Raw genomic sequence first — 288,358 nt, forward strand, 5'->3', positions numbered from 1 at the left:
TAAGACTCAGAAAATTTGCTCCCTGACATGGGATAACATGAACACTGCACCCAAAAATTAATCACTTCCAGGTGTGGTGTGACTTGGTGGTAAATATTTCCAAATTACAAAACTGTCATATCCCAGGAATCCTCATATCTCACCTCATCTAATTGCTCAAAGGCTGTGTTAATCAAATACTGGTATCAAATGTGTTTGCTATAATACTTCTCTCTGAATTACTTATAAAATCCTTAGAATAAAGGAGGAATGATATGAGGTCAGTGCTTTATAGCTATATGTGAAATGTTTACTTCTCTGTTAATTTGGAGAATTAAAAGTTTTAAATCCCATGTTGATTCAAAGAACCATTCAAATGCCTCATCCCAGGAAAGACTCTAACCAGACCTGAATTGCCTCAGAAGAGATCTAAATGCTAAGTATATTCTAATGACTGCTTATGGTTATTTGCTACTTGTTAAATCTGTAACTAAGAGAAAGTAGGGAAGCAATTTGGAAGCAAGTAAATAGCATATTGAGACTAACAAACTGAATTAGTGATAACCTCAATCAGCCAAATCTGTGATTAAGTTCTCCTGTTTTTGAGAGCACCACCAGCTGTGAGTAAACACTGGTTAGTTTAGCACCCAGTTCTTATGCTCAGATCTAAGTTGATTTTTACCTATGTCCAAATATAATAGTTGTTTTTTTTCTTTCTATAAGTACTAAAAATTGAGGGAAAAATAGCCTTTGCTTTTATAGTATTTAAATAAAATTATAATTCAGATTAGATTACCCATGGCAACCCACAGGTCTTTGCCTCTCTCCTCTTTGCTGTACATACTGAAGTATGGAACCAGACAATGAGGGGTTAAATAGAAGTGGTGCAGATGCAGCTGGTCCATGTTACACTAAAAGGACCGGCTGATGGGCATAAAAGAGGATTAGAAAAAGGAAATAGATGAAACTGGCTTGAGTGCTGGTAGGGAGAGTCTGGATTTTTTTTTAGGGGCAGGGACTCTTGTTTAGGCTCTTTTAGGAACCTTGGATAATAGAGTTTGTATTATTTTTGAAATCTTTTTAAATTCCAGAAATCTATAAGAGCTGGAGTTGTGAAGGTGCATTGACAAATGTATGCTGAATTGTTTAAGTAAGAAGACACATCTTTATAGGTGGGGTTTCCTGGGTTGTAGGGGTTAGTTTGGTGGAGTATTACAATAGTGTGGGACTGACATATCTTTTAACAGAAAGATGGTGGAGAAAGAAAATGGGAGATATGAAAGGCAGAGTTGTGCTTGTAGGAGGTACAAGCTCTTGCTCTCTTCTGTGTTCTTTCTTGCACTACAGAGGGCTGGCAGGGGTTTTAACGTCATGTAGGTAACCACCTGCCTTCTCAGATGCCTATCTAACCCTGAGCTTTTCAGGGAAAAAAATAGTGAGCAGTTGAATTAAAGAATCCCTGGGTCACCTTCTCCTTTTCCATGGGAAGGAAGAAGCCTGATGGGAACATATTTCCTTAGTTTAGTTTTAGTTTGGATGGGGGGAGAAAAAGCTAACACTTGGATAAATAAATATGTTTTCAGAGTTCTGCTCATCCAAAGTGTAGCTATAGTCATTCTTCCAAGCATTAACTGGTTTGGTGAAACCCAGAGCTGTTGAGGCGTATCAGTACTACAGTGTAACAGAGATGTTCTTGACCTGTTTTGATGCAGGCTAGTTCACACCCTGCTAGCTACTCACGAGGGGATTAGTCACAGTTTCTCTGTGTGTCTTTCTACTCAGGTGGGCTTTGCAGCTCGTGGGTTTGTGGATCTAACTAGACTTGGTGGATGGAGAAAACTAGACTTGTTGTCCACAAGGTGATAACAGTGGTGGTACCTGGTTATGGTTTTCTTGCCCATTCAGCTGTTCCTCAGCTTTAAAGTAATGCTGTGAGGCTCCCTTTTTCTCAGAGATAGTAGTGTATCAGAGTTATCAGTACAGAAGATTTGGTGGTGGTTCAACATCCTTAAGAAAAACCCAAACAATACCTCTCAAAAACAAAGAAAGAAACCACATCAAAACCCAAAACTCCAGACTGGGTGGAGTTTTTATCTCTTGCCCTGTGTTTTTCATCACAGAGAGAAGGAGTAATCTCTCCATTCTTGCTGGGGTTAACATCGCCTTCAGAACAGGATTCATAATGCCTTATCTCCTAGAGAGTTTCTGACTGGGATGTGCAGATAGATAATAAATGTACAAACACCCTCCTTGGGAATGGGGCCCACTAAGAGTTGAACTTTGTTCACCACCACTATCCCCCCCAGGGCATCTGGGCTTCCAAGTAATATTCAAAAGGAGAGAAAAAGGGTAGCTTAGCTGGATCAGGCCCCTGCAAATGGCCAGACCAGCTCTAACAAACAGGCCTGACTTGTTTCTGCAGGAATGGTCCCTGGCACTGATCTACTGATACAGATGTGGCCACATGATTAAGATTGCAGAGTCTTCATGCCGTCTGTATAGCTCTGGTATTCTGCACCCCTTGCATAAGGGTGCAACTTGAGGCAAGCAAATTCAGTGTAAATGAGACTGACTTGCTTAAGCTTCCCTCTTGCAGCAGAAGCAATGTCTGCCACTGCATTATGCTTTAAAATTCTGGATTTATGGATGCTGTCTTTGGCGAGGTCACTGAGATTGAAGGGACTGAGATAGACTCAGATAGTATCTGCAGGCAGCTACCTGTTTGTGGCAAGCTAACATGAACAGTTAGAGCTGACTGATGTCCTGGACTCGTGTGCATTGGCTTATTACACAGTTTGTGAGAGGTGAGAGTAATGAGCCTGTACTTTAAATCCAGCTGGAGTTTATATCCAAATTCCCTCTTACTCTGATAACTCAGTATTTATTACAGTCCTAATAGACCTCCTGTTCTGTGACTTCTTCCTGGAAGATCATGAGTCTACATAATGTTGCTGTCAGGGGAATGTTCTCCTCCTTTACCTCTGTTACTCTTAGTCCTTTTTTAGCTCACTCTTTGGGACTGCACTTACCGTTTTCCCACAGGACAGCATTTAATTGCTCCTTGATTGACCTTCTGCCTTGTCCCAACAACTTTGCCCCTGAGGTCATTTTACCAATTCGTTATTCTTGGTGGAGGAGAAAAAAAATCCTTCTTAATGTCTAAGCTTCTCTCCTTATAATTGCAGAGATAATTAAAAGAGAATGATTTAGAGTTATTTATCACCACCTTTTAAATATCAGGTAGCAAACTGTTCCCTGAAAATAATGGCTTGAGAATCCCTCCACCACTTTCTGCTTAGAAACTCTATCTTTCACATCCAGAAATATGTTAAACATGATTTTTCAGCAGAGGTTTAAGTATTGTGCTGAATCAGTCAGCATTTCCACCATCCTTATTATTATACCCATTTGCTTTAAAAGCAACTGGGTTAGTAGAGCCAGTTCAAATCTGTGATCTTTGCATGAAAAATAATAGTGCTTTATGAGACAATGTTTTTAAAGATTCCGGAAAGCTGCTAGTCAATCACACAGATGACTCATGCTTATAGTACTCTGCTGAAATCAGGTGATACTGGTAAACATACTCTAAGAATGTTTATTAACAAGCCATTTAGGAAAAAGAAATAGTCCCAGCTATAGAAATAATTTAATCATTTCCACACAAATGATTCTCCATAAAGGCAGAGTCACCTACCTTCCCTTCTCATACACTTCACTCCTGTCTCCTGGCTTTGTGTTTGAGGGGAGGTGGAACTACACTGCCTTACTGTTCCTTTAGTCCATTAACCCTTCATGAGACACTTGTAAAAGAAGCACAGAACATTAAGTACGGCCAGAGGAAACTATCTGCATTGTTAATGTAGTTTGTGTGCAGTCTGTTTTGTCCAGTGCTAATGCTCATTTCTCTGGTGGGTTAGCATCAGCTTTTTTATTTGAGGGAGTTTTATTTCTAACTTTGTTCATTTGTGCAGCTTTCCTTTCATGGATACATCACACATCAGAAGTTTCAAGGCAGTATTTGTAAAAGATCTTCAAAATAATGATGAATGGCTAAAATGAGCATTAAAAAATAAATAAATTCAGTAACTATTTATCAAGATTACAAACTAGAAGTGCATTTCCTCCAGCTAATATGTGGAACACTTTACCCTGGCATAGATAAATCATGAATCAGCCAAGGGGTTAGTTAGGGCTTCCAGTTTCTATTAGGTCAGCTTACTAAAGGCTGGCTTTCTGAAGAAGTAAGGATTCAGGGGTTATTTAAATTGTAATAATTAACTCCGGGGATGGATAAAATAGCAGAAAAAGTGTATTTTAACTTTTTTTCCAGTAAAAAGATCCCGGGATCTGAAACTGTTCTTACAGAGTATTCTCTCTCTTTTGGTGAGAAAAATAGAAGACCAAGAAAAAAAAGAGAAGGAAGATTTCTCTCAAGTGCAGGGCTACAATCTGTAAGAAAAAGCCATTCCTATGAGCAAGTGAAGGGGGTGGAGATTTGCTCTAAAATAAACAACAAAGTCAGGTCTTGTGTTGGATGTACTGACAAGGCTGCAGGCACTGGCTTTAAAATGTTTCATCCTGAGTATCCAGTGTCTCCCAGAAGGACGTGGAGTAGGAGGAAGTGTGAGGTTAAGAATTCAGGGAGATTGGATAGATAGTCGAAAGGCTTGGGTAGGCAGTCTGAAATTCATTACGAGAGTGTATCCCAGGGGTCACCACAAACATCCTATAAACATCAGTGAACTTTTCTGCAGTCCAGAGCTGCAGGAGCAAGTGTGGTGAGTCATGAGATGTCTCCTCCCCTGCGCACATGTACCCAGAGGGACAAAGAGGAAGATAATGATGGGTGCTCTCTGAAGGGGTTAAAAGTGTAGGTTCCTAATCTATTTTTAAATGTCTCCAAACTGACAAGCAAAAATGATCTGATTTTCCAAATGTTGAGAGCATTCTTTAAATCATGCCTCCATTAAGTCAGTTTCATGAATACCTCTCAAGTTGAATAATCAGAACTCAAATTTCTACACATTTCTTGGCAATTTAGCAGAAATGCACATTTATGCATATGTACACTGATACCCTTTTAATGATTAGGAGTGAGGGAAAACACATGCATTCAATGAAATAGAAAACCTGGAGGGGAAGAAGGGTCTGTGGTAAAAATCAAAGTGAAGCAATTTTGCATTTCAGTAAATGCTTTGATTGCTATGTCCTGTCCTATTCAGAAGGATTTGCAGAGTGTCTTGGTGAAAAAGGAATTAAGTGCCTTGAGATCTCACAGTGAGGTTACCCAGTAGTGTAAGCAGACGTCTTCTCGAGTAGCGGAGTTTATGTGTAAATCCTGGATTAGGCATATGTGACGTCTTCGAGTATGAACACCTGCCTCAGCTTCCTTTCAAAGAGTTTTGGGCATCTCAACTTCCTCTTGTGATTTTTTGTAATGTTTTTAATTTTCATAAGTGTGTTACAAGTTAAAAAAATTATTATGCCTCAGTGCTGTAGTGGCAAAGGAAATATAAATGAAAGAAAGGTTTTCTAAAACTTGAAATGACTGTTCTGTAGCCCATGTTGCATATAAGCTTCAAAATCCCTGAGCTCTAATTTTGGAGAACTCTCCGTAAGATAATTCTGCTCAGTGCAGTGATACAACTTAATCTCTGAAGATGGCTTAAAATGTTAAGCATGTGCACAAGTGATTGTAGGACTTGGGTCTATTATCAGAAAGCACTTCTGCAACAACAAACCCAAAAAACTGTAATGGAGAATACGTTCATATCACATTTGTTCAGGTCTGGATTGCGTGCCACTTAGATTGTTCCTCTTGCAACAGTCTGCCAATTGGTTGTCATCCTGCACAGACTTTTCATCTGAAAGTTCAGTTTTGCAAGTACACGATGGAGGAGCTAAGATGATATATTGAGGTATATAAGTAATCAGGAAAAAATGCAGTTCAGCCCATGTATTCTTTGGAAATATGTATAAATATTTACAAATTATGGAGTTAAATCTAACTCATTTTGTAAATGAAGGGATATTCTGCTTTTTTTATGGGAAACATCAAAATCCAGGAAGCATGGGAGAATAAGACATAAAGTCTTTTCCAAGAGACATTCATAAACTCTCATAAAATCAAACATCATGCAGACTTCAACCTTTCTCCTATTTTCATTGTGTACACGCCTACGCATCCGTGCATTTGTGGAAGCAACTTTCATACAAGAACTTTTTTTTCTTTTTTGCATTTACCAATTACTTTGTAAACAACTTAAAGAGATTGGTGAGGGAATGCTCTGTAAAAATGATAGCACATCTGCAGCACAGGCAGTTAAAGTCAACAATTAATTAATTGTTAAGGGCTCTGTTCATCCAAACGTTTGGCTCTGTATTTACTGGATGATTCATGGCTTGTGATCCCTTGTTTCCAGAGAACTCAGTCTGGTCCTTCATTTCAACCCTTCCCCTGCTCCCCATTTCACCCTTCCCAGCCCACACCCAACTGCTGAGAGGCAAAAGCGTGTTCCTTACAGGGTAACAGTGCTTTAGGCAAACAGCTCACACAGAACTTGACCCATGAAGTGTATTCGGCAAACACATTGCTGAGGGCTGTGAGGCAGAAAGCCCCTCCTTGCCTGGTGTCAGTAATTTACTGACAGACGAATATTTACAAAATAAAGCACACAGAGAAGCACGTGCTTCATCTTTTGCGTAGCTGGTTTTTGGTAGATTAGACTTTAAGTCTTCAGTGTAAAGTAGTGGCTGTCTGTTGTAGCAAACAGATTTTATATCAACCTGTATGAAGCTGTAAAGTGCTATTGGTGCTATTGTCAAGAGAGGCTCTGGCTGCCTGGGAGGTACTTTGTGTCCCAGTTTGGTTCTGAGCCTCCAGATAAGGCATGTCATAGTGATTTGCTTGAATTGCCTCCCAGGGAAACATCTGCTATCTTCCGATGCATATAAGACAGAGACCAATAAGTTTACAGTGAACCAAATTTATAATAGATATGGACCAAAATCTGTAGTTCTTAGGTAAGTTCTAAGCTGTTCCTTAGATAAGGAGTGCCATTGCAGAAATTGCAGTAACAATAGATAGAGTTGAAACATTATTTGCTTATTAATATTTTTATTATTACTAACTTGCAAAGCTCCCTTGGAGTACAACAGCAGAACATTAAACTTGTCTGGCAAAATAAAAAGCATCTCTCACTGAATAATTAAAGTCGTCACTGAAGAAACAAAATGTAAAACCATAAACAAGCCTTGAACAAACAAGAAATAATCAATGCATGATGATAAAGGGAACCAAAACATCTGGCATCATTGAGAGATAGTTCTACAGATGTGTTCTGATGTATGATAAGAAGAAATAACATTTCAGAGTCGCAGGCCATCAGTGAGGTTCCTGCCTTCCACTGTGGTTAAGTCACAGGGAGGTGCAGCCAGCTTTGCTCCTGCTGTGAATCTCAAGAACCCTCCTGGTGAATTATTCAGATTTTTGAGGGCTATTTCTGGTGTGTGGGACAGAATCTGATTCAGCTTCACAAATGAAGTGACAAAGGGAAAGCTGTGCTATTTGTTGCTTCCTTGAGGCACTTCCTTCATTCTCAGATCCAGGCTGCTGCTAAAAGCAGCTGCAAAACAGAGCCCAAACTTTGCCTGAGTAATCCAGTTTAGACATCACTGATGGAGAGAGATTAATTGTTTTGGTATATCTTTTTCATCTTGAATTTCTGAGAGGAACAAAGAGTCTAGTGAAAAGACTATTAATACTAGTTCACAGATAGAAAAGTTATTCTCACACTTTCTTCAAATATAATCTTACAGGTTTATCTTGCAGTTTACAGCTAGTTTCCAGGTAATCTGAACATTGACAGGTAGTGGCCAGCTACCATGAATACAGGCATTCTACCAGAGGTTTCCATGAATTAGCAACTTCATAAGGTATTACGTTATTCAAAAAATTAAAAATTTAATTGCTTTAAAATCAGGTGGCAGGTTGGTAGATGAGGATTCACTGCAATGATATCTTAAAAATAATCAGAAAAAAGGTAAGGCATCTTGTTTGATTCATAAGGCACTAATAGAGCTCACTGTGGATGTTCTACCTTTTCCACTGAATCTGCACGGTTTTGCTTATGGCAGGACACACAAGAAGTCACTTTAAAATAAAAAAATACCTGGCTGACTGCTGAAAAGTTCATTTGTCAAGAGAAGAATGCTGTGGAGGGAAACTCTGACCTCTAAACCTGCAACAACAACAAAAGCTAGTGTTTTAAGAAGTTATTTTGAAGCCTAAATAAACCTTGACAGACTCCCCTTAAACTTCTTTTACAGTGATTAATTTCCAACTAGGGAAATATTGACTCTGAGAGAAAATGAAAAGATTTCCATCTTTTTTCTAACACTGCATTATAAGATCATTTGACCTACTAGATAGAGTGGAAAATCACTATCAGTCTTGATGTTATTAGATGGATCAGGTTTCCCATCTCTCTCCCTCTGTTTTCCTTTGCTTCCCCTGTATCAGCATGTTGTCTTCCCATCTCTCTCCCCTTCAGTCTGGCTTGAGGAGGCAGAGCCCTCAGTGCTTGCATTCCCTGGCAGGGCAGGGTGGCTGCCTTTATGTGGGATGATTGTGAGGATATAGTCAAAGGCTCATGGAAGGCCCTGAGGAAAAAACCCACCTCACCCAAGATATTAAATGTGTGTGGTTATGGTTACTCGCTTTTGTGCTGATTAGATTTCCTCTCCCTGGGGGGAGAAGTAGTCCTTTTCAAGAATCAGAGCCATTTATCACATCACCCACACACCCTCCTCTATATAAGATCTCCTCTTATAGGTTTGACTAGATGCTATAAATAGGAATCTTCCAGAAGGTTTTTGACCACAATACCTACGCATGTATGCATACTGCAGCCTCAGATTTAATAGGAGGCTGCATATTATAATAAATTATAATCACCAGCCTCAAATATTCCTTTTTTAACTGCCACTGATACGTTTAGATGTGACAGGTAACCAATGAATTCCATGGCAAGACTGCCTCCATCCTAGTGAACTGGGCTCTAAGGTGCATTTACTGTCCTCTAAAAAGTGACAGAAGGAAGAACAGGGTGCAAAGGCTGGAAAGAGAGACAGGAACTCCAACAGTGGAGCAAGCTTGAACACCAAAGCTCCATTGTTTGTTATATGTCCCACTGAAACTTTTCTTCATGATGGAACCTACACTAAATTTCCTAATGTGACTACAACCATTGCTCCAGAAATGTTGGCAGCCTTTGTGCATATCCTATTACTTGCTTGTCTTCAGAGACAGCAGGAGACAAAGCATCTTCTAGAAAAAAATATGTTTGATCCTTACTGTTTCTAACAGAATTAGCCAATTCAAACAAGATGAATAATAATTAAAAAAATCTAGCTCAGACTTCTGTGTCGAAAGAGACAGAGAAAACATAATTCAAACCCATGGAATATCCTCCAAAATGACCTTGGAAGGATAAGAAATGTGAGTTGCCCATACTCCATTCCTTTAGTAATAGTGGCTATAAACTACTGTGTGCCATTGCCCTGAGGATTCGCCTCACCATGCTTCCTTCCTGCAGGAAACCTCTGATGGAAAGAATTACTTGGTTTTGTATGAATCACGAGAAGAACTGAACTTAAAGATTCTTGTAAAGTTGGAAGATAATAGTGCTCATTAGATAGTAACTGCATAATATATTCAACCCTCCACAGCACACACAATTAGCACCCAATTGAATTCATGTGCCGATAAGAACATAGAAAAATATATATTCTTCTGTTACAGAATCCTTACACAGGGTGAGGTGCAGAGTTCTTTTCACAGCAAGTCTTCTCGCTGCTCACTGCTTCACAGATTCTAGTCATTAAGGTAGACCATGATTTATTAAATCTTTCCTTTGGAGGACTTTTTTTATTAGGCTCCAATGTAACAGCCTGTTCCTAGGCACTCTCATCCAATATAGGTGTTAAAATTGCACGTGTCTGGCTCTTTTAAAATATTTTCCCGTGATTTTCTATAGATTAGAATGGCATGCACGGTATTTCTGTTGTCATGAGGTACAATGCTTAGCTAAAGGAACAATCTTTGCGATTTGAAGTATTTGAGTTTAAAGTCGTAACTATATGCCAAAAGGTGAACAACCAAAGCCTGCATTACTGAGAAGAACTTCTCAGTTTAGGTCCACTGACTGCAGTAGTGCTGTGCCAATTGACAGACCATAGTCCATAAATGCCAAATCAGTTAAATAAAAGCTGAATGAAATTAAAGGTTTACACTTTCCCGACATATATATGTTAAAAATCAGTCAACAACTTTTGATGATTTGGTTGTACACTGTATATGTACTGAGTAAATATTTGTTTAGAATTGCAAATAGGCCCCAAGCCAAGTATTTTTTAGATCTATCTGCCAGACTATGTCCAGAGCAGAAATGTTGATTAGGACAATGCTTCTCATTCATGCCTCCATTTCCACTGTGCTCGGTCCCCTTACTTTGGGGTTCCCCAAAGGTTGTTTCAAGAGAAGATTCTCTTATTTTTTGTCTTATTATAGGCTTCAGGTGGCAACTGCCATAATTTTCCTTTGGAAACAGAAGTAGTCAAGAAAGCACTGTTGAGGCTAGGGTACAGTCTGACCTCCATAAGCAATAGTGGACAAAATCCCTTCTGCCACCTGCTGTCACTCGACCAGCTTTCAGTGTTTGAAACTGTGAATAAATATGAATTTCTAATACCCTTCATAAGCCAGACACTGCAAGAGTCTTTCAGATGTCATCTTGATTCACTTGAAAGATTTCCCATTCACTTTGATATGAATAAATAGGATTTTTCTTAGTGAGTTTTCCACTTTTCTCTCTAAGGGACCAGAGACCTCTGCAGGAGGCTGGGCTGCTAACAACTACTGCTCTGTGATGAATTCCCTTGGTGCATCTCAGTTTTGCCCTGACATGGATTAGCCAGGGGCAGAAATGTTTTACCCAAACCCAATTGCTACAGTCATCTGTTTTCTGGCGTAAGGTTTCCCCTTAATCACAGAATCACAGAATGCACTGAATTGAAAGGGACCCACAGGGATCATCGAGTCCAACCCTTAGCCCAGCAACTCTTAGCCCTGCACAGGATCATCCCCAAGAGTCACACCATATGCCTGAGAGTATTGTCCAAACACTTCTTGAACTCTGTCAGGCTTGGTGCTATAACCACTTCCCTGTGGAGCCTGTTCCAATGCCCTACCACTCTCTGGGTGAAGAACCTTTTTCTAATATCCAACCTAAACGTCCCCTGACACAGCTTCAAGCCATTCCCTCAGGTCCTGTCAGGGGTCACCAGAGAGAAGAGATCAGTGCCTGCCCCTCCTCTTCCCCTCATAAGGAAGTTGTAGCTGCAATGAGGTTTCCCCTCAGTCTCCTCCAGGCTGAACAGAGCAAGTGACCTGAGCCACATTTCATACGGCTTCCCCTCAAGGTCCTTCACCATCTTTGTTACCCTCCTTTGGATGCTCTCTACTATCTTAATATATTTCTTATATTTTGGTGAATATAGTATATTAAAATGCCTGTCAATACTATGCCTTAGGGGTGCTGTCAGGATGAGACAGATGAATAAGAGCAGGGAGGTCCTGCCAAGCTGTGCAGGGAATCTGAAAGGAAAAGGAGTTTCATTTGCAATAAGGTAAGGAAGTTAGGACATGCCTACTACAATTTACCACTCTGCCAATTTAGAAAGGGAAGCAAGGACTGGTTAAACCGCAAGGAACAATGCGTATAAGGAACAAAGTGTATGAGGAAATACTTGGAGACGGATGCTGAGCTGGCAGAAACCAGCATAGGTTCACTGGAGGAAACTAGTTGATTTATATCAGGTCTGTATGCAGAATTAGGACGGAATTTTCAGAGCTGAGATTTACTATTGAAAATTGACAGTTTTGTAGGGGCAGGGGAAGAAGGCCTGCCAAATAATTCACAGAAGAAGACTGGGATAACTTGTGCTCTGAACAGAGCCAAACTACACACATGTTCAGCAGTTTCAGATGAGCTAGCTTCTGCAGATCTACACCTCCCATTTCCAAATGTTAAAATACAGCAATGAGGCTTTTCATTTCCACCTCAAAATCTGACTTTTTGGTAAAAAAGTGAATTACCTGATAGGACCACACAGCAAGGCAGATATTCTTGTTTGGCAGCAGGATGCTGCTGCTTCTGGGCCCCGTGTACCAGACCATTTCTTTAGTGAAGATGTCACACTCCTTTGTAAGCCTGGCTATGTTCATGCATTCATGTTAACACGGCTGTAGTAGCTGCAGTAAGCACGTGGTGGGGATAAGTAACAGTAGGCATCTCTCATACATGTGTATTCCCACTATGTGAATGTTGAAATAATCTTTGTTGCTCATTTTCAATCACCTTTAATTGGGAGTAGTAATAAGTATTCCTCCTTAGATTGTTAGAAAAGGAGCTCCTATAGCTGGAGAAAACAGAAAAGCTCTCAAACACAAAAGGTTGTCTTCAGCAGTACTGTAGGTGTATCTCTGAGGCAGACATAGAAGTCTCCAAGTTGTATATAAGCCAGGAGTTACTGTCCTATGTTATGAAATTAAAAACCTGCTGCCTGCTTTACCTTTTCCCTCCATATCTCCCTTCCAGTCTGCTCCTATCTTTACTTCTTTTCTACTACCTGTTCTTGGCCTTCCTTGGCCACCTTTGTTTTATGTACATAGAACAGTTACACTAAAAAAAGTTCAGTTTCCCTTAAAGTACCTAAAAGACATACTCCAATGTTTTCAGCCTACAAAATATTTTCTTTCCAAGAGCAGAATGAAGTTTCTCTTCCTGCCTCCTTCATAGGCAGCTTGGCTTCTGGAGAGAAACCTTGTTGCATCTTCAAATGTGCACCTGTAGAAGCAGCTGAAACCCTGAACATACCATTCCTTTTGCCAGCCACTTTGTCAAAAATCCCTTGCAAGGACTTATGCGGTCTGTGCACTGTTTTTTGGAAAACTGCTATATGTTTTGTTGTATCATTACTTCTATTGGCACTATTACAGGGATTACACAGTGCAGCCAAGGGCTCCAAAGAGAAGTAAGGGCTTTTTTCTTCAGCAGAGATTGTGTAGATAAAAATCAAAATGCAAATTACTGTAACTCTTCATCTGCTCAATAACAAGAGGAATAGCATGAAGCAGTAACAAAGCAAATGGCTTTTTCATAAATTATAATAATTACCCTTCTTTTCTAATCACTCCTGTTGGGATATTGCATTCTGGCATGAGTGAGGATGAAAAAGGATTTAATGAAGAAAACGTCAAGCTGTTAAAAGCAGTGCTGGATATGTAGCAGGAAAGGTGAGGAACAGTGCAGCCAACTTCACATGTCTGTGGTGCTACTAAAGTTGCGTAAAGAGACTGTCTTGACAATAATTAAAAATAAAAAAAGATAAGAAAAATAAATAAAGCTTATTTTTCTCCCATTTCCTTATAATTTAAAATGAAACCTAATAGTGATGGAAGGGTTGAAGTCCCAACAGTGGCATCATGTGCTATCAAGGTCACATTTCCATTTGGGAGCTGAGGATGTCCACTGGCACAACAATAGGTCCTCCCAGGGAGGACAGTAAGAGGCCTGAATGACAAGACAAAATGGAAGAAGAAAGTGTAGCATTGCAGTGTTCCCTGACCACCCACTCTGCTTAGGAAAGGAGGATGCATACCAAGGAGAAAGACAAAAGGATGCTGAGTAGAGAAGAGGAAGATGAGTTTCTCTTCCTCCTGATACTGGAGGTAAAGCAGGGGAAAGTAGAAGGTGTAGACATAGAAGAGGAAGAATAAAAAAATCAAGGAACATCACACAGGAGACATAAAGTTAAGAGTAAGACAGATTTTAAAAAAAGTGAAACTGTGACCCTGGAAGTCAGTCAGGCAAGAAGACCATTATCCTGGCTGCTCTGTCCTGCCCACGGGCATGAGCCCACAGTCATCAGCATGTTTTTCTCCTCTGAAGCAGGTCCACCAGCAAGGTCTCTATTTACTACCTTCTAAACCCATAAGGAACCTGAACTATGTCATTTCTACTCACTAAGTTAACCACACTAAGTTCATAGACAACATTTTGTAAGAGGGACATGACCTGGCTTGTTAGCACCACATGTTGTAAGATATAGAAAAGGATCTTTCATACTTCAGAAGTCTTGTTTCTCAATTACTGGTCTCTTACTTTTTAACTTCTTTGCCGTTTTGAGTGTATTTCAAAACAAGTCAACAGACACATAGACTCTTTGGTTATTTTTGGCCAGAGTTGGATAAATGAACAGTCCAGAAAGTTTCTGACATTGTGCCAAATGTCTATGTGCCTAAAGTTTAAGAGTCATGTTTTCCAGGAAACCTTGAAGTTTGCCGAGATTTATGCTTTTGATATTGTCATCCATTACTGTATTCAAAGGAGTTGTCTGCATAAAGGTTGATAGAGGGCAGTCAAACCTTTTGCACTGAACAAATTATATCATTAGGTGTCTGCCTGTGGGTCAACTTGTTCTCAAGCCCCAAAAACTAAACACAGCTGAGTTCTAAATCCCCTGACAAATGAAGGCTGTGAGCAAGGATCATGAATAACATATGGCAAATGGAATTTCCAAACACCACACTGCCATACAATATACACCTGATAAATGGTTGTCTACAGTGATGCTGTTGAAAAAGGCACTTGATGCAAGCCTCATGCATGGCAGAGAAACATTAAGAGAATTCCACAAGGCATTTCAAAGCTGACAAAGGTGCTTATCCAAATGTATTGTTTGGTCCTCTCTCTTCCCCAAGTAAGGACAACAACTTTGTTTTCTTGCACGTGAGAACAAAGAAAGGTAGTAATTTGACTTGTCATGCCAGAAGCCTGTGGGGCAAGAAGTATTCACATAAGGGCAAAGACAGAATTATGCTAGGGACAAGAAAGAACAGGAAAATGTTACTCAAGATTAACTTTTAGGTGTATTTGTAGCCACAAAAATTTAAAGATTATGAACAATAATGTCCAATTTTGTCCAATTAAATAAAAATGTGAATACAATCTGATCATCTAAAATGTAGCCAACTCTGGGGCAGACCTGAAGGTAGCACACAAAACCACTGGTTTTTTTTTAAATGTTTGGGATACTGCATCTAGACCTACCCAGGTAGCATCGCAGCCCCCAAAATCAAAATGTGCCACAAGAGTTTGGTCAAGGCCTAGAGTACAGCTAAAAAAGTGACAAGGTAGTCTATTGACCAGAGGCAGGTTTATATCTCAGTTAAAATGGACAGTATGTTATTTTTCTAGTTGGTTTGGTTGTTGCTATTGTTGGGTTTCTGGTGGGTTTGTTTGCTTGTTTGTTTGTTTTTGTTGCTGGTGGTGGTTCTTTCTAGTTTTGCTTTGGTAATGATGTTTGGAGCTGTTAGCAACGTTGGTATCCTTCAAAAATTTATCTCTGGCCAGTAAATGAGAACTCCTCCTCAGAGTAATCTGTTATGCCATCTCCAGCCTAACTATATATATATGTACAGATATATATACACAGACACACATATATATATATGTGTCTGTGTGTATTTGTTATTTCTGGCTAGCCTCTTGAGGTGCTACTTATTCTTAATGAGGTCTGGGCGAATAATAGTAGTAATAATAATATACATGATGCAAATGGGTTATTTTCAGAAAAGGTATAAAAAAATATTTTTTCATTGAATTAGGGATTTTTGGTTTTATTTTTTTATGGCTAAGGAAAGAAATAGTAGGATAATTGGGATGTTCAATTTTCAAGTGTTCTCAGCACTTCCTTTGGAAAGAGTTTAATTTCAAATATGAACTAAATATAATAATTAGTCATTACATACTGCCAGGGAATGAAAGTAGTCTGTACATGTATTCTAATTATTATTTTTTTAGATGCAAATAATTTTCAATTTTTCATTGCAGTGATAAAAGCAGAAAAAAGGAATTCATTTTGTATTGACTCCAAATTGTCTTTTAATACACCAATATCTCTTGAAGGAATTTTCTTGCCTTTTTAATAGCACAGGAAAATACGTGGATTTACTCCTAAGTTTAATCCATTTTTTCATATAAACAGTTGCATGAGCACAAGTGAGAAAATGGCACAAGGCAGAAGTGGCTCGGACGGGAAAGAGAAGGGCTTTTCCTACAGCCTAAATTGCCACCAAGAAAGGGGGGAAAGGCCATGTGTCCAGCGGTCACCTGTGTCAGTTACAACCGGCCACTTAGCTGATGTTAATGGGTTAAAACAGCGGTGCTACAGCAAGAATCACCATCAGTGTGAGACCAAAGTTACCAGCACATCTGGCTGTTAGGTGTCAAGTTCAACTCTCACAGATTGCCCAGTGTGGTCTGAGAGCCAAATTTTCAGATGTTCGTCCATGCACAGAATAATGCACATGTCACTCAGGGTCTGTGCTTGCTCAGACAACACCTCCATTAAGACTTCAGAAGAGAGATTTTCCTGCCTAGAGGTCATGTGGAGTCTGTAGGCAGACTGGTGTATAGTTCAGGGCATGGCTAAGTGCAGCACCATTCACAAAAGGCAATGTGTTAAGGCAACAGTTTAAGAATTACTAATTGCATGAACCTAAGTCTGATAATTATTCTTATTGCCACTGCTAACTTTTACAGTTTGAAATAACATGTAAGGATGTATAAGTCAGAATTGCTCAGGGAAGTCATACATTAGTCTACATTATGTAGGAAGTCAGATTAGATGGTTGTAACACTTCCTTCATGACAGAAAAATTCATGACACCATTAGATGTTTTGTTAAATTGGAGTCTAAGTGATAAGCAAAATTAATAGATTTCTGTATTTCCCTGGGTGGTCTATCCATAACATGGGAATATTTGTGTTTCTCTGCTCTGATCTGCTCTGATCATGCAATATATATGTGCATTCGTGGACCTAGCGCTGATAAATAAATAACCCGATTCTCGGGCTGATTGCTTAAAAACTCCATAGAAGGTTGAGGGAATATGCTTTACACACTAATTTTGTGCATAAAAGTAATTCTTAATCAAATTAGCCATTCTAGAGAAAAAAGCATTCCCTTGCATTTCAGCAGGACCATCCACATGACTAAATCTTTGCAGGATTGTTGCTTAGAGTTACAAAGAAGCATAAGTGCTGAACATGTCTTCTGAGCATGTTTCTTTTTAGCTTGTTCCTGGCTCTATACCATCATGATTTTGTTGCAGGAAACATCTATGCTAAACATCACTGTCAATTCCAAGACAAGAGACACATTCAAAAGCACATGGAAGCTTTTTTTTGTTACCATAAGTTGCCCGCAGAGAGTCCATTCATTCTGTTTGCTTGTTCCACTGTGTAATAGCTCAACTCAAGTATCAACAAGATAAGCTTTTAAAAGCAGAATATTCCCAGCTGTTGCGGTCAGGCAGCAGCAGCAGGTTCCTATCTGAGGACAGCAGAACAGTCCAGTGCACTCGCAGCGATGGCAGTGTCGAGGGGAAGCATGTGTTCTCTGTACACAGTAGCGAAGGGTCCAATAGACAGCAATTAGCACCAGCAGAATGAAGATGAACGGTCATATACATAACCTTAATAAAAATGTCACAGAAGAGAAATCTCACACCATATGGATCCATGCTGAACTTTTTTTTTATTTATTTTTTTTTTTAGCAGCAAGACAGCTCCATTTCTTTATGGTCTTCTGCATTAGTTTCTCTCCCTTGTTTTTTGCAGCCTTCTTCCTCCCTAAGCAATATGCAGCTGCTGATTCATGTGATAATGAAGAAAAATCATATTTTCATTTCTGTATTTTTAATTACACACAGTGTCTCAAGATTTCCATCAGAAGTATCTTCCACTCAGCCTTAGCAAGCTGAGTAGATTACTTGAATATCATTAGATCACATTTCCACTCACTTTTGAAAAGAGGTCCACTGTAAATTGCAAGGTTTTATTCCTGTCAAATCAATATAGCTTGACAGTGGGTATTGTTTGTTTCCAGGTCTGCTACTTGTGTTTTGGACATAGCAAAGACTATAAATTTATTCATTATAAACATATAATGGATTTTAAATAATTTTGACAGAAAGAGTTTGAAGTATGTTGCCTTAATGTCATTGTAGGGGTGTTATTTCTATTTTTGCCAACTTAAAATAAAATCAAAAGACCAGGAGGAAAAATGATCAAGGGATGCTGGAGTAGGAAGAAAATCTTTTCCTGAAAGGTCATGTTACAGTTTTTGTGCTTATTCTTTTCAAGTCGTTCCTTTATCTTTCATTGGTCAAAAGAGAACATTATTGATGCTTTACAAGCTCTGTTTGAGGTCTGAAAATAGTGTTTTCATCCTTTCTGCATTTTCTTTACTGCCAGTAATAAGACTCCTGCCCTTAGAATGTAGACGTGAATTTTGTTGATTACGTTAACAGAAGATAGGGCTGGATGGGACCTCCTGAGGTCTTCTAACCATCCCCTTGCCACTACACAAGATTGACTATTCATAGCTGGAGATGTTTGTCTGAAGGCCTTCCATGAAGAAGATTCCATCTCCATCCTTCCTCTCCATGCAAAAATAGCTGACTGCCATCCTATTTCTTAAACTAGAAAATTATTAAAATATTAATAGTTATCAGGCTCCCATTTTGCAAGTGAGTTCCATCTCTTTTTGTCATGTCTACATGGAAATCAGGTAAGGTCTTTCATCTCTGTGATATCCCTTTGCATACTTGCAGACTGTTGTCATATCTCCCTCTGTCTTCTCCAGATTAAGCAAATTCCTTTCATGCCACATCCTCTGCATCCATAGTGATGTCTTCTAAGCTTCTGATTATTTGATTTTCTCACCTTTGGACTCTCTCTTTATTTCGTTTGTAATCGTCTTGAAGTATGATGCCCAAAATTGCGCACTCCAGCTGAAACTGTATCAGTGCTGAGGTAGGCTAGGAGGATTATTTTACATGTCTTGCAGACTACATTTCTGCAGGTATATCACATCTTCTTTCAATAGACAAAATTAAACTTGCTGCCTCCTAGCACCATTGGTTCTCCAAGGAAAAGCTTGACGTGGCAATAAAATGATAGACATGACCAGAAAACATGCAGAGGACAAGGAAGCTGTGGAAAACATCACCATTTCATGCGGGGTTCAGTCCTTCCAATACTTAATATGAACTTTTTTACCAGTGGGAGCATTCCCATTGAAGTAAATGATCATGCTCACGTGTACAAAATATGGTTGCATACTAATGATTGGAGGATTGGAACCAAGGTATTTGAAAAATACCTTGGTATTAGAGAAAACACAATGGAAAACCCCAAGTGGGAGTTTGGATTTCTCTTGCCTCTTGTGCCACTGCTTTTCTGTTAATCTGGTGTAGCATTTCTAAGGACAAGAACATAAGTGGACATGGTGGCCCTCATCCAGTCCGTGGAAGATTTCTTGCAGGAAATCAAGCAAATCTTTATTTAGAGAATGAAAACATTATTATCTCAAGGAACAAACCAGAACACAGAAATACCCACAGGACTACAAGTGTAGACAAATGCCAGTAAGAAATCTCATCTTTCCCCTAGTCCCCCTAGTTTAGCCTTAGTGTTGACAGCAATCCACTTACAGCATGCACTAAGACATGTCTGTCTTTGTTTAACTGTGCTCACTTGTAGTCATACTGCCATATAACTCTCTAAACAGATGGGAAACGGATGCATACTTACAAAATTGTCTTTGGCAATTTTAAATGAAGTGAATAATGAATCAGTTCAGGCTCAAAATCCATAGAAGTTTCTCTCCCTTCCCCAACTCATTACTACACATTTCCTCTACGATCCGAACATTAACTCTTAGGGACTATTGACTTGACATGATTCAGAGGTGGCTGGTTTGCATCAATATTTCTAAAATCCCCCTTATTATCTTGCATATGTCAAAGTTTGATAAGAAGGAAGAAGGATGAAGCTATTTATAATTCAGAATGACTGATACCAAAAGGTATTTAAAACCAAATCACAGTATGTCAGAGTTTACTTTTAAATAAGCTTAAACAAAAGACACAGTTTGAAAACAATTAGTAAATCTGACAAAATTAACTCTGACCTTACAATCTTATAAATGCCAACATAGCTTTTCTTCCAGTGTCAGTATGCAAGCATGTCTGTGTGTGTATTTTCAACAGTGCAGTAATTTCACAGCAAAGAGCCATACTGAGATTTAACTCTCAGGCACGAATTATGCTTCACTGCTCAGGAGCTTCCCTTGTGGGAATTCGCTCCTTTATGCTGGAAATACTATCTGTACAGACAAGTCAGATTAGTGCTTAATTATTTTCATAATTTCTAGTAAGCAGACACTGTCCCCTAGTTCAGTCCTTCAGTCATCTTCACTCCTCAGCTCACAGAGTCTTTTTAGGTTTCTTCCTAATTTCTCTTATTCTTCCTAAAAAAACCCTAAACAAAACAGGTGAAAATATAGGCTCTCTACCTTCCACCCAGCCTGGGGAAGGAGATTGTAAAGACACAAAAAATGTGCTGGTGATCTTGGCAATGTGATAAGTCAGGAGTCAGTTCCCTTTTACCCTGAATTTACCAGTCCAGCCATCAACACCTCAGTGACAGCTGTTTTACCTATGCTTTTTCCTCTTCTTGTCAGACTATCTGCAGCTTTCCCTGGTCAGAAGAGTTTGCAGGTTCTCCCTCTAGAAGGAGACAGTCCTTTCTATAGTCTGAGGAGAGTGAGCAGCGCATTCTGCATCTTGGGTGACGCAGGTCTGAGCAGTGGGTGGGACCAGAGGCCTCCTGAGGTCCATTCCATCCCAAGTGATCCCTTGGCATCCCCATGGCAGCCCCTGCCACCAAGATGCTCTTAGGCCAGGATAATTGAGGGAACAGCTGCAAGGTCTTTTTTGGTCATCATGATCTTGGGATTGTCCTAGACATCTTCCTCAGCAGACTGATTGGCAGCCTCCTGTGCAGGCACAGACAGCAAGCCTGAGTGCACCCTCAGCAAGGCTGCAGATGACACAAAGTTGAGGGGTGCACAACAGAAGGACACAACAGAAGGATGGGATGCCATCCAGAGGGACCTGGACAAGCTTGAGAAGTGGGTCAATGAGAATCTCATAAAGTTCAACAAGTCCAAGTGCAAGGTGCTGCTCCTGGGTCAGGGCAAGCCCAGATGTGAGCACAGAATGGGAGAAGAAAACATTGAGAACAGCCCTATGGAGAAGGAATTGGAAGTTCTAGTGGATGGAAAACTGGACATGAGCCAACAGTGTGCATTTGCAGCCCAGGCAGCCAACTGAATCCTGGGCTGCATCAGTGGAGGTATGGCCAGAAGTTGGAGGGAGACAGTTATTCCCCTCTACTGTACCTTTGTGAGACTCCACCTGGAGTACTCTAATCAGCAATGGGGTCCCCAGCAGAAGAAGGACATGAGGCTGTGGTGTGGTTTAGGAATGGTATTTCCCAGATTAGTACTCCCACAAGCCACTCCCCTCCTCCTCTCCAGTGGGAGACAAGAGATCATGGGTTAAGAACAATTTACTGAAACCAGCAATGAGGTAAGAAAATGAATAATAACAGTAACATTATTAATAGCAAAAGTATGCAAAAAGAGGGCAATACACATGCAAAAATTAACACCATGGACCAGGGTTGACAGTGAACAATGGCCGATGGGTTCGCTACCCCATCATGCTTTTGTTCCATCTGAAGCCATGCTCTACTTCCTGAAAAGGAGAGTCCCTTACTTCCTTGACGATGATGTGTGGTGGTATAAATAACAACCTAGACATGCCCACACAGCTTCAGGCCCCACCCCCTCATGATTACTGTGGAAAGTTAACTCTGTCCTGGCTGAAACCAGAACAACCTGTTGGAGCAATTCCAGAGGACCACATAGATGATTAGAGGAATGGAGCACCTCTCCTATAAACATAGGCTTAGAGAGCTGGGGTTGTTCAGCCTGGAGAAGAAGAGACTCCAGGGACACCTCATTGTGGCCTTCCGGTACTTACAGGGGGCTTATAAAAAAAGCAGGAGCATGACTTTTTATGTGAGGAGAGAGCGACAGGACAAGGCAGAACAGTTTTAAACTAAAAGAGGAAAGATTTAGATTAATGTTAAGGAGCACACGTGGTGCAGGTAGCTCGATGTGAAGCTGCAGTACAACCTGCTGATTGAGCTCTGGGTGGCTGGAGCCACAGACAAGAGGCCAGGAGCTGCTGACCCTTTGCATAACAAAGGGTACGAGGGCCTGTGTTGCCGGCTGGGTGATTGGACACTCAAAGACACAGCAGGAATCAGAACCCCAGACTTTCCAGGTGTTCCTTTCTTCAGGGTCCCTCCTTGGAGGCACTCAGCCTGAGCTGTTATTTTGCTGTTTAGTTAGTTTAGTTTGCTGCATCAGGATTAACCTGTTCGAAGGATCTGGACGTCTGAGACTCTGCTCTGGGAAACTAGGGGAGGAGCTGGTAAGGAAACTTGGTCTGAGTGTGTGAATGTGAGTACAATGAGTCAAGCAGGGCACTTGTCAACTCACTGGAGCTGCTGACTGTGAAGGGGCCTCAGTCCTAGTGCAGGTAGTGCAAGTGTGACTGCAAGAGTGGCTCATGGATGGTCAGACAGAGATGTTTCCTTAACATTAAATGCTAGGAAGAAATTCTTGAATGTGAAGGTGGTAAGACACTGGTGCAGGTTGTCCAGAGAAGTTGTAGATGCCCCATCCCTTCTAGGCCAGCTTGGATTAGGCCCTGAGCAACCTGATCTAGCAGATGACATCCCTGTCCATAGGAGGGGAGTCAGAACTACATGATCTTTAAGGTCTTTTCCAACTTGAGCCATTCTATGATTCTATGATCATATCTCCCTGATGCTCTTCCAGACAGAATGAAAAGACATGATGTTCTCTCAGTAGTTTTTTAGTGACGTAATACAGACTTAAATTAACTTTTTCCTGTGCAGAGGAACCTACCACCCATCTTCCTAGACTCTTACATATATTCCTGCTTTCCACACTAGAGAATACCAGGAATCTGCCTGTTGAACTGTTTGCCATCTGTCCACAGCCTTCTTTTTCAGGCTGCTCATAACATTTTGAAGTGTATTCCTTGATCATCAGCCCTCCCTGGTCATGCTGGTGAGATTACAGCAGGTGTCTGGACGTAGTTTGTCCATTTACTGGCAAGCAAAATTTAAACGCTCCAACTCCATTAGTCTGAGAACTCAGTTTTGGAATATGGCATGCCATTCATGCAACCCATGAGAATGAATCGCCAATTTTGATTTGTAATTGCTTTAAAACCTACCCTTTAATAAATGTCCATGTAGCTTTTAGAAAAATCCAACGTGCAGACTGTTTTTAAAATTTATTAAGCAAATTAAAGATTGACCTTCTACCTTAAAATTAATTATACTTTGCTTTCAGTCCAAAGGTACATTTATCCATGTAGTAACAATCACTTATTAATGCTTTTGTTGAAAAGTACTATCCCTTCTGGCTCTATTTATTTTCAGAAAACAACTCCAGAATATGGGCTTTAATTTAAAACAAAAAAAAATCCCTCACCCTTCATGGGACTAAAAATGATTTTGAGAACCTGAACCAAAGTATGATGGGTTGCCTTCCATAACGTGGAGACAACATAGAACTATAGTTGTGCTGTGAGAATCACTTCATTTATCTCTGTCTTAAGTTTGACTCACTCATTGTTATTTATTTACATACTATGGGCCAGACTCTCTCCTGTGCCAGAGCTCCACTCAGTGCAGTTTGGAGATGGATCATAAGGAAGTCATTACAGCTCTCCCCAGTTTCATGAGTGCTCCTGGTCTCTGCACCATTTCTCCTGGTTGCCAGGCAGTCGTATGTTAGATCTCAAGGGAGGCTCTTAATGGTGCATTAACTTCAACATCATATCTGTGGCACATGCTTCTGTTCCTGGCATATACAACTCTAAATAAAAGTGATCTGATTTTGTAAAGATCCAGAGAGCTAAGTTTTCTGAACCTTCATGGTTCTTGATATGGTAAAACTTAGGCTATTTTTGATGAAGATACTTAATCCAAATACAGATACAGAATTATATGCAGCCATCTGTGATGGAAAAGAATTCACAGCTCTGTTCAATGCCTGGTGCAACTGATCTGGAGGCTTTCAGGAACTTCAGGATAATATAAATATCACTTGTAAAGTGACATTGGAAGAACTCTTCCCAAGATAAAAGGTTAAAAATTATGGCAGGACGGATATCACTGCTGGAAACAATTTTTGCATCCCTCTTGCTTGAAAGCAAGCACCACTGCCCAGACTTTTCCCATACATCTGTGGGATGTTTAAAGAAGAGCCTGGAGAGCTGCTGCTACATTCTGAGCTCATCCCACCCACTTCAGACACTCCAGATTGGTGCCTGGTCACCATAGGCTCCTTCTGTACTTGGAGGAGAAACATATCTCCAGAGGGCGACTCTGGCCACTTGAGATCATCACCTACTTTAAAGAGAGCTGAAAACGACTTGGATCATAACATATATGTTGCTGTGAAGTGTCTAAGGTTAAGTGAAAGGGCTTTTTAACTATTTGTCTCCACATCTGAATACTTTTAAGGAAAGATAATGATAAATTTCCCCCTGAGAATTCTTTTGTGAATTAACTTGAATGTTTATTGACTTGATTGTTTATTGTCCCACAAATATTATTCATGCAACACTCCTGTTCAGTGATGGGACCTAATGGACAGATATGGAACTGAGGCCCCAGGGGTGGAAACTCATAAGTTTTCACTCATCTTTGGGGCCTAACGTGAAATACCTATGTCCAAATTTTTCTGACTCAGTTTTTTTTTTCTTTCTGTCACAGCAGAGTTCCCTCTGACTGAAATCGTTCAGTCCACCTGTAGCTAGACCTACAGTGTCTCCTCAAGCAGCTCTGTGCTAGGGGCTATGGCAGAAGCCATACTCTACCAGAAAATGTGTGCGAAGCTGATATCTCAGGGGTACAATTCCTCAGTCAAATATAGCTCAAATAAACCAAGGGACTGGTTACGGGATAATGGGGTAATTGACCTGCATAAAGATAGAGAGATGCATGTGAACACACACAGGCAGACGCACATAGCACTTACCCACCAGTCTCATTTACTCAGAAAGTCTTGCTAAAATACTACCATGTATTTGGCAACCTATTATAAGGTACAAACACTGGAGAGCCTAGCTGGAATTTCATGGACCACCATACTCCTGGATTTTTCTTCTTTCTGATGCTTGATACAGGAACAATTTTACAAGTGTTTTTTAAAGTTCAAAAACTTCAAATTTCAAAATCTCTGAAATAACACACTGAGATCAATATAATTTGAAGTGTGTCTGCTTTTTGGAGACTACTTTCACTTAAGATATGTATACTTAAGCTATTTATGTTAACAAAGGAACAGATAGAATTTTGAGAATTTTTGGTTTCTTGTGAACCACTATTAGCAGAAGATGAGAGAAGTGCTTTGCCAGTGGGATTTAAAATAGCGATCTAAGGCAGTAGGATGGTAAAAATCAATTTGCTTGGGTTCCACCCCAGCTGCTAAAGTCCTCTCCTCCTGTCAGCCTCTTCCCTCCTACTAAGCACTCTTCTTTCCCCTTCCCATGCCTGCATCCACCACTCAGTTTTATTCTGTACTCCTGACCAATCCAGAGCTCTCAGACATTCCTATCTCTTCACAGTTTCTTAGCCTAAAGTTTCTTGCCTTTTGCATCCCCCTGCTTTTCCCCCCATCCCAAACCAGTTTTCTGTCCACTGAGTCTCGGGCTACCCTTCCAAGATCCTTGTCCAGTCTTCCTGTGACATTGAGAGCCTGAGACACTGAGTGCCTCCCTGCAAATCTGGATCTCACCTGCAGCTCAGGTCACACCAGACATTGAGCAGCATTGCTGGGCAAGGTCCTGGTATTACTGGGTAAAGTGCATGGGTCAGCTGCTCTGTATAAGACCATTTTTCTTCAAAGAGGTCATAGAATAATAGAAACATAGAATCACTTATGCTGAAAAAGACCTCCAAGATCATCAAGTCCAATCTTCCAAGACCAGACATAATTAGTGAGAATGAATTTCTGAGAAAATTTTAGCTGCTAAAATCAAACTCTATATCCAATAAACTTAGTCTGATTTTCCAAGGCAGTAGAATCTTGTTAGAAAATGGTTCACACCTGATCAACACAAAGGACCCCTTCCCTACCAAGTCTGAAGTGCCTTCTGGAAAACATGAGAGCATTTGGACAAGAGGTTGCCAGCATTTTCTCCATTAAGCAAATAAAGATCAGTCTGAAGCAGGGAATGTAACTGTACAGGTAGTTAAAGTCTGACATAGCATCCATAGACCGAGTTAGAGATCCCAGGAACTTTCACAGGAGATGCACAGCTTCACCTCTGATAATAGTAATGCTCCCCTTAAGGCCAGCAAAGAGGCGGCCTGGCCCCACAGGGGACAGCAACTTCCAGGTGTGTCTCAGTGTAGGTATTTTTTTGGTGCTGTGTAGTGACAAGTGACAGTGTCAGTGCATGCCAGCTCACAGTTGATGGGGATAAATCAGGGCACTCCACACAGAAAGGGGATGCAGGTTGCTTCTCCTCTTCCCTAGAAGACTTGAAGAAATATTAATAGTAGAAGCTTAGAGAGAAGAAACTGCACACCCTTGGTCTGAAGGCCATCAGAGTCCAAGAGGATCTAAGCATTCTCGCTGCTTTAAGATTTCTGAATCATAGATCTAGTAAGAAAAGTGCATCCAATCCTGGGATGAAAGTGGAAACCATATCAGGCAATGTCCATAAACTGTCTTGGATTTTTGTATTAGATCAGTTATGCAGAACTTGTGCTCACGTGCTTCCACTTTATTTTAGTCATCTAACCTCCAGAGATTTTTCAGCCTAACTCAGGCAAGCAAACACTAATCCCTCAGCCCAGCACAGACAGTTCTGCCCTACCTCCCACAGAGATCTGAGCCAGGTACATTTCTTTTTGTGGTAACACTCGTCTTCGAAATTTCAGTAAAGAGAAATGAATGCAGAAGTGTTTCTCAGGCTTACTCTTCCTGAAGGAAGCATTTGCACCTAGCAGAGCTCCTACCATGGAAATTATGTCAGTCTCTACCAGCACTGCACCACTGTTCATACAAGTACCACATGGCTGGGTAATCCTGTAGGTATCATTAATATTTTTAAAGAACTGTTTCCTAAGCTGGGAGAGAAACACATTTGTTGCCTGGGGTGGCTCCTAGACTGTTAATCATATGGTAAGCCCACGTAAATGCCTTATAGAACTTTTAATGAACTGTATCCCATAGGTGAAAGCCAACAGCAATATTAGAAATGGTGTTTATTTTATAGCCTAGAAACTGCATTTTAAATGGTAGTCTAGGTTTATATGACAGTTCTATTAAATATAAAATAGACCCATTACAAAGAAAGCCATTTACATCTGCTTTTATCTATGTCTAAATGGCATGCCCAGCTCTGCAATTCCTCAAATGAGACATTTTTAGAACTTTATTTATGTTACAGCCATAACAAACTAGCAACTAGAAAACTATAATGGGCACAAACGACTAATAAAAATGAGATTGTTGAAAAATACTTCTTAATAGCAATTTACAAAGGATCCTGATAAAACAGGACCGAGGCTGCCTTTCCCTGGAAGTTTGCCATCCCTGTAATCACAGCCATTTGGCAACAGGTACTCCCCCTCTTCCATCTTCTATGACCATTTACCTCTGAGTGTGCTGAAAGCCAAGTACCCTGAGGTTATTCCCCTACCCTGCCATTAGTCAGTTGGTGCCTACTGATCCAGAGACACCCGTAGGGAAGGTCCCTTTTCTCCCCTCCCACTGAGCACCGAGTGGCCTGAAGGAGCCATCTTATGGGCTTTGTCACTCACTCCATAGGGAGCTGGGCAGCAAGGCAGGATCTGTGCCTCGTGCAAGGGTGCCCTGTTTTCTCCAGAAACCTGCCTCACTTCTCTGATGAACTGATCTGTTTATACAAGCCGGCTAAGATGAGCAGGTCAAACTTTCTGTTTATAGACTGAAAACTATTTTGCCCTGAGCTCAGTAACAGCTCCCCAGGCAAAAGATTGGGACTTGAACTCATTTCTTCTCAGGACCAGTTTTGCGGGCTTTTGACATTATCCATGTGTCCATTTGTGTGACATTAGAAAGAAACTTCCTACCACCCAAGGAAAAGAGGCCTTCTTCCAGATGTGTACTTGTCTGCAGCAGACCTACTCACTAGCCAAGGGAGGCAAGGGCAAGGCAGAACATTCAAGGAAAGGTCAAAGTCCTTGGTCTCATCTAATTGCAGGTAGTGATGAATATCCTTGAATATAAATTGATGTCTTAACCAGTTCAGCATTGTATCTACCTAAGGAGGAAAAGTTCCTGTTAATGAGATTCTATAACCCACAGAAAAAAAAAATGAGTTTAACAAAACTTAAAAAGGTTTTAGTAAAGAATCAAGAGGGGCTGAACACACTATGCAGTGTATTACAAAGAAGATGGTTATATTGAGGGGGAAAAGTTACATCATAATGTCACTTAAGACATACACTAGAAATTGAGTGTTCATGACACTGCCTCAGGCTTAACAAGTGACAGATTGTCCAAGCTCCATGCAAAGTAAGATTTAAAACAATGTGGGAAGCCACTTACCCAACCTCTTCAACCTTCATGCCAGAAGCACTAGAAATAACACCCATGTGCCAGGAGTCTCAACCCAGCTCCCCCTTGACTGGACTCACATCTCATCTTTCCGCAGTCTTGCACTCTAACTCATCCATCATGCTTGCTCCTAGTTTACTTTGCAATGAAGGCTATACATTATGTCCTTACAAATCCTTTCTTTACCCCAAACAGATTCAGTAGTATAGTCTGAACTATCTGAGACTGGTGTTATGTGCAAAACAGAACATACAGAGGTAGAAAAGGAGCTTCAATAATACAGGTACAGGCAGACATGCAATACGCATACAGGTTCAGGTATAAATGCAAGTGATAGGTATTCAGCACACTGTGAGGCCATATCATTGCTGGGATTTTCAAAATCTCAGTTTATTACAGCTGTGTGGTTGTCAACATACACAGTTAGCCTTCAGGTAGACCACCACTGGCTTTTGCATTGAAAATGAAAAAGTTGGCCAAAGACTAAACAAAAGACAAAAAAATTATCTATTAAACTCCAAACAAAATTATGGCAGAAAAAGTGGCAGGAACTGCAGAGGCAGCATCTGCTTAGAGCTGAGCTAGTCACAGCATGTGGATAAGCCTCACCTGTGGCTATCAAGGTTTCCACTCTAAATGCAGAGAAACCTTTCTTCTTTTATTTTTTTTTTCTTTTGTTCTGAGAGAACTAAGGAAATTAACACACGTATTTTCCCTGAAAAATTTTAGCTAACATGAACATTAGTGTAGTTTCACAGCCTGTTGACTGATCCAGTAACATAGGACCCCAATTTCTTTGAATGGTTCCTAAGGGAATTAGCAAAACAGAAAGAGTAAGCAGAATTTGCGTTGCTTTATTCTCAGGGGCAATCAATAAGAATACTTGTATGAACAAAATAAGTAAGATCTGACCCAAAGAAAATACATTTGGCAAATTCATGTAAACCGGAAAGTCAGTAGCAGCTATTGAGAAATCATAGTCATATTTTTAAGTTGTCCTGCTGAGGATTGCCTTTAACCACATCTCCCCTTCCCTTTCTGTATCCCCCCTCTCCCAGACTTTTGTCCCAAGTACTTAATTGAGAGTAAAATATTTATACTGGGAAGACATCAAAGGCACTGATTTTAGAAATTCAATTTTACATAACGCAAGACCCCTGAACTTCAGAAAAAGTTCATTTCATCAACTATCACTAATCATCTGTGAACCTGGTAGTCTACCAAATAAAACACAGTATTATGAATAATGGGTTTTCCCCACATCTGAAGTGTAAGAGTAATTACAAATATGAATACAAGAATGATAACGCTTTGCTTGATTCTATTTTTCGCTTTGGCAAAAAAAAGTGCAGAAATGAACTGATACCTTTGCTTTGAAAAATGGGTGGCCTGCAAAGTCAAAAAGTGTAAAGGAAATGCTCAATGAAGGGTTGTCTTTTTCAGTGTTTTTTGCACATCTGTTCTAGCAGTTATTTTTTTTATTTTTCCTCCTCCACTTCTCTTCATCTTCAAAGCCTCACTCAAATTATGGCATGAGAAGGTGCCAGGTCCCCACTAGCAGAGAAGAAAGGCCCTTCTCTCCTACCTCTCTGTCAGGAAGGATGTTGACATTCTAGAGAACAAGCCTTTGGTGTGATTACAACATTTTCACCTTTGCTTTACTGAAGCAGTGTAACTAGAAGATGGGAGGTTGTTTCTGAGCTGGGAACCACTGAATTCCTGCTGCCTTCAGTGAGGCAGAACAGCACCTTGGTGATAGAGAAAGGAGATGTACTTGGAAACATCCATTCCTCTCAGAGGAGAGTTTTCCTCCTCCTTTTCCAGCAGAAGAAAGAGATATTATCACTTTCTGCAAGTGCCATGGATAACATACAGAGCAAGAGCTTTCACTGTCTCATAAAATTGTGTTTAGGATGAAAGTAGACAGGGCCAGTATCTCTCAAAACAGATAGGCAGGGAACCCACAAAAGCAATTTAAAATTAATAGGGCTATATCCTTTAATTAGGAAAAGAACAGTTATACAGGACTTCTGAAAAAGGAACAGTAGTGATTGAAAGTACAACTTCGATTAGATGCTGGAGTTATATTTTCTATGTGTAAGGAGTAATCTCCTTCTTGGATGACAGAAGTAAGAAAAATCAGTTGTGCAAGAAGGAAAATAACTCAATACTGCAGAAAAGGAGCATTTTGCTCAGTTCTTATCTCTGACAAGTTGGTTTTCAAATGAAAGCCAAATGAAAACTGCTCCCAGGCATGTAAAGGCATAATTCACAGTAAAACCAAAGGAAAATTCATATATCTCTTGGACAGATACCCCATGCACATCAGAAACAAATAGCAAAATTAAGTACTTGCTATTCCATGTGAGGATGGCAAACCTCTCTCTGTAAGAACTGGCATTTTATTGGTGACCAATTGCTTTTGTCATAAAGAGTTGCAGGTTTCCCTAATTTTATGAATCAATGTTTTATCATTAACATCAACCAGAATTCATCTCCTGAGAATATGTAACTATGTGAAGAAAATTCCACTCTACATTCATCTCTCAAGTCGGAATTTTGTTTATATTGCTTTCCCAATCAGCTCTGGAGTGGATGCTTGGTTATCTTCTACAAATTCAGACATCTATGTTATAACATCCCAGTTCAGAGTAAGAGACTGGAGTGAGAGATTTTCTGTTAACATTTTTGGCTTTTGCTTTGTGATGTTTTCCCATTCTGAAGCTATGAATATAGAATGTACATCAATATTTTCACGTTTTCCAGTTTGTGGACCCCTGAAAGTTCTCCCATGAAAATACAGATGCTTGCATAGACAGTTTTAAACTATTCCTATTTGACTATAGATTTCTTCTTCATAGCTACCTTTTGCAGGTCTCATAGTAAACTTCTTCCCATTAGGTCTTCAAGAGTTTTCTCACCTCATGTTAAAACTCAGGTCTTACACTGGTAATAAAGAAACCTCAAAAAATTTAGATTGCATTTATTTGAGCATGAGGCTGAATATATACCAGAACCTTTTGTGTCTGAAGCTTTTGAGGAAATATTAGGTTGTCTCTTTTTAACTGATTAACAAACCTTAGGGGAAATTGCATCAGTCTTCTTTTTCTTTACTACACAATGCAGTAAAAAATATTTCTCTGTCACTTGAGGATCATGAAAGGTTGCAAAGACTGGGTTATCCTACGCTGCACTTTGGAATGGCTTCCAGTCATCTTATTTTTAGAAACTAGAACTAGAATAAGAAGAATACGCTCCATACATTTTTATGTTGCAATAATTTAGACAAATTCTCCTACCCTCTTCAAGCGTTTTGAAAAGATTTAGACATGTAGATCTTAGGTTGATTATTAAAGACACTAGGGATAAATTCAAGCCATTGTCAGATCATGTTTCCAAAACAAAGAATGAGCCGATCGGAGTGAATTTTATTCTAAACAATTAAAGACCATACCAGTTGTAACCAGTGCAAATGATACAGAATGGAGTCAGTCAGTGAGCAGCAAGGTAGTGCTAAGTTCTTCCTTCTTCTGTAAGTGCACTGATATTGAAAATGTATAAGCATATATTATTTTTATAATATGTGCAAGTCAATCGACTTCTCTCCTAGGAGATTATGACTTATTTAAGCTCAGGAAAAAGTTATTAGGGAAAGAAAGGATAAAAAAGCAGCCTAGAAGGAGCAAATATCTTGACCTATTAGTGCATTTATGCAGCTGAAACCAGATTTCAGCTTTTCTGATTCAAAACACAGTCTCTTAACTCCTAGATTGTAATGAATGGGTGCACTAGTCATAGTGAGGACCATAATGTGATGCAATCACAAAAGCTGTCCTGCAAGCATGGTCCTGCTGTGCACTTCAGGGCTGGGCCTTTAGAGCTTCATAGTTAAATCTAAAATCAACTTCTATAAAAGTTCTGGCTTTTTCACAGGAATTCAGATAATCTTTCTCAGAGATACCTAATAGCAGTCTTCCTTTTCTGTTTGTGCAAATGATGTTTTTTTTTAGATTCCACCTTAGTTTTTTGCTGGCTTACATCTGAATCCCATAAGGGAGAGTTGTTCAGCTGAATATGATTTGAGGACCAACAGAGTTCTTGTCGGCTTTTGCTTCCACACACATCACCTCTGTCAAACCTCTCATGACTATTTGTCTTTTACACAATTCAGCCAGATGCTACACAACCAACCACCCTTGCAGGGTAACTGTGTCACTGGCTGAGCCTCTCAGCCTTACTGACTTTGCAGGCATTGTCAGATTGTCAGCATTTCCTTCTTCTCACCACTTCACTAATGGTTAAAAAAACCCAAAAAAACCCCAAAACAAACCAAAACAACAACAACAAAAAACCCCCACAACACAAAAAACAAAAAACAAACAAAAAAAACCCAAACAAAAAAAACCAAACAAAACAAAACCACCAAAAAATGTCTTGGTAACTAGCTGTGTAGTGGGTAAGCTAATAAAAATCTGAATTTTTTACCTCTCCTCCAAAAAGATGTAAACTAAACCACCCATTGATCTGGGAGGAACTCATTAGAAAGCCAAAACCAAGTACAACAAATCATGTAAAACATCTACAAGTGACTTCAGCTATAATACATGATGGACAGGCTTTCTATGTCCCAGATAGCCCTGAGTTCAACTGTGACCAAAACCAAGGATTGCTCCTGGGTGAAAACCATCACTCCACTTCAGTAACTTGAAGCATCAAGGGTTCAGGGCTCATGCATCAACGTGTTGTTCTCAGCTAATGCAAAAAGACTCTTCTATCCTCCGGGTCAGCAAGGAATATCCTCCCAAGTGGTGGCTTTCCATAGGAGTGTTTTTAGAGTTTCAGAAAGTAAGGTTGAAGGTAAGATGGCTGTGTACAGAGGAAGATTATATTCCAATAATCACTTCAAAGAGAATGGGGGTGAAGGCATGTTTCTAATTTCTGTATGAAAACAAAGGAAGCAATTTCTTTCAAGGTTTTTTATTTGTTTTTTCAAATTGTGCAGTGCTCAACTTTTAAAATAATAATCATTCTTGACAGCCATTTAATAATTGTTAGTGATCTATAGCTTTATTATAAAGTACTCATCTAATGATGTATTTCCTTTACCCTAAGGGCCAAGTACAAAGCAGGGAAATTATCTTGGTGATACTTTTAATAACTTCCTGTGGGATTGCAAACTCTGGCTGAAGCTGTCTCTGCAAAAGAGTTAATCATGTAATTTCACAGATTAGACAACACAGGGTTACTAATGAGAAACTTCAGTTCAGTGATAAACTCTTTTTTTTTTTCCAAGAATATTTTGAGAGGCCTGTAACCTTTGGCTGACACCCAACAAGGCTATTAGTTTAACCATGGGATGCACTACCAAATGTACAAGAGTCAGCAGAACTTTTCCTTTGGAAAATCACTCGTAACTTTCTGTGAAGAAGCCTTCGAAAACCCAGAAGGGATAGACGGAAGGGAAAAATCAGGCAAAAAGGGGCTGACTTATTGGCTTCCGATAATTGGCATGGCTTCAGCTTCCAGTTTCTTTTCCACAATGTCCGCTCACTATAGCAACCCCGGATCCCATTTAAATGTCATGCTGCCCTCTGTTCTATAAACATGTATCATCCATCACTAAATATTTAGATCTGAATTGTTGGAGCTGAGTTCTGTGCCAGGGGTAAGGGGATTAATTCCTTTCAAGGTCCTCACATGATGGATTTTTCACTGAAGTAAACATCCGAGAAGAGCTCACACTACGGCCATAAAATATATAAATAAAGTTTAAAGTTTAATTAAGTCAACATTATTTAAAGTGGTTGTCATATTTTATGGTGAACTCTCTGTGTTTATTTTGTATGACTCCTCATAAATAGTCTCTCCCTTTCAGACAAAAGGCACGGCTGGGTTAAAGTTAAGGGTCCCATGCATGGTACGAGAAGGAGGATCTACCGGGCTGTGGGGATCCAAAACGCTTCGTATCGGGCCCTCTGCTATCTCGTGTCTTTCTAATGAGCTGAGATGTTGTGCAGACACAGGAAAAGCATGGCGGAATTTACAACAGACGTGACACAGGGAAGTCCTTTGAGTGGCTATCTGGGCTTGGCAGAGGGAGAGCCTCATCCAGCCCAGTCCAAAGGCTGCTGATGTTGGGTTGGCAGGCAGCAGGGAAGGAAATGGGGTTCAGAGGGGGCAGGTCAAGAGGGGCACGCCCCCCTGCCCCACTTCCACCAGCAAGGGGATTGCACCATGTACTGGAAGAGAGCTGTCATTGCTCTTACTCATTTTCCACCTTTCCTGTTCCATAAACAAGTCCTTCAACGCAACAAGATGTACTTTCAAGATGAAAATGATGTGGTGTCATTTTGTGGCCTAATCCTTTGGAATAGAAAGAGTAATTTTAAAAGTGAAAGAAAATATGTGGAGAAATTCATCAAAGGGATTGTTAATTGATGCTATCTTGTAGGGAGGTCTTGTACTGATAAGGCCTTCTAGGTAATTAGCTAAGCACCCAGTGAGAAAGGGTGAACCAAATGCTAGAGCTGCAGGCCAAACCTGAGGAAAACTTTCATTCAACTTCTGCACTCCCTCAACTGCCGTAGGCAGCTCCTGCCCACAGTCTATGCCTCTGTCCCCATCTCTATGTCAGCAGTGCGTTACATTCCAGCTAAGGGGCTTGTTATTAGGACAAACACAGAACTTCTGTGAGATGCTCATATGCTTGAGGGACATGTGCTGTGTAAGTCTGAGGTCTTTTTTTTTTCCTTCTGTTTTTGTCAGGATTTTCTGTATCTGTGAAAAGCGACTAAAGATGTTGCCAGAACTGTAGATCTCAAAGGCAGAGGTATTAGCTGTGACAGGAGTTTGTGGCTGTTCTCCCATGTGACTGAGAACAAGTCATTTGGTACTTCTGTTTCGTACTAATAAAACTAGAATAACAGCACTTTATCTCATTTAACTTGCTTCAACTGTAAAGGTCCTGTGGCAGGGCTGGTCTTTTACACTGTGTATACAGCGCTCACACCAAAAGTTTCTAGTCTGGAAATAGTCACCTATAGCTGCTATTGTGCAAGGAGAAGAGAGTGTTCCCCCTTTTGGTCCCAGTTGTTTCTCTCTGATAATTTTTTTTTGCAAACGTGTGAAAAGAGCCAGAAAAAGATGTAAGTGAACGTTATTTCTGCACCTATGTATGCTCATTCCTCCTGTACATATTTATAAAGCAAATGTGTACATGTGTATGAATGTCTGCATATGTGCATGCACACACGCATTTTGTTAATTCTCAAATACCCATGTTTTATCTATGAACATGGACATGTTCATTCAAACTCAGAAGCACAGGCCATGCAATCAGTTTGTGAGGGGAAATGCAAGGCATGCTTTGTCCAGACAGAGCACATACAGAAACACAGAGCAGACTGAAATTAATTTATCAGGCGGTAAATTCTCTTTCTAGCAAATGAAGCCACAAACAGCGACATGATAAAAGATCCCTCTGCTTTCACTCTGTATCAGTACTGGTTTTGTTGCCCCAAAATCTTTAGCATTAGGTAACACGATCATGCTGAAGGTGGTATGAAATTTAATGAGGTCTTAATCTGCATGACAGGTTAAAAGCTATGAGAGTTTCTAAGGCTTTATGTGGTATAAATGGAGTGCAAGCTAATATTATTTGATAAGATAGGAAGAGGCCCAGCTGAAGGGAAAGCATTTCCCTGTAGGCTCTGGATTTCAGTTAGAAGTGAAACTGTTAAAATTTAAAGACTCAAAAGAAAGGAGGGAAGGGGAAGGGGAAGGGAAGGGGAAGGGGAAGGGAAGGAAGGGAAGGGGAAGGAAGGGAAGGGAAGGGGAAGGGGAAGGGAAGGAAGGAAGGGAAGGAAGGAAGGAAGGGAAGGGGAAGGAAGGAAGGGAAGGAAGGAAGGGAAGGGAGAAGGAAGGGAAGGGAAGGGAAGGGAAGGGAAGGGGAAGGAAGGGAAGGGAAGGGAAGGGAAGGGAAGGGAAGGGAAAAAATATAGAGAAATACATTTGAACTTCATTGACAAGCAGTAAGGATTTCTTAAAAAACAGTTAAGGAGTTTCTCCTAAAGGGGTTAATAGTGGTCTAAAGTCACCATTGCTGCTTTTAATGGCATATAGTGAAATTCAACCTGTGCAAAGAGCTAGGGTTAAGCTTGTTTATCTTATAAGCCACGTCCCCTGTGTTTCCCAGCCAGCAAAAGTGGCTCACAGGGCCCAAGACTTCCTTTTTGAGATGCCCCAACTGGGAAATGGAAGGCATGTTTGATTCCATTGGCATTTGTCATACAAAAAAAGTATTATTTATGATTGAAATGATATTTAGGTCACATAAAAACTCTGTTGCACTTCCCTTGAGGAGGTGGGGGCATGAAATCACCACCCTGGGGCTCACACACAGAAAGAACTAAGCAGGACTGACATATAGGCATTGTTTTAGCCACACTCCTGACACGGGGATGAATTTAGATTCCAACCTACTGGTCGCACTTCTGACAAGTTGCGTTTTAATCTATCACTCTGCCTTCCAAAGGTCAGCCAGATAGGCCATCCATAAAATGCACTATTAGTGTGAAATTCCCAACTATTCATCCCAACTAGTCCTCCCACCTGTGGTGTCAGTTGCTTTGGCAAACAGCATAGTAGAATCATTGTGTCTCTCCTGATGCTGGTCTTGTATGTCTGCATGCAAAAAGTTTGTTGCTTAGTTTGTATCCCCAAGTATTTTAAACACTGAGAGCTTAGTGAAGTATTAATTCCATTCCTGAAGTACTAGAGTTGGAAAGCAAATACATGAAAATGTTATTCGATATAGACAAATATATACATGTTCAACGCAATCTCAAAACCAAGTACTGTTTCACTAGTATTTTTAAGGAGGTGAGTGTAATTCACATGAAAGCAAATATCTCATCTCATGACCATTTCTGATGAGCTGAAAGTTTTCCCCTTTCTCCTTTTGTGTCAGATATTAGTTATGCCAGAGCCTTGGTCAGTCAAGAACAAGTGTCTGTTAAGGGGACAATCCTCTGGAAGGAAGGAAGATTTCAAGTAATTGTTTTTATTGACAGGAGCACAAAGCTATGAGATGGGGAAGTGATGGTTAGGCATTGAATTAACAATGAATTTATAGAGCTGTATGAAATAACTGCAGTGAGGAAGACTGATGATGATTTATCCAGTGAAGAGATTCATCATGGACTGGAAGAGAAAGGAGTATTCCTGGGAAAGCATAACTATGAATGCTAGCCCTGAGTTTGGCTTCAGTGCTTGTTGGCTGTGCTGTGGACTTTAGCTTTCTCTTTTCCTTGACCTCAAATGTGATCACTGTCAAACACGCTATATATATTTGTGCAGAAATGTTTAGTTTTGACAAATCAACAGTTTTTGACAACAAAATAAACCAAAAAAGCATTTCACTGGTAAATTCTTGAGCAGCCCTTGCAGTCAATGCTCCCAGAATTGCCTTTACACAGCCAAATCATTCCCACAAGTATGAATATGCAGTTCCAGCTACTTTAATGGAATTTGCATATGTATATCAAGGGGCAGAATTTGGCTCTTGGTCTAAAACACATTGAACACTTTTAAAAGAGAAAGTCATTTAGCAGTGATGTAAGTCTTTGCAGTTTCTCTGTTTTGTCTATGCAAGATTCCAGTTTATAAAATGGTATGAATACATGAAATGTATTTATTTTTGGCTTTTATAGCAGTATGCATCTGTCTAATGAGCCAGTCTAGAACATCTCAGTTAGTTGACGTTTACCAAAACTGTTATGCCTCGATTGTAATCCTTTCATTCCAGTAAAAATTATTATGATTCTCTGTACTCTGATTATTTTCTGATTTCACTGCTTTCATACCAAGGGAATTCCAGTGATTTCAGTAAAGCTACCCTGGAATACTACTCATGCAGTGAAGTAGTAAATTAGACTCTGTGAAAGGAATCCTAGTCCACTGAAATAAGTAGGAATTTTGCTGTTGATTTCAAGGAAGCAACATTTCCTATACAATAAGAACTTCTCTTTGTGTAGATGTAAAATAAAGCTAATATCAGGCATGTATAAGTACTGTTTTATTTCTTTATATACAGAAACAACACAGAACTTTTAATCTTGATTTTTGTTTTAATTCTCACTGGTAAGTATACTTTTTGCTACAAGTGTGTCTGGAGAAAACATTCAAAAAGGTATAAACAAGATAGCTTGAGCATGAGCCTTATATAAGGCATTCTGATGTTAAAGTTTGGTGTAGCTGACCTAGATATTTCTTCAAGAGGAGTGTGAAAATAAACATTGACATGAAGTGTTTCAGTTTTACTTGTTTTTTGGCAAACAACCTGGCCCCGATTCACCTCTCACTTAATTGTATAAGTGCTATAAACGATAAAGTCAGATCTCATCATCTGGAAGTAATAGAATAACGAAAAAATACTGTGGAGATTGTAGTGAATTCTTGACCATGAGAAGGCAAGCTTGCAGTTTACCAGTTGAAGTGTTTCTGGTAGGGACTGGCCTTCTCCAAGGTAGTGTAAGGAGATCCTCTGGTGTACTGTGAACCTTTTTTTTTTTTTTTTAAACTATCTGTGGCCAGACTCGCAGGGAATAAGAGCAGAGAAGACCTCATGGAGTGATTAAGAGCTCATTGAACAGTCCTACCAAAGGGCCCACTAGGGATCCTATCTTAGAAGAAGAGACAGAAGAGCTTGGTTGGCAATGCCATGAAACCTATGGAAGGACAAGGTTACTTTCCACAAGTACATTAAGGAAGAAGTACTAGGAAGAGGAGAAGTTTTAAACAGATGAAAAATACTGTCACAAGCAGAAAGAGTTATAAATAGTCCAGGAATTTATTTAGTCTTCAAAGAAGAAGGTGGTTTCTGGGTCAGGTTTCCATTAAGGCAGCAGAGGAAAATAGTAAGATTCAAGGGCTTATGAGAATGAAGAGACACTCTGTGGCACAGGACAAACCTTTCAGTCTCAAGTTCCTTCTCTAAATCAGGAGTGGTTCTCCTGTTTCACCAAGCTGATAATAAGGAAGAGTGTATCATCTCCTCCCCCGTGAAAAATCACTTTAGTGACTTAGCTCTGATATCTGTGTAGCCTCAGAAAACCTGTCTGCCAGCAGAGGGTGAAGAATTCCTAAGGAAACAGGTATGTCCCTCAACATGCATGCTCCCCTCCTCTCTGTATCTGGGATGCCTCACGTAAAAAGTGTTGACAGGTCCAGTAGGGATTTTACAAGAGATTGCCATTCATATTCCACAAGGACCAAAAGATCCACATGGGAATATTTAATATAAACAGTAATAGTTTCCCACATCTTTGTTTAGAGAATAGCCTGAGGATTTCTAAACTTTAGAATCATATTTATTCCAGAAGAATGGTTTCACTTATGGCTGTATAAATCTTTCCTGTACTCAAATGTAAAGGAAAAATTGTTGCTTATATCTGAATATTTAAATACAATATCCTGGTAATCAGACTGCTGTGGGTATTACAGGTAACTCTCACCTCATGTAGTTTTACTTTACAGTGCAAGACCTGATCTGCAGGGACATTAGCTATCTACTAGTATACTGTGAGACCCGCCAGACTTCCAGAAAATACTGTGGGTTTGGGTTTTTTTGCTTAATAAAACAAAATATCGGAAAATATTTCCCTGATATTTCAATATTAGACTTGCAAAGAGATCTAGGGTTGAAAAATGAAAGTCCTGCTTCTAGCTGGGCAGGGCTCCTAATCCCGGTGGTCAGGCTGGGGAGCTTAGTACTCTGGAAAGCCCATCCTTGCCGTTAAGTGCCTAAGAACTGTTAGATACTGAGCTCTCTAGAGTATCTGCTCTGAAGTGTCCAAAAGGCCATTTCTCTTAGCTTGCCTTTGGAATATTTTAAATGCCTTTTTGGCCTACTTAGCACTTTTAAACATTCCTAACGTCCTTAATAAAGCCTGCTGCTATATCACTCTTGTCACTACTAGCCACAATCTGATATAGCACATGCAACCTCCCTTGGAATTACCAAATGTAGGGAAGGGGAGGAAAAGCTATCTTTTTGTTAAAAGATAGCAGTACAGTATTGCTGACTTCCAGCGTTCATGAGTCAGGCTCACAAATAGCTGTGAGACTGGAACACCTTCATTTCCTTCTGTTTGCCTGCTGATTTCTGAGATTTAAATATTTGCATGTGTCAGCTTTTCTCCACAGCCATGAGGGCTTGAGTGCACCAGAAAATAACAGTTACTGGATAGTGGAGTGCTGTATATTAGCTATTCATGAATCATTTCCCCACACAGACACATCTGTATTCTGATTTTTCTTTTTTCATATCTATGCATTCTGCATAGGTTTAAAATTATGCTGATGTTCCCTCCTGACACATTGGTCGAACATTTGTGTCCTGTCGTGCTCCTGGAAACAAAAATGATGGATGAAAGATAGAGGTCATAAGCCACTGCAAAAAGCAGGACCTGTTCTTTCACACTATTTTTCTTCAGAAAATAACTGATACCTGGAGTTAACAGTAGGAAATTTAGCTAAAATTTCCAGCCCATGAATTCTGAACAGTGTGTGAACTCAGGGAAAATTTCAAACAAAATTAAGACGTCCTAACCTTAACAGTTGTATGTGCCTGGTAGGGTTTTTCTAACGCACAGTGTTCCTCACGTTCATTTATCAGTGTTTCAAGAAATGACTGATGACATGGATTGTGCTACAGCTGATTTCTCCGAAGGGGCAAGAGTGCATGGTATCCTCCAGATTTGAGAGAGAAGACTCTTTTACATGCTTGTTGATTTCCTGGTTTTCTTTCTGGGAGTTAATAGAAATATACTGCTACTGGGCTCAATTCTTTGATATTAGGAGTAATGGAGCAGAGGCATTAGGAAATAAAGAGCCTCTTCCACTCTACAGAACCTAGAACTACTTTTTTTTTTCTACACAAATGATATGCTATGTTCCTTTCAGATAGACACATGAAGGCAAAGCAGTTTAGGATGACCAGTGTCTTCCCTCCCCAGTGCAGTCATTAAAGACAACTAAATTTAAGTAGATTACCTCTACTTAATGTTAAACAGCAGTTCATTCTTTACAAACAAGGCATCAGTTTTTGTAAAAAGGATGTTCTATGTGAAAAGCACCAGAAATTCTTGAGCTTTCATACAAAGGATGCATTGTTCTTATTTATCCATTTCCTGGAATACGTGAAAGGCAGAATAATACAGCTTTGTGATATTTTCTAAGAGCTAGGAAAAACCCCATAACCCAGTAAGCAATCTTAGTCTATACAGTTGGGGGAGAAGAGAGAGCTTCCAATTCATTAATATTTACTTTTTCAGTAATCAAGTGTATTATTGGTGCCAAAGACAAAAAGCCAAAATATAAGAAAATATTAACCAAGGGTACTACTTTGTAAAACTTGCTTGGTATTGGAAATAACTGCTGCCAGACTTCCTTTGTGAAGTGAATCACAGCAAATGTATTCTCTTGTTCTAGTTGTTTCATTATCTGAAATTGTGGTTTAATTGCAGTTTGCAATGGATAAAGTATCTGTGTCTTCGAGACTACTTTCTCTTGATCACGTGTTTGACAAAAGTTTTCATAACTGGGCTTTACTAGTTCAGTTGGTTTTATGCTTCGCTTTTGCAGCCTTTCTCCTTATGCTACTCTCTGGACTCTTAACAACTTTTATTCCAAGCACACCAATATTTATGGTGTGCCGCAATGGACAGTGCCCCGAAGGACAGTGCCCCTTAAAAGCATATTCATAAAAGTTAGTACAGTCTTCAAGCACAACGAGTTCAAAAGAAAAACACTCTGGAAATGAGCTTTGAGATGAATACTTTAGAGTCATTATCTGAGGTACACTGGCAGTCTCTAATGAGACATTTGTAATTTAATTGTGTCATGCAGAAACTATAAATTCCCCCAAAGCCCACATCCAAGTTGTTTTTATAATGAAGATAAAGTAACACACATACCAAAAATCTTTTGAATACACTATAACTTCTTCCAGAAAGATAAAGAGGGCCTATATCCTATTTATGTTACTACGTTCAATTGCATAACAGAGCTTACAACAAGTAGAATAGAGGGCAAGAGTCAGTCTATAATAATTTAATATTCTATGATTCTTTACATTTCTCTTTTAATCACATAATAATTTTTGGGGAACCAGTTCATATCAATACTAGAAAGGAAGAAGAAAAATAACAGGATTACAAATGGTCATCCTATTTATGATGGATTATACTGTGTTTGATCCTTCCTCCAGGGAAGAAAATGTTCTAATACTGCATGACTAAGCCACTGCTGTGTCAGATTTCTACGGCTTTGAATAGACAGTTGTAAAGATTGTTATGCCTCCCTCAATACCAAAATGCTGCATGCTCACTCCAAGATCCTAAATAAATTAGGACAAGCACAACTTTCAGAAAATGAAATAGCTTGTGCAATTCACCCACTGGATCATACCAAAGTAGGATATATAACACAGGAGTAAGAGATAGAGGAGGATAAAGAACATTTTATGCTCTAATTCTGTAGAAAATATTGCAAAAATACCAAATTCTACAAGAACCTACTTTTGACTGTTTACCTGTGTACTCATTTCTCTCACTCAAGCTGGATACTTGAGAACTGCTATCTAAATATAGGACAGGTAGTGACTATTCCTGTATTTCTATTCTGTCCTCAACGTAAACTGTCTCTGCATCTCAAAATCCAGTCTGAAATTTCTTATGAAGTCCATAATGTCAGCCCAAGAATCTAAAGCTGCCACTCTTGCAGATGCTGTTCACAGTGCAAGGTCTCAGATGAAAGACATGAAACTCTTCTTCAAAAGCAACTGTAATATATCTTTTTTCCCATTTTGGAACCATTTTTAAATCATTTTCACCCCAAATAAATGAATGTTTTCATATGCTTTCTGCAATCTGAAGGTGAATATTTTCATCAATAAACAGCAATTTGCTTAACCAAAGAATCAGAAAAATAAACTCTATCTGAAATAATTTTTTATTTTATTGAAAATCAGGTTTAGCAAGATCCCACCTAAGCTCCATAAACAGTAAGATAATAATTTTTGTCATGAATCTATTTAATTTTCTATTCCAGAGAGTACACAGAGACTGCAGTAAAAGTCTACTGAAACCTGAAACTAGAAAATTAAATCATTATGCATATAGTCATGGTAGCACAGAATCATAGAATCATTTAGGCTGGAAAAGACCTTTAGGATCATCAAGCCCAACTGTTTACGCAGCACTGCCAAGTCCTCCACTAAACCATGTCCCCCAGTGCCACATCTGTGACCCTTTTAAATACCTCCACGCTTGGTGACTCAACCACTTCCCTGGGCAGCCTGCCCCAATTCTTTCAGCAGAGAAATTTTTCCTAATATCCAATCTAAACCTCCTTTAGTGCAACTTGAGGCCATTTTTTCTAGTCTTATAGCTCATTACTTGGGAGAAGAGACCGACCCCCACCTCACTGCAACCTCCTTTCAGGGAGTTGTAGAGAGTGATGAGGTGACTCCATTTTCTCCAGGCTAAACACGCCCAGCTCCCTCAGCTGCTGCTCATAGGACTTGTGCTCCAGACCCTTCAACAGCTCTGTTGCCCTTTTCTGGACACACTCCAGCACCTCAGTGTCCTTCTTGTAGTGATGGGCCCAAAACTGAACACAAGAACTCCAGCTGTGACCTCACCAGTACCAAGTAAAGGACCACAATCCCTGCCCTGGTCCTGCTGGTCACACTATTTTTGATACAGGCCAGGATGCCATTGGCCTTCTTGGCCACCTGGGCACACTGCTGGCCCATGTTCAGCCAGCTGTCAACTAGCACCCCAGGGTCTCTTTCTGCCAGGCAGCTTTCCAGCCACTCTGCCCCCAGCCTGTAGTGTTGCACAGAGTTGTTGTGATCCCATAGGGATGCATGAAAACTGATCAGGAAAGACTGCAATCATTGGACCATTATGATCAGATTCTTCAATGCATAATACCTTGAGGAGTCATTTACAGGTCTGTGTAAGGAATATGGAAGCTGAGAAGTGCAATCACGACAGTATTTCATATTAACTTTAAGTGAAAATAGAAGAATATGCATTCTAGTTAGAGCAATGTATTAGGTCTCACACTGCAAATAGCTAAATAAAATTTTATGGCCTTAATTTTACAGGAATTTAAGCTAGACAATGCAATTACTTCTTCAGGCTTTAAAAATCTAGGATCTGTGGAGTAGATGCCTGCACTGGGTTCAAGTCAGTGGAGACTAAGTTCTACTGCAGCTGGAATGGATAGGAATTTTCAGGAAATACAGTATAGTATACACCAGAAAAGGAATGGGTTGTTTCAAATAAAAGTTTGTGTGACTTGTTGCTAATTCCAAAGAAAGAGGTTACAGCTTGCAGATGAGACATGGGCTGTAAACTATTCAGGATGACTTTCATTGCTCACAGGGTATAATTAAAAGTATGAAGCAAACTGCCAAAATCTACAATAGTAGTGAATAGTGTACACCAGGTCAAAAGGGATCTGGAGTCATTTCTGGAAGAAGAGACAGTGCACAGCTGTTAGTTAGAGTTTTTAAGGGTGAAGATGATCAGTTACTATATGAATTGATTGGTATTTCCTGGGCATGTTCTGTTAAAATTAAAAGTCTTCTCTTGGAGCTTCACGTGTCCTTGTTTGTTTCTGGCAGCTGCATCCATCCAGGAGCTAATGTCTTCGAATGACTGGAAATGTATATTGTTGAGTAAAATTGCTGTAGTTACCAGAGAAAATACCTTGGTGTGAAGGAATATTCTGCATTTTGCCGTGACACAATTCAGATCAAGCAAAAAAAAATGGGTAGCTAACTCCACCACTGGGAGTCTTGTCTCCCCTTTAATCATCGTGACAGTGCCTAGATCTGGGACCATGGATCTAACCAATTGCATACACATTCCTACAAATAATATCCAAGCAACTGCATATACCTTTTAAGTCTCCCTGGCTCTACAGTCTCTGTAGTATAGTATACCATGTGAAAACTCAGAACAGGGGACAAGTAGACAGGGCTGGAGATAATCTGATTGGATGATGCTGCAAACGTCCGTGAATCCCACCTCAGTAACTCACCCAGACAAACCTAAAACCACACTATTATCTGAAATGGATAGAGGGAGGTGTAGGTAAAACTTGACGGGTTTTAGAAAATCTCAGGTTTACAAACTTCTGTTGTAATCCTTGCAATCATACAGTACCAGTCAGACATTTCATCAGTTGTAAGAGAGGGGATTGCCACTTCTGTGACAACTATGAAATCACTAGAATAACTGAAGTGACTTCAAAAACTGTGTAGCCACACTGCTGGACAGAAGACATGTTCTCAAGGAGGAGGTACTACGGTGAAAAGAGATTGCAAGCATTTGGATTTATTTGAATAATTCTTGGAGCCCTTTGTATTAAACCAAAACACTGAGGACTAAGAAGCCGTGCCTGTTCCATAGCATACCCTGAGCTCTCATTTGTCTGGGACTGCAAATAACTGCTGCACCCCTTCAGCAAGGCTCTCTTCATGAGACATAAGCAGCAGGCACAGAGGAATTTGTAAGGTTGGATTACACACACTCTTTCCACTCTCTGTAACATGGAGCAGCAACCCATTTTCACAGTATTAAACCAGGGAGGCCGAGTGTGAAAGCTGAAGTTTTCTTGAACACTGAACAAGTTACTGAGATGTAATTGCAGCCCAACATGAAACCAGATCAGCAGCACAAAGAAGGTCCAAAGCTTTCTCTGCTCTCACTAGCACTGTGCATCCAGCGCAAAGAGGCAACAGCTACTTCTGCCTTAGCCCCAGATTTGAAGGTCCCTGGGAAAAGTACCGCAAGAGACAGCTTCTGTGGATAATCCTGGTGCCATGCAGCCACTCTATTTTATACTTCTTTACTCAGAGGAGTTTATAAAACTTAGGTCATATTAATATCCTACCTATATATGGAAAAGGACCATGAATAACCAATTTTGCTCCAAGGCTTTTTTTTTCAGCCTAGTCTGAGTCATCCTCTTTCTAAGTAGGAACAGCAGAAATAGAAACAAAAATTCTCACTGAAATAGACCCAGAGAAGTTGTCATAACCTGAGTCTTTTCTCCATTCCCCTCCCAAGTTTTCCTAGGCACTGCATAAATACAACAGGAGCTGTTCCTTGTTTTGAGAAAGGTGTTCAATAGAAAATGTTCAAGCCTTCTCTTCTGTGCTGAACTTGCTGAATAAAAACAAAACAAAACAAAACAAAAAAACAAACAAACAAAACCCTGTAAAAGAGACACTAAACTACTGCAAAGATATTGAATGTTTCACTGGTCTTGCTTCCATTTCAGCTCCAAGCACTCTGGCAAAACCTATATCTTAAACACTTGACCGACTGCCTTGGCTGAAGAGAGAAGTTTTCTGTATCAGGCCTCAGTGTTTCAGAAGCTATTTGTGTCAGTACCACCTGGTTTTGGTGGTTCATTGATCTCACACAAGAAAAGATTCTACCAAGTCCTCTAAAACGTTAGAAAACTTTTCAGTAAGATATTTTTCCAGATGTGGTTAGTGCTCCTAAATGGTCACGAGGAGCATTGGTACTCTTTTATAGAACTGGTATTATGGGATGGTAGAACTTCACTTACAAAGATTAAATAAATCTTCACATGGAATTGCTTCATTTTCATACTCCATTGTCTAACTTTGTTAAGTTTGGGGTTTTTTTCGTTGCATGTCTTCCTTGGTTATTTTTTCCTATAGCACAGAAAAATGGAATAATTTTGAAAAAGGAGTCCTGGGACCACAGTCCAATTTGATAGATAATTGAGACTGAAAGATCCGAAAGAATACTCTTATCTAACTTTACTTCTGAAAGGTTGATGCCACTTTCTTTCAATTTACACTGGTATCTTTACTTGTACATTTTAATCATAATCAGGGCTCCTAGATTCCTACCTGGGGTTTCCTGGCCTAGAAACCATGTACAAAAGAACATACATCTCCTAGTAGATGTCCGGTCTGAAAGTAGATTGCACACGTGTATTAAATCATAAGCTTTCAAAGTATACCAGAATTTATACTAAAGTGTAAGTAAGCTGTATAGATCAAGTGCAATTAAACTGGTACTGCTGGGAGCTGTTGGAGTGTCTGGGAGAACTGGTACAGACAATGTGCTCTTGCATGGCCAAGGAGGCCCAGGGCTTTGAAGCACAAAACACTTAGTTAGGACAGAGCTCAAATCTGCTTCACCTGGCCTGATAGATGCCCAGCAATAATGAACAAGTTCCAAATCCACTACTATTTTTCCTAGGCAATACTTCTGAGTGGTAAAACAATTTTCATGGTGACCTTGCTCGCTGCGGTGTTTAGAATCTCCTTTCTGGGCTGATTTTTTTGGGGAGCTGTGGGGCTGTGCCTCAGATCCCCACCTCCTTTTATGTGAGGGAGGTTCACAGTTTTCTGATCCTGTAGGATAATGTCCACTTCAGCTCATGGTGGCTTCCCAGTTGCTTCTCTGGAGTGGGAATTAGACTGGTTGTCTTCAGTGTGGGACTTTTTCTGTTTGTCAAGAGCCCAGGAGTACTGCAGAAGCGAGCAGAGCTAATGCATGTTGCTCTTTTTCTATATTTCTTCCACATGATTGCTGGCAGATGTGACCCATGACAAATCCTTGAAATATGGCTGTGCAGACAGAGATGGGATAGATCCAAGGGTAAAAAGCCTGTGCTTGGGAGATGCTGTGCTGTGACAGATTGCATGAGTTCAGATGTATCTCTCTCTCATCTCATATTTGCCATTGCTTACTTAGAGGAAAGCAGAACTGCTGAAGAGAACGGCTGGGCAGGACTCATTTCCTTACTCCCAAAACCTATGGAGAGGGGAAACACATGCTACTCCAAACACTGAAGCTCTCCTAACAATATGGATCATTTGAAACTGAGGAGTGGAGCTGAAATGACAGAGATAGTTTGTGCCAAAAGTGCATTTTTTGTGAATGCTGAAATCCTGACATTCCTGGCTAGCCCAGTATAAATATGGCCACCCAAGTGCTGTGCCATTACTTGAGCTCATCTGCTGAATAGCTGTTATGTGATTTCTTTGGCAGTCCAGTTACTCCTTGAACTGACAAACCATGGCCTCGCTCTCCATGGCTGCTGTGTGGGGGCCAGTGTTACGAAAAAACCCAAACATGCCATGACCCTGCAAAAGCACATGGGCCCACACATCCCTGTCAGCATGTGGCTCTCTAACAGTGCTTGAAGATTTCCTGCACTGGAGCTGCCCTCTGTCCTCTCCGCTTCTGGGGCTATAGCGAGGCCCAACCTGGGAACTGATTTCCTTGTCCTCCCTCTTAAAGCGCAAACAGTTTCTCACAACTGTAACCAGAGGAAGAGGCAGCACATTTATATTAAGCTTGCACTTGGCTGGGTATGTTTATGCTTTGTTTCTGAAGACTGGACCGGGCACATTAGTAACTAGCACAGGACAAAGTTCAATTTGTACGATTTGGGTTACAAATTGGGGCTGTGGGGGATGATGACCTGGAGGTTCCTAGTGAGGCTCCTCCCTGGGAATTTTTTTTTTTTTTATATTTGTTGTTTGTTGTAATCTGGTCCCTCCCAAGGGAAATAATTTGCTTTACTCAAGACATTTCATAAACTCCAAAGAGAAGCTCTTTCTTTGCTCAGACAACATAGAGGAATAAACACAATGTCCCATAATGGCAAATCCTAACTTTCCACTCAGACCTAAGGTAGGATTTTTTCAAGAAGAGGAATCCTCCTCTCTATTAAGCTATGGTAAAATAAAATACAAACACCCTTCCCTGAACTGAAAAATAAAAATAGAAAAAATGCAGTGGAATTTGTGTACTGTGAGCTCATGGTCTCTAGCCCTCCTTCAGGTGCTTGCTTTTCACACTGCTCAGGAGCTTTTTGCTTTCTTCAGCCATAATACAGGAATCAAATATCAGCTCACACTATTTTTATGGTTAGTGGATTGCTTTGCTGCACTGTCAAACTCTTGTGGTTTATAAAATCTAAAGCAGTGTAGGAACACTGAAGTCAAGGAAATGGACTTTCACTGTCTCAGCCAAGTGAAAAGCCAAGTTTCCAGGTTATGGAAAGGATTTAGAAATATACCCTTCATTTATTTAGGGCCAAATTCATTAACCTGAAAGGAGCATTATACCTTTGAGACTAAACCACTATAGGGCTGGGGGGAAAAAAAAAAATTAACCCTAATTCAGGTATTGGCATTGCAGCATGTCATTCAGAGGTACATTTCACTGTTTGCAAATAGGGCTTAGACTTCTGAACTTTTGGGCAAAAATCCCGTCTGTTGCTCAGCCAGTATGTACCTGAAGTGGAGGATAGATAACACTCCCAGTAAAGCCTCTGCAGACAGGATGGAACAATAGCAGGGAGTCAGGACAGTGTTTGTGTCCATTCTTAAAACTTCCCTGACTGGAGCAGGGCCAGCCTTTCTAACCTCTGACTACCTTCCTCAGTCCAATCCCACAGCACTTTCTGTTTGTTTAATGTTGTACAGCAGTCTTGAGATAATGGGGATGTTGCCAGAGAGAATGGGGCCAGCTCAGGGCCTAGCTTGTGGTTCTCCAGCATCAAAAAAATCACAGCCCAGGTGTCCTACAAACATACTGGGTCTCCAAGTGGGCTGTGTTGTCCAGTGGCAGGGGGTCAGGACTTAACTGCATGTTGCTGTTGGAGCTCTGAGACTCCTCTTCATCACCTAGTCATGAGCAGAATCTGTACTAATCCAATCATGTCAGTGATGTTTTGGCCTCCAGGATCCTGGTCAGTGTAGAAAATGCTCTTCTGCTCAAAAAAAATGAAAATGAGCATATCTAAATATCACATCTATGCATGTATGAATGCACATATGTATAAACTTTGCCCTTGAGAGCATGTTGGGGATGGAAAGGTTTACAGGCCCTGCAATGGAGCAGTGCCATCAGGCGAGAGGAAAATAAGAAAGTGCAGCAGCTGCAAATCCTCATACAACATCTCACTTAAAATGTCATGTGTGCTACTTGGTTTAAATTGTCACCCCTCCAGCAACCACAAACAATGCAGAAACAGCAGATGTGTTTTCTATTTAGAATTAAACAGTTTATTTCAACCACTGTCATTGTTACAGAAGGAAAATAAATAAATATCCATGTTAATGTAAACTTCAAAAGGTACTTTCTGGCATGAATGGCTATTCTAAATCCAGATTTCACTGAGAAAACTAGGAATTAACCATAGATTTTTTTTTAATTTTATTTTTTTATTTTTCTGATAGGGATGCAGGCAGCTGAGAATGTAGTAAAACTTAGACTGGTCAAAAAGATTTTTCTGGCCAGATACAGCATTCAATAATTCATGTCCTTTGGACTTAATGGTCCAGAAAATTTAAGTAAACAACGTAAATGTCTTTTGTTATTAAACTTTCCATTGAAACATTTTATTTAACTCTTTCTTAATGGAGAGTAAAGGTGACATTTGGGGCACATATTTACCTACGTGATAATCCTGGAGTCACTTCATTGAGATTTAAAGATAGGCCATAGTCTCAGCCTAGTCAAGCACTCAGCAATTGAAACAATAGCTGATGTGAACGTGTTCTCCACAGAAGTTAAACTAATGATGAATTTGACCTTTAGAGGTCAAGGTCAATTTATTGTACAACTCTTAGTTTTACATTTTGTCCATCACTTTGTACTTTGTAGGGTTAAACAGCATCTTAAGCGAGACTGACTATATGAATATTATTAGGTCCTTTTTTATTTTTAATAGGAGACACTATTTTTAAGGGTGATGTGGTTGGGATAGGCCTTAGGAAAAAAGAATCTTTTTGTACAAAAGCAAAAGTACAGCTTCATTTAGTTATCAATGCCCTTTTACATCAATGCTTGCATTTAAGATGCAAAAACAAAGTAGGACTCTGTCTAGTTGTGAAGATATTTTGACTACATGAAGCTTGATTTGTTTCCACAGCCGAAAGAAGGTTCCAAAGCTGAATATCACTGTGTTCCTCTTTATGAGTGACACGGCCTTCACCAATACCTTTCTTGTGTTTGATTTGCAGCCAGTATTTTAAGACCTCACCAGCCAGTTTGTTTCCAGGTTTTATATTTTTACAAAGAGTTTTTTGTCTTAAGCCAAGCAAACACAAAAATGTTCTCTGCAGGACCTCTCAGTAGTTAACTAGATGTCTGCAGACAGTGCAGTCACCAGGACAGGCCCAATGTCAGTGTTTGCCTTTTGGAATGAATACAAGCTGAAGAAGACACTGTGCAACTCAACATCCTCCAGGATCCCTTTAAGGAGCATTTTAAGAGGGACTAAGTTTTCCCAGTGATTAAAGCCAGAAGGGATCATTAATTCATCAGGTCCAGGGGCTGACCACAAGCACACGATTGAGATCCATCAGCATGAAATCTCAGTAACCCTTTTCACACTGCAGAGAGCTGATCTAATTCAGCTGTCCATCCTGTAATCATAGAAGATCAGTCTCCAAACCCTGGGGGGAGATGACGGGCAAATGGGACTAGTGGAGCGTTGCAAGAGGATTCCCTCCTCACCTCTCTAAGTAACTGCCCCTAGAATTGAGATTAACTTGTAGCCCTTGATTACTTTAATATAGTTTTCAATATAATTCTGTGTGTGAGGTGCCTTCTTATCTGCTTCTTGCTAGCTGTCCTGAGGAAAGGTAACATGCAAGTGGACAAGGACAGAGCTGGTTTCAAGAAGTCGTAGTTCTTATCTCATCAATGGTACATGTTTTCTGAAGTAAATTGTAAAAAATGAGTGAAATCCTTTGAAATTAAAACATCAAGGCTCAACTGTGCTCTGGGCATCTCTGTTAATGATTTTCTGCTAGCCCAGCCAATTCTTCTATCTTGTCTCATTTTGTGATTTATGTCTTGAGTATAGATCAGAAGGACTTTTCCAAATGTGGTACTGCACCTAAACAGTTTTCCGAAGCAGAAGTTCTGGATCAACATTCCTGAATAATCCCATGAACAATTTTAATGTTCAGTAACAATATCAACTTGTGGAATTACACGGAAATAGTTACTGTATTTAGTTTCTCACCTGCATGTGTGCCAAGCTAATTTTCAAGTGTAAATGATCCCTAAGAGGTTACATATTTACGTAGAGCAGGAAATACAGTAATTTATTATAAGACTGAACTTGCACAGTTGAAGAAACATGTAATAGAAATGGAATGGACAGAAATCTGTTACTAAATGGGAACTGAAGAACTTAATTAAGTGCATCAATGAACAACTAAGGTCTTTAGTTCTTAATATCAGTTTAACTGTTCATACTCACAAGCATCCTAAAGCCTTCTAGGAATTGGACTGTATGTTTGCATATATATCCTGCTCATCTATATATTAATATTATTCTGTCTCCCAGCATTTAGTTGGCTAAAGTTTGAATGAAGGCTGACTGTGAAAATTGCAACTAAAGAGTCGATATATTTATTTTTTATATGCTTCTGCACAATTTAAAATTGATTTGCAGCAACCTAGACCCTTGAGCAGATAAATTTGAAGCCAGTATAATTTTCTTCTTGTTTGCTTTTATTTTCATAGAGAGATATTTGAAATAATTTTAGACCATCACTCTTCAGGGATATTGAGGTCAGACCAAGAAACCTTCCAAAGCAATAACAAGTTCATACTAAAACAATGTTATCAGATAGGAAAGCTAAATGCTCATGTTATCTACATGTCAGAGAGCATGGATAAGCTCTTACAGCATTTCTCTGGCAAAATGGATTTGCTTCCTTACTACGGAAGTCATGCTATTGCTATTAGTCTCAACAGAAACAAAACCAGATTCTGATTCAACTATTTCTGTTTCATAAAGGCAAAACCCCTTTTAAAAGCTAGAGAATAAGTAACAGCAAATGTCTGATTTGGTTCTTTTCCTTTTTGTGAGCTGCCTAGGAAAACTAAATTATTTGTTAAGGCTATTTTTTTTTTTTTAGCTAGTTTGCTACATTGAATTATGCAACTATTTATACCTCATATAGAGATGCTTTGGCATATTTAACTGTGTAATAACATTCTTGCAGAAATTATGCTATAGTTTTGCTGTCTTGATTCAGTGAGTAACTTTCAGACTCCTGTTTCCAAGGTCAACACAATGAAATATGCAGTGTACTTGATTATTCTCTGACATCAAAGAAAACATCTAATATTGCCTTTACATCCTTTTCTCAGTGAACGTAGATGGTGGTAAATTAATTCAGCAGAAAAAAAATGATGACCATAAAGTTGGCCAGACTTTATCTCAAATTAATTCGGTTTTATCTAAGTCTCTACAAAAGCAAAATAATTGGTAGTAAGTCTGTAGCTCTAGTCAGTACTCCATCTCAGCACAGGGCATGTGCCTCTATGCTGGTCAATCATGTTTGGTTGAAATCATGCCAAATAGATTAAGGTATCTCTGAGGCAGACTTTAGGGTTAAGACTACATTATTCAATGTAATCTTTTATTTATTTTAATTTTAATAATATTACCAATATTTTAAGATAGTATTGGGATTCCCCAAATGCTTTCTCCAAATCTTTTCTTTGTGGTGAGTCTACTGTCTTAAAATAAGGGCAAAAACTTCTTCACCAATACAGTGTTACTTCTCAGAAATCAGAGGATGAAACCTTTGTATTCCCCCTGGGAAGACAGGTTCTTCATCCTCACACCAATGGTGAAATAACTGCTTAAAATTCTGGTTTCTTCTGAATCTTGAAACCTGACTCATCTCACAGCCTCATTCCCAGTTTCAGCCCCTGTATCTTCCTTTCAGGGAGTATGAGCATCCCTCCATGGCAGGTTTTACAACAGCTGGCTTCTCATATCCACAGGAGTTTTGCTCAGGAGGAGAAATTTTCCTTATCCAAAATTGAAATGGGTGCCCAGACGAGCCAGAGAGAGTGGAGTCCTGTTCACCTCCAAGCAGTGGGAGTGAGGCAGAATAGCAGGTGTTCAGAAGCAAGTCACAGCTTAAGTTCATACTGAATATGAACTCCCTCCTTCTAAAAAAACAGAGAACATAATTTGGTTCTCATTTTGTTTACAGACAATTTAAAGTAAGTTAATTCAGACATCTTCAGAGCTCTTTTTCCTCAATTGATGATGGGAAACAAAAAGGTCATGACCATTTCTCTCTACCCACATGCCCTTGTCATAGTAAAATTACTGGGTTTACAGTGGAGGAAAATGTTCTTTCTGAGAAAAGGCAAGATGAAGTTGGGGGAGATGAAAGTAGGAAGAGGAGGAAAGAAGGAACAGACTTCAAAGATTACCATTTGAAAAATGTTCAGTATAGAGGTGAAAACGAGATGATGCATATGATGATGTTACTTACCATGCTATGAGTTATGTATGGTTATCAAATGGTTTTGTTGCCAAATGATCAAATTAATTAAACTCTTCTGTGAGACAGGGACACTGCTGGGGTGGTTGTCTTCGGTGACTTTGGCAGCTCAGGGTCATTAAGAACCCCAATGTAACACCTACATTTTCCTGAGAATTTCTTTCTCTAATGAACAAACTCTATTTTGACTGCTTAAGTTGAAAATAAAAGAATTGTTGTAAAGACCAAACTGTTATTTCTCTCAGAATGAAGGTAGACTATACTGGAATTTCTTTCAAAATATGGGTGGAAAGGGAAGGAAGTTCTAGCTGTGAACGGTGTAAAGCAGAGCTGCAGATCTCATTCAAGAAAGAAAAGAGTTGCCCTCTCTGCCTGGCTGTCTGGTGGCTGCTGTAGGTGAGGGGAGGCTTGTTTGACACTAACTGCTGATAGTTGGCTATGGGGGTCTGTTTTTCCCAATCTTAGTTATATATGTATATAATATTAGTGTGTATATATATATACACATATACATGCACACTAGTTTATAGTATAGATCTATATCTACCTATTATTTATCTATCTATTTGTCTGTCTTTTTGTCTGTCTGTCTGTCTATCTGTCTGTCCATCCATCCATCCATCCCTCCATCCATCCATCCATCCATCTAATTAGTGTAGCCAGAGATTCTACTTTAGTCAGCTTATTATATGGTCTGACTGTGCTTTTGTTTCTCAGCACCTGACAAACCATCATCACTCCAGAAAACATCAGCAACAGCTACATCAGTCATGAGAGATTAGGTATGGTGTTAGGATGGCGTTTGCTGTCTCTGGTCTATCAGGAGCGTTGGTCTCAAACTGGATTTAGAAATATATGCAACTAATGAGCATGACAGTGTAATGAAACATTTAGACTGGCTGGCCTGACTGGAATTTTTTCCTTAATGAAATGAACATATAGGGTTTTGTGGCTGCCATTTTCACCCCTTCCATTTTTGACTGGTGTATTGTACAACAGATTTTGGGGTACCAGGTATCTATGAACTGAATCAAAGTAGGGATCCTTGCAGTGCCTTTTCTTGGATATTGTCCTAGTCTGAAAAATGCTGTCTGAAAAATGCTGTCTGTTCTTGTTTTTAACACAAAAATACTCTCATTAGAGCCAGTAAAATCTTGGAAGAGTGAAAAAAGTGTTAATTCCCATCTTGATTACCTCTTCAGCTTTAAGCCGGAGCACTCCATCTGGGGTAAAAGGCCTGTTCAGTGTCCTGCCTTCAGAGCTTACTGGAACTTGTTCAGGTTTTTAAAAGCTCAGAGAAAAAATACTGTTTCATTGCAAAGTAGACCACTGAGAAAATGATAAGATGAAATTCTGACTTCGACTGAACTTGGAATACTGATCTCCCACACCTCTATTAATTTCCATATGTTATTATTAATTTCACTATTTCTTTATATACATACTGTTGAGCACTAAGTAGAATCATTAATTAAAAGCTAACAAAATCAGTTACATTTTGTACTCCGCACACAGTTATCTAGACATAAAATACAAATCATATTTCTATCTTGGTAAAGCAGCCAGGGACTCAGCAGAACAGAGATCCTTGAATTGGCATGAAAAGGAAAGGGAGAGAAGCCAGAGGAAGTAGTCCCGTGTTGTTTAGTCACAGCAACAGCAGCCATCCCACAGGAAGTATCTCTAGCCAAAAAGGAGAGGGATGGTCCCCCTGCAGCACTGCTCTGACCCTTGCAGTGCCGCAGACCTGTCTGCAAGGTGTTGGAGCCAAGGAATATGCTGCTCAAGAAAGCCTGAGACAATGAAGCAAAGCAGTGAATCACAAACCATGACTGCGTTTGCAGGCTTGGTGCTGTCTTTGAGGGGACTGGCACGATGCAGATGGGCAGCAAGCAAACAGCTTGATCACACCCAGCACTGCAAAACTTCACTGCTCCTTCAGTTCACCCTGATTTCTTCACTGCAGTCTTCCTTCTGATTCACCTAGATATGATATGCTAATCAAACAAAGAATTTCTTCTTATTGCTTACGAACAGAGCTGATGTAGACACAACAGTCAGACAGATACAGATGTGCATTTCCAACAAAACTCAGCCACGGGCTTTGCCCCACACTTAGAAGAAGGAGGATTTTTCAGTAATGTAGCAGGGCCAAACTTAGTCTGTGTTTGGTTTTTAAAAAGAAAGCAAAATTAGGCAGATGTAGAATTTTGGGAGTCCAGATGGATTGTATCTGGAAGTGTTTATCATTTTTAATATTTTGAAACCAGATGTTGATGCACAGACATTGCTGGTTGCAGCCATAGGAAGCTGTGTTAGAAGGACACTCTCTAACCTTTGTTAAGAAATTACAATGTTTTGATTCAGTTAAGATCAACTCTTAGTACAGAATTGGCCAACCACTGCTGTAAACTGTTAAAAAAATAGGAAACAGATGCTCAATAGAAAGAAAGCTATCAGCTAGAGCATTCCTCATCTTTTTGTAAAATGTAAACTTAAATACTTTATGTGTCCTTTAACAAAAGCAACCTTAGTAGTCAAAACATTTCACAGGATTACACAAATGCAATTCCTCATTTATTAACATTTCCACAAGAGTGGTGTCCCTGGGAAAAATGGCACAGGGGTGGCACATGCCAGGTGAGAAGTATAAAGTGTTTCTGTGAAAAGAACTCAACTCAGATCATATTTGATCATATTTGCAGGAAGGATGACTACAGCAATGTTCTGAAACTGCTAATGGAGTAGAGATTATGCTGTGGAAGCCTTCTCTGTTGTTACATGGAAGAATTAACTCTGCTCTTATGGTTGGGTTTTTTTTCTGATCGCAAAGCTGAGTGATCTAGTCCTGCCCTGTTTTCATAGCTGAGAATGGTGATGAGTGGCAGGCCCATGCTACTGCAATGCCTGCTGCCCTCCTCAGAGCTGTGACTTCTGTGTCAGAGAAAAAATGGAGCTTAACCAAGGCCCTGGAGTAAGAAACTGGTCTGAGTTCCCCCTGTCTTCATTTCTTTCTGTAAAATGGGAATAATAATTCTTCCTATCTCCTGCTACTTTGTCATTTTGATACAGACCAATAATGACAATCATTGCCAAGTTGCTTTGAAATTTAGTGGAGCCAAACCAGAATTCTTTCCTTCAAACCGCATCATACAGATTGAGTTGCTACTCTGAGCAAATTGAACAGCTGGATCCTACCCTCATGGCGACAAAACACACAAGTTAAAAATGGAAAGCCATCTTGAAGGCATTTCTTAATGCACTCTGGAAACTGAGTCAGAAGAATCCTTCCTTACAGCAGCACTCTTTTGCAAAACATTTCTGGAGAAGCATTCAAATTGCTGCCTGTCTTTCCTACTCTGTGTTCTGCCTATGCTCTTGCAGACTGGGGAATAGCTGCACGAAAGTGATGGGATAGACAAAGCAATCTGATCTACCAGATAATCCTAAATTTCCTTCATCATCTGAATGACTTAGGGGAAAGGTACACTCAACAGTCAGACATGAAGGAATAAAGTGATTTGAGGTAGATTTAGGTTAAACACCAGTAGAAGGAAGTTCAGAACAAGACTATGTGTTCTTTTTCTTGGCCGCAGAGGCTGGGCTCAGGTACCATAGTCCTTGGTCTTGTCCCAAGGTAACTCGAGCCCTCTTGCCATAGCATAATCATGGAATGAACTGACCATCCATGGACCATTCACTTAATGGAGGAGCTCTCAGAAGTGCTCTCTTGTGAATTGTCCCAGTTGATTCACATTTTAAAAATGCAGTTTCTCAAACAGAGTAGCAGTAGTTTGTTAAAACATTTGACTCAATTGCTGCACAACTAAAATAACACTCCTCAAGCTCTTCTCCAATTTAGCATGGCCTTCAGTGTTTATCAAATGAATTCAACACAACCACAAACTGGATTATTTTTTCCTTTGTCTTTTTCCCAGATTGGATGCAGTTTACACATGGGCAAAAGGGAAGGAATACCTCCTTTGCGTATATTTTAGCAACCAAATAGTTTAGTCTTTTGTTCACAAACAAGCTGCTGCTTTTCTTCTCCCCATCCTTATTTTTGGAGGCTATCCCAGATCTCAACTCATGCTAACCAGAGCTATATTACATCTGGCACTGTCCCTGTGATTGCTCAGGCAGTTGGAACAAGTTAGATTGCATTGTTTCCTATGACTTCCCCTTGCATATCAGTTGCCATTGCTCCACCTCTGCTGGAGCATTTTCCATCTATGTTCTCTCCTTCTGTTCTCTGCAAACTGCCAGAAGTTTTCACCATTTCTTCATTTCCACTGTGAAACACAGAGAAGGCCAAACACCCAAAAGCAGATGCTAAGGAAAATGTAGAAAAGCCTTTGGACCAAAGCAATACAGATTGCAACAAATGCTACTGTACTACTGCATTTGGGCTGGTCTCTATTAAATATATGCACTTCTCTTTCTCGAGGGAGGACAATGTGAGATGCTTTTCAATCATTCCTTTTTTAGTTTACAAATCTGAATACTTGCAAACAGTGGCCTAAACCCCAGGTGATGTAAAGCAGCAGTGATGTTAGTAGGAAGGTTCTGGCAGGTGATAGCTTTGCAAGGGGAAGCTCTGCATGATTCTGTTACTTATACCAAGTGTTTATTCTCTTCCATCATCCCCATATCACCATTGGCTAATCAGAGCTCAAATCAGTCTGGCAAATTAATTACCTGAGAAGCATCATCTCCTCGGATGGTAAGATTGATGAAGAAATAGACAACAGGTTAGCAAAGGCGTACAGAGCTTTTGGTAAACTCCATAAAAGAATTTGGTGAAACAAACACCTGAATAAAACTACAAAGATCAGCATTTACAAAGCCATTGTACTGTCTACTCTTTTCTATGGATCTGAATCATGGGTCATTTACCACCACCACTTGCGTCTCTCAGAACGCTTCCATCAGCGCTGCCTCAGTGCAATCCTAAACATCCACTGGATGGATTATGTGACCAACACGTCTGTCCTTGAACAGGCAGCAGTCACGAGCATTGAGGCCGTGCTGCTGAGAACACAGCTGCGCTGGGCAGGGCACGTCTCCAGGATGCAGGACTGCTGCCTCCCTAAGATCGTGCTCTGTGGGGAACTTGCCACTGGCTGCCGCAAGAGAGGAGCCCCGAAGAGGAGATACAAGGACTGCCTGAAACAATCCCTCAGCCTTGGCCATATTGATCACCACCATTGGTCTACCCTGGCCTCCAATCGGGAGGCCTGGAGACACACCATCTATAACGCTGCTGCTGCTTTTGAGAACACATGCAGGATCACTCTCGAGGAGAAAAGACAACGCAGAAAGAATCACGTCTTGTTGATATCACCTGGGGAGTCTTTCTGCTGTGCCTTCTGCAACAGGACTTGTCTGTCTCACATTGACCTTTTTAGCCATCAGCACGCTTGCAGAAAGCATGGGTAGAGTCTGTCCCAAGTCTTTGTTCGGGAAGCCTCACCATGATGATGATGATGATTCTCTTGAGAGTGAAGCTATATCCCTGTAAATCCAGTCTGGGCAAGCCACCTGCTCTGTCCACTCTGAGAGCTGGGAATTAATGAGACAACTAGTTTAGTTTCCATGATGAGACACAGTCACTAGTTCATGTTTTCTTTGTGCCATCACATGCGCCTTGCTCCTTCCCAGCCAGGCACGCCCACTGGTCAGAGATTGGGCCCCTGCCCAGGTAGGCTTTGCAGCAAGTTCTTTGTCATAGTTCAAGTTATTGTTGCTCTGCAGCACTTGCCTAAAAGCCATTTCATCGCTCTCCTTCACACCTCTGGAGTGTCCTTCACACCACATGGAGTAACCCCATGAGCTGTGGGCTGGATTTTATATTTTCTAATTGCAATCATGTATGGTTACAAAAGAAAGAAGTCATTGCATTTGACGTAGCATGCGTAATGTGGAGGATGTATACATTTTTTAGGAAGTACAGATACAATCTAGCCATTAATTTCTGGTCCAGTTTTGGATTACTATTGTTTATTTGTTAAGTGCCAACAATGTGCTCAGAGCTGTGGAAGACTCAAAGACAATCTCAGCCCTCAAGAACTTGGATCTGAAATTCTCCAAAAGTCAAAGGAGGGTTTAGATCAGGTGTTCCAGTTCAGGCTCATCCCCATTATGAAGTGGTGCTGAAAAAATCCAGATGTTTAATAAATAATTGCTGTACTTTCTTGTAAAAAAGTAACATTTATTGTAAATGACTAATTTTTCTAATGAATATTTTGGAAGTGACATCCATGTGGAGAAACTATAAACTACAATAAATTGCACAGGGTTTGCCTGATGTTCTTGGCCAAGATGATGAAAAACTTTCAGACAAGCCAGGGAGTGAGTGCTGACATGGTGTAATCTTAGGCATCCATTAAAGGTTTCAGGCTACATTATCTGTGTAAGTGCTGGACAGACATGGACTGAGGTACCAGATCCTGTTATAGCAAATAAATGTTAAGGCTGTGAGAACAACAAACTCATATGTTGATACACACTGGGAACTGAGGATGTCACGCTGTCCAGCCATTGTTCCTTGGGGGAAAAAAAAACCTACGAGGAAAGTACCCAACCCATTCTTGGTGAAGTACAGAGGAAGGTCAGGAAGGAAGGGGTTAACTTTCTGGTGGCTATGGTTGGGTTAGCAATCAGGTGTTTGTCCAAACCATATCAATCCTGGACACTGCATTGCTCATGTATGAGATGACATATGAAGCCATAGAAAAGTGGCACAAAATGTGTGTAGCTTTTGCATTCCCTTAACTTGCACCTCTGTTCCTGTGGGATTCTGGGCCTCAAACACCTTGCATTTAACAAGGAAAACACTCACGGTAGTTGACAGGAGGTGCACACCTCTTCCATATGTAACCTGCTTTAACAAGAAGCAAACCCTAGGTTTTCTAGCCTCAATCTATTCCTCATTACTACTGCCACGAAAAATAAATCCAGCTGACACATGTGACATGGTCTGAAGCCCAGGGAAAGTTCCCATCACCTACTATGCCTTTTAGATCAAACCATCACCAGTTGGAAAAATACTTAAATTTTTTAAAATAATTATTATTAAAACAAAAAGTTCATCACTGTTTTGTACATGTCAGGGGAGAAACCAAACACCTGTTGTTGGTGATTCCAAGTTTGGGTGAACATTTTGTTCAGCTTATTTTCCCTCCCGTATTCCGTTTTTATGTCCCAAAACCAGTCACCTCTGACGTTGCATTAACATAACTTAACTCTATCTGGAAAAATTACATTCCATTGTCGATGTCTCTAGCCTGAAGCAGTGTGAGTGACACACCTGTGTATTAGACCTACTGCGTTGTTTAGCACGATAATAAATGAGTGGATGTGATTTGTTAAAGGAATGTGTACAATTAAAGGCAAATACTGTAAACCACTCAAAAGCCTTTCCACCGGGACAGATCCTCCTGTCTTTACTCAGACAATATTCCCACCACTTTCCTGTCTAAACACAACCTTATTTGCAGTTCAGGTTTATCGTAGGCAGTCGGAAGGGAGAGGAGAAGGGGAGAGGTGTTTGCTAGTGCCGTTGTGCTGAGAAGCCGGTCTAAGGTGGAGATAAAGAGTAGAATGACCCCTGGTGCTTTTGCTAGGAATTACTGGCCTTGAGTTTAGCACGGAGCTGCAATTCCAGCGGTGTCCCACAGTCGGTCCGGTGTTCTGGACCAGCAACAGGCACAAGGGCTGCACGCGCAGGGAAAGCTGATGCGCTCTCCCATCTCTGTCTCCCAAGCTTTGGTTTGCTTCACTGGGAGTGGTATCTTTAATAGCTAAACGTGAAGGCGCATGAGTTTCCAACACACATCTGTGTCATGTTAGAGGGTAAAGTTACGCTAATACATTCCTCCTTCCGTAAAGTGGTCCAGGTGTGGTGAGAGGGAGATGCACAGGCAATTTATTGATTCCCGTCTACCTTCCTGTTAATGATGGTGCTAGGTACGGCCTGTGACAGTCAACTCGGTTTTCAGCTTCAGTCACTTCCGTATGCCTCCCAAGCTCCTGTTGCATTTGGGCTTATCTCCCTGTTCACCTCTGTGTCACTGTGCTCACTCCTGCACCAGCTGTGACCGCCTCACAGACCGGAGCGCGACCTCTTACCACTGCCTATGGCTGGGTCTCCAAACCAAGCCCCCAAAACTAAAACATGAGTGTGAACCAGCCTCGGGCCGCCCGTCACCTTGCTCCTTCCCGCTGCTTTCCCCGCAGAGTCCCCAGGAGAGGTGGGTGCAGAGCGCTCCATCCAGCCGGAGCCCGCTGTCGGGAGATGGCAGTGTCTCCCCTCTGACGAGCAGCCGGAGCGCACACAGCCGAGCAGCACAAGCCACAATCACAGCGAGCGATCGTCTCGTTCTCCCCTGAAATACCCTCAGCCCTGCGTTTGGACAAGCCCTTCTTGATAAGCTAGCGCTGGAGGAAAAACTTGATGGCCGGAGGCTGGAAAGCCTGTAGCATCGGCTGAGTCGTGATCACTCTGTGCTTTGCCATGCAATGGAGCATCTCTCCCTCTTCTCCAGCCTTCAGATTGCCTGCCCCCCACCCTGCTTCCATTGCTTGCCCGCGGGATGGGGACGAGGGCTGCCTGCTGGAGCGCTGGGACCCTCAGTTCCCTGGTACTTACACTTCACAGCCATTTGGGTCATTGCCTACACAGGCCATAAAAAAGGCTGAAATTACTCCTGAGTTCTGTGCTGGTGACACCAGCCTCCTAGTGTCCCTGACCATCAGACCAATGAGAGACCAGAGAGCTCTGGAAATTCCTTTCAGCTGGAAGACAGGAATTGCACAGGGCACAGACAAATGAGAAGCTGGTGCAAGGCAGCGATATCTGCTTGGGATCAGCCTACATGAAAAAATAAAGGTGAAATGTGGACAAACAGCATATTGCAAATATTCATAGGCTTCACTGTTCTTGGCAAGAATATTGCTGTTCACCTGTCACCCATAATGGTTCATCTCTGCTACCAGGGGCTGAGTGACAGAGAAATAATTAATGTTTTTCTGGGGGGGTTCAGTGTGAAGCAGAAAGGGAGGCTGGCATTCTCTGTCTCAACACCAGCCCATGGATGGAGAAGGCAACTGTTTTGAAACATCAGAAAAGTTCAGAAACTACTCATACTGCAAATGCTGTTTGCAGAAACGACTATATTAGGGATCTCAAGCTCTGATCTGTACTAGCTGCCAATCCTGTCCCAGCTCCACTCTGTGCTTCTCCCATCCCAGTTTCATCACAAGAGCTCTTTGTGCTTCTTGTTCAATTTGGAAGTAAGGAGGAACCACACTTTCCAAACTCTTCTCCTCCATTAGCTGGCCTCATACCACCTTCTCTCCCCTGCACTCCCCAAAGTCCCAGGGTCTCACATGGTGGAGGTGGGTGGATCCCTGGGGCCCTCTAGTTTATAATTTCTTGAAGAGTAACAACAACAACAGTAAAAGGTTTCTGGAAAGGTCTTTTCTTCCTTCCTGAAATTATGTTTCAAAAGCAGGATTCATCAATTTCTGGATTTGTCTTTTTTAACAGTTCTCTTTCTGTTCTCAGACTTTTCAGGACTCTTCCTTGGATAGTCCAAGTCACCTTTGAGAAACAGAAATAGTGTTTTCTGACCAATATCAGTAATGTGCCTATCTGAGGCTATTAGTCTGCCCAAAGAGTGACTGGGTGCATTAGTCACTGTTTTCACTACAGGTTTTCTTGTGTCTGAGATGTTAAAGCATTTAAAAAAATTCCAAGCTGGAGCATCATGATATTAAAGATCACTCCTACTTCCAGAATGAAAAGCTGTAATCTGTTTGCCGTTTGTGTCAACCTGTTTGTGTCAGGGGTTGCACAGTAGTGAGGCCAAAGGATTTAGGGACCTGTAAAATACTGATCTGAAACTAGTATGGATGTCTTCCATTGAAGACAACAAGTATTTGAATAGTTTGTTACATCCTTTTTGTTATATCCTTTTTAGAGGATTATCCAAGTTTTTTAAAAGGATTATGCAAGTTTTAGCCAAGGTTTCAGAAGACTTAGATGTCTGATATTACCAGTAATTTTCAGCCAGCTCCCAGAATAAAATGGGAAATGGAAAAATGTGGCAACAGCTATGAATTTTTTTAAGTAACCCTGAAAGGATTGCCTTTGCAACACTGCAGCCCACACTGGTTTGCCATTCTTTCCATTAGTTTTAACGAAATGCTGAGTAGCAGAAAAGACTTCAAGAAGTCACTATAACTACAAACCTTCAGAGAAGAGAGGTATTCCATAGTATCCTATTTTTCAGGAAACAACTGAATATATCTTTCTTTCTACCTCAGCCCAACAGATGCTCTTCATTAACTGAACTGAAGTGTGCTGAAAGATGTAATAGCACTGGCAAAGCCTTTTGGAGACCATCAACTACTGTGAATAATGCTATGACTAAGCCTACCATTTAAATGGCTTAGGTCCAAGGAATTTGAGGGTATCAGATACCTATGGGATTGGCCCACCAGCTCCATTTCACTTGCTTCTTCTAGAATGAATCAACACAGAGAAAATTTGTGAGCTCAAACAGGCATATAAAAGAAGATAGGGCCACAGCTTGCTTAAGAGTGCTGGCAATTTGTTTTGCACAAAGCTTCTCTGAGAGGAAGAGCATGGGAATGCTGGCTCCTTTTTTTAAGCCAGGGAGAGTGCAGGAACATTTTGCAGATAGCTGAATTACCCACTCTCAATATGCTGTGACCTCAGTAGAAAGGAAACTCATTCAGTGAAAATACTGGTTTTTTCCCCTTGGCTTCTTTGAAAATCCGGTCCTGGCTCCAGGGAGCTTATGGAATGTCTCCTGGGATTGTCTCTATGGCCAGCTTGTTGCCTTGTTAAGCACAGGGTAGTAAAGTTGCAGAGATCTCAGTCTACCCATTTATCTCTGCCTGTTCTAACTTTGAGAGCTGGAAAAGCTCCGAATACTGTATTGCAAACGCTTTGGACCACACTCCTGTCATTTCCGCAGGCCCTCTTCTGTAGGAAACAACAGGTCTGGTCTGGTTTGCTGATAAATTATACAATTTGTCTGAGACAAAAGTTTGGCTTACAGTGGAAGCATTTGCCTGGCTGAGAGGTGTACTGTATCAACAAATGTACTTTTTGGATTGTCTACCATAACTGAAGTCATCACCTTCCAGCCGAGGCCAAATGTTACAGTGCACTTCTCCCCTCATCCCTCAAGCAAACCACACAACTGTTTACACAACTCTGAGATATCTTCACTGAAGATGGAGTTAATGATTCAGTAATGTTACACGTGTGGATGACCAACAGCTTTAGAGATAGCAATTCCAGGAGGTTTTCTCAAGTAACTCTCTCAGTAAAGAGAACATGCAGCATAATCTTCTCTTCAAACTGCCTCCAAAACATTATTACCACATCCTAGGGTGACATCTGAGTAGTCCTAAAGGTGGACTAATTCTGAGGCAGGATGGATCTTTACTCCTTCAATCATTAAACTTGCTCAAACATAGTGAAAATGTTATCCCTTGGCATCCCTCAAACTCAGACTCTAAGGGCCATCATGAGACAGCTGAAAATCTGTTTAAATCCCTGGATCCAATGTTCTTTACTGATTGGAAGCAGCTATCATACACATCAACAAAATGAAATGGTTAGCACAGGTTTTAAAAGAAAAACAATAATCCTGAAATAATGCAAGTGCTTTATTAGAATTAAGCGGGAGAATGATAATTTTTAATGCACAGTAGTTACAAAACAAACTAGGAAGTGTGTTAGGAATTAGTCTCAAAATAAATTGTAAAAATGCTGTATTAACAGAGATACTCCATCAGCAAATGGCAAGAAAGAGTGAAATATCTAAATGTTTCAGCTACCCCAGGCATTGTTGCAGAATGCACACCTAAACGCCACAGAATATACAAGATAATTAACCTCATGAAAGGTGGGAATAGGAAGAGTGGGCCAGGAAAAATACACTGTCATTGCCAAGCGCAGTTACCCTTCTCTGACATGCCATGTCCACTCTAAGTAGAGATCCTAGACATCCTGGACAGTTGGTCTAATCTGATACAGACAATTGATGTAATGATTTCTATATTTTTAAGAGCAGGAACTAAAAGAGGGTTTTTGCAGGAGAAATCAGTTTATCTGAAGAAATGACGGCAAGCAGAGAAGTGGAGCAGCCATTCCCACAACTACCGGTTTGGAACTCCTGACAATGCTCCAAGCATCTGCTTACCTCTGTAGAAAATAAGGCAGTCTTCTTTTTTTTGGTCAGCCTTATTACACTGAAGAAGCCAAACAAAAAAACTGCATATGGGTTTTCCAAACTAGGCATTAATGTTGCACAGTAATAAGCTGCTGTGAAAGGGGAAGTACATGATCAGCCATTCATCAGAAACATAAGAAATATAAGATGGACCTTGAGCAAAGCTCCACATTGGGAAGTAATCCACACACTGAAAACCACCAAGGAACTCTGGATTAAGCACAAAGGCGGAGAAACAGGAAAGAAACATTTCAGCCAGGATTACATTACAGAGTCTGCATATTCTGTTATTCAGTTTGCTGTTTTTAAAAAAGGAAATATCAATGCATTTGTTTTGTTCCTGACTGTTCTAATAAATCCCCCCAGTGTGACAAGACTTCTGGCTTCTTCCATTCACTATGTTATCCTGAAATCCACAATGATAAAAAACTCAGTCTCTCCAGACGAAAAAATATCATGGAGACTGATTGTCAGTTTACTACTGTGAGAGTCAAGAAGGAATGTTTAATAGCAAAAAAGACTTCCAGTTACAACACTAGGGGTATAATATGATGATTTATCATGACAATATTTTTTCTTGTAATACATCTCAATATTAAATCAATGGTTATCAAAGAGGTTCACTCTCTTTTTAATTCAGAAATATGCCAAAAGAATGTCATCCACTTCTTTACACACCTTATCCTCTTAAAACAATTTAAAAGGAGCTATTGTCCCAGCGCCTGGTGGCTGCTTTCTATAGCCAAATGTTTTGTTCTGTGGTGTTGCTGTATCACCATAGAGATCACTGCTACTGCATCACTGCAGAGATCACTACTGCGGAGACTTCATAGTAGAAACAAGACTCCTTTATTGACCCCAGTAGTCAGTTTGAGTGCCAAGTGTTGTAGCTTTGCATACTTGAATGAAGGACCTGCTGGCTCTGAGATCCACAGGTACAAGAAAAGATATTTAATCCCATAACTGCCACTGGAGTTACAAGGGTGACTGAAATTCAGCAAAGACAGCCAGTTGAAGGAAGTAAGAGACCACATGTTCTCCAGATGTTTTCTAGCATAAAACCAGAGAGTAGAGCCTGATGATGGTTCAGCAGGAACTGGGACAAGAGATGGCTACCAAATAAAGAATTATATGTTCTACCTACTCTATGAAAGTGATTGAATCACTAGATAGAAATTCAGTATCATTTTAATTTAATATGTAAGGAGCACTATTTCGTCTTAAAAACCAGCACATTTTCATTATAGACCTACACCAATCTCTGCACATGGAGCAGAATGGAAAAGTTCAACACAAGGATTAAAGAAGTCACATGGGGCCCTGGCCAGAGAAGAAAAGATGCTGAATTTATCAACAGGTAAGGGCAGAGAGTTGACATTAATTTGAGATATGTGATTCATATCCTGCCACGCTGTGTCACTGTGTCACTGTAAATCGCTTAGTCCCTCAGCTACAGCATCTTTCTACTCAGTAGGGAAAAAGCAAACTGTGACTGCCTTCCTGAAAGCTCTTCCTTAGACTTACTTAGTAGTAGAGCATCACATCTCTTGGTGGGGAGTCCTGTGAAGGTCTTCAGCTTGTTCAGAAACTGGAGATTTCCTTTTTAGGTAATTTATTACAAATTGAATAAAAGAAAGTGGAAATTCTGGTTGTTATATAGGAAACATAAAGATTCTACCTGCCTACTCTGACTGTTCGTTTCTACAGCATTTGTGAGAAGCAGCATGCTGGCACCCAGCAGTAAGTAAATGGGCTGGGAGAAGGTTGAACTCATCCATACTATTGAGGCCTGTGAGCAGAGCTCTATGAACATGGTGACAGGTGATGGTGTATTTAGAAGAGTGGGAACAAGTGACATGTAAGAGGCAAACAAGGTATTTCTCTTGCAGAGCTACATTCAGAGTGTAATGTGTTCAGCCCAGCTGTAGTGAAGCAGAAGCTGGCTTAGGAAACCATATGTAAACCATAACCTGCCAAGTGCTACTTGCCAAAGTGACTCTGCTGTCATCCCCTTTAAAGGAAATCAGAGAATCCTGATTTTTTTTTTTTCCCCTGAGAGGTGCATACCTGATCACTGAATTTAAAAATTTTCTCCTCAAGAAGAAGCCATCATAGAAGTGGAGGTTCCCATCACCTATATCTGTTGCCTGCTATGGGACAGATTTCTGTTCTTTAAAAGTAAGGATCTCAAGCAGTGTGGACACTTCTCACTTGGCAGAGTAATGCTATTTAGCACCGTGAACTTAGGTAACAAAATGGCTAAGCAATGCACATGGAGCTGGGAATGGCATGGCTGAATGCCAGAAAAAACATGACCGTCCACCTGTACGCACTGCCCCACTGGAGACTGGCCTTCAAAATGAAGAGTTCATCCAGGAGCACAGCAAGAGTCCAGGCTTTCTACTTTCAGTGATTTGCAATGGGACAAGCAGCATGGAAGGGACCAGCAGCACTTCTGTAGTGGGACAAGTAATGGCCAGTCTTTGCGAGCGAAGATCTGGGGAAGGTCTTTACACCTTCCAGCCTGCGCATTGGATTTTTTAGGTGAGACACAGTGTGCGCGGAACTGAGCCCACCCTTTAATCCTAAGGTTCATCTGCCGGGGCCAAGCGAGCTTGGACGGTGGCAGCGAGGTCCTCAGGATGTAGGTGGGTTGCCTTTAAGGGCTGACGAGCTCCACCTGCCCGGGAGTGGCCCTGACCGGGAATCGAACCCGGGTCTCGGTGGTGATAGCGCCGCGCCTTTACCACTAGACCACCAGGGGCTCCAATGGGACAAGTAGCATGAATGGAATTTACCTGAAAAGCAGAAGTGAGCTGTAGAAGCAGTACCCACTTCCCAGTGTTTCCTTTCCTCCATCCTCACTGCCATGTGCCTGGGGAACAACTCTTTCCCTATATGTGCCCACTGCAGTGGTTGCCAACAGCAAAGAGGGAGGGCGCTGCAATATATGATTTATGGTGAATTTGGACTTATTATTGCATGGCATTGAAGCACAAAGACTCCACAGCACCTTGTGCAGAGACTTCTGGGTGATGAATGGGCTGAGAAAGGCCAGGCAAATGGTATTATTATAACACCACATAAATATGTTTTTTTTTCATTTACTATTTAAACACCTGATTTCCTTTAACATTGTAAACATGTCACTTTATTAGACCTGGGAGAGTTGATGAATTTAAAGTCATTTTCAGTGAACAAGTGGTAGACTTGCTGCTTTTTAGATGGAGGTGAAGGAAGGAAACCTTTATCATGAAAACATACTAAGGAACAAAAAGGACAGCAGAAAGCTGTTGTCCATGTTGAAGTTTCTTATAAAAAGGGAAGAGCCACTCAGGTGATATTAGTGGAAAACTGTTAGAAAATGGGGGAAAGACAGGATATAATCTCCTTGAAACACTTGGCATAGTCTCTACATTTAGTAGCTAATAAATTTAGCTTTTGGGAGGAAATGCAAACAAGCTGCATTTACTAGTTTTTAAGAATGAAAATGATGCATTAATTATGTGCAATGTTACCATCTGCAATTTTGGCCAGGGACTGGAAATTTCTTCCCAGACTTGAAGCTTAAACTCAAGGCTTTTCAACCATAACATTACTGCCCTGTAAAAAGACAGATAAATGTCTAAGCAAGTGCCTCATTACTGTCAGAGGAATGATTTGTTGTTTCATTTTACTGTTGTGTTTTCTGGGTTATTAGAGTGAAGGTTGAGTCAGCCTTTCAATTGTAAGTACATTTCTTTTAAGGAACTGCAGTTTAACCAGAGAAGAAAACTCACAAAGAGCATTTAGGTAAGGTGAAAAAATAAAAATAATGGCAATTGCTTGGATACCTTTTGGGTTGAGCAGTTCTTCACTTCCTGAGGGCCCAAATCAGGTGCTGTTTCTTTTCCTCTGTGAATAGATTCCTCCCAGCTAGAATACCTGTTCCACTGAGAACCAACTTAGTTTAAGGAGGATATAAAAGACAACTCAGAGAGAATCAGTAAAGCAATGGGTGCTGCACCCCTTGCTCCCTTGGGGCTAAACCGTGAGGCAATGTTGCTGGGGTCACTGCCCTCTTCCCACTGGGATGGTGGCAGTCAAGGTGAGGGGCCAGATGAGGGGGGTGAGTGCCCACCTTGAGAAGGGATGTGTAGAGATTTGGCTCTTTTCCCTTTCAACTGGCCGTGGTGGTGAGGTGGCTACAGTGAATCTCTTTTGGCTACCAGGCAGCTCCCTTATAAGTATGACTGTTCCTCATCAAGACTATTTAGAGCTTGCAATAAATTACTCATTTTTGCTCCAGGTGAGTAACAGGGTAAGTCGGGTTTTGCTAATTGTCTTACCTCCATCAACTGCCACATGTCAGTGGTCTGTGGCAGTTATTGAGAATAGGATTGCATTTCATAAATCAGTGTTCATATGCTGTTTGACTGGAGCAGCCCAACCCCCAATTGGCTCCATTCTGCTCCTCCCCCATTTTTCTCCCTCCTTGCTTTGTTTTGCTTTGAGTGATCATGAGGCACAGATGTCAGGTAAGGGTTTCTGGTTTGCATGAGCTGCAGAAGTTAACACATGCTCCAGTCATGGCTTGTATGAAAAAACCAAATCAAAGTAAAAGCTTTCCAAGTGAGAAAGGTAGCATTTGAAGCTGATTCATCCTTATAAAGGTGACATTATAGGCTGCTCATGGGATAGGCTGGTGAGATACAAACAGAGGCCTCCTATGGCACGCAGACTTCCCTAATATAGAGAGGAACTGAGTACTTACTGATTGTAGCCACCATCTTCCCTCATCCTGTCTATGCTGCTCGGGAGACATAGAGAAGCTTGCAGTGAAGTAGTGAAGCTGCACATGGAAATGGGAGGAGGAAAGGTGCCTTTTTGTTTCCCACTACACAATGCAGTGATTAAATATTTATTTTAATTGGCAATAAATTAATTTTCTCCAGGTGGAGTCTGTTTCCTTTGTGACAGTAATTGATAAGGAATCTACCTGTCTTAATCCCCACCCACAAGCTTTCTCACTGCTGTTCTTCCTCCTTCCTCCGTTCTGAAATCCACCAGTTTTAACATGGGGGAAAACCATTTTCTGACTCCCTTTTATCTCAGTCTTCTGAAATGGTACTGTTTGTTCCGTGGATGGGTCCGTCTGCTCAGTAGATAGGCCTTTTTCACATTTTGTCCACTCTATTTTTGATATATCTTCCTTTTTGTTCCTAAAACTGAGGAAAAAGCAGATATGTTTTAATCTAACCCCTGGGGAAAAAAAATCTACTATTACAAGCTGCTTCTTGTGGGTGAAGCACTGTGCTTACCAAGGCTCTGCCACTTGCTATGTTGTTCCAAGATTACAATGTGCTGACAGTCCTGCCATCCCACTTTGGCCTTAAATCCTGCATAAGCAGTCTTTGGAAGGACTGTTTTCTTCAAATGAAGGTCAGTACCCCACTAAGACATGAAGTATGGCTCCCAAAGACATTTACAAAGTTTCACGAGGACAACCTTCAACTGGAAAGGCTACTTGCACCTCAGTAGCCCAGTCTGTCTCCTAACAACCCATGTCCATAAGAACACTAGCATAACATTATTAAGTGAACTGGCAAGGGAATTTATGTGTATACACTGTGTGTCTAGGCCATCAAATTTGGGGTTGTTCTGTATTTTATCTGAAGGACACTGCAACAAAGGTGCTACTTGTCACTCAGGCTGCATCTGGAGCAAGGCACCTAATGCTCTTGGTGAGGAAGCCTCAGTGCAGAGCAGGGGGACATTCTCTCTAAGGCTGCAGCCTGCAAACAGTCTGCATGTGAGCCAGTCTGTACCAGACCACATGCACAGGCTCAGGGTTGCTCCAGGCATGAACCACAAGGGCAGCATGGACATGGACATAAGAGTCCAAGCACGGACATTAGAGTCCAAGGTCACAGTCAGGTCCTGTAAGAGACATTGTGTATGGAGAATTTCAACCACAAACCAAACAACTTACAACACCATAAAGTGCAGAAAAAAAAGACATTTCCAAGTGTATTTATTGAGAAATAGTAAAGATGTACATAATTTTACAAGCTTTTAATTTTAATTTACATTTTCTTAAATTAGGTAGGCCCTAATAAACTATAATCTGCTAATACATGACAGAGACCCTTGGCTTCAAATCTTCAAAATGCTGCTATTGCTGGGATTTTGGCTTCTGTCACTTCAGCTTCTCTTCAGAGATACTAAATACCATATTCATTTACAGCATATGCCTGCTGTCAATCCTTTAAAGCAGAGATGACTTTTGAACTGAAACTCTGGATCTGGATACGACCTCATAGCTAAAACCTAGTCTCCCTATCATGGGTCAAGTCTTTATTCTCCATAAACTCTTCAGTTCTGATGGAATTCAGGATCTCATCCGCCCCAAGATGAAGTGTGCTTGTACACAGGATTTTGATTTGGCCTCATCTCCCTTGTCAATGTTTGCGCCGGAACACACTCCACACCTGCTTCAGATGCAAACACTGCTGCTCACACTGGATTCTAATGAAAACAGATCTGGGAGCTAGCTGCTACCTAGATCTTTGTGTACAATCTCTGCAGGCATCTAAAAATAAGCCTATTTTTTAGGTTTTTTTTCTGTTCTCTTTTACTGAACTGCACAGATTTATATCTAGTTAAGATACCAGCTTGTGACTGCAATCACCCAAGATTTCTATTCTGCAAGCTGACTACTCAAATGCCTAATGAACGTTCATGTTCTGTACTGAGAACTGCTAAAGTATCAGCAAAAGGCATTCTATTCTATACTTCATTTGCCAAAAATGCTTGCAAACATGACCTTGTGCTCAATCTTCGTTGTTGAGGAGAGGCTGAAGGGAAGGTAGTTTCTGATTAATATGCTTTTGAATTAAAACGCACCCAGTGTCAAACTGACCAACCTTCAGTTTAATCTTCTTAGGCCCATCTGGAACAGCCTGATGTCTCTGCCTTGGTTATTTTCTGCTCTGTATTGTTCATGCAGGAAAATATATCAGACTAATTTCTCCCTACAAGGAGTATACTACACACTTTTATTTAAAGGTATAGAGCAATTTTTGCTTAGCAAGAGAGTATTCATGGTCTGAAATTTTGTGTTGCGAAGGCTTTCGAGCTAAATCCTTGAATTGTCTTTGGATTCACTTTTTTGTGAATTACTTAGTTTTATGATTAACTTCTGCTATGGTAGCACACAGAACTTTATCATTCTCTGTAAAACTTCCCTCCTTTTGCCTGCATCTCCTCTTTAGAAGTCCAGTATACAAATTGAGCTGCATCCACCACAGAAAGCTAAGCACAACTCCAATGAAGGCACTGCAAACCTTTTGTAAGAACCATTGGTTGTTGCTGGGCCACTTTTTGTTCTTACATCTGATTAGGAAAAGAACACTGAACAAGTAACTTGAGAAATAATATTGCTTCATGCATTTAAAGAACACTATGACTTGTCAAAAAAAAAGAAAAAGAAAAAAAAAAAGCTAGTTCACCATACCCATTTTTTTGCTTATCATGCTTTTACATTGAGATTTTTATGCAATGCTGGAACTTGAGAAAGGCTTTGAAGTTTTTTCTTATTCCAGTAGAAACACTTTTTCCCATCTGAAAAACTACAAAAAGCTGCTACTACAGCTATTTATGAAAAAGGTACTTCCAGGACAAATCTGACTAGACAGGTACTGGAAATATAAAGAAGGTATGCATAATTTTTACTTATTTTGGACACATAAATCTATCACCCAAATAGCTAGTCTATAGTGTTTCCATATGTGGCAAGTCTCATGTGATGGCTTTAAACTGTGCAGTGATAACAAATTATTGTTAGTTGCTGTGTGGTGACTTGCATATTCAACTCCAAAACAGGGGAGAAATCCCATTTTTATGAATTTATAGAGGAGTTTTGCCTTCTACTTATAGTGGCTCCAGGCTTTCACCAACAACTTTCACGTAACCTCAACAGTGAAGTTACTATGTGGTAACTATGACATATATTGGCTTCACAGCAGAGAGAGGGAAGATTTTCTCCTCAGTGCCAACTACTCAGTGCCTGTGCTTGTGCAGGCATCCTGGAGTTTGTATTTAACACCTTCTCTTGCATGCACTTCTTCATGCAGTTCAGTGCACAGACAACCTCAGGTGTCTCCATGTACAGCGTTAAAAATCAAAAAAATTAGTTTCCATTTTCTGCAATGAGAGACAAACCACTTGCTGTTGTTTCAGAGTGCTCAAGCTGCATATAGAGTACTAAGGACCCTGTGTACAATATGGATCTTGCTCATTTTCCAAAGATGAAAGGTAGCATGTTCATACTCACAAGGTAATCATCACTGTATGGACTGTAACTTTTAACAGCAATTATGAAAGTTAAGGTGATATATTTCTCAGTATTTCTTGATAAAAATCATCTCCTCTCCTCAGATACCTGACATACTATTAAAATTTCTGGTTCAAAAACATTTTAGGGTTGTCCCTGTGTAGTATTTTGTGCAATCAAAAATGGGTGAGGAAAATCATGCTGACCCAAAACAAAATACATGGAAATGTGGAACACAACTGAAAAACTACCAAAACACTACTTTATTTACCAAAGTGGACTATGCTCCTGAAACGGCCAATGTCATTATGTCAGTAATTTCAGCAGCTTGTGTTGATCCTGAATATGTTAAATGGAGCATTAGTTGCACATCTGACTGACTTGAGTATCTTTAGTAATTTTTCATTCCTAATGGAATTGTGTTTTATTCCCCATCTGGGCTTAACTCCACATTTTCACCTTCCAGTAATGCCACCTGAACACTTTTTCTGCTGGGTGGAACTTTGTTCTTTTATACACAGCAGATGCACTCACTGTATGGCTTTCAGTGGACTCAGTAATTAATGAATATGGCTCTTAGTTCTCTTGTTGGAGAATCAAGAAATGATGCCGAAGGTGTTAAACACTATTTTTAACCTTTCAGTGTAGCGGTCCCCAATATCAACCTCCCAACATACTCTTAACTTTTCTCAATCAACCAGTGGAATTATTCAGAATCCAAATAAAAACACAAACTTTCCTTTATTATTTTTTTCTTACTGCAACAAATACTTAAATGCTTTGGTGCAGCCCTGCCCTTTGATTTCTTTGAATTTCAAATTTGGTCATGTCAAAAATTACCACAAAGGTTTTTCTTTGCTTATCTACAGAGTTTTTAACCAAAATTACATTATAACACACAAACACAATCTTCTCTTTAAGGCACAACACATCATTATGACATTCTGTTTGCCAAACTTATAAAAGAGACAATATTATATAACCCTTTCCCACCCCTGCCCCCCCAAAAGAAAGAAAATTGCATCCACTTCCAAAATCAGCTGCTAATAAAGTCACAGTAAATTATTTTCATCAATAATTTACACAAATTACAGGTCTAGACAGGATTGTCATTATACAGTCTGAGTGCATTCCAATTCAGATTTTCTGGGTTAGGTAGGCTAAAGTCTGGTTCAAACCTCAGTGCTGAGAATATATCCCATTTTGAGGAATGTTGTTGAACACCACCTTGTTGGCTGGAAAACGCGTTTTGGTGCTTTGCCAGTTTGAGTCCTTTGTTCACTCCTGTCAGGGCTCACTTGGTGTGTACCAGCAACCTCCACAGTTTTAATTCATTTAAAAACGTTGCATATATAAGACCATAGAGCTTCCTTACGTAGCACTAATGTTTTAACTTCATTCAGCAATCTGAATTCTTCAATTTGGAATTTTTAATTCCAAATATTTCTTCCCTTCTTAAGACAATTCATATGTGTAAAGCCAGAGGCATTGAATCACACATAAAAATTCAGTGTACTTGAAATATATATATAAAAAAAAGGATCGCCAACTTTAGAACACAGTTACAAATACTCTAGTTCCAGTGCTTGATGGAGAGCCAAGAGGTCCGAATGACTGGATATCCTCCAGAAAGGCATGTTGTGCTGTGTTTGTTAGAGGAGGGAAAAGGTCAGGAAAGATGAACACTGTGAAACAGGGCAGTATATGACAGACGAGGCTACTTAGATTACCACTACGTATTTTACACCACTGTTTCTGGATTGATTTTTGCTATTAAAGTACTGACAAAAATCAGACCAAAATAGATCTGAGCTGAAGTTAAAATAATTAGACAGTCTTTCTTAATAGTTTCTTTCTGTTATTTATTAAGGGCTACTTGCTTAATGTTAGCATGCAAAGGAGCATTAATAGGAAATGCCTTTCTGCTCCACTTATTTGACTGCAAAATACTGAATGATCATTTAAAGGGCTATAAGACTTCCATTAAAAAAGGTTTCTCACTCAACACTTTGAAACAGCGTTGAATTACATTTTTTCTCCATCTAGGGGAAAAAGAAATTTCTTTGGATAAGAAAATAACACACTTCTGATTTAAGAAAAAATAATTTGTGTTGGAGAAGGCATCAGTATCTGAGAGGTGCAAGTATATGCACTATTCTCCTTCAACAATTCATCAGCGTATTAAAAAAAACAATACTTCCATGTTGAGTTCAGATCTATTTGTAATGTGCCAAGTTCATCCATCTCTCTGAATTCTGCACCTATCCATGCAATATAGTCAACGTTAAGGAAAAAAGCATGCCAAACCAGAAAACACACAATCAAACCACCACTGTTTAGCACAAATTATAAAAGACCCATCACCAATACTGTACCTATATTAAGGAACCATTTGGAATGAGCATTTTTGTTATTTTCATTTTCTTTCCATTCCAGCTACAAAACTGTGAGGGTACTTTACTTTGCTACTCCTAGCTCAAGGATATTTACATCACTTGTCCTGTACAGACATTGTCAGGCAAAAATTACAGTTTCTGCACACTTCCAGGGGTTATACTAGGGGTTATGGCACAAATTACTAATTTTATCTATTTCTGAACATTGAAAATTTTTCTGCTGAAATTGGACTTGAATTATCATAATAAGAAAATTTAGTATTTCTAAGGAAACAGCTCTTTTTTGAGAACCACAGATTTGGTACACAATCTCTGTGTTGTGTTCTTTTTCCTTTAGCAGATATGTCTCTCTTGAAGTAAATTATATGTTTATCATATTTGCTGCAGTAAATTATGGATCTTCATCTATGTTAGCAAAAAATTTGCACAGCCCTTTACATGTTTTTCCATGTTCTCTGTAATGCTTCTCTTGAAACATCCCTGATTTCAATATTTAAAGAAAAACACCACCCAACCATCATGTTATAGCCCTTTCTATCTCTTCTGCTTATCTTTTGATTTGCCTGAAGCTAGTCAGACATTTTTGCTGCAATATTTTTTCATTTATTTTAAAAATAACTTTGTGGGGTTTTCTTCTCTTTCCAAAGCCAAGGGAAGCAAATGCTAGAATCCAAATGGTTCATTTCACTCTAAGTTTTGATCTTATCATGCTCTTGCTGCCTTACACCTGTGGACTGAAATTATTTGTCATTTTGTGCAACACTGACAGAAATGCAAACAGAAAGGCTTGCATTAGTAGCTATGTATCACACCAACATTTCAGAAGACAGGTTACCTTTTTTGCTGCCTGTTCTTCTTCTACACCATCCCCAATTACAACATATACTACTTTTCTGCCAAACCTTTGCATTATTCGTTCAAAGCAACTTTCTTTTCCTGGAAGATAAATGAGATAAGAGTTCAGAGTGAAGTTACCTGATTAGCTGCATGTTCCTCATCTCGGCCATCTCCAATCACAACATAAGTTATGTTAGTGCCAAATCTGGACACTATACGCTCAAAACAGCTCTCTTTGCCTGAAAAACAAGGCACTATTTATTCAAGCTATCAAGTGAGTTATAGTGAAGCCTTACAAAGGATTTTTTTGCAGTGGTAAGACATTGCTACTACTACTTCTGAAAAGTTCCCAACCTTGGGATTTAGAGTCAAATTGGGTAAGAAGCAATGAATTCCCTAAATGACACTAAGCTTGTTCAGGTAAAACTAAATTTCTTAATTGTTACAGGAAAGCTACTAAAATAAAGGAATTAGCAACTCTGCAAAAATTAATAGGTTAGTGAATGAAACCATACATTTCCAAACCATAATACACAAAAGGCACACAGTTATGAACAGAATAGGTAAGTGCCCTCTTGGCATCCACCAATGCAGCTTCTGTTAGTAATGGTTTTCATCACCATCTCTGACGTATTATGCCTCGGGAGAAAGTTTGTGGAGCTGTGGCCTTACTTACATAGAGCTGAATGTCAGAGCAGAGGTTATTTTAACAAAAGTTCTGCTCAGGTTTGAATTCACAGAACACTTTTCTTCATGGCTTTCTGCACATTTTTTGTTTTCTCCACCATACTGAAGAATTTCTGAGGCTTTTAATCAGTATCTTTATTCCTTCAGGCATCATTGAAAATAAGGTGACTTTGGAATTCTTCGACATAAAGATATCTGAATATATGCAATATCTAAATCTTATAACTAAAATTGCTAAGTGTCAAGGAAGTGTTCTGTAATCCATCCATTTCTGGCAGAAAAAAATATTGGTAATGCAGTGTAGTAAGAATGGATGAAAGAATAATTTTCTTACCTATTTTGGTTGCACTGTAAATATTTTCAATAGGAAAAGCTCCTCCTAAACTGTATAGTAGAACTTTTGCAAGTGCTGGGATAAGCTGGGTCGTTGTTACCAACACGTTTACACAATTACTCCTAAAATGAGAGAAATGGTTTAAGTTTAAATAGTTTAGAAACAGTATACAAATGTTGATGAAATGAACTAGCTGTGAAGAGCATATCCAGGTTTCCTCAACATTTACTTTCACTCACACAGTAGTGCTGCTCAGCACCATCCCTTACAGAAAATTGCACATTAAACTTCAGGAAAAATCCTTTAAAAAATACTCAGGACCTGATTTTTGTAGGAAGTATTCCACAGTGGTTATAGAAAACCAGTCCTTGAAGATGGGTCCACTAAAACACAGACAATTAAGACCACCAACTACCTCCAAAAAGAGGCATTTCAATGCTTTGAAAGCATAATTTTCATGCTGGTAATTAACTGGCAGTAGCTATCAGCAATATAAATGAATTAAGTGAATGCAAAAACATTTTTTGTTCCTCTTTTAGGGAAATAAACAGCCAATACACATTTCTCCATAATGACATTACTTCCTTCATGTTTCAAGAGTAGGAATATTTCCAAGAGGGAGGATAATCATGTCAATAAGCTAGCATCAAATGGCAAGGATGGAAACTTGAATGGAGAAGTTGTGCTAGCAGCTGTGCAACAGAAAACTCAGAGCCAAGCTACTTTAGGCACTGGCAGGCTGGAACATGAGTGTGACCACAGCGTGAACATGATGTTGAGAGCAAATAGTTGTGATTTTTCCTTCTGACATTTCCACAAATTCCAAGCAAGACCTTAGGCTACTATTTCAGACTTAAGGTATCTCAATTTCCTGTCAATAATGTAAGTAATGTTTAGCTGACTCACAAGTATCTTCAGAAAATTTATAGTTGTGCAGTTCTTTGAAGACAAGAGAAAAGACTATTATTTAACAATTCTGAGTAACTGGTAACAGTTTTCCAGACTCTTCTACCCATGCTCAACTGGCCTTTGTTACCAAAAGTCTTTTAAAGACTAACAATTTAGAGAGGAATGCAGAGCTAAACACAGGTTACACAATCACAATTTTTTTACTTTTCTCCTGACGTGCTTAGGACACTGTTAAATAACAATTAAGAGATAAACATATGGCATAAGTTGTTACATTGAAAATAAGGTTTTCATGTCTTTCCAAGTTTATATTTCCACTTGATGCTAAGTCTTCTCCCAGACACGTTCAGAAGGCAAGATGACTTAATGTTGTTCTCTTTTATGGTTTAAACCCAGGATTTTTTAGGATTTCTGGTAAGATACGTATTGCGTGGCTGATTAGGCAGCAGCAGTGTTCATACTTTCATTGTTTCACAGAACAGTACATTTCATGCTTCATTACTTGGAACCCAGTTAAAAGAGATTTTTGCTCTTCTGAAAACTTAAGGTATATGCTAGTAAATACTGATTTGCTTGGAAGGATGGAAGGAAAATGTTCTTGTGTTCTGGTATTTATACAATGTTTAGGTAGCACTGTGAATAAGCACAAACATTGAAGGACAGAGCAGAGATACGTGAAATTCAGAGAATGCTGTCCACAAGATAATAAATTAAAGACTGGCTCAGAATTCTACAACACACTTCAATGTACACACATTTTAGAAGACGTTTCATACTGTCTTTAGTAAATGATGGAGTCACCTAAAATGAAACCATTTTCCACTTTTCTCGTGTCCTGTTCAAAAGTCATAGTAGAGCTGTTCTGTTCTTTAAAGGCACTTATTTACTGTAAGCTAAAATGTAAAAAAATAGCCATTACATATCCAAAACTAGAACCTTTTTTTACAGTAGACTCAGATACATACCTTGTGCTGATAATTGATAACGATTTAAGTGCATTTGTTAGCCAAGAGTCTGTCAAAGCTTCAATCTCTGCTCTTAATTGCAACCACGCATCTCTTTTAGCGGGACCCAGGAGTCCTTTTATGTAAAAAAGAAAGAAAAACAGAATTAAATTCTGTATTATCTGGAATGTATTGGGGTTTATGGTAATTTAATTTCCACTAGAATTTAAATGTAATTTAAATTCCACTAGAACTTGAACAAATATCAAAGAGAAAATCTATTGTCTTCAACAATCAGTAAAGCTTTGATTTTATTTGTACTTCACTGCATTAAGCAATGTCAGAGAATATTTTAGATACTAATAATTAGTTGGATTTTTTCATATATTCAGGCTGCTTTACTGCATTTCAAAGTATACCTTTCAGAAATATATATTTTTTAAACCAACTCCTCACATATATCTTACTCTCAAATAATCAGAGGCAGTGACAAGAAGATCCATGTCACTGGGGTCACAGGCAGAGACAGTGACAAAAGAAGATACTTTAGAATAAACTGGCCTTTGCAGTATCTAGATATGTTTAAAACTGCTCTGCTTATGACTCTGTATATAGCTGAACCTCAGGTTACACATATGAAAATACATTTGTTTGTTGATGGCTTCCTCTTCATATCCTATTGTAGTTATTAATGATATCTTGTTTTATAGCCCTGGAAGAGCTGCACATCTTATGTTCTTGTATCTCAGTTAGTCCTTAAAAGGCACCTCAAAATCTCTTTTTGAGTATAAATTGTAAGATATTTAAAAATACCCAGCCTATTGAATGTTGAGATATGAATTCTTTGGAACCAAGATATTTTAAAATTAGATTTTGTCCTGAAAGAATAAGGAAGCAGGCTTCATGACCTTTAGTATCCCTCTTCTAACACCATATGTTCCCAAGGAATGGTTATGACTGTCTTCAAAAATCTGAAATGAAGCAATCTAAAAATACATAGCTTAGTCTAGCCTTTCTATTGCCTTCTAGCAGCTATCTTGAAATACATAGATAAATATGTGATAAGTAGGTTATTAAAAAGGCTAAGAAGTAGAGGATGAATGAATAAACTTGCCCACTAAGGATAAATTACATTTCAGAAGCAGGATTTCTGGTAATACAATGCACCACGTATCTGCCTTTGCTATGATTGTTCCTCTTAGTGCAATTCCTTATGTTGTGCTCTTGGACTTGAGCTCTTACCCGTGTAAAAGGTTTTATGAAATGCAGCAGCTTTAGAATCTTAGATGCATTAAGAGATATAAGGAAACCCAGTAAACTTTTGGTTAATACTGGTTTAAGAATTATTAATATACAAAAACTATTCACAACACCAATAAAGTGCAAGGGAGGGCAAGTGAAAGTCAGACCTCTACTACCACCCTTTGGTCCTATTGCTTTATCCTGTGGCATGTAAAAACTCTGAACTACTAAGAGTGAAAATACATGACTATGGCAATTACTGAAGATTTCTAAGTATTCCCTCTTCTCACAGTCTCTTTTTGAGTGGGTCAGTTGACATATTCACCTCCTCAGAAGAGGGCTGGCTGTCTCTGCAAATCTCCAGAACAGATTCTTTTGGTTCTGCTGCTCAATTACCTACACACCTGCTGGTGAGCACATGAGCAAGTCCATGAATTAAAACAGTAACAGGAAAGCTCTTGGCCCAAATGAGATTTGGACTTATTGAGAAGACAAGTGTGTAAGCCAGAGAGTCAACAAAAAGGGCTTTTGGCATGGCAGTGCTAACATTTTCTTGCATCTACTGGTGAAAACAGACTAGCAGGTACCCAGTAGAGTTTAGGAGACTGTGTGTTGTTAGCAACTAGATCATGAAAGTGTAGGATGGAAATGTCCATCCACAACCACTTTGAGCTGTGGAAACTATACAACATCTTTCCTAGAGGCAGCATATTTGAGATAGGATAAGTGGTTCAACTAATCAGTACAGTAAGAATACGTGGGTCTAAAGCATGAAGATGGGTTCTGTTGGAACTAAATGAAAGCCTACTTGGTTTTCCCAACTCCTTCTCCTGCACAACAGCACAACACTGGCCTTGCTGCTCCAGTCAGCAACTTTGAACAGCCCATGGTCCGGTCACATCACTTTCCGTTCCCTCAGTGGCTTCCCAGGCACATTCACTTGGTGGGAGTTAATCACCATGCAGTTTAGACTGATCAGCACTCTAAGTTTGACAATTAAACTCACCTCCTATGTTGTTCTTGTAAGTATTATACAACTCTTTTACTCTTCTGTAACGGAAAGCCAGCTTCCTCATCCAGTCAACCCCTCCTCTTACACCTGTTGGCAGACAAAGGTTTGCACTACTTGCAGCTGCATGGAAGCCATCAGTTGCAAAACTGTAGGTACTGCAAACACCCAAAATACAGTAAAAATAAATACAATGTATTCCTGTAAATGCTCAAATTATTTAATCTTTGAAATTAAAAATAAAAAATAAAAAAATGCTGTATCTTACCTTAGGTCTTGTCCATTATCATCTGAAGAAACATCATCTATATGAACTTGATCACACTCCTATTGAAAAAAACCCAAACAAATCCGAATGATAAATTATCTTATAAAAGAGTATAATCATAATTCCTGGAAGTGTTCAAAAGGCATGTGGATGTGGCACTTGAGGATATGGTGTAGTGGTGAACACGGTGGGCTGGGTTAATGGTGGGATGGTTGGACTACCTAATATTAGAAGTCTTTTTCAACCTTAATGATTCTATGCTCACCACAGGCTTAGTACAGATGTTGAAGGGCTGGTGCAGGGCACTAATTGCACCAGAAGATGGCAGAGTGGGTACACCCACAGCTTCCTATCACCATCATTGTTTTTAAAATAATAAAAACTTCAACTCCTACACATGTAAATTACTAGTTAAAACGGGCCTTTAGAAAAGCAATATGCAATTTTGTGTAATTTTAGATTATTTTAATTGTAAAACCTCAACAATTGCAAGTCTCATTTGTAGTCTCCCTAGCATACCAATACTTAAAAATCACCTAAATAATCTTTTCCCACTCCCAAAAAGCTAATGATGATGAACCTTAACAGACATATGACTTATGGTAAGTAGTTTGGACACATATCAGGTTCTTTTATTAATTTATGCAAGTGCCTTTGGCAGGAAAATCTCAGATAATCATCAATCCTGGAGAATTTCATTATTTCCTGGTTTTGGAAGGGACAGAAGAAACTTGAGGGAACTGAGGTACACTAGAAAATTGAAATCCCCTTCAAGATGGTTTTATAATTGGACATCTATCAAATATCCTTATCTGAATAGTGGTTACAGCAGAAAGATAAGAAAATGTGGGGGAAGCATAAATAAATAAGTTAAGCCACTACGATCATATTACTGTTTTCAGCAGTTGTTTGAACTAACATCTTAACCCAGAGACACACCTGAAATTCAGTATGCAGAGATTTTACTTTGCTGTATGTAAGTAGTTTTTTAATATTTAAACCAGTTATTATTAACATAGTCCTAAGATGTTTTACAGAAAAGTTCAAGGATGTATTTAAAAATTACTCCCCAAATAATACTTTCCAATATTTACTCTCCTTACTTAGACAAAATGAGGTTGAGCTTTCAAAATGCACAGCTCTGTGACTCAAAGAAAGAGTTGTGTGAGTCATCTGTGTCATATAAAGTTGATGACAAGCAGCACTTAATTCAGGCTCTCTGTGACATGCAAGAGTACACAGTTCTAAGTTTCCAAATCTCTGTCTCATAAGAGTTGAACAGATAAAGGATAAATCTGAGCAGAGGAGTTATTTCCAAATGTGTATACCACAAGTTCCTAGAGTGTGGGTTTGGGGAATTAACATTTCACATGTTTTGTCTGCTTTGCAATGGACAAAAACTTAACAGACATTTACCCACGTGAAGTAAGTTGTTAAAAAAATATTAGTAATTTTAAAATAAAATAAATATATATGATTTTATTTTCAAATATGTAATTTCATTTCATCATACAAGCAATCATAATTTAAAATACTGGGTCAAAACTAAAAAAATGAGTTGCTAAACTCTGCTCATCTGGCTGAATCCATTAAGACAGGTATGACAGAGATGCGTTCAAGGAACAGAAGTGAAGCACTCTTTTCCCCACTGAAGAAATAAAATTTTTTTGGTTCTTCTTGAGGAGATTATCTTGAGCTGTAGAATATTTTAAAGAAGATGCTTTGGGATGTAAATAGTAGATGAAAAGAGAAAGTAAAGGGGAAGTGGCAGCTGAAATAAAAGATTCATTTCTTTATCCTTATTTATTATTTACACTCCAGAAAATAAAAAAAAAAAAGCAACTATGCTTCACCTAGTGTAGCACAGGAACTCAAAAATGAAGACAAAAAGGCCCACTCTTTAGTTTGCAATATCTGGCTTTCTAATTACCCTCACAGGTTTCCCTGGAACTGGTGAAAGTTTAAAAATTTAAAAATAATTTCTATGGATTTGAAGGTGTACTAATTAAATGGAAGGTACACCAAAGCCTTGATGGATAAGTCTGTTTGGATTCTGTCAATCCTTTCAGCTACATTGTTCCAGCCTTGAAAATTTCAGATAACTGTTCTGCTGATAATTTCATTATTAAATTAAATATGAGTGGGTGCCAAAGGTTCAGCTGTTTACCTTTTTTTTTTTTTTTTTGTCTCACAGTTTGTTCCAGGAATGGGAGTTTTCTGATTACTTGTCCCTTGTCCCTTGAAGAAGGTTGTTAAATATAGAGGAGACCAATCCCAACAGCACTCTCTAGCTTACTCCTTTTCCCCCTTCATCTTCTCCTCTCAGCATACTGGCAGTACACACTTGCTGACCAACAAATAACTCATGTGCCCACAACTCCTTGCTTTTGTTTACTTTGTTTTCCTGTTTACTTACTACTTCAACTGTTTACCTTTAACAAGTTCACTTATATGCTATCAAAAAAACTAACCATAAAAAAAAAAGAAAAAGCAGATGGTTTGAGCAGATTTGAGATATTTCTCTACTTTTTCTCAAAAGAAACAGGAAGCTGGTGGCACAACACAACATCTGAGTCTGCTTTTAAACAACACCAAAGAGTTATGGGGAGGAAGGAAAGAAAGCAAGCTCTCTGACACTGTAACTGATACTTTTCACATCAGCTGCAGTACTGGTTAAACTCAAGTCACAATGGCTCATTGTCAGTGCAAGGTCAAAACTTAAGAAACATAAAAATATATTTCCTATTACACTGACTACAGGAAAGGAATCTAGGTACAATATTTAGCTTTTGCTTGAAGCAATACTAATTTAAATTGTCCAAGTGCAGTCAATTCTTTCCAGTAATTTTTAGAGTCCGAAAATTTGCGAATACAGAATCAACAAACCATCAATAAAAACTATCCTTCTCAAATGGACAGTAATTTCATTATCCAGTAAAAACACTGACTTACCACACTGAATGCAAAACTGTTATTAATGAAACGTTATTAATGAGAGGATATTTAGCACTATGCTTTCTTAGGCTATACAGAAAACTCCTTTTAATGTATATGCTTCAGTCTCTGTTAAAACTAATTTGACCTACCTCCCAAATTCTGAGACTTATCTAAATCCTATTTTTTATTTCTCATTTCTATTTCTAATGAAGAAAAAAAAAAAAAGAACAAAATCTCCTTTAAAATATGGTAGGATTATCATAAAAATGGAAATATAATTCAGTTTGTTGGAAACAAATACTCTTTTTTTTCATTGTCCTGATAGTGGAGGGGGATAACAGAATTGGAAGACTCACATCTGAGCCCCTACTTGCAATTTGTAGAAATTGGGAATTTCTGTATGCACAAAATGCCTTACCAACATTTCTAAAAGATGTCTTAAAACTAATACTGAAATAGGGAGAAAAATTTAATTTTATTCTTTACCTGTTGACAAAAGAATTCCTTAGTTGGATATTATTACAAAGCTGAGTCCCATCTCTAAGTGTTGTTTAGGTACATGAACCTTTTAGAGCACCAGACTCCTGTTTTCATGGCAAAGCACCAACTGCCCTCCCAAGCGATACTTCTCAAGCCAACTAAAATTTATACACTGAGAAAGCAATAGCTGGAGAACAGCCTAGCCTGAAATAAAAGTGCAGCTTGGCTGATTAGAACATGGGTTACTGGGTCAGCAAGGAATGTCTCAGCAGATTGGAATTTCTGCATCAGCAGTCATTGTAGTGACAAGATTTGCATAAAGGAAGGAAAACTTTATTTTTGTGGTAACTTCAATAACCTGGTTATTATTACTAGACCCTGGTATGTAACCAAGAAAGACAGGGGAAAAAAAGAGAGCTTAGAGGACATTATGACTGAAGTCAATATTACAGGAATAGAGGTTCAGTAGTGCATTAGAGTTGTCATGTCCAGTGCCTCGAGGTTTACTGTGGGACGAGGACGAAAGCAAGACAGAAGGTAGGGGACTTGAAGGTTCACCACTAAAAGAGTGAGATGATGAAAGGCTAAGTAATCAGCCTAGTGAATAAAGGCCTATCTCACTTTGTCCAGTAAGAACTGAAGGTCTTGTGTCTTGATGGCCATGCTTGATCAGCAGCTCAGCACTCAGCTCTGCTCTCCTTGCGAGGATGGAGAGAGGAAGATAAAGACAGATGGAGAGAGGAGGAGAGATGAGAGAGAGACCCCAAGTCAGAACTGGGGAATTCTCAGAATTCCTTATACATTCATCATGCAGATGACCTATAATATTCAGTAATGGCCATGTGCTCTGCAAACATATTTAAGAAGACAGATTTATTCATCAGCTTATTAAAGGATGCCTCTCCATACGTCACCACATTATCTTATTTGCTAAGAAGGTAGAAAATTGCTGGTCTTCTCACTTTTGCATACATGCCAGAATGTATGAGATGCATACAACTCATCTCAGCACATGAACTTTGGAATTTATGAGAGGTATATTTTGGTAATTTTATAAGAGAGTTGGGTTTGAAACAAAGATTAATTCTGGGATATAAAATGCTTTATTTCTCATAGCAAGTGTGATTATTAATTGCATGTAGAAACTGTTTTTAATCAAATCAAACTCATTGAGTTACGAGACTCTCCAAGATAGTCCCCAAGTAGTATTTTTTGATTTATCTAAAACTGGAAACTATTTGGATACTGTTCAAGCTCTGGAATGAGCTGGTGTATGAGTCTTTGGACAGGATATTAAAACCTCCTGATGAAGACTATCCAAAATGTGATGATCCATCTGTGAGAGCTGAACCTGTGATTTGTAAAGAAAATAAAAAATGAGAGAAAGGTAGGAATTTTCAATGGCCATAAGCAAGAGTAAAGAGGGATGGAAGGAGGGGAAAGTTCCATTTTTTCTGAACTCCTCCACTCGAACTCAGCACAAGACTGAAGAACTCTGGGCATATTCTACCAAATTGCTTAAAATCATTCATGGCGAACGAAATCTGAATGCACAGGGGTAAAGGTCTGCTAAAGAGAAATTGAAGAAATGCTTTGGAAAATTTATTTGGCATCTCTACCTGGTACAGAGCACCAGAAGAGAACATTCACCAAATGCACTTGCATTGTCAAGTGATGACTCACTAGGACTGCAATAAAACACTGGGAAAGGCATGTCCAGGGCTTTATTTCTTAGTTCCTGCTGCTGGAAGGAGGAAGTGCAGCTCAGGTTTGGGGTGAAGTAGAGTCTAGTTTCTTGACTTAAAAAGATCTAAGAATAAATGAGGTCTGCAAAAGGGAGCAAAGACAATGACACACTGGTACCTTCTGCTTTTCTTACTGCCTACAGTTGTTAAAGGGACAAAAGACACACTAGAAAAATCAACATCCCAGGGGATGGAAAAATCTCACTTGTCCTTATTTCTTCTATTTTCTCACCAGAGACCTTCCTCTGTGATTGTGAACAAAACCTCCAAGTCTTCCAGCTGCCACTAGTGGAAAATATCTGTCCATGAAGGGAAATCTGGGATCCACACTGAATAAGAAAACAACTGTTTCAGACTGGGGAAAGTCTGAAAAGCCCATGGTTTAATTTAAAAACTGTTTTTCACCCCATCTCTTGACGCACATGGTTATAAGACTTTCATTTTCCATGCTAACAGACTCCCAGAGTGAAGCAAAAAACCTGTGAAGCCCAGCTGATAAGTGTGCTTCCCAGACCACTGTCCCTGCAGTAGTCCATCCATCCTGCTTCTGAGAGGTAATCTTTCCACAGCAGGCACTCCCTAGGGAGAGGTCATTTCTGACCAGATGCCAAATTTCACACCCTGGGTATATACCATGACAATACATGTGGTTGCCTGGTTACCTTGGGAAGAAACATCACTGATGAATACATTATAGTCTCAGCTCTCTGATACTGCAGTCTGTGAGGTAAATGAAGAATATTCTCCATTTGAAAAAGAAATGGAGGCCTATGGCTAAAGGGCTACTCAGGTATGTCAAGAGAAGAACACAGTCTCTTGTGATCATATGATGGCACCCACTGAAAGTGAATATAAAGAATTTCAAGAGAAGAATGTGAGGCACATATGTTCCCCTCCTGGAGATGACAGCGGACAGCTCTACATCCATGTAAACTGAAAAGATGGCTGCAGGACATAGAAAGAAATGGGTAGTTTGCAGATTCTCTCTCTCATTGAGTTTCGTGGAAGGACTCTGGTGCCACAGGAAGTCAGTGCCACCTGGCTAACCTCTCTCTGATTAGAGTAGGACAAACCTAAAGACTACAAAGGCAGAAAATGTCCCACACAATAAACACTAATGCACAGCAGATCCACCATGTTAACAAAACAGGAGCAACTGTGTTTACATTTCTTTGATTCTTACCTCTAAATCATTAAAAAATAAATGTGTGTCAGCAAGATTAAAAATCATTTCTTCCATTCTCAGTCCAAGCGTCACTGCCATTGGTGGATCCTTAAAAAACAGAAAGCAAGGTTAACTACTTACACACTTGTAAGTTATGTCACAACTACTTTAAAATTGCTGTATTCAAAAATTTGTTTTGAAAAATTAACATAGTAAGAAATTTCTCTGAAATCCTTTCAGTATTAAACTACTTTAATATGATGCTGTAAGAAGAGACTGCTAAACCTGTGGGAGAAAATCTGGGGAGCTGTGAATGTTGAAAAATCAAATTTTTGAAAGTTGAGGAATTTGCAACCTGGTGGCCATAAACATACACATAAACAAGCATAAAGAAGGCAGGAAACAGGGAAGGAACTTTTCACAAAAGACGTATGTAGGAAAACCAATATTGATTATTATTATACAAATACACTACATTTTTAATCCCTGAGCCTTTTATAAAGATATGTAAGTATCTTGCCTGTCAGTTTGTGGGCAGAAAAAAGCAGAGTCATGGAGCAGTAACCAATTTTTTTGACTCAGTGAACTGAATCAGCAGCGGAGGGAGGAACAAATTACTTTGTGTGACACCCAATCCACTGCACACTTCCTCTGATCTCTTGGCTTTTCTTTCCAAATTTGGGGCACACAGAAGTCCTCACCAAGGTCATGCCAAGATGGATTAGGAAATGTAGTCATCTCTAGCAGATGATTACTTTGTAGGCAATTATAATACTGTGATAGGAAGGTGTGACTTAAGTGGCCTTTTCCATTTCTAATGTCTCTACTTTATAAAAATACAAAGGGTACTCTGAACCTAGGTCCATTTCCCCAAATTCAGTTTCACTTTGGATAAATCATCACTGCCTTGGCTATGCTTTGGTCTACATTGCTTTTTTCCCCCACTTTCTTCTTCTCCAGTATTTAGCTTCAAACTTCACAGTTGATCCTTCTCTGTCTCTGTACTTCCCCTTCTTCAGGCACTCACTGATGAATTTCTGGTCTCTCCTTTATGATTTTATTGCAGCTATTCATTCAACAAAGTGCCTACAGTCTATGGAATGATTCTTTAGCTGGTCCACAGGAATGGGAAATGTTGTCAGTTTGTAAGTTTGTTTGCTACAGATCACCCCTTCATTTCTGTAGAAATACTGGATTCTTGTCCCTGGATGCGATTCATTCAAAATGTCCCGTTTGTTCGTAGGTTGACTTTCACACTATCAAATTGCTCGACCTCAGCAAGATATCACAAATCTACCAATCTGCAATAACACTGAGAGCATTAAGTGCATAGCAAATGTAAGGTAATTAATTTAACTTTTCTAGGTTTGCTAGGAAATAGTAAAGCAAATTTGCATTACCTTACACTTGTTTTAGAATAATAGTTCCTGGTGCTTTGCTGACACCTGGTAATTCGTTTGATTACTGCCTTAATTATCTGCCTGAACTTGTGGGGTTAAGGTAACTTTTTAGTGGTTAATATACTGCAATGGACTTTTAAAACACATGTGATCCTCTTCTCATGAGAATATTAAAAAAAACCCCTATATTCCACAATTTAAACTCCGAGTGACACTATCAAATTTTCAGAACCCCCTTCTTAAATACCTTGAGATTTAAAGTCTAAAAGTTTACCAGCATGTAGCAACAAGATCACACAAAACCTCAAACGATCATTTGTTCGTATTTGGATCAAAGGCTTCCCAACCAAGATCAGACACCCACTATTCCAGGGCTTCACAGTGACAGAATAAAAGATGGCTTCTGCACTCAATCACTTAATAACTAATGGTAAAATCTGAAACACAGACATATTTTGACTCTTGCTCATGAAAAAGTCATACTTGAAGGGGAGAATATTGTTCAAGAAATTGTAATAATCCAAAGTTAGACCTAATTCTTTCAGTGAAAGGAAATATTTTTATGTTGACCCTTGAACTGGTCTAGACTACCTTTCAGAAGTAAAAACCAAATGCAGTGCCCAGTAACAGAACTTCATCCCCTCTGTGTTCTGCAATCATATTTACTGGATTTGAAAGTCACATGTCTAAAGGCAACAGCAAGTGCAAAGATTAGTTTTCCAAGAGGATGATCAAGGAACACACATTAACAGATTTGTAAAACTCACGTTAGGTACTCTGAACACAAATAATCAAAATACCCTGGACTCATGAGATTCCCCCTCAAGCCATGATGCTTTTACCAAAATGTCATCACATATAAGCATGTGACTCTCTTCTTTCTTTTGCATTTTTATTTTTCTGTGCACATTTAATTATAGATTTTTCGTCCTAGATAAAATACAGTATAGAGTATTTGCAATATGCTTCTTTGCCTCAATCCTACAAACACTAAGGTATGTGCATTTTATGAACAGGTGGTAACTCTTTATTATTTATGTAAGTTACTTACTGAAGTGCTTCCAAAGCTGGAATTTCACTTTTGATTCTCATCCTTTTTTTACCCCTTTCTGAGTAGAAGCAGACTCGAATGTGGAAATTTGCTATAATGTATTCCATTATAATGCAATTTGTTTTAACAGAAACTACCATCTATGTATGACAATTTCCTGCCTTGCCTAGTATAGTTGAAAGATATAAATGTGACAAAGCTTTTATTATTTTCTTATTAATAGTAGCTTTGTAACCAACTATGCCTGACTTTATTACTATTAATATTATATTTCCTGCATTCCTATTTCAACGAAGGCATGAGAAGGATATTGTTCGGTACTACGTAAAAAATAAAATGAAGCAAAGAGAATTCATTTTAGCTTAGCACAAAATCAATATGGGATCTCCCCATAACAACGCTAAAGGAGAGTCACCGGAATTGAATTCTCAAGGCATGAACAATTCTTCCCTTAATAAATTGACCAACACTTGTACTGCAACTGTTTAACAGGAATTACACATCATGTTCCAGCTCTTGTTATGTTATTTTCTTCACATATAAAAGAGACCAAAACAAAGAAGATTTGTCAGGGTCTTGTGGTTTTACAGTGTTTGCACAATGTGGAGGAAGATCACAATCATCATTTTACAGTCTTTCCACTTGAAACAAGTTACAGATTGAATCAAGTGGCACAAAGGACTGAGTGTTGAAAAGAAAGCAAGAAACTTGCAGCTGATACAGATTTTAGCACAGCAAATTGGAAAACTTAATAAAAGGCAGACTGAATTTTTGCCAAAATGGTATTTTCAGCTACTCTGCACAAGCACACACAAAAGAGGAAACAATGATTTTAAAAAAACCCCAAACAAATCTGGAAGTTTTCCCCAGATAATTTGGAGAATAAAGAACAACTCTTTGGCCCTCAGAGGCATGATGTTAGCCAGATATCATTAGCGTGCAGCAAAATCAAGACCAGCTACAGGAGTTCTGTATACCAAAATACAAATTACTTTAGTTACGTTCAGATGAAGGCACTAAACTGGAGCCAGACTGTCTGTCTGTGGACTTCTGTACTAGACTGGTGTATCCACTGGAATGCCTCCTGGGAGACTAGATAAAAATATCCTGGGAGAACCAATATGTAAATGGGTAAGTGTTTAGACCAAGAGGAAAGTGACTGGAATAAAGCCCCAAAAGCTCAGTGTCCATTAGTGGAAGAAATCTATTCAATACTGTTTTGGAAGTCAGGTTTCAGCAAAAGATGTTCAAAATCATTTAATTTCTTGGAAAAAAAATACAAACACCAAACTGACTTTTAGAACACCTCAGAAAACAAATAGATTACTGTCAGGTAGATTTCTTGTGACAGCAATTTGGATGCATAAAGCCTTAAAAATAAGCATGAAAACAAGCAAAATATATGAACAGTATTGTGGGAGGTGGTTTTCAATGGGTGGCTGTCCTGAACAGACTCAGAATAAAACTGACCTCTGGGAAAAGTGGAAATGCTTAATTTAAATATCAATATTTTTAGCTTAGGGACACTTCCCCATATTATGTAGGAATCTCAGATTTAACTTCAGCTCTAACTCTCCCACAGGCGACACTTGTCCCAGGAGAGATTCATATGGGTGATAACGGAGGAAGAGAATACATCTCTTCTTAATAACCATATGTGGCGGCTGATGAAGGAAAACTCACGTACTCCATAGGGAGTTTCTGTTCCATGCTCTCTAGAAGGCGGTAGGAAAATCAACTCAGAGGTCTCAGACAAGGAGGGAGTGAATGGAGAGGACAACTGGAGGCGATGAGAGATATACTATTAATACAGGTGGACAAGAGAATATTTATGAGTGAATTTGGGAACGTCAGCATGGGTGTTAATGGCAACAAAGTTTTTCTGTTTAATGACTGGACAAACAGAGTGAGCAGTAAAAAGTTTCTGAGCCATTTCAGAGAAGAATACAAGGCCTCCCTGACAGCTTTCTGTAATTTGCAATGTTATCAAAAATGGCAAAATATGACCATCAAGCGTGGATTTTTGCACTTGGAAATCACATTCTCTCCCTTCTAAGCTCAAAAAGGAATCTTTTTCGTTTTTTAACTAGTTGCACCTTGACTCACAGCATTTATTTTGGCATCCTTACCATCTGGGTCAACCTGGGAGTAATGAATGAAACATAAATGCTGGGATGTAGACAAAACTCCATCTTAATCAGCCTTCAACCAGCAAGAATAACTGGAATGCAATAGAACAAAGAATACCCACTGTTCACAGGGAATAAGAATGTACCTCATAAACTTTAAAGAGATGATATCTCCTAACACATGTCCTGTCACATCAACCAATGCTCACTTAGGAGCTCAGCACTGTAGAAAAAGATATCTGCCAACTGGTGTTCAGCTGCAAAAACCATCTTTGTCTACACAAGTCACAGTTCCAATGCCAATGTTTGCAATTTGCTACTGCAGTAAGCAATTTAAAATAGAAACATACTAGTTTTATGAAGAACAAAGCAGATGAGCAAATGAGCTGAACAGCAAGAGGTACTCTTACTGCTGTGAGGCAGCATGGTTTCCCTGAAACCTAACACAGATGTAGTGTAGTTTTTATTCCCTTTTTATGTTAGCTTTGACCAGCCCAATAAAATAACTGATACACCAAAAGTCACAGAGAAACATCCACGGGTAGAAAACATCAAGGCATGGAATATCCTCTGGTATTTACAATTAAAAGACACACACCGGCCAACCTCTGGCCAAGTCTCTCCCAGTTCAGTTGGGTTTAAAGCTATACCCTTCTGGTGCCCAGAGAAGCAGCAGCAGTTTGCCCTGTCTTTTAAGTGAGATGCTTAAAGCTGCATCCAACAACTTAAATCTTTGAGCAAATAATTAATTTTGCTTTTAACATGGTTATTATAACAGCTCCAGAAAATTCTGAAGTCAAATAACTATCACACCATGCAAAGTGCTGAACAACTATATACCAAGGAGAGTGTCCATTCTCAACTTCATAAACCCTCAGGCATAAGTCAGAAATCTGTTGTTCTCTTGACAAATATACAATCTGAAACTTGCCTACTGGATCCAGGCCTTCCCAAATATTCTCTGCCAAAGAAAGTCCCCATTGCCCATGGGGATGTTGGTTTGCCTTTTCTTTTCCTTTCCTACTCCAAGCACTTGTTAAACTACAGAAATATTTTTAAAGAGAAAGTGTTTATCTCCAGGTACAGCTGCAGCTCTCAAGTGCTCCTGCACTCATACACAGATCCCTTTGCCAGGCCATAATGTGCTGCACCTCACCTCACTGCGCAGGCTGAATTGAAGCAGAGCAGAGAGATTAAAAGACTAATTTCTAAATTTTTCTTTTCACCTGGTTACTGAAAGAAACTGGCAAAAGAGCTGGTGATAACGAGGAATGAAAGTTTGCATGTCAAGGAATAGATGGGAAAGAACTGTCTTGCCTGTCTGTATATTCACACTAGCTTTAAACTCACTCTTTGCATCCCATCTCACTCACTCCTTGCAAGGATGAAGTGAGCACACTTGTTATAAATGGTATAATGAGATGCCTTCCCTTAAAGCAATGTTCACGTTAAAGACATGCTATTCTCATGTAGAAAATTTAAATATGGGAGAATGGGAAAATTCTGCTTTTCCTGTGAGGGTTTTTTTGGTGGGTTTTCTTTTTTTGGGAGTAACCCAATTATGTTATACAAAATGTGCTCATAAATTACATGTCGAAGAACACAGTATGCACATCTAGGAATATGTGTGACATTAGATGATTTTATTTTTTAAAAATGAGATAACAAATCATGCCAATTAAATAATTTAGTATAGCCACTATTTCTTTTTTCATTGTTAAGTAAGTAATGATTTTATACCACCTTTTCAACATAAAGAGCTCTCTCAAGACTTTTGAAAGACCTGTGTGCTCATAAGACTTCTGCTGACAACCTCACAGTTCCTGGACTATTTACTTTCATAGCAACCCAATTCTTACAATAATCCAATATTCAGCCTGTATTAAGGTCTTGTATAAAGATGGAAATCATATGCACAAAAGATAAGGACTACATTTGTTAACAATGTCATGCATCAGAGACTGACTGAAGTCCCTCTGTGGTATCTTTCTCTTCTCCCATTTCTAACCTCTTAGGCAATTAGGCTCAAACACATCCCACCTTAAGTTTAGGCTGCACTTCAGTGACATGCAAAAGCTAAAGCCCATCCGTGATAAGCTCTCCCTGCATTCCCTTTTCTACTTCTCTAGCCTCCTTGCAGTTAACAATATACACATTTGAGTTTCAATGGTAATTACTCATTACATTCCAAACAAGTTGCATGTAAATATGGTAAAAGCAGTCACTGCAGGAAAGAAAAAGTCGACTATTTTTATTCTACAGTGTCTGGAAATGAACACCTTTCCTTAGTTGTGCAGATGCTATCTATCAGTAACAAAAAAGAAAAAAAAAAGAAAAGAAAAGAAAAAAATATTTTACTTAGGAATTCCCTGCCTTTTGCTTCACAGTTGTCCATAACATTTGTTTACTGATGTTGATCTCAGTTACCCTTGAGATACTCTTGGTTTATATAAGCCGACTTTACCTACTGTTAGTACTACTGGCTGTTAATATGCCATTACTGTTCTAAAGTCTCTATATGGAGTCAATTTTAGCAGCACATGTGTTCTTAAGAACAATGCTACTGGGATGTTTTCAAATATCCTTACTCCTAGCCAAGTGGGAAATCAAGAGGAATCTCTTCTATTGCAGTTTCCAAGACAGTTTTCAAATTTATCCACAGATGTTTTGTGAGCCATAAAATGTGCTCTGATTTCTAAAAATCTGCATTAAAGTTGATTTAGGAAAAATCTGAAGGGCACAGTCAAAAAAGAAGGAAAGGAATGACTGCATCACTGGAGCAATTCAGAAAGTCCTACGACAGACTATGGGCTACTCTGAAAGTGATAGAAATGTTCATGTTCAGCTAAGTTTGTCTCTTGTTTTGATAACTGTTAGTCAGAAATTATTCTGACAAAGTCACTGTTGTTACAATGTCTGACAAACAGCAGAAGAGGGTTTCTTGACAGAATACTGAAATGTGTACAGATTTGTCACTGTGAAGCTGCAAAGCAAGCAAGGCTGATTTTTTTTTAAAGACATGAATAACTATCTTTATCTTAGAATTCCAGAAATTCAGATTTTTCACTTGGCCTGTGATTTTTCCTATTAACTTTTAATAACAAAAAAAGGCTGCTCACATGGAAGACTGACCCATTCATGGTTATAATCCACAGGTTTTGGCTTTAGACATTTCTAACCCACTGGCTGGAGAGGTAGGTGTGAAAAGCATTTCTGTAATACACTATTTCTCACATGCTTTTCTCAAGCATGTGATTCTGTCCAGAATAAAGAGGCTGAAAAGATGCTCAACAAGCCCTTTATCTGACAGAGTATGAACATGGTTATGTTATGTTCTATGGTACGCTCTTAAAAGGTAATACTTTTGCATTCATGTCACTGGAATGGCACAACACAGAGAAAACGATGTGTGTACATACCAACATTCCCCCAGTCCATTTTCTTCCTTCCACATATTTGCTTTAATTTTTTTTTTTGTTTTATTCAGGCCTTTAGCTCTGTTCCTCCTACCAGTCTGCTTCTGTTTCTATGCACCAGTCCCTTCTCCCTTGCCAGAGCAGGCATTCCCTGGGCTCCCATCACCAGTATAGTGGGGCTCACTGCTGACTCCGCAGGGGAGCTCCTGCTCTTGCAGGCTGCCACTGCCTCTCTTTGCCTCCCTCACTCTTGTTCCTACTCTCAGGCTCACTGCTCTGTGACTTGAACTCCTTTTGGACTCATCAGAGGGGAGAGGATGCTTAAAACTACTTAAGAAACAGTTTCACTCCCCAGCATTACTCACCCCAGAGTCAGCCAAGGGAACAAAGATTTCACAGAAAAGGTGGGGAGTCAAAGAATAACATCTGCAGCTGGCACTGAAATAGATCAGACTCTTACTTACTCATCCTGATTCATCAACTTCCTGTAAATTCATCCACCACTCCGGTTTCTTATTTCTTCCTCTATGTTTCCATATACTGTCAGTTATTTCCATTGGTGCACTTCATCTATTATCTCCCTGCAATGTCTCTTCTGACATCAGAAACCTCACCCTTGTTCCTCTATAAGCTCTTCCCTCATTTAGAGCATCTGCTTCAGCCCTGCCTCATATATTGTGCTTAGGGTCTGTGTCTTGTTTCTGTCCTTGACTTCTTCACATCAACCCTCTGAAAATGGGGTTTTGTATACACTTTCCCTCCAACTTCAGACCAAGCCATAATGAACGTGGAAGGTGAAAAACATACATATATATATATCTGCAAGCCAGATAGCTCTGATAAAGTGAACTGACACAGAATTCATAGCTCACATACCTTGCCATACTTTTGTGCATAGGATCCTGTAAGCAGCGAATGAAAAACTATGATTGTTTCATCCAAATCCCAAACAAATACACGCTGAAAACAGAATTGGGGAAAATATTATTAAACAAATAACATCCAAGTTCCACCACCATCCCACCCAGGGAGACTAAAAGTCAATGGAGTCCTAGAGTTTCATCAAGCACTTAACTGAGCAGTGTTTCTCTGAAAATCAGCAATAACAGTGTATCATACATGCTAAAAACTTAAAAGGAGAGTAACTTTTTTCTCTTCAACCATTTCTTATTTGTCCTCAAAAAAGCTTTTCATGAAAGCTCTATAACATAGATTTCAGAAATACGATGTGGGGTCAAACATAGTTGTTAAGGATAAACAGTACTTTCAGATACTTCTCTGTGAGTCTTACTGATTCAAGATTCTTCTTTATTTCTACTGCAGAACTAAAATTAAATCTTGGGTAAAAGTGCTATATGCCACATATAATGCAGAATTTAAATAATATTATGGAATATAACAGATCATTTTAACTCCATCAATTCAATTTCACTATTTTTCATTTTCACTGGTAAATAAAAAACAACAAATAAAAATACAAACAACCCCCCCAACAAATAAAACAACAACAAAACAAACAAAACAACAAAAAAAACCCCCTGAAATGTAAGAAGTTAGTCTCTTCACTGGAAAAGTTAAATCCTTTAAAAAGCGAAAAATATATAAGTTTCTGTACACAAGCAATGGCATTTACATTCAGTGCCTAGCCCTGCAGCCCACCCTCCTACCCCAGGAGGGGCTGTTTAGCCAGCCAAGTCCCAGTAACAATTTCGTTTTCTTCTGTACCCAGAGCTGGTCAGTGAGGGCAGAGCAGTGGGACTGGCCAAGGCTGTTGGCTCCCAGCACTGCCTGGTGACAGCAGGGGACTCACTGCACTAGCAGGCAGCACATCCCTGATGCCAGAGCTGGAGTACCACACACACACGCAGGCACTTCACTTCCTCCTGTCACCGTAAGGCAGTGCACTGCTAACACAGGAGTAATAGGACTATAAGTACTCTGTTGCTAAGACATCCCCTGTGCTTGAAATCATCTGCCTGTATATTAGGCAGATACATTTCTTTGCTGAGCACTGATCTTGCACTGTACTGAAGTACAGCCATAACTTCACTGATAGAAGCTGCCTCACTGAAATCCGCTGACATTACTTACAAGCACAAGGACAAACTGGTGCCTAAGTACTTAAAAGGTAACTGGTGCCTAAGTACTTAAAAGGTTACAACCAGATGATCCTGCATATTTACACTGCATCCATAAATACTTGCAGTTAAGTTGAATGATATATTTGAGATTTCCTATTCAAAAAACTAAAAGAAAATGTGACAATTTTGAGTACAAATTTGTGCTTCTCTTGCATGAGAAACTCCAAGACATGCAATCTGAGAGCTAAAAAGAACTAGGCTGAAACACATTTACCTTTCTGCCTAACTTTGTGACACAGAATAGTAAAGTCTCATTGTACACGTATGTTAAAGCAGCTACTAATCTCTGTTGCATTCAGTTAGTGAGACTGAGTCCATGATGGTTTCTAAAATGCTTGAAGCTATTTCCACAGATGTAGTTTTCAGAATTTACTTTTCACAGAAGAAACCTCTGCATCAGTATTCATCAATTACCACAGGCATACCTCCAAGTCACTGTCCGGAGGGGGTGATGGATTATTCTTCCGTCCTCTACCCCTAGACTTCGACCCAGAACTCCTACATGTTCTCTCATCAAGATCTTTGATTGGCGTGGAGGGGCTCTGCACTGTGTCAAACTCCCCTGTAAAGTCAACCATTCATGTAAAAATTAGTGCTGGGTTTTTAATAATTAACTTTTTTTTTCTTTTCTCAAAGCTGGTTATGTCTGTATGCAAAATCAATGACAAGATACACGTAAGAAAAGCTGTAAAAAATGAGTGATAAGGTGGCTTTACCAGTGAAACATTATAAACCTTAGCAGAATAAGATTAAAATGATATATGCATCTGCAGATATATACACAAATATGCAAGAGCCCAGGCAAAATATCAATATGTCCAAGGATGATGTATTTTAGAAGTCACACTAATGACTCCTCAAAACATGAAGTGCCTTTTACTTAAGGTAGTTTATTTCCCACATTTGCAGTTCAGCTACACTTATTTCCAAGTCCTGCACTACTTTTACCAGAACAGCCAGGCAGCTTCCTGCTTCATCTCCTCCTCCCATGTCACCTGCTCTCTAGTAGTATTCACTCTTTTCTTTTACCTTATCTCTGTCCAAAAATTGGCAGAGGAAAGTCATATATTATATGCTTTATAAATGCAATATTCCAGTTAGTACCTGAAAACGGATGAAGTCGTACTTGCTATGTTCTGATCATCTTTTTCTCCAGGTATGGTGGGCTGGAAAGACCTTTGATCTGGTATGGCATATCTGGTCTTAATCACAGTCAGGCCTTGACTTACTCATTTAATCTACTTTCTCATGGTAACAAAGGGCTTTAGAGGTAATCATGAACCAGTAGCTATGTAAGATAGACTGACTGAAGAAGATATCTCCAGGAAGGATGGCATGGAACTTCTCTTTACAAATCACTTGGATGCCACAGTTCAGTAAACCAAAAATATAATTTTCTTCATAACACAGTGCCCCTTTAAAACTTGTAGCAATTAGTGTAGTTTGGCTAGGTTCCCAAGTGCTAAATGACAAAAAAAGTCTTTCATTGTTTATACTACAATGATTTCAATTTTCTCTGTTAAAGAAGGAAAGGGTACAGGTTTGATCTGATATCTCTTATAGAGTTTGATTCCAGGGAGTCCTTGAGCTGCCTGTAATTGTGCATTTCTGGACCACTTTGGTAATATTTGTTAAAAGTGCTCATGATGGCACATTTGCAGAATAAATTAACACTTGGTAAAAGAATTCCCCAATAATCATCTATAATGTATCTGATTTTGAGCTGGAATCTGAATTTTTTTTTTCATTGTTACTAAAGAGCATCACTGAGTGGCCAGCAGATGAAGGAGAGTGATTTTTTCTGCTCTGCTCTGAACTTTCAAGACCATATCTGAAAAAATGCCTTGTTTTGGGTTCCCAAGTAGAAGGGAGATATTGACAATCTGGAATTAGTCCAGGTAAGGGCCACCAAGTCAGGTAATGGGCTGAGCATGTAGTAAAAGAGGCTAAGTGACTTTTCTTAGGGGTATGCAGGAAAAGGACAAGATGCACAGATAGAAATCACATCAAGGGTTATTCCTATTAGATACTAGGCAAAATTCCTTCACTGAGAGAGTGTCAGGACCTGGGATGGGTTCCCAGAAGAGAGGTTGTGCATTCTCCATTTTTGGACATACTCAAAACTCCACTGGACACAGCCCTGCGCAACATGACCTCAGGTGACTCGTCCATGAACAGGTAGGACCAAAAGACTCACTGAGATGTGAATAACTGAATGTTTCTGTGATCTTCCTCAAGCCATTGACCTCTTTGCTTCTCCACAACAAAGAAAAGAAACCAATTCTGATCTAGTAGGCTCTAAGAAGAAAAAGGAGACTGCAGTGTCAGTTGAGTCTGCAGTAACACATAATGTAACACAATAGCTGAATTCCTAATCTCTTCCATCATTTGTTTACACCTTGCAGTCAACCACATACGAAATATACTAAAAATAAATATACTGGAAGATATACTTAAACATCTTGACAGGAAAAATACTGTTGTATTTTTTGGAAGAAAAAGATTTAAGCCCATACTGTTACATTCCTGAATGGCAGCTCTAGAGCTCTACACATTGTGATGAAAGTATTCCTGATTCAAGAAAGGGAGAATAAGAAGAAACTTAGATATGTCCTAACCAGTAGGCTCAGGAACTAAGTTCTCAGGGGTACACTTGTTTATTTGACTGATTGATTTAAATGAAGTATAAAGACTTATTTTCATGGCCCAGAATCCACAGCCCTGTATCTGTGTGGAAGGTGATGAATTCTCCATGAAATAGGAGGAAATCAGATTTGCCTCTCTTGCTTCCCCAGAAAGTGCTTCTCTGCTTGTGCAGAACAGAGCAAAACTTTCAGAAGAGATTTTTCAAAACTGCAATTTGAGAATTTATTCCAGATACTGTCCTGAACTGGATAAGGATTATATGCACTCTATAGTAGCTTCTCTGTCAGTTAAAATTCTTATTTGCCAAAAAATGGCAGACAAGTTAAGCAGCAATAATAATACCTAATGAAAAATGTTCTCATTGTGGTTTCACTTGTCCCTACAGAATGAAGGGAGAGAGTTCTTGTTGAGTAATCACTTCTATTCCTTGTATGACGTTGATGTCAGTAAGGACACTGCAGGCAGTAAAAAAATCAATAAGATTACATTATCTTAATTCTTTGCCTGTAAGAAGAACAGCAAAATGTATTTTGGTAAATGTACAAATGTACAAAAAGAAGCTTCTTAACCAGAATCCTTGTGCAGCAAAGACCTACACTGGCTTCAAAAGAAGTTCTGAGTGTGCAAGAGTTCTGTACAAATACACAGTTTCCTAGATTTTACAGACAGAGTGGCAAAAATATCCCAAAACAAACAAGAAATGAAAAGGCAAAAATTAAGTGAAGATGGATGTTTACATTCTTACCACAAAAGTCTTCATATTTATAACATTTCAACATTTTACAATAAAATCAAAACTCATTCTACAGTAATGTATTAAAACATCTATTTTCAATTACTGTGTTTATAAATAAAATATAAAAAAAGAAACCCTGTTCTAAATTTTCTCTGAAAGTATCCAACAATCAAAGTAAATAACTTCAATTTTCATTTAGCATTCGCCATTACTACTTGCCCCAGGCTTCTGTTTGGGTCAATGCTGTGCATGTTTGCATCATTATCTACTAATCAGAATTTTAACTAATCATTGTTCATTGTAAAATCTATTTAAAGCCAAGTTTATTTCATTATGTTAATCTGTAAATCAGAAAGACCAGCTGTCTCTTACTTGAATGCAAGGTATGCATCTATTTTAGAACTGCAGAAGTCAGTAGTGCATGTTTTTTCAAACAACTGTAGGCTTAATTGCTTGAATTGCTTTTTACCAACAGCACACTAAAGGAGAAACTGCATTCTCTTATCCTCTGCTTTAGAAATGAGGTCAATGCTGATAAAAAGAAAACTTATTAAAAATTCAGCCATGTAACATAAAGAAAAGTTAGAAATTCTAGTATCAAAGAGTACTGAAAACATTACCCTTGTGAAGAGTTCCTACTGCACCTCATATTAGAAGAAATTTTTGTTACAATGTTTGAAATTTTTTTGGTTTTTCCAAGATTCAACACATGCCTAATAACTATACTACATAACCTCCTGGACTATGAACAGCATCAGAGATCCAACAAAACAAGAGGAAACTGTTAAAACCAGAATGTGGAATGACTGCTTTATCACAGTTGTAGTTACACATATTCATACACTTGTTCATAACCAATATGAAGCCTTTTGTTCAGTGGAGACCTTGCAGCACCCCAGCTGGAGGACAGGGGGTTACAGCACCACCGCTACAAATGGAGGTGGTCTTTCACATCCAGAATATTGTTTCCCATCTCTGGTTTGATGTGAACATCCTCTCCTCCTTGTTAAAACACGGTTCTACCACTTAAGTGAGAGCAAAGAGTTTACGCAGTGCTTTTAAACCTAATGCCATCTCCCAGAGAATCTGCAAAGGGTGACTTCATTGTGGGTACCAAACTAAGAGAGAGTAAGCTTTGCTACATCACAGTAACCAAACAGGAGCTAATATCCCACAGTGATTCACCTCCCTGAACCCTGGACATCTGAAAGTGAGATGCCTTAACATAAAGCTTTTATCCAGGTCTATTTCCTCTGCTAAAGTTTTATTTGCCCTAGATGAAATGTACTTATGTATTCATCAAATGTACTTAAATATACTTATCTCCTGAGACCTCATCTCAGGGTTCATCTGAGTCATCCCTATTTGAGATGAAGTGCCCTAGGAGACACCTATTTCTCTCACAAATGCTCTGTGGTAATCAGTGCATTTTGAAAAATCTTAATATAAGACAGGCACAATACAAACTCAGAAGAGAAGCCTTGAGGCTTGAACATCACACAGATGTGGGATGGATGAATTTCTGAGCCCCTTCATACTTTCCTTATGGATTGACTTTTGTTACAGATTCTTACCAGACACAGCAGCCAGAAGATGGCTTCAACGTTACAAGCCTGAGGTTTTTTTCTGGCTTGTAACGTGTTATTGCTTGTCATGAATAGCAGAAAGAGTAAAATCTATTTCAATTTTTATCTCATTTTCTTTAGTTGGTCAATAAATAAAATTGTAACTGTTATTAACTCTTGATCTGATGAGGATTTATTATGAAACTGTGAAATCCTGTATTTTTGGAGGGTACTAGAGCTTTTGATTAGATATTTGAATTAAGAGTTAGAAGAGATGGCAGAAGAATGAAGTGCCTTGCTGTGTTTTGTCTTAGGTTTTAGTTGGAGTAAGTCTTAAGGCCTGTTAGACAGTAAGTGAACTTGCTGAGTGCTAAAGATCTGCAGTATCTGAAATGGTCTCCAAGACACTGCACCTCACCAATGGAAATGTATTTTTACAGTGACACAGAAGTGCAAAGGCATGACATGCATTCACAAAGTGGGCGTTTCAGCAGAGGGTCGCATGATCAGTGCAACACTCAACAGAAATAAGGAACAGATGGGGGTGGATTTGTTAAGTTCAGATGCATAACCTATTTAAAAAGAAAGCAACTTCATATGTTTAAACAATCCACAACCAAGAAAAATCTTTAATGTTTCACAGACGTGAAACCTTCAGCAATTTTTCAACCTGTTCAAATTCTGTAAGATTCCTTTTTTTTTTGCTAATTCTCTTCAATACTAAAGGTGTTTGTAATAGATGATAAATTTACATTGCATTTTTAGGAAACAGAGATATGTAAGGGAGAGGCAATATGGGAAACTGATTTTCTCAAATGAGAATATGAAAGAATAACAAAGAAACAAGGAAAAGTACACAGGACATGCACAGTTATCATAACTTTTGAGTACACTTCATTCTCTTTTAAAATTACATATGATTTGTATCTGTTATAGATATCCTCCAACTGTTGAAATTTCACTTGATTTTGCATTATTTCTTACCTTTTTTTTCCTAAATTTGCATTCTGAGACTACCAAATAATATATTACACTTTTCATCAAAAATCAAGGGAATGTGTATCTCCCCATAGCTATTCCATGCCATATCCATATCCATATCCATATCCATATCCATATCCATATCCCTACCATACCACACCACACCCCAAACACAAACACACATGCACATACAGTTGGATATAAAAATTAACCCGAGGAAAACATCTGGGTAGAAAAAATTTCAACTCACATAATTAAAGTTCCAACATTTTTAGTAAATTTAAGCAGCTTATATTAAGTATGAGGCCTTGCTTATACTTTTCTACACAGTGTTCCCTTTCCTTTGTACACATTTATTATAATACATCAGTCCTTCTACTGTACTTTTCAGTAAGATGGTGCAGTTGTTAGGAAGATTTGTGCAGCAAGTTGATAAAGCACAAATTCCTCCCCTATGCAGAGCCTAATCCAAAAGTCAGTTTGTTAGTCTTTTTAGAAATGCTCACAGTTTGTGGGTAAGGGAGACACTACCCATGCTGCCTGAGTGAAGCCAGTGAAGAGAAGCAGCCCTGGAAGACATTGCTCTGAGCGCTGAGGAAAAATGAAGAACTGTCATTACCACGGGGGGTGTCCTAGGAATACAAGTAACAGGCTACTGTGCTGTGGCTGTGATGTGGTTGCTGTGCACAAGAGGGCAGGGCTGGGCAGGCAAAGGGAGCCTCCTCGGGTCTCCTGAGAATGCTCTTTTTGCAAATTCGACTAGTTCAATACGATTTTTTTTTTAAGAGACTTCTGCTATTAACCTATTTCTCTATTCTTTGTTACCTAAATTAGTGAATTAGCAAGCATGGATGGCTCGTACACATTTGAATAAAGCCCAGCCATACTCTTGCAAGCATGGCTGGGACATAGTTAAATGAACAATGGTATCTTGTTTTAAATTCTTTACGTCAATACTTTAGACTGTGTAGGCGGAAACAGGAATGTCCCACTGTCAGTAATAGTGACAACCATCTCAGCCTGAAAACACTTAATTTAACTAGCAAACAAACATGACAGGTTTCCTAACTATACAGTAAAAAAGCTTATTTTGGCTGGTTTACATTGTGAAGCTTTCTGAAAGGCATGAACTTAAAACGTCAATATTCAAACAAGGCATTCAAGCAATGCAAGATGGATGTGGAAATCTTGTCTTTATACAAGTAGAGAATAAAATACAAAAATTGTTTTCACCTGAATGTAGATCTGTACCTGGTTGACTAGTCAACCCAGGGAGAGAGTCCTGTAACTGGTAGGTTGATGATGATGAAGAAGTGCCATCAGCCGTGTTGTTTGAGGTCATATATGCACCATATGTTGATGCTGAGTAATACTGTGCATATTGATTTTGGCCAAAAGCTGTGTATGATGGATAATCCTAAAACAGCAAATGCAGCAGAGCACTTAATTAAGTACAGTAATGAATGATTTTTTTCCGTTAAGTATTTCTAAATGTACAATCATATGACTTTTGCAAGCATTTTGAAGGCTTGGTTAGCAGTTTTTTAAATTTAAGAATATTTAATGTCTTTTAATTTAAGGATATTTGGTAAAAGACTACAGTGAGACTGCTGAAACATTTAAGTGCCACAAGATGTAACTAGGCTTCCAATGGGATTTTGGTCACTTTCCTCAGAAAACAGCACTGAACCACAGTGAATGTCATTCAACATTACAGAACTAAATTAATGTAACATGCTATAACTGGAGTGATATAAATCCTCTCATAATTGGCAAATAAAAATTCATACCTGTTGTGAACTACTGAAGTTTGTGGAATTCGAAACAGAATTGTTTGAGTAAATAGTGGATGACGGTGTAAAACTAGAACCTAAAATTAAAAAAATACAACTAACTGTGAGAAGTTGCTTGTGAATCAAAATAAAATTCTAAATAGAATGCTCCATTTTAAGATGTAAAAGAATCAGAAGAAAAAACAACTTTTTTTTACTGATAAAATAATATTATAATGAAACACATACAGGTATACATTTCTCTTCACACTGTGAAAGGAAGATATTAGCAATAAGCCATTCCACTGATCTAGAAAGCATTTTTCAATTTATTGCAGTGTGTCACCTCTCCTAAAATACTTTTTTCTCTTTTGCCTTGATTTCTAACCCCTTAGTGTTACATTCACAAAACAAAATATTTTCAAAGACTATTTAATGATTTGTGTGTTTTTAATCAATCTGTAATGAGACATGTCCTTGTTTTCAACATAAATCAGATGTTCATACAGTAATTTGTATTTGTAAATTGTATATTCAAAAGATTAACTGTACAAGAAGCTTAAAAATTATCCAAATAGAACAGGTTGTTAATGATTAAAGGGTATAAGTAAATAACTAAATTTATAGTAAATGAAAGAATAAATATGAATTAAAGAGAAATTTAAAAAAATTATGTTAATACAAGTATCAAATTATGTCATACTCAGAAACATGGAAATAAGGCAAAGAGACTTGTTTATATTAATAAATATAACATGCTTCCAGTCCTGTCATGTAATTTTGCCTCACCAAAAAAAAAAAAACAAAACAAAAAAGGTGCAAATAGGGACCGCACTGCATGACCAGGTCCAACCTAACTTATCAAAATGAACACACATATATGCATATTAGTAATGGAAATAAATACTTAGCTTTAAATTTTAGAGTTGGCTACTCACCTGGCATCTGATAAGAGTAGGGTGTTTGGCCTGGCTGTGGGGTAGAAAACCCCGGGCTGTAACTGAGGCACCCGCTCTGCAGTGGTGATTGGGTCTGCGAGAGCCCACTTTCTGTCTTGATGCCTGGCAACATTACACCCAAATCTGTATAAGAAATTAATTTTGAACTGATTCTTTAAAATATTTTCTTACAGTCGGGAAAAATAAAACAGAAAGCAAAAAACACTCATGCTGGCAATGATTTTTATTTTACGTAAAGTGAAGGAATAAGAGGCCAAATACCGTAAGTGGGTAAGCTGTAGGGCTGTCCTGTCTGTGAGTAGGCTGTATAGACCGCTGGTTGCTGCATTCCTGAATACTGGGTTTGTCCGGCATAGGCAGACATTGTTTGAGCTGCTGGTGTAGAAAGAATGTGTGGATAGGGCCTAAATATCAGGAAAAATAGCATTACTGTGGCAACAAATACTTTGTATGTTGATTCAAGCAATAAAGTAAAGCAAAAGGTTTAAAGACATCCAAAGGCAGTTCATTATTCTGCCAACTGCTCCTCTTCTGGGATTTGTTCCATCCCCTACTGAAATAAGCTGAAAAACACTCTGTCTCACATTCCCCAAGGCACAGTGAATATTCTGTGCCATCCCATCACCACACTTTGATTCTTAAGCTACTTTGTCCACTTCAAAGTGGGCTGTGACACTGCTGAACAGCTTTATATGGATTTTACCCCCTTTCAGCCAAGATAAATTAGAAAAGCCCCCATGCTTTTTTAATCCAGTGGAGGGAAATTTGGACCACAAGAATGAAGAAAATACAGAGGTGAATGTTGAAGCTAGTACATTATGTCGTCTTTGTAGGTTCTGCTTCAACAGACATCTAGCCTCTGGCTTCAATGGGAGATGGATCATACACATTAAGAGGGGCACAAAAATATTGACAGCAATACTTTGGTAACCAGATGGGCTTTGTTTGGAAAATATGGGCTAGAGAAATAGAATGGAAATATAAATGGTCTTTATTTATGAATACTGGGGTTTTATAGAGAGATTGAATAAAACCAAGTTTAAAATTTTTGCCCTCTAGAGTTGCAAAAATATACAGAGAAACATTTTTCTTGGAATGTTTTGTAAGTCAAATAAGACTTTATGGACCAAGAGTTGAATAAACACACTCTGCAGAATTACGCTAACTGAAACCTGGCCATTAAAAGCCATGACTGAATTTCAGATTCTAATTTTTAAAATTTTTTTTTTTCTTTCTAATTAGTTCAGTACAGTTGGCAGCTTTTACTATCAGAAAAGGATTGCTCATTAATTTATATGCCAAAAAATTGTAACAGTAGATTAAAAAATTCTATTAAACCTTGTAATGTATGTGGCCAAAAGTATCTAATATAGTTTGCCAAAACCTGTTTTAAGTCGAATGAGGGTTCTTAGTTCAGGCACCTACTTTCTGTATTAATAAATATTGGCTACCATCATACTAATACAAATTTAGGAAAAAAACCCCCAAAACTTGAAAAAACCTAATCAGCTAAAATGTCAATGTTTTCTCTGTATCCAAGTCACACAGGTAGCTGTGTCCTGTATCAAATATGTGGAAAAAAATAGATGGCATACTGCAATCAAGTACCCCTGTGCACAAAACTGATTCTAGGACAAGCAAACTAATAAGACTGCCAACTGCAGTAGTTTCATCTTCTGTGAACATCTTCTGTGTTTTTTGCTAATATTCCCACTCCTGGATTCACATGATTGTCCAAGATCCTGTTTTCCTCAACACACACACACACAAAAAAAAGGAATTTTCTATTCCTATCACATGTTGGCTTAAAAATAATGAGATTAAAAGCTAATCCAAATTATTTAATTTATTTGATTTGATTATTAAATGTTACGATATTGGAGAGGAATGAGAAAAGGGTGGTTCATGATTGTCAAGTTTGGGAGTGTTTGGTAACCCTGGCCCTAGGAGGGTCAGGGACAGGGCTACCCCCAGAATGCAACTTGCGCATGCAATTATGATTTCTATATATAAACTGACTTCTCCAAAATATTTCTGTATATATTGCCAGCACTGTTAATATGCTGATGTCCGAGAACGCAATAGTCTGATTTTTTCCTTCTGTTGTGTGCAGATATTCAAGGGTATTTCTTGTGCAGCAATACTGCACACAGCAGGATCTTACTCTGCAGAGACATGAGGAAAAAAAAGTTGGAGAGGGAACCAGTACTGTGGCTTAAGAATTTTCCTTTTTCTCTTTTTCTTCTGCTGATGAACACTTGTTTGCAACACACCACAGAACTGCCTACAGCCAAGGTCAATTCCCTATAAAAGGCTAGAAGAGGTGCAGACACTAACTTGGAGGGATATATCTGTGGAGAGTACTGGTGTGCCGATCTTGGACTGTAGCCACTACTTGTTATTACTGCAAAACAGAAAACAAGAGTACAGCAGTTAGAAACACCATGAGACCGATACAGCCAAACAGTGTGAACACTAATGCAGCAACATTAACAGAGAAGCTTATTGAAATGGACAGTTTTCTAAGGAAGCAGATGTCCCTTGAACTCCAACATCTTAATAAAAAAAATTAAAAAACTGTAAATCATTCACTGCTGTGTGGAACCCTCTAGCTAGCATGGGTGAGTTGTGCTTTTTCAGCTTGACTGACACATTTCTGAGTATACTGCAGAGGCATATATTTCCTACATCAGCTGTGACCCACACACCGTAGATCCTTCAAATTTGCAAGTTGCATTAAAAGGGATAATTAAAAAGAATCTTGTGATTTGGCTCACATTAACAAGTTCAATTTTAATACTGGATGGAAAAGCAGACTTTACACGGTTGTGGCTAATTTTTGTCAGCTTAAGTGATGGATGACACTGGACTGATCACCAGAAAGCAAATAGCATTCTTTATCCACAGGCAGATTAGAATGCATCCACTAACAACAATATTTTTTCTTCGACGTATGGATAAACAGTCCTGTTAGATAGCCATCCAAACCGTGCATGTCTATACTATTCACAGCTGCATTCTTCCAAGAAAGCTAACAGAACAATAGTCATAACCAATTAAAATTTCATTCAGAGGCGATGCTCACACTGGATTAATTCCAAGTGTTTGGAAGTTTCTCTTTCCCTTAGCCATCTGTCTTGACTAAGACAGATGTATTCCAAATACACGTACTCTAAAGTGTCGAACCAATCCCTTCAGAGCAAATCCATACTGGGCAAACATACAGAGTGTCTTTATTAGGCCATCTGCTGTTCATTCACTTTTCAAAAGATTAAAGTAGTACACAACGAAGCACTGGAATTTCTTTAGTCTAATCAATCATAGTTGTACTTCAAAGTGTACCCTCTTCCTGAGTTATTCGTAATGGTAGTAGAAATGAACATTCAGAATTATATAAGTGACAAATAGGTTTAGGTTCCTAACTATTTTATGAAACATGATATATTTCTACATCCAGGCCTAATTAACGTCTTTCAGATCTATTGCTTTGAACATTTGCAGAGCTTGATATTTTTAAAGCTAGTTTAAATGCATTTAGAATGTATAGGACTTAAAAGGAAAATACAGTAGAAGGAAAAACAATTAACTTCTTTTTAAAATGTGCAGTTGTGTTTGGCTTGAAAGTGAAGAAGAACTGGATAATAACTTTAAAAATGTGTGCCATCAGATTTCAGAAAAGAGTTACTGGCTGAAAAGATATTGAGGGTCTGCCCATGATGGAAATCTGCTGAATTTTATTTTGTGGGGGTATTTTTTTTTTTTTTCTGAGAATGCCTTTCTATAGCTTAAGCTCAACCCACAGAACGATCTGCTACATGTGCAGGCAACTATTCCCAGAGTTAGACAAAGCTATAGCTGTATCTATCAACATAATCAGTCCATAGAACTCTAAAGGATGCTCTTGTTTAGTTAATGCTCAAAGAGTAATCACTCTTCCCTTTTGTATCTCTGTGACCTTTCTAAAGACAAACAATAGCTAACAGAGTGACCTTGGTGATTCTCAGGGCAAGGAACTTTTGTGATCCATTACTGGCTTATTGGATCACTTCTGCCTGTACTGTTCCACTTTTTGTCTGATCATTTGCTGTGTAAGAGTTTACTTGAATAATCAGTTTCATTAAAGCACATTTACCGTGCCACCACACCCTATGTAAACTACAAAAGAAATTAATTACTATTTATTTAGATCACTTGAGCTATCAAAACCTAATTTAAAAAAAAAAAAAAAACAAAACTGTCCTGCCTGCTTTTTTTTCTTTCTGAATATGCCTTATTTTATAAATTCAGAGAAGAAAATAAAATACTTTTGGAATATGTCTGGTTTTAAATTTCCTTATTTTTTCTTTTTTTCCTATTTTCCCTGATGATACTACCACTTGTAAGGAAGAAAAAGAGGCAAGACTAAAAAAATCTGGTTTTTTCACTCTTCCTCTGTAGTTTGTCCCAGCAATTTGTGTACTACATTTTACACTATAAGATGTTTGAGAAACACAGGATGTCAGGCCTACCATAAGAGAACGTTATGACTGAGTGGAGTCTGTGGACTTCATCTGTATCTCATAGATCAAACTGGTAATTCTAAGGTTTACCAAAATTAAACAACTCTGGCTGCTGGATAGCCTTCTAACCCTACTTCTGAGGACTGCTGGAAATGGAGGAGATGGTGGAGGCTGGTTGCTGTGGGTTTTGTAACTGTGCCACTGTATACAGCCATTTAAATGAATGGGGCTAAATGCTGTTTTGTGTTGCTTATATTAAAAAACAAACAAACAAACAAAAAACCCCACCAAAATTGTTTCTTCTCTGAAAAAGTCAAATATTCCTAAGCTTTTACTATTTGAATTTACCAGAGGAATGTTTTTCAGGGCAGGTATAAGACCCTTGACCTCTCCAGTTCCCCTACAGCACCGAGGGCATATTCCAATCCCCAGCAGCATTGTTTCACAGAGGGGATAAGAAGGTTGACAGCCAGCTCTTACCAGTTACTCTCTCAGATCAACTGGCCAAGGTGGCTGTGGAGGATTTAAATGACCATTAACTGTTTTAACAGTATGTCTTGGGTTCAGTATATTAATACAGGTTGGAGTTTTGTATTTTTTCATTACACATCTGGAAAATTCTGTGTAAAAAAGTTAGGTTAAAAGGACCTCATTTAAGTAACATCACAATCTCTATGCACAAGTCAACCAAATGTAGGTTAAACAGCAGTAACATTTCCTATCTTCACCTTTATAGCCTTCAGGAACTGTTTTCTATATCCTTTTTTTTTTTTGTGTAATAAATCCCAAGTAAAAAGGATAATGAGATCAACAAGTATCTTTCTCTCCACTTCATTACAATGACAGTTCTTAAACTAATCCACTATCGTAAGCAATATATACCAAGAATGCATGCACTCACAGCACAGCAGCTGTAACAAATTCACAGTGTATGAAAATCTCAGTTCAAGGCTGTGCACCTCCCCAAACCCTGTGAATGCCACCCTGGTGGGAGTCTGCTGAAGAACCACAAAGCTTCAAACCGAGTACGCTTAATTACCAAGTGTTCTTTGAAGAAAAAGGAGGAGGAAGGAGGATGCACAGTGTGACTCCTCACCTGGCTAACCCATGCTAAGAGGGTTAGAATGGGTTCTCCCAGCAGCAGCTCTGCAGGACAGGGGAACTGCAGCCCTGAGTGTGAGCTGCAACACGTGAACTATAGTCCTGAGCAGGAGCTTCCCAGTCCCCATGGCCTGCTCAAGGCCACTAGGGCAACTGTCACTCTAAATTCAAGAGATCTACATACTTTATCTTTCTAACTTTTCAATCAACAGTTCAGAGAATCACAGTTTTCTGTGGAGTCTAATCTGTCTCTCCCACCCTATACCTCAAACAGTCTGTTTGACCATCACTTTCTGTGTTACAGCTGGTCATTAGGGACACAGCTGACTATTTTACATCCCACAGGGCTTGTTCAGCCTTCTGCTCAGTTCCAGGACAAGTCACATGTTTTGACTGCCCTTGGAGCATGAAAATCAATTTTAATGGGTAGAGTATTTGAAAGAGAGGATTTCTGCATGGCAGACTCTCAGCACCAGGAGTTCTCTTTTCACCCATGTCTCATGTCATAAAATATTTACGAATACACCTAAATCCTTCCCTATTCAACGAAGAACACTTGAGTGCTTCTGACCTAAGCTTGTACAAGATATAGGTAACAGTGGCCTATGTGTCTGGGTATCCTCATGAAACGAACACATAGGTCCTCTGAGAGCTGCAGGAAAGTACCGGCATTATCACTGTGTCACAGTGGGGAATAACACACCTATGTACCTGATTATAATGAAAAACAAACTGTTCAGTGTTGGGGTTTGTTATGCATTTTTTCAGTTGCAGCTGGCTAATCTGAAATGCATCTGCCTACTTGTCAGTGTTTACTGTCTTTGGCAACCCACTAAACTTCTCAAATAACCAGTTAGGTTAAAAAATCAAGAAAAATACTGGTTTTGTTGAGTTTTTGTTGTTCTTTAGCACTTCTCCCACAAACCTAGAGTCAATCAAATTGTTCAAATTGCAAGTACCAGTAAAAGGCAAGCGTGAAAGTAAGGTATTCAAACTTTATGAAAGGCTCAGTGCATTATCAAGGCAGATCTGCGTCTCGCTCTGATGATGAAGACTGCACGTCACCCAGACAGGCAGACTATCGATTTCCCACTGTGAATGACTGTACTCATTTAATGCTTGAGCTTGTGGACTAAATTGAGAATCAGGTTCATATTTCTTTTGAGTATGCAGGTGGTCACCAGGCAAAAAAGAACTGTGCAAGGCTCAAATTCCTGCCTTTTTTTTTTTTTGGCGGGGGGAGGCACCAACTTTCCAAATATCCAAAGTGTAAAGATCTCAGCACTTCTTTTGAAGCCAGTGGAAGCTGATGGGTGAGTGGCACCTGGGGAAATCAGGTTGTTACTTAACTATCTAACCTGAACTGGAGGCTGCAATTTTCAGCACCCCAATGTTGCCTTAGTCATGTTTTACACATGGAATATAACTCAGCTGCCTTAAACACATGGCAGAAGCTGATAAAATTCCACTTACAATGACAAAATCATATATGTGGTTGGACATTTTATAATCTCTAATCATTACTAATAAAATACTAGCATTGAGTAACAACAGAGTGAACAAGAAAAGCTAGATTTTAGCCAATATTATTTAATATTTCATGGAACTTGCTGTGGTTGATGTAGTTCCTTTCAGTATAATTATAATGGAGACAATGTTTTCATTTTTTCTAATCAGAAATAGTATATGCTTGCTTTAAATCTCACAAGCAACCTTTTCCTCAGGCATTAAATTTGTCATAAATATTTTTCTGAATAATCAACTTTGGAGTATGCTTACAAGAAATTCCAGAAACATACACTTATTTTAAAACAAATTTAATTACACAGAAACATTGTGATTTCCAAAATATTTTATATATGGTTTGACTACCTAAGTCTACCAAAGTAATAAAAGCATCAGTGTGAGTTGCGATTTCTGGCTTCGGTGACATTTCAGTCAAGCCATTACTGAACTGGTATTTTCAGATGTAAAATTTACTCTCCCTCCTCTCCTTGTTAATATTATTATTAGCTGGATTCAACTTAATGATTAGAAGGCAGATTATCTGTACTTTTCCACAGTTCATCACATTTAAATAATTTATAGTGATCTACTTAAAAACTGCTGTTTGTTTGATTTTTTTAAGAAGTAATTGAAACTTATGATTATTTAAATTAAAATATAAACTTTATTTTCATGGAAAGAAAGTAGCTCACTGCAATGGAAAAAAAGTAACTTATGGCAACCTGGTCAGCATTTAAACTAACACACTGCTTATAGGAGTAAAACCATTAGCACTGAGATACAACCCTTAAGATTTTAAATTTTACAAATTTGCGTGGCTGTTACTAATACAATCCACTTTTCTTCCTGAGATCATATACGACTCACCCTGAGAAAAAATATACAGTACTATAATAACAGTATTACAATAAGATTTTTGCATACAACAATCATCTTAGGAATCATGAAGGCTTCTTTAAGATCCCACTTCACGTAAATTGCGGAGTTGCACTTACAAAAATGAAAAAGATATTATTATTTTTATTATTATTAGGTATTGAGATGTTACTTTATTGTAGCTTTTTAAAAATTGCTTCCATGCAACGGAATGTTCATTAGTGAATATTATTAAATGCTACAATAATGTGCATCTAACAAAACGTGATCTTATTATGGCTTTACCTGACCCAGTAAAAGTGTCAAGCGATCCATCTCCAGTTGTTGTTGTTGTTTCACTGTTGTTCATGGGTTCTGTTTTGACTGCAAGAAGAGACACTACATAGAAGAATAAGTAGACATGAGATTTTACTTCTCAATTTGTACTGGAGTCCTCATGCCAGTCACACTAGTGGCAGTCCAGCTAGAACAAGCATGCGTGTAACAGCTTCAGCCTTTGCTCCGTCACTGTATTGAGACAATCTACACTAGCTCTGCCTGGAATGGACATGCATCTACGTAGCTTTTTATCTGTGCATTTGTCTAGCTATTGGTTTCAGCAGTTGGAGTATCTTCTGGGGAGATTTCAACCTGCATTTACTTGATTCTAACAATTCCCTAAGAGTAGCAGAGAGGAAGGAAACATTAGTTGTGAAGGGATGTAGCACATAACAAAAATAGTTTTGCCTGACAAGTAAAACAATTATAATATGGTTTCATGCTCATATAGAAGCAAATTATTTTCACAGTGCCAGCATGCTGCCTTTCCCCTTCCACTTTTACAGGGTCTGTGGGGGCCTTTTTGAGCTAGGTTACCAGCAAGCAATTTTCCATAAATGAAGAGAGAAGTTTGACAGGAAAAAAAGCCAAAGAACTAGAGTAGGACACAAAAGTCAGCTTCTAATTCAGAGGTTACCAAACATTTGGGTCCACTCTGAACTCAAATTACTTCTTACAGATCATCATACAGTCTTAACAACGAGGCTATAACTGAAAGCATCACAGAGGCAATACAGATTTTATAGTTAGCATGTTACCTGGACAGAGCATTTGACATGGACTTTTGTAATGGAGTTTGGGAACCACCTTTCTAATAGATACGGTAAGAAACAGCAGTACAGAATACACTGCAGCTTTTAATAGTTGTCTGACTGACAAATACAGAAACCCTCAACGTGTTACCATAATTTCTTTGTGAAGGTCAATTAGGGTTGGGCATGAACATTCATCACATATATATCAGCAACATGCTTATAGGTATCACAGGACTGGTAGGTGCCCTGGGGCACAAAGAGAAGTGGCAACGAGGACCTGCACAGGCCACTACCACAGTTGTATGCCAGGTATTGAAATTCCGAGGACACAGCCTGGGATTTGTGAAGAAGCCTTCGCTGTGACAGCTGGGCTGGCAGAGCCCCCTCAGCAGGTCTAACACATGCCAAGGAAAGGCGTTTTCTGCCAGCTAGTTACCTGATGCCTCTGAAGGGCATCAGCTAAGCTAACCAAAGCTCTCATCTGTCAACATCAATGCATCCACGTTTGACTTCACTGGCAGCAGTATGGGAAAGGGGAGAATTTCATGTTCTGAGCTGGCAGAAATATTTAAAAAGTATGGCTCAGATTCAAGTCACCTAACATAGGCATATAAAAGGTGCCTGCTAATCTCCCTTCATGTTTAGTTGAGACAGAGGGGGGCTTCCAGAGGTTCATTCAGTCTAAGAACAGCCTGAGCCGCCCTCAAGTTCACCATTTCTCTTACAGTTTGTAGAGGAGAAGGTAGTGGATAAGCTAAATAAAGGATTTTGTTTTCTCATGGGAAGAAAGTCCAGAACCCGCAGATCCATTCTGCTATCCCCTGAGTCTGTGAGCACAGTGAGCTGTTCAATACGAACTGCACAGCTACCAATACAGCTGCTGTGATGAGCCCCATGTGAGTTACCTCTTCTACGAAATCACACTGCTTAATGGATCTTACTTCAGTAAGTCATACAGGATGCTACTGATGTCTACAACTGTACAGCTGACCTACACTGAATTCAAAGGGTCACCTGTTTAGATCAAGTAGAGGAATTGGGATATAGTTGTCTGTGTGACAGGGAGAGTGCCCTGCCGCATTGCCTGTGCCCTAGTGCCAATCATACTAAGTAGCATCTTCTTGCTTAAGCTGTATCTTTAAAAAATACTTGAATGTTTGTCTTTTGAACCTAAACTTCTTTTCATTACTCTTTCTCTTTAGTAAAACTACCACACCCATATAGTCTCCCTGCAGCAGCAGGATATTAACTCAATATGGCATCATCAGGGAAGAATTATAGCCACATTTTTTCAAGCTGTTGTGCACTCCTTCTCATTCTGCTAGCTATTATATTCTCATTAAAAAAAAAAAAAACTGTGACAAAAATTACCCAAAATGAACAAAGTCATTCATAAGAGTAATCAATCATTCCCGTTTCTATATTTATACGAAAAAGATGTGATTTTATTTTCATCAGATCAATTAAACACAAATCAAGAAAAAGCTTAAGTGTCATTTGTCACAAAATGATTGCCTCCATTGAACCTCTCAGTCATATGGAACATGTATGGTTGCCTGAAGCATGAACAGTAATTAAATTTATTTTCTGATTACTACATACGGATGCCTCCATGTACTTCTGCAAAGTGTGGACACCTACCTACATGAACAAAAGTACTTTTTAGTACCTTTATCTCTTTCTATTCAAGATGGTATTGCACTATTGCCCATACCAAGCTACAAACCTATGTTGGGTACTGCATCTAGAAAGACAGTATGTGCTTAACTGTTATATTTAACAAAAACTTCAGTAATGAATTTAAATGTTTACTTTAGAATTGTGTCTAGTTCTGGTTAATGCCAGCTGCAGTGCACTTCCATCAGCACCAAGAGGCACCATTTATTTTCTATCCATGTCAAGCAGTAAATAATGAAAAAAAATCAACTCTCTCCTGTACTTGAGAAAAAAAAATTATATTGGTACTGTGTTTTGCTGAAAAACACATGTAGAAAGTACTTTTATATGTGCTTGATTTTAAAGAGTTCTACTTTGTTGCATTCAGACTTTATGACATTAAGGAATTCATCAAGGTGTTTCCTCAGTGTAGCTAGAGATTTAGACTATTACCTATTTTTTTTGTGTTGTATGTCATTAAACTAAGAAAGAAAAAACCACAAAGCTAACTTAGAAAAAAAAATTAATTCTAACATCAGTTCAAAAAAACCAGGAACATTTAAAGCTGAAATCAAAATTAAAGCTGACACCAATTAAAAACACAGAATCATCCCTCAGTTTCCCACATGAGATAAAGCATGGTTCTGATACTACTATGTTAACTGTCCCAGACATAATGCAGAGACTACAAGTTTGAACCAGCATTTTGGATGAATACTTTACATTTACTATTCTATTTTTAAATTGATTAGTTTTACTTTTAGTTTGGGTGTTTGTTTTTTTGTTGGTTTTTTTTTTTTTTTACATATTGAAACTGTAAAAATAAAATTAAAAGCAATCTCTAACTGGAAAGAGTGCTCCTAACAGTGAAGTCTGCATATGTCCTGTTTTCAGCTGGGACAGAGCAAGTGGCTCTGTGGGGCATAGTTGCCAGCTGGGCCAAAACCATGACAACATGCCAATAGGGTAGAGCTACCACCATCATCAGGTGCAGGGGCATATGATGTACAAGGAGACAGAAGAAGCTGGGCTTTTTCTGTCCTAGGAAGAGGGGGCTGAGGTGAGAGCTAATTGCTGCCTGCAGCTATTGGGAAGGTTCAAAGATGACAAAGAACAAAGCACACTCATCTCAAAAGGTGCCCTGGGAATCAACAGGTGGAAATAGACACAAGCTGTACTAAGGGAAAAATCCAGTTCGATGTAAGAGGAAAATTCTTTGCCACAAGCATAAACAAGCCATGGGACAGGTGCCTAGATAGGCTGTAACACCTTTCTTCTTGGAGACATTCAACACTCAACTAGACACTGCCTTGAGTAACACGATCTAACAGCAAAGTTGGCCCTGCTCTGAGCAGTGTTTGGCCCAACTGACCTCCAGGAATCTCGTCCAAACTTCATTATTCTAAGGCTAACTCAGAATACAGCTCTCAGCAGGCAACAGCTTCTACAATATACGGTCTTTACTTGAAGAAAGGACTTAGCAGACCAAAATGACTACTACTCTGATGACCTCTTTTTTAGCCCAAAGAGTCCCTCTATGTTAAGAACTGAACATGAACAGAGTGTTTTAGGGGCAAGAGGTGCTACTACTGTGCATGAAGCAGAACAAGCAAGTGCAACAGCTGTGATAGTAAACAAGTCTGATTAAAATATTAGTATGTAAATTATTACTTTCCACATTTATCTGAACATGCTGAACAGTTAACTGAGGTGACAGATTAAGTTAGCTCAGTCCTTCCTTAAACTTAAATTCTTGCAGTTGAGCAGGAATATTCACGTGGAATGAGTTATTCCAGTGCAAATGATCTTTTGTACTCAAGTAAATTTTTTTTTTGGTAAATTTTCTGTGGATGTGTTTTACAAAAGGCAAGCTAATTCTGAGAGGTTTTTTAAAAGGAAAGTTTTTGAGATCTTCCTAACTTTAGTCCAAACATGCACAACTTAAGTACCCTTGTAATGACTTTTTGAGAAACATGGTGATGCATATTTACACATATGATTAATCCTGCAACAGTGTCACATTCAGAATTATTATTAATCATTACAACTCATGACAATTACTAATACATGTCAGTAAACTCGTAAATGACAACAACAGCTTGGAAAATTTGGCCAAATGTTTGTAAAGTTGTAGGCTACACGTATTAGCACACTAGACATAAGCTTTGATCAATAATTAAAATTGTGGTAGAATAGTAACAATAATGTCAGTCTTGATTTGTGCTCAGGTAATCATGCAATGCTGTACTTAAAAACAAAAGAAAAGTAAAGGGGCATGCTGTGCAAATTCCATCGGTCTGACTTCCACTAATGATGACTACTGGCAATTCCCAGCAATGCTGAACACCACGAGACAATCCCAGTCTCTCAGAGCATGTAGACAGTTAAGCTAATTATAAGTGGTTTAAGTTCTCCTTGCTCATCAAATTACTTTCAAAGCATTGTAAGATAACTATTTATTGCAACTTCCTACCAGTTTTCTGGCAGTCAGAAAAGCGTTTAAGAAGGGGTAGGAAAAATAGGAGCGGGGAAAAAAACCCCTATGAGAATGTTCAAAGTGCGTAACAAAAGAACAGAGCAAACCAAGAGAGATGTCACACGGCAGTCAGGGAGACACACCACCACACACTACCACACACATGCACTGTACCAGGGTCTCTCATACTTGTTGCAGAGGAGTGAGTACTGCAACTCAGCAACCAGTCTGCAGTGTTTAACACAGTCATGTTGTCTCCTGAGAACAGGAATGGTATAACAGTTCATTCTCCCAACGTCTGTTCAGTGTACCTGAAAAGTCCTCAAGGCAATTAAGTGCCTTAAGTCTTTTAACTGAACTGTATTGTTTTTATGGGTATTATTTTAACTGGTTTATTTATGCATGTATAATAAAGAGGCATCTAGTTATTAGAGTTCTTTAATGGTATGCTTGAAGTTTTCTCTTTTTTGCTGGAATAAGGATTCTATTTAAAAATGTGGTTCAGCCCTTCTTTGCAGAGCTCTGTTACCCTCACAAGCACATGTGCTTTTTACTCACACTGATAGACTTTTCCTTAAATAGGGATAAGTGAGTAAAATGCTCTACATTGGGGTCAGAAAGAACAAACTAAAAAAAAAATTTCTTAGTGCAAATTGTTAAAATAGACAGCAATGTATAAACTCTAAAAAAGACGTGTGAAACTCTACCTTAGCTCATATCCATGGTGTCACTTTCATGGACTGCACCTCAGAATGTGCTACTCTGCCTCCCGCTGCTCCAAATCATAGGGCATAGTTGATTATGTGAGAGCATTGGAACATCTGTGTTGTAGCTGCATGATAGTGCTGTGCCTACAGTAACACCTACAGCAGTAATAACCAGCTACTTCTGAGGAAAATGTAACAATCTCTTTATGACAAACTTCCATTACGTCCCAAGAAATGGAATTCATCGTGAAAAAAATTACTTAACCCTAATTTTGATGTACTTCTTTTGACATTGATTTTAATTTAACCGAACTACCTGTGCAGTTCAGAGTGTAAGAGCAAATTATTACTCATCAATGAAATATGACACAGAAAAAGCAATTTATTTCAAGTTACCAACAGGTGTAAGCAAACCTTTAACACTGTGTTCAAATCAACCATTCCAAATCTTTGTTTCACCTTTGCAACTTGTTTCAGTTCAGCCTCTTGCTTCAATTAATGCAAACAGAAGAAGTGATGTTGGAATTAGAGATTTATACTTGTATGACTGCCATTTTTTCATAATTTTTGCTGGGTATTTATAAATGGGTATATGGTCATTCTTGAAATTATGCTAAAAAGTGCATATGACTAAAAACTAGCCAAAACTTTCTATGTGCCAGCAGTGTCTTATACTTACCTCCTGTTCCATTTGTTGTAACTGATGTGCTACTAAGACTAGACTTATCCAGTTTGGAACTACCTGGTGCATCACTGCTTCCAACAAGATTATGAGGACTGGCTAGATCCTGCATTTCCATAGACCTGTTAAAAAAGAAGGTGACAGTATTATGGACTAGTATTACTATAGTATTACTATTATCTGCTTTTTCTTTAATAACTTTTTTTTTAATATGGAGAGTTTGCAATGCAGTCAGATTAATGAATTAATACAGGTTCCTTTGACATCTTCTTTGCTTTTTTACCAAACCTAGGAAAGTAGCTAATAATTTTATATGAACAGCAACAATGCCAGTATTTTTCACTTTTCCTTTAGGTATTATGAAGTGACACGGTTTATGAAACTGCTCAAAGAGCTTGTAAAAGATGTGCAGGAGGTAGTGCATATATATGGATGGACAGACAGAGAGATAAATGGATAAATTCAGGTAATAGGTACGTCTTAGAAGAAAATAGAGAAATTTGGCCAATCATTACAGAAAGTCAAAATAGGAACTTCTACCTTCTGCTATCTGTATTCCAACCATCAGCAGTCACTGCATCCATACTAAATCACAGGTACAGGCCATACAAGCGAATGAACAGAACTTTCATGTACCTCTGGAAGATTCTTCACTCTTACAAATGTGTATATTCTTATTAGATCACTTGATTCTTGTTTTGTTCTGAGTAATTTCTAGGAAGCTTGCAAAATTTCAAGTGGATTAGACTGCAATGGATTCCAGCATCACAGTTACACTAGGCATCTGTAGAAGGTTTTAATGCAGTGACAACAGATCCGCCTTTTGCAAACAAAGCAGAAAAAGCAGACAACGAACATTTCTTGTCAGACCAGTAACTGCAATCCAATTTGCAGTGTATGTTCACCTATTCCTTGCTTCATTTATAAATTAATTAGACAGATTTTTTTCCCCCAAAGAAACGTTTTTGCTATATATAAGCAAAATTGCCAGCCCATCTGCAACAGGAGAACCATTTACCATATGTATACTCCAAAGGCCAAGAGAAAGATTGTCTTACAGAGCTGTAAAAGCCAAATTACATTGTACAGGGTTGAGATGGCTAGAAAAGAGATGAACAGTTGGGATAGTTCAGTAAAAACAATGACTCCTGTATATTCATATTCTGACCAGGACAACCAGTGGTAAATTGTTAAGGCGACACCCAGCATCTTCAGTATTTATTCCAAGTTTCACTTTGAAATTGCCTATATTATGTCCTCACACACATCCTCCTCTGTGGGAAAAAAAATCAAACAAAACCCCACTACCTTTCCATCAAATATGACTCTGCTGTCTGAATCTACATTTCTTCCCTCCAGAGAATGAAATTATCTCCCATTTTGTGCTCCTAATTCTGCTGATCTCCTGGATGCTTTAGGCTCCCTAAGATTGCATTCATTTAACTCAAGATACAGATTCGGAGCCTTCATGTAGTGTATATGCTAAAAAAAATGTAGGAAATACTTCATCTCAACTGGGAAAATGAACAAATGTCTTACCCAAAGGCACACGAAGTAAAGAATCTCATTTACTCGAGTAAATGCCTATGGCTACCATAAGATGCACTGATACACCACTGGCAGGATAGCCTCCCCAGCACCAGCCTGGATAAGCAGGGGAAAACTGATCTTGCTGGAGGCCATGGATCAGCAGGTAAGAATTTTACAACCATATTCAAGGAGATGCAAAGGAATAAACTGAGATTTGAACTGCATTGTACCCAATTTCTTCATCTAGTTGTATACACATTTCTACATATCTGTCAGCAGTGAATTATATTTATTGTCTACTGGAAATGTGATCAGTGTTAGATGAAATAGAATGAACTCAAGTTGTTTACAAGTCTGTCAATTTTTGTTTAGTAGTTTTGGTACAAGGATAGCAGCTAAAGGTTAAAAAAAGTCTGTGAGTTTCCATCTTGTATGTATTTAAGGGAGCAGAAGAATGCTAAATGAAATAAACAATGCATGTTTCATTGCATATACAGTGTAATGCTCCCCACGTGTTCACTTAGCAGTTTTAAATGCCATAATTTCCTATTGATGCATGATCAGCTCACAGATACCTCATGGGCAGTTCCAGCTTAGAAAGTTCACATCTGATTTTTTTCTTGGTCAGCATGAAAAAAATATAATAATTTCTTTTCAGGCAGGCATATATCATCACCACAATATCATGCAAATACTTTAGCAATATTTGATATGCAAAATTACTGTATATAGTGTATATAAGAAGTATCCATCTTAAGCATTTTTTACACTCACATAAATAACGTTTTCTTAATCAAATCAAACTTTCTTTATCAGAAGACTAAGTCCAGTGACTCTCATTTGTTTGGCAAAGAATATAAACAATGAAACTTTGTAAAAGGAATAGTTTTTGTTCCAAGCCACTATGAAACCTTCTGTGCAGAACAGTATTCTTATCACCCTAATTTTTTTTCTGTAACAAATGGCATCCCAGCCCACAGACACGGCAAGTTAAATTAACTAAAACTATTTTAAAAGTAGTGTATTCACAGACATTTTCTCTGTATGAATAAAATACATCTTGCACTTACTGGTAATCTATTAAGAATAAAAGGACTATCCAAACCAATAAAAAGTTTCACAGAACCATGTGTATATTCTACTTATCCTGAGTGCTCCATCCTGTGTGAACAAGTAGAGGGATTACTTTAGTATACCCCTATGTGATTTACTTACTGAAGTGCACATTACCTTCTGTGTAACACATGTCATTCAATTCACCTTTCTGGATGCATTTATTTACCTTTTGCCTAAAAAAATTCTCAGGAAGATGTAACAGACTTACTAAAATCTTACCTTTCAGTGAATGGAGGATTCAGGAAAAATGCCTAGTAAAATGGATGAAATAATTCCAACATCTTGAATTCATTTTGTCAAACCAAATGTTTATCAGAGTCCTGCTTTCACTGACTTAATCAGAAGCAGGTTCAGGTTCAGTATGTTCTTTCATGCACTAAAAAAGTTTAAACGGCAGATCTTAGAAAGACCAATTAATACTACTAAGTTTATGCAGCTATTTATTAAAGAATGTTTTTCAGTAAATTCAATGTGTTTCAATTTGGACAGAATAAAGTCTATTGTTAAAGCTGCCTAAAAGACTACACTGTACAACATTTTTTTACATATTTTGTTTCTCTGCCAGGCACATAACTGTTTGAGCTTTAGTTTTCCCCCTCCTGAATTGTCTCAGACTTCTTTTCAGAATAATTATGTAAAATGCTAAATTGTATAAAAAGATAAATTTTGAAAGGAAACAGACTACTTGGTAAGAAGATGTTTTAATTATCTCTTGACTGTTTGAAGAAGGTTTTCATGATTGCCAGCTCCTGAGCAAAAACTCAAAACCTGGCAAGGTGAATTTGTCTTTTATTCTGCTTTGGCTATGCTTAAAGTTTTTGAAAGTCGGTATTTCCACATGTTTAGTGGATCATTTCAGAGGCTTACTGGAAAAGTCTATAAAACATCCCATTTCAAAAACAGTCTCCCAGTTCTCAGTGGGCTTTAACTCCAACCTGTGGACAACCCTACCACATTGAAGCAGGTTTGTATCAAAAATATGGCTGTGTGAGAACCCTGGGCCTTCCCCATTGAAGCAATTTTTGTTCCCAGACTTGAAGTTACATCTTTTCAAAGGTTAGCCTACGCTCAGATGCGGATTAAGGAACAGCATCTAAAGAGACAAATTCCACCCTCTTCTGTCCCACCTTTACAAGGGTGGATGAACAGAACTTGTGCCACACCCCAGATCACCAAAGTGCACAGCCCAGCAAGATAACCCAACCTTGCACAGGAAGGTTTAGGTATGGCTAAATATGATTGCACCATTTAACAACTGCATCTCTGTATTTCTGTATAGCTCTCACCTGTATTATTTTAAAGCTAAAAAGTTCAAGCCTTGCTTCTACGGTTATGTTTTTACAATTCCTCTTTTTTTCTTTTTCCCTTCATTACAATCACATATCCATTTGTGCACTGCTTTTCTTCCGTAGAGTTAAAATCTATTTTCAGAAAATTTGTGTTGTTATGACTCTGTTATCCATTTGCATTTTCAATTTAACTATTATGAATGTGGACTGTGAGCTGGATCCTTCCACAGCTTGTATAACTCCACTGATTATTCTACAAGTAGATTATATTTAGATAATTTTCTTCTCGAAAGAGATCATGTTTTAAAATGAAAACTTTCAGCTACATCATTTACTTTAATTACAGTTCAACTTTTTTCACCAACAAAACTAAAAGCATGAAGTAATTTATTAAAGATTTATAAAAGAATAAATATTCTATTGTGAAAACTTCAAATCCCAGCCTAAACAGAACATTTGAAAAATACTAATTTCTCTCTGTGAAGAATTTACAGTAAAATCCAAATTATAGGAGAATTGAAAGAAGGACTGGTTAAAGGCTATTGAAATTGGAATAATTTCATTTAGTTTAGAAATTAATCAGAAAAAAAATTAAATTATTTTGCAGGATTATTCTTTTTAAAATTCTTTGATAGGAAATTCACTACATAATTTCCTTTAGAAGAATCTTACTAAACTTCATTGTGGAAAAAATACACATTTTTTATTAGTAGTGTTAGCATTATTACTTTTGTTTGTTTGGTTTGGTTTGGTTTGTTCAGGGGTTTTTTTGTTAGTTTCTCCCCCTGTTCTTCTTATATCCCTCCTGTTGTAACTCCAGTTCTTACATATCCCAAACTTTCTCATTTTCTGGAGCCCTGTCCCATTAGGATGGCAGCTACCTTGGAGCTTCTGAAATTAAACAAATGGGGAATTTTCCTTTATTTAAAATTAACTTTTTGCACAATATGAAGGTTGGGTAACAGAGCTGTTCAAACTCGGCTAAGACTGTTTCCTACTGCTGACAGCTCAGCTCTCAGACGCAGTTTTGATGACAAGTGGAGTGATTTTTTTCCATTTCCCACATAAATTTTTTTTAAGCCTGGTCTTTCAGCCACTTTCTGAACAGCACTAGCAAGCTGACCTCTCTTTCTCATTCTGTCTGAACTAGCTCATACAAGCCTTTCATGCTGACAAAAAAATCAAAATGGACGCACATACACAGAAGTAATTAGTTCAATAAAATCGACAGAAAATCTGCAATGAAGTTAAAAACAATAACATAGATACATCATAATTACAAAGGTGCTTTTTCCTAGTGTTTTGGTTGTTTGGGGTTTTTTTAACTAATTTTTACACATTACATTTATAGTTACGCTAGATATTTTTCATATTTACTTGCACCTACAGGAACTGTAAGTAATGCAATTAAAAATAAGTTTCACCAACCATTTAACACTCTTCAAAGAACACAGTGGGCAGAAGAAAGAAGGTGGAGAGAGACAGATTCTGGATGATGGACAGGTTTCCAGAGAATATACACATGCATGCAAATACATGTACACTAACACACAGTTACGTGTAAGCTTTTAATAATTTTAATAAATATACACACAGACGTGTCTAAGTGTATAAATACACAACAAAAAACTTCCCAACATTGTTCCACAAGTTTTCCACAAATAGTGCAACACAGCACACAGCCTAGGAGCACTCTTCAATTAAGTAACATTTCCAATCATTTCATCGACCCCAAAGTACAGATTAATAGATAGTATTTTCCCTTCCAGGTGCTTTTACGCTGTCTATGGCAATCTTTGTAATTCTTTTTTTCACTGTAAAAGGTAAGGAAGAAACAGCAAAACCAATGAGATAAATTAATTCCATTGAGACAACTGCCCCTCTTGTTTTCTCCAGCTCATCAACCCCTCCTGTATATCTTCTCAAGCTTAACAGATGGGCAAAATAGCAGAACTTTTGCTATTCTAGGCAAAAGTGCCCCTCCAGCATGTGAATTCTAGGAGCTTTGTCAACAAAAAATACTGCTGGATACTAGCAAAACCTCCTTCCCACTCTCTTTGAGGCCTCCTTTTGTAACTTGGAAAGTGACCTGATACAGTGCTAAGAAGCAGTAAAAAATGTCATGTTAGATTGATAAAACCAGAAAATGTTCCTCAGAGTTTTATTTTATTACCTTTTTTTTTTTTTTTAAACAATAGAGAAAGCAAGTGTTAAATTTTTTGCAACCACTTGGGGATAGGAGAGGGATTATGGCTGTGTAATTTCTATTTCTCATGTATTTGTAAGTAGGGTGTCAATGTCCGTATTAAAGAAGTAATGGAAAGAAGCAAAAGTAATGCCACATTGATATTAAAAAAACCCACTTTTGCCAATACACAATCAATGTCAGATAGAGGGTATCAAAGAGAAGGAACCTTAGTGAAACAAAGAATTATAACATTAGAATTTTTCTACCATGTTAAGGAATACCACATAGGTAATAAAACATAAAAATATCATAAGGTTCAGCTTTCCAGAACTGTAAGTATACAGTAAGGACTGTAGTAGACTCCTTGTGGATTATTCATTACAAGCTTGAATATCATCATGCAGCTTCTCAGGGCATGAGTTCAAGCTCACAGGGAAATAACCTCTACCGAGAGACAGTTTCTTGTATCCTCTCTCTCTTCCCCCCTGAACCACCCCTCCCTCCCCCCATTGGACTTGTTCATGTCTGCAAGCCTTTTATCTCTGCATACCACAGGGAGAAATAGCTTGCTCACAGCTTCTTCCCTGCAACTTTCTCTGAAATGCAGAAGGAAGGGAAAAAAACTATCTAACCCATTTGAAAAGGTGTTTTGCAGTTTTCCTAAGCAAAACAAGTTCTAGATTTCCGTTACAAATTTTTGCGCAATTGCACCTATCCCTACAAATAGCTCTTCTGATTTCAAATAAACTGCTTGTCTTGCAGAGGATGGGACTCCTTTGGTAATTCTTTGGGGCATAAAGTGGCACTGGTTGTGATTGTATCTCGGTTTTGCTTTCCTGCCTATTGTCCTTCTCTTGGCTATTCAAGCTCTAATACCAGGAGAAAAAACCCTCGTGCAGACAGTATTACTTTACAGGAGCTGTCTGACAGACAGACAGTGTCAGTGCCTCGGATGCACTTGATGCAGAGAGCTCAGTTGAGAACGTGGGTAAGCAGGTTCGGTGACAAAGGCCAGCATTGTAGTTTGCCTCCTTACACCATTCACAGCTAGAGAAAAAAGACATTTCTTTTAACAGCACTGCAGCTTCTTCCCCACCCCCCATTCCTATTTACCCAGGTAGGCTTTGGATATCACCCTCCCTTTCTGACCCTGTGCCACCTTCAGCTTCTCCGTGCTTCCTAGCAACAAGGAATCAGATATTTTTTGTCTTTATTAAATCTATGCTTCCCTCTTTTCTCACTGCACAGAATGAGCAGTTGCCAAAGGCCCAAGCTTTTAGTAATCTAGTATATGGCTACTGCTGTAGTAATGAGCTGATATAGTTTTAGTGAAAGGGATACATGGATCTGTTCTTTGTGGGTCTAGTGAGAAAATAAGACTAAATATTGTGAAAAATAATTGCCTACAAAGTCAAGGGTTCCTTGGTCACAAAAATACAAAACCTGATATTTTCTCTTCCTGCCTGAGGAAAAAAATGAAGGTGAAAAGTTTAGGTTTGCTCTGGTGATGACTAAACACATGATTTTAGATGACTTGGACTGTCGTGCTGTATAATTGCTGAAAACTATTATTTGCTTAAAAGTCAGTAACTACATAGTTTCCCTGGTTTCTGATTGACTGAGACATTTTATTTCAGTATAATGTCATTTAATGTGGTTTCCAGAAAACCACAGAAAACTGTCTATTTTAGTGAAGTTCAGATGGCCACAAATCCACATTACATTAATTTTTCACCGCTTTCTGACTTTTATTGAGAATGAATGTCATTTCCTTGACACAAATAAAAGACAAGGTAAAATTAATTTGGATTTCCACACCTTTTGATAAAACATAGAATAGTATCTAGGAGCTATTTCTGGATTCTCCTGTTGGACATGCAGTTGATTTGTCCAAAGCCAATAAGGATTAAAATAAATAAATAAAAATCAAGGCAAAGGGGGAGGGGAACATACTAAGTTATTTAACTCAGCATAAGCTTCCAGCTCACCCTTTCTGTGCTCAGGAGATTTTTCAATTACAAAACCCAGGTTCAGAGTAGTGAAATAGACAGACTGTCACTGAAAATGTAAGTAACGGGAAGCCCTTTTTTCCATATGGTTCCCCTTTCATCTCATCTCTCCACTCTGAAGTTTAAGATTGATTTGATTTGATGAAGGAAAAGGATAGTTTTATATGGGAAACTATTACATTCTGATATAACAAACTGATGAACACACAGAAAAGCAAAGCTATGCAAAGCAGTACCCTTAGGCCAGCTGGATCCCAGCCTTTGAGATCTCTTTTCTGGGCTATCCAAATGTGACAGCTACAGTTTTGATGTGATACAATTTTAGCTCAGGGTTTACATTCCAGTCACTGGAGGAAGTATTTGGAAAGAGGCAATGTGGTGTCTGCATAGATAACTCCTGTCTTCTCAAGTAAAAAGGAGAAAACCACTACAGAAGCCAGTCAGAGAACATCTAAACTAATAAGCATCAAGGACCAGGGACTGAAGGAATGGCAGACAGAACAGAAGGATACTCATTTCTCTTCTCCATGCACAGGCTGGCCCATGGGTTGTACTGGAGCATGTTGCCAGATGGCACGCACCAAACCCCTGCCCAGCACAGCTCTAAGAGCTATGATCCTATGCCACAGCTCAGGCTCAGGCAGAGGCACGTTTCACACACTGTCCCAAGCTCGACCCCACAGCCCACAGGCTGCATCAGGCAGTTCCTAGTCCCAGTGCAAACAAAAAACCACATAAAGGTACATAGATAGGCACCTGCTACTTAAAAAACAAAGGTGACTAAAGTAGGTTTTGAAGTCCTTATGTGAGTATTTAAATAAATCAAAAGTGATAATGACACCACAGTTCCACGGGGAGCTGTCAAGTATCCAACTTACATGAAATACAAACTACCAGTTTACAGATACATAAGATCTAAATGCAAGTCTTTGGATCCCAGGGCCACATTTTCAAAGAGTACTTCACGCAACAGCTTCTGATCACTTCCAGATGTGACTGGCATTTGCAAATACTGTGGTTCTTATAACATGATGTGCTGTGTCATAAACAAATAACAAACACTTCTGTGGAAATGGCTGGAACTCAAACAGCAAGTCTGTGGCCTTCCCTCCTACACCACAACTTCTGCAGAACAACTGCTCAGAGTCACATCTGAAAAATCTGCTGGGAATTTCAGAGTCTCTTCTGCATCTCTGACAGGTGACCTGGCTGGACATAAGGAACATGTAACAAACCCAGTGACTGAAGAATCTCACTAAATCTTTCTCTGGTGATTTTGAGTCTGATTTGACCAACAACGACTACTTCTTATACATCCAGAGGAACGCGGAGATGATCAGCTCTGTCAGTTACTAGCCTGTTGCTAATCTGTCCTTTGTAAGACACAACCTTCAAAGTCACACTGCTTACTGCACAGGATTTCAAAACATCTCAAGGAAAACAATGCAGTAAGACACGACATCTGATTTTAAGTGGAACAGTGACGAGAGTTTTGAAAGGGCTACCCGAAGCCCTGACTTCCTATGGACAATAAATAGTGGATGCTCTAGCGCCTCCAATCTTTAATGAGAGGAAATGCTCTCTTCCAAACCACACATTCATGACAGACTGAGATAGAGAGAAGCATCAAAACACAGAAGGTCTTTCAAACCCCTGGTACTTACCCACACATGCAAAAAAAGAATTTCTAGGGATAACTTCATAAATATGTTACCTTCCAACTACCTTTTTTGGAGAGAAAATGATATAATTCCTCATGTACATCCCTAGAGTGCTACAGACTTGCTTTTATTATATTTATTAATTAAAATGATGTAGTGTTACTGTTATTAATTTCAATATAATAATGTCAACTGTATTCTTGTCAGACAATATTTAAGCAAATCTAAAACTGGGAAATCAAGGATGAAAGGCTGGGAATTTTGCTGTTGGCTTCAATGGAGCCTGGACTGCATGATGTAAGTGCGAACTCATATTTTCATAAAAAAAAGAGCAGGGATGGGTTGTGTCTGACTCACCCTAAACTGAGATGTCTGTTATATTTCAAACTAGTTATTGAAACATGGTTCTTCTTCAGCAGGGAATGCCCACAGGAAAAGACACTCTTTAAGGTGGACTGTATTAGAGTGACCATAGCTCATTTCAATGTAATTTCTTCAGTCACCAGTACAGGGGCCTTTCAAGAGCTTTATCTGCTTCCAGGAAGGATGAATTATGATGACAGACTGGGCAGAATACAGGAGTTGCCAAAAACTTGTAGTTTTCATGCTCCATTCATATTTTAATGCAAACATTCTGAATCTTCCCTGGGATTTTTTTTTTTTTTAATTTTAGATATAAAATACAGAGAGTTACTGGCAAGTAGCCCTAATGTGGGAAACATTAATGTATCTCACTTTTAACAGTGAAGTTCCCTTTATAAGTTAAACCTGATCTGAATCTTGGCTCCCAAGACAAATATTCTGTAGTTTACCTCATGTGGAGCACATTATGTTTGGCTCCAAAACAGTTTGTGTCAAAAGTAATTATTTCTGCTCTCTAATCGCAGTCCCAACAATGAGTTTGATTTAGAATATGAAACAAATATATGCAACTTGCTGTCTGTCTGATGTTTTAACTGATTCAGCATTTGATCATTCCTGTAAGGTGTAGCTGGGCACAGCCATTCTGGATGGCAAGGTACACTAGATGCACTAGATGTGCTGCACATATCCCTTTTTCATTTTTCCCAGGAGACCTTACTGCTTGTACATCTGAAAGAACTTTTCAGAACTAATTACATTCAAAACAAAGAAAATGATGCTCTGATAAAGGTACTGATGCTGGCTGCCTTTTACAATTGATACCAAATGATTAAATTTCACTTTGCTGTTTGATTTCCCCAAGTTATTTTATAATTTGAGACTTACAGCATACACACAGTTTTTATGTACCTTTTTCATTTGGGGTGAAGTAGGTGATTTTTCTAAGAGTTAATAAATACTTGTCTCTAAGAACTCTGGGGCACAATAAACCCCCTCCCAGAATTATCCCCCTGGGCAACAAGAAGGGGCAGGTAGCAGCTGCAAATCTGTAACACCTCCAGTTCCAGCTCAGCCTGCATGCTGATAACCCTGCTGCCATGCCAGGGCATACCTGCCTGCCTGACCGAAGCCGCTGGAGCGGGGCACCGGCAGAGCCACAGATCCAGCCTTCACTGCCCTGGCACACACACAACAGCATTGGAACCAGCCTCTATCCTGCCCTTTAAAATCATTAAATATCTGCTTTTGTCCAAGTCCTGAGGGAAAAACAGGGTAAAGGAAAACAAGCCCTATAGTGCTGTTGGTTTTTAAGTTCACCCACATCTGTATTGCAGATCTGTCTGCAGATCATTGCTTTTAGCACAGGTTCCCAAGCCGTTCCCCAAGAACCTGGTTTGTGAGACAGGGCAACTAGGATACGAGATGTTAATAACAACATGATTGCTTTTTATAATTCAATTATTCTTGTGTCTCAGCAAATGTTAAAATACTGCTGCTGTGAAACGTTATAATAATGAAACACTAAATGGGATGAATATGTTTCTCTGGTACTATTTTGAGAAAGTCGTGAAAAGGACTGCATCTTTGAGAGCACAGTTTATTTTCTATTTAATTTAATCTACATAATTAGAAGGAAAATAAGACATAAGCCTGAAATAACACAGGAATAAAACATGATATTCTGTCTAGTCACCTGCCAATTACTTCGACACTGAAAAGCAAATAAAATCTCAAAACCCTTAAAAATTAAAGTGACAGAGATTTAGTTGTAAATTGAAACAGAACCTAAACGGAATTCACCAAACAGGATGTTCTCCCTCTCTGCCCTCTTCTGCACTCACACCACACAATAAATAATTGTTAAAATGTTGATCTGTGGAATTGCTTTATTTATTTGGGCACTACATACGCCTTTCTCCATAGCTCTGCCAAACATACCTTCCCACAGACTTGCTGCTTCAGTCCTGGGCCTCTCTTAAATGGCAGACACAAGTCCCCTATGAATTAGATTGAGACCATCGTGCTCATTTTCACATTTAACCAAATCCAGATTTGAACCTAGGTTTTCAAAGGTGGATGGTGAGTGAAAGGCAAGTATATTTCATGCTTCAAGGGGAGGTAAAGTTACTTCTACTTTACAAACGACATTAAGAAATTCCCAAAGAAATTTGACAATAATGTGGACTCAGATCACAGTAAATTGGCAGCTAAACTGGAGAACTAAGTCCAGAATTGCCAACAAAACTCAAGACACACGTTTGGATATATGGAAAGCTTTGCAATTACTAACAGAAAAGAGCCTTCACAGGCATCTTATGAGACCCATCAAGAACCTTATCAGCTAGCAAGGAGTGTGTAAATTCTGAGGATCAGATGAAAGTTTTCCGCCTTTTTTTTTTAAGTAAAAGCGTTCAAAAGGAGAAGATAGAACAGACAGACCATCTGCAATGTAACCACATAAAAGACCCCTGGGCAAATCCAAACCCATTAGCAGAAGTGCTTGACAAATCTGCCAAAGAGCCAGATGCCGCTGATGGAGGAGACTCTTTCCCTCCTTGTCATATGGATCCTTTGGCTTCTGTTCCCAGAGGAGAACAACGATTTCTGGTGCTCAGACTAAGTTGTGTGTGGAGAGAGCTGAGGTACAGAGCTGCTCTCTGATAAGATTATCTTAACATGAAGAGGGGAGATCAAGCCTGAAATATTATAACTGGTTTAACATGCATTTGTGTAATGTGTGGAAGATGCAAATGTTAGAAAAAAAGAAAACAAATTTGCAATTAGCTTATTTGCATGTGGTCTCAATTAGCTTATTTGCAAGTTGTCTGTTTTCATACAGATTTTTTTTTTGTTCATTCTTGTTCTGGTTTTGGCTGGGATAGAGTTAATTTCTTTCCAGTAGCTGGTACAGTGCAGTGTTTTGGATTCAGTATGAGAATAATGTTGATAACACACTGATGTTTTGGCTTTTGCTTAGTCATGTTTATCCTAAGAACTTTTATTTTTCTTTTTCTTTTGTGCCTCATGCTCTGCCACTAAGGAGGTATGCAAAAAAAGGCTGGGAGGGAGCACAGCTGGGACAGGTGACCTGAACGGACCAAAGCTATATTCCACACCACTGAATGTCACGCCCAGCATATAAACTGGAGTTTATACTTGGAAGGGGGGCTTATCTGGGTTCTGGAATGGGGTCTGGCATTAGTCAGGAGGTGGTGAGCAATTGCATTGTGCATCACTCTTTTGTTGGGGGGTTTTTTCCTTACCATTATTATTTACTATGTTTATTATACTTTACTTTGTTTCAATTATTAAACTGTTTTATCTCAACCTACAAGTTTTACTTTTGATTCTCCTCCCCATTCCACTGGGCTGGAAGTGGATTGTGAACAAGAGGTTGCATGGTGCTTAGTTGCCAGCTGGTATCAAACCATGACTATTCTTATTTCCTACATATTTTTTCTCTAATGACTGATCAAGATCTAATAGGATGGTAAAGAAGTGATTTCTGGTGTGTTCAATACTAGCACAGTGTACTAACTGCATGGTGTTAATTAAATGCTTATCGAGTACATAAACAGACTGATGGTATTTAAAATGTGTCTGAAAAGGTTGTGAAACATCTAGCCAAGAAATGACACTTAAAAATATTTGAGGAAAAAGATGATTCATATAAAAAGCAACCTGTACCAATTTCAGAATAGGGGAAGCAGCCATTTATTTTCACTGTCTGCTTTCTTCTAGGAATTTATTCATCTATATTTGAAGTGCAAAGTAGGTGGAATCAAATACTTTTCCTATTCAGGCTCACCAGTGGTGAAATATATTTAGAGTATCCAAGAGGTCAAAGAAGCTGGAATGGAGTCTGAATTAGTTCTCCTGTGTTCTGTTGTAATGTGATATGACAAAGGAAAAACAGACCAAGGGAGAAAGAAAAATAGTTCCTTCTCATTGTGATTATACATGTTGCACATGTAAGAAGAACAAATACTGTCATTTTATGGCTCAAAATCCAATTAAACTTCAGGATAAGGCTCTAAGAAACTATTGGATTAAGCAAAAGTATCTGCAGGTATAATTTTAGGTTATCTTCTTTCACTCAAAACCAGTATTCACCCCATCCAAGACATTCCTGAAAGTTCAAAAATTATTAAAATTGAATGGATACAATAATTAATACAGAAATGCAGAAATGTTCTCTTGAGCAGACTCAAAAATCACAAGGTACTTTGATCTCCAAAATCTACAAATTACATTCACTACTTTTTTTTCTTTCTTTTTTTTTTTTTTTAACATGGTGATATAAATAAAAAAAAATGTTCACAACTTCCTAGATTTGATTGCTTTCATTTATTCTAAATCTGATCCACCATGAACTCAGGTTAATAGGTCTTAACACTGACATGATCTGGCTTGGGATCACATGAGAAATTATTACTAATATAACAGAATATATGTTATGCTCAATTTTAACAAAAAAAATCCCCAGGAATTTGAAACAGACGTGAACATAAAAAAATACATTAGTTTTATTGTCATAAGCCACAGGGATCTGTTAATATAAACCATTAAAATACTTCCCTATGATGTCATCAGTTACCATGTATTTGCACTCTAAATAGATTATTGTAATTTCTGTAAATATATCACATACATTTTTAGAACTGTTTGGGGGTTTGATCCAGAGCCAACAAAAACCGACAGGCGACAGTGACCAGTTTCAATAGGCCTTGGGTAATCAGAAGACTGAATTTCTAAAGTTAATGAATGAGAACATCAGTGTTCAGAAGGCAGAGAGATACCACACAGACTTCTCTAAAAATAGGAAAGATTTGTGCTGCCTGAACACTACATGCCTGAAAATACAATGCAAGGCAACATACTTCTTGTAGCAACTGTTGTGCAATTGTCATGGTTGCTGTATGTCATTCATTTATACTTATGTGCACAGTCATCTCCCTAACCACGTTATTTTGATTGATTCCAACTGCCTAAGTGGCATGCAGACTAAATAAGTGCACCAAACCTTTAATAAGTAACAGATTTGTATAAAACATTCTCTGCAAGCTAAGCCTGTGTGTCCCAGAATGTAGCCTTTATGAGAAATCTTATTCCACAATGTAATTATTTTAAAATTGGAAAATTGTTATATTTTTTTTGCCAGTCACTCTCTTGACTAAGAAGTATGGGCTTGATCTGGCCAAACATTTCTCTTTGGTGAAGAGTTTATAACTACAGTGGCTTCACTGACGTGAATTCTATATTCTGACACTCATATACTATCCCTCCTGTTGACTAGTTTTATTTCCAGTTCCCAAAATCACTTGTGGCAATCTTTCAATTTCAACTTTAATTATTCTGTCTTTTCATAGCAAATTTGTTTTGCTGTATATGTTTGCCCCAAGCCCCTAGAAATACTAGGAGCTAGTCACAAAGTGTTTTATCCTGGCTAAAGATTAATCTTATTTTTGCATGTATTCCCTTCTGGAACTGAACAGTTTTGCAGAAAATCTGAATCTGTAAAATCAAAAGAAATGCTTTAATTGCCTTTGGTTATACTGTGTATCTATCTGGTCTTGTTACAATAAATCAGCAGTGCAACAGGTGGAGTCTGCATAGTTGCTCAAGAGAAGAGGGATACAGTAAGCTGTTTTGCTAGTCAATAGAAAGAAGATCAGATAAATGGCATTTCAGAAGTCTAAATCAGAAACCTTCTTGATATCTCATTTTTTCAGATAAAACCCATTTACCATGTTATTATGATCTACAGATTATTCAGTATGAGATACAGTACGAGATATGGAGCTACACTACTCCTGACTCAGAAAAGCATTACCCTCTATCCAAGATAAGCTACGATAGACAACAAACTTCAACAACCTTCTAATAAACTTCTAAGACATGGATGGGAAGAAAATAAAGGAGCATAATGCATTTAACCAACACATATGAAAGCCTGGGAGACTTATTTGCTTATTTTTACTGCTTATTTTTTCTATTATAATTGCTGAAACTTTAATGACAAGTTCCATGGCTATTCCTGGCTTTTCCTGCTTAGCAGTTCAATTGTATGCTCTTCTTCATCGTGTAACAGTAATATTGTTCATCTCTTCAGCTGCAAATGAATGGGAAGGTATTGCTGGTCTCCCTCCACTAGGAACTGCTATTCAAAGGGGTTGGCTGTGTCCAAACAGTCATGGGAAAGGCATGACAGTTTCATCAGAGAATCTACCAGCTGCCTTTAAAGCCTGGATTTGGGTTGAGGAGTTACGATGCCTGGTAAATATGGGCAAGCCAATGACTGACTGAAACAATCAACCATCACCGCAATCATTCTGAGGTAACACTATGAAGGTGTTGTTGAGGGAATCAGCCAGTGAAAGAAATCTTACTGTACTTCACACAGTTCAAACTGACAAGAATTAAATACTCTTGATGATCTGGTTGTCTGAAATAAGATGCAGAAGACACATGTTATTTTTCTTTTCATTTTTTGTTAAATATATGAATGGTCATGGATACACTGTTCAGTAATGCACACATGCAGTATTAGCATAGCTCAGATACAGTAAGTATAGTGAACATTGTATACACAACAATGTGCCCAAACTGCAGAGGAAACAAACTTTGGTCAAGTGAACTGAATGTAAAAACTGTGGTAGCTCTCACTGACATTCAATACAATCTATTTACTTGTGAATGCATAATGACAAAAATTGCCTTTGGACATGTACATGCACTGTGTATCCTGATCAATGAAAAGCCGTGAGTAGATATCAAAATGAGACCAGCAAGAAAGTGTGAAAGCTTATTTCTCATTCAGAAGTTTTAAGAGAGACTTTTAAGATGAAACAGGAACAGGAAGTCATATCTTTTAAATCTTACTATGTGGTGCACTTTTAAACAGTGTGGGTGTTGAAGAACAGAACAGCAATCATCAGATGAACAGCTGCAATCTATGCTAACAACCTTACTGAAACCCGTATTAAATTGAAATACAGGAGACCTTTTTTAAGTACATAAAAAATCCCTCTGTGATTTTTTGGATAGCTGATTTATCTGGCAATGTGCATATTTATCTGTGCATATGATTCAATATTTACCAGTGACCATAACTGGTGAATTTGTAGTTCAGTAATACATAGGAACAAACTCTGTCTAGTTGGTATTAATGCAGTAACTATAATGCCTCTGATTTAAACTCTTCTTACAGCTTCTTTTCCCTTTCTTTTGCTTTTAGAATTTTTATTTTTTCTTAAAGTATATTAAAAAGAAGTCAGTAAGAATAAATATCACTGGAAATACTGGATCCACAGGTTTGTAGTAAAAATTATGCAACAAGAATAGAGGGCTTCTTGCTCTGTAGGGTTTAGTTTTAACATACTAATATAAAAATGCATTTCATATCTGAGAATATACAAGTAATGTCCTTTTGACACCACTATGTAGTTTTATAAGGTAATTTGTCAGCTAACTTTTATCTCAAGCTTACAAAACTGCTTGTCAAAATCTTAAAATTTTCCCTTTCTTCCTATAGACATATAAATATCTAATATAAATATCATAATTTAAAGATCATAATTTAAAGAGGGAAACTAAGTGAAATATACAGCCATTTTCCTTTACCCTCCCAGAAAAAAAAAGGAGTTGTGTCTAAGCTGTCAGAAAAATCTCCTCATTCTTCTGTAGTCTCCCAGCCTCTCCAGAGGGTAAAAAAGCATTTTTTTTTCCTGTAATCAATGGACTTTGAGGAAGAAGCAGGAAACCTTGCTAAATTTCCATTTGCAAGGACTTCCTCTTCATCATCTTGTTTCTCTCCTCCCTGTTTCATTTTATATCCCAGAAAAAACAATACTTGCTGTTGTATCTCAACTCCTGATGTAACTCAGGTCTTATATCTCTGGCAGGCCTGGTGGGAAGGGAAGGAGGATTTGGGGGTAGCAGAGATGCATTTATCAAGTAGATTGATGTCTCAAAGAAAGATGCTGCTCTGGGATGCGTGGCCAAATTGAACATGCAGCAGCTGAGTGTGAGCAGGAATCTGGGACTTGGTATTTATCACTTTACTCACCTCAGAATCATACATATATTTTAACTAATTTCCACAGTAAGGTCTTGTGTCATGAGGTTATAAGAGTAGCTGATGAGTTTTAGGGCAACAAAATGCTCCCTTATTAAAATGGCATTTTTTATTACCTATGTGAAAAGGAAAGTTGTTGATAACTGCAAACAAACTAGCTTTCAAGCAATGCACTAGACTTTAGGAATTTTGTATGACATTAAGTTTCATGTAGGAGCTGTTCAGAATAGTTGGAAATTATACCATTTTAAAGCTACCCATGATATAAGAAAATCAAGAGCAATGTATGTTTACAGGTTCTGAACACACGAACTTCTATTCCTAACCTCACTAGTGAATTTGACACAGGGCCAGCATGTCAGAGCTGTCAACCATGCTACTCCTATCTTGTCTAACAAGACAACAACTCCTGTCTTGTCCAACAAGACAACTGTTGTCTGTACAACAGTTGGCAAGTCCCAACAATTCACTGTCTCTGTATCTGTCATGGTTTCGCTTGTTCTTAGAAACTTTTCCCTTCCCCCTGTCCACTGTGTGAAGGGGATGTTAAATGGGCAGATTGGCTGTGGCTCAGGCAATTGAGTAACACAAAAGAAGTGTAAAATCACATTCCAAGTTGATGACCCTCAAGATCTTGTCTGTGGGGAGGGGTGAGGAGTTCTTTTTCACCTTTTTTTCTGCTCTCCTGGGAAAGGGGAGGGAGTTGTTGTTGCCTGAACTGGGACGGGGTCTGGGTGGCAGGAGCTCAGAGGTGGTTTTGTTCTCAGCCTGGTTGCCAGCTGGGAATTTTGCTTGGATTTTCATCGCTGAGGAACTGTTTGGGAGGCCTCACCTCCTCCATTTTTTTTTGGCAGCACTTCTTGTGCACATCAAAGGAGAGGGGAAGCCATACCACATGACTCAGTCAGCAGGACAGAGTGAGTTCCCATTGGGAAGGACCTTTTTTTTCTTTCCCTTCTTTCTCTTTTTTTTTTTTTTTTGGTGAGGAGGAGGGAAGACCTCCATTTTCGGCTTCTCCAGCACACCCGGGGGTCCCTCCATGTGGTGACCGCCAGTAATCCAACAGTGCCCCCTGCTGACTGGCACAGGACACTACAAGCTCTGCATCTCCAGTGATTCCACAGCGCCCCTTGCTGACTGTGGTTAGAATTGTACCAAATGGTGCAAACTGAAGTTACTTTTTCTGTTTGTTTATTTGTTTGTTTTGAAGGGGATTATTTTTGGGTATAGGATTATTGTTTGGTTGTTTTATTTGTGTTCTTTCATTGTCTCTGCCAATACACCTATATCTTTTAAAAAAGGGTTGTTATTCTTCCTTTATCCACATTTTTTCTCAATTGAAGCCTCTAAATTTCGGATTTACAATTGCTTATAGGGAGGAGTTTGGGTCTTCCTCACAACTCATCCTCAGCAAAACATTTGTGTCTCATTTAAACTGAGACAGTATCATACATGAACAGCTCAGAAAAGCTGTAAACATTTTGGATGACTGGATGGCCACCAGACTTGCAGGGTTAATTTGATTTCTGCTACAAAATTATGAAGAAAGAATGCCATAATATTGATATGCCACAATACAATAAGGTATAATACTACCATTTAGGTATAAAAGGAAGTATTCACAACCACACAACCACTTCATAGGGATTTGGCAAAAATAACTCCTAAGAAACTCAGAATTTGTAAGACAAAGTCGTTTATGAATCAAAATGCCTGTCAGAGATATTGAGGAGTCACGCATGTTTCCTTTTCTGTTTACAACTCGCCTATCCACAACTTCAATTCTTAACTACGGATCCCTCTCCATCTATGCAGTTTACCTGTCTGTTAAGATAACAACCACTTTCCATAAATAAATGCTGGCAAGGTTGATTTTTACTGCATGTATAGCTGTTTACTTCTGAAGAGCACTTTTTGATATGCTGCATAGGTTAGTATATCCCTTAAAAAGATTTGCCAGTCTCATCTGCAGTTTGAATGTTTCTTTCTAAAAGACAAACCCAGGCCAAGCAAGACAAAGAATCTGCTGATACACACATGTCACTCCAAGAATTCTCCTGACAAAGTTCCCACACCCAATTTAATTACTTCCCTACTGTAAAAACACTTTCCATCTGCATTTATTGTAATAGTTTCAAATCCAAAACTAACAGACTATAAAGCTAGCTAAATAAATGAATGATACTGGCCTCAGGTCCCAAGCCAGGAGCTATTCTGTAAGGCTGTGTGTCTCCAGAATTCATTTTTATGCTGATGTTTCATTTTATGTGCAGTGTTTTCACTTAAGCCTTGTTTAGAGAAGAATTACCTTGCTCCAGGCTCTAACGTGAGTGCCACACAGAGCCCTCTAGTGCTACTCCAGCCCAAGGTCTGTCAGAGATTCCTCTCCAAGACCAAAGTCACACTGTGACCAAAAATCCCCCTTCAGGTTGTATACACAGCACTGCACATGCTCAGGCTAGGAACGCTGATTTCAGCTGTATCTGATATATCCTCAAACTGAGGCTGAAGAGCAAAAAATGAAAAGCATTTGTTTGTAAATGCACCTTGAAAAATGAAACTACCAGATTCAGCCTCTAGATTGACTATTTGTAGTGTGAGTTCACTTGTGCATTTGGGAGGAAAAAAAAAGCATCCTATTCCTCAGACTTAGTATGAAGAATTTAATTACAGCTCATAAGAATTTCTTGATGTGCAGAGATAATTACAGTCCACAGGTCTGTTGCAATATCATACTCTGATGAAATTACATCAGACTATGGACTTAATAATTCTTAAAAGCTTGAGATACAACAGTCTCATTCGGACAAGCACGACACAAAACTATGCATATATATGAATGTTATGCTAAGTTGGGATTCGCCATGGTGTCAAAATACTCAGAAGGAGCTTGGCCTTTGTAATAAATTTTAATCCAAAGCAGCAGCACAGTAGATACATTTTTCATTTAGAAGTTACAAGCAGAGAAGGGTAAACCATACCTCCACTGAAGTCCAGGGCAAAACTGGTACTGACTTCACTGAAAGTGTATTTGGACATTGAACTATGTATTCCCTTACATATATTCAGTTCTTAACAAACCAAATGAAAATGAGCTAATCAAAGAAATTCAGACGGTGCACAGTACAGCTCTAGTCACACATACTATAATGGCCTTGGATATTGCAGGTGACCCCCAGAGGATGCTGCTGCAACAGGAGTATAGTTAAGGATGGGTTTGATGGGCAAGTCTTGAATTATTTGACTTTTCTGAGTTTTAATCACGTTAGTGAAATATTGGGTTTATTTTGTGGCTGTCCCCTCACAATTAAAGCTGATGAGTTTTTGTGAAACTAAAATAGGTCTTTTAAACAGATGCAAGACAAAGACAAAAATCAGTGCAAAGCACCAAAAACTGAGAAAACTATCCATTGTAGCCCAACAGCTTACTAATCAACATGCATGCTTAATAGCACATCTAAAACGATTACCACTTTGCCTGCTCAAAATTATTGATACGCATACATACATGTGCAAAATATGGAAGTTAAATCCATTTCCTTTTTCCACATGAAATTAGAAAAAAACTGTGCTTGAAAAGACTGTGCTTTTTAATGAATGTATTGCTTCTTCCCAGCTTATGAACACAACATATTTTTCATATGTGAAAACAAAGAAGTTTTGGTAAGGGTGAATTTTCCCAAATAAAGAGTTAATTTTCCACACTGGAAATAAACTATATTTTCAATAAACTTCAAGAAAGTATGTCAAAAAAGGGATAAATTAAGAAAGTGAGATTTGATTGCACAGATTTCCCTACACTATTTAATAGTTCAGGTTTTTTTAGTTGAAGAGAACAATTCTGTGTTATGACATCATTTAAACTCAACAACGTGGATGCTAGGCTGCATCTTTGAAGGGAAAAAACCCTTCCAGAGTGAAAACCATTAAAACTGGCCCAACCATTTGTTCTTTGCAAAATGTGACTCTGGTGTTCTGATGCTACGTATCCACAGCACAGCTCTGCCTCGTGCTCTGCCACCATGCCGCAGTCAGCTGGCATTTGCCCTCTGGTACCATACCTGGGATTCTGCGTCTCTGAACCATCTGACTCTGTACAAGGTTTCTTTACCTGCAAAAGCAAAGGAGTGCCAGTTACTCTCATGTGAAATACAACTTACTTGCTCACAGTTCACACACAGTACTTAAAGTAGATCCTGCTCTGCGCACTACGATCTCTATAAAATACTTCCCGTACTTTACAGCACCAGTATGCAGCACTAAAGAGTGTGTTTCATTATTATCCCATGAAGAGCTGCCAACTGCACTTCCCCAGGCTCCATTAGTATGTAAAATGTTCAGCTAAAATAGCTTGGGAGTAGTCTTAACTAGGAACAAAGAAACCAAAGAAACCAAAGAACCAGGTTCACCACTTGGAAATGAGAAAGCCACACTGTTCTCGGCTTGGCCAAGAAATGTTTTCCCAGTTGATATTGCTCCTGTTTCCTGCTAAAGCTCACAATAATAAACACCAGGTTCTGGAGCAAAGCACCCTGTTAGTTAAATATGAATAAATTCATATGGTAATTTTCATTTTGTGAATCTGCTAACTGTATGTTAACTATATTTTCCTATTGCATCAATGAACACTCACACCATTTTCACTCATATTTGCAAGATCTAAGTACATAAAAGGTATTTCAACTTGCAGTTCGACCTCTACAACACACTGCTGTAGGCTAATTGAAGGTGATAAAATCCATTGCTGCCAAATAAAAATAGAGAACTGTGTTCTTGCAGACTAGATATCTCTTTGGGATCTTCTGATTTCCTGCAAAATCTAATTGTACCTTTTGGTAATCTAAAGTACTTGTATTTTCAGCAGAGAAAAAAACATTTTGCTAATGCAGAATCCAGGGCTGTGTGGGAGGTTTCAAAGCTCCATTTTTAAAGTCACCTAGAAACATAGTCACTCGGACTCAAATGATGTGACTGACACAATACAAAAACCATTTGCATGACAACCAGCAAGTTCAGTGACAATTTTCAGGAATGCCTTGAATCAAGAGACTCTTCCATACTTATCCGCTACTTTACAGAAAAAAAACGCTGTGACTGTGAGTCACTTCTATTGAAGTTATTGATAAATGACACTCACCAACTCCAACAGAAAAAAGGATTACAGTAATGCTTAATATTTCCCCAAAATAACTCAACTTAATGCCATGCAACATCACTCATAGATGTCTGAGTATAAGCATTATTCTACAGGTGGTCATTTCTCTTATTCATTTGCATTGTAGATACTGAAAAAGACCTGTAAGTTCCCATACATGATTATTCAAAAAAATCAGTTTTCTGTAACAATAATGAAAATTTTCCCATTATGACAACTTAAACCTGTGTTTATTACTGTAAGTGTCATCCAAAACACCAAAAAAGTAGGAAACACAACAGAACTTCTAATTACATTTTGCTTGATTTTTACTACCAACTTTTTTCAACCTATCCAGTTACTCAGTTTCAACCCTTCCTTCTAATTTTCCTTCTCTTAGATTGTTTCTTTACTGTTCCTACTCTGCGACTCCGTGGATTTGTTAGGCACAGTGTGATAGGGAGAGATGTGATGGTGCAGTAGGTCAGCATGAGACACAATGAAGACTCACACAAACCCAAACCTCACAGGCACTATTTCATAAACACTCAGGTGCAAATATCATTGCTGTAGTTTTATATTCACTACATTGTTATTAAAGTAGCATAAGATGTGAAATACAATAAAATACTTCAGATATAACCACAAGATCAAGTACCACGAAAAATGTCTTCAGTGTGTGTTGATACAAACAAAAGAAATATTTATTCAGATTACTGTACTGTGTCAACATCACAATGAACTGTTAAAAAATATATCCAAAATCATTTAAAGACACTGAAATTACAACAGCCCTTCCTTGAGATGAAATGTGTACTCTCTGAAGTAGTTTATCTCAATCGAGCTACAGAGGATTTGGCCAGAAAAATAATATTTTCATTTCATATATAAGATATAATTTAAACTAACTGAAAATATAATGTATTTAGAACTATAAAACATAAAAATATAAAATACAATAATTAAAATTAATTAAAATATACATTCCTCATAGAGATATAGTACAAATCCTAGTACGGTTCCTTTTTCCATGTCCCTTTAACATCTACCCACTTCCAGGATACTTTTGCTATCTCCTTGGTGTTAAATTTATTGGCACTTATAGATTCCTTTTCCAATTTCTTTGCTGTTCTGTGGTTGCCACCAGACGCACTGCCTGTCACATTTGCACTAGGGCACAGATCTCACTGCCCAGGTCAGGAAAGCTCAACCACTGATTTTAAACAGTTGCTGGAGAGTCTGACAGTCACCCAGCACATCCCAACACCCTAACTTTGCAAAATGATGGCATGTCCTGTGGTGGGCAACTACCACAGAAGCCCAAAGATAGTTCAACCAAACACTAACATCATCCGAGCACTTTTAACATACACAATATATTAAGACCCCTGGTTCATCTGTGCGGGGATGTGAGGTGCTTCTTCTCTCTCAGTTAAGCAGTAACTGAGTACTCTCAGATGAGTTGGCCTACCCCTGCTCACTCTACTACTGCATTTAGCTCTGACCAACATTACAAAGCAATTGAAATGTCTGAAAGATTATGCTTTATCTGTGTGGCAAACATAAAAAACCAACAACAACAAACAAAAAACCTCAACCGAAACAAAACCAGCAACCAAAAACTGATAAGTTTTGGTACACCTTAAAAGGGAGTAGCAGAAAAGCCACTGACCAATTACATCAAAAAGACTCACCTTCTGTGAGATGCAACAAACTTGGGCGGGACGGAGAATAAGTATCTTTTATTTACAAATATTGCAATGAAAGCACAATACTTTAAAAAATAAGAGTATTTCAGGTTTTCAGCTTGACACATAGATGAAGCACTTCATCTATGATCATTATCTAAGAAATGTACAGCAGAAGCACAGAGTATAGATGTGTCTTTTCCTCTGAGACTAAATGTAAACTTCATTGTGTATCTCTAGGGTCCCTCTTTGAGAGAAAAAATTAATAAATAAAAATGTTATTTCTTAAAGGAGGAACAGCCATGTGATTTTCTTTCAAGTGTCCATACAGAATGCACACCATTTCTTTTTAAGGCTACTCAAGTAGCAAAACACATTTTGTTATTCATAAAATTATGCTACCCTTGATGGTGAACAGAAAATCACTGTGAGAAATTCTGATCAAAGACTAAATGTTGTTTCCTTTGTATTCAGCTGTACTGTTTTACCCCTTAATCTGCTTGCTGACTGTTTTCAAGATAATTAACTTTCACTAACACCACATTTATTATTTACTTTCTCATGTGTTAAACGAGAAAAAGAACTTTTTTCTTTATTCCTGCTCTGTTTTCCTTCCTCCCCCTCTCTATTTACACAGGTTTTCTCACTATTTTAGTTATATACATGTTGAAAATCATTCATAAGAACAAGATACCAGTTTCACTTTGAATTTTGTCAAACTGCACTACACTCTCCCACTGGCTGCCTGCTACAAAATGTTCAGAAATTTTCAGCTAAAAATATGTGCATACAAATATTTTTGAAAACATGGTATGCCGTTATGCTACTGAATGGCTTTAGCACCTGAAAGTTGGAGGTAAAATCCCAAAACTGAAAGGGGATGGGGGAGATTAAGGTGTACTGATACCCAGGAACCATAATTTCTGTGAAATGGTGGCCAAATTTATTTTAGATTTTAAGATTCTAAAAGCCCTGCTGTCATACTGTTCATGGACTCCTGTTGCAGTCTGACTACTGAATTGCTGAAGATGCTATCTGCATGTAATACTCTCCCATCTCAAAGATGTTGGTACTGCATGAGCCTTAGGATTACTTCTCCTCAATGCCAGGAGAACCCCATACCATCAGGAAATTTGACATTATCAAAACTGTCCCTCTTTGCTTTGTCAGTTCCACCTCCCACTGTTCAAGTACCAAGGTAACACCCTGAAAGAGAAAAATCTTGTAGACTCAAATACAGGGAGGAAGAGAGGAAACAAAAAACAGGGAGAGGGAATGGAAATCAGGGGATGAAAGAAGAACAGGCTCTTCACTGGGGCAAAACTAGAGGAGAGCAGGTGAAAAATGTGGTAAATGTAGGGATGGTGTGTGGAAAGTGGAAGAGTAGTGGGGCTGGCTGGGATGGGAGATTTTAAATATGAACTCTATTAAAAGCGTTGGGTACTGTGACGGTACTCTGGAAAAGAGATGCATTTATTCATTTGTCACAGAACTTCAATAAAGGTGTATGATAAATATTTACATGAGGAATGATTTTATATTAAGTATGGACTTTGGGTGCTTCATGTTTAACAAAGAAAGACTGAAGAACATAAACAGAAAAATTAAATCACACATTCATTGCAAAAAGAAGATATCCTCTGAAAAGCCTAGTATGTCAGTAATAAGGCCTACACCATAATGCATAAGAAGCTGTATTTCCACAGGCCATATTAATTCTGGCATTTCCTTGCTTCTGATGTTTTTCTTTGCAACATTAACATCTTTTAACATGATTTTATTGGACCTCATTACACTAGATGTTAAAACATGAAACAGTTCTGCTCTATGAGGTATTCTCACACACACACACACATTCTGGTGGTATTAAACACATAATGCAACACAGGTGAGAAAACCCTCCTAATACTCACAGCTGAAAAATCTTGCAACATCAGCAGTAAATTATTCTGGCAATGAATCTGTTGACCTCCCTCATCCCCTGCATCAAATATGGCCTTAAGCATCCCTCTCAAATCAGCAAGCGTGCGGTAGGGCTGAGCAGAGTCTGCAATGCTTTGGGCCTGGAGGAGGCAGCTACACATGGTAGAGCTATGGAGGCTCTAACATGAAGGAGACAAGAATGAAGGAAGAGAAGTAGTTTTTGCAGACCCAATGACATCTCAAAGCACATCTATGTGATTGCTCTGGAGTGTGGGCAGCACAGGCGTACTTCTACTGCCTGGACGACTCCCTGCAGCAAATTACTCTGGTGAAAGTTCACCAACCTCTACACACTGTCCAGAGAAGGGTCTGTGTCTGTAGAATGGCCCCAGGACAGGGTGGGGCCTGCACAGGAACAATTTAATAGAAATAGATGAGAAGAATATGGCTCATGATGTTTGTGACACTGATATGCGAATGAATTTTACAGTAAAGTCATTCTCTTCAAACATTTTTTACATGTTTTTGTTTACATGAAGTTTTATAACCATCTTGACAACAAAAACCTTATTGTCTATACAACGCCTGGCATAACAAATATTTTTTTTTTGCTATCATGACATCATGGTTACCATGAAACAAATAATGACATTTGCTTGACCAACAAAAACAGGGCAAGGGCTAGCTGAAAGGTACAGTGCTGGGATTTAGTAACAAATTGTAGCCATTCAGAAAATAAATATACTTTCAAACTGATTTAAAACAAAACAAAACAAAACCACAACAAAACCCACTAACCAAACAACAAATATTATTGACAATGAAGCACGTTTCTGATGGCTAAATTCAAGTAACACTCCAACTATGTACATCCTGTGAAGACTAAATCTCAGTGAAGCTTCTGTAAAATCAAATGCTTAAGAGATCTAGAGAAAGACCTGAAATTAATTCTAAATAATCCCAAATTCTGAACTGAATTTTAACAGTAATTCAGTTATGCTCCACTTCCATAGATCTCATAAAGATTTCACTTACTTAAACCAAGTGATAGTAATAAAATTATATACTATAAATTTTGTATTAAAATGAAATATAGAATGAAATTAGAATGGTTGTGAAAATATAATGCTATATACTCACCATTAAATTTTAAGTAGTTTTCTGACTTAATTAAAAACTCAAACACTGATGCTACTGTTGAAAGAACTTGAAGCATAAAAAATTGATCCTTTTGTTGCCTATTTTTCACTGTGCAGAGACTGTACATAGCTGCATTTTAACAGAATCACAGCCTAAAGTAGGTTTGTCATATTTTAGCAGACTTGAAAACAAGAATTCTAATTGCAGTAGAAAAATGAGAACAAATATGCTACATCAATTAACTTCATTTAAAATTAAAGGGTTGTTTGAGGCTTTTTTGTGGTTTTCTGGGGGATTTTTTTTGTTTTGATTTTTTTTATTTTTTTTTTTTAAATTAAAGTCTATATGAGCTAGTCCTCAGTGAAAACAACTTTCTGCTCATCATCTTAAATAGGCTTAGCTATTCAACGGTCTCTTCCATTTTCTTAGGAGCGAAGAGTTAGTTATGCTGTCATCTAAAATTGACAACTCTAATCAAAACAGACTGAGGTTTGAATATGCTGATTTTTTTTTTTTTTTAATGAAAGTAAAGGGCAAATTATTTAAAAATCTGGAGTATGGATACCGACTGGTGATGCTGATCTTTGTATTTTATGTAGCATGGTAGAGGAGACTTCGTATTTTAAGACATTAGATATGTTTCCATGCCCTGGAGGAATAAGAACACCGTGGATACTGTGAGGGGACTTACAACACGTAGTACATTGCAAGGGTGAGAGCAAGGGATGCAAACAGAGGAAGTCACTGATGTTCCCATATCACTATTTTCTATTTTTCATGCAAACCGTTCCAAAGTTAGATTTGTTCACAATGAAAGGTATCATTGCTACCTCCTTCTCCCCTACCTCTTCCCAGACTAATACAATAATAACTCTGGTCTGCAACACTATGTGGTATACATCTAAACTTGCAATGAAAAACCCAGAAGGGATATATCTAGTATTAAATACCGACAGTTCAAGCATCTAAATAGGTCTAGGCTTGTGACTCCAGGCTTCCTTTCTATCTAACTGAAAGATATAGTTGTATTTCACCTGACCTTGAATTATGCCAAGATTAATTATGACTGATGGTTTCTACTCTCCTTTTATGCTAAAGAGAGCAGGTAGTGGGCAAACACTGAGAAAATGGAATGGTGCTGTCAGAGAGTGACGGACACAGCCTGCGTGTCTCATGACATCTTTCCTTAAATCCTTTTTGTCAGCAACGCTGATTATAACAATGGAAAGAGATGGCTCCCATGAAGGTTTCATGGTTTAAAGCCTCAGCTCCTTTGAACCAGTCATTGACTCTAATAATTTTAAGGTGGAGCTATGACTTACAAAGCATACAATAATCTGCTAAATGCTTCCACTTTTTGAGATTACACTCTTCATCACACTCAGAACGTTTTGGATTTTCTGTATAAACTGCTGCCAAGAATAGCGTGGATGAACCAGAGACCAGCCTACAGATAGACCAAGAAGCTTCAAAGGGGTGCTGCGTTTCCCTTAGACCTTATTTCACCAGGTTGGAATGATGAGCACTTGCTGGTGTGCACAGTGCACAGACATTAAAGTTAACTGGGATTTAATCAATCCAGGTAAGTGCCTTTTTCATACTTTCAGTGGGCCTATAATGATTGTTTCTTTTGGGCACACTGCACAGTCTTATCACTGAAACAAGCCTTTGTCAACATAAACCAGAAGCCTTTATCCAATATAAAACTATGCTTCCACTGAGAAGTTTTAGAGAACGAAGGCACCATAAGGTGTATTTATAACATGAATAGATAAAACCTGAGACAACTTTAACTCCTCAATTTTCTCATTCATATGCTATATTTGGGGACTAAACATTCCTTCCTTGGTAATTTCTTGCTAGTGGAAGGGTTTCCTATGTGTTTGTTTTTGCAACATGACTAATGGGTTCACACAGTTCAGAGCTCTAAGCGTCTTTAAAGTCTTTTATACCTGCAAACATTTTTAAAACACATTTTAAATTGCCTTTGGCACAAGTGCACTAAAAACATCAGAGGGTGTAACAGTCAAGTCATAATTTAAGCAATTGGAACCTGTAAACTACTAACTTCTACATTTTGAAAAGCATTTATGCATGCACTGTGGGAAAAAAACTGGCATTCTTTTTTTCTTTTTGTTTGTGTACTATGAAAGAAGGAAATATGCCTTCCCTTAACTGGTGGGTCAGGTAGGGCAAATGCCACAATGGCATTTTTGTTTCAGTCTGGGTTACCTAATAGCTCAGAGTTCACAGAACACTTTTCCCCTGCTCAGCTAAGAGAATGGGCCATCAGCCTGGTTCCCTTTGAAGAAAAGAGGGAGGGGAGAAGAGGGAAAAGGAGGGGAAGGGAGGAGAGGGGAGGGGAAGGGAAGGGAGGGAAGGGAAGTACAGGGGAGGAGAGGAAGGCATTAGCTCTCCATTCAGCAGTTGGGAAGGTTTGGAAGCTCCAGAAGCCTTGAGATCATTTATCATCCTATTCAGATTAGGAAAAACATACTAAAGCACTAACATTAGTTATCTCTTATTCTCCTTCTTCTTTTCTGTTACATTAATTTCCTAACCCTCTTTCTCCCTCTCTCCCTTCCTCTCTCTCAAAAAAACCCCCACACCAATCTAAAGACAAACCTTTGGTATTTTTTTGCCCTTTCAAGGCAATGTCTCCGTGCAGTTGAATCTGCAACTATACCCTCCATGCCCTCCGGATAACTCCAAAGTGGAAATCGGCTTGAAGATACTGTTCTTTAAAACGCTTACTGTTTTCACTCCAGTTATGTTCTCGTGACCTCCTCCATTTTTGTTGCAATCACACCACTTTTGTTAGTTTAAAGTGTTTGCTTTTTACATCTCAGTATTCCCAGATGCCATTGATCTCTTTTCGGGAGAAAAACATACTGAAATGCAGGAAAAGAGCCATGCTGTGCAATGCTTTCTAGATTTAATCCTCTGATTACTCAGCTCCACAGAAATATCATAAGCAAACTAGGCGTATCAAAACTGCTTTGGAGTTATCATTTAATATTCAATGGACTAGCAAGTCATCTCTGTTATATGCATAAAATTCAGTACCTCCTCAGAAAACCTGAACTTATTTTCCTTCCTCCTGCTTTTCAAAACCAACCAGGGCCAACAAATGCAAAGAAAAAAGAGTAAACTTTGAAGCTGAGATTTAAAGCAATGAAAGTCAGGAAGTTCAAAAGTTAATGTTCCTATGGCTGTGGTTACTTGGCCATGTTGCAAATACATCATGCAAATACTTCAAGCTATTTTGTTAAAGGTATATAGTACTATGCCATAAAGCATAATAAAACATGCTGTTTTCTTTTCATGTGGAAACCATCTTGTATGAGGAACAGTGCAGTGTATTTCTACTGCTAATGCTGACTATTCCACCGCAAGTTAAGTATCTCTGCCTCAAGGCACTTCACTGTTCTGACAATGCTGGTATTTTCCCTTAGCTCGCCCAAGAGCTTACATACTGACCTCTCCAGCAACAAAAGCCAACTTCTCTCCTGACTCATGTGCCTCATCAGAAAATAATCTGTTTTTCCTCTTGAGATCAAAGAACACTTGTCACAGCTTTTCCATCCCTCACTTAGATGAAATTTAAACAAATGGCCTTGTCGATCATCTCTTCCTTTCTGTTCTTCACTGTCCTGGTTTCTACCTAGGAGCATGTTGATGCCCAACTGCATCACACCATCTGTTAAACACCCATCCTCACCACAGATGATGAAACATATATATGTAAAATATTCTGATTTAGCATAGAAGTTCTTTTACTCTCCCTGTAGTCTTCTGTTTGTCTTCTATATTTTTAATATAAATATTGCTATGTGTTCATTTAAAAGAGATCATTCCCCAGAAACGTGCCTTACTCTTGCTCAACAATATTCTGTTTCTTAGCTTCACTGAGAACTCACCCACCGATGCTGGGTCAGTTTTAAGTAAGAAATGTCTAAACCCCCACCAGTTTCACTATCTTCTCTGTCTCACAAACAAATAAGAACATCTCAGAGAAGCATACTCATCAGCTCCATTCTTCATCCCAGAGCTAAAGGGACTTTAAAGACAAGGATTGAGAGTTTGAATGATATTCAAAAAGCTCAGGAAAATAAAAACAGATCTAATGTATTCACAATACCCTGACTCGATGTGACCTTTGTACTAATTAGTTTTCAAGCATTAAAGTCTTCATCGAAGTACCACCCATTTAAGAATGAGTGAATGAATACCTGACTCAGATCATGATCTGACAGAATGGGATGGAATATTTTTGCGACACTGAAAGCATTGTATATGGACTCAGCTACGTGACAACTTGGTATACTGGCGGGTCAAAAAAGCTCCTAGGTTGAGGTTTGAATTAGTCAAGACAAAATAAGCACAACCTCTTCCAAGTTTCACTAGTTCACTAGTTTCACCTGTTCACTAGTGCTAATTTTGCTCAGATACCTTTTGTCCAACTTTTCTTCATTATTAGTCTTACCCAAGCTTATGTAGCTATGGCTGTATAAGCCAGATAAACTGGTAGGAGACCAGTGTATTATCTGCAGTGTCTGCCAGCACAATCCAGGCTGTGTGACCAGTCCATCACATGTATGCCATTCAGAATGAGAGGTAATATTGTACATGTCCTTCAGAAAAGGAGAAAAACTAGTGATGCACTGCAGCTGTTTGGTACACTTTTTAGTGTGTAACTATTAAGAAGGACTCAAGTAACTTCTGTGGCTTTTAGATCCTTCTTCATCTCTCAGGAGAGACAACTGTATTCAGTGCAGTGTTGTGACAGAGAGTACCAGAAAGATGAGAAAATGTAACTGACCATTTTTCACAGATAAATAAGAACATCTGACTTCTTTATTCATGCAATTCAGTTCCACATCCTGACCTGAATTCAGACTGTATATGGTCTAAAATATCAACTTAAATTAAATGATCTTGCAACTGATCACTGAGCAATTTTGCTAAGATCAAGCACTCCAGACTGCTGGTTTCTTCAGTTCCAATTAATCTCCAGCAAGTCTGACAGTAAAAAAAGGAAAATTACTGCTCTAAATGTTGATTATTTTTGTCAGAAACAATACCAGTTATTCACTGTGCTCCTTCACAGCTCTGAAAGGCAGTAGTACCTCTATGTTTGAGTATGGGTACAGAGACCTGGGAATGCAAATGGGATGTTGCTGACTAACTGCAATGACTGCAGAGTATGATCCAGTTCCATGTACATTTGCATGGGCTTCCACTGGTGCCTTCACCTTGCTTCAACAGCAGCAAGGGTAACAGCTATCTGAGATGATGCTGTATTCAGTGCTTCAGCAAAAAAAACAACACTGAGGGGAAGAGTTGTCAAGCTTGGGACAAACCTACAGAGATTTCAGCTTAGGTCTAAATAGGATGATGGTGGTTAGGCCCATTACTGTTGATGAAACAATTCAGAATAATGAAAGTAAGCATGTGATGCCTTTGTAGGACAGGAGGCTCAATTAATGCCAAGAAGCAACAGGTGGACAGAGCAATAAAACAGGTTGGAAGGAGGATGAACAAGGTAATATGAGTATGTAATATGAACACGATTTTAGCTCAGCACCTGCCTACCTATTAACAGCTGGCAGAGTCCTGTAGGCATTGTGGAAGATGGGAATTATGTTAAAACACTACTCAAATAAAACAAAACAAAACAAACAAAACCAACAACAACAAAAACCAACAATAAAAACCCTGTTCTGCTATTCTGTGGTAGTTTTTCTTATGGTAGTAGATCAAAGACATTCAGCCATAAATATTTGATTTTTCAACAGATAATATCTATGAACCTCAATATGAACAAATAATTTGGTCTGAAAATATCCCAAGGTGAAGTCATCAGCTAACTGTATAACACTACTATTTTTTTGCATAATGCACTGAGGCTATCCAATTAAAACCACCTACTTAAAGTGTATACAAATAACTGTGTTACAAATTATTAACAGAAGTGTGTTCAAAACTGGGAAAAAAAGTGGAAGACAAAGATAATAAACAAATCTACATCACATTCTACTTAAGAAATTACCAAGTAAATCTCCTGTATATTTACAGTGAACAATTGTGCTTTTTCCTTGTTTCGTACATTTCTTTTCTCATTATTTAAGCTGATTTGTTTAACACTGCAGCAACAATTTCTAGCAGCTGTTGTAACATTAATAAACTACATCAGATAACCAAGAATTTTGGCAAACTACTTTTATCAGGGGAAGTATGCAAGAAATTATTTGTAGCTTAAACTACTTGCTGGTCAAAATGAAATAATCAGGTTTTTGTGGCCCAGATGTTGTCCAACTGGTGAAAAAATAATTTGTTGGATGAAAGATAAAAGGACATACAATGTTGCAGTATAAAATCTCACAATGAGTGGATATAAACTAAAGACCTATTCACATGCACTCATATCATCATGAAACCAAATTTAGTTTGTTTCTGGTTAATTTTCAGTGCCTTTGAAACATGCCAATCAAAGGGGAAAAAATGCTGCTAAGAAGTGAGGGGTTTTTTTAAGGGTAAAAGAAAAAAATAATAATTTAGCAGAGGCAAACCACAGATAAAATGCTTTCTAATAAATACAAAGGAAAATATCATGCACATAATGTACACTTACTAGTAGTAAGGCTAGTAAGCATCACAGAAGCAAAATTCTATATAGTGAGAGTACTTTTTATACATATGATTTACATTTAATTATTCAAATATTCATGAACATTTACAAAACAACATTAATTAAAAATGCTAATAATATCTTACGGTTAAAATGTCAGTCAGAGAAATTACTCATAAAAGGATAAATGATTAATTTTATCTATTCACAGGGATAAAACATACATTTGCTTGTATACTAGTAACAATAGCAGTCATAATTAGAAAGAACATTATTTTTGGGTTTTTTTCACTTGCTTTATGCTATAGTTCCTAACACTAGTCATAATAGCTGTATTTACAGTATAAAGTACTAAAATAAATCTCAAACCATCAGCTAATAATACATTTTTCATTACTACTCAATAGGGACAACAATAGAGGCAGTATAGCTCTTAAAATGCCGCAAGAAAGAATCACTTGATAGATCATATTTCAGCTCACATGTAAGTCAATTTTGCCTCTTTTTTCACGTTTTAAAATTTGACTGCTTTATCCTACTATTGATCTTTGTATATCCAAATAGATTTTTATTTTTTATTATTAATACTGCTATATTAAAATACATATTTTAAAGCATGTTTTAATTTTAAAGATGTTTTAGAAACAAAATAGTTGAAATAGCTTCCCAGGAGCAATTAATTAACTAGTTGGTTATTTTTTTTCCAAACTCATACCATTCTGTTTATATTTGCTGTCTGACAGTAAATTCTTTAGCCAGCAGGCAATTACTTGAAAAAAGAAGTTCTTCCAATTTATACTGGATGGTTTTATATACCAATCTCAAGCATTAAAAAGAAAACCTCTTTAATTTAGGAAAATATAACAACCAAGATTCCCTAAACTCTGAAAACATTCAACACAGAAATAAAAAGAGACAGCTTCATAGCGAAGAATGAATTTCATCTACCAAGGTCAGTGGTCAGGGGTAACAATAAAGTATATTGCAATACATTTGCAATAATTTCTCCCACAAGAGTTTCCACATTTGCCCCTACTTCAGACAACAAGCAAGTGCCCTTTGTTTTCAGCTTAACATCCTAAGTCTCCTGCATCTTTTGACCCTCCTCCCTTCTCTCCTGTCTCCCCAGCCTGATCCTGGAATGTTTTGACCATGAGGTTAAGAAAGATTCCCCCATTTATCACAACCTGACAACCCCAACAGGGTCACAGTCCCAGCCCCAGTCCTACGGCTTTGCTGATCCAGCCTCGGCACAGGCATGAAACTTCAAAGATATTTTGCCACAGGCAAAAATTAGTCCTTATTTGCTTTAAAATACAAGTATCAATCAAGTTAAACTGTGCTTCAGTACAGCTAACATTTTGAATGTTCAGAGCAACGTGTACATTTGGTTAGTAGCTGTGACTCTAATTGAATGCAGAGCTCACCTGGAATAGGAGTGCAAATACTTTAAGTACAGCAAAAATCTCATCATGAGAAAATTTATTTTATCCATAAGAATATCCTTGATAAAAAGAACTGTCCAAAAATTTATGCAAACACACAAAATCACCCTTTTATGCATGTGTGCAAATAAATATATATAATACATACAGAATCTCTGTTTATGTGAAATCACTTCAGATTTCCAAGGTTTTATTATCAGTTATACTAGATGAGCAGCCACACTTATATGATTGCAAAACTCAGTTAATTACTTTTAAATGTTTCTAAAATTAATTTTAAAGAACAACTACATTTTTAACATGAGAAGAAGCAGAAGACTTTGCTTCAGTATTTAGGAAGTAAATCTTCAATTAGCTTCAGGTAAAATAATACTATCCTGGGATACTGCCTACCACCTTCTGTTCAATCTAATACAAACAATAAAACAATTATGATTTTAAAATAAATTCAGGTTCTTCAATAAGTATTTTTAACTGCATTCCTTCAGGGCTACAATGGGATTCGTCTTAAAATCAGTTTAAAAAAAAATTCACATTTTCTTCAGATATTTATTTATAATTGAATACTGCTTAATAATGTATTAATTCAGGGCAATGATTGAATAATGCATATAGAAATAAACCATATAGATATTAGCTTACCTGATAAGCTATTACAAAAATTTATATGGTTTCTTTTTTACCTGCAGTATAACTGAATATTTTTAATAAAATAAAATATAAAAAGGAAATAAGTAACAGACTATCTAGAGCATTAAATTCTAAAACCTGTTCACATACCTTTTTTCCATAAATTTAATACAGCCATCTCTCCTTTTATTTAAAAATACTGAAATATTATGCTAGTTTTTTAATCACTTGTAAGAAACTTTTATTAAATACATTTTACAATTCAAAATTTAAAACTGAATAAAGTGCTACTTATTTCCTATACTGTCCCAAAGTAAATGTAAATTTGGTAAAATATTCATGTATAGTTATCTGCAAAGAAAACAAGAAAAGAGAAAACAAAAGATAAGAATGATAGGTAAACATGAATGAGACAGTATGCATTGAGGTTTTTCATTGGCTTCCTCTATTTAAACAGTCTATTCAGATATTTTCTCAAAACCACATTCTGTTTAAGTTTAGAAAATAACCTTGACTTCTAATTTCTGTAACAGAGGAATTAGCTTCCCTGTATGCACACTCTGCCATGTATATATATGCATTCTCACACAAACATACAGATATTTTCCAAAGCCAAATTCAAGTTCTTTTGCTTGATATTATCCACATTCACACACGGTTGCTGCTACTTGATTTGCTGAACTGTTCAACAAGGTATACTGAGTACTTTTAAAAATCTCAAATTTTCTTGGAAAAATGCGTTGGCAAGAACTGTATTTTTAATTCAGGAATTTAAAATATTACTCACTTTACATAGCCTTTTCAAATTTACATTTGATTTACTTCAGAAGAAATTATAATGGCACAAAAGGTATTGAGACAGTCAAAAGCTGCTTAGCTGAAACGTATTTCAGAAAAGAGTGAACAGACCAAGAAAAGAAACATGTAACTGGACCCTCCTGCTTGCTGCTTACCAGATCACAGGCACAAAGTTGAAGAATATACTGGCTGTAATAATTTATCATACCTTCCTTCCAAACAGGTTCCCTACCTATTACACTTCCCTATAGCTGTAAATGCCTGTTTACAGTTGGACCAAATTGCGTCGCTCTTTCTTCTGTGGGACTCTGCTTGCTGCACTAGGATAATAAAACAGCACTCCCAGAGTAAACCCCTCCCGAGTTTCCCTGAATGAAACAGACATTTAAGAAGCAGTAATCCTTATGCCAGCTCCCACCACGGCCTCTGCATGAAGCACAGCAGCAGCACTTGCTGGGTTTGCTGCTGCGTGGACCCCAAGGCAGAGAAGAGCATCTGAGTACAACAGCAGCACATGCACACAGGTTCCCTGCAGAAAGTTTTAATCAGAATTTAGCCTGTGCAATTGCAAAATGCATTAAAAAGTCCGAAACAAATTAACAATGAAGTAAGACTCCAATACAAACTCACAGTGCTAAGTGACAGATAAAATTACAGACAAAGTTAGACCGAACTTTGAGGAGGTAGGACTGATGCTTTAGCAGAATTACACTTCAGTATTATTTGTTCCAAATGAATGTCTTTTCAACTTAGAAATGAACTAAATGGACTTGAATGGAGTATTAGTAAATTAAATTTATTTTATTGTATCCACAGTTTTGGTAGTTAAGGGCTAATTAATCTGAATTCAATTTATGTCTAGACACCTGTCTCAGCATACTGGCTGGCCTTTAAGTGTCTCTTACGAAAGTGTTATTGAATAACACACCAAGGAACTGCTCACAGATTTGCAAAATGTGACATTTGCAGCATATTACAGAATAATGTGTTTTATTTCTTACAGTACTTAAGAAGTAACCTCCTGTGGTAAGCAAAAGCTGCTCCTGAAAGAACCTGATGGATCCAGTCCTGTGACCTACCTAAACTCCTGTGCTCTAGAGCCACCCATGAACAAATACCTTGATCCAAAACCAAGTTTGAAACTGCTACTACAGAAAGGAAAATCAGATCTCCTTTTCACAACAGAATCTGAATGGGAATAAATACCCATTTATATGTCCCATTTTATCATTAAACAACATTTGCATCAATATCCCAAATTAAAATCCATCATAACCTTACCTCAGTTGTCTCTGAAGAACAGAACCCAACTCCCCAGATATGCGAAGTCAGTTTCCAGGACAAAAAAAACCCAAACCAACAAACAAAAGAGAGTATCTTTTACGTTTCACACTAATTTACTTCCACTGTAGAGCAGCTAAGGTGTGCAGGCAGATTTTCTTGACCAAAAAACTTTTGCATCAGTCAGCTAGGATTTTTTAAACTCGGGAATACTGAAGACACTTTGTTCTTCCCTGAGCTGTCATGCCGAGCCTAGCACAGTCTGGTTACTTAAGTTAACTAGGAGGAGATCTGGATAGTAAACAAGCTTGGCTCTGTCCAATGGCTTTCCACACCCTCCTGTTTATAGTAAGATGACTTGCATTCAGAGGTCACCCCATCAACAGCTCCTGTCTTTCAGTGGGTATCTAATGTGCTGCATTTATCCCAAGGCTCTTTTAATGAAACCACCTTCCTGGTCCCTGCTCGCCTGCTGTCACTATGACACATCTGCTCCTTATTGTGCAAAACACTCTTAAGTGTTAAAATATACAGAAAAATCATACCTGGGCATATATTCTGTAAGTAACTCAGATATTTATAAGCACTTACCTCACCTGTGAATATTAGCAAAATAAAGTCTTTTTAAAGATCAAAGAATTTTGGCAGCAACATTTATCTTGTGAAGAAAAGAAATCCAAGAGGAAGGAAGATGGATGCCATTGTTTGATCTGGATCTAAAACTTTTACAAATACTCCCCAAAAGGATAATGCATGTGCCTATGCCAGATAATATTTACTTGAATATGTTAACATAATGGAAACAAGAGATGAGGAGTGTCCTCGAGCTCCGCTGTAAAATGATAAAGAGCCAAGAAAAACAAGGGTCAACTGCCAGGACCCCAGTGCAAACACCAAGTCAATTCTGGGCTGAAAGAATACATGGAATTTATGGTTCATACAAAACACAGTAAATACAGAGAAGCATATAGTTTCCTAGCTCTCATTTTTTTAGACATACAACCTGCTACTGTTTACAAGAGGGTTGTGATCCAACTGGCAATTGTTATTTTCTTCATACAGCATTGCAAACCAAAAGGAGAAAGCCCCCAGAAAGTGCTTATCGCAACAGACTGATTTAAATTAACTGTATCTTAAAACGAGGACAAGCAAATAATGTTTACTATTTTTCTTCAGAAGTCCAAAGTCTTATAAGAATTGAGAACCATTTTCAAAGTTCTACCAGTACTTTTTTCTCATTTCTTAGTCATCAGGCAGCACTAGGAAGTTCAGCCTTGTTTCACGTGGGAGATGTGAAACTGAAGATGGCACTCTCTCCCCATGCAAACACAAGCCTGACTGCTGCTCAGAAATGCCCTTTGAGTGAAAGTTACACCTGTAGCACATTTTCGGCACCATTTTTTGTCACCACTACAGCATCGAAATGACAGATAGCAGCTTGGCTCTGTTAAAGCTAATAAAACATGATTGATGAACTGGGCTAGAAAGCTATGTCAGTTCAGATTAGGATATTTGTGCCATCATTTGACAGGTTCCATGCTTTATTATTAGAAGGGACTGTGAGAGCCACTAATAAATACATCCATCCAGATTCCCTGACGCCTTTTCTTTTACTTAAACCTACTTATGAAGTTTAAATACAAAAGCTTTTCCATGTGAAATCTCGCCTAATTTTTATAAAATACTTGTGCTTAGAAATACAATATACTTCCTTAAACAGGTGCCTGTTAGCTGCTATTATCTCATGCACTGAAATCCAAGCAATCCTCATTTTACTGCATTATGAGGCATAATAAAGGCCCACCTCTTCAACAATGAAAACCCATTGGAGCATATATAAAGTACCAGAGAGAACATAATCAGCTTTCAGATGTTGTTTTTGACATTAGCATTGGGCATAACCCCATTATTAACTGATGAAACAACTAATACATCAGATGTGGAAGGTTGCTAATGCAAGATTGCTAATGCAAGATTGCTAATGCAAGCAGTTGTTTTTTTCAAAAAACAAGAAGGGAAACAAAGGAAAAAGCTATTGCAGAAAATGCTGCCAAAGGAAGACTGAAGGCAATGGGACATGCATAAATAGGGGGCTCCAAGGCTCCAATCCTTAGTCACTACTCAATGAATTGCAGAGTATTCACAGTAGCAGACAAAGAACTAAATTTGTCTCTTCTTCTACCAGGTATGGGGCAGAGGAAAACCAGCCTGGGCTTGGACTCCATCAGCAGTTAAAAGCATTCCACACTACTCTCTTTGCACACCTCCTTATGCAGGAGGTCTTCACTCAACAGCTTCAAACCAGAGAGAATTGTTTGTCACTCCCTGCCACCACTTCTCCTCTTTACTCACATCTTCTGCCACAGACTAACATAACCCTGCTCCCAAGAATGCCAGGACCAAAGAAACAACCATAAGGCTTCCTCTTTTTCCCAGTAAAACAAGTCAATTTCACTGTTTCTCAGGCCTGGATGCCTGGATGCCAAGTACAGGTGTTTATCCCACACTGGCAATAAAAAATTTCTATGCAATAGTTCAGTGCGCACACTAATAGTATCAAGAGATGATCAGAGAAAATTATTACACCTACAACACACATTTTTTTCTCAGACTGACTGATAGAGAAACCACTGTCCCAGCATACCTGTGATGGATGAACTGCTCTGTCTACAAACTGAGTTTACTAAGGGGGAGATGTTTTTTATGGACACGTCCTTTACACCACCATTCTAAGGACACAAATGCAACAAAGAAAAAGCTGACATTAACAAATAAAAATTGTATTCTTTTGAGAAAATATGAAAGCATGAGATGCAAATTATTTTGAATTTTTCAATTAGTTCTGCAACCAAAAGTGCTTGGTTTAGTGCCACAGTAGTGAAAATTACTTCATATATTCCTGTTCTACATTTTGTATTATATGCTGTCGTTCACTGTTTGCCTGCAGTACAGAGAATACCAAACCAAAAAGAAAAGCTTACCAACAAACCTTTATATTTTGAGCAATCTCACAAACTGACATTGCCAAGTAGCGAGTTGCTTTTTTACTGTTCCTTCAAATTTCATCATATGACAGGGACTACTTCTTACAGTATGTTACATTGAAAAACACATGGTAGCAGCACTACGAGTTACACAGACAAGTTACCTTGTCTTAAATGTTTTGAGAACCACCAAAATCACATCATATTTTAAGTCAGTATATTTTTCAAGCAATTAAAAGACAAAAATGACAGAAAAAGATGAATGTATATAGAGATACTTTTTGAGTAGGGGCTACCTGTGAGATTTTGGGTTGGTCAACAGTTTCATAACTGAAGATCAAATTCAATGACAAATAAATATTTTAATGGATTCTGATCTTGCATTCAAAGACAGTTTGAAGGTGCTTTGATCAAGAGGACTGACTCTTCCCCCTTCAGGGTTTCTCCACATTTCCCTGGCTGGCTGACTAGCTCTGGTGAATCACAGCAGGCCTGGGGATGGCAAACTTTATCCATAGAACAGATAATGGCATAATGGTGCCTGAAACACACCCAGTTTTTTTAAAAAGCTAACTCAGCTACTTTTACCTTTTCCTGTTAGTTTGTATTTTTAGTTCAAAGCTAAATAAGAAATTCCGAGATCCAAACTACTGTGCTTTCCCAAGAAATTTAAATTAAATTTAAATTTACAACCCCCTCCTGGATGGGGAGTTGACTTGTAATTTTTGTTTTGTTCATTTTCCCTGAGCTGTGTCTGTGGCAATTCATTAGGTTTTATGGCAAGATAAACTATCATTTGAATTTCACTTCATGGTGCCTCCTGCCTGCTCCAAGGTTTGTCTGCAGAATGAAGGGATTGACAAATAACATAATTACTATTCTAATACTTCTATCAGGATATGATGCTGTATTTATTAGACTCTCCAGACACCACTAAAGTTGTGTTATATTCTGCCTGGGCAGTCACCAGCCTGAAGCTTTTTTGGAAGAAAGTCTGGAGTTTCATCACAGTCCCCACTATCTTCCCTCTCCTTGTTTCCCTCAGCCTTGCAGACAGTGTCTTCTTGGATACAGAGAACAACAACAAAACAGTGGATTCTAGATGGATTTCAGGACATACACTTCTTTGACACTTGAAACTGCTATCAGAAACAAAAAACTGTTTAAATCTCAAAAGAAGGTTAAAAACACATGGAAAAGCAGATCTATGAATGTAATTTTTTTCTCAAAAGTACTCATTTACATCTCATTTACACCTTCCATTTTAATTGTTTCTAATATTCATTCTGATTTAAAACAAACAAATACATAAAATCCTCAACTTTTCATAACACATGTGAAGTTCAAGGTCTAAACTTTGTGAAAGGAGTCTTCATATAATTTCTCCTACAGGGAAGTTGACATATGTCACCTTATGTCTCAAAGGCATTTAAGGTAAAAAAAATAAATTACAAGAGTATTCATTCAAGCCCCTGCTAGTTATTATGTTTTTTATTACCACATTTTCTAGGGCTCCAGTCAAGATGAGCAATGTGTTCAGTAAACAGGGCTGGGCACAAATATGATCTCAACACTGAAAGCTTAAAAACTAGTTTTACTTATGGCTCTAGAGTCAACTCAAGTATAAGCTTCCAAGTTTATATTATGACCAAATAAAAAGCTTATTTCACAGAATCACAGAATATGCTGAGTTGGAAGAGACCCACAAGGATCAGAGTCCAGCTCTTAGCCCTGCACAGAACCATCCCCAAGAATCACACCATGTGCCTGAGATTATTGTCCAAGCATTTCTAGACCTCTGTCAGGCTTGGTGCTATGACCACTTCCCTGGGGAGCCTGTTGCAGTGCCCAACAACCCTCTGGGTGAAGAACCTTCGTCTAATATCCAATCTAAATCTTTCTTGACACAACTTCATGCCATTCCTGTGGGTCCCATCACTGGTCCAGAGAGAAGAGGTCAGTGCCTGCCCCTCCTCTTCCCCTCAGTCTCCTCTTCTCCAGGCTGAACAGACCAAGTGACCTCAGCCTCTCCTCATACGGCTTCCTCTCAAGGCCCTTCACCATCTTCATTACACTCCTTTGGAGGCTAAGAGCTGAATATCTTTCATATACTGCAGTGCCCAAAACTGCACACAATATTCAAGGTGAGGCCACACCAGTGCAGAGCAGAGCAGGATAATCCCCTCCCTTGACCAAGTGGCGATGCTTTGCCTGATGCCTCCAGGGCACAGTTGGCCCTCCTGGATGCCAGGGTACTGCTGACTCATATTCAACTTGCCATCACCAGGACACCCAGGTGCCTTTCCATGGAGCTGCTCTCCAGTATTTCATTCCCCAGTCTGTATATACATCCAGGGTTGCCCCATCCCAGATGCAGAATCTGACACTTCCCCTTGTTGACCTTCACATGGTTGCTGATTGCCCAGTCCTCTAATTTGTCAAGGTCTCTCTGCAGGGCCTCCCTGCCTTTGAGGGAGTCAACACCTCCTCCCAGTTTTGTGTCATCTGCAAACTTGCTCAGTATCCCTTCAAGTCCTGCATCCAAGTCATTATGAAGATGGCAAAGAGCACATGGCCCAAGATGAAGCCCTGTGGAGCCCCACTAGTGACAGGTCACCAGTCTGATGTCACCCCATTCACTGTTACCCTCTGTGTTTGACCTTCAACCAATTGCTCACCCACCACCATCCAGCTGTGTGCTGGGCATTTTGTCCAGTAGGATCCTGTGAGAGACAGTATTTAAAGCTTTACTGAAATCCGAAACCATGACATCAACGGGCTTCCCTTGATAAACTAGGTGGTTTACACTGTTATAGAAGGAAATCAGGTTTGATAAGTGGGACTTTCCTCTCATGACACCGTGCTGGCTATGACCAGTGACTGCATTGTCTTTCAGGTGTTTTCCAGTACTTCCCAGAGTAATCTTCCCCATAACTTTACCAGATACTGAAGTGAGACTGATAGAGTTGTAGTTTCCAGGATCCTCCTTCTTGCCCTTCTTGGAAACTAGGACAACGTTCACCAGCTTCCAGTCAGCTGGGACCTCTCCAGATTCCCAAGATAGCTTGAAAATCGAGAGGTTTTGCGATGACATCAATAGCTCTGAGGATTCTAGGATGAACCCCATCAGGCCCCATAGATTTGCAGGGATCCAGCTGGAACAGCAGATCCCACACAATTTCAGGGTTGACTCGGAGTTGATCATTCTCATAGTCATGGTCCTCCACCTCAAGGCACTGAACCCTCCTTGGTTCATCATCCGTGATGAAGATAGAGGCAAAGAAAGCTTTAAACACCCCTGTCTTGTCTCTGTTCCTGTTCGTGAGGTGACCATCCTCATCCTGTACCAGGCCAATGATATTTCTATACTGCCTATTGTCCTTCATGTATTTGAAAAAACTCTTTTTATTGTCCCCCACATTTTTGGCCTGCTTGAACTCCAGTTGTGGCTTTGGCCACATGAGTTTTCTCCCTACAGTGTCAAGAAGCATATCTGAATTCTTTCCATGTCACCTGACCTTGCTTCCATTGGGCATACACCTTTCCTTTTTTGCTTTATTTCCAAGAGAAGGGGCCTTCTGCCTTGCCTGCTTGACTTCTGACTCTTGGGAACTGCCTGTTTCAGTGCCCTTAGGAGGTGATGTTTTAAAAGCGATCAGAATTGATGGATCCCAGCACCTGCAAAAACATTTTCCCAGGGGACAGGAGAGAGAAGTTATTGGAAGAAGTTTAAATTTTTTAAGTGGACCTTGAAAGCTGCAAGAGGAAGAAGAGATCAATCTATTTGGATTTTTTGCCTTGAACTTATTACCATCAGACCACATTTTCAGTCATTTTAAGCATTATGCATTCAAAGACACTCAGTAAGACTGTGTATCTGACTGCTTAGTCAAGCGTCCTATTCTAGAAAACATCCAGTTTGACTGAAGAAAAAGCAGTCCATTTAAATCCCTCAATTTTTCATATATGTACAATGCTCTTTACTGCCTGTATTGAGCAGTTCTTTCATCTTTTTTTCTGCTTTTGCGACAGGACCAGCTTCCTCCCTCTTGCCCCCTCCTTCCCCTACACACTGTGTACTTAGAAATGATGGTTTCAGGAATAGCAGGATAGATTTTTCACAGAAAACAAGGGATATATCCTTGCTATAACTTACTGTTTATTTTGAAAGCTGATTGGCACCTCCATAATTGCCATGGACCTTCAAAACAGAAAGCTGGAGCAACATCAGGTCGGAGACAACCAGAGCAGGGATTCCTATGCTGTGGTATACAAACCACTTCAAGGTGGTACTTTAGTGCCGGGCCAGGCAAAAGCAGGAGCAGCAGCAATAGATCCTGACCTTCCTGGGCACAGTGCTAGGACTCACACTGTTTATTTGTGCCTGGAGCAAAATCCAGTGTGGTGGGGAAAGTGCTTTTTGCATGATGGAAAATATGGTGTTTAGGTTCTGACTCGGGAGACATGGGAATTAAGGAATGGCTGACTTACTCTGAAAAAGATCACCTCTATATGACTCTTTCCTAGCAAATAAACTCTTTTAGGTTGTACTCCTTTCTTCAGTTTAAAGGATTAATAAAGTCAGCACTTTTTACTGACGACACTTCCCTTGATATGGACGTTTTTAGGAAACATTCCACTGTCCTTTTTTAAAAAATATAAACTTTCAATGTAACATGATAACATTTATGCATGTGTTAAAAATAAACTGGCAAAAAAAAAAATTAAAAAAAAAAAAAAAAAAAAAAAAAAAGAAAGAAAAAAATTGCCAGTACAGTAACTCCCTTACACAACTAAAGAAAAGCTCTGGTTGTGAGTGAATGAAGCTTATCTTTTATAAATTTAGGAAAGCCAGCCACTTTTGTATAAAGAAATGGTTTTCACTGTATAAAGGGAGCCTTAAATAAAAATTAACAGAAACGTGAGTTACATGGAGAAAATTCTTGGGTTTCTCCATCTCTACTTATGGACATTCCAAGGAGAAATCTAGCTTATTTGTCAGATAACTTGACCTTTACTTGAAACAGTTATTCTCAGGCAATTATAAAACACTGTTCTATCAATGTCCTTTAACATTTTAAACAAAAGAGATATCAGAAATAATGAAAACAATTGTTTTAGGTACTATCTCACCAATGTTTAAATAAAGAATCCATGCTCTAAAGACACTAACAGCTAGTTAATAAAAATCCTCTGGTATCACACAGCCATCCTTCTCCCAGGTTACGCATGATATTGTACCTGTTAGACAAGTTAGTATTCCACATTTTGTAGGCATACATCTGATACTAAAATCATTCTTTAAATACATAATTCTAAAAAACTTTTACCACAATTAGTTAATAAATTTTATATATGCTTTCTTCATTTGGGTAAGATCTCCATGCTTTTTCCATAATGCTTCCAAAAAGTTTGTATCAAACATGGTGCTGACAAATTTGCTCCCTTGAATGTATATGTTCTTCTACTCATCAAAGCAGGACTTGGATGGCGGTTTCCGTTTTTCCCTTTGTTTGTGTTGGCAGCTTTACCAACGGGAATTACAAAGAATTTCACGGCCTGGCAAAGGGAGGAAGTGACATCTCTATATCCCCAAATTATCCAAGCTTTCAGCAGCTTGCTCCTTTTTATGCTGTGCTGAACTATAGGCTTTTATTCCTTTTTCCCCCAGTGACAGTTTACTTCTCAACTAAAACACAATCCTCTCTTTTTGCAATTTTATTAAATTCACCCTTTGCTTTAAGCTATTGCCTGCTGAAGCCTAAGTTAATTTTTTATTCCTAAGAAACACAGGGGCATATTCCTTAGAAGCAATCATCATTTTGGGGGGAGAGGGGGAGAATGTACCCCAATAATCAAGAGCAGAATATGGGTTTTGGCTTCCTCAGATAGTTTTGCGAAAATATCATTGTATTAAACTGATCACTTGCTGAACTCTGAAAGCTTTTTAAAACAGTAAAACACCTAAGAATTCTACACTATTTCAGTATTTTTTTAAACATGAATATTTACAATTGGAAATGCAATGATATTAATGTTCATTTATAACAACACCCTCCTTTACTACAGTATCCATCTACAACTATCCATGACACAAATTAAAACTATCCATGAGCAAAATTTGGTTCTTGCTGTGTTTCTTTACCTAGTGTTTCTATGCATAAAGAATTCACTTTCCCTGTATAAAAAATTAATTTTCTATGTATAAAAGTTTTACTTCACTGCATTCAGTTCTCTTCTCATCACACTTGCAATTCCACTACAGTCAATGAGGTTGCACTGTTGTGAGAACAAAATCTGAATCAGGATGCAGATTTCAACACCATCCTACTCACAGGTATAGTGTTTCAGACTTTTTACTGCAACTTCAAAGGTGGATCATCTTACAAGTGACTAGTGCTGGAGAGCAAACGTCCTCCATCATCATAACCAATTTCTCAGCATCAGCACAAGCATTTGGAAGAATTACTTGTTTTACATGGCCATCTGTATTTCTGGACACAAGTACAGAAATGCACATAAGTTGCTTTTACCTACTATTTAGATCTGCATATATAAATGAAGAATAAAGTATCACAAATCATAGTATTTTGTAACATGATTCAGAAGCTTTAATAAAATCAGGTTTCTGTCACTATCATGAGGTATAGAGTGTTTAAAATTTAAAATCCAACAGTGAGGTTTTTTTCTTGTATACCTTTAAATTTGTATTTTCCTAAAACAGACCTCTGAAAATCTCCATTAAGGCCGAAATAGAGTACTTTGCATTCTGCTTCTTCAACTGGACTTTTCATCATTCCCAGTAATCAAATAAAACCTTTTCAAGACTATAGGATAAAATGTAGAGGCTTCAACGTTTTTTTTCCTGTGAGAAAGATGTGAACTGAAATACACACAAAATGAAAAATAAAACTTAGTAATTTTTACAGGTAAACAAAATTTTTGTCCAAACTGGGAACCAAGCATTAAACCTAAATGGAACACAGAGAAAAACATTAATGGTATTTCCTTGTATTGTGTCCAAGTGTTTTTTCTCAATTTTGAAAGTAATGTGGTGATTCTGGTCACTGGCCATAAAAAGAGAGTATAGATAAACTTTTTTCTCCTCTCTTAGACACAACTGTATTTTAGTAATTTTTAGGATACAAGAAAGTGTTCTGGAGATGATACACATTTAAGCGACATATTTCTTTCAAAATATTGGTTTCCATACCAATACAATTATTCAACATAACCTCTGAAAAAGCATATGCAAGTGCTTATTTCTTCACATGTGAATTGTCTCCCTGGCTTTAATAACTGTTTAATTCACAGTGTGGAGTTAGGTATATGTGTAAATCACCACAAGAATGGAATCTGAATTGAAAACGTGTTGAGTTTCTATCAGGGATTTCAGGTCTATTCTCTTTTCCAGATTTGTAATACTTAATTGTTTTCAACAAAAAAGATATCACAGCGTAATATGTGCAATTAGAAATGAGACTTACTGCTTACACATATTTCTAAAGATGTACAAACACCTTGAGATATTACTAAAAACAATTATATATTGCATGAAAATATTACTTCAGATATTTGAAACAATTCAAGCACATATATATTAAATCAAAATTAATCTGCTAAAAATATCTTCAGTTTTAGCAAGAGTTCATGGGAATATTAGAAAACACCAAGGAATATTTTAAATAACTTGAGGTGCACAGCAGAGAGAGGAAATATGCAAGTTGGCAACTAAAATATGTAGTTAAAATAAAGCAAGAACTGTTTTATTACAAGAAAAATGGTGAAGAAAAAAGAAAAGAAAAAAGTGTATTTTTAAAAAATTAAATAAATGCCTAGAGGGTCTGCACAGAAAGGCAGGGTAGAAAAAAGACAAGTCACAAGTGAAGTCCTTCTGAACAGTGCCTGTGTGAGAGGGGAGCAGAGACCACTGGTAACCAAAAGGGAGTAGATTTCCCCCCCGCCACCCCAGTGAGTGCTGCACTCCGGAGCTGGCTGAGAGCTCAGTTTAAAAGATATCAACCATGATATCTCTGCCTTCAGTCTCCATTACAAATTAGATTACCAGATTAGATCTTCGGGTTGTACAGGATACAATGACATAGTTATGAAAGTGGATGTACTGATGATTTTAAAGTAGATGCAAGAGTCAGTTCACTGTCTGGTGAAGTTATGGAACAATCTGTCAAGACAAGGAGTTCAAACTTACCTCTATACTACCGGATTTGCTGCTGTGAAATACAAGTATTTCTATCTGACCAAAACAAAACTACTTAATATTTGTGGATGGTCTTTTTTTCATGAAATAATTTCAGTCGTACAGCCATTCATGTTCTCTAGGGGCAATGAATTCCAAATCTATATTATGTGTTGGTACAAAAATATTCCTTTTATTAGTTGGAAATGTATTTCAGTTTCTTTTAATACTCCCTATATTGCATCACTTGACTTACAGTCTCTACTGTAGTCACCATTGCATACACATTATTGCACTCATCTGTCAACTATATTTGTTGCAGTTCATAAAGAAGGCTTGGGGGTTTGAATATGTTTATTAATCTCCATTTCCCATATCTGATTCTGTAATTCTTCCAAATCCATAGCATGTTGAGCAAACAGAACTGAACACAAGGTATGGATTTCTCTCCCTCCCTCTGTTCCTCTGTGCTTTCCTGTGGCAGCACAGAAAGACTGCAAGAGACTCAAAACTCACCACTGGGTAATGTTTCTTTAAATTTTGTGTGAGGTCACTTATGCTGTCATCTGGAGCACCAACACTCCTACCTATGTAAGTAGTATCAGGGACAGAAGATGGCAGGGCAGAGGGGTCTACTTACATTTTAGGGAACTACAGTACAACTCTACTCCACTACTTTTTACTGAATAGCACACTTTTCAGTCCAATCCTGAGACTCTGTCAGCATGACACACTGAAAAACAAAACCCAGTCAACTACTGCAGAAGCCACATCTCTTCCTCAGCTGACTTCTAACTTGGGTTCCTCAATAAGGAGTTACAATTAGGTTGGAAGAACCTGAATTTTTATTTGCTAAATATCTATATAAATGCCTGAAGCAGTTGTATAAACTCTCCTTTCATCAGATTTAAGCAGACGAACAGTTAGTGCTACCAAAAACTTTCCCTTAGTGAAGAAGAATCTCAACACTGAGAACCTCGAGGTTGATACTTTAGTTTTTAGTTAAACAAAATTTAAACCTCTAGTTTCTATAATAGGATTTACCATATAGACAAAAATGGAGTGACAACCACAGATTACTAGGTTAGTGTTGCAAGCTCAGAGGGACACATTGTCTGGTTGTTGAGAAAGGAACACAAATAGGACTTGGAGGTGCACCAAGTTTAGGAATAAACTAAGCAGCAGCTCGAAGAGGAATTTGGGGGGGTGGGGGCAGGCAAGCAGCTTGGAATAGCTACCATCTCAATGAAATGTAGGGAATTGGAAAAAAGAGCTGAAGGACTGTTTCAAAGAACACGTGTGAATGAAAAATTAACCTTGAGCATTTGGAAAACGTTAACTAATGCTTCCACCTGACACTATGTGAAAAGATCATACAGCTTCCTACCGCATGAAACAGACTCTTATGTCTTGCTTTCTCTGAATCTTTGTCACATGACCCTCCTCAGACCAGATAAAGAGGAAATCAGGGGTCCTTAAAAGCTGAAGATGGAAACTTGGGTTTTTCATTACATTTCTATATTTCTGTTAAAATATGACACAGATTCTTAGATTTCAGAGTTCAGTAAATCATCTGAGAAGTCCTTTAGCAAATTTAAGCTAAACAGAAGCCATTTTCTGAGGGCTGGAGAGCAAATTCTGATGGCTAAATCAATTCAAAAGAGAATAAAATTAGAATGAATATAAACAGGAGCTGTGATAACAGTAAAAAGGCAGAAAATTGACACTACAAAAACGTTACAGTCTGCAAGACTGTTAAAATTTATCCAGGAATTTTGGGCACTAAATCACACAGTTTTTTTGAAATTTCAGTCACTAAAACAGAGTGTTCATAGTCACTTCTTGGCTAAACAAGAGGACCTAAAATTAATTTAATCTACATGAAAAAAATAGCACTGAAGAGTGGCTTAAAAACCCCCAATATTGCATATTTTGATAAAATACAGTTAAAATTCACTAACCTTGAGCATAACTCAGGATAATCATTATCAAAGAATCATAGAATGGCTTGGGTTGGAAGGGACTTTAAACACTAGTTCCAATCCTGCTGCCAAGGGGGTTGGTATATTATGAAACACAAGAGTTTACAGAGAATCATCTTTGAGATTTTGCCTTGATGTTTAAATTGTACAAGGTTTGAAAGTTACAAGGTTATGAAGAACTGATTCATGAGCTGATTCACATGCCCCTCCAACTTTAAGATGGTCTGAAAGTCTACTAGGGTAAGACTGAAACTTCTGCTGAGGAAGAAAGGAGGCCCCAGTATCACTCATGCAAACTATCCAAAGGTGTGGTGAATATGGCTATCATTCTACAAGTATGTCTTGCAAAAGGACATGTATTTTCTACCATTTAAATATTTTGGACTTGATTTTAAGAATTTTAAATTATATTTGTGATTCTCTACCAACACCAAAACTTTCTAAAATTATTGAGTGAATTGGATCTTTTTAAACAATAATGTTATTGAGACATTATTAAATGTATAAACAAGAACTTCCATTTTTATCTAAGACACAAAGAAAAACTTTTCAGTATACCTCAAGATAAAAAATGAGCTACAAAATTAACTATACACAATAGGTAATCGTTTTACAATATGTAATGGATAAAAGTTTGGTAATTACATGTTTTCAGAAAAAATTCTCTTTTCACCTGCACAGAAAAGATGTTTCCTAGACACTTTTAATTTCAGTTTAAGAAAACTGAAGGGAAAGTAAGGGAATTCAAGATTTTCTACCTCTCATGAAAAGGAATTCAACTGAGATACGCAAAAGCAGGAAATTTTTCCTTTTCCAATCCATATAACAAACAAAAAAATAGAAGCTATTAGTTTAATTCATTTTTGAATGTTTCTGGTACACAGAACTTCAAAGGTGTCTAAGCAGGAAGAAAACCAATTGTCAATCCAAACTCATTTTTTCAGAGGTCAGCATTTGTAACATATGAAAATCCTCCCGTGCACCTTTCAACACCTTTATGTATCCAGACAGCTTTGAAAGTCTCTCCCACTATGATGATTGGTTAGTATCTGCGATTAATAATACTCCTGTATAATGAATCCTTCAGACTTGCATGAAAACATTTTTGTTATATGTTGTGGATGCTGGCAGTTATATATTAAAACTATTTAAGTCTGACTTATTTTAATAAAGGAAATTAAATGTTGTTTTTTCTGCATTTGGCTGGAATCCTGATTTGCATCCAAACTGCAGGCTGACCCAAATAATTAGTTCAAATTTAAATTTCTACAAAGTAACAAATGTGGTATCCTTATTTTTAGTAATATTTAAACTGAGATTCAGAGGTCAAGTAAGACCACAAAATTACTTCTTTTTCAGCTGTCATGCAAGATGGGTACATATTTTATGAATATATTGTCAAAGAGGGTTTCTAAGAAAAACACAATTTTAAAATAATCATAAAAAAGCAAGATAAACACTTTTTTTTTTCTTCTAATGGGTGGTTCAACCCATGATTAGAATTGATTTTTAAAACAATTTGACTGAAACCAGGCAACCCTGGGAAATAAAATTATTTTAATTAATTCTATGAAAGACTAAAATTTTGAAGGTCTGATCTTTCACCACTGAAGTCAAAAGAAGATCTACCATGGATGTCATAGGTCAGATCCTGAATGCTCTGAAGAGTCTAGAGCATGTTTCTCCTTGTTAGGTTCATTTTCAGTCTTGATTCTTGGGATGGCAGAACAGGCCTTAAGACTGAAATGAGTGAATCTAGAATCATAAAATAGGCAAATTTATATCCATACTCATTCACAAATTGTACATTACATCTTTATATGTATTATTTCTGAATTAAGGTTATTAAATATGTTTGAGCTTAAAAGGTGTTGCTGATACAGTGAACAGTCAGAAGAAAGGATAAGTAGGTAACACAGCTAAAAGAAGCACACATTAATAAGTTAGTTATCCATTCCTATAGTAACTTACACCTTCTTCTGGCTCTTTGGTATGTAAATTAAAGTGAATGAAACCAATTTACACTCACATGTATACAGCAGAAACTGGGTGGAAATCTAGATTGGCTGAACTTACAAATTCCAATTTCTTGGCAAGTTAGATATCTCACCTAAAATCTCCTTATCCATTTATACATTAGGAAATGTGGACAAACCAATTATGGAACGGACACAGACCCAGTGAGATCAAAAGCAGATCAGTATACAAGGGTGATAAGCCTAATGAAAACATGGTTTCAAATGGCATATTTTATACTCGGTAGGAGCCAACTGGGACTTCAGAACATGGAAAAAAAGGTATACGAGGGCAAGTCCAAATGCAGAGAGTTTACATCCACATACAGCTGTGGGGAGCAGACACATCTCAGTAGTTAAGGGAGGGCTAAGTTAATGGCAAGGAATTGTTTTGACTTTGAGCCAGGGCAATTAGGGGAATGCACAGCATTATGCCTGTCCTCCCTAAGAAGAACACCAGAATGTTCTATAGGGCTGCACTCTTCCAAGTAGTGTCCCACTGGCCAAGGTTTAATTTTGCAACTTAGCAATGATATTAAACATTTGTGCAGATCTCAGTATGTGCTCAAAGAAAGAATGGGACGGAGTGTTAAATATATAAAAACTAGCCAGTATTACTCTCAAATCTATCATCTGTTGAATGCATCTGGGAGAAGGTGGATAGAAAACTACAGCATTTAAAATAAATCACTGAAATCTTGCAGTAATTCTCCCTGAACACTACAAATGAATTGGATCAACAGACAACTTTGCAAACACATACACACTGGATGTGGGTGCACACTCATCCTCAAAACCAGACATCTGCCAAGCCACCATTCCAGAAGTGAGTTTTCTATTTTCTGACTGAATATTACTATTTTTATATGCAGCCATTGAACAAAACAGTCTCCATAGCCTCTGGATAACAAATCTTTTGAACAAATCTAAGTTTGTGTGTGTATGTGTGTGTGTGCATGTGTGAAATTCTGACTCTTCTTTGAATGTTCCCAGCCTGTATTATAATACTCAACTTGTTCCAAACCCTACAGCAGTTACTTGGAATACTCCCCTAAGCATCAGTGAGCTTTGGATCAGCTCCTGGAGAACAAAGCCAACTTAAAGTTTGACTGCAATGCAGAGATGTATGTAGGAATTGACCCCATACAGAATAATAAACCTGGCTTCTAACACACAGTGGTACATCCTTCATTTTAACAGGACACAGTGGCACAAGGGCCAACTGGCCAATACTGGAGAGGTTACAGCACTGAGCTCAGTGGCTCAAAAACAAGTGAAATGTGCCCCTCTAATGAGGCACAAGGCATTTTGTCTGGAGGCACACAAAGATCCCAAATGAATACACGCTGTGCTAGCAGCATGGGTCATGCTGCATTCCTAGAACCTGTGATATCCCTGCAGTCAGCTTGGGAGATCATACTATTAGTGCACTATGTTCCACAAGCTTCTCAGACATGATCCAAGTTAACGTAAATTTTTCTGCAGTCAACAACTCTCTGCTTAAGAATGTAAGTCAGAGGGACCTGGACAAGCTGGAGAGATGGTCTGATTCCAATGGGATGAGGTTCAGTAAGGCTAAGTGCTGGGTCCTGCAGTTTGATCACAACAACCCCCTGCAGCGCTACAGGCTGGGTACAGAGTGGCTGGAGAGCAGCCAGGTGGAAAGGGACCTGGGACTTTGGATTGACAGGAAGCTGAACATGAGCCAGTAGAGTGCCCAGGTGGCCAAGAAGGCCAATGGCATCCTGGCCTGGATCAGGAATGGTGTGGGAGGAGGCTCAGGGGAGACCTCATCACTCTCTACAACTACCTGAGAGGAGGTTGTAGCCAGGTGGGGGTTGGTCTCTTCTCCCAGGCAACCAGCAGCAGGACAAGAGGGCATGGTCTTAAGCTGTGCCAGGGGAGGTTTAGGTTGGATATTAGGAAAAAATTCTTTACAGAGAGAGTGATCAGGCATTGGAATGGCCTGCCCAGGGCACCTGTGGGTTCACTGTCCCTGCAGGTTTTTAAGATGAGGCTGGATGTGGCACTGAGTGCCATGATCTAGTAAACAACAGTGGGGTTGGATCAAGGGTTGGACTTCATGATTTCAGAGGTGTTCTCCAACCCAGTTGACTCTATGATAAGTAGAGCTGTTCAAGATATGAAAAAAAAAAAAAAAAAAAAGCATTGAGCCCAACATCCCACCTTCAACAGATGCTGAAAATGTGTAAGAACAAGGAAATCACATAAGGATGCCCAGAATATTCTCCAACACTCTCAACTTCAAATGTTAACTATTTAAAATGACATTTAAAAAAGAGTAATTTTTTCCATTATGTCATTCAGTGTCTTTTAATAATTTCACTCATTTCCTAATCTTCACATTAAAACTTTATCCATGTGAGAAGCTACCCTCTCCTCCTAAGCCTGACAAATGTCCTCAGAAAGCAGTTCCATGCAGAACACTTTGGTATGCCTTTTGAAATTGCATGAAGAACTGATCAGCCAGACCTCCTCCTCTTTAGAGAATTCTAAAACAACAGTGAGGCATGAAAACCCTTTACTCTCTTCCAAACCACTGCATAAAAGAGAAACTGGGGGAGGGGGAGGAGGTGGCGAGCAGAGCTAAGATTCTTACTATACGAAAATGTTACAAAATTTTACTGAGTCTCAGTGCATATTGTACTTAATTGCTTCTATCAAATAGCATAGACTCTACAGAACAAATAGTTCAGATATCACTGTATTATACAAACAAACACGACCCCTAAGAATCTATGGAAAGTTGACAGAGGAGTGAAAACTGTGCTTTCCAAAATCCATGGCACTTAAAAATACTATGGGGCACAGACAAGAAAGTCTCTGGAATGCAAACAATTTCCATTACTAATAATTTTCAGCTGTTCTAAAACGAGAGGACATCATTTCAGTCTACGATTTCTAGGTACTTCTGCTCTTACCACTGCTTGATGCAAGTTATATGATGTCAGCATAAGGTCCAACTTCTGTAATGATATGTTTATGTGTGTTTGGGAGGGATGAAGAAACAAAGCCACTTCTTATTACATACCTAGCTGCTTGTATAGAACTTGACTACAAATCCCTTTATCCTTTTTAAAAAGTCACATAGTTACCATCTAACTGTTATCATGTAACAGTTTTGCAGGAAGGAAAGGTGGCACTACAATTCCCTTCTTCCTCCAGTCACCAGTGCAGATAAAGCTGTGAAATTCTTTGGGGAAAACTGCTGTATGCCCCTAAAGAATATGCTAGTTCCCTCAGACAAGAAAGAGGAGTCTGGTCACATATTTGCTCATTCTCTCATGCAATGAGGCCCAAATGCGGGCTGTGCTATCAGGTTAATGGTAGCCTACAAGAATTCCATTCAGGAACTCCTCTGTGTGTCAGGCTGTTACTAACATTCCTCAGCATCAACAGCTCTTGTTCTAACTTTAGCCTTTTGCTACTTTCTGAAGTAAAATGATTTTTCAACAAGAAACAGTGAAAGGAAACCAAATATTCACGGAATGTGGGAACTAATACAAATGGCAGTTCCTCCAAAACAAATACAGCAGATGGCAGGTAACATGCCTGGCCCAAGAGGCCAAAGGAAAAAACACTCCATGAGCAGCAAATAATCAGCTCTGGACTTGTGGACCCAGTTTGCATTTGGCAAGAGAGAGCATAGTGGTGTTCTGCTTGTTAATGTAGGTGAAGGCAAAAAGGTTCACTCTTTTTGTAAGACTCATGGAGCATTTGTGGGTGGTTGGTACCACAGAGACAATTTCTCCTATGCCAGTCCTGCTTCCCTGATAAACTTCTGTTAAGGCCAAGCAACAAAAGTCCTTATAAACAGCATTCATAATATGAATATCAATGTAATCCACAAGAAAACTGACATTACAGCACAAGGTGGGAAAAACTGCATGAGTGTGAGCACATGTATGCATTTAAACACAAGTGTGATAGCACAGACTAGGCCAAAGCCTCACATGTTTTGGGCACAGCCTCAATAAACTATACCTACACTACTTACCCCTAAAATATGATAATTAACTACAGAAACAAGGATTTATTCCTGGAATAATGAAGGTGATTGGTTATATAAGAATTGAAACGAAATATTAAAAGAACAATTACTCAACAGAAACAGGACTGGTATTATGCCTTAAAATTTGAAACAGAAATCAAACTCGACAAAATAAACATCACGAGAGCACAAAAAACCCACAAGACAGCCTCATGAAAAGCACTGCTCTTCTAAAGTAGGTCCTTTCTTAGAAACAGAGCAGACACAGCTTCCATTTATTATTTATGGTGCCTTGTGCCCATGTCAGCTCCTGATTAATAATTAAAATTAATCTCATCAAGGTAGATTTCATTACAGGATAATTTAATTAAATGATGAATTGGCTCCCAGATGTTACCATTTGTGCCATCTTTTAAAAGATGCTGCTGATGACACAGATTTACAAGGTTTTAGCCCTAATCTGAAAAGCTGCATTATTTAACAGATTTATAACATTTTTCATAAGCAAGACACACAATCTGAAATATATTTCAGATAATGTGAGACAGGCACTTCCAAGTATAAACAAAGGTATATGTCTGTCTCTGTACGGAATGAGGAAGGATAAAAAGGTCATTTTCAAGCTTGTTAAGAACTCTAACCTCAGTACTTGTGAGGGGCCTACATATCAGTATTGCAAGCAACTTCTTCCTTGTAACACAAAGCAGCTGAGACAGCTGCAAAAAAAAAAAAAAAAAAAAAATTGTAGACAAGTTTTGCAGAAAATTACTTTGAATTTCCAAATTCAGACTTAAAAGAGCCAAAGCAGATGGATAAATGAAAACAAGAATTGTCACTGGTAGCAGGAGAAGATGAATCTGACTGTACTGTATTTCCCACTACTTTTTTCAAAATGCTATGCAGGTTTTCTCTTGGTAATTCACTAAAAAAAAAATCCATTGGAATAGCAGCTGCTAGTGAATCAGCACTATCAGAACAGGCCAGAAAAAATTAGCTAAAGAGGGTGTTTCATAAGCCATAGAGCAAACAAAACAAAGAGCAGAAAGGATGCCAAGTAGTGATATAAAATGCTGTGACAAGAAGGTTCAAAAGAGTGGAAAGGCATTTCCTTTAATATTCCCCCAGTGTCCTAAACCTTGCAGTGACAGCTTAAATTTCACAAAACCTCATAGAACTTTTAAAAATACTTAGTGTGAGGAAAAAGGAAAAAGTATGAATTACTAGGGTGCACCACTCCAATATGTGCTTTTGTGGGCCAATGGTGCTACTTTTAGGCAGCAACATTTGCCTAAGAGCAGCCTGCTCTTGATCTGCTACATATTGTTACTTTACCAAAACACAGTTTAGTGTATGAAAAGCACCAAATATGTTGAAGTTCATGATCACCAAATGATCTTTGAATGCACCAGACACAGAAAATAAGGCACAGAGAAGGCATAGTCAAAGCTACCACTTCAAGCAGTATTCTGTTCACACCGGAGCGCTGCAAATAAAAATGCAGGTTATCCTTCAGAATGGAAACACTTTGGTACTGATATAAAACCACCAAGAATACTTTGAATGTTGAAGCTGCACCTCCCTTACGTCTCCCTGACCCATTCAAACCATCAGAACTCCGCCACGGGACTGCTGTTAGCAAAGCACTCAGTGGACAGAACATCACTGCTCCTGTTCCTTTTTGGTAAGAAGCAAGGTAGCACTCACTCACAGGTGATAACTCTGGTAGCTGTTTTGACCAACAGATAATCTTACTGAACAGCCTGCTGGCTGTTATCAAAACTGTAACCAACCAGGTACCAAGGGTTAAATCTAGGAGAAGACATTTAGGTATTTAGAACCAGGTAGAATCTTGAGCCCCAGTTTACATTTTGGGCTCCATATCCAGAGGGAAAAAGGCAATGCCAAAGAAGTCAGCATGCTGTAATCATCTACCTGGTGGGAAATACAGATCAGACAAAATGGGCTTGATTGTCAACCTGCCAGTTACAGTTAGATCAGTGACCCACCACTTTGTGGTCTGGCTTCTCAACTATAAGCCACCTGGCCTAGTTAGCTGCCTAGGCAAGACTGGCCTTTCCTTTTTTTTTTTTTTTTTTTTTAATGACTAAGATAGTGTTCTCCAATAAAAAACTAAAGAGATGGTTTGCAATAAACACATTTAAGTTCCCAGTCTGACTGGTATGCAGCAAGAAATTTAACATAAAGGGTGCTCAATTCTCATGTCCCAGAGGAATGAAAAAAACCTCACAGATGACCCCACGTACAAACATATCCCACAGCGGTCTTAACTCCCTATGCCCCCTGAAGTCATGGAATCATAGAATGTCCTGAGTTGGAAGAGACTCAGAAGGATTGAGTCCTGCTCCTGGCACTGCACAGGACCATCCCCAAGAATCACACCATAATGCCTGAGAGTATTGTCCAAACACTTCTTGAACTCTGTCAGGCTTGGTTCTGTGACCACACCCCTGGAGAGCCTGTTCCAGTGCTTGACCATGCTCTGGGCGAAGAACCTTTATCTAATATCCAACCTTTCCTGACATAACTTCAAGCCATTCTCTTGGGTCCTGTCATTGGTCACCAGAGAGAAGAGATCAATGTCTGCTCCTCCCCTTACCCCTGTGAGGAAGTTGTAGACTCCTGACTCCTATGGGCTAAACAAACCAAGTGAGCTCAGCCGCTCCTTATATAGCTTCCCCTCAAGGCCCTTCACCATCTTCACTGCCCTCCTTTGGATGCTTCTTAACAGCTTTATATCCTTCTTATACTGTGATGCCCAAAACCACACAGAATATTCAAGGTGAGGACATACCAGAGTGGAACAGAGTGGAACAATCATCTCCCTTGACCAGCTGGGGATGCTTTGCCTGATGCCCCCAGGGTACAGTTGGTCCTTCTGGCTTCCAGGGAACATTGTTGACTCATATTCCACTTGCCATCAACCAGGACACCCAAGATAGAGCCCTGTGGAACCCCACTAGTGACAGGCTGACAGTTTGATGTTATCCCGTTCACTATTATACTCTGTGCTTGACCTGTGAGCCAATAGCTCACCCATCACATGATGTGTTTATCCAGCTGTGTGCTGGACATTTTCTCCAGAAGGATCCTGTGAGAGACAGTATTGAAAGCTTTACTGAAATCTGCTGGTTTCCCCTGATCAAATAGGTGGGTACCCTCCTGTAAAAGGAGGTTAAGTTTGTCAGGCAGGACTTTCCCCCATATGAACCTGTACTGGCTGTGACCAGTGACTGCATTGTCTTTCCGCTGTCTTTCAGTAACTCCTAGAATAATCTTCTCCATTATTTTACAAGGTACTGAATTGAGAGTGACAGGCTAGTAGGTACCAGGATCATGCCTCCTGCCCATTTTGAAAACTGGGACAACATTTGCCAGCTTCCAGTCAACTGGGACTTACTCTTGGAAAGAGTGCATTTCCTAGTGAATTTTTAAAGCACTCATACAAAATTTTTGTTATAAGACTACAGTAACAAAGACCTTTGTTCTATAAATCTGTTCTAACCCTCTTACCATTTGCAAAATTAATAAATCAATCCTTCAACACCATGTGACTAGGCTGTCAGCAACAAACTACTGAAACAAACTACCTTAAATCTGAAAGACAGAAAGTTGTTTATTTCTGTCAGTCCCGTAATTCCACTGTATACTGTAGTATCTTCTTTTCCCAGAGCTGCATTTTAATTATTATCAAGTATTGGTTTCATTTATATTAAGTCATTTAATAGGTCATCATCAAAAATTATCATCACCGTCACCTTTTGAATCATATAATATGTATCTCTTCACAAAAATTAGAATATCTCCTCTGAAAAGACTTCCCCCCACCCAAAAAAAAAAGAAAAGGGCAAAAAGTCTGATGTGTCCTTAGTTTCTGAAATTCCTCTCTATTTAGCTGAAAAATGAGAAGAAAAATCTCACTTAACTGTTCTTCTCATTGCAGTATTTTTATTGAGGATTTTATTAGTAGTTTTATACAAAAAATGTAACATACCATTTCTGGGATCTCCTCTACAATTAAAGTTGTTAAAGCAGTTAAAGTTGCTGCTTCATGTCTTCAGTTTCCCACCCTATCTACCTTTCGAGACATCTTACGAGGCAGGGCTCAGCATGTTACTTCCAGTCTTTTAACTACCATCTACACCACCGTGTACTCCTACTTTGTATCACAGCAAGGTGCAGGCATGCCCAATTCTTTCAGGAGTCACTTTTCTGAAAAAATGTAATTACAAAGGAAAAAAAAAAAAAAAAGACAGAAAAAACCCCTGACATTCTGGATTGACATCAAATCCAGACAAAAAATCTATCACAGAGAAGCTGAAAATAAAGGTAACATACAGCTAAGTGATTTTCGATGTCTTATTGTGCTTTTAAGATCACGTGCTAGTGAGCAGATGAAAGTATATCCTTCCTTCTCTTTCTTGAAGAAGCCTTTAGCAAAGTTCTTTTGTACTTGCCAGACTATACACTCTCTGGGTTTCCCCTGGCATAGCAGGAGAAAGAAATTAAAATGTGACATATAATTGCGTGATCAGTACTATGTCATCCTATTTTCTTGAAGAATAACAGTGGTCATCTTACACTAAATTAAGAAGACATTTTGAGGCATTATCATGGAGTTTTTAAGACAATATACTTACACACCAACTCAGCTGCTGTACAGTTAGGGAAAAATGCAATAATCCCATTTATTTGAGCCTGCCTATATCAATGGTGGGTTTTGCCTACCATCTCTAGAACTCTGTATTGGTGGTTTAAGAGAGAAGCAAAAACTAATTTAGTCAATTCTACTATTATTATAGATCAAAATGGATGGACATCGTTAGTGTAATGGTATATCAGAAATTATACTCTGGTCACTAAACTAAGGTAGAGAAGGGCTGAATTTGCTTTCTCCCTTACGTACCTCATTCACTCTCGATTCTTCTGTCTCTTGCACAGAAACCATTTTACACTCATAATAGAAAAGTCCAAAGGAAGAGAGATGCCACATCTTTGACAACACACCTGAGTGGTTCCTTGGACCAGTCAGAAGAGGACAACGGTAGCTGTTGCTTCAGGTTGCTTTACTTGAAGAAATTCAGGTTGCTTTACTTGAAAACATTTCCTTTGTTAAGCATTCCCTGCCCCTATCTGCTTTGGAATTACAGAATCACAGAATGGGTTGAGTTGGAGTGGGTTGGTTGGTTTGAGTTAAAGATCATCTAGTTCTAAACACCCCGCCACAGACAGAGACACCTCCCACTAGACCTCTGAGGCAGGAGAGCAATGCTCACCAGAGACATGAAACAATGCTCTTACAGAAATGAGATACATAACTGTTTTCCACCAATATACTGCCAGAGTCATGAACAAGAAAGGATGGAGGTAGAAGGAAAGAACAGAAAGACTGGAAAAGGCAGGGAATGCAATTGCTTCTGTAATCCTGATGAGTTTCCCAAAGCTCTGTTTGAAAAAGATAAGTTTATTTGAGCTTTCCATCTCCTAAGGACATTGATTGTAATTGCTTTTGATGGTCTTCCTGGGACTAATTTTATTTTATAGTATATGTATTTACGGTACAACCACTAAAAATAGATCATCTTCTTACCAATTTATCTTTGAATGACTTTCCCTAAATTTATTAATTCAGCAAATAAGTCAAATTATGTTAGCAAAAATTATATCCTCATAGAACTGTTCAAATTACCCCAATTCATCAGCAGGCCAAGAAATTAGCAGGTATTTGTTTTGACATTTAATTTTGCAGATAGAACACAGCTCTGCATCCACTGGATACAAAGTGAAACAATAATACACTTACACTTTGATGCAAATATTTTCCCTTCAAAATAATTTTTCCTTGTATCCATTGAATAATAAAACCAGCATTTTAATCAACAGATTTCCTATTACTTATTTAGCAATGTTCTATGAAGGTTTCAAATACTTATTTTTAACAAAGAGTTGGAAGTATGACAGGGTGGTACTGATAATCCAAAATCTTAAAAAATAACTATGAATATTTTTATTTGAGAATTTTTTAGTATGACATACACTGCCAAAAATATGTGCCGCTTTCTAAGGACAAACTTACAGAGGAGTAAGAATGAAAATTGAATTCAAGAAGCTCTACTATTCTTTGGGAATCATTTTTCCTAAAAAAGTGCTTTTGAGTCAGGTTCTTTCCATCAATTCCTTGTAAGTTTTACAGGAATTAGGTGAATAGGAAAGGCTTTTTCCTTTTTCTTGTTCAGCTGGGAACTTAGGCAATGTTTCTCCATTACCACAGTCTCATTCTAAAGCTACTTTAATTCTTAATGCCTTAATCACTCGTGCTTTCTAAATTATTTAAAATGTGCTCTGAACAACAAAGAAAAGAAGGACCTTCCTTTGCAGTAATGAAGTAAAGGAAAGTTCTGGTTTCGCAAAACCTGTAGGGTTGATTGGGCAACTGAAGAAAGATGCACTTGAAAGTTTGTTTTATGTCTTACATCTTTTTTTTCTACTTAGAGAAGAGGGAAATAAAAAACAGGTGAAACAGAAGCAGCAGAAGTGTAATCTTGTAATAAATTTCTTCCTGAGAGGAAATTATTATTTTTGCTGGTTATGTTAATTTGTAATGTCTCAGGATCTTCGTATTCAGTATTTCTTGCACCTCAAGATGCAGATTACAAAACTGCAACATCAGTGACATCACAACCCTAAAAGGTGTATAAGGAAACTGTATCTTCTCTATAGATACCCCCTCCTGTAAAGCTGTAGAAGAGGTAGCAGGTAGAAACATCATGAAAAGGGAGGAATCTAAAGCTCTTTTTTTACTACCAGGTCCGTGAGCTGCAAACACTGGTCTCTAGCAGGGGACAGAGATTTATATATGCAAAGAAAGGGTCAACAACCACATAGGGGTGTCACATGGGCATGGCAGGGGGACCACCGACTGTGTCAACCCTTTGAACAAACTGTTTTCCACAGGGTTGGAAAGCAGTGTCCAAACCCATACAACTGCTAACTAGGGAAAGCGCATAATCCACCATATCTGCCAAAAATTTTCTTTAATGAAACTAAACACAGAGATGGTAATGTTCAATCAGCACATACTAACAGCACAGAGAAAGTCCCATGTTACCACAGGGAACACAGAGGTCTGGGCTGGAAGGACGGTTTGAGCATTCTCCTTTTTGTAGGCCTCCCCTCTGTTCCCAGGCTAAGTTTCACTCCTAAGAGAATCATTTTAGCAAAGTTTATAAAGTATTAAGCACTCTTCCAGAAAGAGGAATAAATAAGCCTACAATATTAAGATAGTGTCTGTCCAAGCAATGCAATGGGCTATTAACTATGCAGTAGAAAGACAGTTTGGAAGAAAAACTGGGAAATGAGCGTAACCTCACCAAGATCACAGAACAGTTTTACCAAAAAGAAAAAAAAAAGTTCAACTACTTACCAATAAAGGTCAACTTTTTTTTCCATTCAACTAAAGATCCTTTTTGATATATGCACTTCGTAATATTTTATTACATTGCCAAGTATAAAGAATATTTTGTGTTTCATGAATACAGAGACAAATCTTCTTCATTATTGTGCATTTTTTCTATTAAATACTCAACAGAGACCTCAAAGGAAACAACAGAACCTACTAGAATCCTCAGAAGTGACAAGTAACATGCAAACTGCAGAGTTTATGTTATTTGAATAACCTTCCAAGACTAGGCATCAACCAAATCTTGAAACATATCTGAATTTTATATATATATGACTACTTAGGTATGGTAAATATAATAACATTTTTGATTTTGTGATTTGTGACCTTTTTTTCCTTAGTAGAAAGGCAACAACACTAAATCAGCAATACATTGTTACTACACATTATAGAAATTATCAAGGGTGAAATCAAATTTATTGCAGCTGCAACACTTCCAAAAGTGAACAGGAATTGGGATCTGTGCCAAAGAACACACTTTGGGCAGTTGATCGAAATAAGTAAATTAATTTTGTTGTAAAAATAAAAACTAAACCCTACTAAGAATCAAAACCAAAGGGTACAAAACTGATTTCCAGATTGAGAAGAAAGCTTTCTTTAATTTCTTTTTAGAGTTGCCATGGTATCTAGCTTTCTAACATGAAATACAAATATACTTTCTATCAATTACAACCTGTATTTATTCAAAGCAAAGGGATTTAAGTGATGAATACCATAAATATAAAGCATGATTCAGCTCATAGATGAATGCACCTTATCAAAAACTGAAATCATCTAGAGCAATAGGAGACTTTCAGAAAGCAGGAACAGCAGAAAAAAATTAGTTTGTCTTCTAATATCCACCCTCAGAATGTCCCAGATGGCAGATTACAGCCCATATGCCAGTTACTCTTATGGGCTCCCATTCAGAAAAGCATACCTGTTCAGGAAAGCACTTAATTAAGCACATGCTTATATACTTTTCTGAATCAGGTCCATGGTACCATAGGAAATGGGTATAACAGACATAAAATGCATGAGTAAAAGTAACTGCGAACTTAGCTCCACAGCATAAGCTTTCATTTATGTACTTTTATATTTTTAAGATATGATGCACTGCTTAAAACATAGAACAGCTGAGCATACTACTCTGTAAAAGGCAGCATGGACAAAAGGAGTACGACAGTATCCCAGGATCCATTTGGCATCACACATGCCTAGTCCACTGCAGAAAGTGCTGCAAAAGGTGCAGAGCACTTTTATTTTGCGTTATTTAATTTTCCAGCAGATGGACATCTTCAGGCATATTAATATAATGGGGAATAAATGGAAGGTGGCCAAAGTGGTTTGGATCTACTCATACATACTCAGTTAGTCAACACAGAGAGGCAAGGAAGGAAAGAACTCTGAATGTGTTGATTGAGCAACAGGAAAGATAACTTCAAGAAGGTCATTCCTCTTTCAATAGCAGCACTACAGAGCAAAACTTTTATATTTTCCCTTCCATTCAGTGTTGCCCTCTGAGAAATACAAAGCTGGAAAAAAGGGTGGCCACCAATAAGCAAGGTTGCTCAGTGGCTGCTTTGGGCAAAGCGGAAAGCTGACTGAGGGCACACAAGGGGTCAGATGGATTAAGAGCCACTGGCAAGGTCTGAAAAATGCCAAGTTTTGATATGCTGTTGTATCTGCATGTGATTATAAGTCAGCAGGAAAACTCTGCGGTCTGCTCTGGGGAAAGCCAAGTATAAGAACTGTAATTATGAGTATGTATGGGAATACCAGACCCCTTATTTAGTTTCAAATAACTGTTTCACTTTTTTTCACCTAGTTCAAGTTGATTTTCTATCACTAAAAAATAATACCTAGCTGAATAAAATATATAGTAGCAGAACCATTCAAAACATGACACTGAGAGCTACGAAGTTTAAAAATACACTGCTGCCTGTAAAAACTTTCATCAAAAAGATAAAGACTAGATCTGGAATCTCCTTCAGTGCAGGAGAAATATAATTTTAATACAAGAAAATGAAATATATAGCGGCAGCTTCATTCCTTGGCAATTTTTATTAACACTGGAAATCAGTAGAAATTTTAGTTAAGTCCTGATACTTTAAACTTCGGATTTAACAAACCAGAAGCTACACAAACTCTCACAACATTACTAACATATTTTGCTATCAATCTGTTAAAATAGAGAGGGGTTTGAATAATTCAATTATAGCGTTGTTAAGCATACTTTTTAAAATTAATCCTTAAAGACTGAAAGCCAGGGTAACGAGACTCTATTCTTAATTTATACTTACCAAAATGTAACATCATGCAATTATACCAGCAGAACAGTTTTTGAGTAGACAGCCTTTATAAACTGAGACCCGGACGGTCAACCCAACCCTGTGTAATGCAAAGGTGTGTATAGCCTGAGCATAACGCAGATGGCTGCGGAGGTATTTCAGGGAAGGAAGGAAGGTTCTTTTCAAGTAACAGAAACATGGCAAGTAGGTAGGACAGAAACAGCAGAGAGTCGCCTATTCTCCGCACCAATTAATGTGTTGCTACCATGGTCTGACTTAAGAGTTTCCGAAGGCTTTACTTTTCATGATGCGACGATCATTGAAGGATCTCTAAAGGATCATGTATCAAATTACAAAGCCATGCAATCATGCAGTGCTTCTTTATTGCGTGCCTTTCTTATGCCAAATAAGGATGCAAAAATTCCTCTTCTTTGAGTATGAAAACTAAATACTCTATTAGAGGTTGTTTCTTTCGGCAGTCCTCAAAACCCATCTCATCCTATAACCATACTAATTACGAATACTCTACACAACTCTCTGGGTTGGATTTTTGTTTTTCCTCATGATTCTCTCTAATTCATTCTTTGTACCAATTTCTTTTCATAGCCAATACACAGACACAGCAAGAATTTACAGATATGTGCTGGGCACACATGCCATTACAGCTCAAACATGCTTGATTAAATCTCCAGCAATTTGCCAGATTTTCTCTCATCCTGAGGTTGAATTTGCTCAAGTGACAAATATTTCCGGAATGAACTGCAAAACACCGGTACATAAAGTGCACACACCTGTTAATTCCACTACATAACACAGTGGAGAGTCTATAGGGTTTGCTTTGGTTACCATGTATTTTGGTTCTTTGTTTACTGTTGTTTTGGGAACAAAGAATTTTCTACTGAATTAGCAGATGTTTACTGGCTTATCAAAATTCAGTATTTAAAATATCAACATACTTCAGTATTTAAACAGTGACTTTTTTGGTGCAAATATAATAGACGTTAAAAACAATTCATAAAAAAAATCTTCAAGGTATTTCCATTAAATTTTATACATTAAAATATTTACACTGCAAATGTGAGAAGTGTATTTATTCATAAGATATGGGGATTTTTTAATCAGCAAACCAGTTTTTCCCTTTCATACAAACAAACAATGTTATATAAATTGCAAACGGACCAGACGACTCCAAGAAAGGGCAGGATCTCCCGTAAAACCGTGGTGGTCCTACTTCTGATTTCTTTCCTTTAGAGAAAGTTTGCAAATTACTCAAGTCCCAGGGTAGCAATAACTCTTAAGCCAAAAAGTAACATTGGTCTTAGGCACTTAGTCTGCTATTCAATATACATAGTAACAATGTTTTAATAACTATGACTACAACTATTCAGAATAGTCCAGTCTCCTACAAATGAGGGAAACCTTTAACTGATGGTAGAAAATTGTATGTCATATTTCTTTCTAAAACCAAATATCATTTCAAATTAAATATACATTGCATAATAAGTAGGAAGTTTTAAATTCTAGAAGTAAAATGATTTAAAATGTGCAATATCATATTAGGTAACATAGTTCATAACATGGTAAATCATATTTGTAATGACAACTACTGTTGTCACAACTAGAAGACACTGACATAATAACAGTTATGCTTTCTACTTAATACAAATTTTCTGCTCAGTATAATTGGTTGTTTTGCTCATATTCAGTGCATGTCAGGACTTAGTTGTTTATCCATAGTTATAAAAAGAGGGGATTGTATATTTGAATAACATCTAAGTCTTTAGAGTACTCAAATATTGTCAAAATTCAAGGGCTTGGGTCATAATGAGGGCAGAAAATGGATGTCATGATCTACAGGAATAATACTATAAATATCTTGGTATTAAAACATATGATGGATGTTTTTCAAAATGTACTGACTGGAGACAGGATCCAGTATATGCAGGCATACAATGAGTCTACTTACGAACCTTGGACCGCTGTTCATCATAAGCTAGGTTTTTGAAAATGTTCATCTTCTCCCAAAAAGATTTATTCAAATACACTTCAAACAAAGTGATCTTTTACCAAATGAAGAAAACAAGGAAATACACAACATCCCTACTAGCCAAAATGCATTACTAAAGCAATTCAATTTTTTCATCTATGTACATGACTTTATTCTCTTAAGGTGTATGGGGATAGAAGAATGGTTGAGTCGAGAAGACTCAGTATTTCCCACACTTTCTTATTATATCAACTATAACAGAACTCTTTAATGCTAATTGTGCCATGACGATTTCTATTTCTCTGCACCAAAAAGGCACAGCTTTGCTACACCTCCCTTGCATAGGTACTGAGTAGGGAAAGCACAGCAGTAATCTCATGTTCTACTACATTCTGCCATCAAAATAATGTGTATTAATAGCTTTTTTCAAGCAACTAAGAGAAGTACAAAAAGCACAAAAAAATTGAAGGATGGTTACAAGCCCACATGACATCTATGCACTTATATATTCTTTCAGTGAAAAACAGTGCCAAATACTACACATGTACAGTACCATTATGACACTTTTAGCATTCACTTTTTATTAATACAGAATAATCCTGTCTGCTTCAGAAATGCAAGAATGATTTATTCCATCATTTTCTTTCCATCTGGAAGGCAGCTACAGTTTCTCCTAATTTCTAAGATGAATCTTCTCTCCATTTCCCCCTTTAATCTGACATCATTAATTTTCTGACTTACAGTCACAGTATGTACCACATGATGTCAAACAGGAAGCCCTGGGAATAAAATCAAGCTCCAGTGGAGCTCAAACTCATAAGCATACCTTAACTTGGCCTTGAGTAAATCACTCATTGGGGTTCTCTAATTTAAACAGAGGCATTTTCTTCTAGAAAAGCAGGAAAATTGTACACGCAAACTTACCAGATGACATTACTAACAACTGTAGATAAGAAGACAGCCTAAGTCTTTTCCCCTGAGCTGGACAGAGCTTACTGTAGACCAAGAAGTGGAAGACAATGGCAGAAACATTTTTGGTCTTCACATGACAATAAACTCTCTATCCAGCCAAATGCAAAGGCCTCATCTTTGTAGCAGTACTCATAATAGAGACAGAGGTCTTCATCACCGTCATAAACCACGTTATTTACACAGATTTACAAACAAGCCTTTGCTGCCTACTTTGCACTGTGGCATCTGCTAAGGGTCATTTTCCAAATCCAAATCTCAAGGGTAATTATTTACGCTCCCCTGAGAGAGAACAGTCTTATAAACTACAAGGAAAGATAGGAAAAAACCTCCAACCTAAAACAAAGCAGCTGGAGATTTTGTCTGCGTAATGTAACATGTCTGTGCCCCTAATAAGCTTCAAGACTTTAATAATGGCCTGATTGTCTGGGATACAATTTTTTTCTAAGATTAAGCTCAAAAGCCACTACTGAGCAGTAGCAGGGACTGATTCTCCCACTCTCTCCCAGCAATCAGTAGTAATGGATAAGTAAATACTGGGAACAAAGTTAGTTCTAAACATCAGATGATGTTCCATGAACCTCCTCTAGATGACAATAATTTCATTTTTCAAGTAATACTCAGTCATGGCACTTTGATGTTTTGCTACAGTAGAAGCACACAGAAGTATAAAAGACGAAAAGTAAACACAGTGTTTTAGCAAAACCAACAGCGCCAAGGAGCCATGCCCATATTATTCCCCCCAGCAGGCAGCATTGCTGCATTTCACTTTTTGACATTACTGTATATACTTGGTCAAAGTATCCTTGCAGTGGTCATTTACAGCAGCAAGTACAGTTTCTGAGCCCTGTGAAGCACTCAGCTGAAAATTTCAGATGTTTTGAAAAACTACAGTGTTCCTGGTTAGGCACTGCATCATGGACTCACTAAAGGCCTCAAGAATGTCCCTTGAGACTACTGGAAGTCAGAGGACAGCTAGTTGGTCAGCTCCTGCTCTTAGCATATGCCAGATGGATTTCTGTAACCGGTGATTTTAAAGAAGGCACGTTCCAGCCCTTTTACAACCATCTGGCATCCTTCCTCTTCAATGAAAATCATGTTAGGTGAAACCAGACAGCAAAGAATATAGCACTGCCCCCAGTATAATTAGTTTAATTGTTAGCTCCTTACTATTACAGGTAAACTTACTGAATTTTGCAAAATGATTTGCAGATCCACAACCAGCTCATATCTGACTGATTATTATTGCAAGATCAGTTACAAATGGAACTAAATTTAGACACAGAATTTTACAGAGGTCTTTTTGACCTGCACAGTAGGCTCTTCATAAACATGAGAACTTCATTCATTCATTAAGGAACATGTAGTACAAGTTTGCTGACTGTTAGAGCCTGGGTTTTATCCATTATATATTTTAGCATGTAGACCACAACAAGATTCCCTTATCTGACAAAATATACAATTTCCCATAGACCACAAAAGACGAAAGTAGCTATTAGCACAATCTAAACATACTTCTTTTTTCTCCTGTCTTTTTTAAGTGTTCACATAAGCATTTTGGACAGTAGCTCTGCTTGACACCCTACTGTTAGGCTTTAAACCACTGGTGATTTTTGGCACAGAAATAACTATGTTAGAATCAGGCTCTATATATGAATTCAGTTTTTATAGACATAACCATCAACTGGTTAACTACTGCTGCATTGCTACAGGATTTTTAAAATGCCAATATTCTAATTCTAAGTCTTCTTTCATCAATACACAAGTATTTAGATAAAAATATAAAGCAGATCTATAGACTATCAGCTGCAAACAAGACACTTCTTGCAACCCAATTATATTTGGCAGGATATCCTGTTAGGCAATTATTCAGAGTCTTACTTATCACAGTGCAACACCATGACTTTCAAACAGAACTCTTTAATGTCCAAAACAGAAGACAAGCAACAGCATCAGAAAAGCAGTTGAACTGTACCATTATTATTGCAATACATGTGCTTCCATAGGCATATTGTAAAATACAGCTTAAATTACATGAATGTAGAAACTTTCAGTAAATAGTTCAGGATAAAGTTATCAAAAATGCTAGATAATTCCAGCCTGTTTAATTTAAAATTAGATATTATTTCAACCTGGAAAGTTCAGGTCAATGTTGACTCTTCATATGTTTCCTTTTGTCAGAATTAAGTACTATTGAATTCTAGTACTAACAAGAACTGAAGAATTTATGAACAATCAACCAATGATGTATTACATTAACTGCCCTTGGTCCTGCAAAGACTATTTCCTCTACTTCTATCTTCAATTTGCAGTAATCTTCAGATTAAATCAAGCATCTTGCAAGAATAATGTAAAATTTTTCCTCAATTAATTAAACTCTGGATTCCTTCACTTAGAAGCAAAGTTGTGCATGAAACTCAGTTTGGTATCAGCTCCTTGAAAGCCTATGATTTTCATTTGTGATGCCCTAAAGTGTATGGTTTAAATTTTCATTTACTACATTTATTAATAAACATGTAAATGCATTCCATTTGTAATAACAAACTGACGATATGATGGCCCTTGTACCTTCAAAGCTACAGGATGAGGGGATAAAATAAGTTTCATTTTTACAAAACTTCTAGATGCAGGTGCCACATTACAGAGGCTACAGGCTAACCATTAGTTTTACACTGAAGTGCTAAAAACCCATGAAAACTCATTATCAAAGGTGTTTAACTTGGGCAATGGATTTAAGAAGGTGGCAGACAAGCAGTTAGATCACAGGATAATCCGGATGAACAGCAGCATGTCTGGATGCCTGTAGCCCACCAAAACTCTAGCACCACTACAGCAAGCATTACATCTACATGGAAGAAAAAGTACATAAAGAAAGAAATAAACAAATATGCAGCTCTTAAGATTATTTAGCATAAGCTGAACACGTGAATGTGTTAGTGACTTGAGCTTAGTCTGTGTAACTAGTCTCTTGAAAAGTAGATAATAGATACATAATAGAAGATGATAACCAGTAGTTCAGTGTAGTTCTGATGGTAAAACCCACTGAACGATTGAAATACTGCACATATTTCATTATAGAATTATTTTAATTTCAGCATTTCAAAAATTGTCATGCTATCGAGTTTATTTCATATCTGAAAGAAAACAAGCTAAAAAGGAGCAGCGGAAATTACAGCCCATTCCACTCAAGCAAATGCCCGAACTGGTGGGAAGCAACAGGATGCACTCAAGGCACAGGCTGCTGGAAGAATTTTTAGCAGCAGAGTAATGATCTTTGAATGGGTGGAAAAAAGAGCAAGCTGATGTTTTTCTAACTGCTCAAGAGCCACTATGAGGATCACCATAAGGTCTTTCTCACACTTAATTCTATCTGGACTGGTAAATGCGCAAATCCTATTTGCTCAGAGTCAGTAAAAAGAGTCCCTGGAAAATAATTAAAGCATAGATTACTCACTGCTGTTTTCTGAACTACAACCATAGTTTGACTTTCTGCTAGAAGGAATTTATTATCTACACCGCCATGTCCAGCAACATGAGGTTCTCAAGCTGTGGGTGTTTACTACGTAAATCCCAAATATACTCAGGTGGCAGCCGTTAGTTGTCCCACAGGGAAGGTGACTGCATGACAAACTGAAACCTGAAAACCTGTGTAATTTTTTAACAGCACTGCTAACTGAAATAAGAAAAAGATTCTTTTTCATTAAAGAAATAAGTGATCTTTGCTTTAGCTCCTTCTCTGGTATACTTTGACTGAATCACATAATGAAAAATTTCATGTGGCCCAGGACCAAAGACTAAAAATATAAAGCCAAATATGGTTTCACAGAAACAGGAACAACTAAAGATCTGCACTATAAAAGACATTTTTTTTCATGACAGAAATCCTGTTAGTCCCTGCTTCCAGTACCAAAAAAAAAAAAAAAAAAAAAAAATCAGGGTCAGTTAAACTTTATTCCTCTGCAATAAACATATACAGAAAGGGAGAGATATGATAAACTAGGTCTGCTGTCACACGTAAGAAAAGGTTTGTTCAGTCACCTCTGGTGTTGGTTGAAACAACCTCAGTTTCTCACCTAGGTGTTGCCTCTGTAATAGCAACACTCCAACACAAAACTCCAGGTCTCTCAGCTGCAGCAAAGCTTCATATTTGGGTTGGTGGAATCTCTTTGACTAAAGCATGATCACTGCTAAAGTCCAAGTGCTGACAGGAGGCAAAGGATGCTACAGTGAAAATATTCTCATCTATCATTAGGAGTTGCACAGAGGAGGATGAACCAATCTTCAAATAATTCCACTAATTAATTAAGAAATAAACATCAGTTTCACACTGTTTCTTCAGTGGGTCCTCTGGGACAAATTCTGCCTTAAGTTATGGCAAAACTATTTTCATTCACTGTAGCCATAATATTTCAATGTTTTTAACTTTTACTCCTTTACATTGCTAAAGATCTAACCTAATATAAAAGAGGACAAGGATGTGACTGTGGTTTAATGGGTCTGTATGTGCTCAATGACTTTAAGACATACTTTATAAAATATGAAATTAGACTCTTCATCTAGTGCCATTTTATTATTTAAAAATTATTTAACACTTCTCCCTGTCATTCTTCTCTTTTTTAATGCAAACTGACTTGCAAGTCAACCACTTGGATACTGAGGTAGAGCTCAGAGAAAAGTTCTGTAAGGAGAAGAAAGAAATCATGACTGTTATATGATGCTGAATAAATATTAGCCATAGCCGCAAATCATTCAGAAGTATTTGCTAATAAAATATTTCTGAAATTATTGCTTTTATTTTGTACTGTATTTCCAAGTCCTTTTCAGAGAAGTATTTAAGCACATGCCTAACTTAAAGCATATGAGAAATCCCATTGATTTCAGTGGGCTTAATCATATCCCTTAAGTTCCACACATTCTTCAGCACACTGCTGCATCTGGACTTTTTACAATAATCAAATGAGTATAACCCAAATATATGTTTGGTGTAATCCATGCTTTTCACATGAATATGTACACATAGTCATTTAATAGGCATGAAGACACTAGGCTTTTAGCCTTACAAAATGAAAAGGCTAGAGAAAATTAATTTGATGTCATATTGTCCAATATTTTGTGTGTATTACAAAACTCTGAGCCCTTCTTACTGAAGAAGAAACTACTTACAGACATGCTAACTTCACCTCGACACTGTAAAAATAGAAGCCTAAGCTGACGTATGATCACTCTCCAAAGTAAACTATTGCATTTTCATTTTGCATTCACAGATAGGACTGACATGGACATCTTTGGAAATGTTGTGAGTAATTCTAAGTTAAAACACACTATTGAAATAAATTAAAAATATAGCACGTATAAATTTGGCATTTTAAACGCCTGAACGAGCCTCATATCTTACAAGAAAAGTTCATCTGCAGAGCTTGGAATGTGTCTGTCAGATTCAGATGTTTTAACAGAAAGAAGTACCATTTATAGAGAGAGATAAGACTGACTCATATGTTCCAAGTCTTATGTGTACATGCATATAAAAGCCTTTCCTTAAATGAACAGGTTCTTGTTGAAGATTCAAAGAAGGTCTAAGTTGGCCCAGTTTCAGGCCCTGAAAAGTTTTTTGCACCTGCAATTTTTTTCCATTATTTTTTCTAGTGGTATTATCAGTTACAATATAGAAGTCACCTCTGATATCCATATAGCATCAGAGCTATAACATCACTAGTAATAAAGAATTTTGTGCTCCAGAAACCCCAGAGCCCCCTGTGCAGAAGATGGTATCTACCTTGATGGAAATTCATGTAGCTTATGGGAGTAGCAATTTTCCCAAGTAGTTTTGTCCCTAAAATTCTAGTCTGGGACCTCTCTGGAGCCAGGAATACCAATCACAACTATATAGAAGCTATGTGCCAGTCCTTGTCAGCATTCCAAGGACACTATGTGACAGCAGAACACTTTCTTTTATTGGTTTTCCTTGTTATTAAATACAGTCCATTTAAACCTTTCCATTTAAACCTCAGATACCAACTTGGTAACATCTTCCAGAAGACAGGTGGAGTGCTGAACCAGAGGAGATGTAACTGTGACAATGACAGGAACAGTTCTGTTTGTTTGCCAACCCCTCTTTTCATCTCATCGTGCAAGGTTACAAGCCATGGATATCATTCTGTCTCAATCTCTTAGATGTATATTTAAGAGATTGCCTACTTAGCTTTTAAATAAAGTGCTTTCAAATCATAATTTTAATTAATTCAGGGAAAAAATGACACATATGCCAAAAGTGAAGATTGTATCTTTGCATCTCTGACCAATACCGAACTATTTCTCCAATGATACGCAATTCATACAAAACACAAATCAGTTCAGTTTATTCTGCATGTCAAAATGCATTATCTGTTTTTGAGTGTTGTCTCATTTAGTGTATCCCATTTGGTAAACTGGAGAAATGAAATATATATACAACCATTAATGTAGTTTGGGAAAAGCAGCTTCAGACTTAGTACTGGTAGATTATTGCATAGAAATGACAGAATGTTGAAGTGGTAGAAGGCAAAGTAATTAGAAAAAAAACAATCTTTGTTAACAGAGGTTGTTATGTCACATATAAAGGTCTTGCAGCTGAGAAAGAACAACAGTAATGTTTCTACCTCAAATTCTTATTAGATGAGTGACAAGGAACTACGATGTCACACTTTATCATAATTTTGAATCCTCTATGACAAGCCAGCTCTCCGTGCCAGTTACTGTGTCTATAGAAAAGAGGTAATAAAATACCTAAGCAACTCTCAAAAATGCTCTGAAATACACCTTTGAAGAGACATGCTGGTTTTCTATTACAGCTGACTTCAAGTTACAGAATTTTTCTTCAATGATTGATTCTAATTAAAAGTAAGGAATCATTTGTTAAGGAAACTTTTTTTTCTTTTTTTTTGCTTATTAAACCCTTAATTTCTTCACTTACTAATATTACTGATACAGTTCTTTGCTTTTATAAGTAAAATATTTGTGCATACTACCAGCACTTCAGAAGCTAAGCTAGTTAACTTCCAGAGATCTCTTTCAACCAATCTGACAAGATGAATTGCCTGTAATATTCCAAGTCTTACAAATATTGATATCACAGACATAAGAACCATAAGATGCTATGCTGTGATACAGAACAGTTAAACAGATCATTTAAAACTCAGTTAAAAACTTTAAACTAATTTTCATCTCATCAAAATGAGTGTCAGCTGAAGTTCCTGGGGTGCAAGCAGGCTGCCCACCCCGGACGGGGGTAAGATTAAATGCTGCAAGTACAGTGCTTGTGTGACAAAGCAGCAGCTACAGCTGAAAACTGATCTGCAAAGGGATCACATCTGACAGCTTCACACATTAAAACCAAACAAAAATGGGCAAACATTGTCTGAAAAGGTTGCCAGGGATAGTCCAGCTCCAAGTGGGCCACAAATGCAAGTAACAGATATAACAGTCTGCATAATCTGATAAAAAACAAATAACTTACCCAGGGCACAATGGGGATGATTGTCCGAACAACACAAAAATGAAAACCTGTTCATTCAGGTTTAGCCTCACATCTGCTAGTGTCCTGTCCTACAGCACTGCAATCTATTGTTTAATTCTAGGTTAAAATGAAGTAATCTAAATATGCATGCTGTTATATAAAAGGGCCAGGGGATGAAATTACACCAGTTTCTAATAAGGCCCTTTGAAACCCTAAACTAGCAAGTTAGCAGCCAAATTCTTTTTCTTCTACTAAGAGACTGAACAGCAAGTGATGACTAGAAGAGAGCAAAATAAAAGTGTAAAACTGTAGTTCTCAAAATCCTATGTGTGTTTGTTACACCAAGGCACATCAGAGGACTATTTAGGTGCTAAACATTTACCATTTTATTAGCCATCTCCAAGACCAGTCTTAAAAAGCTTTTGTCTCCCTATTGCTAGATGGTTAATAAATACAAGATCTGCAAAAATTTCCTTCTCTCCAATTTCAAAACTAAATAGAACTTTTAACGTGTATCTTTTGATTAAAAAGTATTTCTAGTTAGCATTCAGAAAAAAATTAGCTTTTTTTTTTGAAGGAAGCAACAATAGCAAAATAAGATCTTATGTATTTTATTGTATCGTCTACATTTTTTTTAAATTTAGTGGTCACAAAGTCTACGGCAAACACAGTTCTTAAAACCATGTTTTTACCTAGCTACATCTGTCCACGTAGAACAAGCATATGTGATTTTAAGTATTCTTTTACTTGCTAAATAGCAGCCTGCACTTAGTAACAGACCTCTCCCCAGAATATGAAGAGGACCATTTGGATATTTTCTTCTGTCTGTGAAATACTTGTCTTACTGTTTTCTTTTTTTTCATTATGAATACTATAAACTGAGCCTTCCTATCAGTGAAAAAATTTCCTTCTTGTGCATGGTTGTACAAGCATATTCTGCATCTGAACTGGAAAGAAAAGAGCTGTGAGATTTTTAGGACACACACCCACCCCAGAAGTACAGTACCATGACGGTACGTCCCAGACCACTCCATGCCAGCCGCAGGGATCCTCTGGATCTCAGCTGCACCTGAAGGATCCCAGCTCTCCTCTGTGTCAGCTAGTAGCTTGAATTATTTTCTCACTGATCTTCAAAAAAGAGCTATTTACCCATGCAGTTGTGAGTAAAGACAGGAAAACCAAAATTTAACAAACTCTCCTCTGATTCTGAATCTTTTCATCATTGTACGAGCTAGCTTAAGTCTTGATTCCCCCACCGCTGCCACATGAGAAAAGGCAAAGGAAAGGGAGAACACCAGGTTTCTGGGTATAGAGGCCTTACAGTACAATTAGGCAAGTAGACTGACTTCTGGTCGGCCAGAAGCATAACAATTTAAAATGTAACAGAGGCAAGGAATTTATCAGAAACAAAAATAGGAAAAATAAATAAACTAATGACATAATGCATTAAGTGGTATATATAATACATCTAATCAAGCTGGCATCTCAGAAAACAGCAGCTGCTCAATTCAGTCAAACACAATTCTTTAGAGGCTCAGAGAACGGGGGGTGCACTTAGATTTCTGAAGCAACATGTGGTCATCCAGTCATTGCTCTGAGACAAAAGGGTAAGAGTTTATTTCTCATATAGCTGCAGGGATGCTGTGATATACTTTCAGGATAGGAATCATAGAACAAATCATTTCCTATTAGTGCATTTTAAAAGAACAGAAGACAGAGTAAACACCAAAAACTTGCATTAAAATAATAATAGTGATCTCAAACTTATAGAGAAGTCTGTCAGAATAAAAGTGACACTACAGTATATCATGCTGCAGAAGGATGATACACTTGCAGAAATCAGCATAATTTCCTTTTTTTAAAATAGCACTTGAAAATTAACCTTGTTCAATGGCCTCCTTTCCCAAGGGTGAAAGACTCTTTGACAGAATGCCCAGGGTAATGAATTCAATAAAGTATATATCTATTCAAAAATCCTCAACTGTCCATCAAACATACCATCCAACAGCAAGTACCTTCTCACCTATTCCAGCTGAAGAGAAAGACAGTCTTTCAAGTAACCAAGGACTAGACTATTCAAGGCAAGGTGCCAGTACAAGTTTGAGCACAGATCTTACATTCATGCTTTCTCACACAATCTAATACACTACATCCTTACGCTCTCTGAATTTTCATTATCTAAATCTTACGCACTTAGCTCCCCAAGAGGAATCTTGAAGCTGAAAAGAAGGCCTTATCCTTCCTGAACATTTCAAGAACCAGAAATCCTGCCTGATAAACTACCTAGAGCTACTCAGTAACCATTAAGCAATACAAAACACTACAGCTACAGTACAAGCAGAAGAGTTGAAGGATTTACATCTGATACCTTCCTAGAGCCTAAACCACCAAAGCCTCATCTTGAGAATACCCCCTTCTACCTGGGATCTCTAGTCCACAGATGTGTCCTGTGGCTTTTAAGGAACTAAGCCAGAAACGCTGTTTTCTCTTTTAAAAATTGGCTGCAGGAGTAGTTTAACCATTATATAACAGTGACACAGTTTTTGAAGTTGGGAAATGAAGGGTCAATGCCTGCCCTAGGCAGATGGGCCTCACAGCACAATTCCTTCTCCCAGGACAGTGCCCAACATCTTGGTGAGATCTTAAGTCTCAGTGCACACCTGGATGAAGGAAGTGATGCAGTGGCTCTCCCATCCATTACCCTGAAGTTCTGCCACTGTTCGTGAAGAGTAAGAAGAATAAACTTGTCTTGAATCACAATTTTCTGTGACACTAACAATAGTATAAAGCCAGAAAATCCTGCCTCCATACACAACACGGCACAGATTTCACCTCGGCTTGTAGCCCGCAAGACTGTTTCCACGTTATTAGCATAAAGATATGTAGTAATTATGAGAAATACTATGGAAATTATAATATGACTAGGTAGTAAAATAGCTACTAAAATAGGCATTTATCAGGCATCCAGCACTGCAAAAACATTTAAACTACTATGAAAAGACATTTCTGCACTAAGCTAAAACTGGCTCATCTACTTCCTATTAATAACTCCACAGAACAATTGTTTCACAGACTGCAAGACATGAACTTCTGCCTAATCTTTTATGACCTTTATAAAACTTTATTAAATTATGAAGCCATGTAGCTTTTACATGCTCTAAAACACTTTAAATAAGTGCAGCTGTCCCAAGTAGTGCCACCGTGGGGACTTAAGACACTGTTAAGACTTTCCAGTTCTGTACCACTTAAAATCAGAAATAAAACTCTAGTCCAAGATAGTCTCAGATAGGAGCTATCCAGTCAGGAGCTAAGTACTCCTTATTAAAGATAATTACTGACATTTTAAAAATACCTGCAGCTCTTCCCACTTCCTTGAACTTGTGTTACCCATAAAAGTCTCTGCTATAAAAAATATATATTAAAACTAGTTTATTACATGGATAACTTCTTTCAGCATGTCAGAAATAGAAATTCGAAATTCCTTTGTTGATCTTTAGTACATTAAGCCCAAGCTGAGACTCATAGGGATCATGGTACTTCCAAAATGTGCCCCTACTGTGACCAGTAAGAAACATTAAGAAATTAAGATACTAAAAACAAAACCAATACTTCGGATGGCAAGACGAGATAACTTTAAATTTACTCAGAGCCTACTGTCTCCTCAGAAATGCAGTCTGGTGGTAAGGAAGTCTGGAGACCACATCCTTAAAGGAAAGGAGAAATAAGAAAGGAAAAAGAAGAAGAAATATCCACCCCATTTCTCACAGATCTGTCATCAGTGAAAAGGGGAATCTCTCTCTGACATGAAACAGGGAGATACACTGCCAATTCTCACAATTCCCTTGACATCCAGGAGAATCCTGACGCAATCAGTGTATGTCATCTGCCACAGCCTGACCATCTGAAATATCTCATTTGTGATTTTGGTAACTCATGCTTTGGCAAAACTGACAGATGACTATGTATACATTTTAATGGAATTATTCGAACAAGGCATACCACTGTGCAAGTTCATAACATTTTATTCTTTCACTGTACCTTAATTATATCCCTCCAACAATTCTAGTTCTACAAAATCCTATATAGCAATGATCTTGTACCTTTCAACAGGTAAAAATACATTAAAACCACTTATTTAATATATGAACTAAGAGAAGGTTTCAAACTAGAAGGCCAGAACCTTTCTCCAGATCTATCATTTTCAAATCCCAACTCTCTTCGCACAACTTGTACATAGTTCTATTTATTCCATTCCATCCATGTTTATCAACATTTGTACTCACTGACTGTTCACTTAGATCCTGAGAGTCTTCCATTGAGGTTATTCACTTTTCTTTTCCTCCACGAGCAGAAATTATCTTCCCTTTAATTTACAGCTCAATAGTCTAAATTAAAAAGAAGATAAGAAATTGACATGTTAGTCTATGGTCCTCACCTCTAAGGCAAATTTGCAATAAACAAACACCCTAACTGAGGTTGTGGCTTCACTAAAATCTTCAGCAAAGTTCTCATTAATTTATATGAGGACTAATTTCATGTAAAGTGCTTCAACACCTACAGTATTAGTCTGGGAATTATCTAAAATACATGAACAAAAACAGGAACTTTTTTTTGACTTCTGCAAGACAAAAAATTAGTTATGAAAACAAGCCAACAAACCAAAATGGTGAATACAGGCAGCTGTTTAAGTAGACAATAAATTATAACCCTTGGGAGAACATATTAGGAAGACAATTACAGAACAGAAGTGCTTAATACATTTAATGATAACCTCTTAGTCATTAAGTGTCTGGCAGAAAAAAAAGTTAATATGCAATCTCCACCACGAAGTCCCCTCTCTGAGGTTCATTAAATTCCTTTAGGATTAAATAAAATACACAAAGTGGTTTATAACAAGCAGCTCCCTACAAAGTGCTAAATGACAGAAATTACCCTAGTTATCTGCTACATCTATGACTTCTCTAATAGGGTAAGTCACTCTCATCAAATATTGAGATCTTCAGTAGGAAATTCTGCCCATGTATCATTAGGTTAACCTTAACTATAAAGCCACACAATTACATTACGATCTCCATTCTCAGAAAAGGTCCGTTTTGGAGTTATGCAAATTTGCATAATTTAGAACAAAAAAAACCTGCCAGAGATATTTTATATATGCAATAAAATCATTATATTATCAATCAAAGCTAATGTTACATTAAAAAAACCAAACCAAACAAAAATATATGTAAACACATACATTAAGGAACCCAAACATCCTGGATTTGCTTATCAACATTACATGGATTTGTTTATCAACAAGGCACACAAGAATCCTTTACCTGGGAGTATGCCCAATAATATAAACATATTATGGATCTCTGTTATATTCTGACCAGCAAGCACTTATTCCTCATGCTACCTCCACCCTGCATAAATGCAACCATTATTTTTCTGAGGTTAAACAAAGTACAGCTCTATTGGCACATGCATAACATTTGAAAGGAAACCAGAGCTATGGAACATACTTGAAACAAGCCACAGCACCTACATATATTCTCCCTCACTGTCCTGCACTGCTCTGTGAATACCTCCTCTCTGAATCCCAAGAGCTACTTATGTGCCATACCTCCATTTACTCCCCAAAACATGACTCTCAAAAATTCATTGTTTTTGCATCAGATATTTTCTAGAGCACACACAAATGCACAGACCCATACTACTTTCCTTTCAGTTTCACCTGGACTTTTCTTGCCCCCAAACTACACCCTTCTGTCTTCCCTCTTGTCAAAGTTTCTAAATTATTATCATTCGGATTTCATTAATTTTTGCCATGACGTTACATAAGGAAAAGACTAACTGCAAGCAAATCATGTTGTGTGTATTTCACCATATCATAGAGCTGAAAATAATTCCTGTTTTTCAAAATGGCTTCAGTGTCCTCTTAGTTTCAGAGGGATGCAAGACGTAAATGTCTTCACGATGCCTTCACAAAACTTGTAATGACTTCCCATATTTTTTTTCATCAATGTGGAGCCCACACTCATATTTGTAAAAATCTTCTTCAGCCTTTGTTCAATGAAGACAAAAGGAGAACTGAAAGGCTTCTTTAAAACATCCACTGCAGACAAATTTTAGAAAGGAACCTACTAGGAACAGTGGGTATTTCAAGTGAAAGCAGCTCTACATGGCATTGCCTGCAGTAGTCCACGTCAAAGGAAGAATTCCAAACACAGAGTTGACTTTTTACAACCAATACTAAAATGTTGCATTAATAACTTAAATATAAAATCTGCTCTAATTTAATTAAAAAGTTTGAAGTATGTGTATGTTATTGCATTGGTAAGATTGTCTGCAGAGATAAACAATGAAAATACAGAACTCAGAATATATTATTTGACTAGTTTCTAAGTATACTGACTGAAAAGTCAGTACCTGCCTTGCATTCAAACAGTATATTCTCCAATTCTGTGAGTCAGCCCCTGAAGGTGACAGATCATTCACTTTCTGTGTAAAACTCAACTATAACTCAGCTACAGAGCCATATCATAACAGACAGACCCATACTCATGTTTCTTTCCTTATTGATCATGACCTTAACCAAAGCACACTGAAATCAACAGATGGATGCCACATTTTTTCTTAAAAAATTAAGTACTGATATTTTAAATACATCCTGATGACACAAATCCAACAGTTTTCCTATTAAGGACTGTCAATGACTCACCCACAGTATGTGTTGTGTCCCAAAATCTGGGTGGATGCATTCACTGGAATGCATCATTAAATATGCCACTTGTACTAGTCACTTTCTAAAAAAGACTAGTTTTCAAAAATTTTCAACATTACTTTAGTGAATTGCAAGGCAAAGACAAGCGTTTTTTAATCTTAGCAGAAACACACAATGTGTTAAATATACCCTTTGCATGAACATGATACATTATACAGTTTCCAGGGCACTGTTGTTCATCTTCATGCTGCATCAAAATTCAAATGCTCTTACTGGAAATCCAGTTTTTTAAAATAAAATTCAGAATTAATATTTTATAAGCATTATCCTACTTATCAGCAGCTAAATCCTGCTACATATTGAGCCCAGTTAAAGCAGCTGATTATAACCAACTGCTAACACAAAGATTTTTACAATGGCAGTTATGCCAACTGCACTTAGACCAAATCCTTTAGGGTTTAGTTTCATAAATTTGTAAAAGAGGAGAAAAACCATTAGAGAAGTCAGTGATTTAAATAAGACCAACATTACTCCCTAATAAAGATATAAAATTAAAGGATAATAGTAACCTCGTGCTGTTTTATGAGGCAATAATCCAGTTACCAATTCAACCTTGTAGTTTATTCCATCAAGAGAACCAGATTAAAAACAGAGGGAGGGAGGGCACTCTTATCCCTCTTATATTGCAAGTGTTTCTAACTGGGTTTAAATATTTTTTAAATTGTTGTTAAAAGTCTTAAATACACAGACAAGCCAGAATAAAGGAAAATGCCTGTTTCTCCTCTTGATACAGTCCTTACAGATGTGGCTTTAAAACTGATGAAGTGTTTTATGTTCCCAGATAAAAATTTTACCTTTCTAAGAAATGTCTTAATTAGGAGGATTCCTGACTTTCCTCATCAACAAATGCATTTAAATCTAATTTTTTATTTATTTATTTTTATCTGGGGGAATAAAACACTTCATCAAATTTAAACTGCAACTTCCAGGACTTGACCATGAGGAGAAACATGTGTTTCCTCTCAGAGATACACCCATAAGTTAAATAAAATAAAAAGCTACTTGAGGACATGCTGCATACTACTTTTTAAATGACTGAAAATGTAAGACAGCAAGGACCTGATCTCTCCCCTTGCAATGATTTTTTCAGAAAATTAGGATTCCAATGAATAAACAAGTGACTGATGCAATGTCACTTTCTGTGGGATGTCTAAAGTGATTCAGGGCTGCAACTTTCACAAGCTTAAGACAGAATGTGAAGCTTGGGGACTCACAGGTAAAAAACAGCCTTAAAGCACTCGACACTTCTAAACAGTATTTCAGAGGCTGCTTCAGGCCCTCTAGCCAGATGGAGAGATGGGACTCAAAGAAGAATCCATCATCTGGAGTTTGACCATAGCCAAAAAGTTTCCCCCATTTTACTTCAACCCAATTTGGGAAGAAAATTCCTTTCTTTGTCCAGTAGGAATCAGTCTTCTTAAATGAAATTCTGGGCAGGGGAGGGTGCTCCTCAGTTTCTACCACAACAATTTTTTGCACATGATAATCCCCTTGGACACATTGTCAGGTTCTTTTCATTCTGATTTATCTGAAGAACACATACTTTTACTGAGGTTATATCACGTGATGCTCCCTAGTTCTACTGAGGTAATATCATGCAATGCTCTGGCAGTATGGTTCAGAAGTTGCAGGATCTCTGTCAAATTTATTATATTGTTTTATACATTTTGAAATGTGTTGGCAAGAAGCCTAGTGGATAAACAGAAAGGGTGCTGCTGTGGTTAACACAATTCACTCAGCCATGAAGAAGAACTCACTTCTGTCACAGTCACAGGTTGAGAGTCAAAATGTTATGGTAGAAGTGGTCACAAATAAAGCAATTTCTCATATTCTAGCACTCTACTTCAGAAATCTGTAACAGTACCAGTACTTAGTGCTTATAGCTGCAACTGAATGTATGCAGCAGTAAGGTGCCAACTAGTGAGGACAGGCTCCAGGGTTTGAACTCCCACAGCCTCAGGTAAGTCTCTCTGGGTTTGCACCATTTCTCCAGAGCATTCAAGTAGAGCAAAGCACATTTGAAGCATTGTGAAAGGTTATAAAAGGCAGGTAATGAGAAAATTAATTGCTTTAGAATCAGTGCTATAAAATAGTGCATATGCACTGCAATCTCACTAAATTAGATTATTTTGTGCTAATTGTTTCCCAGGAAACTCATTTCTTTGAAGAAACAGGAGAGAGGGCATGTGTAGTAAAAAAAGGCACTGCCTGATATTCAGTAATTTCTTACCTAGAAAAACATCCTTCTAGTTGTCTGCATGCATATTGCATGTCATCTTGTGGAAAAAAAAAATAACCTAAATTAAAAGAAAACCAAATGCTGATTTATTAGAATTTCAACATAGTCTGTATCTATGGTACAAAATTGTATTTTGGACAGTAAAAACATACTGCTTCCTTAGTCCCTAATACTATAACATTTGGAAAAGAAAGAGCCATGCCCCAGATGAGAAAGGAGATTGATGTGCTTTATAATCTAGCTTTCTTCAAAACTCAAGTGAAAATATTAGTAGTCTAACTAATAAGAAAAATGTACTAATTTAACACTTTAAAAATGAGGGTTTGCTACAGGTCGCCTGATTAGGAGGAGGAAATTGATGAGGCTTTCTATAGGCAACTGAAGTACTCTCACAGTCACAGGCACTGGTTCTTCTGGGGGACTTCAACCACTCTGGTATTTGCTGGAGTGACAACATGGTCCAGCACACACAGTCCAGAAAGTTCTTGCAGATGACTGAAGATAACTTTTTGGTGCAAGTGATGGAGAAGCCAACAAGCAAAGGCATGTTGCTGGACCTTGTACTGTTAACCAGGAGTGACTGGTTGAAGATGTCAAGGTTGGGGGTAGCCTTGGCTGTAGCGCCATGAGATGGTGGAATTCAGGATCCTGCCTGGGGGAAGCAAAACAGTAACCAGGACTAGAATCCTAAACATCTAGAGAGCTAACTTTGCCCTCTTTAGGGACCTGCTTAGACGAAAGCCATGGGATAGGGTTCTAAAAGGGAAGGAAGTCCAAGAGAGCTGGTCATTAGCACCACTTTCTCCAAGTTCAAGACCAGAGTATCCCCATGACGAAGAAATCAGGCAAAGGAGGCAGGAAACCTGTATGCATAAGCAGGGAGCTCCTAGAAAATCTCAAACTCAAGGAAGAATTTAATAGATGTGGAAAAAGTGACAGGCCACATTGGAGGACTGTAGGAACATCATCAGAGTATGCAGGGATGCAACAAGGCAACAAGACCCACTTGGAATTAAGTCTGGCAAAGGACATCAAGGACTACAAGAAGGGCTTCTACAAGTATATCAGCAGAAAAAGGAAGATCAGGAAAAACACAGGGCTGCTGCTAAATCAGATGCATATCCTGGTAATGGAAGACACAGAGAAGATGGAATTACTGAATGTCTTCTTTGCCTCAGTCTTCGATGCTGAGGTCAGCCCTCAGAAATCCCAGACCTTGGATGTAAGAGAAAAAGGTAGGAGAAAGGAAGGCTTTCCCTGTTTGTAGAGGGTTGGGTTAGAGATTGGCTAGGCAGACTAAACACCCATAAATCTATGGAACCTGATGGGATGCACCCATGGTGCTGAGGGAGCTTGTAGATGTTGCTCTGCTGCTCTGTGTCATCTTTGAAAAATCATGGAGAAAGGGATCCTGATGACTGGAGGAAGGTCGATGTTACTTCCATCTTCAAAAAAGGGCAAGAAGGAGGAACTGGGAAACTGCCAGCCAGTTAGCCTTACCTCCATCCATGGAAAGGTGACAGAACAGGTCAGTCTGGATGTCATCAACAAGTGGTCAGCATGGATTCACCAGGGGGAAATCATGCTTGACTAATCTGATAGCCTTCTATGATGACATGGCAGAATGGGACAATGAGGGGACAGCAGTAGAGAAACCTAATGAGGTTCAATAAAGGCAAGTGTAGGGTCCTGCACCTGGGGAGGTACCCCAAGTACCGGCACAGCTGACCTACTAGAGAACAGTTCTGCTGGTAGTATCGGTGGATTACAAGTTGGCCACGAGCCTGCAGTGTGCCCTTGTGGTCAGGAGGGCAAATGGTATCCTGGGGTGCATCAAGAAGAGTGTGGTCAGCAGGTCAAGGGAGGTGATCCTCCCTCTCTACTCAGCCCTAGTGAGGTCCCATCTGGAGTGCTGTGTCCTGTTCTGGGCTCCTCAGCACAAGAAAGACAAGGAGGTACCGGAGAGGGTCCAGTGGAGGGCCACAAAGGTGATTAGGGGTCTGGAGCATCTCTCTTACAAGGAGAAACGGAGGGAGCTGGGCCTGTTTAGTCTGGAGAAGACTGAGAAGGGGCCTCAGCAATGCATATAAATATCTCAAAGGCAGGTGCCACAAAGATGGTGCCAGACTCTTCGGTGGTGCCCAGTGACAGGACAAGGAGTAATGGCCATAAATTAAAACATAAGAGGTTTCACCTCCACATGAGGAAGAAATTCTTTACCTTGAGGGTGGCAGAGCACTGGAACAGGCTACCAGGGAGGTCACAGAGTCTGCCTCTCTGGAGACATTCAAAAACACCTGATGTGTTCCTACGTAACCTGCTCTAGGCGACCCTGTCTTGGCAGGGTATTGGACTGGATCTCCAGAGACCCCTTCCAATTCCAATAATTCTGTGATTCTGTGAAAATAAACAAAATTATAATAATAGGGCTAAAAACTGGAGATCACTGTCCACGCTTGCTAAGAAAAGAAGATATCAGTTTATTTACCTTAAGCTGGAAGGTAAAATGAAAACATGTCTCTCATCATAATCTCAGAAGAGCAATTGCTTGATATATATCTAATTTTAGAACTAATTTATATTTATATGTATTTACATTAAATAGTTTTTAGCTTTGTTTGCTTTGGTGTTTTATCTTATACAAGTGCTGTGTTTTCCTGAAAGGAGCATCAACACTAATAGAAACAATTCCTTAGTGGAAAAGCAGTAAGAAACATTATTATTTATAGCTAACTTGAAGGGAGAGCAAATGACTAATACATTTCAAATACCATGAACAGTTAAGAAGTCAAACAAAGCCATCCTGACAGTATGACCTTCTCAGAGACAATACCAATCACACAGTTCTCCACTCATCTAGATTCCTTTTATATTCTCCCTCCCCTGAAAAAATTACACATCTATACCCAGGACATAATTTTATTATTTCCATTTTCTTTTCTGAGCATGTGAATACATGTCAGACATTAAACACCGTAATCAAAATGGACATGAATTGTGCCACCAAACTATAATACACTGAAAACTCCTCAAAATTTACAGTAAATAATTGGCTTTCATGCAAGTCACTATACATTTGTTACACACAGTCTTGTAAATTCTGCATGGTCTTCAGTGAATGTTTGTATAATTGTCAGTTTAGTGCAGTTTGCTTTCTTGAGCTGATTTTTCTGGAGAATGGCATTGCTTGTGCAGTATCTGCGGAGATTTTATTTAAGAAAAATTAAGGTGCTATTCCCACTCCGCATCAGACACTTCCAACTTAGAAACACATCACACTACCACAAAACCATTTGGTACCAGTCAAATGCAGGCATCAAGACAAAAACAGTAGAACAGCTCAGACCATGAGGTCTCTGCAACAGTTAGGTATGTAAACCAGGTAAGAAACAGAAAGAGTCTACGACAAGAGATCTGCCTGCTGTCCTACTATCATCGTACAACAAAACAAGTGGGAAAAGAGCAAAACCAACAGACTTCCTGGTAAACAACTGCAAGCACTGTATTTCATTGAGTTTAGGTAAAATAACACTTTGGTGCAGCATTCACCTCTTGCAAAACTGGTACCAACTTTACAGGTACTCAAATATGAGTAAAACTGACTGCCCTGCTTTTCCTACCACTTCCATCCCACCTCTGTGCAACAAATAAGAAGGATTACTTTAAGAATTTCAGAATGCAGAATTATAAACTCAGTAATATCTCCTTTATCCTAACATTGCACAATACACCATGAAATTGTTGAGATTGAAACCAGAGCTGCAAATCCACTGATGCTTGCGGGTTTCCCAAGAAGAGAGACCTCTTCACTCATGCTTAGATAAGCCACACAGACCTCTTCTGTCTGTTTCCAGATTAATCAATTACAGATTAAATAAAACAATAAAACAAATGCTGAGACTGTTTCTGGCCTGGATTTGTAAACAAATCTAATCTAGAATCCCACCGTGTTCCCCTGAAAATAAAAAGAAATTGATTTGCAAACAAATTAAACAGTGTTTTCATATCCATGAAACCTACATAATCCTTACCAAAAAGAAAGATGGTTTCAAGTGAAAAAAACCCCAACAAACAATTAATGCAAAGATGCTACTAGCTGGTCATTCCAATGCTTTGAACAACTAGATTTTTTTTAGGGAAAAGGATTTGGGTTTTTACTATGAAGCATATTTTGATTGATTTCTGAGACAATTTCCTTCCCTTTTGTTGTAGAAAATAGCTGTAAACAAACAAATAAAACATTTCAGTCCTTTATAAAAAAAAATTGAAAACAGAAAGAAAAAGGCTATACTTTGTTAGCCAGAATATTTAAAGAAACACTGTAAACTTGAAAATATTATTTATTATTTCCTCTCACCCAAAAACATGTCAAATTTACTTTTCACATGTTAAAAAAATAAAATCATCTTGTGACACAAAAAAAGCGTAAAGTGACAATAAAACTTATGTTTGAAACAGAAACCCTACTTTATCATTTTAGAATTTAGGAGAATCTAAAAGTGAGCACATCCTCTACATAGAAGCAAACAGCAGCTTTACAAGGCTGGAAAAAATAACCCAAAGAATCCAAGCACATGACATCATGAAAGCCATGACAGCATGATATCTATACATCCTATTGGTTTTAAAAAGTCATGCCACAGTTTGAAGTGTATTCAGCAGTATGAGTATGCAGTGATAGTTACTGAAGAAGTTCAAATACTCTAGGATTCCTAGAAACATCCTGATGGAGGAGGAAGTGTGCAGTCTGCCCATCCTTTTTAGCTGTCATTGCCCAGCAGTTGCCATTCCTGTTACTGCAAGTGTTTCACATACAGTTCTTCAATGGAACATTTTGAAATGCCAGAAAGAAATATAAAAGTAAAGCCACTGAAAAGAAACATGGGTACTTTGGTTATTGTTTGACAGCAGAAATGCAGTGTTTTTCTTAACTAAAGTTGATAATAGCCCCTAAATGTTGCATTTGAGACAGTGTTCTTTCTCATTCGATGAACAATGGAAAATGAAAAGTGTGAATGCAGAAGTTTCCCAGAATACGGAATTCCTGCTGGTGCCAGCACACAGCTCAGGTAGTTTCTGACAGAACAGAATTACAATTATTACTCATCAAGCCTAACAATGCTGAACCACAGCCATCAAGTTAAACTGAAGCCATCAGAACATAATGAAAGAAAAGTAGAAAATTTTCTATGTACCACCTTCGTCCAGCACTAAGAAAATGCTAAGTCTTATACTAGAAGTGCTGTATAGTCTACATGTTTATGCTGTTGATCCTCACACGAGCTGTCTGCTCTCACTATGGTTCCTAGCTCATCAGCAGTCCCCATAGGAGATGGAAATGTCATGAAATCCATGGAACAGCTCATCATCCTACAGGAGAGTCTCTTTTACTATGAGCCAGAAGCAAATGGGTCACATAGAGTAATTATGAAAAACAGGTATTCTCAGATTTTAATTATAACAATTACTTTGACTATAGATTCTTTACCATACTTCCCTTCTGCCATTTACATATTTACTAGCTGTGATCAAACTATGCAACATTCTCCTTTCGTAAACTAAAATTTGTTCATCCCCTGAAAGATACATTTTCCAATTGTTTAATTACTCCTCTGGTCTTATATCTGAAACTTCTCCAACTTTTCATGCTTCCTTTCCAAAGCTAAGGAAGGGTACAGCTTTGCAGTAGTACTGCACCCACACTATCTACATAGGTAAAGTAACCTCTCTTACTCTGCCAAGTACTTAATTCAGTTTAAATTACTACTCCTTTTTTGTCTACAATGGCCTCCAGTTGTTTTTTTTTTTAAATAAACTGCTGGCTTGTAGTGAAGCACATACTGTTTGCTTGCTCTCAGTTTGTTCAATGAGACAGAGTACTCTTAGCAATCTGCTCTCTTTGTTTTTTACAAATCCCTAGTACTGTAGGCACTACAATCTAACAACAGAAGTACAAGGAAGTTTGTAAGAAGAAAAAACCTCTTTTATTAGGTCAGCAATTGTTCTGAACAAGAGTATTACTTCTTGTAGTACTTACTAATCTTTGTTTCACAGGTAAAATAACAACTAGGTTTTGATTTGATGACTAGCCCCTGAAAAAAACTCTTTGTAACAGCATCCTCTTTAAAGACTTATTAAAAAGTAAGTATTTGTGAATTCTATACTTTAATTTGCTCTTTAATCCATTTCACTTCTGCCAAGTCGATTTTGTACCCTTCATGTTTATTAATCAAAAAATCATGTCAACTCAAAATCCTTACAGAACTTTATTACATCACTACACTTATCTTTGGAAATCAAACTTGTACTCACATCAAAAACAATATCCCTGGTTCAGTGTTCATAAACCTGTGATGCAGTATAGTATGCATATTTCAGTGTTATACGGGAACAACATAAAAAAAGGTATTTGGAACGTGATAGCATGTAAGTTAATACTTTGTGACGGTAGAGGCTAATAAAAAATATAGATGCCATAAATTAAGCACTTGTCTACAGTGACAGCTAAGTAATGGTTACTTCTGAGAAATTATTACACTTCTTTCCCCAGGAATAGTAGTAAAAGAATACAGCCTGTCACGACTGCCGCAGCTCTTGGCACTGACATTCTGCTTCTAATGCGGTTATGCTCCGCCTGTCCCCTGCAAGCCCAGCTTTTGGACAACATTGCAAAGATCTGAAAAAGTTCTGTCATCTGGTATCATGTCTGAACTCCTGCCTTCCTTTGAGAAAATCATACCTGTTCCCTCCAATGGCTCCAATACTTTCCCTATTGTTTCAACCTGCACATATATCTGCAAATTATTTGCAGTTACTTCAATTTTAGTTAATAATCCCAACGTCAACAAAACCTTTCAACTGAAGACCAAGGGATCATTTTTGTAGACAATGTTTTCGTTCTGAAAAATTCCACCTATCCTGCAGACTTGACCCTGTACTTCAGTTAATAGAGGTGGCAGATTAGGTAACGGAGACTGTGGTTCTGCAGCTATTTCTGCAGCACCGCTGCCAGGCTCAGCAGCACGGGTGCTGCCACTCATTCCGACCTTTGCCTCGTTGCCAGTACAGCTGTTTGTGAACCACAGCAAGGAACAGATCCAACTTAAACGAGTGGCCGGCAGAGGCGGGTTAAGGGGCTGCTTTAGAAGCACTGCCACCAAATGTGAAACCATAGATTCACACTTTTCTGTCCTCTACCACACAAACCAGATGGAAGTAGAACTTGAGATATGGTTAGTCACATATGAGGTTACTACTATTGATGCTTATATGAACCAATACTCCTGGAAAATGAGGTAAAACCAGAGCAAAATGTTGGACCTCTTTCTACCGACCTTACAATCCAGCTGTTGCAGGCTTAGTCCTGATTTGACAGCATGTCTCAAGCTGCTGTTCTAATCCTGGACTTCACTCATTGCAGATCTAAGCAAGACCTCAAAAAGCTGGACAGTTTCACAACTACCAGGGAACAAACCCTTCCACTTCATTTGTTTTATGCCAAAAATTTGACTACTCACCTAGCCCTTGGAGAAATTAGATTATCCTTTAAACAGAAAATTGGAAAACGAGCTGAATCATAGTTAACTAGCTACCTGAAATTACTAGGAAACACATCATCTGGCCATTTTAGCTTAAAGACCTCCTACTGCAGATGACTCCCAGACATACTGCTGCACAGTGAGCTCAGGACTCAGATGGTGTTTTGAACACAAAAATTGCTTTCCTGAATGGGCAATCAACTGAATAAAATTAATATGAACATTACACCAGCTCCTTCTACCATGACAGATTACGATAAACATAAAAATAGGTGGCTGAGTGGAAAAGTGCTTTAATCTTTCCATTTGGAAAACCCACCACAGTCCCAAATCTTGCCTTGGGGTAACAGGAAGTTTTATTTTCAAGAACCTTTCCCAGAATATAATTATTGCATTGTAAAACATTCAGCCCTACTGTCCCAGTGTTAAGAAGACCAGAACAGAAATGTTAGGCTGAGTCTGAGCTGCACTGCTAGACCTTGGCAGAGGAAACGTGCATAATCACCCTGGGGGGTGCCTGGTTTTTTGAAGCCATGCCTATGCTGGGACACTCAGAAGAGCTGGAAGAAAAGCCTCATATATAGCATGATGTCAGGATACATAAACTAAGTGCACAGAAGTTGGTTTAGCTGCTCTGTCTTGGGAGTAAGGTGAACTTCATTTTCTGTGATGTTCTGGGAACATACTACAGTAAATTAAAAGGAACATCCAGATGGGATTTAATATGGTGAATGGACTTCGTGCCTTTCATTGAATATGCTTGGCATTCACCAAATGTCTCTGAATAAGCACAACTTGAGTATTTACTTCCATGGGCAACAAAGTTGCCTGGACAGAATTAAAGGAATACAGACAATTAACAATATTATTTCTAACTGCATAATTTTCAGGAACAAAATTACTGTAAATGGTATCTCTGTGGTCATTTATAAAATGCTATCAAAAAAAAATATTCTAACACAGGAGTATGAAAATGTCTTAAAATGGGAGAAAATAACATATTTTGGACATTTATACTTAATGCTCCTTTGTGTTTTTTTCCCTAAGTATCACAGGATCACTTCCCGGTGCATGTGATCTCACACATATAATGTATATTGCAATTCCCCATAAAAAAAACAGACTGCACTAAGAATAGAAGACTAGATACTCATCTGGCATAATGTGAGACCACTCCAGTAATTTCAGCATTCCTACACCAATTTGCAACAGCTAAGGATCTGGCACAAAACATCAAGTTAAGTTTCCAATTACCTCATGCACCAGCATTGATTTCAGTAGTTATATACACATAGTCATAGAGGAGAATTATTTGAAAAACTGCAAACTCAGCTCTCTATTATTTTTTACTTTTGTGGTCTAAATCAGACCCTTCATGGTATTTTAATGTAGATTTTTGTGGTTTAATTATATATGTTTCAAGAGCAGACTAGTTACCTGCTGCATCTACCCAATTAAAAAAAGAAAGGCAGCAGTAATTTTTTACACTGCTGAGAATGTCAGCTTATATTGGGTCATGTCACAAAAGTAATTAGTGTTGCCAAAAAATCTAGTGTATATTAACCTAAACACATAAATAAAAAGTTATCACCTATACAAAATCAGTCTTCCCTATGTGAATGTTTTGTAGGTTGTCTTGGGAGGTCTTTTTTCCAATTTGCTGCTCCAAATTAGTCAAATTGTATAGACCTGCCACAATACGAGGCAACTGTAAAGATACAGTATTCAGTCAGCCCAGAGAGACTGAGTTCTTCTGAGACAGCACATAAATTACATCCAGCTGAACTGCCCTACACAGCCCTGCAACATTACTCGCTACACGACTTCTACAGAGATTTGCTCAATGAAAAATCACCGAAATAGTATTTATTTATTTATTTAATTCTAGGAAAAGGACACAGACCTCCAAAGGAATTTAGGCACAGAAAACCTTCAAACTCCTCCTTTTCGAAACCATGGTAATTGCAGTCTAACTCAAAGTTTAGTGTCTTGTACCTAAGCCTAATAGCTTAAGATCACATTAGTCTCACTGGTATACAGGCCTCCAAAAGTTCTGAAGATAGTCATTGGTCATTACAATCTTCCTTTGGAGAAGTGGGGAAATTTTAGACATGGAGAAATTTCAAACAAATTGAAACTTTAATATGCTTCCACTTTAATATTCCTCAGACAGCCATTCGCATTTGACATTTTGCTCAAAAGTCTGATAACTACTCTATAGACAATCCTGTAACTGAGATGGCCCAGTGAATCATTTCAAAACAGGATAAATGATCATCAAAGTAATTTTCAGAGATTAACATTAAAGCAAAAAGGGGACCAGATATTTGTTACATTTCTCAGGCTTAGAGACAAAAAGAAGAAACCTCTTTAAAATAGTTTTCGCCAAGGTACTGTATAACAAGACATCCCAAAAGCAATCTTTCTAGCAGCATTACAAACTAAAATGTGGACTAAAAATGTGAATTTTATTGCCTCTTAAAATAAATTTTATTATTTACTTGATATATAAGCACTCTTCTTATCTGAGCTTTTGCACTGCAAAGTGCATCCAAGCTCCTTTAACCACTTCTGATTTAATGACAGATTTAATAACACTGCAACACAGAAATGTGGACTCGGCCAAAAAAATTTTTTTTCATAAAAATGTGATGTTTGTACAGCAACATTCTAAAACATAACCTAATACAAGTAAAGCAGAATTTTTTTGATGCATATAATAAACCTTAGGGCTTTGATAGGTATAACATCTACTGACTTTAAAAGACCATAAAGATAAATTATTTTTAATAATTTTTATTTAATTTTTAAAAGAGTAGCACTAGAACCATGTCCTGAAATCTCAGGGGTGATTAAAGGGCCATGCCAAAGCTGAAAGGTTTCAAATATCAAACTATACTATTATGTCAGGGTCAGCAAGATCAATTAGCACTTTTCAATGACAGAAAAAGGTTAAGTTGAGCACACATTTGCACAATATTTAAATCCAAAAAAGAAAAATCACACATATTAAGCTCACTTATAAACCTTTCGATTGATGACCGAATATCAAAACTCTTCTTCCACTTGCATAACATAAATACTGGGGTTTTTACACAAAATGTCAGAAAGACTACAGATACATTAGACAGCAGAAATACTACTGGACTGTCAAGTACAAAGAAAAAGCAAAGACATCTGAGTGTTTCTGCTACCAGACTTAGTTTAGCGCTGAACTTCTTAAAAGCTTTAAAAATACTTGATCAACTTGACAGATGTCTGTTAGCCTGATGCCCCTGTGTTTGCATTCTTCCTGCAAACCCTGACAGTAGCAAAAATGAATGATAGGAAGCAAATAAACCTATTGCTATGTTCAACTAAAAAAACAAATAGAAAACTACCATACAATAAACGCACACCCACCCTACAAATTAAAAATACTAATCTGTAAATTAACTCAGCTTAAATCTGGAAAAAAACAAATGCAATTAAAAGCCATGAGAAACACACACACCAGGAAGCATGGAAATTTACATTTCAGTTCTTAGTATCACAAGAACACTCACTGGAAATACACGTATGTTTGAAGTTAATTCAACACCTGTTAATACAAATGTTGCCGTCGTAAACATAGCTTGAACAAAGTACCTGGTTATGATATCAAATAAAGCCAGCATAAAATCACAATAAAAATGCAGGAGATTAACAAAAACTAAGGACAAAAGAACACTGTGTTGAAATCAGTGATTTAGATTGGAATTGCATTATTTTGAGTAAAAGCAAAGCAAGATTACCTTTCTTCAATGTTATATTTCAAAACGTCTCTATTTAAGCCTACTTCTCTATTTCTTCAAGGAGTGATTTGAAATATTTACTACCAGACAGTACCTAATTTTAGGTTTTAAGTGCTTTAACAGCTCTATGAAATATGATCAGCAGCTGCAATATAGAAGTATGCTGAATAAAGTCTCCTTATAAAAAGGGAGACCTGTTTTACCCTGAGTTCATAAAATCTCTACTTTCAAGAAGGAAAAAGATAACACAGAAAAAAATAATAGCTGTGTCCTAGAACATTTGACAGAAATTCTAGGAATTTCTTTCTTCTTTCTGTATTAACTTTTGTACTTAAAAGGAAGAAGCAGTTTAAACTTTAAAACTGAAAGATTGCACAGAACATCGTGCAATAACTCCAGTACATCAAGGAAAGAGATAGGTACCTTTCCCACACTAAATGCCTGTGTTTAATATTAATTCTAGGATTGAAAGGTGAAAGTTGCATAAAGTTTAAAGTGTTAAACTGTAACGCTTGCATCAGATGCTAAAAATATGTTACAGGATACTATCTATAGCTGTATTTCTAGTTACCTTGTTTGAAATATTTTAACTGGAAACTGCAATTAACTGGAAAACCACCGCTGTCTTACTCATTACATCGCTTGTTTACAATTTATTTATTCAATTTGCATTATCCATACAGAATAAATATCTATTGCAAAGTGTTGTGAAGTCATTAATAAATACAAATCCAGCAAAAGTAACTGTCAACTAAATTTATTAGCGGTACAGTCATATACTCGTAACAATTAATAACAGCTTACAAATTATCTGAACAAATATACACGAAAGATTAACCAACAAACTCTTTTATTTCTATTAGATATGATTGAAGAGTATCTGGTAACATAAATACCAGAACTTTCAAAAGAAAGCAAGAAGAGCTGTTTCGGACATAGCCCAGCTAACATTAGATGTCAAATACAGAGGAAGAATCACAGAGAAGACAGCGAAATGTCAGTCTGTATTTCCACTTTACTCACAGTATGATACATACTGCAGGTATGCAAGCATTTGTTATTTAGCAGCATTTTCAGAAATACTAGAAGGAAAAATCAAACCCACAGCAATTTTATGAAAGTTTTCTTCTGAGTGTTAAGGAAATGAAACAAAAATATAGCTTGAGCTTTAATAGAAAGTGCATGCTTCAAACAACAAACTTTGAGATCAGACCAAAAAATATATTTACAATACAGGAGAGATGCCTGCTTTGTATAATTCCCTCTAAATCCAAACTGCCGATTAGTTTATCTTAGATACACTTTCTAGACTCCGCATGTGAAACACGCAAAACAAACCCCAGAAAACTGTAAATACTGGTTCCTTACTGTTCTAGCATGACTTCACGCTTAAACTCGAACTGGCCAAGGCGCTCCCTTGTCTGGTACAGCTTGCCTCCCAGGGTTTTTCTAAGTACCAGGTATTTCACACCGCCACGCGCGACCTCAGCGTGTCCCTCCGTGTGCTCCGCTGCAAGCCCTGCCCGCGGGTCCCGGGGCGGGCAGCACCGCGCCCGCTTGGCTCCGAGCGGAGGTTTCATAAATGTAAATGAAACTTTAGATGTCAACTACCGATTGGCAGCGGCGCTGCCGCGGAATCCCGCTCTCCCTTCTCGGAGGAAGGCGCCGCGGGGCTGCTCCCCCGCGGGTGGGTGCCGGGCGCGGCCCCGGGGCACCCCCGCGCCCGGGAGCGGCGCGGAGCCCCCGCGGCTCGGGGAGAACCGCCGCCGAAGCCGTGTGGAACCCAGCTGGCGGTTCTCCGCGGGCATCTGATTTTGGAAGTGTTTGTAATTGACAGCAGGAGAAGGAAATTAATGGCTATGAGCCCACTGGGTTTGAACACGGAGAATCCTGTTACCTCCTCGCGGATCAAGTACGCGCGCACACCCGCGCACACACACAAGGTTCCCCCACGTGGAAACGCTTTCTGACCAAACGCAGGACCCCGCATCGCCGGTGGGAAGGGCGGCGGGACCCCCGTGCCGGGGCTTCCCCGTGGCCCAGTCCTCCTGCGCAGCGGGGACCCGCGGCGGGGGCGGGGTGGGACGACCCGAAAACGCACCGTTTCGTCCTTTAAAACCACAAGAAAAACAAGCCGGGGCGGGGGAGGGGAAGGGCAGGAGACATCCCTCAGGGAAAGGAAACGGAGAGGAACAAAAACAACGGGCAGCTCTGTCCCAGCTCCCCTCGGACACTGGGAAAAGTGGCTGCCGAATCCGCTGTGGTGGCTCCCGGCCGGGAGGCAGCTTTGCCCCATCCGCCGGCACCCCGAGGCAGTCGGGCAGTGGCGACCCCCGAACGCTGCCGGCGTCTGGGGCAACGCGGGGCCGAGGGCGGGCGGCAGAACCGACCGGCTCCTCTGCCGCCGCCGCCGCCGCCTGTGCCTGCGGCTCCCGGCCAGGCTGTCTCGCCCCCGCGCTGCCCAGACCTTCGCTGGAAGGAACGGGGTTTTCGGGAAGGGGCTCGCTACCATCCCTGCGTGGTTTTCACGTCGCTCTGGCCGGAGGGGGTTCCCGCCGCCAGAAATGTTGTTTCCTCCCAAACTCCGGTCAAGTCACCGCCGGCCCCGGTCATCGCCGGCCGACCTGCCCCCCGCCTCCCCCAGGCAGGCAGGCCGGCAGCCCCCGGCTGCTCTCGGGGCTCAGCGCGGGTCCTGTGTTTCCGCCGCCACGGGGGTGGCCGGGAGGCGCAAGAGGGGAATAATGCGAGGGCAGCCGTGACGGCTTGCGGCTGTCTTGGGGCTTACCGCGGCAGCGCCGGTAACAGCTAGCCGAAGAAAGGTGAGGGCAAAACGGCGGGGATTGTCACCTGGAGCGAGGCAGAAAATCCGCCTGGGCGTGGAAAAAGTCACCCCGCTCGCACTGAAGACCAGTCTGGATTTTTGCAACTAAATTCGCGTGGGGCCGGGGCTGAAAGCTCGTCTCTACCCCTCCGCTGCTCCTTCCCATCACGTTTGTTTTACAGTAACTTTGTTGTTGTTGTTGTTGTCATCAGACCAACACGAAAAGAACGCTAAGTAAAAGCTAAATACAAGCACATGCACACACACGCCTCCACGGGCACATGCACACGCGACAGGGAACCGGTTTCCTCCACCTCCGAGCAGAAGGGGTGGGAGGCAGATACGGGGACGGGGAAGTCAGAGACACTCACCTTCTCGCTGCCGGGATATGCCGCTACCTTTATTTTAGGGCCGCTCCTTACGTATTTATTCTCGTACCTTCTCCGAGCCGAGGCTCCCCTTTTTCACTGTTCCTCTGGCAAAAACAGAACATCCCCCCCCCCCTCCCTTTCTTCACACACAAATAAAGTACAACTCGGAGCAACACGGGAGGGGAAATTCGGGGAGGGGGGGGAGGTAGATGGAGGAGGAGGCTGGTGCGGGAGAAGCCACACACACTCCTCGCACTTCAGCGAGTGCAACTAGTTGACTCTCAAGCATAGGAACGTAGAAAGTTTCTCTAGCAAGGGACGGGACTTTCCTAAGAAAAGGTAGCCCCCTCCCGCTCTCCCGCCCAAAAAGGCCGTCCCAGGAGCGCGGAGGTAAGGGACGAGGACCGCGGGAGCCAGCGCAGTCCCGGGTGCGCCGCTTCGCACTTGTGCCGGGCGCTGCCGCCGGGGCTGCGCTCTGTTACGGCCCCTACCTCGGCACGACAGCCCGGCCGTCCCGCTGCCCACCCGCTGCCGCCCCGCTCAGCCCCGCTTAGCCCTACTAAGCCCCGCTCAGCACACCTTCGCTCCCGCTGCCCCGGGCCCCGGCACACTGCGGCGGGCACGGACCGCCGGCTTACCCGACCACCAGACAATTTCAGAGTGTCCCTCCCATCCTCCCCGGCCTCGCGGCCCGGGGCCTGGACCTTTCGCCTTTGCTGTTCCCTGGCATCTGCAGTGAATAGTGATGGGAGCAAAGGAGAGGGCCCTGAAGGGTCACAGGTTGACTAATGCCAATCCACTCGACTACAGGTAGTGGAGTCTGCACTTGGCTTTTTCCATTTGTTTCTTCTAAAAAAACCAATACCATAAAGTAATCCTGAGTTTTTGGAAAGACTGTGAGTGTATGAACGATCAAGTGCTACACGACAGGAGTGGTCGGTGTAGCCTTTTACAGGATGCATTGTTCTCAAGCAGGCCAGTGTGGTTGGAGACAAAGTCCTTTCCTGCTCTGAAACTGAATGCTCTTTTCTGCAGGAAATTCAGCAGCTCCATATGGTCCTTTTTGCTACTTAGTGTGGGGAAGCGGAAGAAAACCTCTAATTGCTTAGTCACATTTCATGCTTTTACCCTTCACCTTGTTTTATCTCCTGAGTATTATTTCAGTGCATGGACTGAGTGGCTCTTGTCCAACCAGCTGCGTCACCCTCTTTTTGTCTAGTTAACTTCACTCTCCGAAGGGTGCAAGTCAAAAATTTAAAAGAGGAGGCAAAGTTAGGCTGTATATCCAGAGAGAGATGTGAAAGAAAAGTCTTGGTTTTCAGAAGTACTGAATGTCAGAAGCTTTTGAGGTCAGCAAGTCACCTGAAATAAGGGGGGGGCAAAGGTATGGATTTGTGAAGATTCTTTCCTACCTACCTTCTCTTTCCTTAAGTTGTGTTTGGTGTTACTATTTAAAACATAACATTACTCAAGCTGTCTGCCTTTCAATTTCATAATTTACATTCAATGAACTGTAGTAACATGGTCATCTCTCTCCTAAATAATTTCAGACTTAAGACAACTAAATCTTCATGAAAACAGGTCTATAAAAACCTTGTATTTGCTGTCTTGGGAAAGTCACAACTCAGAAGGATAACAGACTCAGAAAATTCTTTTGACCTACAAAAATACAACTAGAAAAACTTTTAAACTAAAAAAGCCTCCAAAAGCCAACCTTCAAATTGTCATAGTGTGGGATGAGCGAGAAATACTAAATGAACTTTGAAACTGAGAGTGTAGAGAGTAACTGGAAGGGGAGAAAACTCAGATTTGTGGGAATAATTGTGATTGACAACCCTGCGAAAGACTAGGTTGTGACTAATGCCAGCACACATCTTGCTAACAGGCTCCTTCTGCAGGGAAACATGCTAACAACTCCTTCCTTTCTAGAGGACTTTTGTGAATGGCAGCACAGTTGTCTAACCTGAGGTTCTCAAACATGGTAATAATGAAGGTCTTTTGAAGTCTGGTTTCTTTCCACTTCAATGAAACAAATTCATTTAAGGGGAATAGTCCCCTAGTAACGTCAGTTGTTTTAATAGACATATCAGTTTAAAGCAAGCTCTTAAACATCTGTTGCACTCTCTCTTAAAACGTAAGGTACAGCTGACTTGAAAAGATTGCATATATCTTTGCTCAGCATAACTTGCTTCAAATTGAGGAGAGATGAGAGGCTTGCAGTGTTGTTACATGGTATAGTCCCAAGACAAGTCTTCCAGTAAGGGGGCTTGTCTTGATGTCATTGGATCACGTTGTTATTTTGGTATTCATTTTGGTAAGAGTGAGCAGGGTTGTACCAAAAGTAATGAGTGTTTGGCCTGGGTCAAAAGGGACTGAGGGGAGTCCTACAGAAACTGATCTCCTAACCCAACAATTTTTCACAGTGATTGATTGTAAATCCGACTTTCACGGGTAGGAATTAAATGATGATTTTGTTAAATCACTGTCTTTGGCCTGAAGTAAATTCCAGTGACCTCAGTGGAAGTGATTTCAGAAAGCCAAAATGTTGTACAATACACTGGTTCATATAAATTGACTCTGTGTGACCACAGAAAAGGTCATGCTAGAAATAGTCCCAAGAGAGCCCAAGGAAGGGCTGTAGGGCCCACTTTTACACCAAAATAGAAGAATAATACCTTATCCATTTAAAGCAACATGGGAATGTAAGTAGGCAAGATGTAATTATCTAGATTGCTGTTTGGCCAGGCACTCCTACACTACCAAAACTTACCAGGGTGTTTAATATCCACAAACACTCGGTATCCTTGGTTTTACCTCTTAAATAAAAGACAGCACTTGTGATCATATCCTTTATGCTGGTTCAATACTGACTCAGGAGAAGAATGTCACCTTGCACAAGTACCAGTTCACCCAGTAACTTGGAATTTCCTTGGAGGTCTTCCATGCAAATACTATAGACCCAACCCTACTTACCTTGGGAAATGTAGTGAGATTACAGCCATAAGTAGTATGGCTCCAGAGAATCCTGTTTGCATATGTTGCTAAAAACAATAAGGGCTTTGAAATATTTATGAGTAATTTTTAAATTAAAGCAATATTTTTTTACATCGCATCTCAGTAACCACAAGGTTTTGTTGTTGTTTACGCAAAGGGATTATACTTAGTTATTCTGAGAAAAACTAATGACACACAGTCACTATTTTGGCAATGTATCATGGTTATGATTTATTGAAGTGCCTACCATATGCTGCATCCATCTTAGGTACCTGTCACAATTTTGTTTTACAAAAGCAGGGCTTTGAAATATGGCTTCTTATTTTCAGGTTCAAGTATGAAATCCAAAAGCCTGTTAATTAGGCAAAGTGGGTTGATCTGTATACTTCAGGTTATTATTGGTTCTTCATGGCTTTATGGTCATAAAAAGAAAGAATGAATGGGGGTTCTTTTGACCTGGTTATCAGATTTCAGGTTTAAAAAGAAGGTGACACACCCTTTTCAGTAATTCGACATGCAGGGTTCAGCTGTGGGTTCAAAAACAGGTTACAACTGGCTAGTCATTGTGCTCTTGAAATGCCAACTGTGCCTTTAAGTATGTTATATAACCTATTTTTTTGTTTCAGTTCTCAAGTATGGCATCATTTCAGTGTTATTTGGATTTCCATATATTTTTTAATCCAAACAGATCTGACCTCAATCATAAGGTTCCGTGGCTCCAAATAGCTGAGCTTTTCTAATATTTTATTTTGAGTGCCTACGTTCAATACTTCATCACATAGATATGTGCTGCAGACAGTGCCAAATACTGTGCCAGGGATGTCCTCGATTATCTTCAGTGCTTACCAGGAGAGGGCTCTGTTCTGCATACCATACACAGAAAAAAGTCCCACTGAAATTAATGCGAGTTTTGATTCTAAAACTTGCTTGAAATGAAGCTGGCTAAGTGCAGATGAAAACTTACATTTTTTCAGCTGCCTGTGCAGGCAGAATGAGGTGTGCTTTATAATTAGTGTCCTGCTATTACACCAGGATCTTCCTTCCTGGAAGAGACCTGCTCTGCATCTTACAAGGTACCTTTCCATCATGTTTCATGTTGGTTTCATGAAGTTTTGTTTAAGTAATCTACAGAGTCGACCCAGAGAAAATATTGAGCCATACATTTTTTTGTTTGATGAACCATGTTTTCCTTGATCATTGTGTGATACAAAAACTATGTCTGCACTGATCAGGGACACAGATCTAGCACACAGATCTGTTTGTTAGCTTACTTCTTGGAGTGGTTTTGCTCTCATCAGTTAGTGTTCTTATAAAAAGTGCCCTGGTGCAGTTCAGGGTGTGGTATGGGTCAAGGATCATTCGTGGTGCTTTGACTAGTCCAGGCATTCATCCTATGCTGGAGAATGAGACAGTTGATAATGAGAATTTTGGCCTTCCAGAAACACTGCTCTGACAGATGGCCTCAGGTCAGAGAGCAATCTTCAGATAATTTCCTAGTGCAGATGTAGCCTGAAAGTCACTCTCAGTCCTGTTCCAGAGACAACATTAGGTCAGGTTGTTGGGAGGTAGGAGAACTGTCAGAGCTGGCATTACCTCACCTCCAGAGCCTCTGGCACTGGGGGAGAACTGAGGGTGTACCCCACACCCATCTATGTTTATTCTGGCTGTAGAACTTTGTTTCAGATTTCATTTCATCATAAATAAAATAAAGAGTAATCCATGGATGATTTATAAAAATGTGAACATTTTGATCTGTTTCATTAAACATTAGTGCTGCTGCTTAATGTAATTCCCTTGAATTTGCTTCTTAATCAGTTTCATGTTAGATGTAGTTTCCTCACTTTTTGATTACTTCTAGGAATTTCCACCATATTTTAAAACTTCTCTCTGGTTATTTTTATCCATTTACAACATTCTTCAATGGAATAACTCTGATATGGCTACCATGCTATTTCTAAAGATCTTTTTAAAGCATCCTCAAAATCTGTGAGACATAAAACCCAGTGTTTTGAAAATGGTTTTTGGTTACATATATAGGTAGCATAAACCAAAGACATCATTTATTGTCATTGATCAGAAATGGTCTGTGTAAGTGAGTACTTATGTTTGTTATTCAACTATCAGCATGTTGAGGTTTCCAGTGAAACCAATAGTAAACCATTCATCAATGTCGCTGTCAGGAGGATTGAGCTTGTTATGCAATAAACTCAAATACAGATTCACACCAAGAACTTTTTACTACACCGTAACATCATATTGTTGCTGTGTTGCATTATACTATAATAACATATAATAAGTAAAGAATGATTTGCCATAAGTTTTTTCACATCTTTTTATAGAAGTAAAAATGGCATTGCCAAATGACGCTACAAATGACGTATATTACCATTACACTAAAAATAACTGTTACTTCTAGAAGCATGATTGAATTCAAGTCTCCTAGTAGTACAAGATTAAATGAATTTCAGGCAATTTCACTCATTTATTTGCAGGTGGTGTGCAATAGAGGAAGGAAACAGAAAAACTATAAAATGAAAAGCAGAGATTAAAAAAAAATTATGTGAAAGAGTATTTTCAGAAAACCTGTTTTATTTCAAAGTACAAGTTTCTTTCGCCTGTTGAAATGTTCTGTTCAAAGACTTTAGACATTTCTGAACATGTATGTTGTAGCTGTAGTATAATCTAAAAGTATATATAGATATAAACTGCTGGTTTATTTGCAGTGTTGTCATAATGGTAGTAGGCAGAAAACCCGGCATAGTATTTAGGGATAATTATCCCTCCTTTTCAGAAAGTATTGCAGTGTTGTCTTGTGTTGGGGTACTCTTGATCAGACTCTTCAGGTGTTGGTTTCTGTGAGGACCTCATCCTGAATCTCAGAAATATCAATTAGAAATAAACTAATTAGGTTATTTTAAGGATGGTTATTTTAAGATATTTAAATAGCAGTTGTAGAGGTCTGTTTTGTACATGACTTAGTTAATCCTGAGGTTACACTCCTTATTAAATCATTCTTTATGCATTTCAATATTAAGATGACCAGCAAGAGGTAAATTTGTTCCATTCTGACTGTGAAATAATAAGCACTCTCTGAAAGATACACTTATGTTCATGGTTTCTGCATTCTTCCAATGGGTCTAGTCTTTTATGTAATATATTAGGAGTTATTAATGTAGTTATTATATTTACATTTGGTTACTTATTAACATTTACTCATAATTTATATGTTCTGCTTGGAGGTCTCACTGCACTTTGTAAAAGCAGAGGCAGGCATAGTCCCTACCCCAGGGATCTCACCAGCTAGCCCCATGTAAACCACACAAAAGTTACTAAAAAAACAACATCTGGCATGGTCATCCACTGGTTGAAGTCAGTGGAAAAAAGCACTTCTGTTTTCGTATTAACTGGAACATCTCTTGCTGAGTATCTGTAGATTTTGTGTGGCATTATTACTGCAGTTACACTGGACTGCATAAATGATGGAACAGTCTTTCAGCAGAGAAGTAACTGATTGTTTGAGGTGCTTTCTGAAACCATCAGCTCCAACTTATGAGCAAGGTAGGAATATACTAATGTGAAACTAAATAATTTCATATAACCTTATTTCAGCATTGGTATTCAACAACACTGATATTCAACAACACTGATATGTCAAAAGTTGTGGGAGCTACCTGAGCAGCAGTCAGCCAATTTTCCCACATCAGACAAATATGGATTATGTGCCTTCTCAGTCTCATTTTTGGGGTAGAAGAACTTGTCAAACAGATTGCTGTGTGTGATTGAGTATTGACGCAATGGTACATGCACGTCCTGGGACAGGAAAAGGAAGCTTTTGACAACAGTCTCCAAAGCAGTCCCAAGTAGTTTAAAACAGGAGGCAGAGGTTCATCAAGGTAAATATGTTTTCTTGAACCTTCATCCTTCCTCAAGCCTCCCATTATATTCTTCTTTTTCTGGTAACAAATACTCTGCATTTTTTCAAACAATTAAAACCAAATGGTGTAGGTTTTGCCACAGCTCCTAAGTTGTTCTGAGACCTACAAGTGGTTATTTGGGTTCTGGTTTCAGAACATCTTTGCTATTAAAGTGAAAAAGAGAGTAAAGGAAACAGACACAAGGGATGTGGACCACTGATGAGAACAAAGCAGCTCATGTAAATCTCCACTCCTTGCCCTATAGCACACCACTTCATTAAAGGAAATACAAAGTACTCTTCCTCCTCACCTTTTGCTTTAGTTGACTACACTTGGGACTGGCTGTGAATGCGAGTGCTTTATTAGCATTTAAATAATCTGTACTGCTGTGTAAATGAGACTGAAGATTGAGCTTCATGGCAAAATAAAAAAAAATATACATATTCTAAAAGGTGACAGCCCAAGTTTCATTTTCCCTGCCCCATATCCTGTTCTGGCAAAACTCTTATCCGTTTCTGAATTAATAAAAGCATATACATATTCTGATTTTTTTTTAAATATACATTTTTATTATTCACACTTTTGAAGCTCAGAGAGGGACCAATTTAGAGGGCCTAAATTCTGGGGAGAGTTTTGTTCTGGAAACAATTATTTTTATTGAGAACTACTGATGAGGTGATTACCTAAAAATTCAGTGGCAGGAAATTGAAGAGGAGGCAATTTCTGAGTTTTGAAAGATCATCAATAACAAGTGAAAACAAGTCAGGTTTCTCCATAGATTGTTTACACAAGAGTAGTTGTTGATAAATGAACTTCAGATTAGGTATTAGAGGTACATAGCGTGCAAAGTGTAATAACAGTTTTACTGCTCAGAGCTTGTGAAGACTGCATAATTTATAGGCAATTTACTCAAGCTTTGCAAACAATTAGTGAAATCCTTATAGCAGTCCTCCTAATCATGTATCCTGTTAATAATATTTTTTTAAACATGCATCCATTTTCCTTTTGTTTTTGAAAACAGCAATTTTTAAAATAATTTCACTCTATTATGGAAGGAGTTTAACATTAACATTACCTACTTAGGGGTGGGAATTAATAAATAAATATTTTCATAGGTGATGTAAACCCCAGTTATGATGCTCAGATGTATGGTATCATGGCTTTGCTCTAACAATGTAGTAGTTAAGACATTGAATTACCATAGTTGGCAGCAAGAGGAGATGCTGTTTCAGTTGTGTAAACATGCAGTTAGTTGTGAAAAGTCAGAGATTAATTGACTTTGATGAATAAGGAGGAGGGCGACCAGTGCTGGAGCCCTTTCCTCATTCTGCCAGGTTCCAGATGATGTGGCAGAGAGGTTTTCCCACATTCCTTCAGGTTTTCCCACATTCCTTCCTGTTGTCTTCGTTTCTGAAGATGAATGGTAATGGTGTCGATGTCAGAGTGCCAGGAGAAAAGCAGAGATGTTCTTGTATCAGATTTGCCTTCACCTGTTTGATAGTTTTAAAACCATTTTGTCATGGTTAAAGACTTTCAAAAGGAAAAGATTAACAGAGGGCAAGTGATGTAGTAAGGTTACTCAGGTATTCAGGAACCTTCTTACTTGTCCTGTTTGGTATCATGTGCACTGCTGTAAATCAATCATAACGTGAAACAGGGTTTCTAGTAGTGAGAGGTACTGCTGAAGTAATTAATACTTTCTTTTAAAAGGTATTTATTACAAAAAAAGTGTTTGTTTCAGCAATTATTCTCAAATGGAACAATCTGGAAAAATAAAGCAATACTGCCCTGACATACCTGCTAGTTCCCTATGGAGGAGGTAGATTTCCTCCATCAGAAAAAAGAAGTTTCTCAGTCTCTATAGGTAGAAATGTGGTGGTTTTTTTCCTCTACTGTCACTAATATTTGGCTGAAAATTAGAGTAAGGAAAAGTAATCTCTGTAATTTTAATTCTGGGAAGTACTTGGCAATTAAAATGCTTACAGATTTTAATGATGAAGAAACAAGCTAAAGAAAAAGTTAAAATAGATCTTTGGTAGGAGAGAGTTCTTGGTCTGAATTCTACTGAGGTTCTGTAGTAGTTGCAGCCTGTATTATTATATGCAAGAAATGCCCATGAAAGGAGGAATTACACTCTTGTAGCAGCTGAATTTGGTGGAATTTATAATGCTGAGATAACAAGGTGTTGACATTGGCCCATACCTTTTCCTCGTTATTACATTCTGTTTGAAGTGATTCAATGCGTATCCTATTTGTATTGCAAATATCGCACCTGTAGTTTGTACACAAAAGCTTGAGAGATTTATTGTCCTTATTATATTTAATTCTCTAAATCATATATGTATTTGAGTTAAATTAGAATTTCATGTCAGTTTAGCAAAATTATTAGATAGCTTCATAGTACTTCACATTTAATAGTTTCTTTAAGATTAAGGCACCATTCTTTATTCCCTAATTTAATCTCTTGAGAACTGCTAGTTCATTTTCTGTTGTGTTTCTCTGGGTTTTTTTTTCGTTTCAGTTTTGGCATCTTCCACTCACATTGTAAAATAATTCCATTAGTATTGTCAGAATATAGAAGTTGTGTTTTATTAAAAGAATACTTGACAGCTTTTTGATATTTCCCCGGCAATTATACACCAGTGATGTAAAGTGTATGCCTTGTAATATGCATAACTATTTCTGGCATTATTTTATGGAAAAAAAGGAAATAAAGCATGAATTATTATTTTTAGGAAACTACAAAATCTGAGTTTGCAGACATCCAGAGCTTTGGTTACCCAGCTACCTCATATCATAAGGTGGTAAACAAATCCTCTGTCTACAGAAGAGGCAGGTGGTGAATGTTGTGAGCAAGAACTTCTTCCACCTCCACAGTGCTTGGGTAAGTTGTAAGTACTAAAGTATATGAGAAAACACACATGTCAAAAATCAAGAGAAGACGAAGAAGAAAAACACAGATACGTAAAAAATAAATCTTTCAGATATCAAGAGATTTAGTGGCTGTTTCATTCTATATACATGTTTATTATAGTTACACTAAAATTACTGAAAGAGGAGGGTAAATTTGCATGATGTGAAGTCTTAATTTGAAAAAACCTTCTATCAGCTGTAGTACTGGCTTCATGACCTTAGGGTGGTTACCATCTGACAGTGTTCTTCTGGAAACCAGAAATTGATTACTACCCTCAGGTCCCATCTCATGTGCCCTGTGGTAGCTGGGGTTGGGGACCCTGTGGGAAGAGTACCCTGCTGTCACTCAACAGTGGTCTTTCTGGCTAATTAAAGAGGAGCACTGACGAGCTGTGAAAAGAAACCTGACAGCCCTCATTAAATAGAACAATGTGACATATTACCTGAGTCCTGAGGAAAAGCTTTTAAGGAAAGAAAAATCAAAGGTGGGCAAGTCAAGTCCACACAAGGTTAATGGGATGATCCTACAGAGGCAGCTGAAGTGATGCTAAATATGGTGCTGTCTTTCCCTAGCTTCCATATCAAAACTTTCATATATATCACAGAGATTTATACAACTGAAATTAACACTGCTGTGGGATAACAGTAGAGACTTCCAGATTTATTCTTGCTTTGGGAAATAAAATATGTGTCAGTCTAGGGTGGGGCTCTGTTTTATTGGGTGTTACATGACCATGTAATGAAAATGAAAGAACCTTCCTGCAGAACTTCAGATTTAAGGGTGCAGGAAAGGAAACATAGTAGAATAATTAAAATACTTCCCAGGGTGAAACAGTTCCTTAGTACCAGTAGCTGGAACAGAAACCATATCTCCTGTCAAACCCTGTGGTACATCCTGAGCCCTAAATATGAGACATATAATAAGTAGGAATTTTCATTCTCATATTATTAGACTATTTTTTTCTAATTTTCAGAGTTACAGAATAAACTGTATCTCCCCTCTTCCCAAATGCAGAATTATCTTCTGTTTTGTATTACCTATTGAAGTGTCATGGCCCTCTAGGCTTCCTTCTTGTTACAATTGCCATTAACTATTGGCATGAACACATTGGACAAGGCTGCACTTAGTGTAGAAAAAAACCACAGACTATTTGTGATATTAGCAAAGCAACTCTGTCAAAATAAATATACTATCATCATGTTAGGAAGCAAAGTGAATGGAGTGAGTCATGTACCTTTTTGCTACAAGTAGTGACAGTAGCCTTGTAAATATGTGTTAAATGATTTAAAAAAATCACAAGAATAAAAAAATAGTATTTTACATAGGTGAGCAAGCCAGCACTACATGGCTTGAGCCACATGCTGCTGTATACTTCAGTGATGGAGGAATGAGGGTAGAGAATTGAACAAAACAGTGGACGTAAAAAAATTCTGCCATAGGTTAATTTATGACTAGGGTTTGTTTGTTTGCTAGTTTTTCAAAGCACTACTAATTTGCCCAAGACGCTCGAATGGTCAAGGCAGCTTGCATAATAGAATCACAGAATATGCTGAGTCGGAAGGGGCTGATCATGATCATCTAGTCCAACTCCAGGCCCGGTGCAGGACACCCCAAGAATCACACCATGTGCCTGAGAGGGTTGTCCAAACACTTTTTGAACTCAGACAGGCTTGGTGCTTTACAGTCAATGATGCACAAGAGACTTAAAGAGCTAGTGAGAACTGGCTCTTCAGCCTGTCTGACAAGGTACCTATTTTCCTTAGCTAACTGGAAGATTGTCTTCTGCATAATTTAAACTCATGCTTCTGGAATGACAGCAAAATAACTTTTCCACCCTGCTTTTCTAAATACCTGCTTCTACTAAAAATCTGGAGTCTTTAGTTATATTGTTCCTACCTCTCCATTATTGCTGTTACCATGTTATTTTGTTTTCTCTAATATGGATGTTTCTGATTATAAACGAATCTTGTAAACCAGTCATCCTAGTTCTTAAAATCTACATTACACTGAGAAAGGCTATATTTGTTTCCTATATGTAAGATGTTTAATATTTTTGTACATCTTCTAATACTTTTATTGAAGCTGAGCTTCTTCCCCGTTAAAATTGCTTTAAACAGACTCATTAAAAATCCTTTTAAAACCAGCAACACATAATTTTTGATGTGGAAAAAACTCTTGAAAATATACAGTTCTAGTTGTTGGTTTTATATAATTTTTCATGTGATAAATTGATAATCCGGAATGTTATGAACACTGAAGGTCCTGGGTGTTTTTCAGCCTTCATGACAGTCTTCATTTTGTTTTTATGAAATATAAAAAAGTTGTTTTACTCCCAGGAGTGTGCAGCTTTTTGTTTTCTTTCTTTTTCTATTTATACAATGTATTTGTTTATTTTGCCCTTCAACACAAAAAGCTGTTTAATTTCCATCCATTCACTGAAAAGTATAACTGGAAAAGATTTTATAAATTCTTGTGTTTAACTTTCTTTTTTTTTTTTTTTTTTAATTTAAAGTCAGAGATTTTAAAAATAGAAACAGTAAACTCACCATGAATTGTTTAAATATGAATGAACCCTATTTTTCTCACGTTTCGCTTATATGTAAAAAGTGTATGCCATCTTTAAACAATGGAGAACTCCAAAGTGCTACTTGCTCTCTGCTGATGATGCAAAGAACTGTAAATACATACAAGTTTGAAGTCCACAAATAACTGTGAAAACCTACAGAGTATATGCTAGCCAAAGTCTTCTGTTAACAGCCTCTAGTATTCTTTTTATGTTTATAAATTCACTATTAACTTCATGTTTTGCCATTATTTCTCAGAAAAACACATTAAACATACAAGGCACATGCAAGACAAAGAGGGTGATCCAGGACAGCACTTTCATCTCATATCACAGAGATCCTTGCACTAGAACCTGAAATACTTTCTGTCCCCAGCAGACACCATCACCAGGCCCCAAGATTCAGGAGGAGCATTTCTAGTAAAAGGCTCAGCAAAATCAGGAAGTCTGAAAATGTCTGGCAGGTTTTCTGCAGTGAGGTACAGAGCTACTGCCCTGATAACCGTACCGAGATGGCCAGTCATCTTTTGCTGGCTGTTTGGAGAAGAGTGTACTCAGGACCTACAAAGTGATAGAGGACTATACATTTGGTAAATGAGCGAATGCTGATCAGTAAGGCAGCCTGATCTTCTACCGACACTCAGGCCAGACAGTTCCATAGCTTTAGCTACGTTAGCTCTTTTCCTGTGAACAGTCTCCAGGATTTCAGTGGATTTCCTTAGACTGTATTAACAGAAGCAAAGCAGAATCTGGCACAGGAGAGAATTTCTTTTGAATCTCCACTTTATTCCTAAATCCTTTTCTTCTTGGAGTATGTTAATACCATAGGACAACATTTATATTAAAGGAAGCTTTATGCCATGATGGAACTGTGAAAACAAACTTCAAAGGCATATTTTTAATACTGAAAAGGTTCACCACTGACATACTGCTTTTCTCTCTAATAAGCAAGTCTGAAACTGCTCTGAGTTGTGAAGGAAGATAGATTCCACATTAGAAGAAGCCATTGAAACCATGAAGACAAGTGCTAGAGATGATGTCTGGCAATTTCATTTGTATGTGCTTGTGGAAGCAGAATAGGATGTCCTAGCACCGAAGGGAATCTTAGATACATTTCAGAGAACATTTAGTTTTTAAATTATCCTAATAATGATGAAACCTGAGTTTATGAAGAAAGTAATACCTTAAATACCGATTTTTTCCCCCCATTGCATATACTTAGAACCGTAATACTTTGAAATTGAACAATCAAAGCAAGAACCACTTACCAGCAATCATCTGAGAAAAGGAGTTAGTGTAACATAGCAGCTCTGAAAAAAAGAAATTAAAACCCCACCAAAAACACAGGATAGGAAGTCCTGGGCCACATAGAAATCAAAGGTAGAAATCCCACTGATTTCTGCTAGATCAGAATTTCACTCAGCATGAACTTAGAGTAAGCAAAACTAAATTATCTATATGCTAGCTAGGCCAAGATATTGTAATTTACATTTGTGAAAGTGCCATGCTATTGATGCATCAGCATATGTACAGTGCAAATTCAATATGTATTTTAGTTAAGATAGATAATTGCAGATCCCTCCATAAATTACATGAATAGTGAAATCAAAAATAAGTGCAACTGAAGATAGAACTGTAGCAAAACACCTGCATGAATCATTTCTGTAGTATAGGTTTGTTTCTGTAGGACACAAGCAGGTTGCACTCACACAGATCTTAGCATAAATTTTGTGCTCTCCAAAGAAGTGCAGAATTGTACATGTGGCATTTGTGTAACGCTTAACTAAGGAGTTTCATCCTCTTTTCTGAGTGATGTGTTTGTAATCTAAATAGTAAGAGACAACTCAAAGTCCATAATTGTTGTGGGCTATCTTGAGTACACTTCCATGGCAGGAGTATAGGCAGACCACTTACAAACACAACACGCAGATGAGAGGGTGAAACAGCTCAGTTTTGTCATCTCAAAGGTGATCTCATCTTTGAGAAGGATCTACTTAACAAAAAGAACCTCCACTTTGCCTGACATGGAAGCATACTTAAGATAGCTCACAAAAATTACTAGCTTGCTGCCTGTTCAAGGACAGACGTGTTGGTCACATAGTCAGTCCAGTGGATGTTTAGGATTGTGCGGAGGCAGCGCTGATGGAAGCGTTCTAAGAGACGCAAGTGGTGCCGGTAAATGACCCACGATTCAGATCCATAGAAAAGAGTAGACAGTACAACAGCTCTGTAAACAGTGATCTTAGTACTTTTCTTCAGGTGTTTGCTTTGCCACACTCTTTTATGGAGTTTACCAAAAGCTCTGTATGCCTTTGCTAACTTGTTGTCTATTTCTGCATCAATCTTAGCATCTGAGGACATGATGCTTCCCAGGTAATTAAACTGCTGGACTGATTTGAACTCTGTTTCACCAATGGTGATATGGGGATGATGGGAGACTTCCTGAGGTGCAGGCTGATATAAAACTTCTGTTTTCTTCAAGCTGACTTCAAGTCCAAAAAGCTCAGCAGCCTCTACAAAGCAGGATGTTAAATGCTGCAGAACTGCTTCTGTGTGGGCAATGAAGGCGGCATCATCAGCGTAAAGCAGCTCATGGACAAGATGATTTAAGGTCTTAGTATGGACCTTCAGTCACCTTAGGTTGAGTAGGCTCCCATCAGTACGATATTGAATGTAGACATCGTTTTCATCATCGAGGTCTGCCGTGGCCCTTTGGAGCATCATGCTGAAGAAGACAAGGATATAAAAAGCTTTAGCCATAAATAAAGTATTGTAACATGCAAATATCTTAACATTCATGAACACCAAAGCTACTAAATCATAGCATATGTTTGTTATGTTGCTCTGAAATCCACTATCTATATAAAAATCCACTCTCTGTGTAAAATTGGGCTTAAGCACAGTGCTGTATAAATCTATTAACGTAATGTGTTTGCTACAAGTTTATATACTATGACCAGTAGGCAAGTGACAGAAGAATGGAACTAATAAAAAAGTGCCAGTTAACTTCTTTTCACCTCCTACTTTTGTTAGATTTTACCTATACTTTATCTGCTTTCAGAGTAGTACTGCAAATACTTTCCTGTGTGAGCAGTTGCAAATTATCAAGGTTTGTAGGCTAAGATGCTTTGGCAGAGAACTGTTGGCTGGGGATAGACTTGGCTTTGGATTCCATGAGCTATACCATGCAGGCTGCTGTCTCAGTATATATCATAAGCTCTGATGGCTTCCTCTTTCTTCCACAGATCTGCCTATCCAGTGCCGTAACATTTGCTACTCTAGTGTAAGTGCAACAAATAAGCATGAATTGTACTAGCCTGTAAATTTATTAATCGCATTACAGAGCAAAAATCAGAAAGATGGGGTTTTAAAAACAAAATAACCATGAAGTACTTGCCATCTATTGGAGAGACTCACATGATGAACATTCCACTGTATTTCAATACCGTGTTACATCTCATAAACAATCACACTAATAGGAAACCCTGTTAAAATATTTTCCCACCACACAACCCTCCAGCCGGAGACTATGTCAGACAATGGTTTCACTTTTTTAGTAATGATATTCTTAGCAGTCTCATTGTTCTAAACTGGTCCCACAGATATCTAATTTTTAGTTGAATAACAGACATTATTATAACATATCTGAATTTTTAACCAGAAAATTTCCCTCCAACTTTACAGACTTAAGGGCAGTATGCCACCATATGTGGTTTCTTGCATTTTTTTGACTACTGTTTTCTCGAACTAAACAAACTTTGTCAGACCAGGCATAACCATGACATATTTCTACTGCCTGAGGGTGTTTATGGTCAAGAAATAAGCAGTCTGTTTTAAGTCATCAGAAAGTGAGCCTAATGAATAGGCTTAAAGCCTCATCTATTTACTAGTGTTTTATTATTTGTTAAAATGACTCATGGTCAGTGCTATTCTCACCACTGTACTTAGCTAATGGCCTATCAACATTTCCATTAGGAACTCTTATTGAGAAGTCAGTGGCTTAGCTGTGAAAATTTACAATAAGTGTGCCGACCTAGAATACTAGTTCCCAGATGTGTTTTCAATATTTTTATTAGATTTTTAATATGAATGCATGTATATGAATGTTAGTGAGGAATGTTAATGGTCTTATTTAAACCAGATAGGCATTGTACAAGTTTCAGCTCCCTGTGCCTTAGCTGGTGCACCTTGAGCTTCACAGGCAACCTGAATTATTTCTGTTGCCATGTTCTTTTAAACAGTGAGGTACCTTGAATAAAAAACTTGGGTTCTGCTATCTCCTTGAAACTGTGCCTAAGTATGCTCCCAACATTCGTGAACACTGTGATGGGCCAATTCAGACAGCACTGCCAAATTTGCAGCCCTTTAGGACTTCCTGATGTTTGTTAGTCCTATTCCTGTGTCATGCGGTGTGCAATATGAGCTGCTTCTTGCTGAGTGCAAACTCCAAAGTGGCGTCATGAGCCCTCTGGGGAACACAGACATCATCCGTTTTATTAAGGACCTGGCTGGAACCCATCACACATTCTACCCACTTCTTATTTAAGAAGAAATATTTATATGCTCTTTCTTTCTCTCTGCCTTTAAAAATTAGGTACTGTAATCAGTTCTGAATACTTTTCTCCAACTACCAAAACCAGAGTTTGTCAGGAAACTTCTTCAACTTTTGTAGGAGCAGAAATATTTAAGAAATTAGTAAACAGCAACCACAATGGTCCAGTCTGACCAGAGCGCTGTACAGGCATATTACTGCACATCCATTGCAAAGCAGAGGCAGCTGACGCTAACAGGAGCAGAAGAGTAAAATCCCTTTGATGTTCTTTCCCCAGGTTAATCTGCATCTGCTGAACTTTCAGTATGATGAAATGGTTTTGAAAATACAGGCTTTCATGAACCTACTGGGAAAGCAGCTGTCCCAGGGATACTGTCATTTTCTCGCTAGACATGCCCACCTCTCCCCAAATGTGCCCTGACACAATCCAAGCATGAGTTACCAAGCATGGGTCAAACCCATGCTGAATAGTGCTGGGCAATGGCTGGACAATGCTTAGGACTGGACTCTACTCCCTTTGTGGGATGTAGCTACTGATCTCCATCTAGGTACGTAATTACTTGTACAGTCAAAATCTCTTCTCCCAAAGGAGAAGAAACATCCTCAAGTTGCATTAGGAGAGGTTTAGGTTGTTTGTTAGAAAAAAATTCTTCACCAAAAGGGTTGTCAAGCATTGGAACAGGCTCTCCAGGGAAGTGGTTGAGTTTCCAACTCTGGAAGTCTCTAAAATGTGTGATACTTAGGGACATGGTTTAGTGGTAGGCTTGGCAGTGCTGAGTTGGTGGTTAGTCTAGAAGATCTCAGAGGTATTTTCCAACCTTAATGACTCTATTATTCTATGACAACCTATGACTGTCTTAGATAGGAGGTTATACCTGGGGGCACTAAATATCCTACAGTCAGCACCCGGGTGTAAAACATGTGAGGTACAATCATCTCTTTCTTTATATTTTGTCCATGATGCATATAATCTGTGTTGCTTAATACAATTTGACATTTAAAAGAAATAAAATAGGATCAATTATTATATCTAAAACAGATTAAAAATATATCAACATAAAGATAAAGGATTAATTTGAATCCTTTCTAAACTATTTTAAAACTAGATTGCTCTAAAATGCACTATCTCAAACTTTAATTTCAAAATGAGATTCAAGCAAGCAGTAGGCTGCATTCATCTTTCTTGTTTGAATTTGATATAACCTTCAGGCTGAATATTCTCAATTATTTATAGCATTTATGGATATCAGAAGATAATATTATGTTTTTATAGGCACTCAAATTATTATTATATATATTTGCTATATACTTGTAAAAGAAAATATAAAAAAGCACTGGGTTCAAATAAGAAACGGTATTTCGTTTCATGCTCTATTAATTCAATATAGAGCTAAAATTTTATGAATTGTCCCAATTAAAAAAACTTTCAAATAAAATTTTCCTCTACATAACAGAAATTTCAGGTTTTAGAAATCAAATGTTGTAATTAAACTACCTCATTTTAATAGAAATGAAACTTTATAATAGAAGAGACTCCATAAAGTCATCTAATCCAATGTCTTCTACTGTGTATGCAGTGAGAGGACAATAGGAATTGGCCTTAAGCTAAGATTCAGAGATTCAGATTAGATATTAGAAAGAAATTTTTCACTGTTTGGGTGGTCAGGCTGGGTTGCCCAGGGAGGTGGTGGAGTCACCATCCCTGGAGGTATTTAAGAGGCATCTGATCTGGTGCTGGGTGATATGGTTTAGTAGTTTAGGGGTTACAGTGGTAGTGCTGAGTTCAATGTTTGAACGTGATGATCTTAAAGGTCTCTTCCAACCTTGATGATTCTATGGTTCTGTGATTTGGGTAATTCTCAATATATGGCTTTGCTGATGTGAGGAATGCAAAATGTGTAGTTCAATTACATAAACCAAGGTACAGTAAAACCATGTTCCTATAAACACACAGTGACAACTCAAATTTTTCATCTCTCTTAAACAGCAGCTTTGGTTAGGCCACTATTTAATGCTACTTGTTTGAGCCCCAGTTCTGGTCCCAGAGATGATAAAAGCTTAGGCAATAGTAAAGTAGTATCAGGTGACTTGAGAAATAAACTTCACTTGTAGTTTCTTCAGGTACTCCTTGTTACATTAAATGAAGGGGAGGGCCCATGATGCTGTTTTGGAGTTTGCCTTTATCAAGACCTCTTTAAGTACAGGGTCTCATCTAGGCACTGTGTCTCTGCTATGACACGGCCTTTAACTTTCTCCATGGTCCTATTTTCCAAGTGAAAATAGGAAGCAAATCATAGCTGAAAGCCATACAGGAGTGCCAGGAACGTGGATCTTGAGTCTGGAGGGATTCTATCATGTTGCTCTGTGACTACATGATATACAGATGGTTCAGAAAGTAGAAGCTGTTATACAGTCCACAAAAGAAAAATCCATATAATCTCATAGTGATGAATTAGACCTTCAGCTTTAGCTCTCAAAGGATGAGAGAAGTTGAAGTGCTCCATTATGCCAGGCTTGCTTGAACACTTTTGCTGTTTGAGGCAGCCACAGAAGAACAGTTGCATTCTTACCCTGAAAAGCAGTGCAGCCACATGCTCTATGTGAAATGGTTGTGCAATACTCCAACAGCAAGCATTGGAAGCCCATCTGAGTTATGGGCCTACATTTTGTAATCCCAGTTCACAGGCTATAAATAAACATGTAATTGATCCCTCTTCCCAGAACTAACTAGATGCCTTCTGGTGTCAGCTTGATGTTAGGAATAAATTTCTCATTTTCTTTGAAAATATTCAAGGGTACTTGACCAATTTTAATTAGTCAAGGGCAACACCATTTATTTCTTCATTAGTAAATGGAGAATAAAGCTAAATAATTATTTCACAGGCTCTTTTGTAATACTATTCTAATATTTAGCTTTTCTTATTCCTAAATTCAGTCTATGAGTTCCTATTTACTTGTGGCTCTTTGACTCTCCTGATCACTTGCTTTTCAAATCTTAGAACTATTTTGCTGTTCTTGACTCTATGCAAGGCATTTTCTGCAAGAGCCTTGAACTTTGGCACAGTCTGAACTACTTGGAAACAAATCTCTTTCCAAGTACACAGCAGAAAACCCAACTGTATTTTAGCATTTGTGGACATCACTGATGGTGTGCTTCCTACTGTTGACGTTCAGTGCTGGGACACTTTTACAGGGAGTAAAAAAAAGTACTGCATACCTACTGCATCTAGTGGGAAAAAGAATTAGGAACAACAAATGTGTAAAATCTAAAGGCATTCCAGTTTAAACCCACGTATTTTCAGATGTAAGGGATGTTTGTCACTAGAACAAATTCCCGCAGGAAATAAAACCTGCACCATCTCCTTATATCTCTCTAAGCAAGTCTTGATGCTGTAGTCAAAAGCATTTTTTTGCTTACGGATTACAGCTACATGGAATTATACAATTTATGTTCTTTTGGGTCACCTACCATCATTTTTACATTTGGATTTCAAGTCTATGAATCTTACATATTTGTGATAATATGGATGATAATAATAATAATAATACAATGCCTTAGTGGTTGGTTAGGTTCCTGTGAGAACAAAAATTTTAATACTATTGAGGTTTTTGGTTTGGTTTTGTTTTGTTTTATTGGAGGCACCACTTAGTCTTATTGTATTTATTTAAGTAAAATGAATAGGGCACCTTTTTTAGTATTTTTTATGTTAATTATTCAGCTAGCTTTTCTCCACAGTTTTCCAAGGAGCCTGAGGATAATTTAGATAGAAATGATAACCAATTACTGGGTATAGGATATACCTAGCAGAATCCTTCTATAAAGGAGGGAAGGCTCTACACCTGGTGCAACCTGGGTTTGCACCACGTGGGTTTTGGACATGCAGTGCAACCACAGTGGAGAACTGGTGGGGGTTTCTGAGTTACTGAGTGAAGTTCTGAGCCCAAATAGAACAAGCAACAATTAGATAATGTTCTAAAGAAGATTTTCATGGCAGGTCTGAAGATTAATCCCTCACGCAATACATCTCAGAGGACAAGGCATACCTAAAGTAGGCAGAAAATGGAGTGCTCTTTTCCCTTTACAGAAGGGGAGCAGAAGCACCGGGAGCCTTGCCTCAGGACATGTGGGAACTCAGTAGTGAGCTTTGAGCAGAATCCGCTCCATACCTTAACAACAACCCTGTTAACCAGCATTATTGCTACTCTTTCTGTTATTGCAAACAATTACAGCAGGCCTGGAAAGAAAAATAAGGGAAAATAAACAATCAAGTTTATCAGTCCATTTTATTTTATCTATTTCAGTATAATTGCTACTACAGTGTACATACTCTGAGCAGTATATAAAATGTTTTAATGATCAGGACAGAGGGTTACTAGCTAAAGGACAATTAAGCTGTTACCTCCTAAGGTGCCTGTTGTATGTTTACATCTGGAGGGAAATTGCACTCTGACAGCTAAGCCTGCAAAGGGCTCCTTGACAACACGGAGCAGTACTCTACCTGATCTCAATCCTAGGGCCAAAGCCTAAAAAGAAACTTTGGCCTTGTAATATTTGCCATGGCACTGCCTGCCTGTCTTAGTGCCTGGAGGGATTCACAGCAGGCAGCACACTGAGCAGGGACCATGGTTGATCTTAGGTGTCAGTACTTTCTAGGGCACCGATGCCTTACTGCAGGGCATCAGACTGGTAGTCTACGCTCCCACAGTGACATATCTGAAAGAGGTATCTTTGTTATTTTTTGATAGCCAAGGATTAATTGTGTTATCCTTCCTGAAGACTTCACAACAGGAGCTGGTGAGCTTATGTTTCAGGAATCCCCCAGTCTGGCAATATACTTGAAAGAGGCAAGAAGCAAGATGTTTGCCCTCAGAGCTGTGCATGTGTAGGAGCTTCTTTTTTTACCTCTGTTGGTGTTACTGGTGAGGTGTCCCCAAAGGCTTTGCACAGTTCATGTTCTGCATGCAGCAGAATCTGCAGACTTCACAAAACATATATGCAAGGAAGATGACAATGTGTAATATTTAGTGCACTAGAAACTTGTCAGATATTTAAGAACGTGTATAGACTTTCTGAAGTGCGATAGTTCGAGGCTGAAATCAAAATACAACAGAGTGAAGTGAGAGTCACTGATACATTTACACTGAGTGGACCTGGGCACTTGTGGGGAGGTAGAGGAGAAAAGGACCAGTACTTAGAACTTAACTCAGAAGTATCTCTGTGAAACTTCACTATCTTGCTCCTTCACTAAGTACACACTGTAAAAATTATAGATGAAATAAAGTGGAATATCTAAAGAGGCATTTCATTAAATATAGGCTTAGATCTAATGACTATCATGCATCTCATTCCTTCTTTATCATTGGTCACTCCTTGGTTTGAGCACTCCCTGCTCTGGGTTCAGTATCTTCTTTTTCATCCTCAGGAAAATGTTACAACAGCCAGTCTAGAGGCTATACTGGGAGAGAAAAAAATAGATATTTTAATTTCCTGGCTTAAGGAAAAGTAAGTTTATGTAAAATCAGACATGTCACCAGGCCACCCGGGATAGGGAAGGAAGTTCTGGATTCCAGTCTTTCAACTAGTGATGGCTTCAATTGAAAGACCGGAGTTGTTTTAATAGGAGGGAATTCATATTCCAGGACAGACAGTAGCCTTGTCATCTGAAATAGCCAGATAAAATGTAGAAACAAAATTGTATAAATATTGCAACCACTACTAACCTCTTTGGTGGCCATAGTTTTACTGGGCTTGAATATTTAAGGGTATTAAAAAACTGGCTACCATAGTAAATCTCATTTGAAAACTCAGTGAGGCCATGACTAATTTGCAAATCCCTTTTATCTTCAAGAATGAGAAAATTACTAAATTGCTTAGTCCTGTAAAAAGAGGTTTCTGGGCATATACAACAGCAGATTTTCAGCTATTTAGGAATTTTAAAATAAAACATTTAAATAGGATTAGGCTGAGAAGAAGGTTGGGAATCTCTGTGGCAGACAGGTACTTCATGGATGTGTCTATAACTCTGCAGTGGATCTATGACACCACCTGTCAATTTCTCACATTCATGCTTAGATCTGAAAGCTGGACGCATTTAGATCTGAGGTTTTCACTGAATAAAGACAATAAATTCCCATCTTCACTACCTGTTCCAAATAAAATGTGGAGAGTTTTGAACGTGTTAATTCTGATTTAGTAAATATTTAATCAGGATTACTAGTTCTGGCATTGAAAAACCTAGATTCAAACAAACAAAATCACAAAGTTCCTTTAGAAACCCTAATAAGAAATGGGATCTTTTCATTGCCCCTTTGTTTTTGAGGGTTTTTCCTCTCCCAGCATTTAGTACCTACTTAGTTTACACCAACAGAATGTTCTTGATGAAGAAGGAGGAGCTGGAAACTCACATTATATATGAAAAGACATCCTTACAAATGTGCATGATCTTAGGTCTTAGGATCCCTGGAAGAACTGTCTAAATATGGTACAAATAGGAATGGAGACCTATACTTTACCTCCTAAGGGTTAATCCTTAGGAGATGAGTCGTTCTCAAGGCTAAGCAAAAGGACACTATGAATGCAGGTAAAATTGTCATTGTTCTGCTGGGGAAGCATGGAAAAGGCTTTCTCTTGACCCCAGTGATGGAAAGAAAACCCCTGGATCAGATAAGAAGGTAGACATGCGTCTCTCCCTTTCCTGGACGCTGGGCCAGCCAAGCAGTCTGCTTACACAGGCAGTGTGATTCCCAGGGCAGGGGGTTGCACAGAACTGCGTGTCTTCACTTCCTTAGCTGGGTGTCATCTTCAGCTAGGAATACATACCCTAGGAAACTCCTTGAGCTCCTTTCTTACTTATTGAGGCTCTGCAGTACCCTTCATCAGCCAAAACCTGTAAGGTACAAGCTGGCCTTGAGTGTTGTATTTCAAATAACACACAACAGTATTTTTTCAGAAGGGACATCCTCCCTTCTGTAACTGTGTAATTACTTCTGCTATTAATGGGAGCTGCTAAAGAGGGAGGATAAATCTCAGAAAACAGTGACTACAGCATGACGCATGTGCTTAGTTTGAGGAGTGAGGCAAATGCTTTTTCTCTCTTCAAGGACCATGAAAGAGTTGAGGGACGTTATTATTTCCCTGAGCCATCAGAAGATCCAGCAAATACTTTGTTTTCGCTCCATACTTGTTTCACTACCCAACTCCAGTGAATTTTTAGTTCAATGTCTCTAAAAATCTGAAAGGAAAAATACTCCTGTCATTATTCTTATTACAAATTACTGGTAATATGGAGTCAGAAGGTAAGCTATGCTGGAAGTTGCAATCATCATGCATTTTCATCTGCAATAAAAGAACACAATGGTTTTTAAATTTCAGGGAACAAAACTTCTCATTTTTTTATCCCACAGAAAAATATTCAGGGAAATGGAAACTTTCCATTGGAACACACCAGTTCAGTAAAATATTTTGGGGATCTCTCTGGTCCTAAACTTGATTTCCTGATCAAAACTAGAGAGAAATTGAAGAATGTGATGAGAAGAGAGTGATAGAAACTCCAGAACAGCAAAATGCAACTTAATCAGACCCTGACTGGGACAGAGAAAGTTGTCAACTACAGAGTCTGCTCCATTTAGTATTTACTTTAGATGGTTCCACTTGGATAAAGAGGACAGCATAAAAGAAACTGTAATTGTCTCTTATATGCATCTTGAGCATCTAAAATATTATACTACTATGATAGGTTGCTTTTTATTTGCTTTTTCTTTACCTGGTATTATGAATAGAGCTTCAAAGAATCTTGTTTTCATGATGGGAACATTTATGAAAATTTACAAGTTTCATGGTGTAATAAGCATGTTTCCTTCCCAATTCTATGGCAGGTGTTTAAACTGAAAATTTATTGCTGTATGATAGTCTTCAGTATGGCATTTTTGTCATAACACTAAACCCAAAAAAAAAAAAAGGCAAAGTGAGCCTTATCAGAAACCAGGACGATCATAATTATGATTGTCAGGATCTTCAAAATTAATTACAACTTCAAGCTGTGACAGAGACTAAAATAGCAAGAGCTGCTGGTGATCCAAAAATCACTCACAGCATGTCCAAGCTAGTATTTGGCAGAGAGCATATGCAACTTAAAAAAAGAACATAACCCTTTAGGCCCATGCAAGCAATTAAGCTTTTTGTGGAAATGTCAGGCCATAAGTATGAAAAGACCTTTCAATTGTTTATATACAACTTTCTGCTAATTAGTGAGAACAGATTTTAATTTTTGCCCTTCATTTTTCAAATAAGACCAGATGAGCTTAGGTTTGGAGGGCAGCTGTTCTGTTCAAAAACAACAAAAAAAAAAAAGAAAAAAAGGTGATTCTTGCCAAGTCAGACCCCATGATTCTTATAGTGAGGGGGTACAAGTAAATGCCAATCAGCTTAGCAGCATTGAGAGATACGTAAGGAACTTAGCCTGGAAGCTCTGCTGACGACGTAAAACAAGAAGACATTTCCAGAAGTGTCTGTCAAACAAAGTATAAAAATAATCAGAGGCTGATGGCACTAGTTACTGTGACTCTAGCTGATGTATGAGTGGATGAAATTTAACAGCACTTTGATAACTTTAATTTCATTGTTGCAGTGTTTCTTGCTAATGTTCTAAATGCAGCAATCAGCGAGGTAAAAATAAACTGTATGGCTGTGTTTGATCAGAGCTACATCAAAGTGCTACAGGGAAGGGTTTTTCTTTCAAAGAATCACTGAATATTCTGAGTTGGAAGGGACCCACAAGCATCATCAAGTTCAACTCTTAAAGCAATTAGCCCATATAGGGATCAAACCTGGGAACTTGGTGTTTTTTGGCACTGTGCTCCAACCGATTCTACTCATTCATCGAAGTGATTCAAGTAATTTCATTGCACAAACTGTTAAATCACTGCTGTCATATTAACCTGCACTGACTCTGCCATCTCTTCACAGCTCTCTCTCATGTGAAACACAATTACCTATTCCTCTGTCTCCATCCACTTTTCCTACTCCTTTGAGCCTAAAACAACATGCTTTTAAGTCTTGAGCGTGATGATCCCAACACTGACTAACTGCAAAATAGGTCAGTAGAAGGCAAAATAAATGTCACCTAGTGAGTAGTCAAAACTGCACTTCTTTGCTCCTGAAGTCTTGCCTCAGCTTGCATTGTCTAGAAGAATGCTAAGCCAGTCTCTTGACTTTCTGGGCTTCAATATGTAAATTGAAATCAGTATTTATCCATAGCATTGGAGAATGAGGAGGTTGCACTAAATGGTAGTTGTGTAATACCCTTGGGTAAAAGTACTTATATAAATACTATAATATTGATAGTCCATTTATAAGAGAAAATACATAACATGAAATATAGTGAGTTTATTTCTTATTTTCTTTTATTCACAGTGTCTTGAAAATATCTGCAGTCCTGCTGAAGAAAAGCCCAGATGTAGGATCTTATTTAGATTTTTGGTGTTGCATCCTCAAAGGTTATTGGGTTAATCTGAGCTCTTTCTAGAATTTAGGTGAGTTATCTTTGTTCACTTTGCCTCTGTTTTCCCTTACATCCATGGTTTGTCTTATCTATTTGGATTAGAAGCTCTTTGCAGCAAGGACTATTGCCCTGTGTCTGTGGTATCTAATGAGTTAATTGTATTTTGGCCCTGTGTGCTCTGCCTTAACACATAGTGCTAAAAATTAATCAATTTAGTGTTTAGATTTACAACTGCAGTTTGATGGAAAGTTAAGAGTCCGGGAGACAAGTGCTATCCTCTTACACTGGCAGAGCCTGCAGAAATGTGTTCCTCTCAGTAGGTCAAAGCAAGAAAAAAAAAGAGTGAGGGAATGCATGTGATGTCAGTGTTGCTGCAATATAAAGCTGAGACAGAAGCATACATCTCCAAGAAGCAAGTAATAAATGAATACTGAGAATATCAAATATATCCCATTGGATCCCTGTGTTGATTGCAGTCTCTGTGAGCATAACTGCTAAGTGCTACCTTTTTCTTCAACTCCCACTGAATTTTGTTCCTTGTTCCCATTTCTTCCTATTATATTACTTGGTGTATCTTTCTTCCTATGTATTAGAGAACGCTGAATATTAGAAGCAAACCAGGACACATATGCCAGTATTTGACTGATGACACAAAAAGAGAGAAACAGTGATTTCCTGTTCATTTCACTACAAAAATTGCAAAAAGATAGGATCATCAGGATTCTCCATGTAACATGGCAGCTAGGGATGGGTTGTGTTTCATGGCATTTTGTGAGACTGGAGTCTCAAGATGATGAATCATTTAGTCCTGTGAGGGACTAACCACAAAAATATTCAGTACTCACACAGGCACGGATGATGATTTGGTCTCAGAGCTTATTAATTTGCCCTAAAAATCCAAAGAAATGCAAGTCCATAACAGTGATGAAAAGCTGTCCAGTTGAAGAAACAGGTTGCCTTGAATGAAAGAATGGATGGTAGGGCTGGATTTGAAGTTATGGGGCCAATGCAATAGCACTGAGTAAAAACATGACTTGTTCTTATGGTAGATGGATACAGCTGTGAATGCAAATATCTCTCTGGAGAGTCTCTTCATTTATGCTTACATTTAAAATATATTAGTATAGGAGGCAGTAGCACAAGTTGAGATTCATTCCACTGACTTCCATACTGTTTGGGTCTGCTCTGGAAGACATTTCTCATCAAAGACTTAGGAAAGTGTTAAAGTACTAGCTGTAGAGTATCTCCAGTCTGCCTGGTAAGGCTCAAATCTAGGGAAGAAAGAGACTATTCAGTCTGCCCTCCTCATTGGTTTGTCTGCAGGGCCTTCAAAGGAAGTGTGCCCAAAGTCCGTTTCACACATATTGCTGAGAAGAAACTAGATGGCATTGACTTCCACACCTTAACACCAGTCCAACCTGAGTCTGACCCATCAAGCCCAAAACAGGAATCAGTTTCCCATTACCAAAATCCTGAACCATCCAACTCACTTAACTTCTCATTGTATAGACTATATATAACTTAATTCCAGATACTGCCAGGTGGTGCAACAGGGTGAAGACCACCACAGAGGACAGTGTGTTCTAATCAAAACTTGTATGTCCAGTGCTTTATCTTGAAGGTCCTTCACCTGCCAGAGGTAGTATTTTGCTGTCTTTTCAATGTATGTTGGCTGCTTTTGACTAGGGAACTATGTTTCCCTCAGGCTTCAGAGGGAAAATATTGTACACAATCCCAAGGATTAGGAAAACCAGGGAGCTAAGCAATAGCACACAAATGACAAGGAGCTGACTTTTGATGTATTGGTTAAGACTTCACAGGAATTCCAAGGCCAAATCCCATAGATCCTGCTGCTGGCATGCAGAACAAGTTTTCGTTCTGACTTCCTCACTGCTCTCAACCTTTTTGCAGAGGCAGCACAGGCAGCAAGGTTGTGGGGCTGCCCTTGGCTTCTGGCCAGCACCTGCATACTGAGCCCTGAGCAGGAGGTGATGGACCACAAAAGGCTTGCTAAAGCTGCTCCCAGCATAACTAACAGATTCTTCACTGTGAACTTTCACTCCCATGAGAGCAGCAATCTCGCTGCTTAGAGCATTTGTTTATTGACACCTCATCTTGGCTTCACCTTCAGCGTGGCCTGCCCTCCTGCGTATGGCAGCTGCACCAGGTGTCTACTTTTCCCTGCTTGTTTCCTTCTCTGTAGCTATGGCTAAGGCAATGGATGTAGGTAGAGGGACATCTCCAAACCCATCTTTGCTATTTGCAAAAACTGCAATCTTTCCAAGGCACATTTCTTTGCAGTTTCCTTCATAGCAAGCTTCCATCAAATTCACCACCATGGGGTTTGATACTTTGTGCTTTCAGCGTGCGGCAGAAATGGCTTAGGACACTGCTTTCTTTGTTGGAATCAAGAACAATTGGACTGACGTTGCATTTTATTTTGTACTATATTCATGCAGAAATGGAAACAAATGTTGTTGTAGAGGTTTGGATCATTTACATGAACACATTGTTCCTATGGAAGCTACATAGCTGCCCAATAAAGACAGAGGGATTCAGAAAGCCAGTTAGTAATGGCTAAATTACAGCAATGGTCGACGGTTGTGTCTGCTTTCTATCCCAGCAGTAAGGTACCTAGAGGACATGACTAAGATTAGAAGATGAGAAAAAAACATACAGGCAATTAATATAGACACACATTTAAAACTAAAGTTTTTCAGTATTAGCAGAGCAAGTCCTGCTTAGCAAGGGTTTTAACAATTATCAACAATTCTTTAGAAAACAGCCGCAGTTTACATGTGCAGTCAGTTGCTTTCTAATTGCTACAGCAGGCTACCACTGGGAAGAACAAAGGAAATATTTAGCACATCGTAAATTCTTCTGCAGTCCTGCCGAGTGGCTGGAGTTCAGATTACAAGTTTATAACCAACATTTGAGAGCAATTTCTGCTCCACTTTGAGAAAGTGGGTGGGGAAGCTGTTCAACAGTTTCTTCAAATGCCTGAAGTAATGTATGTCTGAAAGAAATGCGGGTTCGAAATTCTCTTCCACTTGTCTTTTGATTCAGGCTTGCACTGTTCTGTAATACGTTTAAATGCTAAAATAACCCCTTTGCTAAAAAAACAGATGAATATGCCATTGCTGTTCCTGTTGTTATAACTGTTGCCTTCCAAATTTACCCTCTTGCGGGTGATTTCCTGGAATCTTGCAAGCTGATCAGTATTTGCTCCCACCAGTGCCAAGGGTCTTGCAAATGCTGCGGGGGTGTGTGTGTGGGGGGGGTGTGCTGATAACTGGAGGGGGAGGTATTAGTCTTCTTGAGTCGGTACTTAATCATGTCCAGGTCTTGTGAATGAGGCGTTGAGGCTCTGACAATTGTAAAGATTTCATGATCTAGCAGAAAATATGGTGGTACCCTGGTCAACACAAACCCTCCTTTAGTTTGAGTGCTAGGTGAACTCAGATGTTGCACAAGTTTCTCCTAGCTTCACAGGGATAATGAGAAATATCACTGTCTACTCAGCAGCTGCCAGTAATGTAGAAGAGATGTAAGTAAGGGAATATCCTGTGTTGTTCAGTTTGAAGCACTTTCAGTGTTAACCCGTAACTTTTCTGAACTTCTCTTTAAAGGAAAAGTTGTCTTAGAACTTAAATCATGTTAGATGTTTGTTTACATCTACTTTGATATACTTGCTGCTTGGTTTTTTGTGGTTTTTTTTGGTTGGTTGGTTGGTTGTGGTTTTTTTCTTTGCAGTGGGGTTTGTCAATACTCCTGTATGTCAGCCAGCATTATAGCCCATGTGTACTTGCTTCCCCCCCATCCCACAGTTGATTTAAAAATGTAGCACGCTTGGAGCTCAAAAATTCAGACTCCCAAGTGCCTGTAGCCAAATTAGAAAAGAAAATGGAAACGCGAGAGATTAGGTATAGTTTTTAAAAATCACTTTTCAGTGTTCTTGACAGTACTGAGTCTATGTCCTTTGCTACATGTAATATATCTACATGTAATGTATTTTTTACACTGCCAACCTGAAAAAAAATTCAGTAAACGTTCATATATTCTATCTTAACAGTTTAGTGGTTATACATCAGAGGCATTGTCTGTATCTCATTGAAAGAGGAACAATACAGTTGTGCACCAAAAGTCCTCCACCAAACTCCAAGTATGTAACTCCAGGGTAATAATGTATTTACGAAGTCTACTCTCAGTCACTTGTAGAACAATTTTCTGGGGATGTATTCCTATGTGAATAAGAACTGTTGACAGTCTAATCATACTCAACTTTACAGAAGATACAGAAATGCAAGGAAACCGGTGCATCTGTAGTGGATGGAACAAGGATGAAGCATGATGTTGCAGATGTTGCTAGAAGAACGCAGGATGAAATCAGTTTCTGTTAGATAGTTGTCTTAACTTCTGTACTATCTGATCATGATGGGTTTATCCATAAAATGTTATAGTGACACTAATGCATTGTCTTAGATTCAACTGTTTATCCAACTTCCTTCAAAGTGAAAATCATTAACTAAGTGTACCCTTTAAAGAAAATCTTAAACTATCACAAAATCCTTCATCTGTTCATTGCATTAAAATAACATTGTGTTCAAATTGCTCCTTGTCAGTCCTTGAAAAGTAAAATGGGGATAACTATTGGAAAGCAGTCCAAAGAATGAAGACAAGGTAAGATGTAATATTGTCCAGGAACAATAATGTACAGTGATTGTTCAAATTCTTAAAAAAAAAAAAAAAAAAAAAGAAGTTACTAAATAGTTTAAGCCCTGCCTTTAACTTCAAGAAATCCCACTGTCACATTTTTTAGGGACATTTGTTTCTGGGATAGACATCTATGATGACCAGAGTGAAACGCTGCATAGAAACATAGCAAAAGGCTAAGTGATACAGGGGCTGATCTACATCAACAGGAACTTGGGTCTCTAACTAAAAGCAGCCACTGGATTAGCAAGGTCTGGCACCATCATTGTTACTCCATAAAAATTAAGTAGGATTAGGTAAACTTTTAAAAATAGTTTAGTGGCAGGAGATACAGCAAGCCTGTGTCATTAGAGAAAAAATCCCAGCGCTTGGCCATTGTGGAGAGATTTAAATGCTTGAAGCAGCAATACAATGGAATGGCTGAGGTGCTCCATAGAAGTCTGTTTCTATTTATGTCTATCATCAGCTCTGCACTCTCCACCCCCACACACATTACTCCTCTTCCACTGAATAAATGGAATATTTCACCCATGAATAACAATCTTCTTTCACTAACCTAAAAGTGCCACACAATGCCTTCACACCTGCAGCATTTACAAATTGCAGGTCCTCTGGTCACGAAAGAAACTTAATAAACACACTGCACGGGTGAGATGGCTGTAGGTTACAAGTAAAATGTTTGACTAAAACCTGATGGATTTTATCTTTTCAAAGCATGTAATTTCACCAACCTTATGCTCCTACGGCCCACGGTCACAGCAAAACTATTTCCATGACAGTAAAGCTATCTAGAGGGCATATTGTAAATGCATTTACTTTTACAGTTTTTTGCCAGTTTGGTAATCCCTGTTTAAAAGAAATTGCAGAAGTGGTTTTAACAGTTACAGAAATATGCAGACTAGAGGACTGGACATGGAGGGACTGCCCCCACCTTCTGCCATTAAATGAAATGACAGATGCATGAGAGCTTATATCATGAATATAACTGGTACTTCAACAATTGATGTTATTGCCACTCTTTTTCCACTCATGCCTCATCGTAACTTTTTCTCTCCTTCCCTGTCTCTCCTCAGTATTTACTTGTGAAGCTCTTGAATCTACATTGGGAGACCCAATCCTGCAAATACTTCATATCTGTAAAATATGGGTTTTTAATATCTGTTAACATCATGGTATCTACTTGCCTGGATAAAGCAAGCAAGTTCAGACTGTGCTGATGACCTGCTTTTGCTTGTCTTGCCAATCCTACTGTTTTCATCTGAATTTCATGTAAAGCAAAGTATGAGTCTCGCAAAAAACAAGATAATATTGGCTCCTTTCCTCACATTCAAGGAGTGATACAGGAGAGTAGTAGAGCCACACTCAAAGGTTCTTGGATCTCCTAATTTCATTTTCTCAGAAGACCCTAAGTTTCTTCTCCTTAGTCTATTCTAGCCTTTGTAGCAGTGACCATATTTTGCAGTGTTGTAAGGCACATGGCTGAGAGGCAGGGAGTCTTAAAGAGAAAAAGATATGGCTTGATTAAGAGATGTCAAACCCTCTTGAGGACTGTGTGTCTGTGTAGAACATTCCTATCACAAGTAGGAATTGGGGCCTGACAGATTAAAACTGAACAGGGAAAAATATGCACATAACATACAACTCTGCAAGTGTGTGAGTGTATGGATGAGCACACAAAATGGAGAATATTTATAATAATTCATGGATAGATTTTTAAGTCTGTGTAAAATGTACTTTGCATTTGGAAAATAATTGCCCTTATTTTCTATCTATTATGCTACAACCCAACTGGAAGATACAATCTTGCCCTTGTCTTTTAAATGCCTAAACCCATACAAGGCCTTAAGACATGAGTAATTTGGGTTCCAAATCAAGAAGCATCTGAAATAACAATATCATAAGAAAAATGAGAGCTGCTGATCGATTCATAGAGTAATAGAATCATAGGAGAATTTGGGTTGAAAGGAACCTTTAAGAGATCCCCTGAGATCCCCCTATCCCCTGAGGAAAGACTAAATAGTCTATTTCTTCTTTCTTACAGGCCCCCTTTAAGTACTAATTAAGCACTACTACATTAATGGGAAAGTGGTAAAAAACCCAAAACCAGTGTCTTTTCTTTATATCATTGCTAGTTTGCTTCTTGGCACACTATCCCAGCTAACTATTGCATGCACCAGCAGCCCCTGATTTTTTTTCTCCCAGGAGGTGCAGTACAAAGCCAGTAACGGACATAAACCAGTCAGTCGGTATGCAAAGACATCCAAAAGACTTGTGCAGGAAGGGAGTTTACTGTCCTCTGGGCCCTACCAGAGCTTGTGAAGGTACATCTGCTGATGAGAGTCTGGGAAAGTCTTGCAGCTGGTTAGTGGATCAGATGTTTTCATGTCATGTGGGACCTTTGGAAGCATCAGATCCTAGCTGATCATGTAACTTTCAGAAGCCTGGAGTCACCACTGCCTGCATGTCAGCTCCCTTTTGCTGTTGCCATTACTCCAAAACAAAGCTCATATTAAATGCTTTGAGTCTTGGCATAACACAGATCCCCCAAACCACATTTATCCCATGACCAGTGATGAGTGTGCAGTTCTGTTGTTAGAAGCAAACCACTTCAAAACACCAAAACATACATTTTACACATATTTTCAACTCTATTCTGTGTGAACAGCAAAATCTTCTTTTCCTTTTTTTTTTTTAAGATCTCCATAGTGAGATCTTGGGCAGTTTTTGTCCTAGAGATTTTATCTTTTACACAAGTGTTTTGACATCGGTTCTTTTTCGTGCCAGGCCTAGGAGTTCTGGGTGCAATGTGCTCTCTGAATTAATTACGATGTCACTGACACCTAAAACCAGGCATTTTTCTGTCCTGATTTAGGTGTTAATGACATCATCATCTGCTGCAGTGGAAACAATTTAAGCCTGGATATGTAAATTAAGAAGTAACCAGTTTTTGAAATATTTTTCTTTAAAATGTAGTATTTAGTCTAGACACAGATTCTGTTAATGATTTGGGTTCATGAATGTTCTGTGTGCAGGAGAATTGCTGTTAACTTTTAATAGTAAAGACAAAATATTCAAGGTTATAAAATGCTTTTACATACCTGAAAACAAGAACTGCTCTTCAAGTAAATAGGAGTGTAGTTGATTGTAGAAAATGCTAACTTCCTCATAGGGCAGACTAATCACATTTGCTTTATTCAAGTTTATCAAGGAAATATGAAACAAAATGACCTGAAAATACTTAAAATTTGTAACCGTGATCTCTGAAACAAATGGAGTTATGGCAAAAGAAAATGCATGAAAAAGAACAATTGGGTTCTATCCTCTGTAAGTCCTGTTTCCAAAATACTCAGGTGAACTCTAACCCAACATTCCACCTTGATCTAAATGACCATAATACCTTTGGAAAAACCCTAGACTCATTTTAAAAAATCATCATATTAACAATGATGCAACTTATCACATTTATGGACTAAATTAAAGCTATTTATTTGGCAAAAATTCTTTACAGAGTTTTTCACAAAAATACTTCGGTCATTTTCAGTTTATCTACCTGCAGAGCACAATCCAGTACCCACTGATCCCAATTAAAAAACCAAAACAACTAGATGATGTCAGTTCAAGAGAAGACCCTCTCTGCAGTGCTTGTTGCCACTGGAACAAGTAGCCCCCATCAAAATTAGTATTCTAGAGTTGAAAAGCATCTGATTTCATCAGTGAAAGCAAAACTGTAGAACTTTTTCGTTCTCAGATGACATAAAGAGGATTACAGTAGTTTAAGTACAAAAACATGGGCTTTCATTTCATGTGACAGGGCTATTATGTCTGCTTTGATCACAGACTTCTGAAAACGTTTTTAAGGGGATTAAAGGCAATTCCATAATTTTCAGTAGAACACAGGGTGAATTAGATACTGTCCCCACATGGATGCTGCTGTTGCATTTCTCTTGGTTCCTCTCCCCAGTCTACTAACTTACCCAAGAAGAGTTTAACGTAATATACATACACAAACCTCTCAGGATGGAAGCCAGCAACCTGATGTATAAAGAGTCAGGAAACGGGAAATGGGGATTAAAATCCTATGAGATATAACCAGGAATTGAACCTTGGTCACACATTTCTTTGGTCAGAACTCAGACCATGGTATTATGACATAAAGCGAACATGAGAGTGATTGGAGTCCTCCTCCAGCTATTCTAAAAAACTTCAGAAAGTGCTATTATGTTTTATGGGTTACCATTTGTTACTGATGTGTTTTAGGGGTGACCTTATGCAACGTATTTTAATAAGCCCCTCAAGGAATTTAGCAGAAAGTTCCTTGGTGCCAGGCGGGCTGAAGTGTGAAGGTGGAAGTGAACAGCTCAGCTTTGTTTATTTAGAATGAGACATTTTCTGCATATAGACAGAAGAAATGTGTTCAAGTTGCCTAGGCACCTTTGAAGTTACCAGCCTCAAGGAATAACTCAAAGGGAGTTTTCAGAATCCCAGTGTTGCATGCAGTTCTCTACATTTTTGCCTAAGTCCCTGTTTAAGACTCCAGATCCTTATGTGGATGAGCACAGATTGAGAAAACACCTCTGGTTGAACACAAACCTCATTTTGATAGTGCTTATTTTACCTTGGTGCAAAGTGACACCTACTGTCCCTCTACATTTGTATTATTATCTGGAATTTATTTGTGGAGGGTTTATTTTTGTTTAACAGTAAAACCTACACTTCTGTAGAAGCATTGTGAAAATAAAAAATAAAGACAAGACCATCTCAAAAACATCTGTGTACATTAGCCATTATTATTACCATTACTCTTGGATATCCTCACAGCAACTGCATGCCTTAAAGGTCCTGAAAGTTGATTGATTGTTCCCAAACTACTACATAGTTTTAGTTGATTAACCACATATATTTTTTGCCAATATGTCTGGCTACCTTTTAGAAGTTACTGCATTGCTGGCCATATTACAGAAACAGAGTTTTTAGGGATTGGAATCAGATTTGGCAGTAAAGGGTTCAGTTGCAAATTCATAGGTGATCTTAAAATTTCATTTGACATAAAAGAAAACTCTTTGCAATGGAAAAAAAAGAGCCTGGATGCTATTTAAAATGACACCTCCACTTGCAACTTTTCTCTTTTTTTGTAAGCTTTAGCATAAGCCCTTTTAGGGAAAGTGCTCACTGAAATTTTTGGTATTTTCCCTGTTCATTTGAGATCATCTTTCTATGAATGAAGTAATACCCTGTCTTTTTGAAAAGCAGGAAAATATCTGTTCAAAATGTCTTCTCATTAAAAGGTCTTTTGTCCTTTTCTTTGGCTTTTTCAGTTTTAAACGAGTTGTTTATATATCTCAGTGGTTTGAAAAGACAGATGTATTTTATGTAATCTTCCATGTAAGCTTTTTTCATTTCGCTTATAAATTACTTTACCATATTTAAGATGCAGTTATGTTTTCATGGAAAAAGGACCGAAAAAATTGTGAACAGTCCTTTGTTGCCCACCATGAACTTCCAGATAAAGTGGGCATAAATTGCAGTGGGTAATAAAATCCCAACTTATAAATAAGCCACAATTTTATTGTAGAAATGGCAATTAAAACTGTGTTGTTCTGTTTTATTTTTACTCTAAGACTGTAATATATGAGTTTCATTTAGGTAACAGTTAAATAGTTAGCAGCACTTGCTCTGTTTTGCTCAAAGGGCAGGTCTATGCACTGAAGTTAGAGACCCCAGGCTGCTTAGAGATACAATGATGAACGGCTTCCTTATAGTAAAGGGCTTCCAGAGCCTATCAGGAACAACTCTAACCTATGCATTATAAACTCATAAGGAACAATGAAAGACAGAGATGCCAAAACTGTGAACCTTGTAACAGAATAACAATAATTTAGGCCCATATACCAGCCTATATATCATAGATTTCTTCTTCCTGAAGCACAGCTTTGACTAAAACGATGTCCCATTTTTTCAAACTCTATAAACCTTTTCGTGGTTTACCATCATATATGCTTTTAACTCTCATGGTTCTGATGCAGTTCAAGCACAGAGCCTTATAACTGCATCTTGAGCCTTAGTCTGCAAGCAAACAAAACACAAAACAATTGGTTTAGTTGTTTAAACAGATGCGAAAATGTGCACTTTGTCTGTTGATTTGAAGTACCAATAAATGTGAAAGCTGTTTGAACTGTAACAGAGGTCCCAAATCTGACTTGAAAATCACCAGAGTTACTTAGCATTTTTTCACTGAAATTAGCATTTCATACCAGAGAAAGATCTGTATTGTTATGACTTGGTATGGAAGTGATATCCAAAAGTATCCTAAGTATATATACTTAAAAAGCTGAATGTGTACCTACTCCTAGTTGGGAAAAATCAAAGTCTAGTGGCTGTGAAGCTCCCAAAGCAAAACATGAAGCAAACCAAGGAATGCAGACTTGCTGTTTGTATTCTCTCTGGTGGCTGTGGTTAGAAGTTTTGAGATGCTTGCAGTTTTGCTGACTGTTCCTCTGTTCAAATCCTACTCTTGTTTACGTTATTGTTCTTAAACTGGAAATAGTCAAATCACTCAGTCATAACTGACAGAGCTTCTGTGTACATAGGGCTTAAGTATTGTTTAGGTTTCAACATCATCCTCTACACAGAACTGCGTGTCATGAGGCAGACCAAAAGTGATACTTTCTAGGGCTTCAGTGCTAGTGAGGCATATACCATAAAGACAGGGGAAAAAAAAAAAAAAGAGGAAGAGAAGGGAGGGGAGAGGAGGGAAGAAGAGGTCAGGGAAGAAAAAAAACACAAGGCAGTTTGGATTATCTAATTAGGTGTTTAATTTATCCTAGTGCTATTTTTATTAAATTTAAGCTGATATAATTTGCTGAAAACTCGTCATTATTATCCCATTGTGTTGATTTCAATACAGTCATATGAAAAGGCTAATTTTGTCCAGTATTCTACAGTATCCAGTACACACAAGCAGACATAATCTGCAAACAAATTAATTATGGAATTCTACAGTTCATATATATTTGTAGAAACATTCTTTTTTATTTAGCAAAATTGTTTTCAGTTATAACAACTCTCTTCTGCTTATGCTCTTTGGAAGTAATCCCAGGTTTTCAAACCATCACCTAGCCATAAGGAAGCTGTTGAGAAAAAGAGCCAGGCACTGGACTATACTGTAGTGAGATAAATTCCGATATCACCACCACATTATAAAAGTTTCTAATGAAAACATCACTTAGTACGAAATTAAGAGATCTCTTTGATTCTCTTGCATATGTATTAAAAGATATATTGGTATGCTATAAAATGCTACATGAAATAACTTGTACTGTTCTATCCTCTAAGCATGTACAAAATATTTTATAGTTCAGAGTATGCTGACCACATATGACACTTCATATAGATATTATTAAATTAGAAAAGTGCTATTTTTTTAATGTATGCCTACTTCATTGTTTTTGTTGAGTAGGAAATGCAGAGGTCAGATTCTGCTTTTGACTCTTTGGTTTTTCCATGGTCAACAATACATTAGTGTATCCTGAAGAAGATCTTAGTTCTGTGTTATTCTAGGTGCAGGGCCTGGGACACGTTTGTCACTATGTGGGTATAACCAAAACTGTGTATTCTACATCCTCTGTGTCATTTCTGATGGACTGTTAATAATGGATCACAGGGCACACCTGACACCTCAGGCTACAAGCTGGGTGTTCAAGAAGTGTTTCTTTGTCTTCACACCGGTGACTAAGTTGTGATAACTCCCCTCCTGGTAGGCATTAGCACCTTCACACCCAGCCTGAGGGGACACCTCTGCTAATGGGTCGTGCTGGACTGGCGGAATAGGCAGCTGCAACCACCTAGAGCACCAAAGAACCAAAAAAAAAATCCCATGAGTCACAGAATTAAATCACCCGTTGTGAAACTCCCTGCTCTGGGCACATTCCCACCTGAACCTGAGCATATATAATCTTGGGGTTTTGGGACTTCTAGTACTACTTCTCAGATCCAGAGGAGGGCCAGAACTCTCGACAAGACTGTGATCTTTACTTCAGAGGAACTGTGACCATCATCTGGACCAACAGGTTTTCCTTTCCTTTTACTCTACACCCAGTGGGGTTACTGGTGCTCAGCACAGGAGCTAACAAACCCCATTCTGTTCTTTTCCTAGAGTACTGGGTTATACATCGGTTTTTGTGAGTTAAAACCAGTTTTTCTCTGTATCCTTGCATTTATTGTAATCTTTTTTAGTAAATTGTAACTGTGACTTATAACCTCTCTTGAAATGTGTACATTTCTCCCGCCAGTTTACTTTCAAATCAGCACATCTTTGTACCAGTGATAATGAAAGGTGTTCATGAAATTTCAAGTAAAGTAGAATAAAGCATAATGGTCATGGTCTTTTCTTTATTTCCACCGTAATTGTGAGAAATGGGCAAATTTAATAGAAGTAGTTCTGCTGAAAAGTAGTTTGCAACTTCATGATGAAATTTTCAGTTTTCCTCACTCTAGTCTTAAGTTATTGTAAAAAGAAAAATGTGTGTTTGAATCCTAAAATATGACTTCTATTCAACAAAGTTGTCCCCAGGGCCAATCTTGCATGTTGAATATGGGTCTGGGGGAGGGAAACCCACCTGCAGGAAACTGGGCAGGCTCTCCTAGCAAAGAACTGGGGAATATAGCAAGGCCACACACTACGTTCACATCCCTTAATTGATGCTTAGTTTCACAGGGCTGTCATAGAGAAGAGATGCAGAAATACAGCTTCCTTTACTGGTCATGTCTTCACAGACATCAGATGGCAGTGATTTTCTCAGCTTCTATTGTGACTGTGCAGATGTGATCCTACTCTTATCCTCAAGGCACACAGTCATGACAGTGTTGCACGGTGCCTGAACTGGTAAGCTCTGCCACAGCGTTTGGCCCATAAAGTGTAGAAGTGATGCAGAGCTGGAAAGTGTTACTGTGTTTCTTTTTGCTCACCCATCACTATGGAAATATCTGAACTATTTTGGCTTTCTTATGAGAAAATATAAATTGTGTGTTTAGTATCTTAATGACAGAGTCAAAATATGCGATTGGGGATTTTTTTGTGTGTGTGTTGTTGGGGTGGCTGCCTCTGAAGATCTGAGAAACAAAGAAAAAACTGAAAAAGCATCAAACCACAGTTTCCAGAAGTTCTAAGGACAAAATTAGGAGGAATATTGCAATAAAAATTAGAATTATGTTGCAAAACAGTGAATCCGTTATTTTGTTAAAACACAGAAGATTCAGGAACCAAATCCTTAGACAGCACTACATCTCTACTAGAGATGTAGAATTGTATAAGGATATATTATTGGCTGCTATTGACTGCTGTACTTGATCACAAGATAATCAGACTATGTGTATTTTAAAGCCCATTGATAGTTTAATTTATGACAAGTTACACTACTTGTATGGTATTTAAAGGTGTCACAGACAGTCTGGATGTATTCCAAAAAGCAAGCAAAGTTTTCTTCTTTCTCTGAGAATCAAGCAATGCACTTTTCTTTCCTTGATGAAAGATCCTGGCTCAGCAGTCTGAGCTGCCTCGCAGTATATATATGTCTGAAATATAAGAAGCTTCCACTGACAAAGGAAAAGCCAGAAATAAAATAAAGGCAGTTAGCTTGATGACAAGCTGGCATGTTCAAATTTGAGGCTCAAATTCAATGTGAATCACAACCATGTGAATCTTACTCTGCTTCAGAATTGAAGCAGAACTCAGATCTTGCAAACAGAACTATTCTGTCTTGATTTACACATGTGTAGACCTTCTCCAGTCCATGTGGTCACTTGCTCATGTGCAGGGCTACATGTGGGTTGGATTATCTGGGTAATGCCATGGAAAAGCTCTCTGATTCCTTTTTTTTTTAAATGATGACTTACCATTGTGATACTTTTCCATCTTTTGGAAAGGCTACCAATGGGAAGGACTGTTGGATATTGTGAAAAACAGTTTCTATGAAAATAAAGCTGGATAGATTTTTCAGCAATACTATGAGAACTATTTTTACAACCCTTTAAAAATGCACAATTGTTTCTAAAGATGTGAGAGAAGGTTTTCAGTAGGAACAGGTCATCCATGGTTTCAATGTCTTACTGTGCTGGGAGCTGGAGAGAGTGGGGGCAAGGAGAGGGAAAGGTAGGAACAGATTGCAGTAATAAAGCCACACAATAGCATTACACATAGAGTTTAACATTAAATAAAGATTTCCCAAATTCCTACCTGTGAATGCTTAGCCTGGTGTTTGTTACACTTCCAAGCGTGAAAGAAAAGCCACAAGCATTTATCATGATTGTCAGTAAGGGCCCCTTCCACATCTCTCCCATGCTCTCCGTTCCTTTCTCCGTGTTTCAGAGCTGTCGACATACGTGCTTGCTCAGGCCTCCATTTCTGGCCATTAGTGCATTACAGGATTGTTTTACATGGCCTGCCTAAGAAGAAACAGCTTGATTTGAGTAAGCAGGGAAGGGCTTTTAGGAACTGGGAACAGTCCGAGCCCTGGCAGCATTGAAGGCATCCTCCCTGAGGCTCCTACCCGTTAAAATACCCCAGCACACACCAACCGGTTACATATAGCAACCTCTGCTAAGCACTGCCACCTCAGGGAATGCCACTCTCCAGCATCCTGCAGCATGCTGCAGTGGTCCTAAGCTGCAGAAGTTGCTCTGCACTGAATTCAAAGGTCCCTTTTTCTCCTAACTGAGAAATGTGAGTAAGTTCTCTTATCTCTTAGGGAAATTCTTAATATAACTGTATTCTCAGGCACATTGTGCTGTTCAGGGCCAGGAGTTGGACTCGATGATACTTGAGGGTCCCTTCCAACTCAGCATATTCTGTGATTCTGTATTCATGTTTTCCTACCAGAGTTTTTGCTCTTTTTTTCTGCGGATTCAGTCCCTTTTCATTGTCTTATTTTGTCCCTCTCACAGGTTATTCTGGTTTGTTTGGTGACTATTTTAATGTTTTCTTATGTTTTATCATATGTTTAAATATACAGTAGAGTCCATCAACAGCGGGAGCGCTTTAGGAATAAAATTATTAATCTTCATTATTTTTAACCCAAATACCAGGTATTTATGCAGAGAAATAGCCTTTTGGGTATCTTAAAATGCTCCACTAGGGAAGGTAGGTTTTTATGTCATGTGGACACAATGTGGTGGGACTAACTCTGGAGAGAAATGGGAGGTCTGTAGAAAGGATTTTAGGAGCATTCAGGGATGATGAGGAATTTTGTCTCATTGAGATGAAATGCAAAAGAAGTCTACCAGTGAGGGTGCATTGCATTCTCCATTATTTCTGGGCAGCATGTTCCCCCAGTTCCCTTTCTGTCTCCTAATGACAGCCATGAGGAGTTATGGTGTGATCCACACTCTGGCCCACAGTCATGCCTTGCCAGCTTGAGCTCCCCACGGTGCCAGGTGCTGGCCCAGCACCCCTCATGGGCCACTCTGTCTCACCCTGATGCTCATGCCCTAATGGGGGGCAGTGCAGTCACATAACCCCAGCCAAAATCAGGTCTCCAGTGCTAATGAAGCTCAGCCCAGCGCTTGCTGGGTGGAGCTTCTGCCAACAGTGCCATGTATTAAAGTGATATAATGTTGCCATAAAATCTAGATAAATCCCACAAATCTCTAGAGGAGCTTCTAGAATTTCCTGAAGCACTCCAGTGGATGCCACACTAGTGGCATCTCCTATTAAATATCTTTCAGTTTCCAGCTCCAGCAGTCAATGAAAATGCAATGTGGATGCTACTTTGAGACTGAATTCTTTGTAGCACCTGAGATTGAAGGACGGAGGTAGTTAATACTTCTCCCATTTGGGATTTTTGTGATGGAGCTAGGAGAGGCAGCATATGGTTAGAATTATAAAGGGCTAATGACATGACAGTCTTCAACCACTGTCAAATAACTCTGTTCACATCTAGGCATGAAGTGATTTCTTTTATTTGAACCATAGCAACCTCCATGGGGAATCTACATGTCCAATCAACTTTTAATTACTAATAGATGATTTCACTTGCAGTCTTAGTTCTTCTATTTGCCACTTCAGGTTTTTCATAGCTTTAATTTATGCTGCTTCACTGCCATTGGCTTTTCTTGGCAATTGCACAAATAAAAAGTACACCTTCACTTTCCCGTGTGCTTTGCGTCCTCACCACATAATAGTAGGCATTGTCCACATTTTGAAGAAGGACTGATGCAGAAATTGTCTATAAGTATTTCAGAGATTGAAATGGATATCTCCTAGTTGCACAAAGACAAGTAAATGAGCTATCCTAGGGTTATTTAAGTAATGTTTTGTAGCTGTCAATGACTTATCTGTTTAGGATTCAGGTACTCACTCCTGACCTCTGCTGTGATTTCCTTTCAATAGTTGACCTTAGATTTCGTGGTGTTAGGGGCTTTTATATTTGATAGTCACTGAATTTTCTTTTAATAATCAAACTGTGTAGATACTTTTCCACATATAGAAATATGTGCCTAAAGTGTTAACAATTATATTTTATTCTTCACATTTATATTAAAGTGTACTGTAGTCTGTTAAGTATTTTCAATAGCCCTTTAAACTATGCAGATAAGCCAGGAAACCTATATGTGCCACCTCCAACTCTGACTGTGACATGTACTTTGGTCTCACAGAAAAGCAACCTGCTAGTTATAGATTAAAGTCTTTATTTTTCAGGTAGGTTTCACTGGTGTCTGTACATTTATACTCCTCCACAGTGTACTACCTTGCTCTGGGAGATCACTCCTTTCTAAGCTAAAATGTATTTTCTGATGACATAGAAACAAAGAGAATGGTGTCCTAAATTGGTGAAAGAAGGCCTGAATTTTTCATGTAGCTTTCAAAAATGTTTCTGTCCTTTGTTTCAATGTTGTTGAAAACTAAGGATAAAAAAAAATAATAAAATATTTGTCCAAGAGAACAAAATCTCCTCCCCTTTTACACAGGGGAGCCAATGTGAGGTGGCCAGCCCTAGTGTTACCACAGAACTTTAATTATCTGTGTGGAGACTATATAGAAATATGGTAGTGATTTCAAAATCAAGTATACTTCTAACAAAGTTCTGCAGGCACGAAGTCAGAGAATTAACTGACAATGTTCAGCACCCAAGTTTAGCCTAAAATGCACGGGTAGGTCACTCCTGATGCAGCCGGTCTAGCAAAGCTAAGACTAGCAGTCATGTCTGGAGCATCTTGGGTCACAGGTTCAGGTGTGGGTCTGTCTGTTGGTTCTGTATCAGAGAGTAACCTTTCACCAAGCAAGCTGGTGATTTTCATTCCCCTTCAGGAGTATTGAATATTGCCAGTAGAAACATGGTTTTATGGTTAATAAGTGCTCTTCATGCTGCTGGTAAGAATTCCCCAGGGCCCAACAAAGATCATTCTTTGTTTTAAAAGAGTCTCATAAAGGAAGATTGGTCATTCTGATCACAAAGACAGATGTGTGCAGTCCAAATGCTGCCTGCTCCCTACAGTCCTCAGCATGCACTTGAGGAGGTCAATAATATGAACTTCACTCATCATCATGGTGTCAGTTCAGGTCACACTGCCGCTGAGTGAAGCATCCCTGCGTTAGGTACACGATGGAGTCCCATCACAGTCTGAAGTACAAAAGAGCTGTTCTGCACAGTGAAGACAGAAAGCTGAAAGACACTGTGCCTTTGAGGGCAGCAGTGATGGAACCTCAACACCTACAAGGATGAGGACCTTTATCTCTGTTTGGCTTGTCCCCCTTCCCTCAAAGATTCAAATTAGCTGTTCCACTCAGAAGTTTTTGCTTTCGTTTTTAACTCATGACAGGTAGAAAAACATTAAGTTTTCAAAGCAAAACACACCAGGGTTCTCAAAATCAGATGGTATGTGTTTAGGCATTAAATAGCCCAGAGAACTCCACTTAAGTGGAACACACTAGTGTATTTTTCCATCTTCGTATAATTCCTCTGAGTGCCTGATCTGAGACTCCTTTGTTTTACCTTCCCACATTCTCAGCAGTTAAAAATTTACCAGTGTTAAAACTGCTGAATCCTCCCATCACCTCTTCCAGCTCTTCAGTGCCTAAATCTACCCCTCTGAGATAACTGGTTCACCAGCTACAAAAATCTTCTGCTAGCCTTTTGCTTACAAGCATCCAGGTTCATATTTGCCTGCATGAGAAACCTGATGCTTCTCATACCTCAAAGCATACAGCTTCCCTCTTAGTTTTAAACTACTCAGGAATACTCTTCCCTTTTGCCAGCCCTTCAATCCTTTCCAAATCCACAGAGAGCTGTCCTTTTTTCTTTACTCTGTGTTTGAATACATGAGTCTAATAGTTGCTAGCCTTTTGTTTTCAGAGTCCTAGGCAGATTTCTGTAACCACCAGTTGTTTCTCTACTATTCTTAGCATCAGCTCTCATTTTAACTTTCTCCTTCCAGCAATCTCCTCAAGAAGCAGTCTGTGCATGGTCAGTGACAAGTGGATTTCAGTGTTTAAAAAAAAAAAATCTCAGAAAATATTTCCCTGATGTAACTCTTCCTTTTCCAACTATTCTGCTTACTTTTGAATAGCTGTTTTTGAGCTGAGGTGTGTACAAGAGACACCCTTTATTATTTGCTGTAATATTTTATAAGGATTTGTTATGCAGCTTGGAAAGTGGTGACACTAAATCCTTTTCTAATGCACCAAGGCCACTACAAGGAATGCTCAACTTGTTGTTAGGCAGACACGTGGGCTGAACTCAACAATGTGTTTGGCTAAAAATGCTCACTGCTAACACATCTGGTTTATCCATCTATTGTGGAAGGAAGGAGAGGCAGAAGGAATTGTAGGAGAGACAAATTATAAAAAAACTCCAACACTTCAAATTATTCCTTTAAATTATTTGTGTTGATGTGAATGTAGAAGAAGATTAACTGACTTTCTGGAATTATGCCACCAAAACGACAGTGATGTATGAGATGAAAAATGCTCCCTAATACACAGAGACACACTATTCCTTCTGCTGCAGTGCTGTATGTAGCATAGAGACATCCAAGATTTAGCTTACAAAACTGCGACATAAAGTACTTTATTTTTATTCTTTCACTGCTTGGTTCATAGACAGGCAATGGAGTACCTTTTTTCAACCTGGATCTCATTTGAAAACAGACAGTGCTATTTGTTTACTTGTATGTCACTTCAGATATCTCAGCTATCTAAAAATCTCTCTTTCAAATATAATGCTCTTAAACATAAAGCAGTTTTTTTAAAAACAACAAAAAGAAGCTTTAAAGTCACACGATTAAAGAACACTAGAAAGGCAGTGCTGAAAAGTCATGTAAATTATTCTGACTTGCATTTAGAGTAAGGAAATAGGAAATATTTGCCATGTGCCATCTTACTTCTGAAAGTACTCACTGGTTTTGTTCAATTTAGGTTTTGTAAGAGGCTCTTTGTATGATGCTGTTGCCAAGGACAGTGGTTTGCTCTACTAAGAGCTTACATGACAGGAAATATAAAGTGTATAGTGAAGTAGACAAGGATATGAAGCTCTTCAAACCTGTAATCCTTGACATTCCACTTCACTACATTTTGGCAGCTAGGAAAACTGATTAAAGCTCTTACTGGTCAAATTTCCTAGTGAATCCCCAAGAATCTCACCTGCAAGACAGACTTTATATGGTAAGGTTTTAGGAAGCTCACGAGAACTTGCTCTCAAGCCTGTTAAAGCCTGATGGATTTCCATAGATTTTGGATCAGCCTATCCACTGCGTAGAATAGGTCATTTCATACAGGCTTGCTTTTATGGTTGGTCAGTATATTGACCTAACTACTTAATCTCATGGTGCTAGATGACATGCCCATGTCAGTTCCTCTGAACACCTCCATCTCCAATGACACCTTGGATTTTCCAATTTAGGTGGGACAAATAGGAGACAAGAAATAAGGAGAAGAAAATTAATGACTTAAGCCAATCTTTAGGTAACTTTCCATTGAAAGTTAGTAAGGAACTGTGCTGGTTTTGGCTGAGATAGAGTTAATTCTTCACAGTACCCAGTACTAGGCTCTCTCTTGGATTTGTGCTGAATAGAGCGTTCATAATGTCACAGAATCACAGAATCACAGAATCTGCTGAGTTGGAAGGGACTCATAAGGATCAGCAAGCCCAATTCCTGGGCCTGCACAGGACCATCCCCAAGAGTCATACCATGTGCCTGAGAGTATTGTCCAAACACTTCTTGAACTCTGTCAGGCTTGGTGCTGGGACCACTTCCCTGGGGAGCCTGTTCCAGTGCCAAACCACCCTCTGGGTGAACAACCTCTTTCTAATATCTAACCTAAACCTCCCCTGACACAACTTCAGGCCGTTCCATCAGGTCCTGTCACTGGTCACCAGAGACTGCCCCTCCTCTTCCCCTCACAAGAAAGTTGTAGACTGCAATGAAGTCTCCCCTCAGTCTTCTCCAGGATGAACAGACCATGACCTCAGCCACTCCTCATATGGCTTCCCCTCAAGGCCCTTCCCCATCTTCGTTGCCCTCCTTTGGACACTCTCTAAGAGCTGAATATCTTTCCTATATTGCAGCCCCCAAAACCGCACACAGTATTCAAGGTGACTCCGCACCAGTGCAGAACAGAGCAGGACAATCCCCTCCCTCGACTGGCTGGTGATGCTTTGCCTGATGCCCCCCAGGACACAGTTGGCCCTCCTGGCTGCCAGGGTACAGGTATATTCAACTTGGCACAGACCAGGACCCCCAGGTCCCTTTCCATGGCACTGCTTTCCATCATCTCATTCCCCAGTCTGTACATACATCCAGCATTGCCCCATCCCAGATGCAGAATCTGACACTTTCCCTTGTTGAACTTCACATGCTTGATGATTACCCAGTCCTCTGATTTGTTGAGGTCTCTCTGCCAGCCTCCCTGCCTTTGAGGGAGTAGAGATGCTTTTGTTGTTGCTGAACAGCGCTTACACAGAGCCAAGGTCTCTTCTGCTTTTCATACTGCCACACTGGCAAGGAAGTTCAGGATGTGTGCCAGGTTGCAAGGAGACACAGCTGGGACAGCTGACCCCAACTGACCAAAGGGATGTTCCATACCATATGACATTCTGCTCAGTATATAAAGTGGGTGGTAGAAGGAAGGGGAGGGAATGTTTGGAGTGACAGCATTTGTCTTCCCAAGTAACGGTTATGCATGACGGAGTCCTGCTCTCCTGGAGATGGCTGAACACCTGCCTGCCCATGGGGAGCAGTGAATGAATTATTTGTTTTGTTTTGCTTGTGTGTGTGGATTTACTTTCGCTTTCCCTATCTTTATCTCAACCTGTGAGTTTTCTTACTTTTAGGTTTCTGATTCTCTTCTTCATCCCACTGATGGGAGAGTGGGTGAACAGCTGTGTGGCTCTTGGAGCAGGCTGGGGTTAAACCACGACAGAGGCAGAATCTCTCCTTTTTAAAACTTCAGTGTGTCACTTCCACTGTTTAAGGAGCTCAGAAAATGTTTTTTAATAATTTATTGTATTCACTGATGTTGCATTTTTTATGTGTATCAAGCACTCAAACAAGCATCAATTTATGATAGCAGCTTCAAGTCTGTATAATTGATGTAAACATTTTTAACTTATTTGCTTGCCATTCCTTGCTGAAGAAAACATTTGGGGGAAGGAAAATAATGTTTGTCAAATGGCTGTTTGGCAGACACATTAAACTCTCTAAGCAGATGGTTTTGAGTCAGAAATTCTGTGCAATAAAATAAAGTTATACCATTTGCAACACTTAAAAATATAGGTCTTGGCTTATTTCTCCCTATTAAATGCTATAAAAATGGTAATAATGCTGGGTCAGTGACATAAGCTAGAAGAACATAGGGCTTTACTTGAAGGTGCCATAGTGTTTGTGGTTGAGCATATGAAAAGTAGCCCATAATGATTTCTTACAAAGAGATGGCAAGGCAGCAAAGAGAGCTGGACATCTTTATAACTCCATCTGTGTGAGTTGAAGCTTCACTTATTAGCTCAAGCTTGAGGTGCTGAAAATCTGGGAAACAAAAAAAAAATCTACTCTTAACATTTACATCAAGCTATAGACATTTTACAAGCTGGGTGATACATACCATACTCTTCTAAGTGTGTGTGTAGCCTTTGACATTCACTTTCTTTCATTTATCTCTTTGTGGGAGGAATTTGGAATGATTTGCATGTTTTCAGAACACATAGCTGGTACTTGCTTTTTATCTCTTCCTATTACACAGCTCTCTCTACCTCTTCATATATCTCTGTTTCTTGCAAAATACATGTATATACGTGTGTGTGTATATACGGATATACGTATCTTAATATATATATGGAAAGAAAGAGCAAGACAAGGAGGTAGAACAAAGATTTCATGCAGGAGTAGTTTTTAGTTGTTGCTTCCTTTTTCAGCATTCAATATACGAGACAGATCAATTTCATAGAATCATAGAATCAGCTGAGTTAGAAAGGACTTCTGAGATCATCAAGTTCAACCTTTGATCCAACACCACTGCGCTTACTAGACCATGGCACTAAGTGCCACATCCAGTCTCGTCTTAAATACCTCCAGGGATAGAGAATCCATCACTTCCCTGGGCAGCCCATTCCAATGCCCGATTACCCTCTCTGTAAAGAATTTCTTACTGATATCCGACCTAAACCTCCCCTGGCAGAGCTTAAGACCATACCCTCTTGTCTTACTGATAGCTGCCTGGGACAAGAGACCAACCCTCACCTGGCTACAACCTCCTTTCAGGTAGTTGCAGAGAGTAATGAGATCTCCCCTGAGCCTCCTCTTTTTCAAGCTAAACAACCTCACCAGTGCTGAAAAGAATTTTCTGCAGGGGCTTTTTCTCTCTTCTCTTTTTTCCTCACCAAAATGGCACCAGAGAGTGGATCATTCTGCACAGCATTCTTTGCTGTCAGATAGGAGAAAGTCCAAACTGCAATAAGATTTACATGAGTAGAAGCTTGCATAACTGGGAAGATGCAGGAAGAGCTGAAGGTGTACCTCTCAAGAGCAGCTCACAGAGATGGAATGATTTTGGCTTTCCAGATTTTGGGATTTTCTGTTTCAGAGACAAAAATCCACTTGCATGCACATGATATACTGGTACAAGTTTAGAAGCTATTTTTGGAAATAAATTCCTTAACAGTGTTGATAGTCTTTGAAATTATGATAGTGATAGTAATTTGAACACTACTGACACAACTTAATAGAATTTTAATATTAACGTTCCTTTTGTGCTGTTGAATTATCACTGCACTTTAGGAGTTATGATGTATTTTAAAGAGCCTCTGGAAACACTCAAGTGAAAATAAGCATCAAGGTTCTTAACACTGAAGGCATCTAGGTAGACTAAAAGAGTTGACATTTCCCTCGTATATTGATTTCATAACTATATAATTTTTAACCTCTCGTCACTATTGCCTTTTTCATCTTGGATTTAAAGGAGTTGTTGATTCTGAATGGATATAAAGTATGAAGGAGAAACCAGGAGCTGGACATGTGCAAATGGCAGTCAACATAATGTTCGTCAGTGTCCTTTTTCATTACTTTGCAAAATCACTAGAAACATTAAAAAATTCCCATGCTGGGCTTCCATGTCAGCACGGTTCACTGGCAAACACTTCTAAACCACAGCAAATCCAATAGATTGTTGCATCCAGAGACTCTTCATTAACAAAATTCAACAGTCTGATTCTGTCAGATGGATCTTCTAAAAATTGCTAAGTTACTTTTATACCCAGCAAAGGGAAACTGAGGTGCTCAGAATGTTCATAGATACAGTGCTGCCATTTCAGATAATGGTTGTTCACATGGTAGTAGAAGAAGAAATAATAAAGCTGAGTATTTAGATACACTCGAAACTTTCTCAGCTGTTTTGGCTTTTTTGTATCAAGTGGTCAATAACATTTGGAGCAATGGGGAGTGATGATATTACAGCCATAACAATCATTACTGATTTCAGTTGGAAAAAAACAGGTTGTATGTCACCAGGCTTGTTTCCACCTATTTAAACACTTACCCTTGGGACACTACCTTTTTCTTCCTCCTTGAACCTTATCTTCAGGAAATGCTAATTCACTTGCATTTCCATAGACTTTCCTTTTAGTAGAGTCCCTGGGGGACTGTTTCTCCTATTGCAATTACTGTCATTCCTATTGATTTTCAGATTTCAATAGCATGGTCACAGAGCTGAGAGTAAAACTGTGGCCCCCATCCTGTGAAGCCCTGTGGGCTATGCAGTTTAGCCTGATAAAATGACTAGCATGGACATCAGCTTGATACTTAGCTTTGAAATTGTTTCCAATCTCAGTTTGCACAGAGATGCGTGGAATATATTTCATCCCTTCCAGTGAAACAGTGCAAGTCTGTTTACCTGCTGGCCACATAAATCTAAATGAGAAGGGGTTGGCTCAATATGTATCTCTTGAAAGTATATAAACAAGAACACTAGCATATGATGATCTGGTGACGATCATCATCATTGTTATTGCCTTTAATCATAACTACATTTTTCTGAAATTAAACATGGTACGATTCAGTATATATCCCTGGTAAGCTGTGTATATTACAGGGACATTTTAAGAGAATAGAGACAGTTATAATTTCTATGGTTTGCTTTTTTTCCCCTACAGATTAATATCTTAGTAAGGGTTGGAACAGACATATTTCTCTGTACTGTCCTTTGTCCTACAAGCATTGTTTAGTAAAGGCTCACATGTCTCCAGACTGATCAGTCTATTCCTGACCCACAAACAGGTGTTTTGACAACCTCCAAACACTTGTAATTCCTTATTAAAGCACTGTGAATGGCATATGTGAACAATCATGCAGCCTTTGACACTTTTTAGGCAGCTCTCATTCCTTTGAATGATTTCATCAGTGAGGATTTCATTTTTAAAATTCACCTCCCATGGGTGTCATATATTAACATAGCAGATAGGTTATAAATAAAAAAGAGGCATGATGATATTTATGTTTATGTGGCCTGAATAAAGCTATTTGGAACTAATATAATTTTTTCTGGCTTTATTAAGCAATGGTGAGTGCATTTATAGTATATCTATGAGCATACTATGAACTCTCATTGCCTCTTTGAGAATAATTTTGCAGATTTATCATCAGATTTAATAGATATGGGTTTTAAAAATGTATGTCCTCTAAATGTAGGAAGGAGATTTGGAACAGGGTCAAGAAGAACCAATATGGCTTCTTCTAAACTACAAAATCCTTCAGAACTGAGAAACAAGTTGTTTCTGCCTATATCCAGTTCATCTTGTGGCGAGGCAACAACAGAATCAGTTCAGACAATCATCTTATTAAAAAAATCCCTTATGTCTTTTTCTCTACTTGAGATGACTTCTATATGAAGATGTACTTGGTGTTAGAACTCAAAACCTAACAGATTTTGCATTATTTTGTCTTAATAAATAATAGTAACAACACCAATAACAATAATTTTGTCTTGATTGACTCAATTTGTACCTACATATTTTTTTAAATGAGGGCCTGATTAATATTACAGATTCTGACTGATCAGGAGGGTATTTGGAATTTGCCGAGCTTTAAGCAGCAATTTTGGTTTTTGAAATGGATCTTTTATTCTTTACATTGAGTGCAGAGATATACAAAACCACTGAGCTTGTTTCATTGAATTAATTTTCTCCTGACCATGTTCAAGGTATATGTATAGACTACTTCAGTTTAGCTCATCAGAAAGATTTCATAGTAGCAGAAGTTTGTTGATATAATGTAGATTCAGATACTGTAAAAATTGATGACAGGGCCTTTTTATGGAAATGGCCCTTTTCTCACCTTAAAATATATATCTTGGAACAGCTGTTAAGAAAAAAAACATGACTGTGCTCAAAATTATGGCTAGAAATGGTGTTCTGCCCCCTTATTGCTGAGGCTCCATACTGCTTTGGCTGAGGAGCAGATGCTGATAATTTAGTGTTACTCCACACTGTGTACAGAAAAGTACCATATTAGTACAAAACAAAGAAAGTATTAAAAAAAGAGTTGTAGAGGAAAGAGAGAAGAAGAATGACTCTACTTTAACAATATAGTTTGTAGCTACTAAATGTAAGCTACTGGGAGGGTATGTTAACAGGCACATAGCTGTAAGCACCACAGAGCTTTAAAGCAGGCTGCGTCTGAGCAACTTAACTTTATTTTGGGAGGTTATGGGATAAGTCAGAACCTGATCTCCATTACAGCTAGATTCCAGAGATATGATCTATTTCAGCTAGGGTTCAGACTGGCCATATTACTGGAAGTGTGTGAAAATCCACCTGGATTTGTCACTTCAGACATGCCTAATTAGAATTCTTTAAAAGCTGTAATGATTTTTAGAGGACTACACATAGACGCTAATACTGTAATGATTCTGTAACATGTTTGTTCCTGAAAACTGCATATGAATTCTCACAAAATTACCGTATCATTTCCGTGTTCCATAGGCCTCTCAATTTCAGAAAGAAAATTAAGAAAATCCTTGGGAAAAAAACCAAAAAGACTGAATTAAATTGCTGAATTTCTGCTTTGGAAAGTGATAAGAAGGAACCTATAGATACTCATAGTGGAGGATTATTGGTAGCAAAAAGTCTGTCTTGCCAGGCAAGAGTTTGGAAAACATAGTTCAGCTTTATTTCTGCCCTGGACCTTCTTTGCAATTACAGATTTCGTTTCTGCCCTGGACCTTTCTTAAGCAAGATATCAGGATCCAGATCCATCTCACCTAACTTTGCCATCTAGAAAGGGAATTAATTCTCTAAGCTAGTTATTATACTTACTCATAGAGTCTGTCATACTAAAGACGTACTACTGGAAGACACTTCACTGCCCTTTTTAGACTCTGCATGGACTATATCTCATCTAGTTGTATGTCTTTGATAGTCTATTCTGCATAGGTGCAAAGACAAACCCTGGGCGTGAATGAAGAGAGAGCTTTGCCTCAGGGTCCACTCCATGCAATAGGTATTTGGTTAATACTAATTTTACATATCTGAATCACAGAATCATAGAATGTTTGAGTTTGGAAGGCACCTTTGGAGATCATCTGGTCCAACTCCCCTGCTCAAGCAGGGCCACTTGTAGCTGGCTGCCCAACACTGTGTCCAGATGAATTTTGAATAGCTGATATTCACTGTTATTGATTTTTCTATTACCGATTAAACAAAGTGATTTACTTAGTATTTATTTTAAGTTACCAAGACTTTAAAAAAAAAAAAAAGTTAGAAACATTTTAGCTAAGGATGTTCAGGTTTTTTTGTAGAAAAAAGGATTTTATTTGCTAAACATAGCAAGTAGATAGTAGATCTTGGTACAGATAACAAACTTGAAGTCCATGATGACATTGCTTTGCCAGCCCCTTCATTAGAGCTGGGAGATCTGAGACAAAATTACACTGTAGTTTGCTGGTACCCTTCTGAGTGTGGTCACAGCACACTAACTGCTGGCTCAAATAAAAGCAGTACAAACCATTCTCCATAGGTCATTGCAGTGCTGGGGCAGGTGTCCAAGTCGCTGTGTTAATTAAATGCCACTGATATCTGTGGAAAGTTTTGTGCCCCTGGTTACTGAAATGATTAACACAGGGAAACTTATAGAAATCCTCACATATTTTATGAGATGAACACAAACTTCCTTCATTAGCAAAGAGCTGATTTCCTGTGTTTTCCCATGAGAGTTGGTGAGTGAGAGATGCATTGAACAACTGGCAGCTTTATTTTGGGAAGAAGATGGTATTTTTCTCTGTGTGGTTCAGCATCTAATGGACAGTTGCATATTTTTATTCCCCTGAAATCTACCAAATCTGGGAATCTATAGCTATGTATGTGTCACTTTCCAGGTGGTTCATGTCTGCAAACACAAAATGAATGTAACATTTCTTGCAGGACAGTCAAGAAAGAGTCAGGTAAAAAAAAAAAAAGAAAAGTGGCATACCCACAGCACCACCATTTCACTGTGCTCCCAAGATTCAGATTCCAGTTTGGCTGGAGATGAAATTGATAGCTCTGCGGGAGGAATGTGGGAATAATGGGCTATGGACACTGTGAATGAATTATGCACTGCAGGCACGGGGCTCCTGAGCGCATCACTGTCCGAAATTTTATTTTTATGTGACACATATTTAGAAAATTGAGAAGGGCCTTGGAAAGTTGGAACAGCTGGTGAGCGCGTGCGGGGTGCTGGGGGAATGCTGGGGCTTTGCCAGCAGCCTCTGGCCAAGCAGATCTCCAATGCGCCTGCCAGCCCACCACCCCAGGAGCAGCCCCCTGCCGCCGCCAGGGCTGGACAGATGCTATGAGAAGGCTGGCATTAAGTGCCTTTTACAGGATATTAAACCAGCCTCCTAACTGGTAGAAAAAATGAATTGTCACTGACATTATGTCGGCCTGCTTGGAGCCCTCTCTGCTACTTTCTGCAGTCTGGTAACCATTACGCACAAGAGATCAATATTCTCCTCAGTGCTGGAATTTAAGTAATGATTTCCAATAAAATCTATTTCAGACTGTTCTGGCCAGAGGACAAACTCCAGAACATAATGCATGTAAAGAATTTATTTTCTCCCTTTATTTTCTCTTCTTTTCTTTCCTTCCTTCCTTTTTTTTTTTTTCTTTTTGAAAGACTTGAATAATGGAAGTAAGATCTAGTGATAAGGCGTATGCATGCACACAAAAAGGAGGCATTTTGGTCCAGGCCAATCTGCTTAGCTAATGGCTGTAAACTGACACCCGTAATGAAATAAAAATGTCTCAGTGCAAGTGCACGGCTGTGCAATTGCTACCAACACCCACCCTGGCAGTTCCAGTGATGGGTGCTGCAGAACATGCCCTTCCACATCACGTTTTTCACTTCTCCCTGTTTTGCAGCAAACAAGAGATACTTTTCTGAAGTGGAATTAAGTAAATTCTGCACGATTTTGTGCTGCAGTAATTCTGATGTCTTTAGATATGGTGAACAGCTCCAGCTCGCAGTGACTGTAACTGACACTCCAGGTGCTCAGTACTTTTGAAAATCAGGTTTCTAATACTATTCCCATTCTTTATTTCCTATTTGAAAGCTTAGTATTTTTTTTTATTATTATTATTATTTTTTCTTTCTTTTGGTCTTTGAGAAAGAATCTGAAGGGTGTAAGAAAATGACTGGTATTTGAAAAATGAAATTTCTTATCTATTATCTGTTAGTGAAGGAAGTAATTTACAGAGGTGAGGTAGATAGAGATGTACACATAAATATTCCACATTGTCATAGTTTTATATTTTGCCTTTGGCCTTGCTGTACTGCCTAGTTTCTTTGTGTCCTGCAGTGCAGACTTCAGACAGAGGAAAGACCCTGTCCAAGTGTGCTAAGACTGGACTACTGTGGTTAAAATGGTTTCCCCTGGATCTCCCTCACAGCTTGCAGTTGTCTGATTTCAATCAGTGGCAGTTCTCTCCACATGTCTAGCCATCAATCTTCTGCTCCTGGATGAGTGTGTCACAGCATGGTGCATGTTCCAGTTAAAAAATAGCTTGCACCGCAGCTCTCCCTCCTCAGTCATTGATAAGTACGCCTTTGATATTTTTATTAAAATAGAAAGAAAACACATTATGATCTATGTTCATTAAAAAAAAAAAAAAAAAAAAAAGAAAAGAAAAAAAAAGCCCAAAGGCCACTGAAGTCCTGGAGGCTGTAGGAACAGTAGGAAGCAGGGAAGGACTTTGGAGTTTTGCAGTGATGATGAAGGTATTACTTAGTAAGTTGCAGTTTGTATAAAAATTCAGGATTTCAATCTTCATTGCTCTGCACTCCTACAGTGATAAAAGTTCTCTGGACATTGTGTGAGTCTCCGATGTTCATCTACTTCACACCCCTTCTTCCTCCACTGTGAGTAATAGTTGCTATTTGAAAATAGAGCTGCTTAGAGATGGAGGGAGTTTTGTACAAAAACTAAGCCAAGCGTGTCACGGTCCCTTGAACTCAGCTTTGAACCTCCTGGAAAGGGAAATAAGCGACTACTTCTCTGGTCTAATTCATCTTTTAAATTACAGATCTGTTTGCCAGTCTCCTAGACCTGTTTTCCTCTGAGTAGCTGAGATACACGCTCAGGAGCATCCAGAAGTTGCCCAGTAGATGATGGAGTGACCCATCTCCAAATAGGTGTCCTTAGCCAAACTAAAATTACCTTCTGAAAAGACTGAAGCTACAGGAGGGTTGCATAATAACTTCGCTTGGCAAAGCACTTTTCCATGACAGGTCTCAAAGCACTTCATATAAGAAGGTAAGATCATTCTTGTTTTATAAATTACAAACTCAGTCACAAGGAGGAAAAATAAAATTATGTAAGGGACTATAAAATTCCTTTCTCTCAAGTGTCAAGATTGTATTTAGAAGACACTCTACTTAATATCTCAGCCAGTAATGAGCTTTTACTGCACATATATTGATGGCAATGAGATTCAGTAGTTAAAGAGAGATTGCATAAATAGGTTTGAATCAGTCAGTCTTGAGCCTGTTTTTCACATACGATGTAAAAGTCAATTTCATTTCTTGTGCAAGTTGTTCTAATTTAGAAAGTGAAAGGGTAAAGCAGCCAGCTGGGAAATAACCACATTTAAGAAAGTCAGTTAAAAACTAACCACTTGTGACATAAGTACTTAAGCTAAAATTAATGTCTCACTGTTACATTGTCACATTGCCTCTTTTCAATCAGCGATCTACAGTGAAATCAATTGATTCTCAAATCTCCACATATTTTTAAGAGCCCTTCTCCATGATATTAACTAAACTCCCTAAATCTGGAAAATTCACCCACAATCACTCAATTCACTTTCTCATGGAAAACCATGTGATGAAAACTAAAGGTAGTAGTTACACCTAAAGCAGTATATGTTAAAACAGAATAGCTAACTTCAGGATGAAAAATTTGGCACCAACACTATTAATTGATAAGTAAGATTTTTATGGTCTATTTTCCTTTTCATTGTGTATTTTGTTGGCTCATTCTTTTAGACTGTGATCTAGTCAGTTTTATTCCCATGCAAACAGCAAAGTGTATGTTATTCTCTCTTCCTCCCTTCTGGTAGACAGTGCATCTTAAGAAAGCAAATATACTTAATAAATAGTGATTAAATAGGAACATTCCTAGCATAGATTTGTTGCTTAATAGGACTGAGTTATTTAAAAGTATATAGAAAAAGATGCAAAAATCATTGCAAATGACACCAAAATTGGAAAATATGAGTAATGATGAAGACATACCAGTACTACACAGAAATATGCACTGATTTGTAAGTTGGCCACACGTGTATCACTGTTAGATGCCACATGAAATGTTGGCTTTCATTCAAAGACCCCTCCTTAAGAATGAAAAATATGGATTATTTTTACAGAATGATTGACAGTCTTCAGGCACAAAGTAACTCACAAAAGGATTGAGTGGTTTTGCTGCACAAACAGACCAACAAGAGGTCCAGGGGCAACACAGAGGCTGAGCCAGCAAATGGTATCCTGGATGCATACATGGCAGGAGACTATCAGATAGAAACGAAGAAGTTTTACTACTATGGATACTGTCAACTAGTAAGATTGTTACTAGAAGATCTCTGTCCACTTTCGATGTACACATTTAAGTAGGATGTTGGCAATTTGGAAAATGGTCAGAAAAGAGCTACAAAAAGAGTCACAGAAGTGAGAGGAAAAGGCATCTTAATTTAGTCACTGAAAAGTTCAGATTAAGATTTGATATAATGATGGTCTGAGGATACTTCTGTAGAAAGAAAACAAGAGAATCTGACTTTTTAACTTAACAGAAAAGGTTGTTATGAGTGGAAGCTGGATCTCAGCAAAGTCAGATCGGCATTCAAGCACATAGCTCTTTTCAGTGGAGGATCATAACTAATGAAAGAAAAAAAATCTTATCTTGTAATACAATGTATTCTTTCTCCTGTGAAGTCCCTAAATCATATCTGTCTGTCTTTTGGAAAGCACAGTTACAATTCAGGCAGCAACAGTTGATTTCATATTGGGAACACTTGGCAAAATTCTTTGGTCCTGTGTTACAAAGGAGGTCAGGCTACATGACTATTATTATTCTTCCTGACCTTAAATGCTATCAATCTATGAAACATGGACTTGAAGTTAAGTCTCACTCTAAATCATTTTGGATTCGACTTCAGAGACTCCATTTAATATGGTTGAAGTTAAGCATGTGCTCAAGTGTTTTGCTCAGCAGAGGGGGACTTGCCTTTTTCTACCTTACCACATGCCAAAGTGCTTCACTGAAATAGTGCCACAAGTCTTTGTATGTCATCAAAGGTGCAAACGAGAAAATTCCTGGTGTTTGGAGGTTTCATAGTTTTGAGTTCAGAAGCTATTTTTCTGTCGCTTTTTTCCCCCATGTAAATCTTAGTATATTGTACAACAGAGCTGTGGAATGGAACTTCCTGTCTTGTTTTACTGCTGTTGGATTTAAGAACAAGTCTAAATACTACCTGAAACATCAGAAGTCATCTCAGGTACATTTGAGGATTGTATGGACAGACCATTTCTGTGACAGTGGAAAGAGTCTCACCTGGGAGGCAAGACACTCCTCATGGAGACATGATTAGCCTGGCCTACCTACCTGAACAAACTATTAACAAAGCTAAAGCTTTTGTTGGTCTAAACTGTAAGAGGCTGAATCAAATCAAACTCATGCTACATGCCACGATTGTAAAGGACTTTTTCATGAGAAAGAGTAGTTAGAATTTCAGGCACTAAAGTGATAGTGTTACAACATTCTCGAAAGTAAGAGCAGAGGATGACAAGAGTAAAGTATAGTTCAGTAAACATTAAAATTCAGGGCTTCTTTTTAACTGATATCATTTCACTTATCCAACTTTAAGGTGCAGCCCCACAAACAACTGAAAGAAGACAAGGAAAGTTGTATACTGGAGTACTATAGAAATTCCTGAAGGGGAAGTTTTATGTCAACTTCACTGTTAAAAGGAATGTAGTAATCTCTAATTATATCAGGATTTTCATTCAGCCCCAGGATGACCTTTAACTCCTGTGACAGTTGTCTTATGCTAGGCTTCACCACAGAGATGCTGAATGAGTAACAGTCTCCTTAGTGCTTTACCATCCTAAAAGGAGAGAAATGAAGAAAGGAAAGAATACCTTATAAGCCAAACCACCTGCCCAGAGACATAAAGTAGGACTTAAAAAAATAAGACTTTTGCTGCCTTGAATAATTGCCTATAATTGTGGGTTTTCACCTCAATATTTTATTTCAGAAATGATCATGGAAAAAATTCCATATTGCATTGCTGGTTTTCTACAATTAACAATAATAAGGCAAAAACATTTGGAAATGTCTACTCACTCTGAATTTACAAAGTCTTTATGGAAGCAGGCTAAATTATTTGAGGATTCTGTCCTTAAAATTATACATGCAAAGAAATGAAGACTGGGTCATTGACAGTCAGCGCTTGCCAGTGGCTCAGACCTAAACTACTTTCCTAACCTAATCAGTGTGTAATGTCTTAGGGGTCTTTTTTTATGATTTACATGATGACAGATGTAGAAGTGTCTCTTACAGGATATCCTATATGTGAGGTAGAAGGGACTTGACTTTGCATAAGGGATTCCTATGGTAGGTTGGTAAAACACATTTACATGAGCTTTTCTGCTCCCACTAGATCTCAAGAAGCTGATTATGTTTTTGCATCTCAGCCTTTTTACATGCTTAACATAACTCAGCCTTTCTTTTCAGTAGATAATTTCCCAAACTGACCCAACCTTTTTACTCTGGCCTGGAGATCTCTCTCAGCTCAAAAGACCACAAAAACTGTCTTTTGAGGCATCAGGGCCTTTTTCCATGGACATTCACATTGGCATTTTCCTCCCTGGGCTATGCCTACTGTAAGAAAGTAGGAGAGCACAATGCCCTTTTTTTCTGAAGGGAATGGTACTTCTTTGGCATATTTTGCACATTTCCAAGATACTAGGTGAGTTCAAATGTCAAATGTCCAAGTAAGTTCAAATGTCAGAGCTACTACATCTAAAAGGCCACTGTAAAGAGATCTGAAGTCAGCCCAATCTTTTTATATAAAAAGCAGTAAAAGCTCTCCAACTTAACCTAATAAATTACTGTAATAAAAAAAAATATGTAATGTGCAGAAGTCTAAGAAAAACTGTTTTAGTGGTTATATAAAAAAGGGAGATTTGGAAATCTGTGAATGTATGTTAATGTTACACATTTTTCAAGTAAAGGGCAAAAAAAGAGGGACTAAAAATTGCCAAAGCAAAATGCAGAATAATGGAGTCTTGGTTTTATTTTCATCCAATTAACTACCCTGAAAATGAAAAGGCTGTTCTACAGAGTTCTTTTTAAAAGTTGTCTTAATTTCAGTTTGGAAGCTGAGTGTTGTGCCTGCACTTTCTGTTACCAGCTGACGGAGATGAGAACAGCCAATGACTGAGCAGAGCTCTCATGACTAATTCACTGCATACACAAGATTTTGACTATGTTGCAATCAGTGAGGTTTTGGCTGTTGACTCGAATGAGGTCAGCATGTCAGTCTTATTTATCTTAAAAAACACTTAGACAAATTTGAGAAAAAGTAATTTAAGTGTCAGAAAAAAATTAAGTTTTGTAGGGTTGAGTTTTTTTGCAAGTCAATATTTAGTTCCATTAATAGTTTTGGATAAGAAAATAGAGATTTGTTAAAAAATTGTAAGTCATTGAATTTGCTTCAAACCAAAATTCTTTTCTACTCAGAATGAATGAATTTAAATTGAAATCAGATAATGGACTTACCCATGTGAAGATGTTTCACTGTGGTTTGTGAAATCTTTTTGTTTATAAAAATGGTCATTAGTTTAATTTCCTTGTTGTAATTTTACCCCAGAATTTCTGTTTCAGTTTGACACAAATTGGCAGCCTCCTTTACTTTTTGATGGCAAGACTAAAAAGCTTATTTTTCACAGAGCTTCTTATAACTTAGATATAATAACCCACAGGCACCTAGAAATACGCTTTTTCAACTTACTGCTGAAAATTGGGAAAAAAAAGACTCCTGCAGTCAGACATTAGATTAAGACAGAATAACAGACTCAGAAGTAAGCCCATGAAATAACAATAATAAAGAGGTTCAAAATTAATATGTGGCTTAAACCTGAACAGGCAGGGTAAATCCCAGTGAATAGAAGGCTATCTTGTATGCCTCAACAATATAGTATAGGCATTTGTAAATACATTATACTTAAAAGCTCGGAGCTGGCTTACCTACCCTGTTTGAAAAGGGACACCTTTTCAAAATATCCTCAACTCAGCCTCTACTTTGTGCTCTGAATATTTCTGTAAGCACTTCCCCCTCCCCCTCCATTTTCATTTTTGCACCTAATTTTTAGCTACTTTTTAATAAAATGTGGTGTGCATCCTATACAGACA

At 38.4% G+C, this 288,358-nt stretch overlaps 1 protein-coding gene across 3 annotated transcripts; it reads right to left on the minus strand.

Annotated features, from left to right (window-relative positions):
* Positions 1 to 76,696: 76,696 nt before the first annotated feature.
* EYA4 (EYA transcriptional coactivator and phosphatase 4) lies at positions 76,697 to 225,896 on the minus strand. 3 transcript variants are annotated; one of them, XM_050316286.1, is made up of 20 exons: positions 225,792 to 225,896; positions 206,564 to 206,665; positions 146,287 to 146,336; positions 123,990 to 124,114; positions 122,793 to 122,861; positions 117,684 to 117,776; positions 111,754 to 111,820; positions 109,678 to 109,820; positions 109,396 to 109,539; positions 108,476 to 108,555; positions 107,937 to 108,102; positions 101,183 to 101,319; positions 99,493 to 99,576; positions 90,639 to 90,728; positions 84,294 to 84,352; positions 84,023 to 84,183; positions 81,796 to 81,910; positions 79,922 to 80,043; positions 79,039 to 79,139; positions 76,697 to 77,310 (listed from the first exon to the last, which is right to left on the minus strand). In XM_050316286.1, the coding sequence occupies exons 2-20, from the start codon at positions 206,594 to 206,596 to the stop codon at positions 77,230 to 77,232; spliced, it is 1,920 nt and encodes a 639-aa protein (XP_050172243.1). In that variant the 5' UTR covers positions 206,597 to 206,665; positions 225,792 to 225,896; the 3' UTR covers positions 76,697 to 77,229. The 3 variants fall into 3 exon arrangements, with proteins under 3 accessions (XP_050172243.1, XP_050172241.1, XP_050172242.1); XM_050316284.1 differs by lacking the exons at positions 79,039 to 79,139; positions 122,793 to 122,861 and adding an exon at positions 78,899 to 78,999 and having other exon boundaries at positions 107,919 to 108,102; XM_050316285.1 differs by lacking the exon at positions 122,793 to 122,861 and having other exon boundaries at positions 107,919 to 108,102.
* Positions 225,897 to 288,358: the final 62,462 nt, after the last annotated feature.

The sequence above is a fragment of the Myiozetetes cayanensis genome, unplaced genomic scaffold (assembly GCF_022539395.1).
Source record: "Myiozetetes cayanensis isolate MyiCay16 unplaced genomic scaffold, myiCay2020 scf2-11, whole genome shotgun sequence".
Classification (NCBI taxonomy): domain Eukaryota; kingdom Metazoa; phylum Chordata; class Aves; order Passeriformes; family Tyrannidae; genus Myiozetetes; species Myiozetetes cayanensis.

What these genes read in the sequence shown, in the direction of transcription:
- EYA4 (XM_050316286.1), bottom strand. Translation starts at nt 206,596, where the DNA reads ATGGAAGACTCTCAGGATCTAAGTGAACAGTCA. An exon ending in CTACTCTTATCAGATGCCAG is followed by an intron (nt 108,556 to 109,395) that starts GTGAGTAGCCAA and finishes TTTTAATTTTAG; the next exon opens with GTTCTAGTTTTACACCGTCA. An exon ending in AGGAACATGCAGCTAATCAG is followed by an intron (nt 77,311 to 79,038) that starts GTAACTTCACTC and finishes TAACAAACACAG; the next exon opens with CACAACATGCCTTTCTGGAG.